This window comes from Pholcus phalangioides, unplaced genomic scaffold, assembly GCF_987345545.1.
Source record: "Pholcus phalangioides strain wild (caught in Gottingen) unplaced genomic scaffold, Ppha-v1.0 ptg000001l_1, whole genome shotgun sequence".
Lineage (NCBI taxonomy): Eukaryota > Metazoa > Arthropoda > Arachnida > Araneae > Pholcidae > Pholcus > Pholcus phalangioides.
The window spans coordinates 3,220,143-3,442,621 of NW_028301594.1; the positions used below are offsets into that span (position 1 = coordinate 3,220,143).

The window sequence follows — 222,479 nt, forward strand, 5'->3', positions numbered from 1 at the left end:
TATTGCGAACCATATAAAAATTCGTGAAGTATTGGTGGAATTTATAACGTGGAAATTCATTCGAAATGTTTTAGAAATTTAATTTAGCGGTGCGACTATTTCTCCCTCTACGTTGTATGTACTCATGTACTCAGCAGAAATAATCACAAATTTTACATGCAATCATTTGAATAGCCAGCATAAACAACATAATTCAAATATAAATTATTTCATATTCGAGTGTTTAGAAAGACTACAAAAAATTTATGTGTCGCTGTGAAAGTATTGCTATACAGTGTGGCATACTTAGCTGTCCTTGCGAAGGTTTTTAACAACTGGCTTGCTGCCAAGACATATTTTGGAAAGAGAGAAAATTCAACAGCCTTTGCGAGGAATCGAACCCACGTCCTTTCACTTTCCGGGTGAACGCCCTCTAGACCACTAGGACTACAATTCCACTAGACTAGGAGAGTGACGTCATCCTTTCATAAGTCGCCATCTGGTAGCAGCGTCAGCAATTGTGAGCTTGGCTTGAGTCAGGTCCAGCCGTCCATATACGGTTCCTTTCAGTGCGCACGAGCTCCAAGATAAGATTGAGAGATTCGTTGCCTTTGCTTTGTAGTCTAGGGAGTTCGCCCGAAGAGTGAAAGGACGTGGGTTCGATTCCCCGCAAAGGCACAGTTGAATTTTTCCTCTTTCCAAAATATATCTTCGCAACAAGCCAGTTATTAAAAACCTTTGTAAGGTAGTAGAGAGTGACGTCATCCTTTCATTAACTGTCCTTGCCGCAAATTATAAGCGAACCGTTGATAATAGAGCAGTATTTCCTAAAGTGGGCAATATCGCCCCCTGGTGGACGATGGAATAGTCCAGGGGGGTGATTGAAGCTACGGTTATACCATTGGATTATATGGGTTTGTTTGAGTTTGGGGGCGATGAGAGAGAAAAAGTTCTGTGTGAAGAAGGGGGACATATGGAACAAAAAAGTTTGGAAAACTATGTGCTAGAGACATACTTCCAATTAGAAAAACTTCCAAATAACGTGTAGATGTCAGATACGTCATTCATATTGCAAAGAATTGTATAGTTACTAGTAAAGTATAAAATTAACTTTTTACAAGTGGTACAGCGTAACTTTTTACCTCCTGTTCATGACACGAGATGAAGCTGCTGGCAACTTTCTTTTTTTTTTTGCCGTTATAACGAAAAATCTCGTTTTAACAAACACTTTTTTAAATTCCCCAGATAAGTTTATATAAGAACCATACGAAAACTTGGAAATCCCTTTATAAGAAAGTGATTTCCCGAACTCTTCGAGTTCGTTATAACGGCATTCGACTGTATATGATATTTCTCTTCACAGAAATGTGTGTGAGTATGTTGACCGCTCGATGTGAGAGGGTGCACACAATTTTCACCCTTTCGTAAATATTTTCAGTATTTTTAAATGGCTCTCTCTATTTATATTTTAAATAAAAATCATTATTATTTTTAAACACACACATTTAATATGGTTTATTTTTGCAATTAAGAAGGGGAATTGCAAAATAAGTAGGCTCCCTAAAAAATTTTATAGGAAAAATAAATATCACAGATATATACGCAGATTACATACATGTGATTTCAGTATTACGCTATTGTGTCAAATCCCGTTATAACGAACTCCAAGAGACCGGAGAAATCACTTCGTTATAACGAAATTTCGTTATAAAGGAATTCCAGGTTTCTGCATTGTTCCTATGTAAACTTATCTGGGGGATTAGAAAAGTGTTCGTTAAAGCGAGATTTTCGCTATAACGGTATTCGACTGTATTAGATTTTGCAAGGTTTATTAATTCTATGTTTTCTGATACTGTGTGATTTATCTTTAAACAAAAGTTTGTTCAAGTTTTTTTTATTTCTATAAGGTCGGTAAATTCAATATACAGTCGAATCCCGTTATAATGAACTCCAAGAGACCGGAGAAATCACTTCGTTATAACGAAATTTCGTTACAAAAGAAGTTCAGGTTGTTTACATTGTTCCTATGTAAACGTATTTGAGGAATTAGAAAAGTGTTCGTTAAAACGAGATTTTCGCTATAACGGAATTCGTTAAAACGGGATTCGACTGTATTTCATTTTTTTGAATAGGTTTTGTGTTTGTTCGAGGTTTTATTCAGTGTTATTTTATGATTTAAGGTATAAATAAATAAATAACAATATCTGCCACGGGCCATGTCACGAACATATTAAATTAACAATAAACATTGCGCAATGAAAATATTCTGACCCGTTATTTGCAGCAATATAATTTTGTTAATAAAATTCTTAGTATTCGCAATATACAAGCTGGTTACTTAATTACTTTTGCAGAATTTTACTGGCGAACCGTTGATCCTAGAGGCATACTTCCAGTTAAGAAAAGCTATCCAAATAGCATGTAGGTTTCAGATACGTCATTCATATCGCAAAGAGTTGTATGGTTACTGAAATATAAAAATTAACTTTTTTACGCTTGGAAAAGCTTCACTTTTTATCTCCTGCTCCTACAGCTCCTACAGGAGATAAAAAGATTAAAAAAGTCACGAAAAAAGATATAAAAAAGACACAAGATTGAATTGATGTCAACTTTTTTTTTGCTTTTCCTCGTCCTTTTATTATCGTTATATGTCTCCACAGAAATGTGCGTGTGTGTGTGTTGACAAGGGTCAATGTGAGCGGTTGTACACAATTTTTCCCCTGCGCTTTCTACGCATTAGTGAATCGCCCCTTTTATTGCCTTAAATGTCGAGTTTTGAAATAGTGATGTGTTTCTTCACGGCAACGACCAACATAGACATTTCCCATAAATCTGACTAGAAAGTTGTTTCCTTGTGGCGTTGTATTTGTATTTGCCTCTCCCGAGGCCAGCAAGAAGAGATTCCACGTACCTAAGTGCAATGTTCGCAGAGTCAATTCAAAAATCGGGGAAAAGTTGAGAATTAACGGCAGAAACAAAAGAAAGACGCGTTGTGCGTTAGTTTATGCTGCTCTTTCGCAACTTTTCTCCGATTTTTGAATTCAAATATTTCGACGAATACTTCGCTTAAAAACGTGGATTTTTTTTTTGTGTTTGTTGTCCTTAGGAAAGACAGGGTAAAACTATTTAATTAGAAAACAGGCTGTCCGTATAAAAAGTTATTATTTTTTTATTTTCATAACTATACAACCCCTTGAAATATGATCACTTAACTGAGATCTACACGTTATTGGGTATTTAAACTAATTGGAAGTATGCCTCTGGGATCAATTGCTCGCTTGTGGCAATCGGAGTTAGCTATGCAGCCTGTCTGCATGTACGGATCATAATCAACCAAATTTTATTTTTAATTGGGCAATTTACTGCCGTTTAAACCCAAAAGGTAACGAGTTGCATCACAATCTAAGAGTTAGATAGTGGTAACCATGTAACCCGTGTTTTAAGGCACCGAAGAAGACTCCATTACCACGCTAACTGAAACAACTTCCCGGATGACAGCAACCGAACACCAGACGTCCTAGATATTACACTGGTCAAAAACCTCAGTGTTCCTTTAGCAGTAGAGGTAATATCTGCACTTACATCAGATCACATTCCAACAATTATTGATGTTGATTTCGAAATTCCCATACAACAAAAAATCAAAAAAATTACAAACTGGCCACTATATAGGCAAGTGCTTACAGGAATTGAAACACCAGATAATGCTAGTGAGTGTACCATAGATATAGAAAATGAAATAAACTCATTAACACAAAAATTGCAGGACACTGTTAATAATTCCACTCGGGAAAGGTCAAACGAAAACAACCCATTAGCACTCCCCAGATATCTGAGGGAAATGATAAGAGAAAAGAATAGAGCTAGAAGAAGGTGGCAAAGAACCAGAGATGCTACACATAGGCTCAGATATACAACATTACGAAACAATACACGACGAGAAATCAGGGAATTTACAAGTGAACGATTTCTAAGGTTCCTAGAAGATGCTAATTGTGAGGATGGGTCGTTCTATAAAATTTATAGAGCACAAAAACCCCGTAGCCAAAGACTTACATCTATACATGGCCCGCATGGACTGGTATATACAGATGAAGATAAGGTAGAAGTATTTGCAGATACCTTTGAACTGCAATTTTCACCAAACACTAATACTTCAAATGTTCAGGTCGAGAGAGTGCTTAGAACTATTAATGAATATTTTGATAATCCTCCACCTGAAACACAAACAGCTCTCACTCCAACAGATATCAATGAATTAAAAACAATAATAAAACATTTGAAAATTCGGAAAGCATCTGGGCATGACCTAATTTCAAATATGGCACTGAAGAATTTGCCCAATAATATTTTAGAATATATTGTCAAAATTTTTAATAGATTGCTGGAGCTCAAATATTTCCCATCTAACTGGAAAACAGCAATTGTTAAAATTATACCAAAAGCTGGCCAAGATTTGCACTTTCCAAGCAATTGGAGACCCATCTCATTGCTTAGTAATTTTGGAAAGTTATTCGAGAGAGTTGTGGTAACACGTATCAACACTTACGAAAAGTCTCATTCAACAATTGGGCCCGAACAACATGGATTTAGAGACGGTCATTCTACAACCACACAATTATTAAGAGTTATAGAAACACTCCAAGAAGCTAGAATTTATCATGATACAGCTGCAGTTGCACTGTTGGATTTAAGTAAGTCATTTGACAAAGTGTGGCATGAGGGGTTGCTCTATAAAATGATTAGAATGGCCCTACCCTTTAGCATAATTAAAATTGTACGTCATTATCTTGCAGCAAGAACTTTTTATGTAAAAATCAATGACACAATATCTACAACTAGACGAATTAGATCATCTATAGTGCAAGGCAGTGTTATAGGACCTTGCCTCCACAATTATCACATGAATGATTTTCCAGTCGCAATTAAGGGTATTACTGCGCTGTACGCAGACGATTCAATGATAATTTGTACAGATAGAAAACCACAGAAGGCATTAAGTAATTTACAAGAATTAATTGATCAAGTCGAAACATGGTGCGAAAACAGCAGAGTTAAACTTAATGCAGACAAGACAGTATTTATGTGGATCACAGGAAAACTAGATCTACCCCCAGATGCCGGAATAGTGGTTGGGGGGAAATTCATTGAACCTGTTATAAGTACTAAATACCTGGGAATAATAATTGACAAACGATTGACATTTGTGCAACAACGCAATTATGTAATACGAAGAGCAGACGTAGCAAAACACACTTTAAAACGCATACTTGCAAGCAGATCAACATTGACAATCAAGAACAAATTAAATGTATACAAAATGGCTATCAGATCCATACTTTTATATGCTGCACCAGTGTGGCTCTACTCGAGCAATCAACACATGGTTAAATTAGAACAATATCAAAACAAAACAATAAGAGCTATGCTGGGAGCCAATTGGTTCATCAGGAATAGAAGTATAAGAAACGATATAGGAATGCCCACCATACACGCCTTTGCTCAAAAGCTGGCTAATAATCTCTTCCAAACTCTTGAAGAGTCAGAATACCAACATCTTAGGGAAATATCCACTTACCCAAAAGATCAGATATCAGCTTTTTCCAGACCCAAAAACTTTCTGGTTATGAAAAGACCGGAGGTACCGGGATTGTGAAAAGTGTATATAAGCAACTATATATAGTGTAAATAATTAGACCAACTGCAAAATATCAAATTTGTAGATAATATATATTTAATCAAATAATCATAATTAACTGCATTTAATAACATATAATCGCATTTATTAATATGATCTATAGTTGACGCTGAACATAAAAATGAGAGTAGGTAATATATGCATTACGATGAATGATTAATGTTAAAAGAATAGCATTAATTATAACTTAATGACGTCCTAACAGGCTGATGAAGTGACATTCTGTCACTGCCCTGTTGAGTGACACTTTTTGCTTTCTATTTCTCCTCCAGCCTACTTAAGCTTTCTTTTCCCCCTAGATTAATAACCCAATATGGGTAATATTAAACTCTAAGTAGTTTAAAAATAAAACATATACAACCATGGCGAAAATAGCACTACTAGTCCAGGATGGCTAAGAAATGACTCAGGGGTATGCACTGATTGCCAATTTCAGTCGGAACCCACAGGCCACTATGTCATATTTAGGATTTAGGATTTAGGAAACAACTTCACCAATACTGGTTTGCATTGGTGGCTCAATGTCAACGTCTCAATAAAAACCTTATGTAAGTGCCAGTAACTGGAAAATTCAGAAATGAACTATTTTAATCGTACACCATACATTTTATAGGACTTTGATTTCATATTTCTAATGATTTGCATTCGTGCAGTGCCCTCTATCGACAAAAGATTTGAACTAAATTTTTCTCAGGTCTCAAAAAATCTAAAAAAGAAAACAAAAAAACACCGAACTTTCGTTATAATAATTTCTTTGCAAACCGCATTCAAATATACCAAAAATGAAGATTTTGTTGAAAAACTACGAATATGATTAAATTTTTTTAAAATTTCTATAATTTTCTGTGTCGACATTATCCAAATTTTCTCATATTCGAAAATTTTCAGTGCAAAAGACCAGATCCGTTTGTCAAGTTGTTCCGGAATAAAAATGATATAAATTAAATGCGACTGTAAATGAATTTAATTCTTAAAAATTACGAAACTGAAAACGGTATGATATTAAATGAATGTATACATTTTTTAAGTTTAGCGGTTTTAACAAACGAAAAGGAATTTTATATTTCTTTACCGTATCCAAAATTTTGCATAGCATGTAAAACATTTTCGCAAATAAAGAAACTTAATGATATTCACTTCAGCAGAGAAATATCTTAAAATGCATTTTTGCTTTTATTATTTTAACAAGAGAAACAAAAATTTAATGTTCTTCCGTTCTTGATCCGAAAATATTCAAAATTTAATTTTCAAATATTTAATTAAATTGCTAAAATTTCAAATATAAGAAATGAATTTTGTTTTTTTAGTAAAAAAATATTAATAATTTCTTGTGGAGTTTAGAGCAATATAGAAAACAATAATAGAGATTTGCATTCCTAGGAAAGATTTTTTTGTTATTTTTTATAACATTGTTTTCTCTTTTGAATTATGATTATATTATTGAATAAAGATTTTCCTAAATTTAGTCAGTATTTTTAAAAATTAAAAATATGAATATTGTAAAAAAAAATAGTAGCGATTGATTTTTATCTGTTTATCGTATTATATTCAATTTCAATATAATATGATACAACATAAAAAAAATCACATTCTTTTGATTTTTAAAATAGAAACTAACGTAACCGAAAAAAAATTAAAATTTTAAAACAGTAATTTATGAATTAAATTTTATTTGGTGAGTTATTTTTTATAGAAAATTATAAGAATCAAAAAATGATTAGCATTTTAAGAAAGAAATAGGTGTTTTGAGAATAAAATGAAAAATTTAATTTCAAAATGAATAATTTGATAATAAATACATAAGATAATGTTTACATTAGTTATTAATATTTTGAATTTAAACTTTGAAGAACTTGACAACAGTTTTGCCTTAAGAAATTAATATAGTTATTGTATTTTAAAAACAATCAATCAATAACAATTTTGTGTGCGTAGAAGATTATTTACAGATATTTTAAAAATAAACATATTATCATAACTTTAAAAAATTCGTAAGTTATGAAAAATTTACCTTTATATATAATTTAATATATTATTATTCTATATCAATTAAAAAAAACTGAATAATATCATAATTTTTAAAACGAACATAATTATATAAAAAAGTAAAAGTCGAAAATAATTGTAACATCGAAGAGAATTAAATTGCATCAATTATATCAACAGTAATATAAAAAAAATTCGAAATCCCATTTGTTTCAAAAAAAATATGTGAATTAACATAGTTATGAAAAAAGAAAACTGTATTTATTCGTTTTAGTATTCGGGAAAAAAAGGATAAAATTCTGACAATTAAACGAAATAAATTTGATAAAAAACTTCAATCAAATTTGAAACATTTGTAGGGAATTTTGTATGAGTTTTACGGAAAAAAAATTACATCAAGTTAGGAGAATGCTCAAAAAATAGAATTAGTGAAAAAAAAATTGAAAAAGTTTTCTTTAGTTAAGTAATTAAATAATTGCTGAAAATAATTTTATTAATATATTAACCACCTCTATTTAAATGAAAAAAAATTGAGTGTATAACAGATAAAAAAGTTTAAATTTTTTTCTTTTTAAAAACATTTAAATTAAATTTAGACATTTTAGAATCAGTAACAACGACTAAAAACGTATACCTCAATAGAAAGTAACAGTAACAAATAAATAGCAAAAATCTGAAATAAAACACCGAATTTTTTCTTAAATTTTTTTTTCTTCTCAGAATAGAAAGAAGAGGAGTCGTCTTTATAACATTCATGCATTATTCATGTAACTTTTGAATTCATGATTTTTTTTTTCTTTGGAAAACTGAGAATGTCTTTTTATACGGAAATGTCACAACTTTCACTTAAATTCAGAGACGGCAATAAAAATTTTCTACTATTTATAGAAGTCATCAATCATATCATTGAAAGTTTTTCATTCGAAAGTGGAATCCGTAGAGGAAAGGAAAACAAGCAAGTTGCCAAAGAGCTAAGAGAGTCAATATGTCTTAAAAAAAAAAAAAAAAAAATATATATATATATATATATATATATATAAGCAATTTTTTTCCTATTCTCTTCCCTCAACATCTTAAGACATGTTGGTTTTATTTTTGAATGATTTCTCTCTTCCTGTGTGTTTTTGGATGTTTTTCATTTCCACGGATGAAGTCACTGCCAAAGAAACTTCCAGAAATTTAAGATAATTTCTGGCATTCCTGACGGATTTCGAAGGAATGAAACGTTTTCTCAAGGGTTTTTATTTTTTTTCAATTTTCTGAAGACTTGACGGTATATGCATTGAACGTAATGTAGATTAATGGTCTTAGTTGGAAATTTCACGAAAGTTATTCGATGTTTCAACATAAATGGGGTTCTGTTTTCAAATATTTAGTAAGTCAAACGTGACCATGTACAGGGTGTCTGATAAATTCGTAAATAGTTTAAAAATTCATAAAAATTGAAGGAACTGGTATATTTGAATGTGGTTTGTGAAAAAGTTATTCTCTCAAAAGTGAGATTTCTTATAGTTCAGAAAAATAGTTCAAATTTTCCACGGTAGAGGGGACTGCAATAAGGTAAATCACAGAACTTTTCTTCAATCTCTCCCATGTCCGAAACGTTCGTGAAAATTCAGCCAGTGATTCATGGATGTGGTATAACGACCTCACCATTAGTGATAAATCCATGACGATTCAACGTCAACATCACAATGAAAATCTTATGTAAGCGCGAGTAACAGAAAAAATCAGAAATGAACGGTGAATCAGGTAGTTTACCAAAGGATTCTGATTTGCATATTTCCAGTAATTTGGTTCTGTGCTGTTCCCTCTATCGATAAAAATTTGAACTAATTTTTTTGTCTGAGCAAAGCATCCCCCTCTTTGTGAGAATTTTTTTTTTTTTCGCAAACTACATTCAAACGTAAATTTCTTCAATTTTTATGAATTTTTAAACTATTTACGAAATTTATGAGACACCCTGTACATGCCACATGAGTTGCGTTTTCGACAGCGAGGGAAGAGTATATGGATGTGCACACCGTGTGTATCAACTTTTTTACTAGCTGAAAACAAACATAAATAATGAAATATAAATAATGAATAAATGGTTACAAATAGAAAAAAATTTTACATGTAGGTTCAATGATCCTTTTTATATTCGTATGTCGCATCCCGTTTCAACCAATACCTTTATAGCAAAAAATCTCGTTTTAACGAACACACGAACACTCTTCTAATCCAGCAGATAAGTTTACATAGGAACAATGCAAAGACCTAGAATTCCTTTATAATGAAATTTCGTTTTAACGATGTGATTTCTCCGGTCTCTTGGAGTTCGTTATAACGGGATTCGAGTGTATACAAAATTATGGCCAAATTATTTCTCTTTCTCACGTATGTTTTGGGGTTAAAGAAGTGTGTGTTTACGTGCTTGAAGAGCAGCCCTCTATATTTAAAAAAATAAAATAGTAATGCAGTCGAATCCCGTTATAACGAACTCCAACAGACCGGAGAAATCACTTCGTTATAACAAAATTTCGTTAGAAAGGAATTCCAGGTTTCTGCATTGTTCCTATGTAAACTTATCTGGGAGGTTAGAAAAGTGTTCGTTAAAACGAGATTTTCGTTATAACGGTATTCGTTAAAACGGGATTCAACTGTATTGTATTTGTGTGTTTGATCTGTATGAGCTCGGCATTTAAGGTCAAATATTTTTTTGTTTTAGTGCTATACCAAGCTCTCTTTGTCACAAGAGAGCTTGGTATAGCACTCAAGTGTTTTTGAGGCAGTGCATCGATGATGAAATTATGTCACGAATTTTAGTAATACTGTTCAAAATATGACAAATTTTGTATTAAAAATTACGATTATGAAACATTCGGCTTAAATGTCATGTTTTATTCAGGAAAACTTCCATAAGCTGTATGTGTGTTAAATTACTGGAGACAAACAAAAATAAAAAGAATGATGGGGGAATTAATTCAAATGAAGTTTTCATTGACGCAAAAATGTTTCCTTTAATGTTACTCATTAGTATACACATGGAATTCAGCTTTATGTCTTCTACCATATTTCCAAATCGTATAACATTTCTATAAGTCAGGGGTGGCCTATGCCTGGAATCCCATACATATGGGATTCAGGGACGTCTGCATAAGGGCATGTATTGCGTTGTATATCCATGAATTCTTGAGAACTTCAGCCCTCTTACGAAGTTTAATGGAGGAGGGGCCCAAGCAACCTGAGTCCTCAGATTCAATTATACATGTCCAAAACATGGTGTAGGATGGGTGAACTTCTATCAATATACAATCTGCATTGCGGTAATTGAATTTATGACTCAAAAATTAAAACAGGTTTGAATTCGAAAGAGTGACAAGATGAACATTTTTGAAAATGATAGTACAGCTAAACAATATTTTTTGTGGGTGAGAAAAATGCTCGCGTCATAAAAACGGGACGTATGGTCTACCTGATAAAAGTTCGTAGATTGGCACGCGCATCGAAAATAATCTGATTGTGGGGAACGACTCGAAGAAAAATTGGCCACCCCTGCTTTAAATAGCTCTTCGGGTCGGGTAAAATTTTGGAATAGGCTGCCCTGTATAGAACTGAATTTACGTACCAATGATGGGCATCTTGTATCAAATGGAAAAAAAAACACACACACACGCACACACTAAAACTTTACGATACATAAAACCCACTGAACATGTTTCATCCATTTTAAAACACACAGTAATTTATTCATGAAATATTTAGTTTTTCCTCGCAACGCTTCGGAGCGAGCCACCAACGTCATCATTTTCATGACCGAGACAGCAATAATTACAAAAGTTTATAGTTCACTGTCACGGCTCCTATAACACGCGGAAAGAGATAAATGATGGAACATAGTGATAAGATTTTATAACCACCCATACGATGCAAAGAATCGTTCAAAAGACTCGGAACATGCCTTTAAAAAAAAAACGAGAGATAAAACGTTTAATCATCAGAAATAGGAAAGATATCAGAAGATCCGAAACACACCGGGAAAGCTCCGAGACACATTTTATTGGCAGGCCGATATTTCAGAAAAATTTAACACATACGAAACTTAATCAATTTAGCCCCCAGATCCATCTTATATTCGGATAAAATGTGTAATTACGCGGCTGGAAAGTATTTTGTGGCGAATATCGTTATATATTTAGCCGAGGGATAAGTTTTGATTAATAAACTACTAGTTTTGCCATTAGCATATAAATTAAAATATTAGGGCTCTTCTGTGCCATGAGGGTGCTTTAATCTCATTAATATACGCAAAAATATCGATACCGAGGAAATTTGTTTGGGTGCAAGATTTACTTTGAGAGATTGAGTGGAGAGTCGAGATGTAATTTAATCAGTTTATTGCTTACATAAAGATATTCTAGAAATTTTTTAAATAAATGTTTTCCGCATTAAATTCACATTTTCATTGTGAGTTTTGCACTTTCCATGCTATAGGAGAAAAAAAGTTAAGGATCTATATTTATATTCGAAAGAGGTGTGTGTGTGTTGCGGTCTCAGAGTTGAATGAAATTTTGTAATTCATAAACTGGAATACAGATGGTGGCACCAGTATTACACGAAACTGGCATGACTCTGATATCATAGATACGATAGGTCCATGCATATATATGCGTTACGATGTTACTACGGGCCACATGCGCATGTTACTACCAGTATATATATAGTAGAGATATGCAATATGGAAGGTTTTTTTTTTCTTTCTTTTTTTTGAAGTTTCAAGGGAATTGATGAAGAACAAATGAATGAAGTTACTTGCTCGTCATTATGGTGGTAAGAAAAAGCGACACCAATTTTGATTAGTTAGAACGGCGCTGTCAATTATTTCGGAAACAAGGGGGAAAATGAGTAAATTTATAGAAAAAATATGGAGCCACAATTCCTAACGGGGGGGGGGATGGTGGTCCCCACATCCCCACGGATGGGCAGTATCATTTTTAAGGGGGGCAATTTGATTTTCAAGGGGGATTCGATTTTTTAAAGGAAAAATCAAGACTTTTGATAATTGATATTTGATGAAAATATAATTTCTCAGAATTAATGAAAAATTCATATTTAGTGTATTCTTAACTTATTTAAGTAAGTATTACTTAAATACTTTAAAAGTGATGTGGAAATTCATATTTAATGAAAAAACCCATTCCAGAATTAATGAAAATTAATACTCGTTAAATATGATAAATGATAAGGAAGTGATTTCCGAATTAACGAAAATCCAAATTCGATGAACAAATAATTCCGAATTAAAGAAACTCATATCAAATGAAAAAAAAAATGATTTACAGATTAAAATGAAATTTCATTATGAGGAAATAATTAAGTATCAATAAAAGTTCACATTTGATGAAAAAATTATCTCAGAATGAGTAAAATCCTCCAACAATATAAGGCTCCCTATTTAACTCGAAGTCCTGGGCCGTGTTTTCTCGTTAAAACGCTACTTCGAGAATCAAGATACCACAGTTTGACTTATTGGCCATTGGGATTCGTGAAAAAGAAATTGCCCGCACTATTTTAAAGGTTGACAATTCATGCTTGTGAAGAACCACTTAGAAGCATAAATGGGCACATAAATCATTATAAATTGGCACATAAATCATTATAAATTGTCACATAAATCATTATAAATTGGCACATAAAACATTATAAATTGGCACATAAATCATTATAAATTGGCACATAAAACATTATAAATTGGCACATAAATCATTATAAATTGGCACATAAATCATTATAAATTGGCACATAAATCATTATCTCCAGCCCCCCGCACACTTTACGCACATTTTGAGATACACTGCCATATACATATATGAGAAAGGAATGTATATTGGTTAGCGCTAGCGCCCGGATTGCAAGAGAACCGAAGCACGTTTTCCGGCAGAGATTAGTAGACTTTTCTTGCGGAGTTAGCCGGCCGCTTGGCAATCGAGTGGTCAACGTACTAGCTTTTGACTGCGTAGATCTGGGTTCGAATCCCGATTCGGGAATGGATATCTGCTAACACCAACGAATTTACTGGACAAATCATACGGATCTGTTGGGAATACTTGAGGACCGCGTTTTTTATTTAGTTCTTAGCGTAATATCCAGGAAGAGTCTTTTTCTCGCAACAAGAAACTGTCATTAGTTATAGTGCAATTTTAAAAGTAACTCTCACATACAACACATTTATAGCGGGCACTTCTGCTAGGCATTTTGCTGTGTAAAACTAAGGCTGCACACATACACACACTTTCTGCGCATTTCCAGCGGGCTACGTAAGCATTCTACGTATGTCTACACAGGTACGCAAGCATTTTAAGCATTTTTCCGGAGAGTATTTGAAGGTCTGAAACCGTTGAGTTGGAAAACAGATGCAGATTATGGTGTTGGAAGCATTTTTCTATTTGACAGTTGTAAATATATTATAGTTGTTTGCATTCTCCCGAGTCTTGGATTCCATTTTAGTCGGCTTGTTAAAGCCATTAAACTCCTTTCCGTGGCATGGTTGTCACGTATGACCTCTAATAGAAGAATTATTTAAGTTTCAATATATCGTCCGATAGCACCATTAATTTTGGGTCGTTTATTTGCATAAAGGGTTATTGAGAGTATTATTGTGTTATCTTATTGATAGTTTTATTTTCTTGCAATATATACGTATATATTTTCAAATTTTGTCAGTCACATCACAACTTGGATTTTTTTATTTTTTTTGCTTTCCGTGGTCCTCCGAATACTCGAACCAATGATGTTGTCTAGAAGCCTGAGGAATGTTTAATATACAGAATTCGCGTTTATATTCAGGACGCAAAAGCTGCGTCCAATATATTGAAGATGACATGAAGGAATAGCTGCTTCTATCTGTTCAATAAGAAAGAATCCTGGAACGCAGCTGGGTTCTCGCGCTGACAACAAATCATTGAATTTCCGTCCACATCCATACATAATGAATATAATGACACGTATGCGTTACAGTTATTTCTTCAGCTGATAAATTAGTTCCTATAGAATATATCATAATTATTCATTCATCTAATTAACCACAAATGATTGGGCTTTGTATTTTTTTAATCATCCTGAGATTTTTATTCTTATTTTCCAATCTATCGATACATATTATTGATACAGGTACCCCCCCCCCATCCCCCGATGAGAGGCCTAGACATTGGTTTTGATGGATTTCAATTTTTATTTATTTCATTTATTTCAATTTTTATTTATTTCATTTATTTCAATTTTTATTTATTTCATTTATTTCAATTTTTATTTATTTCATTTATTTCAATTTTTATTTATTTCATTTATTTCAATTTTTATTTATTTCATTTATTTCAATTTTTATTTATTTCATTTATTTCAATTTTTATTTATTTCATTTATTTCAATTTTTATTTATTTCATTTATTTCAATTTTTATTTATTTCATTTATTTCAATTTTTATTTATTTCATTTATTTCAATTTTTATTTATTTCATTTATTTCAATTTTTATTTATTTCATTTATTTCAATTTTTATTTATTTCATTTATTTCAATTTTTATTTATTTCATTTATTTCAATTTTTATTTATTTCATTTATTTCAATTTTTATATACTGCTTTCAAATTCCGTATCTTCTCATCATGAATTTTGTTTTCAATTTTTCATAGATTGCCATAACATTTGACATTGAGCCCTAGACGTTGGCTGCAACTTTTTTCAATTTTGTGAATTCTTTGTGAATTCTTCAATTTATTTCATTCTAAAAAACTTTTTTGTAATTTTCAATGTTCATATTGTTTTCAATTTCCAGTTGTTCACATAACTAATTTGTTTTTAGTTTTTCATATATAAACAATGAAACTTTACAATGTTTCTCCACTACATTGCATATTACAGCTGCCTATGGCGCTGGTATTGGTGTTTCGACAAAAAATTTAAAAAAAAAAATTTTACATACATATTGAACATTTTTCTATATATATATATATATATATATGTGTTGTAAAACTAAATTTCATTTCTGCATAAAAAGACACTTTATTATTGAAATATTTTCAGACGAATTTATATTTTCATTATTACATAATTATTTTTCTGGACAAATCGATAATTCCATTTTTGTCAACAACTATGTTATTCCATTGAATTACTCTAAAAGTTGTTTAAATAAATTAATTCAATTAGGTATGTACCGAGAGAGAAAGAAACTTTTTTTTATGGATGCTTCAATTTTTAAATCCGATTATCTGTGATCAATTTGGCGTATGAATAATCATCATAATTTCAAATCAAATTATGAAAAAGTTTCTTTTGACATGTAATTGCAAAAGGTTTTGTTTTTTATTTGAGTGATTTCGAAATTTCACTTTTTATGACAGAAGTTTTAATAAGCTCATGTTAAGAGATGAAAATTTAAATAATCAGATTTGAATTTCTCAATTGCCAAATCTTCGTAGAATTTCTTGGAACATTGATAGGACCTCAAAATAAATTCGAATCATGTGTCTTTTTTGAGTAAATTCTGCTTCATCTTGTTTTTCGGAGACTATAAGCGTAATCGATGTTCTCATATTAAGGCTGAAAACATAGTAAGGCGAAAAGCAAAGCAACGAGGGGAGAAGAGATCCGAGCAGCGTAATCAAACACATGGATTCCAATACGCCTGCGTATAGTGGCGCGCACCGCAGCAGGGCGGGAACTGCGCGACAAACGATAATAGCGAAAGAATCAAGAAATTTTGTTTTCGCTGCTCTGCTCGCTTGTGTGTAGTTTCAAGATGGTCTAAGGGGTTCGGTGCACGCAAATTTTCCAAAAAACACATTTTCCAATTTTCCAATTTTTAAATACTATGAAGTTTTCTGCGTGTAACTGTGTTCATGTTTTTGTTCTATTTGTACTAAAAATATTTTTTAAATATTTTGACACATGCAAATGTTTTTCACTGAAATGCGTTTTTCTCAAAACTTAGTTTTTGTTAGAAGATAAGGAACATTTTTTTCAAACACCACTCATTCAAACGTCTTGAAACTTTGTTTGTCTATGATGTTATATATTTCAACACGAAGATTTTTTATGAAAATTATTTAAAAAAATTTTATAGTGCAAAATATGGATAAATTTTGGTGATTTTTGAAAAAAGTTGCACGTTGTTGGAGTTAAAATTCGATAAAAAAAACTGACAATTAAAATCCTAAAAGCTCGCGTTAAAGTATGTAACACTATAGTGTTGAGACACGTACAAAGTTTCAAGACATTTGAATGAGTGGTTGTTCGAGGAAAATGTTCGTTATCTAACAAAAAACTTAGTTTTGAGGAAAAACGCATTTCAGTGAAAAACATTAGCATGTGTAATGCTTTCCAGCAGTTTTTATATTAAAATATTTTTACTACTGGTAGAACAAAAACTCGGACACAGTTAGACGCAGAAAATTTCATAGTATTTAAAAATTGAAAATTGGAGAAAATGTGTTTTTTGGAAAATTTGTGTGCACCAACCCCCCCCCCCCTTAATCTTTTTCTTAAATTTTATATTGTAATTCGCTGTCGATCCAGCGATTCCCAAATTTTTACGTTTGCTGAATACTTTGTGAATGAGATTGCAATTTTAAATTTATCTAGGTACGTATTCGGGAAATGATATCATGATGTTCGCAAAATGGCTATAAATTCATTTTAGGTCAAGTTTCAAGCATAATGATTCATTGAAAAATCCCTGAAATATATAATTGAGTAATTGAAAAAAAAGAGCCCCCTTCCCCCCAAGATTACCCTCTATTCTCTGAGCAGTATGCATCAGGTTACACCTCTATTGCAAGGATGTGTTCTGAATCGGTCCCGATATTTTCATATTAATCTTTTATTTAAATTTTATAGCATAATTTGGTCGATCCAAGAGGGAGTTCTGAGGGAGTTTCACGAGGGAGTTTGCTGCGTGCACACAGCAAACGTGATTTGCTGACCATTTTGAAACCATTTGCTGACCATTTGACCATTTTGAAAACCGCGTTTTCAAAATGGGGTAGCAAGAAAACGGTGACAGGTATTAAAGTCATTCCTGTGGAATATAAATGTGTGAAGTCAGAAATTCCAGCTACGTCATTCATGTTGCAAGGGGGTTCTGTAGTTATTAAAATAAAAAAAAATAACCTATTATATGGGCACCCTGCACCCGAAAACAAAATTAAAAAGTTGTTTACCTGTCTCTCCTCATGCCAACAAAAACTTTTACTCGTTTCTAAGTGCAATATTCGCTGAGATATCTGAATACAAAAATCGTGGGAAAGTTGTGAAAGAAACGTTGTCCATTAATTTTTGTTCCTCTTTCCCAAATGTCTCCACTGAATTTTGAATTCAAATATCTCGGTGAATATTGCACTTGGAAATGGAAATTTTTTGTTCGTTTCAGGAGAGACCGGGTAAGAGCCTTTTAAAATGGAAAATAAAGGACAGGTAATCCGTATAAAGAGTTTTTTTTTTTAATAATTACGCATCCCCTTACAACATGGATGACGTAGCTGGGAAAATTTCTTGACTTTGCACATTTACATTCCACAAGAATAAATTTTTGATACCTGTCACCATTTTCTTGTTATCCCATTTTGAGACCCATCAGTCGATTGTGGGGCACTCTGTGTATAATATTAGAATTGTGAATACATCGTGGTACGTCTTCGAGAAATGGTACGATAATTGAAATAAAATTGGCATTTGTTTGGGAAAATTGTAAGATGATGACACTCTGTCTGTTATTGCTACGAAAGTTTCGATAGCTGACTGATGTAAAGATAAATCCAAGAAAGAAAATTCAACTGCCATTTCGCGGGGAATCGAACTCACGTTCTTTTACGTGCCAGATGAGCGCCCTATACCACTAGAGTACTAAAGCAACGAATTGTCTCAGATCTCATGTACGTTAAACGGGTTGTCATCTTTGTTTCAAGTCGTGTGTCATCTTCGGATAAGTCGCCATCTGGTGGCAGTGTCAACAACGCGAGCTTTGGCCCAAGTTAGGTCTGGCTCTTTGTACGGCTCCGTTCAGCGCACACGAGCTCTTAGGGAAGAGGATTTGTTAGGCCACGCGCATAGCTTACCAAAGAAAACTTCATGTTGCCACCAGATTGCGACTTGTGACACACTTGACCCGAAGATGACAACCCATTTAGCGCACACGAGCTGTAAAGGGATTTTTTACCTTTGTGGTTTAGTGGTCTAGAGCACTCACCCGGCAAATGAGAGGACATGGGTTCGATACCTAGCGAAGACAGTTGAATTTTCTCTCCTGGATTTATCTTCGCATCAGCTAGATGTCGAAACCTTCGTGTTCGCAAAATGGCTGAAAGCTTATCATAGGTTGAATAGGTTAAGTTTCAAGCATAATGATTCGGAAAAAAAGCTCGTGTGAAATAATTGAGGAAAAGACCCCGGATATTACCCAACCTACTATGAGCAGTATATATCAAGCTACAGATGTGGCAATGATGTGTTCTGAATCCGACGTAAACCGTAAGCATCAGACTTATTGCCAGTGAGTGTCACGATACAAAATATCCGTGTTACGACCAAATAATCAAAATTGCATCTAAAATTTGTTACAGTTACATGGCATACATATTTACCATTATTATTGATACTTTCTGAGTCGGAATACTAATTAGAATGACACCCATGGGTTGGTTTTAATACTGAACTCTTTTATAAGTGGCTGTTCTGGCAATTACACAGAAAACCGAAATCCATGAACATTCATAATAATCCGATAGTTATACGAAACGGGTAAAACCTAAATAGGAGTGTGGGGGGGGGGGGCACTCCAATTTTCGCATTTTAATTATGAAACTAAATATTCTAAATGATTAAAATCATGTATAACATTTCTAATAAGACTTACATTAACGGCAATACTTACAACCAACGTACGGTAAATCGACTTACTTGACTCTTTTAATAGCTGTTTAGCCAAAGTCAATTAACGAAGGCAGAGAAACGCAATTTGAAGAAATCATTTCCCCGCAATTTAATCTCTACGAAAGGGTTTCTGTTTGAAGATATAATTTCGAACCACCAACATGGCTCGTTTTCCAATGTTATGTTTTAAAGAAAAAAAAGGGGAACGCAATATTATTACTGAGAGGGAAGGGGGGGACCCTTTAAAACTACAGATTCAGCGTGAAAATGACCGGCAAAGAACCCGGCTTTTAATGGGTGTCCGCTCTTATCTGCTTATTATCAACTAGTGACGCAAACCTCATTTACTCTAAATGGAGATTCTAGTTAGTTCTCTTTTAATGGTTTTTGGTCGTACTGGATCGAAACAGTGATTATAACGCAGTTTGAAAGAAAAGAAAATGAATCGTCCTGTTTGAAAAGAAATTTCAAAAAATATCCTTACACATACTTCGTTTCAAAAGTTTAGAAACTTGATAAAATTGGGAGAAATAGACGGATTTTTTCCTCAGCCAAGATATCAAAGAAACAGAGATTTTCTGGATATTATGCTGCGGTGAACTCGGAAGGAAAAGTCATCTAGTCTCTCCCGGGACTTCAACCTCGTCTAAAATTTTGCAGCTCTCATTCTGTTTTAACGATATTATTATAGGACATTTTAAATACATAATCTGAATTTTCTCTAATTGTGCGAAGTTTACAATAAAGGAAGTTATTAAAGCATTGTATTAGTTCAATGTTCTAAAGATGGGACAATTTTACCAGTAAACACATATTTTCTGGATATTGTGCCGAAGTGAACCAGGAAAGAAAACTGTTTTCCGTTAGGACTCAAACCCAGGCCTCTTGCAAACCGGGCAAGCATGATAACATCTACACCACTGGACACACGACCCCGTCCGTGAAATCACTTATTTCACGCACTGTGACGTGAGCCGTTGAAATACAGACATTAATAGCCCTCTTAACTTTCAGAAAATGGCCCTTAGGTCGGACGGTTGAGAGAGATAAGTAGCTTTTTCACAGCCAAGTTCCCAGTTCACCTCGGCATAAAATCCAGAAAATATATATTTCTTGGATGCCTGAGAGCTGAGAAAAAAAACCCATTTATCTCTCTCTACCATCCGACCTAAGGGTCATTTGCCGAAAGTTAAGAGAGTCTACTAATGTCTCTACTTCAGCGGCTCATACCACGGTACGTGAAATAAGGAAGGCAGGGTCGTGTCTCCAGTGGTGTAGATGGTATCATGTTTTTGCCCAGTTTGCAAGAGGCCTGGGTTTGTGGCCCGGCAAAACAGATGTCTTTTTTTTCCTAGTTCACCTTGGCATAACATCCAGAAAATATATGTTTACTGATAAAATTGTCCCGTCTTTAGGACATTGAATTGATATATACAATGCTTTAATAACTTTCTTTATTGTAAAATTCGCACAATACAATAGAGAAAATTCAGATTACGTATTTGAAATGCCCTATAATAATATCGTAAAAACAAAATGGGAGCTGTGTCAAAATTTCAGATGAAATTGTAGTTAAACTTGATTTAAAATCCACTCAGATTAACATTTTTGTTAACTACATAAATAATAGTTTTCGTACAAGAAAATAAATCTTGTATAATTTTTCGCTAGGATTTCATTATGTACAACCTACAGAGGAATAATGCCGACTATTTCCAGAAAATTTACTAGTGATAATACAAATGTATTAAATTACTGGATTTTATTACAATAGAGAAATTTAATACTATTTTGTGAATTTAACTGGTGTTTGTGATTGTTTGTTTGTGAAGTTTGTGCTTCGATATGGATGGAAGCATCATCTCATTAAAGTTCTAAGGTGTTTTAAAATTTAAGGCATGTGATTGTAGATTGTGTTTCAATCTCTATATATCAGGATTAGACAAATCTAAAAAAAAAACCTTCCTTGGCCGAACCAATATTTTATATGTTGGTGTCGGGCATGTGTGTGTGTGGTTGAAAAGATACGTGCACGGTTGAAATTTTTACATGCCCCGGGCATGTCGGGCAATAGATTTGTCCAGTCCTGGTCTGTATCGAATTCTGTGTTTTTAAGGTATCCTACTACCTTTCTTTGCACTTTTTTATAAAATGTTATTGGAGTGATCTTTAATAATATTTTTGATAGAAATTGTCCTAAAATGGTGAAATCTATGATAAATTTAAACTATTTATGTCATTTTCTATAAAATAATTATTTCCATTATTTCTATTTTTTTTCTATGGAAAAAATATGTCAAATTCAGAACAAAATTTATGTAGCATTAGAAATACGATTACAAAAATTCTATGAATGAAATGTTTTGCTGTATTCAACCAGTAATGATGCAGGGCATGAATTTAAATTTAAAAGATGGTATGGCTATCATTATAGATGATATACGCTCATAGATTACATCCAAATCTGTTGATGTGCATGTGAATATTTTGAAATTTCATTTAAGATATCCGGTATAAAAATCTGTAATCAGACGAATACATGTGATAGACCTTAGATTTTAGTCCATAACCTTCACAATATACGCAAAATATATTGAAATTTTGTAATTTAACAGATTTGGAGATATCATGTGTAAAACTCAAGTAAAAATTAAAAAATATCATTCAACGTAAAACACGTTTAAATTTTTCATTCACAAATATATGAGCTGTAAAAACGCAACTTCGATTCTAAGCGTCATATAAACAAAACAAGGCCTATTTTGAAATCACAAGAAAAGGGGGCCTTTCATAAAAAATTAAAAGTATAAAAATAGATATTTTTTCTAAATGACGTTTAAACGTATTCGGATACCTTAAGGATCGCTAAAATCTGATGTTTCCTAGTCCTTTGAAGCCAAAGGATTCTAAATCATGAGTAATCCACGATCTTGGATTTAACTAAAAACACCGATGTGTTATACACAAATTTACGCTTGCAGGACGCATAAATGTTTAACTCATCCAAATTTCACTTCTTATCATTGCTTGCAACTTTGATACATACGTAGTCAAGAAATAACTACGCTGTCTATAATGCGCGCTGATGTTTAAAATCTAATTTCTTATTAAAAGTGCAATGAAAATATTTCGTAATACGTACGTCGATGAATCGTATATGCAGAGACACGATTTATGCAGATGGCGTTCTAAGTTCAAAATATGCACGACAGATAGCAGCACCGACAAGAACACAAAACAAGCCCATCTCTGACGACATAAACACGTTACGGCCACGCATACACACACAACGAATGGTTTAATTCCTGTCCACCGACGCTAGAGATCACGTGACTTTATTCGTCTGATCCTCTAGCATTGCTGACACGATGTGTTTGGTCACGTAACATATTTTGTCTGACGCGATGGGGGATGAACATATGGAATATTTATGTATTTATTTGTAGGAGAACGGACTCATATTTATTCGTAGGGAATATATTGCTTTGGTCGCACTGATAAAGTCACGTGTTCTAGCTTCGTTGGCCTTGAGTTGCGTCGGCCGTGAACACACAGACACCCAACATGTAACCGATTTGTTAGAAATTTCCTCACGAACGCATACGAGGTGCATGTACGGTCAAGTAGTAGTAGTAGATGGCATTCTGAAATTTTCCATCATTTCTGTTTTTAATGATGTTTCGACAAATGCTTTGCTTCATGGGCTTCACCTTCAGATGATATTCTGTAGATATCGACATCTTCGAACTATTCGCTATAACTGCACATTCTAAAATACAAGCTGTCTTTTGATTTTAAAGTGCATAATTCATTTCCCATTTCTTGAGATCACGATACCTTAGCCAACTGATAGTTTTATGTTCTGAACTGAAATACAAGAATTTTATAATATCATATCTTTAAAACTTACATATCAACGTAACAAAAATTCAGAAAAGCATCTGAGAAGTATTGAAACTTGCAAATTTCGTTCTCCTCCCGAGAAAAAAAAACCCCCGACTATCTTATAGTATCAAGAATATATCTCTTATGTAATAACTGAAATACGTCTTTTTTTACAATAAATATGATTATATAATTCGGTTGTTTACTATTTCGATTTCAAAAGCAAATATCGCTTGTAACTAAACCTTTGTGACGGTTTGCATATCAGTATAGACAATTTCTATCTGAAAAACTAGACATAAAATAGAAAATGTTGTTTATCTTTACGTGGTATTTCCCCCAAAAAAACTCAGGCTAAGTTTGATGTTTTCGTTGCATAAAAGAATTTCAAACGATATATATATATATATATATTCTTCTTGAATCTTCTCTTATTGAATCTCGTGAGTGAGCGTGACTTTTCAGCGGAATTTTCATAACCCTTCAAACCTTGTCTGACGTACCATCACTCTTCGCATCCACATATATGCCACGTTATTAAAGAAAAATGCGTACCTAGACCCAAGATCCCGATAGAATGCATTTTATAAAAAATAAGTTAAAAGAAATAGGAAAATACAATTCTTTCGCCCAGTTTAGATTCCTATATGAAATCGGTGAGATGTCAATTTCTTACATTGACACAATGACAATGGTTTTCTTGACTTAATACGGTATAGTTTAGGTTAGTTGTGATCCCAAATATTTTGAAGAGTGACCCCCCCCCCTCCCACCCTTTCGACAATAATTTTATTGGTGAACCCCTTTACATAACGTAACCATATGCCCTGGTTTTTCGGGTATAATTGTGCGTTAATTTCGTAATCTCAATGATGATTAAAATCGAATTATTTTTCAATATGGCAGAACTGTTTTCTTATTTAATGTAGATTCGTAGAAACATCCCGTATTTTACCGGACAGGCCAATATTTCCCATATTATCGGGCTCCTGAGAAGTACGATCACTTCTTCCCCCATCCCTGGATCCGTGTTTTCGCTAGCTTTATTGACTGTCCATAATATAAAATGCAGACATTTCTCTTATACATTCATATATATTCACATTCTCTCTCTCTCTTTCTATATACAAGTTTTCTTGAAGTTTTATAAATGCATTCGAATGGGTTTATTTATATTGAATGTATAGTATGTGAAATAAATGCCTGAGTGGTACAGTGTAAAGATGCTCGTCATACACCATGAAGGTGCCGTCAGATCTTCAGGTTCACTCCAGGAGTATAACTTAGATAAGAGGGTTGTTTCCGTGATGAAATTGAGGAGACCACCTATAGATACTCCCTTATTTCCAACCAAACTCCATCGATAGTAAATTGTTATGACAAACTATCATCACATTTCCAAAGTACATAATAAATAACTACATTTATTGCAACTTCAAGTTGGGTGCTTTCTTTCTTATTGCCGTTTATATTGTATCTTTGGAGGGTCTCTCTTGATTGTTCAACAAGTGTCTCCTAACACTGCAGGGCTCTGTTTCCTTCCATACCTTTTTTTTTTTCCAATGGCAGCAATGCCCTGATGGAATCTCTCACTGCGTTCATTATCAATCGTTGTCATCACTTGTTCCTAAAGCACAGTCCAAGTGATACTCTTTTTAGTGTTTCCGGAGTAAGTAGATTTTCTCCATGTGAAGTACGTCGAATGGCTGAGGGGAATGTGTTCGGATAGGTTTTATTCGACTACTTTTTTCTAGATATTCCTTGCCGAATAGGTGGTATCCCACGCAGAAATAGCAGTCTGTTGAATGAGTTTTGAATTCTCACCAAATAATGGTCACCGCAAAAAGCATTGAACGACCTTTACCATCAATTCAATTTTACAAGTTACTGGCATAAGTGTCCCAAACAATATGCGGTACCCACGATTTATCTTGGTCTCGGATACGACATCCAAAACAACGTTGGTATGCCGCTTCAAAAAAAAAAAAAATCAGTGGCATGATTTTCTTTTTTAAAAATCATCCAATGTCGTCCAATTTTAAATTTAAAAATTCAAAAAACTTAAACTTAAAAATTTTAAGTAAAATTGAGTCAGTGAAACCTTAATCTTTTGTTTCAATTCATGAACTGAACGGTTTCTTTCACATTTTGAATCAATTTTTATTATACTGATTTCATGCTATTTTATCATGCGTGAAAGCTGTTTTTAATGCATTGTTTTGCAAATTTACGAAAAATCGAAAGTATGAAACAAATGTAAAACTTGATACTGGCATAGAATAGGTCTGCAAAATGCATCAGTTCAGAATTTAGTGTTACGAGTCAACAGCAGATGTCGCTAATGGAATTCCCCTTTTTCTTGAAATGTGAAATGGGTGAAGGTGGCAAAGTCCAATGTAAGCATTTGGAGGATACGTACAGGGCCGTCTTTACAAATTGCGAAAAAAAATATTCGGGGGTGTTTATACTTTGGACAATATCTCACCAACACCCCCCCCCCTCTCTAGTTTATTTAAGTGACCCCTTATGGGATCGCGACCCACAGTTTGAGCACTATCACTGGTTTAAATAAATTGGATTGGATTTGGTATTTTGGTGCGTCAACAATGTCTATAAAACACGATTTGGTTTCGAAAATTGAAATTGTTTTTACACTCTCTTTGATGGCGTTTGGATAAGAAATTTCAAAATTTTAGCAAATTCTTTGATTTTTGGTTGTTGTTTTTTGTGCAGAAACATACGCGATGCAGTGAAGCTAACTGAAATGGAGGGCCACAGATGCAGTTATTCAATATATTATTCTATATATGGAAAAAAAATGCAAAACTAGAATTTTTAGTGACACCATTAACTGCAGACTCGTAATTTAACTAGACGAGAGTAAATAGGTTGACCATCTTCAACCTACGGCCCGCTGGCCTCTCAAACTGTTTTCTTTTCTTTTTTTTGGCCGCGGACCGCAGTCAATTTGGAGGAAATAGCTATACAACATTGAAAGACGATAAAAAAAATTGTTGGAAAAAATGATTTCATAATTAATGGATATTCATAATTTAATGAAAATTTAATGAAAGAATTTCCGAATTTATGATAATTCATATTTAGTGAAAGAAATTACGTATTTCAGATTCAATGAAAAACCATAATCAGTGAAAGAAATAATGCCAGAACTGATGAATATTCCAAATTAATGAATCAACTAAATTCAGAATTTAATGAAAATTAATATTTAATGAAAGAAACTATTTATTTCAGAATTTAATGAAAATTAATATTTAATGAAATAAATTATTTATTTCAGAATTTAATGAAAATTAATATTTAATGAAATAAACTATTTATTTCAGAATTTAATGAAAATTAATATTTAATGAAAGAAACTATTTATTTCAGAATCAATGAGAATTTGTATTTCCTGAAAGGAATGATTTTTCATGTCTAATGAAAGAAAAAATACTTCAGAATTTATGAAATTTATGTTTAGTAAACAATAGGTTCAGAATAAAGAAAGGTATTAACTTTATATCATGAATGGAACCTGGAATTTGACCTGGAATATTTTTTCGTAACCATGAACAATAGGAATAATTATTCTAAAATTAATATAACATACATTTCTTTTGAAATTCTATTGTTTACGTTCTATTCTAATTCTATCCTACGCGAGGTTCTCCGAAATTCTAATTACTAATTATATATTTGTATCATATTAGCGAGGTTTCTATATATTTTTGTTGTGCTTTCTTCATATGTATTTTTTTTGTCTTTTTTTCATATATATTTATGTTTTTTATATATACGATGTTTTGTATCGTGTTATGAAATGTGTGTTAAATGTGCAATTTTAGACAAAATCGTAGTCAAGCCAGATTTCCTTTATGATCAAATTCATGTTCAGCACAATGAATTACATAACAAATGAGTATCTTTGTTTCGGACGCTTTTCAAAATTTGTTGTATAGACAATCATTTTTTTAAATATAACAAAGCACAAAAAGCGCAAACACATACATAGACAGACCCAACGTACACATCCAAACATATAAACGTCAAAAAACATATACTTTGTGACCACAATGGAATTGGAGGTCCTTCCAGCATTTCCTCAGGATTGGAATCAGTCTGCACAGGATATTTATTGTTCATCGATTCCCTTACATATTACAAATTAAAGTTTACAACGATCGCATCAAGGTACAGTATAAAAAATCAATAAAGTCCATTCGAACTGCTTCAAATTCAGCTCGAAACTACAAGCCTAGTTATAACCCTCGTGTTTGTGAAACCATCAATTTCTGTGCTGCCTAAATTATACTCTCCGAGAAGTAACAGGAAGAAAACACGTTTCAAGTTTATTTCTTTTGTCCATTCTTCAGACTGCTATACAATGGGAGCAGAGCCGCCCTTACTAGACCTGGACGTGGGGCCCGGTGAGAAAATAATAGTTTCGCCCCCTAGCCGCAATTTTATTCTGTAGGATGTAATTGGGGCATATATCCTGTGGAAAAAGGAAAATCGTCATTGAAACAACCTATTGTCTCCTATTGTGTTTTTGTGTTAAATTCTACAATTTCGGGGAAAAAAGGGAAAATTTCAGGTCAAATTCGTATTTAGCACACCAGCTTACGTAAGAAATTACTTATATATATACACACACACATAAGGAACTCAAGGAACTTGAAGGTCCTTCCAGCAGGTCTACAGGGTTAGAGTTATTTGGCACAGAATATGTATTGTTCATCGATTCCCGCACATATAACAAGTTAGTGTTTAAAACGATCGCATAAAGGTACAGTTTAAAAAATCAATAAAGTCCATTGGAAGTCGTTCAAAATCAGCTCGGAACTACAAGCCTAGTTAAGACCCTCTGTTTGTGAAACCATCAATCTCTGTACTGCCCAATACTGATACTTCCTGATATAAGTAACAGGAAGAAAACACGTTTCAAGTTTACTTCTTTTGTCCACGCTTCAGGCTGAAATCCCATACAATAGGAGAGTAAAAAGAACAACGTGAAAGAAGAATAGGCATCCTTTTAATAAATAGTTTTTCACTTTGATCCACAGGAAAAAAAATATCAATAGAGAACATTTTAAGGGGACAGTCTCAAAAAAAAAAAAATACTTATTTAGACTCTCTGTCCTTTTCCAAAACAAGATGAAACTCAAGCCTTATTCGTGGGAATTTAATATCTATGGATAAACTCACTCACTGCAAAGGGTAAAGCATAAAAAAAAATATTGAGTCAAGAGTCTTCAGGGATTTGACAAATAAAGGCCAACATCGCCGAAAATGTTACCAAAGGAACAAAAAAAAAAATATCTATCTATTTAAACGGTAGAAATTTTTTTTCGTATGTGTAGACAGTATTTTCTTTCTCTTTTTCTGACCAATATACAGCTGGAAGTCATGACAGAAGGAGACACAGCTCCAATCTCTGTTACAAAATAGAGAAAAGGTGGTAAAGACAATAGAAAGACGTTACCAGGTACAATGGTCAACCTGTATGCTAGCTGACTACTGTTGGGCAAATTGTAAGGGGAGATGTTTCTTATGTCCGGCACGAGCGTAGGGGCGTGCCAAGCACGTATAAATCAACTATTGTGTGGTAATACATTTGCATTTCTATGTGTCTGTGTTGTTCTGCTATGTACTTGTGTTGCGCTTTTGTGTGCATTAGTGTGTTCCGTCTCTATAAATATTGGCGAGGTTTCTATATATTTCTGTTGTTTTTTCCGTATATTTATGGTTTTTTTTAATATACTTGTTTTTCAATGTATTCAAGAGTGTTACTATATGTTTTAAATGTGCAATTTCAGAAGAAAAAAAAAATTCGGGAAATTTCAGATCAAATTCGTATTCAGCACAGCAAATTACGTAAGAAAGGACTTTGTTTCGACTTTTTTTTTCGTTTCGACGTATTTGTTGTATAGTGAATCACTTTTTTAAAATATAACAAAGCGCAAACATATACATAGACACACCCAACGTGCACACCCAAGCATATACATAGATACAAACATATAAACGTGGAAAACATACACTTCGTGACCACAAGGGACTTGGAGGTCCTTCCAGCATTTCCACAGCATTGGAATCAGTCTGCACAGAATATTTATTGTTCATCGATTCCCTCACATATTACAAATTAAAGTTTACAACGATCGCATCAAAGTACAGTATAAAAAATCAATAAAGTCCATTCGAAGTCCTTCAAATTTAGCTCGAAACTACAAGCCTAGTTATAACCCTCGTGTTTGCGAAACCATCAATCTCTGTACTGCGTAAATTATAATTTTTGAAAGATAACTGGAAGAAAACACGTTTCAAGTTTATTTCCTTTGTCCAAGCTTCAGACTCCTGTACAATAGGAGTGTAAAAAGAACAACATCGAGGGAGGACAGGAATCCTGTAATAAATAGTTTTTTACTTTGATTCAGAAGAAACAAACTTTTATCAACATAGAAGCATTTTAAGTGGACAGTCTCGAAAAAAACGACTTATTTATACTCTCTCTCTCTCTCTTTCTGTTCTTTTCGAAGACATGATGAAACTTAAGTCTGAGAACTTAAGATTTATGGATAAACTCACTCACTGCAAAGGGTAAAAAAGAAAAAAATATATATATTGAGTCTTCAGGGATTTGACAAATATAAAGGCCAACATCGCGGAAAATGTTGCCAAAGGAACCAAAAAAGTATTTATCCAGCTAAACGATGGAGGAAAAAAAATTTTCTTATGTACAAGATCAGAGAGTTTTCTTTTTTTCCTGGCCAATCTACAGCTTGAAGTCACGATAGGAGAAGAAGCACAGCTGCAATCTCTGTTATAGATAGAAAAAGAAACCATATATATATATATCCAGGTATCTTCTTCCTTTTTTTTTCACTTTTGTATATTTTTTCCTACCTGTTACGGAACATCAGGTACGTGGTTCCGAGACAAGCGAGCATCGATCTATAAAACGTGAGGTAGAAAGAGAGAGAGAGAGAGTTTGTGCGATGGTGGAGTATAGACCGTGTGTGTGTGTGTGGAGAAATACATACCAAGGTTTGGTTGGTCGATGGCGTAGAGATGTAGGCAGTGGAGAAGCACATGGTTTCAACCCATTTCCTGTTGCTTTACCTTTGCACCAGAGAAACCAGCCAATAGTATTTCATCCTTCTCCACCCTTCTCTTGTGAGGAGACGTACAAGAGGCTGCTGGAAATATTTGCTTCCTTTTATATTTTGGTTCTTCTTTTTTAAGAAAAAGTAAAATTTTCACCAATTTAGAACGTTTCTGGCCGTGATTCTCACGTTTGGCTTTTCTAATTGGTTATTGACCTCCCATTATAAATTCTCTTCTCTCCCATCTGTTGATATTTAGAATCACGTATTTTAGTGTAAAATTTAATATACTCCTACACATCTCATTTTAAAAATATTTCAATATGAAAATGAATATTTCAACCTTGATATTTCAAATCTCGAGAGATCAGAATCGATATGAGAAAGAGGTAAAGCACGTAAATTTGACAAGTCTTTCGCACTATTTATGGAAATAAATTAATAGTGGGTAGAATTTATATAAATATCGAATATTATAATTTTTAAAAAGTTTGTAATCTATTTTATGATATCAATTCCAATATTTTTTTATATATTGGTAATTATCGTTATAGGAATAATTTAAAGTTTAGGAAATATACCCATTTTTATATATAAGGGGGTGATTACGTAATTTTCTTGCCGCATTTTACTGGTGAACCATTGGTCCTAGAAAAGCATACTTCTAGTACTTTTACTAGATAAAGTACCCAAATAAAATGCAGAACTCAGATACGCCATTCATGTTGCAAGGTGTTGCATAGTTAGAAAAATAAGAAAACTAACTTTTTATATGGAGACCCGGCACCCAAAAACCCAATTAGAAAGTTGTTGCCCTGTGTAGCCCCCCCCCCTCCCAAGCGAACAAAAGAAATTGTTCGAAAAAAAAAGTTTTTCGCTGAAATATTTGAATTAAAAAATTGAGAAAAATTAGGAAACAATAGCTTAAAATAACGGAAAATGCTTCCTTCCCTTATTTATGCTGTTTTCTCCCCAATTTTTCTCTACTACAGGGCAACAACTTTCTTATTGGGTTTTGAACACAGGGTCTCCATATAAAAAGTTGGTTTTTATTTTACCAACTAAAAAATACAACACCTTGCAACATGAATGGTATATCTGAGTTTTGCATGTTTTTTGGATAATTTATCTAACTGGAAGTATGCCCCTCTAGGACCAACGGTTCGCCAGTAAATTGGGGTGCAAGCTGTTAGCTATGATATCAGCTGCATCCCAATCCATATATAGGGTGCACAGCTGTATGGATTTGAACTCAATCGATGAGATTTTTCCTCATTATTCATCAATATATACAGAAATTTTGAAATTTAATATATATAATATGATAATTAATGTTTATTATTAATGTTTTTATTAATATTATGATTGGTAATTTTTAATGTTGAAAATCACTATATTGTTAGTAAAGTTATATTATCGAAGTAATAATGAAAAACAAAAAAATTATGAACAAAAAAATAATGAGATTTTCAAACTCACCACAAATTCGAATTTATTTACAGTGTGAACGTCATTCATATCAGTCGCGTATTAAGCACCTCACGATCAAGGACGTAATACTGCATAGTTTTGAAATTACTCCAAACGCCAGTGGAATAATTTCAAAACAAAATTCTTACAGTTTTCTTTCCTCTCTCCTCATCACTGCAAAGCTTTATTGCAACCCTAAAAAAAGTTGTTCTTTTCACCTCCGTGATGTAACCATCTACTATATACATCTAAGAGTGAAGGAGAACAGTTAGGTGAAAAGAGAAATATCTACTTCGTACATACTGTAAGTATTACAGACAAGAGAGTGGGGGAGAGAATAGAGTATATAATTAATAAGTATACATGCATATATACACACACACACACATATATATATATATATATATATATTACGTATTATACTGTTTTCCTTTCATTTGGTTTTCTTTCTTTCTTTTCTACTTTATCTTTCCTTCCTTTTTCTAACATGCGGTTAGGTTAGGACAAGGTTACCATATTTATCGCCGATTCCTCAAATAGAGATCATCGGAATTTCTTGACAACCGCTTGTAAGCGAAGCGGTTAGTACCAGTTCTTAAACTCAAGTTGATTTTTTTTAAGTAAGTAATTTTAATAAGTTATTTTTATCATTTAATCGAAGTGCCATTAAAATGGTTACTATCCATTAATGCTAAAAATAATTAACTGTAAAAAATATTAAAACTAAGCAAAATCAGATAATTTACTGTATGTAATAATCAACACGAAGAAATTAATTTGACACACTCTTATAAATTTAAGAAGAGATTTAATAAAAACATTTTCTGATAATTTTTTTAAAGATTTAATAGAGAAAGTTACCATTAATTCTATGAAACAACATAAAGAAATATTTTATATTATTTTTAATTTCTTTTTCTATTTGCTAAATTTATAAACTAGTCCACAATTTATTTTATTTAATTTTTTATTCATTTTTAATTTATGATTATTTTTATTTGAATTTTGTTAAATTTCATTTTAATTCTTTATTTTATTTACCAAGTTTAATTATTTCAGTTCAATTTTTCATTTTATTGATGTTAATTTAAAAACTATTACTTTAATTTGTCGCTTTACTTTAAATTAAATTATTTTAATTTCAGTTTTAATCTTACAGAAATTTAATTTTTTATTCAATCTTATTTAAATATGATTCCATTTATATTTAATTTTTCGTTGTATCTGAATTTTATTTTTCGTGTTATTTCAATTTAATTTCATATAAATTTCATTTTATTTTCATTTTAATCTCATTTCGTTTAAATTTCATTTCATTTATTTTCATTTCATTTATTTTCATTTCATTTATTTTCATTTCATTTATTTTCATTTTCATTTCATTTATTTTCATTTCATTTATTTTCATTTCATTTATTTTCATTTCATTTATTTTCATTTCATTTATTTTCATTTCATTTATTTTCATTTTCATTTCATTTTATTTAAATTCAATCTTATTTTTTTTTATTTATTTCGTTTTTGATGTAATTTTTCCGTTTGTATAAATTTAATTTTTTGCAAATTAAAATACTGAAATTTTTTCATCTTTTTTAATTCATTTTATATATAATTTTTCTTTTTATATAAACTTAATTTTATTCAAATTCGCTTTTCTTAAATTGTTTTCATATTTTATTTAAATTCTTTTTTTCTTATTAATTTATTTTTTACTTTTTTTATTATTTGCTTTTTTGCGTTTTTTATTATTTGCTTTTTTAATTTTTTTTTCATTTAAATTTTCACTTCTATCAAAATTAGTTTTGAATTTTTTCAAATTTCTGATTAAAATCGATAATGTATTTTTGCATCATTAAGATTTTAATTATGATATGTTGTTTCCAAACCAGTTTTCCTGGGACTTCTTACACCATTATATAATATTACATCAGGTAGTAATTTTTATTTGATTTTTTTCTGTGATTTCTAAGCCAAGAACTTGGCGATATTTTGGCAGACGGCGCGACGAATCTCCTCGCTTTCCGTATAACCTGAGTGTGTGTACCTCCGAAATCGTTTACGAGAGAGAGAGCGTGGCATGGCAATCAGATATAGCGTGAAACATACACACACAGACATATAGTATACACAGAAGAGAAAGAGTGTTAAACAGCTCCACAGAATTTCGATTCGGCAAGGAGATGACGGAGAAAAACCTCACACCAAAGGTGCACTATTTCATATTTGCTGCTGCTGCTGCTGCTATTGCTTGTAATGTTGTTTTTCCTGTAGGGCGTAGCTGTTGTAATTAGATGGCAAATTTCTTGCATCATATTAATTCAACAATCTCAAATTTAATGCATCGAATTTAATAGTGCAAATGAAAAGAAGACCAGTAAGGATCAAGCAAAGTTTTTCTTTTTGCACAGTTTTAATACAGGTAAGTGTTTAGCGTTTCGCTCTTTGCATAAAATATTATACCTCGGTGGTTTTCAAACTTTTAATCGTTTGTCGTACTTGAAATACTGTGATATCCCCGAGTTACGTGAACTCGAAGCTACGCGATTTTTCGTCAAAATTCACATATCTCGAATTCAAGTATAATCACAGGATAATTGCGGAATTGGTAACGCTCGCGATTATTAAGTTAAAATCAAGTAAGAAGTGTTTAGTCGAGCAGAATAGTCTGTCTTGAACTTTATATATGTTACGGTAAATGTGACAAATCTGTTTTTACACATAACAACCGGTTATTATTTGTAATTCATACTTAGCAATCGTTGGTAGGTTTGATAAATTTATCACTTTTAACGGTGAATATGCATAATTCACCCAAATATCGTTTGTAAAATTGATAAATACGAAACATATCATAATTTGTACTAGAGATTATGCATAATACCCAAGCGTCGTTGGTAAATTTGATAAATACTGATAATATTATCACTTTTATCAGCAATTCTGCATAATAGCCAATTACGTTGATAAATTTGATAAATACTTGAAATTTATAACCTTTATATATGGGATCATTCATAATACCCTAGGGAAATTGGAGAATTTGATAACTATGAAAAATATTCCGAATGAGTCTAGTATGTGTGATAGTCGGATTCCGATGTTAATGATAATTAATAATAAGAAATTTTAAGATTGCACACCAATACAATACATATACGAATTATCATATGTATTATGCAATAGAATACGATTTATCAATTTACCAACGACGCGACGGTTAGGTATTATGTATAATCGCCGGTAAAAGTGATAAGTTTTTAGTACTTATTAAATTTAGCAACGACGCTTGGGTACCATACATAATCACCGGTAAAAGTTATAAATTTAAGGAAATTTATCAAACTCACCGAAACGCTTAACAAATATGCATAATAACCGGTTATTATGTGCACAATAACCGCATTTAACCCACTTACCGTAACATATATAGCATATATACGCTGATGTTTGAGAGGCTACAGTGTAGTTGGAGAAGTTGATTGAAATGAAAAGTTTGCGGGATTTTTGGAAATGCTATTTAAAGGCTTGGTGTGGCATCTTCCACTAGTCACGTTTTTCTCGCCCGAGTGGCGCAGTGGTAAAATGCTCGTCTTCCACTATGAAAGTTGCCGTCAAGGTCCATGGGTTCGAAACCAGCCAAAAGAACATCCGAAAAGTTCTTTACCTATCGAGCCTGGGGCAACCATCAATAGATGGCACCTTCATTTCCCACCCAATTCCACTTGTTGGAAATTGCCATGTGGCGATATATGACTGAAGTTGGTTGTGCGGTAAAGTAGTCACGATTTCAAGCCCATGCCTAACGTTACAGCCAGAATTAAATGCAATGCTTCATTAATTAACTATGTGTTGCTCATCAATGGTAATTCACTGGGTCTACAATTCTTAATTTATGGTAATATTAATAAATTTGTGTATTAATTCTATCTATAATTAATTCTATTAATTTCAACCAACGAATGAAAAATGTTTTCTTGTCTCCGAAACCAATGTTTTATTGTTTAAATATGCAACCAATGTTAACATTCGTAACATATTACATTTGACGTCCGTTTGCAGATTCCAGGGAATATGGACGTTTTTAGAGCCCCCTGATTGTGTAGCCACGAGGCACACTTACGCTAATTAGACTTATGCGGTTATCGTCGATTCTACCTAACTCTGGGGAATTACTGTAATTCGTAAACGTTTGTGACAGATAAAAAAAAAATCTTCATTAGATTGCTATTGCTAATTTAATTTTTTGGTGGCGGATTCTCAAACATTTGAAAGCGGTTGGAAACTAGTGATGTAAAATAAATTGAGATAATTTTTAAATTTATTAGTGACATTAATTTTTTGCTATTTATTACTTTTTAATGTGGAATCGAATTCAAATTTTTTATTGTCATGACAATGGTTTTGAAAACTATTGATTGTGTGTCTTATCAATTTTTTTGAATATTTTATTATTTTTATTGAAAAATCATATAAAAGTAAAATATTTTCACTTTCAGTTACATCAAATTAAATAAATTGGAAAAAAAAATACTTATTAGGAAATGAAATTTGGATCGGAATTTATAAGATGAAAATTTAAAAAGTGGATTTTGTTTGAAATTTAAATAATGATTAAATAAATTGTATATTTGGTTTGTAAGTGAATTTTTAATGAATGACAAATATATAATTGAAAAAAAAAATTAGTGGGAAATTGGAAAAATTTTGAGGAAAAATAATAAAAATTAAAGAAAATGTTAAAATATTTTAGTGAAAAAAATTAAAAAATATTTTACTGAAAAGTAGCAAAATATTTTTAATGGAAAAAAATTACAGGAAAAAATTAAATAAAAAAAGGAATTTCACTAGCAAATTTCCTGGGCTGATCTTACGCATCTCTTGGGAATACGTGAGCATCACGTTATTAAAAAAAAATAAAATTCAACGACAAAAATACAAAAAAATTCAATCAAAAAATCACAGGAAATTTCAATCTAGAAAACTGAAAGGAAAAAATAATTATATTTAACGCATAGCATAACTCAGTTTTTCTCTCAGAAATAATTTCACGGTAAACGTATGAACAAATGAATGAAAAAGTTAAGAAACATTTTAATGAAAAGAATACAAAAAATTAAAGAAAATATTACGATGACTAAAATCGAAACTTATACATTTTAAAAAAAACAGTAAGTGGAAAGATTTTGGAGAGAGTTCAAATTACATCTATTGCATATTATTAACTGCCGAAATTGTTGATATTCAACATATTATATGTACTACTGATTAATCATTATAGTTTCCATATTTGTCTAACAAGCTTAGACTTATTATTCTTTTAGTAATAGTATTATATATCAATAAATCGACTACAGAATCGTATTCCAAAAACTTTTTTGATATATCACGCGCAACAACGTTTTATATAAAATAAACTAGCATACACATATTTTTTCCTCCAAACGTCGTTTTAAGCATGTCTATCTCCTCCGTTTAGAGCGAAATTCCGAAAGGAAAAAAAAAAGTAGAGTATGTTATAACTTGTAAGTATATTGTGCCTACCAGTACGGAGAAATGATAATTTCTCTGTCTGTCCGGTCGTGGACAGTGGCCATTACTTCCGACTTGAAGAGTAAATGACCACCTGCCCGAAAAAAAAAGAGAGCGAAAAAATGCCCGCTGTTACCGACTGTATATTGTTGTTGCTGTTGTTTCTTGCGTCGTACTTTGGGAAATATCGAGACGAAACCGATAGGTGAATCTTCTTTTGTTCGAAGAACTTTCTCGAAGAATGTACAAGAAAGAAAAAAAAAATAAGCCTCAGGGAGTGGAAAGAGTCTTCGTGATAACAGCATATGACCGCTTCTCACAGAACAAGTAAAGACCCTCAAATTACCTTCTGGGAGAAAAGCGTGTGTTGGACTTTTCGAGGTCCCACAACCTCTTTCTTCTATCTTCTTGAACTTGCCTTATCTCCTAAGTTGGAGAACTCCGAGATAACAAAGGATAAAAAAAAAAAATGTTGAGTTTCGTGAGTTAACTCATATTACATTGAATAATTAGTTAGCAAAACTCAGTTGCTCGCAACGAAAGAGAGCGGTGGAATTATTGATGAGGCATCGAGTACTTACTCTCCGTCGTTCATTGTTCCAAAATTCTGCAGATTACTTCCGCGATTCTGTAAATTAGCCAGAGGAAAAGAACTTGAAATACACTCATAATTTCGAGAGGAGCATCTTCGTGTGTAACAGATATTAGTTTCAAGGAACGTTTGTTTCTTCTTAAGAAATTCATTCGTGGCCATATCGTAAAAGAACAATTTTTGTGTTATAATCAGTATTAGATCGAACCATAGATGTATAAGTGTCCTTTCCCGTTCATTTGAAAGATTTGTGGAAACTAGTGAGCTTAAAGAGTTCAGCCACTCCTCGACTTATGAACAGGTTCCGTTCCGAACATCGCCTGATATTCCAATCGATCGTAAGTTAGAATAACGGCACTTTGGTGAGAACTCGCATATTTCACTTCAGATTTACTATAATCAGTAAGGCCCTCAAAATTGTTTACTGACTTTTCTGAGTGCCTACTTTTCTTTGAAATACTTTTTATGCACTAGCCTATTTAATAGTTCGGACAAGGACACCATCACTCCGTTCCAGCCATATGCTATGTTGCGAATATCATGCGCAAACGAAAATGCTGTGCAGTACAAGGCCAGTAAACGGCATTAGAATTAGATCGCCTGTTTTTTTTCAACCAGTGGTAGGTCTTGAAAGGCATGGGCCAGCTATACTTCTGAAACGGCTCTCACCTTCGGCATTTTTTTTTTTTTTTTGAATATGTTTCATTTTTGTGGTCCATGCATCAAAGCAGCTATTTCTTTCTTTTTCAAAAAAATTCAATAGATTTCATGATAGGCTTTACTTTTACTTGGTTTTTACCCAGAGCCCAGGATAAGCTCAGACAGCCCCAGGTTGGGAAACCTACTACTTTATCGCACACCAACTAAGGTCATATATTGCCATAGGGCAATTTACAGCCAGTGGAGTTGGGTGGGAAATGAAAGCGCTATCTATCGGTGGTCGTTCCACCACCGATTTTTCTTGAGACGCGGACCAGCTTATATCCCCTAGGAGGAACAGAGCGGGGGGGGGGATCACGTTTGTTCTGGTGGTGGTGGTTGTCGCCTCAGGCTCGGTAGGTAAAAAACTTGTTTCTGATGTTTTGGATTAGATTTGAACCCGAGGACCTTGACTGTAACCTTCATAGTGGAAGACGAGCACCATACCACTGCCCCCCACAGGAGAGGTTGTGAACTTGATACATAAATAAATTTCATAAGTCGTGAAAATAAAAACAAATTTTATACAGCATTTATCTCTTGAAAATACATAATTCCGGAACGAAGATACGGGGAGCTGCAATGGTCTAGCCATTTTTCGCAAATGCTACCATGGTCGGAGTGCCAAACATAATATTTCGGCCCATACTCGAAAAGTCCGTTCAGTTGATCGTTCGTAACGCCAATTTTATATTGGTTTGGCCAACACCATCTATAGCAGAAAGCCCCCGCGCGAGGCTCCTGACGTCACTGAAGAAGTCCATCTCGCCTATAGCCATTGAATATACTGCAAAAAAAAAGATATAGCATGTGATGCGTCGGCCTGCTATATCCAGTGGCTACAGGTGGGCTACTTCAGTGACTTCAAAACTCCGTACGGAGGCCTTCCGCTATAGATGATTTGGTTTGGCAGACACGTTGGAGTAACGGGGTTTGACACAAAGAGAAGATTATAATTTCAACAGAGCACGGGCCTTTTTTTTGGAATATCTCTTCAGATTCCATAAACCTAACAATGGTCAATGCCTCTGTGGAGCTGAAGGATGAAGGATCACTTCTCCATTATGCAACAGAGTGTCCAAAAACCCAACCTTTGCATTTTGGCCAGTAAAGGCTTCTTGAGCATTCCTATGGGAACAACGCTCGCTAGAAAGCCAAATACACGCAAAAATGTTGAAAGACCTCATCAGGTATCAAGAGAAAAATCTCCGCGCTTCATAACGAGAAAAGTCTATGCGCAAATGGCCGCACTCCCAGCTCATATATGTGGACCCAGACTATATTCGCCACCATGTACGCAATCCCGAGCATTTACGGCGCCATCGGAGATGATTCTTTTGTCTCTGCCCAATACACGGTCAAAAACTATAGCACTACGATCATGAATTGGATTGGTTAAGAAAAGCTAGTGGAGACAAAGGAATGTAGATCGTCTTGATAATCAATCCCAACGCCTACTACGATCTAAACTAAGAATACGATTTTGGTTAAAGTTGCATCCTAATAATGATTTCTGACAGATTTTGCGAATCAAATAATCACTGACAATTCAATTACATGATTTAAAATTAGATTAGAAACGGAATTGGCAATTACAACGGAAATTGGCAATTAGCAAATTATCTATTCAATCAGCATGACAGGACGCTCTACTATCGTGGACGTTCCGTGCACCTCAATGAACCTGAATTTAATGAATCACTACACAAGTGTTAATATTTGATCGATCCGCCATTCTACGCAATTTTGGCGATTCATTTTTATACTTTTAATATAAGGAATATTGAATAAAAGATGTTCCAGAGTATATGTTCCATATGTTCCATATATCCATGTCTGTAAGGCCGTGTCTGTATTGGTTACATTTTTCAAGTTTTATAAAATAATTTTTATCAAACTTTTATAGTGTAATATCGGCCTTACTTATTTGTATTTGTATTTGTAAAGTAAGATTGTAGAATTTACGTATGCTTCACGGGATACCCAGGAGCATCTTGCACGAGCACTAGGGGCCCGACACATGGACTTACCTCGTTTGCGTAAGAGAGGAGCTTCCCCGTTATTATCTGGCACAATGATTTATGACAATAAATATGCAAATTAAGAGCTGGTGCCTAAGCCCTCTTTTATTTTGCTCAGGGGATACGGTACTGTTGAGACAGCAGTAAGGACTAATGTAATATTCAAAAATTTGTTCGAATTCCATGGAACCGCATCATTTTTTCAAGGGTTCCACGAGAAGTTTTATGTTGGAAACTCCTGGCCTAGATGACTTGAGTCTGTCAATTCAATTTGTTTCTTCAAATCAAGCAATCCTTCTACATGAGAGAGAATGTTTTGTCTAGTTTTACAAAAATAAATTGCCCCGCGAATTAATTTTGGCTTTCACAAGTGTTCTAGAACAAATCTGAGGTTTGTAGATATTATTTTCTTCTAGTATGCAATCGGAAACGGGTCAAAGCGTTCACTGTCTATTACGTTAATGAAATGAAATCTCAGTCACACTCCATCAAACGGGCGATCAACTCAGGAGCCACCCCGATCAGATCGCCTTACGGCGATATCGGCCATTGCTCTTAGGCCAGCATTACATTATAAAAGTTTGATAAAAGTTCGTTAATAAAACTTGAAAAATGCAACCAATAGGCGGATCAGTTAAGTTCGCTCGAATGTAACAGATGTGCTTACATTCTGTGCCACAACAGGCAAATTGCCCAACGAGGTGGCTGACTTAAGAACATCATGGATTCCCGAGCCCCTACCTACTACTGCTACACCACACATGCACCCCCACCCCCCGCGAACCCCCCCTCCCAACGAATCGGTACATGCGGGAATGTGCGTGTACGTGTAGTGCAACCTGACGTAAAGTTTGTTTCTGTGTAATGCTTGTTATGTGTAGTGGTGTCATCTGCCCCCAGTTTTACTAACTATGAGTGAAGTGTTATGATTGAATGATTTATCGTTGTAGGACTGTTGCTCTCTGTGGCGAGACTTTTTTTAACGGGGAGATCGGCTCGCATTTGCGCCTTGAAGTTGGGAACCACAGAAAACCAACTTCAGCCGACCACCACTGTGGGGTTCGAACCCGGATCCTCGCATCACGAGTCCGGCACTATAACCACTCGACCACCACAGCGGCTGGATTAAAATTAGTGGATTAAAATTTTCCAAAACAACGAAAAACGCATCTTTTTCACAATTTTTAATTTCCTGATGAAACGGAAAATGACATTCATGAACATCTATAGCTTCTGCTTCGAAATTCCGTAATGAAAGAATTTAATGTTACTGTTTTCAAGTTGTTGAGTGATCTAAATAGTCTGGAATTTTTTAAATGACACATTATCTCCTTAAAATTTAAAATGAAAAACAGTATTAGTAACAAGGAAGTTTTCTTTTTTGAAAGCTCTCCATTTGATGATACGAGGCACCAAAAAAGCTGCCACGGAATCCCAGGGTTCCGCGGAACACTAGCTCGAAACCCATATGATCTAGAATCTGGATCATTTAGGTCTGTCAATACAGGAGTATATATAATAATACTCATACTTCTCAAATACAAATACAACGCCACAACAGGCAAATTGCCCAACGAGGTGGTTGACTTAAGAACATCATGGATCCCCGAGCCATTTTTTGGAGGCCCCACCTACTACTGCTAAACCACACTCACCCGACATCGCCCAGCCCCTCATCCGGGCAATGGCTAAAATTGACAATGGTCGATAGAGCCTGGGCGGTGCACGGAATGAAATGAAATGCTACACCACACATGCACCCCCCTCCCGCGGAACCCCCCAACGAATCGGTACCTGCGGGAATGTGCGTGTACGTGTAGTGCAACCTGACGTAAAGTTTGTTTCTGTGTAATGCTTGTTATGTGTAGTGCTGTCATCTGCCCCCAGTTTTTCTAACTATGAGTGAAGTGTTATGGTTGAATGATTTACCGTTGTAGGACTGTTGCTCTCTGTGGCGAGACTTTTTAACGGGGAGATCGGCTCGCATTTGCGCCTTGAAGTTGGGAACCACAGAAAACCAACTTCAGCCGACCACCACTGTGGGGTTCGAACCCGGATCTTCGCATCACGAGTCCGGCACTATAACCACTCGACCACCACAGCGGCTTTAGTAACCCTTTGAAATTGGTAACATCGGTCACGCAATGCATCAACCCTTGATCTCTCTTCATAGGATTTTTTTTTACCATTCCTGGGGTCTCATCAATCATTAACCGTTGTATTTATAAGTATGGTCGACCATGTTGGAGAATCAAGACGTTGTGTTGCAACCAATAACTCTCACGACAAATCGTCATAAAATGGTTTTATCGACTGAAATCGAAATGTTCAAATGTACATTTGCGTTCAAAACTAATGGCAAGTATTATCAGTGAGTATAAAGGCTTGGAATATTTCAATATATTATTCATTGGCTGAATTCAGAATCGGGCAGTGTGATTAACCTTCTAATCCAGTGAGGATAATAAGAGGAATTCTTATCTGTCCTTGATGAGAGAGAGATGATTTTTGATAATTTTTTACTCGTGATGATTTATACTGAAATTGCGAACGAGACATCTTGATTTGTTTGAATCTCTGAATCATAGATAGTATGAACTTATTTTTACTTAAAGTTATCTATGACTTTGAATCAACGTTTTCCTTGCCGTAAACATCACATTCGCGGACAAAAGTTGAAAAAATTTCGTTTATCGTATGCACCGCACGTGCCCAGAAAAACAAATTCACCCTCCGTATAATATCTATTTTTTCGTATTTCACAAGCAAATATATACAGCGGAACTTCGGTGAACGAGATTAATTCGTTCCGCCAACGTGCTCGTTATTCGAATCAAACTTCCTCATAGGAAATAATAGAAACTCGGATAATTCGTTCCACAATTACTCATTCACATGAAAATGACAAAAACTTCATTCACTCAATAATGCAACACAATAATAAGAAAATATTTTAAAAATAATAATGCCATGTTTACAACTAAACTAAAATCTAATGTAATCCAATGTTTACAACTTACTCTGAACGACCAGAGAGGAAAACTATCGTTTAGGACGGCTTACGACGGCTTTTGCATTCTTCATTCACCGACTATAAACTTATTACTTTATGTGACTTTAAAAAGGAACAAACACTATGACGCTTGTTTTGGCTCTTTTTTGGGGTTGTTTTTTTTTTTTTTTTGGAAAATAGGAAATCGCACTATCGTTGGACAGATTTATTGCTCACACTGCTACCTATTTCGAGTAGTTCTCTTCTACAAAGTTTTGCGTTGATTCCCAGATTCTACTCATCTCTTGATCTCATTTGAAGTGACGCTGACTCCTCATTTGTCTCTTCGTCTTCCTCAGAGGAGATCCCGTGTTTAAGCTCTTGCTGTTGTACACAATGTTGATCCATCAGTTCATCTGTGGATATGACCATGTTCCTCCACTAGTTATTGAACATCGGGATCATGCACCTCCAGTCCCATGGTCTTCCTCAACGATACAATCTTTGAAGAAATGATGGCCCTTGTTCATGAGCTAGCCCTGAAGTCACGTTGAATAATACAATCATCCAGTTTCGTATCGTAAAATAGTCATGTTCGTACGGATGTTCATTTTTCCAGCCCTGTAAGTTCTAATGCGACCTTTATGTCATCAATCGTCCGTGGTAAAGGTACGATTCCAATTTAAAAAATGATCAAAACTGGTTCACAAATTACCCTGAACCAGTTTTTGAGAGTCAAAATACAGTGTGTTACGAAATAAAAAAATCTAAATTTTTATAATGCATATATATATATATATATATTGTTTAAAGTTTTTGTAATTGTATTTTTAATTGGGTTGCTGTGTTTTAGAAATATAAGGCATCCATATTTGTTATGGGCATCGTTTCCTGAGTCAATGCGTTAGGCATTTTGCATTTTGTGGCCTTATATTTGCTTTCAAGGCCATTATTGTTTATAATTTGTGTTAATTGCATTTTTAATTGGGTTGCTGTTTTTTTTTTAATATATGACATCCATATTTTTATGGGCATCTTTTTATCAGCCACCTCGTTGGGCATTTTGCCTGTTGTGGCGTTGTATTTGTATTTGTAAAGGCCTTTTTTTCCTAAGTGAACTTCAAGGGGAAAAAAAAGAGAGGAATCGATATATTAATTTCTTGAATATTCCAATGTATTAACAGTATGTAAGCGATATTCTTCCACGAATAAACATAAAAATGACACTTTACACATACCACGATACATAAAATTTAAAATAAATAAACTATTGCAAAAATTGTGGAATTCCATTGAATACGGTTTTCCTCAGAACCGTATTTAAATGGGGTTTTTTCTTCTTCTTCTTCCCATTATGGTTCACTTTAAAAGCTTTTTACGCGTATATTTCCCCATTATAGCTAGTTACAAAACTATATAAAACATTTTTGAAACTTTTCCACCACGTCTGAATAGAATTTGAAAGACAAAAAAAATGTTATAGTTTTTAACGACTGTATCACATCTCAAAAATACAAATTACAAACACAAAGGCCACAACAAGAAAATTGCCCAACGAGGTGGCTGGAAAAAAGATGTCCATATAAAAGAAATTCAATAATTATAGAATTCGTATGTATTGTATATTCTTTATGTGTTGTTACGAATACCGCATAATTAATGGTATAGTGTCACGATTTCTATAGATATTCGCATTAATGAGTAAAAATGATAAAAAGTTTGTTATAATTTTTTTAATTTCGATATAATGCTAAACGTATTTTAAACGAGTTCGTAAATAAACGTTTTATTTGAAAAAACTTGTTTTTTTGTTCTTTTTAATTAATTATTATTTTTTAAGTTTTTACTCCGATTCCTATTGTTTAATTTCGCTAATTCAAATGTTATGTTTGTTCTTCATACAACATTCATTAGCGCATCTAATGACGTAGCCCAATTTGCAAAAATATCAATTTAATGCAGTATTTCGACAATACGTTACTAAAAACTTTTGTAAGTTTTCAAAATATTTAAATGACTCTCTAATTTTATCTTATATATAAATGTGAAAGTATGTATGTATGTATGTATGCTCTTTATACAAATCTACAGTTTTAGACCGATCGTCGCCAGATTTTGCATATATACCAAACAGGTCCGGGATTGAACCGTAGGCTACTTTAAAATTTCGTCAGAGCTGGGCAAATGCCCGAAATGAGCGAAAAACTGCCGGGCAACAATGGTTTTGGGGCCTCAACAATTACTTTCGGAACATTTACTTTGGTTGCCGTGGTTCCCAACAATGCATTTCAGACGTGTATATGTCTTTACAATGGTTTGTCACATCTTTAACGCTGCCACCATTACAGTTTATTCCTTTATAATGGTTTGGCTCTTTTCCAATACTCCCAGTAATTGAAGAAAACCCTGGAAGCGCCAGATATTTTTGCTTGCATGCACACAGGGTGTCCTGTAAGTGCTAATGTGGCCTTTATCTGATCAACCACCCATCGTTGAGGTATAGTTTCAATTTAAAAAGTGCTTAAAAGGAGTTTGAATAATATTCGCTGCAGAAGCTGGACATCTGACGTCGCTAACAACAGAGAACAACAACTACGACGATAAAACAGGGAATAAAAATGTTCTACGCCAGCTGATGAACTCAATGCTTGCCTCAAATCATCAGCACTCTACTTCACCGAACACCAACTCTGGCCATATCGCTACATTGCAATTTACTGCCATTAGTAAGATGGGTTGGAAGTGAAGGTGCTGTCTATCGGTGGTCGCCTCGAGTTTGTTAGGACATCAACACTCTGGCACGAAGCTAAAAAATTATCATTATCCACCAACATGCGAGTTCAACTGCAAAATGACTCAGCACTGCTATCATTTTCACATCAGTTGATCAAATTTGGCAATGGAAGAATTCCCGTAGACCCAAGCACTGGACTGATAACGTTCCCAAATGGATTTTGCCAGTTATTATATATATAAACTCAGTTCAAGAACTTGCAGACAAAGTCTTCCCAAACATTCAACAAAATCACCGAAACCATGAGTGGCTTTGTGAGAGTGCGATTCTGGCACCGAAAAATGAGTGTGAACAAGATCAACGGAAAAATTCTAAAAATTATTCCGGGAGACTCCACATCTTACAAATCGGTTGACACTGTCACAGACTCAGCACAGGCAGTTCTGTATCCTGCAGAATTTCTGAACTCTTTGGATATACCGGGTGTGCCACCTCAAAACTTGACCCTCAAAGTCGGAGTACCTATAATGCTTTCAAGAAATTATGTGCCAAAGGAGAAGACGTCTTCATTCCACGCATCTTAATTATCACTGAAGAAATGCCACTCACTTTCAAGCGATTAGTTCCCGATTCTTTTAGCTTTTGCTATGGTAATCAACAAAGCGCGAGGCCAGTCGTTAGCAGTGGCAGGTATCAACCTACTTGAGCCCTGTATTTCTCACGGACAACTTTTCGTCGCCTGTTCGTGTGTTGGTAATCCCAAAAATTTGTATATCTGCACACCAGATGGAAAAACCAAAGATATTGTGTATCCACAAGCGATTGCCTGAAGTTTTTAATTAAAATATTTAAAAATGAAAGTAATTTTTTTTACTTAATGCAGAAATATTTTGATTAAGAAATAATTAATAAGCTATATATATGTAAATTTTTTACAGGGCGGGCAATGTCGCCGGGTATCAGCTAGTTTTAAATAAAAATCAGTAATATTTTATTAAATACATATCTAGTATTGTTTATTTTTACAATTACGGGGAGGGGTTGCAAAATAAGTAGAATCCTTCAAAATTTTATAGGAAAATAAATATCAGAGATCATAAATGCACAGATTACATACAAGTGATTTCAGTATTGCGTTATTATTAAATTTTGCAAGGTTTATAATTTTATGTTTTCTGATATTTACCTTTAAAGAAATGTTTGTTTATATTTTTTTATTTTTATAAGGTCTAGATTCAATATATTTCATATTTTTAAAAATAGATTTTGTGTTTGCGCTCGATTTTTTATTCACAACTGTTGTATGATTTAAGCAATGAGAAATAGATGAATGAAAATAATGAATCTGTCGCTGGGGCCGTGTCACGAACATATCTAATTAAAAATAAACATATCGCAATCAAAATATTCTGCCCCGTTATTTGCTGCAACATAAATTTTTAATAAAATTCTCAGTATTCAAAATATATAGATTGGTCGCTTGATTCCGCTTTGTCGCATTTCACTGTCGAACCGTTGATTCTAGAGGCTTACTTCCCATAAGAAAAAGGATCCAAATAACATGTAGACCTAAGATACGTCATTCGTATTGCAAGGGGTTGTATAGCTATTGAAAAAAAAAGTCAAAATTTTATACGGACACCCTGGGATCAAAGCCCATGCAGAAAGTTGTTGCCCCGTCTCTCCTGAGGACAACGAAAATCTATCCAACGTTCCTAAGTGCAATATTTACGGAGATATTTTTTTGAAATCCAAAATAGAAGAAAAGTTAGGAAAATACAGGTAAACGCTAACGGACAATGCTTCTTTCCCTGATTTATGCTGTTCTTTCCCAACGTTTGTCTGATTTTTCATTCAAATATGTCTGCTGTATTGCACTTAGAAACGTGGAAATTTTTTGTTGGCCTCGGGAGAGACAGAGCAACAACTTTCTTATTGAGTGTTTGAGGACACAGTGTCCGCATAAGAAGTTAATGTTTTTTTTAATTTTAATAACTATACAACCCCTTTCAACATGAATGATGTATCCGAGTTCGACACGTTAGGTGGTTAATTTTCCTAATTAGAAGTATGCAACTAGAACAACCGTTCGTCAGTAGAACACGGCAAGGGGAATTAAGTAATTTTACTCTGTATATAAAACCATTAAATTTACATTCATAAACAAAACATTTAAACAGCTATTTTATTGCGATTTGAGCGATTATTGAAATGAAAACTTAGTAAAAATGTACAGGGGTTGGACAAACTAATATGAACACATGTGAAATGAGACAAAATCTTTATTAATAGGCTGTTTGCTATAGGCTGTCATTACCGTCGACACGGTACTTCTCCCGACACCAACAAGGGTGGCCGTTTTCGTTACTGTGGCCCCGGCAAGACGGGCTCCAACAATCATGCCTGTTGCGAAATCTGTGAGGAAAGCCATAACGAAGTTTTAACGCCACAATATACTATTTCGCATCCGAACGCTATCACTGTTACGACTAGACTGATAGACGTGTATAGAGTAGAAAGATACATTATATGTTTGGGGAAAAAATCATTAATAGGAGTATAGAAAGAACGAAGGGAAAAAAAACTTCTTCGATTCGAAGGGGGGAAGCTAGGGCCACACAGCACCAGCGGCATAGACTGGATACAAAATAGCCCAGCTGCGCCAAATATTCCTTGGTGAATATTTACTTCCAGAACACTCTCCGTGTTGCGACTGTTGACGTTCTTCGATCAATGTGTGGCCAGAAGGATTGAAGATTGGGAAGGAAGGCGGCACTTTTGACTGGCGTTGGATGCTGAAGGCACTGGTCGTTCTGTTCGACCCGCCTTTTCCAATATCCTTCAGTCTCCAACGTTGGACGGTCATTGGCCAATGGTGGAGTGGCCACACCACTTGACCATGACCAACCTTGAAACATATTGGGACCAGCCTTAACGCGAGTGTGGTCATGGCTTTACATTAAAGCTTCGCGATGATGAGGAGATAGGACTGGATTGAATTTCTTCCACTTGCCTTTGGATGAAATATTTCGGCTGTGATTATAAAGCGGTAAAATATTTCCAAGGTAGAGAACGGCGATTACGTCGTATCAGATTTTCTCGGGCCAACACCAACGGTTGATGTCATCAGCAAATATTAGATGCAACTGAAGGAAATTAATAAAACAGAATTGAAATTATAAAATTGGACATGACTGAATTAATCACCTGGGAAAAAAATCATCAGCTCAACTGGACGTTCTTCACAACAACGTTTTTCCATGATTAGTTTCCCGCAAATGTTCTTTATGCTGAGCACTAATAACTTCACCCAATTTCCAGTTCACTCGAACAAAGCTTCCTGATAGACCAGGCTGACCTACACGCCATCATTGAGCAAAAGTGTGATGACAATATTATTGCTATAGCCAAAATCGCTGTGTGTTCTCTATCTTGTTTTTTTTTTCAACGATATCCGGGACATTGCTAGGAACTTTTTATTGGTTCAAATATATGGATGACGACCCCTTGAACCTTGAACTTTCACTCATACGTCGGGGTGCATAGACGAAACTTTAACAGCTCATACCCCCCTCCATCATTGCTCTGACAATCAAATGCCGTAGTACATTCAAGCCATAGTTGGTATAAGAGAATAGGGATGATGACAATTCAAAAAGAGTCACCTAGCACCATCTCTTCGATGGCGAAAATTTTGGAAAAGAAATGTGGCTGGCAATACATCTTTACCCAGGGAGTTACCAGCCATCTCCACAGGAACTTATGCATATCATATATTGATGGTAATTGATGCTAACTATTTATTTGTGCTAATATGATGCAATATGAATAAATGATGGTGAAGTCACCATATGATAAGTAAGATGCTGAAGATGCTAAATGTTAATAGCGTCGCTGTATGAATATGAAAATGAAGATATGTAAATGAAATGATGAATAATATCTTACTTGAGGATAAATAGGTAAAGTAATATGCGTAGTAATGAAATATTTACAATGACATATGCAGTGTATCAATTCCGCCAGTACCAGAATGAATAAAATGAGTTATATACACAAGTTACGCGTCAAAGTCCCGGAACATTGGGTCCGAACATCTCAAGAAAATGTTTAGGTCTTTTGAGTCTAAAAGTATCAGTGCTATTGCAATTGGAGTATTCAACGGCGAACCCACTTTCCTGAATAGGTGCCTCACACGCAAAACCACTTTGAAATGGTCTTAAACAATTTCCTAACCACGAAAATAATCGAAAAATATTTTCATTACACGAAAAGAAATAATGCAAATATTAATTAAGCTGTACTAAAATGCATGCATAGTTCTTCCGAGAAGAAAATTGCTCTAAACATTTAACTTAGTTTGAAACAATTTATGAAATGGAATAAATATATTTATCGTGGAAAATAATTGTATCAAAATTCTAATTATCTTAAATATAAGATAAATCAAAAGAAAATACAAAACACGAATCGATCATCTCTTAAAAATACCGCCAGAGGTTTCAAAAGCGTAATAATACGCGTAATAAACAGTCGAAGGCAATTCAGTTATTTCACAGAAAGGAAAGAAAAAGAAAAATAACACAGGCAATAATTCATTTATCACGTCCAACTTTAGTAATAAGTTCGAAAGAAATGGCAGCCATGGACAGGGAGAAACAAACATTAAGAAAAATTGCAGGAAGAAACAATTTGCTGAAAACGCAAGATGGCATTTCTCAAGAATAACTTTAGACAACAACATCAGAGGAATAGAAATAATACCCATAGCTCAATGCCATTTTTCTTAGCATTTCCTTTCTACTAAATTCCATTTTTAAAGTACCGTAAACTGGTGTGACTTGGGTACAGATTTTGGCAATTTTCGTACTATCTCCTTTATGAATCAACAATTTTTACTGAAAGTTGCGCCACTAGAAAGATGAAGTTTTTAGTTATTTGTTTTATGCAACGATAATTGTTTTGTAACTTGTTATAATGGAGGAAAATGAATGCAAAGATGCCCAAGTCAATCTTCAAATCTTAATTAATGTCGATTATGCTTATGGTTATGTCATATGCTTTACAGCAACCAGAAAAACGAAAGCGTTACTCCGTATGATTTACATAATGCAATACAAGGTTTGGCATTCTTGCCGAAGATTCGCAACATTTTTAGTGAGAATTTTGGCGATGTTCTGCATTCGTTATTACAATTTCCCGTATACTGTCATATATGATAATGAATTAACAATATCATGCAGAGTGTGTGATTTGACAGTATTTTTTGTCAAAAAAAAAATCTTGGTTGTAACGACAACTCGGTAATAACGACAAATCTTCTCGCGAAATCATTATAACGGAGTACAACTGTATTTCAATCGAAAAATTCAACTGCTTTGTAGTTTTTGCTCTTAATAATTACAGTCAAACTCGATTATAACGGCATCGAAGATTCCGAGAATTTTTTGTCATTATAACCAAGTTGCCGTTACAACCGAGGTAGCCGTTTTCGAGACAAAAAAATGTAATTCGATGCTATTAAATGCTATGCAAGAAGCTATTATTTCCTTATGGTTGGGGTGACCAAGTATGATTTATGGAAATAATGGGAAATTGGAATCATAAAATAAGAGATATATCAGCAATTCTCAGCTAATACAGTTTTATTACCAACTGTTTCGGAAAATCACCAAATATGGCATACGAATTACCCTTGGCAAAAACAAAACAAGACAAAAAAGTATACGCAGTGATTTAAAATTTATTTCACGAGGGGGGAGGGATAAGATATAAAGTATGTGCGATGAATATTTAGTCATATTTATTTTCATACGCAATTACGCAAAATACCTTCACCTCTGATTATAGTACAGATTAATAATTAAAGTAAATTTCTCCAAAAAACCGGACAAAACACGATATTTTTGTAATGAGAAAAAGGCGGAAGTATGAGAATTATTAATCATAATCGCATACACGGATCATGTTATCCCCTTTGCGATCACGGGCGTAATATTATGTCCAAACACCAGTGGAATAAATTCAAACACGTTCTTTTTGTTTTCTTTCCTCCCTCTTCACCATCAAGAAGCTTTATAGCAACCTTTTCTACGGAGAAGAGAAGTTTCTTTTTCTTGTTGTTGCCCTGTATTTCCTCAAGGGCTAACAGAAAAACATTCCATGTTTCTGAGTGCTATATTCGCTGAGATATTTCAATCCAAATATCGGAGAAAGGTTATGAAAAAACAGCAAAAATTAACGGGCAACGCTCCTTTTTCTCATTTTATGCTGTGCCTTCCCAACTTTTCTCCAATTTTAGAATTCGAATATCTCAGCAAATATTGCAATTGTAAACTTGGAGATTTTTTTTTTTTTTTTTTTGGCCTCACGAGAGACAGGACAACAACTTTCAAATAAGTTAGAAGGACTGGGGGACCGTATAAAAATTTATATTTCTTTTTATTTTATGACACACTGTATTTTCACTCTCAAAACTGGTTCGGGGTAATTTTTGAACGCCTTTTCAGCATTTTTTAATTGAAACTATACCTCTACGATGGACGGTGGATGAGATAAAGGCCGCATTAGCACTTGCAGGACTGTATGTAGTTTTTAGATTTTATTACTACACTTATAATAAGATTGCTGCATCTTAGAGAAATATATGACATCCATATTTGTTATAGGCACCTTTTTTGGGCATTTCGCCGGTTGTGGCCTTGTATTTGTATTTTCCTTTTCCTAACGTGCGGTTAGGTTAGGACAAGGTTGCCAGATTTATCGCCCTTATGTGTTACATAGATATAATATAAATTTGTTTCCAAAAGCTTGTACACGAAGAGGTTAATTGGGAGCACGTCAGAGCACCATCTCATCAATCCTATTTCCATCGTTAGGTATCAGAAACGCCATAAAGCGACAAAAAACGTGTCCTAATGTCCGACCTCGGGGCATTTTCATCGACGTTATAAGCAAGGTTAGTCACATTATTTTCTATGGGGGGGGGGATTTAGCTAAGACCACCAATTTTTGACATTATAACTTATGTGTCATTCCAACACCGGCCATTACAACCGAGTTTCACTGTACAATAGTTTCTTAGGTGTTAGGCATTATTCTGATATTGTTTTCCATTTTCGCCTTTCCATGCATCAAACTCACACACACACTCTCTGTGACATAGAAATAGAGTTCACACGATATTACACAGACAGAGAACACATGAAGTATCCATGGATACTGTATTTTGTGTCTTAGCACACACACACACAAAGCGGACAAATATTCATTGTAACTGTGCTTTTCGTTAAACGCGATGGGAAATCGACACAATCGATCCAAACAAAAATCGATCTAATGCAAACAAATTCTAGAGAGAAAACTAACTCATTTCACTTTCTCTCGCTCGGGACTGGCATATGAAGTAATTTTCGATTCGAGATGACCAATTTCGAGCCGAACACGAAAGTGTTCTTTCTCGACAATCGATGCAGGAGTTGTCATCTATGTCTCTCTCTCTCTCCTCCACGCAAAACGATTTACGGGACATCATATATGTTATGGATTTTTGCACATGGCGTGCTGCGAAGTTTTTTCACTCGTATTTGAATTGTTTTGTTTTTCCGCAACCTATGATTTATTCTATAACAATTTAAAGCTGCTCTTTTTTTTTCCTATTTTTCGTGACTGTTGATGGAATCTCTGAATTTTTAATGGCTTCCAATATTATCCTGAAGTTGGCTATGCTAACTGAAATTTTCCTCGAAATATGTGTTAGTTTTCGGATGTATTCAAATGGAACCAGTTCTAGTGGACTTATAGAAGAAGAACGAAAAGGTATGCTGTATTAGATGTTGCGGAAGAATTAGGTAAAGCAGTGTGAATGAGAAAGCCATTGTGGCATCGAGTATGCATCAAGCTGGAATCTCGTGAGAATCCGGTTTCGAAACCCGTTGGCGGCACAGTGGTGGTCAGCTGAAGTTGATTTTCTGCGGTCTTCGAACTTCGAGGTGATAATGCTATCCAATCTCCAATTTTAAAAAAGTTTTCCCCCCGATCAGACTTTCGCTGACTTTAGCTGACAATGGGGAAGGGGGATCAAAAATGGCGCTAAAATTTTTTTTACGTAGTACTTGAACGGCAACGGCCCCTAGTGAGTCACTTTAACAAACCAAATGAGGTTCTTATATTCACGGACCATTATCGCCATTTCATCAGAAATTTAGATACCTATCTGAATCCTTACGGTGACTCCATCCAAGCTATGAAAATGTAACTTGTAACATGAACATATAATATGCAACCCAACGTGTCGTATAGTTCATGCAAAACACATATTTACACCTACATTATCTGCCAAATGCACAGACGTGAGTGAATACCACTACAACATTTGTGCGTACTGTAAGCCCACTCTGGTTCCCTTATGGATTTCTTTATTGAAAGCCACAAAAACATCGAAAAAACCTTTACGTCTGCCTTGATAAATCTACTCAAAATGGGTATCATTTGAAACTCACACAATTACAAGCCTACTCTTAATTAGGTATACATACCGATTCATATTGAGCGGGGCAATCTCTAGCATTGGTGAGGTCTGCGATACGGCTAGCGTGCTGAAATGCTGTCTCACGTCAGCGTGGTTTAGCTGGAAACGGGAGAATCATCACTTCATGCTAGTTTTTTCGAATCGTTGATGGAACGGTCCATCTCTGGACCAGAATCTTATTCAGTTAGGTGGAAGTTTTCTGAGCTAATGTCTGGCCGTGATGATGATGACGCACTTCTTGAGCCCAAATGCCCTTCACAGTTTTCCCGATAACTCGTTTTTTTTCCGCCCTCTGTGAATTTTCGCCGTATTCTTGACAATGCGTTGAGCAAAAAGCTCAGTTTACCAACGATTTTGAATTTTTTCAATTTTCCTTGCGTTGGGTACTTACTATCTCATTACAATTGAAGCGCAAATACCAGTGATGGGAAAACTTTTTTTAGGATCGGGCAAAAAAAAAAGAATAATGTAAATTTATGGCGTGCGAGACATATTCGGACATTGATCCATAGTAGAAATTTTGATGCTTAGAAGTGAAGTAGCGTGATATGTTGTACTCTTTGAAGATTGCCACGGTTTCATTGGAAATGAGATACAATGGTTTATCCTATATAACTGTGAGAAAGTACTTCCAGACCCATTCATCTTTGAAAACTCTGCACCCTGAACCAACATTGCGTGTTTTGATAGACGTTTTGGGGATGAAATATAAAAGAAAATATGCGTATATTCCTAATAACTTTATGCATATTTATTAAGGCGTTTTCCGCTTTTTTTCAAATGCAACATTTTTTAAATCAATTTATTCTCACAAATGAATTTTGCATATGAGAAAATGGAACACCCCCTTCTCCCCGCCTGATTTTTTTAAAACACTGAAATCGAAAATTTCTATATCATTATTTTAAAACCTGCGGCTGACCGGATAGAACATCTAAACGGGATATATCTGGAACGCGAGACGTATTTTGCCCATCACCGGTCTAAACCATGATTACCCTTCACAACGGAGAAATACTATGCACATATTTACACTACTTTAGTAGTCCGGTCATATATCGCCAGACGGCAATTTCCTACCAGTTTAATTGGGTGGGAAACGAAGGTTCCATCCGTGGTCGCCCTAAGTAAAGAACTTGCTTCTGATGTTCTATGCCCGGATTCGAGCCCATGGACCTTGATGGTAATCTTCATAGTGGAAGGCAAGCATCTTTACCACTGTGCCATTCGGGCTCACATATTTACACTGGCACGTGAGTGAATACTACCACAAGATTTGTACGTATCGTAGCAAAACACTGAATCCATGAAAATCCACAATTCATCTCTCTGTGTATAGTCCCATTTTTTTCCCTTCAAATTTTAATTGGAGCATCTCAGAAATTCATCAATTCCAGGAATCATTTTCCTCGCAAAATCCGAAAATGCACGTATAGATCGCACTGACGTGGGAATCGCACTGTGAATTCTTGAATTTCATCAATTCGTGTTTAATTTAGAAACTCATTATATATACAGTCACTGAATCTGAAAGAACTTTACGTCATCATTAGTGGGAGTCATTATTATAATTATCCGTTTTATTTTTAGGGTAACTAGGAAGTCTGGAACGCGAGATGAATCGGACAAAAGAGAGAGAAATGCCGTTCAAATCCCACGTGGATTCTACAAGGATCTCATCTGATGGATCGAAGAAGGTATTAAGGGCATTCAAAATTCCATTCTGAGGCTCAATTGTTCATGATACAACAACGATTTATAATACAAGATACAATCGACAGCAGTACAATAGAGTATCACGTCATTGTCGTATATATACACAAGCAAAAACAAACAAAGGGAGAGCATAAAAGAGAAAGAGTTCTCCACTTTCCTTCGTGTTCTTCTTTTTTCTTCAAGTGAACAACAACAACAACATGATCATCGCAGCAGCAAGAAGAAGATACTATCAGGATCTGGAGTTCGCGGAAAGGATTTTCCGGAACTTTTTCTTCAATAAAAGAAAACTTTCCAGAGAAAAAGAAGCGTCGAATCAACAACAAGAGCAGCAGCAGAAAAATGGCTGTTCCTTCTCCCTTCTCGCGGGATATAAAATGTGATAAATAGAAAATGTTGTTTCTTAGATCGTGTTTCAAGATGAAACTTTATCTTCCGGTTTTTCTCATATTTGTATTTCGACCAGACACCGCCCTTGTCGAATCTACCAGCAGAGAGACTACTACTCAAACTTCTGCTGCTCTCACTCTGGGGGATATCAAGGATGAATTGAGTTTCTGCTCGAATTTCGAAGATTCGCTTCATAATACTGAAGTGGTTTTCAACATTTCGGCGGATATTACTGTCGCTCATCCTTTTCTTGATCCCAGTGAAGGATTAGTTCCGGGATTGGAATACCGAGGTGAGCTCATTTATTCAAACATGCTAATTATCATTTATATTAGGTTATGCAAATAAGTTTTAAAAAAATATTTCAAGCAATTAAAAATTGTGAAGTGAACTATAATTTAAACAAAATTATCCATTTTTGCAACTAATTTTGGTAGTTTTTGTGTAATTTTAAAACCAATTTTACCAATTTAGCAGAGTTTATATATATATATACGGGGTGATTATAAAAAAACTATCCCGACATATGGGCCCCTAACTATCACACCATTCACAGAAACTGAATGAAATTTTGGCATAAGGTATTTTGAGGTATGCGCTCAAGAATGATATGGGAAACAACAGTGTCACTCTAACAGTTACGGTTACAGTGAGAAAATTTCGAAAATATCAAATGGCAACACCAAGTTTTTTGTATTGGAATGCGATCTCCATACTGAAAAACACTAAATAGCGTTGGAATGGCACCTGTAGCACGAAAATCACCGGAGCTAGGCAAGGAAAAAGTAAAAAGGACTTTGCCGTGCACCAGAGCATTAATGTTCGTTTCATTCGTCACACCGTTTCTTCGGCTGAGATCCATCCCAGCCTGATTAGTCCTCCACAAAGTCATGTGGAAAATTTGTGAAACACAATAAAATGCTTTATTTTATGCTGCTTCTCTGTCCTTATTGGTTGTCCTCACTTTTAACCTATCTACCGCCGGTGATTTTCATGCTACAGTTGCCATTCCAACGCCATTTAGTGTTTTTCAGTATGGTGATCGCATTCCAATACAAAAAACTTGGTGTTGCCATTTGATATTTTCGAAATTTTCTCACTGTAACCGTAACTGTTAGAGTGACACTGTTGTTTTCCATATCATTCTTGAGCGTATACATCAAAATACCTTATGCCAAAATTTCATTCAGTTTCTGTGAATGGTATGATAGTTAGGGGCCCATATGTCGGGATAGTTTTTTTATAATCACCCTGTATATATATATATCACACACACACACACACACACACACACACACACAGAGCTAGTTTCAACAATCCCATGATATATTTTGAACCCGCTTTCTACAATCTCATAATATCATGAAACTGATTTTTATATGATCTCACATGGTATCATATATATATAGAACCAGTTTTAATAATCTCAAGAAATGATATCGTGTGTGTGTGAAATCGATCTCATAATGCCATGCAACCCCAGTTTTTACAATCTCATTCCATCACAAAACCAGTTTCAACAATCTTCTCCTATCTGCAAACTCCAATACACTAGGATCCACTAAAAAAACGCAAGTACCCTGTAGATTATGTTCTCAAGAAAATATCAAAAAATCAAAAATTAAGTTCAGTTTTTTTACAGATAAAATTAACCATAATTTTACTCATGAAAATGCTAACGTTGCCTCGACCGATTTTGAAGCATGGTGCCTTAGCGTCATCACGGAGAAATTTCACGTGACGCAATCTTTTACCAATGAATGGACGTTCACGACCGCTTTCATGGCTCAATCGCAGTAATTTTTGCTAACATCTACCCTTTTCTAGCGATTCAGCTCATAATAGAGTAATCGAGAGCACACCCTGTCGAGCATTCAACGGAATGCAAGGAAAATAAGTTTTCAGAACAAATATTACGTTCCGGTGTCTATTTTGGTGTTTTTCTGTGAGATCTTATCAGTATTTTTGGTTTGAAATTGTTGCAGCGTAGATATCTGTTTTTCATCATTAGTGACGAATTTTCACGATTTTTCCTTGTGTGTTTAGTAAGTGCAAAAACTCCATGACACGTTCGTCCTTGTTTCTATATGTCAGGGATCCTTAACCAATGGGTCGCAACCCAATCTTGGGTCGCAGGACATTCCGAGATTGGTCGTTTCTATCAACTGACAGCCAGGGACTCGAGCTATGGATCCCGATTGAAACATGATTTTCAGGTGGGCTTCAGACATGGTTTGTACAAATCCACTTACAGCCAGGAATTCTTGATTTATGATTTAGGACCCAAACTTGATTCGCAGAGGCTTTCTGGATGGGTCGTATAAACCAACTTACTTATAAATACAATTATTGGGTCACAGGGGCCGGTGCCAGTTTCGAAAAATAAACAGTACCATGGGTCGCGAAGACGATCTTTTTGGTGATTTTGGGTCCGGCTGAAAAAAGTCAAGAGCTCCTGCTATATATGTGTTTTATAAACCAATTATGACACCCGTTTCTTATCTTTCTTGATCGATTCCATTGCGTTTAAACAATTAGAAATGGCTTGTTGAGTTGCTCGAAGTTGTCCAGCAAGTTCTTTATGGGTTTTAGTGACGAATCTACAAACACCCATCACGCGAACAAGGCTTTCAACTCTCTCCATTTGCGACATTTTGCGAAACGTTGCTACAGATCGATGAACGTTTTTATGAAATTCGTATCGACTGCAGTAGCGAATAAACGTCAACTTGGCATGTTTCACCCGCAAAATGTAAAGTGTGTTTCAGTTTTGCGTTAAAATAACACAGCATTGCGATTTTCGTACTACTCTGACTTGTTCCAATCATGATCAAAACTCGGAGGACTATTCAATATGTGAATTAGAAATGTACGTCACAGGTCACAGAAAAATACCTTAGAAATTTTCATTAGCACTGGGAATACAGAAAATGGCCATGTACGTGGCATTTAAAAGTATACTGTATATACTCGTGTATAAGCCGCCGCCCCCACCCCCAGGACCACCAAAACCCCAATAAATTGAAAACCCGTGTATAAGCCGACCCCAAAAAATCTGTGCATTTAAGAGAATAAAAATTCTTACATTTTCATGCAAAATGAATAGCTTGCGGAAATTTACAATAGAAAATAATTCAAACTTTCTATTCCATTTCTTCTGAGTTTCCAAGATCATGGTAATCCATCAAATCATCATAGGGGGTGCGGCATCTTCGTTTCTATCCTCATCAGGGCTGTCATCGCTATTGTCACTTTCAAAGAGGATATCATCTTCAGTTCCGTCCATCGCATTGCTGTTTCAACACTTTTTGAAGGATCGGATGATAATTTCATCGGAAACACAATTCCACGCCTCATGTACCCATTGGCGCACTAGACCAATGTCAGGTTTCTTTAAGGCACCACTTTTTGTAGTTTATTTATCATCGGAACTCATCCATTCGATCCGCAAATTCCTCAAATGATTTTCTTTGAGAGGCTTGTTGATACTAACATCTAAAGACTGTGTTAACCCACTTGGTATCAAAGCCAATGATGTTTACGATTTCTTTGCCTCGGCTTTGACATTATCGGTTCTGTGGGGTTTGAACATATCCCATACCAATAATGCCGGTTTCTCGAGCACTGCTACAAAAATGACTACTGATTGCGGGGGGTCGATATTTTCTCATCAAAAACTGACCGGAACATAAGCTGACCCCCCCCCCTCCCCCCACTTGAGGAACGAATTTTTCCACAAAAAAACTCGGCTTATACACGAGTATATACTGTATATACGTACATATTCATTTCAATTGACGATTATTTGGCTATTTTCGATGTTTAGGAAGAGCAAGAGTTTATTTCTCTCTCTCTCTCTCTTCATCATAGTTTTCCTATTTAACAATTATGTATATTTTTTAATTCAGAAAAATTTGCTCTTTTTGTGTCTTTTTAACATTTTTTATTAATGTCTTGTTTCTTTTCCATTTTTAATCATTAGAGGCCGGATTATATGCAAATGCATACGTGCATATGCACTTGCATATTTTATCCTTTTTCATTATTAGTGCATACAAATGCATACAATAGAAGCATTTTTGAAGTTTTACGAAAGCTCACGCACACAAACGCATTTTTTTTATAATCTTTCAAATAAATATTGCTCATAGTACTCTTTCACAACATCGATTTTTTTCCTCAGGTGGGATTTAGTGAATTAATAGAGAAGAAATATATTTTCCCAACATCAACCGTTTTATTGTAAGGTTATTTCAAGAGATATGTCAAATGTGTTTGGTTTTTAAGAAATAATGTCGAAATTCTTTTGTTACTGGAATTCGTGATCATGGTGTTGCGTTACTGAGTAGCTACATCCAATGAAAATATGCCCAAATAAAACATGTTGAGGTTATTTTCATAGGCAGTTTATACATAAATTTTTTGAAAATGAATATCCACTAAGAAATAGAAAATATGCATTTTAAAAGCTATTTTTGTATGGTGGTGTTTATTATAATGCTTATTTTTCCATATTTGGTAACGCATTTATAAATTTTTTTCACTTTTTTAGAAATTTTAGTGCATATTTTGGCATTTTATGTGCATATTTTTGGCATTTTAAGTGCACATTTTGGCATTTTTAAGTGTATATTTCGCCACTTTTTTTAGTGCTCATAGTCCGGGCTATATTCATATCATACATTAAGAATTTAATCTTATTTGTGTTGTGTACGAGTAATTTTTTTTTCATTGTTTATTTTGCATATTTTAATTTCACAATAATTTCGTCTTGTTTATTTTGTGTGTTCCTTCCCTTTTTTTTCATGTTTTGTTTATTTTATACTTTTTATTTATTCCTTAATTATAATGCAATTTTTCAAACCATTTTAAAGATTTAAAAATTTGTCCCCTATATGGTAAATATGTTTTTCCTAAATTAATTTTAATTTTTCTGCGCATACGAAATGAATAAATTTAAATTTGAAAACTTGTTTTGCACGTCTAATACAATATATGATATAAGCTTACATAACAGCCGACAAGAGACAGACGTTCCATTTGAAATTTCATCGTAATAATCAAATTCTGAAATAGATTTTTTCGTTGGAAATTATAAAACGTCTTTCATTGAAATACCACACGGAAATTAAACTACAGATTACTCAAACCTCTGTGAAAAATTACTCAGTACGTAAAGATCGTGAAATTTGACCTCATAAATCACATCATTTCTAGGCGCACACCTACCTCGTGTTTAGAATCCGCGTTTCCTCGTTTATTCAAATATTCCGACAGATTTTTTTCCTTTTTCCGAAAACTCCAGTACTACGTTTTTTTGGTATTTTAATTTTTCCCTGGAGCGTCTTTAGACAGATGTTTATTGCTTGCCGAAACAAAAACGTTAATAATTTCTCGTAATGAATGGAGTTTTTGGCATTTCAACCATCAAAGCACGGATTATTTTCGCGTGAATAGTGTGTTGAGCATTCTTTAAAGATTGTTCGAACCTTTTCGCTTAGGTTTCTTTCATTCTATAAGAAGGTATAAATTAAATCCAGCCTACGGCATGATAAAGGATGCATTTTAAAATATATATATGTATGGTTGTTCATTTTACATAGGCTGACGAATCCTATAATCAGTAAATTTGTCGGTATTTCAGATTGTATTTAATAAAAATATCGAGTTACTCCGTTTGATTTTTTTAACAGGCCAATGCGAAGTATTTATCAAATTTAATCAGCGTTACATATTAGTAGATACGTAAACCAATAAGATGTCCTACAACATCGCAATCAATTCCATACAAAAAAAATTACTCTACATGCTGAGTTTCACATATCTATATTAAATTATTATCTAATATAGCTATATATATTTCTCTTGATTCATACAGTAGAACTTCTTGATAACGGACACCCATGGAACCAAAACTTTTGTCCGCTGTTGGAGAAGTACAATATACAGTGAAACCTCGTTTATAAGACTTTCACATTTAAACGACGTTTGGTTTCGTTCGCAAATGGCTCCTATATGTTACTGTGTGTAAAAGTGATATACTGGTGGTTATGCATACAAATACAAATACAAATACAACGCCACAACAGGCAAATTGCCCAACGAGGTGGCTGACTTAAGAGCATCATGGATCCCCGAGCCCCTACCTACTACTGCTACACCACACATGCACCCCCCCCCGCGGAACCCCCCAACGAATCAGTACATGAGGGAATGTGCGTGTACGTGTTGTGCAACCTGACGTAAAGTTTGTTTCTGTGTAATGCTTGTTATGTGTAGTGCTGTCATCTGCCCCCAGTTTTTTTTTTTTTTTTTTTACTAACTATGAGTGAAGTGTTATGGTTGAATGATTTACCGTTGTAGGACTGTTGCTCTCTGTGGCGAGACTTTTTAACGGGGAGATCGGCTCGCATTTGCGCCTTGAAGTTGGGAACCACAGAAAACCAACTTCAGCCGACCACCACTGTGGGGTTCGAACCCGGATCCTCGCATCACGAGTCCGGCACTATAACCACTCGACCACCACAGCGGCATAATCATCAATCGTCTCGATAAGGAAAGGTTGATTAAATTTCACTACATTTATCACTTTTACCGGTGATTATGCATAATTCTCGAACAAAGTCTGACAAATATGGAAAAATTTATCGATAACCTTTTTTCTCTCTATTATTTTTACCCTGTACATGGTACGTGCACTACACATATTTTGCAATAAAATCAAATTAAAATAAGTGTGAAGAAATAAATGTGTTCATAACAACATCATCAGTTAGTTATGTTGGCTTTCTTCACACGTATCAACATGGGCAAACAAAACGACCTTACCATTCGGAATCGTCATCCTGGACCACAGTTATGTTCAGTTAATCAAGTAATTAATTGACGGATATTTAACAATATGAGCTTGGAATTATACATAATCGCCGTTGGGTATGATAAATTCTCGATTTATGGACAAAAATTCACAAATTAGAATTTGGAAAAAAATTAGTTTGTCTAATTTTACTGTCCGCTATCGAGAGTGCCCGCTAACGGAGAGTGAAATGCGTTAAAGCCTTATTCCACGGGGCCGAGGATCCGAAAAGTGTCCGTTGGCGGGAGGTGTCCGCTAACGGGAACTGTCCGTTAAGGGAGATTCTACTGTAGAATTGATTCTTCTCTGTCATCTAGAACTATTTAACAGCATGATCCAATACTCTTGTGTAATTGTTAAAACCCATTTCGATGAACACTTCGTGTGTTTACTGTGCAGTTAATTTGAAGGATCTCATTTTTGAAAAAGCACCCCAATATGATCATCGAAGTAGATAATTGTAAGGTATCGAAAAACCAGATTTAACAAACTTATATTAATAAAAGCAATTTCAATGATCTCATATTTTCAAAAAACAGAACGAGTTTCAATAATCTTATGTTTTTAAAGAACAACTTTAAACAATCACGAGATTGTTTGTTTTGTTTCAACACTTATGAGAGTTATTGTAGAACCAGTTTCTCAGCAATCATAATGTTGCTATTAAGAAACCAGTTTCTACATTCTTATCACACTACCACAGTTTACCAGTTTCTACATTCTTATCACACTACCACAGTTTACCAGTTTCTACATTCTTATCACACTACCAGTTTACCAGTTTCTACATTCTTATCACACTACCAGTTCACCAGTTTCTACATTCGTATCACACTACCAGTTTACTAGTTTCTACATTCTTATCACACTACCACAGTTTACCAGTTTCTACATTCTTATCACACTACCAGTTTACTAGTTTCTACATTCTTATCACACTACCACAGTTTACCAGTTTCTACATTCTTATCACACTACCAGTTTACCAGTTTCTACATTCTTATCACACTACCACAGTTTACAAGTTTCTACATTCTTATCACACTATCAGTTTACCAGTTTCTACATTCTTATCACACTACCAGTTTAACAGTTTCTACATTCTTATCACACTACCAGTTTACCAGTTTCTACATTTTTATCACACTACCAGTTTACCAGTTTCTACATTCGTATCACACTACCAGTTCCCACATTCTTATCACACTACCAGTTTCCACATTCTTATCACACTACCAGTTTCCACATTCTTATCACACTACCAGTTTCTACATTTTTATCACACTACCAGTTTACCAGTTTCTACATTCGTATCACACTACCAGTTCCCACATTCTTATCACACTACCAGTTTCCACATTCTTATCACACTACCAGTTTCCACATTCTTATCACACTACCAGTTTCCACATTCTTATCACACTACCAGTTTCCACATTCTTATCACACTACCACAGTTTACCAGTTTCTACATTCTTATCACACTACCAGTTTACCAGTTTCTACATTCTTATCACACTACCACAGTTTACAAGTTTCTACATTCTTATCACACTATCAGTTTACCAGTTTCTACATTCTTATCACACTACCAGTTTAACAGTTTCTACATTCTTATCACACTACCAGTTTACCAGTTTCTACATTTTTATCACACTACCAGTTTACCAGTTTCTACATTCGTATCACACTACCAGTTCCCACATTCTTATCACACTACCAGTTTCCACATTCTTATCACACTACCAGTTTCCACATTCTTATCACACTACCAGTTTCTACATTTTTATCACACTACCAGTTTACCAGTTTCTACATTCGTATCACACTACCAGTTCCCACATTCTTATCACACTACCAGTTTCCACATTCTTATCACACTACCAGTTTCCACATTCTTATCACACTACCAGTTTCCACATTCTTATCACACTACCAGTTTCCACATTCTTATCACACTACCAGTTTACCAGTTTCCACATTCTTATCACACTACCAGTTTACCAGTTTCTACATTCTTACTGCACAAGTTTCAAATCTAATATCTACTGTTATCTTAAAACTCCAACAATCTTATATTATGTTATCGTAGAACCAGATTCAACACAGATACAACTTATGGGGGGGGGGGTGTAAATGTATAATTTATTTTAAAAACCAGTTTCAACGATTTTTCGTTTTTATAAAACAAGTTTCCAGAATCTTTGTTGTTGTAAAACCATCTTTTTCACTAATATAAAATCAAAATCAGTTTGAACAATCTCTCTCTCTCTCTCCCACTATTACAAAATCATAACCAGTTTCAACAATCTTCGTCATTGCAAAACCAGTATCAATAATCTTCGTTATTTCAAAACCAGTATCAACAATCTTCATTATTGCGACCAATAATATGAAATTTGTTTTAGCAATCATCTTTAATCGACTGTAATTAGTTATCAAATTTTTAGTAAATATTTCTATCCAAAACTGCTTATCACTCAATAATGTCTCCTTTCAGCCGAATTCACAGTTTGATTTCCTACTGTGTAAGTGCAAACATATTTCTCTTGTAAATCTCTCTCTTGCAATGTCAAAAATACTTCAGCTCAAACATCTTTTATTATTCTCCCAATCTGCGTCTCGAATTACAGTTATATACACATCTAAATTCAAGAAAAGTAGGGAATTTTTCGAAAACCGAACAAGAAAAAAAAGGAGACATTATGTATATTATGGGAAGAAATTGGATATATATTTGACGAGATGGAGGCAAAACCAAACATCTGTCTCAAGAAACGTCGACAATGTCGTGACCTCATTAGCATCGAAGACATACACTTTTTATTCTAGTCATTCAAATTACATTAACAACGACAAAGAAAACTTTCGTTTTATGCTCTTGAAAATTTTCTTCCATTTTCTTTTCTTCTTTCATCTCCGGAAATTTCTACAAAAGTTCAGAAGTGAATAGAGAAATAAAGGAAAAAGCCACAACCTAAGATTAAATTTCTTGTCCCACTAATGACATGGGAATTATTTAAAAAAAACATACAATAGAATTTCAGTTTCTCTTTATGAGTTGTTTTTTTTTTAAGTGCAAATATGTATGTATTATGGTTGAGATAAAAAGAAATGCATTCGGAAACTTCAGATTGCTGGTGGTTTTTTTACCCGTGTATTACGGATATTCTACTTCTCGACAATTGTTATATGTGGCGGAGTAATGAAACAAAGTTCTGAATGAGTTGAAATTGTTATTTTTCTTGTTATATAGAAGAAAGTGGGAGCCAATGGAACAAATTTTAGATTTTCATTTTTTTTCAAAGGAAAATGAACAAATTTAATTTTTTTATTTTCACAAACATACACATTTGTGTTTATTAAGAAACAATATTTGAACATAATTTTTCAGTTTTCATGCCTAAAGCCAAAGTATATGCAAATGGAAACTTCCTACTTTCGATTGTTTTTAATGTTACGCCATGGTGTAACTTTGTCGTCTTGTGCGTGAGAGAAAACACTTTGTTTGGCACTAATCTCGGAGTGATGATAAATATTCGTCCTTTTTTATGTTATATGTGATATTATACGCACATTATATAGACTAAATTGTTGAAAATTTAAAAAATTCTACATAAGATAAGTTTAGTTTAATAATAGTTGCTCTAAATCATTACAACATGTCCCATTAGACCCCACTTTCCTCCATAATTTTTCTTACGAGTGTAATGAAACCTCGCTACAGCTATACTCAATATAATGATAAATCTCCCAACAACGGTATTTTTACAAATCGTATTTGGAATTTCCCATGGTCTGATGTTAAACTCCTCTCGATATAACGATATCTTTTCCTACGGTAAGCACCTCTATAACGATATTTTTTTAGGAGATTTGGAAATCGCAACAACGATATTTTTTTGTTTCGCTCGAAATATCCTTCATTATATTTTTAAACTCGTCACATGTTTCAGTTCTTCCGAGGACGTCTAATAACATCGGTATTTCATACCACCTGATAACCGAAAGTGTTGATAAAGTTATCGGTATCGATTTTTTGTGTGCATCGCGATAAACCTCTTTACAGGGGCAATGCGTCTACCTGAAATTGAACTCTGAAGTCATCAATTAAAATCTTTTGTGATGAATTAAATACAAAGCGCACTTTCCGGTGGTGTTAACATCGCTGATTCAGAAAAGATGCCAGCAGCAGCATAAATTTGATGGCACGGGATAATAATGATGATGTCTCTCGATATAATGATAACTCCCCTACAACGATATTATTTAATTGGTCCCCAGAATATTGTTATATCTAGGTCTCACTGTACTTGGATTTTTATTTCCATAACTTTTTGTTTCACGGGCATTTTCTTTTTCCTCAATCGGTAAATAAGAGGTTACGCTGAAAAAGAGGAAGATAAATACTCTTTCCTATGGTTCTTTAGTTGTTTCCCAGCGCAAAATAAATCTCAGTTTTCCTATCGAAGGTATTGAGACATTTTTATGGTTGAGAAATCGCTCTTCACTACTGATAATCGATCAGGATATGGCTCTCAACATTTTTTTTTGGCCCCAACTCTCTTCCGTCTTAGTTTTTCTACTCCACGGAGATCATTTTTTTTGCTGCCCAAGCCCATAGTGGATGCGTCAAACCATTCTCCTAGAATAAGTAGCCCTCGCATTAATAATGTTTTTCTTTTATGCTTTCCCTGCTATACGCGGAACATTGACCGATACTTACACCTCTCTATAATGGATTGTCCCGACACGGTAACCCTTCGTATCTTATCATTATGGCTCTTTGTCCCAAGATATTTGCTGTATGGGTTTGGCGTAGTTTCGAAATCATCTTATATAGATTGTGTGTAGAAAACTAGTAATCCACTCGAGGAGGAAAACCTTATACGTATGTCAATCTCTATTTGCTGCGAAACTCGCGAAAATATGTTTTTGTGAGCAATTACTTGTTCTTATTATATTCTTCCGGAAATATTCGAGATTATATTTTCTTGGACGGAATACAAGTTATGTGTTTTATACGTCGAATTTGTATGGGTGTCGTCATCCGGAAGAAGTCAAATCTAGAGGCACTAAATTTAACATATAAATACCAAAATTACCAGATACAATGATTTACTTTAGAACCATGAAATTTTTTCGTGTTCGTACTAAAATTTTTAAATGAAATGATATATTCCGAAGGCACTAAATAAATTTCACGTATTTCGTACATGGAAATGGAAAAGTTCAGCAGGGGTTATTCTGCGAGTGCTTCAGGGAAACAGAAGTTAATTATATGACATTGCAATAACAGAGAGCATACTAAAAGCTGTGGGATTGAAATGCAATTTATTAGAATAAATTATATTGCAATAGCTGAAGAACAAGACGATAGTAGAAACTCTGTAAATTGTATAATACAGTCGAATCCCATTATAACGAACTTCAAGAGACCGGAGAAATCACTTCGCTATCACGAAATTTCGTTATAAAGGAATTCCAGGTATTTGCATTGTTATTATGTAAACTTATCTGGGGGGGGGGATTAGAAAAGTGTTCGTTGAAACGAGATTTTCGCTATAACGGTATTCGATAAAACGGGATTTGAGTGCAATAAGCCCCAGTTGAGAGAAAATACAGTCGACATCGCATATAATCGAGTAACTGATAAACACGAATGCCCTGCTAAACGGATAAAATCCTCCTGCACAAAATACCTCCCATAAAGACAATGTTAATGACAGTATTTCCCCGTTAACATCATAATTTCAACGACTTTCCCCCCATTTAATCGAATATTACACTTCGCACGTCAACCAATACACATCAACCGCTAAAAACAATGTTTTTAATTGAATGAAGCATTTTTAGAATTTCAATGGACAATGTGCTACTAAGTTAAGATAAATACATTGAAGCGTATGTACTGGCCTCCAAATATTCAAATCGTCTTCGTGACGTGTATTTAATTATTTTATTTTTGTTCTATGTTGAGCCGATAGAGGGCGTCAACTTTCCTGATGGAAAGTAAAAACCTCGGGCATTGTGATCATTGTCATTAGGTATAATTTTCATTTCATTTTCTATGTCTAATTTATTCGAGAAGCTTGATATTGATTCTGCATCAGTTTTCAATGCAGAAACGTTATAAAATGGCAATTGAATTGTTCCCCGCATAATCGGATATTATGTGCTGGAATCGTTGATATCCGATTAAAAGTGACCGAGGTTAGATGAAGGATGGGAGAACAATAATGGAAAAGGAATGAATAACAAGCACTGTAACTAAACATTAGTTTAAGACAAAGTGTAAAAGTAGAAACCATTTGAAATAGCAATGCTATGGTATTGGAGCACAGAGAGTTGAATTTCCATATCTGCAACACCCGTGAGATTGAGCTTAGAAAATGTAGACGCCCTTACGTGTTGGTTTTTTTTTCCGGCTCTGTTAAATATTTAAGTAAAAAGTGAAATAAACATTGGAAAACTATTGAACTCAGTTTCTCTCTCGAATAAGTAATAATTTCACTGCGCTTAACAAAATTGTCGATGTCTAAACCACTGCATAAAATATTATTTTACATCCTAAAATATCTGGAGTGTCACAGTATATTATTTCGGGATCCCTGAATTAGAACACCGACACAAGATAGCTGTAGGATAGCGCTATTAGATATTACAGCTAAATAATCATGATTTATAGAACATATTTGAAAGCATAATCACGGTAGAAAAATAGATGGAGGAGTTATAAAAGAAGATTACTTATTTTACTTTAAGTATTATCGAGTTAAGTGTGAAGTTATATAAATAACTGCAAATAGTGATGAGATTGTTCAAGGTATTTCAATCATGGCCGCAGTAATTCAAAACATGGTAGAAGATAACTACAATTATTTGTGGTGGGAGAAAATAATCGTCATTGAGCGATGTTTAGAGACCTACTCAAGTTATATGAGTGATGATGAGAAATAAATGGAAGACTTATGACTACCCTGTGATATTAATAACTTTATATATATATATATATATATATTTATTTATTTTTTTTTTTTTTTTTTTTAATTGTGCATTAGGGCGGAGCCCGCAATGCAAAAAAGCTATTACAAAAAAGGAACGTTTGGTTGTACAACACAGACGAACACCTAGAAGCAAAATGTAATATAAACGCTTAAAAAAAAGGAAATACAGAGCAAAAAAGGAAATACACACAGAATATGAATACGAGATGAACCATTGATATTTCTCATTTCATGGCAAGTTTTAGTGTGGATTGTAACTTAATTAAGATTACATAAAAAAAAAGAACTGAAACAACGAATTCCTTCCATCTCGTAAAATATTGGATAAATCACATAACGATAACGACTGAGAGCCAAAAACTGTGAGACGTTGGCCAGCAAAATGACTGCAGTTTGCAATGACGTGTACGAAATCGATTTCCCCACGATAATCACACCATCGACATCGGTTAGAAAAACGATTTAGGCCCCTAATAAAATTACAACGAGCTTGTAGTAAAATAGTCTGATATACGGGATTCCTTTGAAAATTCAGGTACTCCTCGGGAAGAAAGAAACTTTTAATATGTTTGTAATATGGGTTAAAATTGCTTTCTTCAATGCTATTTTGAAAACTGTCAACAAAATTTTCCGCGATTGTGTACGTCACAGATTCGAAATTGGCCTTGGACCACTCGGAGAAGGATGTAGATAAACTAAGGTTATTTATGACATTCAGAAGGACTTCAACGCTGAGTCCCCAACCCACCTTATGAAAAAATGGGTAAAAACATCACATGGGTATCGTGACGCAAAAAACGCCACAATTTGTTCAACATCAAAAAATTCAATTTTACTATAATATCGGTAAAGTTCTGCTCAAGCATTCAGTGCATTGCAAACCAGAGAAAATTTTATTTAAAGGTTTCTTCACAATATATGTCGTACTATAAGATCAATACATCCAAAGTCTTCTTATGACAGTCCACGGTTATATGCTATTATAGGTTCCTTCAATAAATGCGATTGCAGGTTACATCAGTAAATGCGATTGCGGGTTACATCAGTAAATGCGATTACAGGTTACATCAGTAAATGCGATTGCAGGTTACATCAGTATATGCGATTAAACGCGGTTATAGGTTCCATCAATATATGCAATCATAGGTTCCATCAATATATGCAATCATAGGTTCCATCAATATATGCAATCATAGGTTCCATCAATATATGCAATCATAGGTTCCATCAATATATGCAATCATAGGTTCCATCAATATATGCAATCATAGGTTCCATCAATATATGCAATCATAGGTTCCATCAATATATGCAATCATAGGTTCCATCAATATATGCAATCATAGGTTCCATCAAAATATGCAGTGAAATACGGTTCATATGCGAGTATAGGTTCTAGTTAATTTGTGCAATTAAATGTGAGAATAGGTTCTTTTTAGAAGGTTCTATACTAATAAAAATATTTACATTATTTCCAATATTTTATTACAAAAATACTGTTTTTCATAAAATTTTTGTTCATTTTAAATTTAGTTTTTAGTGCCTCAGCTGGAAGGGATCTCGCTCTCGGATGAAAGTGGAGGGCCCTGGATGAGACGGGTGGTGGGTTGGCACGAGTAGAAAATATGGTTCAAAGGGGGACCATGGGTTATAAAAGGTTGAGAAACACTGCTCTATATGATCACTGTGAATAAAGCACAAAAATGTCAAATTTAAATCAAAAATACGATCAACAAATGAACATCGATCACAAGGTTGTTGCTGGGAAATAAGAAAATGCTACTGCTATCGAAATACAAACCTTTTGCCTCAGGTACAAAAAAATAAAAAGCAGAGATGAAAACAAGAAGAAAAAATAAAATATTTTGTGTACGGTTTGGTTGCTCGTGATTGCATTTTCAGGTCTTCCTAATCTTTCGCAGAATCAGTTCACCGTAAATCCCATTACACCGCCATATAACGTCCCGTTTTTTTCTTCTCTTTCCCGTGTGTATGATATCTCTTCACGTTCGGTTTCATGGGCAGAAAAATGAGAAATTGTAGTACGGAGGAGCAGGTTTTTACGCTACTCCGGATGATATAACTTTTTTTTCATGAGTATTATTTGCCCTATGCCTGCTGGTATACTTGTACATTCTTTTCTTGTCTTCACTGATGTAATACTAAGTATTATACGATTATATAAAGAAGTGAAAAAATTCACACACAGTAATAGAATTAAGAGAATTTTCGTAGGTTGCTACACAAAAGTGAATAATCTTCGTGACTACAAATACAAGTACAAACACAAAGGCCACAACAGGCAAATTGCCCAACGAGAATGCTGAAAAAAGAGTCCTATAAAAATATGGATGGCAAATGTAACTAAACTACAGCAACCCAAAATGAGAGCATATATCACGGAAAAAAACTAATGATTAATAATTCAGTCAATTCGCGATAAGTCTAGCTCCGTTAACTCAAATACCTGTTAAAGTCGAAGTTTTCACCCAGCCCCAGAACTTTTTTCGTATTTTTAGTGTTAAACTTTCCACTCATTTTGAAATTTTCTTCCTTTAAGTCGAAGTATGCGGAATTAGTAATTAGTAATATATAGATATTAGCATTTAGCATTTAGTTTATAAAGTTTATTGAGAAAGAGAAAAGAAAAATACAATATATATACATGCAGTATTCTACTCAAGGGATCGTATATACATGCAGTATTCTACTCAAGGGATCGTATATACATGCAGTATTCTACTCAAGGGATCGTATATACATGCAGTATTCTACTCAAGGGATCGTATATACATGCAGTATTCTACTCAAGGGATCGTATATACATGCAGTATTCTACTCAAGGGATCGTATATACATGCAGTATTCTACTCAAAGGATCGTGCAGAGTATACAGATATTTCTGTGGTGACAAACACTTTCATATAATAGCAATTACAAACAAGATATACAAACAGACACAAATATTACAGAGGCATTAGAGATACAACACTGTATACTGGGGGCTAAGAAGTACCTTCCTATTGTAGAAAAATATTAGTAATATAATTAATAATTAGTTTTTGAAAGCTCTTAATTCTTTTTCATATTTTATTTCATTCGGAAGACTATTAAAATATAATGGAGCCAAATATATCAATTGCTTTTGGGTTAATGTTTTTTTAGGTTGTATAATATATTGAAAACTTCAACGAAGACGCGTGTTTGTTGGGCATTGCCTGATTTCAAACCCAGTAGGAATTTTTATAAATAAACATTAGACTTCGGTGTATATTCTTTATATAGTTTTTCAATATTAAATCCATAATCTGATTTATAATTGTAGGCAGATGGTGTAGAGTTACGAGAGGGAATAATATTTATAGTTTTTTTCAGGGGACTTAATTAAAACATTCAAGTTGGATTCATGATCACCTCCCCAAACACATATAGCATACTGAATAAGTGAGTAGAAAAAGCAAAATAAAGTGTATGAATAAATTGAGGAGATATTTCTCAAGCAATATAAATGAACAACCATATACTTTATTTTGTTACTAAGTGCAGTTGCATGAGAGTCCCATTTCAAATTTTTGTTTAAAGTGACTCCTAAATATCTAAACTCCTCTGTTTCCGAGACAATCAGGTGGAAACATTGGTCACCAGAACATCCCAACTCATGGCATCGAATCATAAGTGTTTCAATATTTCTATTATACAATTGAAAATTTATATATTAAGTTTTGTTGAGATTCAAGGTTAATTTATTACGCTTCAACCAAGTGTTAATTTTCGTTAAATCTTCTTCAGTATCATATTTCAACATGGTATATGTTTGTTCTGACAAAACAATAGCTGTGTCATCAGCATAACTAATCAAATCACCATGTAGATCCAGATTATTGATATATCATTAACAAAGATTAGAAATAAAATTGGTCCAAGAACAGAGATTTAACAACAGAATTTTGCATTTAGCAACAGAATGTAACATTTTCAAAATAATACATTGTAACAAAAAAAAACCTTTTTCCTTTGTCCTTGAGTAAATATCGTTATTTCTGCGTTTGCTTGGCAGAATAGAATAATCATGAAAATTATGTTAATTTAGATTCAGCTTTAGTTTTTGTGGTAAGGCCATCAATAATTGGTAATTTACCTTTATCTGATTGGGTGACTTCAGAGCATTGAAAACGACAGAAAAAGAACTTTCGCACTGATATTAATTTTAAAATCTCAAAAAATCCCTTTAAGCTATAAATCCCGTATCTGGACGTTCATCAGAAAATAACATTAGAGTTATAATAAAATTTTAAATTTAAAAGAAATACTGGGATTTTTTATCCATCTTCACTTCCTTTTCTCCACGCTCATCTCGAAAAATTCAAAACAAATCATGGGTGTTTACCCAAAGAGCACCTTCACAAAGGAATTCTTGACCTGAAGCATGTATATGTTACTGCCAAAGCCCGAAGTGCAGGTGAATATAATAGTTTATTAAGAGAAGAAAAAAAAATAAAACAATATATATAAATATATAAATACAGTATTCTACTCAAGGGATCGCTTGATCCGTCCAGAGTATACAAACATAAATTTTTCTGTGGTGGCAAACACTTTCATATAGGCTACTAACAAGTACTAAGCAAAATACAAGTATAGAAATAGACAAATATTTCAAAGGCCTAGGTGACACAACACTGTATACTGGGGGCCGAGAAGTACCTTCCTATTGTAGTAAAATATTAATATAATTGATAATTAATTGTTTGAAAGCTCTTAATTTATTTTCATATTTTATTTCATTTGGCAGGTTATTAAAATATAATGGAGCCAAATATATAAATTGCTTTTGGGTTAATGTTTTTTTAGGTTGTATAATATTATATTGAAAACCTCGACGGAGACGTGTGTTTGTTGGGCATTGCTTGATTTCAAACCAAGTAGGATTTTTATAAATAAACATTAGACTTCGGTATATATACAATTTTTCAATATTAAATCTATAGTCTGATTTATAATTATAGGCAGATGGTGTAGGGTTACGAGAGGAAATAATATTTATAGTTTTTTTCAGAGCACTTATTTAAACATTTAAATTGGACTCATAATCACCTCCCCAAACACATATAGCATACTGGATAAGTGAGTAGAACCAAGCAAAATAAAGTGTATGAATAAATTGAGGAGATATAATATTTTTTAAGCAATATAAACGAACATTCATGTATTTTATTTTGTTACTAAGTGCAGTTGCATGAGAGTTCCATTTCAAATTTTTGTTTATAGTGACTCCTAAATATTTATACTCTTCAGTTTCCGAGACAATCGGACAAAAACATTGGTCATCAGAACATCCCAACTCATGGCATCGAATTATAAGTGTTTCAATATTTCTATTGTATAATTGAAAATTTATGTATTTAGTTTTGTTGAGATTCAAGGTTAACTTATTATGCCTCAACCAAGTGTTAATTTTTGTTAAATCTTCTTCAGTATCAGATTTCAGCATGGTATACGTTTGTTCTGACAAAACAATAGCTGTGTCATCGGCATAGCTAATCAAATCACCATGTAGATCCAGGTTATTGATATCATTAACAAAGATTAGAAATAAAATCGGTCCAAGAACAGAACCCTGTGGGACGCCAGTTTTAATAATCCTGTATGTACCTATTGTATCATTTATTTTAACTGCTTGCATTCTATTTGACAGATAAGTTTTAAACCAGTGATAAGTGTTGCCTCTCAGACCTGAACAATATAACTTATGCATAAGAATTGGATGATCGACACTATCAAAGGCTTTTTTTAAATCTAAAAACATAGCAAGGGTTCTTTTGCTCTCGTTAATACTTTCATATACTTTTGCTGAAAATTTCAAAATTGCCATCTCAGTATTCTTATTTCCAAGAAAACCGAACTGATTGCTCGAAAAAAAATTAAATTGATTTAGAAAATTTATAATTTTGTGTTTCATTATCTTTTCCAAAATTTTCGAAAAGACGGGCAAAATAGAGATCGGACGATAGTTTTTGAAATCATTGACATTACCTGATTTATGAATGGGTATAACAAGAGCACATTTTAATTTATCAATAAAAACTCCATTGAGAATTGAAGAGTTTATAATGTGGGTTATAAACTTCAAATGGTATTTACTGACAATTTTTAGCATTTTTGGAGTGATTCCATCATAACCAACCGCTTTATTATTCTCAAGTATGTTTATTAAATTCTTTACATTCCTTTCCTCTATCTCAGTAACAACTATAGAATTATACTGGTTTGGTACTAGAAGCTCTATTTCATCTATTAACTCAGAATCTTCAGTTATTGCAGAATTGATAAAAAATTCATTCATTTCATTCACTGTTTCAGGATTAGTATTTACTGGAAGTACTATTTTATTTATTTTTCGATTTATGATATCATTAGTAACTTTCCATTGTTTCTTGACGTCGTTACCACATTTTATAAATTTATTATAGTAAAAAGCATCCTTTGCAGCTTTTAGCTTCTTTTTTAACTGTTTGTTATAGTTTTTGTAATTATTTTCCTTATCACGATCTGAAGGATTTCGTTTAAAAACTTTATAAAGTCTTTCTTTAGTATCGACCATACATTTCAATTCATATGTAATCCATTCACTTTTCAAATTATTTCCTGTTTTGCATTTAGACTGTTTTGTCCAGAAATTACGATGCCTAAACACAATATCAAGAAATTTGTCATATAATACATTTGCATCAGTCTCATTGAAAATGTTTTCATCAAATTCATAATTTTTTACACATATTTCAAACTTATCATAATCCACATTTTGACAAAACCGATTTTTATTATTTTGATTATTATTTAAAAGTTTTGTATCAGTTCCAAGATTACATTTAATAACCAGTGGTAAATGATCCGTTATCTCTAATTTTGATACTGCTGTTTCAAATCGATAATTTAACCTCGCGTTTCGAATGAAAACGTGATCTAAACACGCTGACTTTCTTGTTGGTGTATTTATGTATGATAAAAAACCAAATTCAGACATGAGACTCATGTATTCATCACTGTCCGTGTCAGACTTCAATATATCCATATTAATATCTCCAGTATAGATAATATTTTTATACCCTAAATTGCTAATAATTGATCTGAACTCAATAATATAATCCATTCGAGAAAAATCATGGGATCTGTAAATTAAAATTATGCATAGATCTAACATTTCACTGTACAAATATAAGCCTTCAGCTGTATTCATATTCAAGGCAGTACTTAAAAATGAATATTTTTTATTTACATATGCAATAACGCCGCCTGATCTATTTCTATTTCGACATTCACAAAAACTATTATAGCCATAAATATTGTACAGATCAGTTTCATGATCTTTGATCCAAATTTCAGACAGTAATACAACATCAAATGGAACCACTAATTTTTCTAAATGCAATAATAAATTATTAAAATTTTCACGAGCGCTTCTAATATTTACATGCAATATATTGAAAGTTTCAGGACTATTTGAAAAACTCACCAAATCATCGAATGTTTCAAGGCAAGATGAGTTGATACTTACATTATTGATTCCTGGGAATTCTGCTGTTGATTAATTTTATCCAAGTCATTTATGTTACGAATATAATGAAGTTTTTCACCCTGCCTTTTTCTCAGTAAGACCTTGCCGTCCCTCACCCACGCAAAGTCAAAGTCGTTATCCTTCTTGAACTTCCGGACGTGATAAAAAAGGTCTTTGAGAGTCTTAGTAAGATGTTCATTTATGAATAGCCTTGAATCACCATAACGTTCATCAATTTCACTTGCATTTAGTCCCTTCTTGCTTCGGCTAGCTTCGATCCATTCATCTCGCACCGCGGAGTCTCTAAATCGGACAATAATTGGTCTGATCCTATTTTTGTTTACCGAATTTACCCTATGTAGCTTCATTATATCATTCGTGGTGATTCGCGAAATGGCCGAGAGTTTCGGCCAAAGTCCGATTTTCAGAAATGATTCGAGCTTTGGCCGGCTAATTCGCAAAGTGGCAGGAGATCCCTGGCAAAGTTCGATATACTCATGTAAGACGGCCCGGTAGGTGTCAAATCCATTTTTTTCATCGCCAACGTGCGATGCATGTCTATATGTAGTAGCCGTATTGGGTTAGCTCCATGTGACGAGAGAAAAAAAAGAAATTTCAGAGGAAAAAAATACAAAAATAATAATATATATATATAGAAATGTGGTCTTTTTGTGTCACATTAAACAAAAGTGATTACAACTTTGTGTCTGTTTTTAGATGGGTTGCCATACATAACATGAACATAATGATCACGAAAAAATACGCCAACTTGGCGATGGCCCTGGCCTAAGTCTTCTGCCATTGGACTTTGGCGAGGGATCTCCGCCCACTCGCGAACTGGCTACTACTAGTACTACTACTAAACCACACATGCACCTCGTCCATATCCTCTGAGGAACCTCTAACGAATTGGTACATGTTGGAATTTGCGTTCACATGTAGTGAAACCTGACGTGAAGTTTGTTTCTGTGTAATGCTTGTTATGTGTAGTGCTGCCATCTGCCACCAGTTTCTCTAACTATGAGTGAAGTGTAATGATTGAATAATTTATCGTTGTAGGCCTGTTGCTCTCTGTGGCGAGATTTTTTAATTGGGGGGATCGGCCCGCATTTGCGCCTTTGAAGTTGGGAAGCACAGGAAACTCAACTTCAGCCGACTACCACTGTAGCGAAGGTGGGGTTCGAACCCGGATCCTCGCGAGTCCGTCACTATGACAACTCGACAACCACACCGGCTCCGCGAACTGGCTACTACTACTACTAAACCCCATACATGTACCTCGTCCATATTCCTCTGCGGAATGTGCGTGTCCGTATTGTGAACCTAAACGTGAAGCTGGTTTCTGTGTAATGCTTGTTACAGTGCTGCCATCTACCACATATTTTTCGAACTATGAGTGAAGTGTAATGTTCGAAGATTTTACCGTTGTATGCTGTTGCTTTCTGCGGCGAGATTTTTAATGGGGAGATCGGCTTTTGCATTCGCAAAACTGGCTGGCCATAGCCCGAAATTCGGATATTGGCCGGGTGTCAATTTACAATAAAATTAGCCAACTCACGAACTGGTCAATTTGGGGATTTAGCGGTAACATATAAAAGGGTGAATACATCGAAATATCATGGACATTACTTTTGGAAGCTAAAACGTGAAGATGTTAGTGTATATGGAAATAAAGATATGGAAAAACTTCCCATTATTTCTTAAATTTAAAATTTTAGTATAACTCTAGTTTTATTTTGTGTTAAATGTCCAGATACGTGATGTATGATCTACAAGTTATTTACAGTTTTTAAAATTATTATCTTGCGAAAAGTTTTTTTTTCTGTGTTATTTTCAGTATTCCAGCACCCAATGAGCCAATGGTAAATGACCAATTCACAAATATCGACCCCCCCCCTTAACCACAAAACCAAAGGGTGTTAAACCTTTTTGAGAATGTGGGCCACTTAATTAATTTGAAAACTTATCGTGGGCCACTTTAGTGATCTGTGAATGCGCCGCCAGCTTTCTAAATGAGAATGTAGCAAGCCATAAATTCGAAATCAGAATGCAGCGAGCCTCTTAAATGATCTGTGAATGCAGCGAGCCTCTTAAATGATCTGTGAATGCACGTCCGGTCACTTAAGGGCCGTATTCACCGACATGGTTTAAACTTTAGTCGCAATTTTTGGATAAGAGATCAACATAGATTGGTTAAAAACCTGAATTTAACCAATCCGTGTCAATCTCTTATCAAAAAAATTGTGACTATAGTTTAAACCACCATGTCGGTGAATACCACCCTAAGCGATGTGAAACTACACCGTGGGTCACTTAAATCAATGTACCTCAGTCAATGTACTTAAGTAACTGTACCTCACGTCACTTGAGTGAACTGTAAATGTAAGTGATCGCGGGAAATGTGCCGCGGACTACTTAAGTGATGTGGAACGCCATAGCGGGTACCTTAAGTTAAATGTGGAAATGTCCCACTTAGTTTTTTTTTACAAATTTAGACTTACGAGAGCAACATATGACCGGAGCGCTACGGGTTGAGTATGTATGGTTTGAAGCACAAAATTTCATTTCTGTATTCCGTTTTTTTTTTAGTCGCAAACTATTGAGAAATGAGGTCTGTGCTAACCAAGGACATAAACCGTGATGCATAGTGTAATAGGCAATGTGTAATTTTGTTTTTGATTATAGTTGGATGTACCAATTTCTGAATGTAAGATAGAAAAAGATAAGACTAAACAAAACCGCTAAAGAGAAAAGTTTCTGTTCTTTTCAGGAACATGTGATAAACCAATTATAAGCCATTCCAATGGATGTGATTATAATCTCGTTATTTCAGCGCGTTTGGTTCTAATCACCCTTGCGGGTGGTATAGAAATCCAATTAGCATATCCAAGACAAGGTACAACTACCTCGGTTGTTCATGAATGAGTAAACATGGGAAAAGCCAAGTTTTCGAACCGTAACTGTAATTTTGAAAGAAACATTTACTTCTTTCGGTCCATTGGGGCCTTAATTCCAACCTAAAATTTCTAATTAAGACCACCCACTTGCGTGTGTGTGTGTGCAGGGCCGGAACTAGAGGGGAGCAGAGGAGGGAGACAACTGCCCCGGGCGGAAAAATGTACGGGGTGGCAGTTGCAGGTGGGAACAAAGAGCACCGTTACAAAATTATGGAATTTTAATGTTGTTGCGGTGGCAAAATCGTGTTTGCCTCGGGCGGCCAAAAACGTAGTTACGGCCCTGCGTGTGCGTGTGTGTGTAATCCAGGTATTAAGTAAATTCATATATAATTTTATAAGAATATTGAAAAAGAAATTTTATAAGATGCTTAAGAAAATTAGTCCATACACTTGAAGTTACGGTCAACTCTTCGTTTACGAATTGGGATGCATATTTCAGAAGACACCGCATGCACTTTTTTGCTTATTTGTAAGAAGAGTTGATTGAAGAATTACATTTAAGCACTCGCCTCCGGATACGACCGACTCCTGTTATTCAGCTCGTGGACCTGAAGGTCATTTAAAACTTTATAAAGCACTAATCTGTTTCTCAAACTTCTTCAAAACGCGGCTTCATTGGTCTTTGAGTCGTTTATTCGCGACTTTTCAGAGTGGTCTAGATCAGTGGTTCTCAACCTTTGGAAGCCCACGGCCCGGTTTCATTTATTTTTGTAAGTGGAAGGCCCGGTCAAACACATTATTAACGGAAAATGAATGGAAGGAAAAAGAAACGGCAGATCAATCGCGGCCCAGTATGAATGATGTTACGGGCCGCGGCCCGGCGGTTGAGAAACACTGGTCTAGATAATAATCATTTCAAGACACTGAACGAACAAGTATCAATACACCGACTTCTCGCGACGCCCCTGACGGAGATTGACGACACTCCCTGGGAGCCGCGACGCGGACTTTGAGAACCATTGCTCTAAACCGTAAAACTTTTTAAAAAATGTTTTGTCTACCGTAGTTTTCGAAATAGAACTAACTCTCAACGACTTCTGAAAGCATAACTTTAATAAAATGCACAGTTCTTGTTGTCAAAACTTGACAGCAAGTGTCTTACAGAGCCATGAATTTGTCAAGGCAGAGATTTTGAGGACTGAGACCACTAAAAATCACCGTAGACCAAAATGTAATTTCAAGAAACAAAAACAACACACATACGTTCAAAAGTGTCCATATCTCATTGAGGAAAAATACGGGAAACTGTTATCTAAAATACACGGTAGAATACGGGGCGTCACCAAAACGATGTCATAAGTCGGCACCAATTGTTGAAATTGGGGAAATTAAGGGCTATACTGAAATCGTGGTGAAATGAAAAGCAGTGCCAGGAAAACACGTTGAATTTCATTAATTGGCAAATATGTGAGATGGATTATAGCACAATAATTGTCATAATATAATTTATAAGTTATGGTGAGAGATTATCTTTTTTGCTCACAATTTCAGTAAATATTACGAATTCGGATAAGCTTCGTGGAAAAAAACGAGACAAACGAATAAAAGTAATCTGCACAACCAAAAATACCGGTAAATACCAGAATAATTGGTCTGTTGAATTCTTTCAGACATTTTACTGGTTCTTTTGTTCAGAAAGTTTGATAAACGCTGTACTACAGTATATCTACGATGTAATGTTTTGTCTACGATAAGATGTTCCGTGTATACAGACCATTTGTTTCTCTGAACATCATACATCAGCCCAAAGGGAGCGAAAGTGGCATGTAAAGGTGCTCGAATACACGCCGTTTTTTCCAGTGTAAATAAAAGTTTAAAGAGACTACTTCGGAGGAATATGGAGGTTATCTCTCTCGGTTATTACTGCTTGATTTATAACCGTGTTGGTATTTGGGGAGTAATAAAAAGCGCGAAAATGAAGCGACGTTATCTGAAAGAATAGTAATAAGAGATGAGGGGAGAGAGAGGATAAAAAAAGTCATCTCCATGTACATTGTATGTTTTCTCGATGCGCCGCATAAAATTCTTTTGGGATATTCCCGTCGATATTTATTAGCTATAAAAATACTTATGGATCACACACTTTTTTTATTCTATTTTTTCTCAGTAACCGAGGTGATATATATATATTATGAGTGTACATCGTTGTATATGTAATGCGTTATGCTTTTTTCTTTTCACTAAAACTCTCTTAATACGAATTCCTTGTAGAGAGAGAGAGTGGGCCCCTAAGGGACATGCTTGATTATGACATTTCCAGAGTTAGTGTGCTGTACCAGCGAGAGATTATTATTGCTATGTTACGTACATCGCCATGTGCATCAATAAATGGGTACTTGAGTTATTCATCTTCATGAATAATGCCAATTGCAGAGCATGAGTCAAGTCTAGACTCAACTTCACAGACTTTTATTCAAATTATTTATCTGGAAATATTTTAAAATAATTTACTTTGCTGAGGGAAATATGTATGGATAACATACTGATTTAGAGAAGTGCCCTCCCAAAAGTATTTGCTGAAAGTGATTGGATTCCAGATAAGTAAGCAAAGTTTCAAAAGTAAATTACAGAAAATCCTTATATCCTGTATATCTGGTTCTTTCTTTCAAACAATTATTGCATAGCACAAGAGGGTCCTTGGAACTCCCTGTGATTGCCGAAGAAATTCTTGGGCAAATGAATGTTCCGAAACATTTTGATAGAGCACATACTGCTCCGTGATTGAGAACTTACAGTTATTTCAGGAAGGATGAGCTGCATCAGAATGTTGCAACCTAGAGGTCTAGAAAACTGCGTGGTGGATAGATGGCGGCTCCATCTGCGCAATTGAAGCTGCCGCCTATCTATCTCTCAAATTATCAGTATGGGTTACTTAGTGTGTGTTTCGTATTCGTTCTTCGATGTTAGGAACTTCAGATTAGCCAATTCCACATGAACAGCACTGTAGTATTTATTGCTGGGATCATACCCTGCCCTGGTTAGAGGCAAACTACGGCCCGGTTAGTGGTTCTATCCGGCTCACCTCAGATTTCAAAATAATAGCATAGAAATTTTCAATTTCAGTGTTAAAAAAATTCATTTGGGAGGGTGGCGCTTTCCCTTTTTGCGTATGAAAAATATAGTTGTAAGAAGTTGAACAAATTGATTTGAAAACTTTTGCACACGCAAAAATATGGAACATGCTGAAAATCAATATACATAAAGTTATATTACAGTTATTTTTTAATATATAATTATCTATTTTTTCGCAGTGGTAGAGGATAAACCATTGTCTATCATTTGCAATAAAACCGTGGCAGTCTTATAAGTCAAGGACGACCAGCTTCTGGCTATTCGAAGGCCAACATAATCGTCAGACGCAGTGTCGCGGGCCAAACCAGAGACAAAACTCTGGTATATAAGCCGTATGCACAAGGGGAGAGAACTCCGGCATATGAACCGCAACTAGCATGATCACTTGCTATGCCGTCGGGGGCCACAAACATTTTGACGGGATCTATTAACTAATCAATTAAAAACTCGCCATTTAATTAAATAACTAACTAATATAATAATTATAAATAACTATTAACTAAAGTACTGGAAACGTGTATTATATGTTCTCTCACACATAGAAAGTAAAATCAGCGCAGAAGGGAGCTGCGTAAATAGCTGCAGCGTGGACTACCATTTCTCACCAGGCCAGACTCAATTTTTTGCCCCACTTGCCCAGCCTTCAGGGCTGATGGTGGGATTTCAGACGGGCTAGTAAAAAAAGGCTAGGAAGGTGTATTTAATGTACACTGTTGTCCCCTCCTGTTTTAAGTATACAACACACTCCACCACTTCGTATCTAAGAATAAAAATTCCAATTACTAGTCAAGTGTATGTTCGAATAGGCTCGGCTCGCCAAATGTTTTTCTTTCTTGTTTTTGGCCAGCTCCAAAAAAAATATTTGCCCATCACTGCCTTACCCAGTATCCAGCGTGCACCTCCATTACGATATTCTCATCAAGTGGACAGTGAGCAACAGGCCTACAACGATACAATTATTCAATCATGGTTAGAAAAACTGGTGGAAGATGGCAGCACTACCCATAACAAGCATTACACAGAAACAAGCTTCACGTCAGGTTTCACTACACGTACACGCACATTCCAACATGTACCAATTCGTTAGAAGTTCCGCAGAGGAATATGGACGAGGTGCATATATGGTTCAGCAGTAGTAGTAGTGACTAACGCATGGTATGAATAGCCGTCGCTATTTTGGAAATGCATTTATCATCGGTCCATGACGATCAACCCTTTTTATAAAAATTAATTAGCGGATAATTAATTTGATTAACTGCAAAAACTGACTTCTCAATTAATAGACAATTCGAGGTAAATCGGATCACACTGGGTGTGTGGGATGGTAAAAAAGATTAAGAGCCACTGATATAATGTGTGATGTGACTTTCTCAGATGAACGAAATTAGGCAGAAGCATTTAGGTTCTGAAACTGAAGAGTCACTTGCTGTACATACCTGATTTAGGCTGCGTTCATAGTGGAGCGAAGAGGTACAAGTTACAAGAATTTCGTGTAAGAAAAAAAAAATACATAGGGGTGAAGGAAGAGATATCCGCACATAGTAAAAGAGAAGGATTATAGAAAAAATATATGGCCGAAAGGGTTTTGAAATGTAAGGGATTGATGCTGACGACCCCTTCGCAGAAGAGGAAAAAAAGAGAAGCGGACCAATCAACAGATAGCTAAGATCAGCAGATCGAGGTGGAAACAAATAGGTTTGTTCAACTCCCGCACATCGTTGAGTGGCCTCTTTGTCTCTTTCGCCCCCACTACTCGAGTATCTGCGGTGTAGAACAAAACAATACAAATACAATTTTTTTCTAATCGCTAGTCCCTATTTCAAATGAATAAAATTTCAATGTTTTTTTCACGAAACGCCATTTCTTGCCATTTCTTATTGTGGGTAAAAAAGAATGGAGAGCAATTTTACGTCTACCATACACAAAGGCTAAAAATCTAAATGATAATACAAACCGAAATCTCAACACTCTACATGCTACAAAAGAATCACACGATCAAAAAAAAAAAAAAAAAGTGATGGCGATGATCATTGATCACGAAAAAAACTTTTCCCTGTGTAGAAAATCCCGAATAGATGAAATTCTTTTGTATTTTTACTCTTCTATAAACACGATTACGCGTAAAATTCTCGAAAATATCTCCCATCAAAAAATAGGAGAAAATAAATTTCTTCAAAATTATAAAATAAATAAATAAAGCGTTAGATAAAGTAAAAAAAAATATATATAATAATCGCTTCTTCTTTATTATAAGGTAAAAAAAAAGCACATGAAAAAGTGTTTACTGCATCAAATTTCTGCTTTGCTTGCATCAAATAAAGAACACGCTCCGCCTCTCACTCTCATAAATTTGATTTCAAGTCTTTCTTAAAGACGTTCTTTCCGCTTTCATTTTTGTCGGAAAACATTTAAAAACAAAAATTTCTCCCTCATCCTTTCTTTGTTTAAAGCGTAAATTTAAATTTTTTTCCTTGGTATTTTTTTTAAATACTTCTACGTGAGGATATTTCCGGCTTCTTTAAAATGTTTTTAGCATCGTCTTGAGCAGCTTCGAGAAAATAATACGATACCAAGTCGCGTGGAATATTCAGTTTTGTGTTCTTTTCTCCCGGGAAAACTGGATAAAATAAAGTACGGAGAGATTACATAGGAGCTTTTTTTTTTTGAAATAGAAATCCTGGAATATTGTAATTCACCCACTGTTCAAGTTTTAGCAGGAAGTGTTATGATCTGGGGAAGTTTCTGTTGGGCTGGACTAGGATTGCAATCACAAAATGACTTGGAATGATTACACTGCTCAACACTGACTTTGTTCTCAAAGATATTTCAGTGATTGTAGGAGGATTTTGAGGCGTTGATTCCGAGTCTCGAATTGGTTTTGTCAGACTGGCTGTAGTTTTTGAGATGAAATGAAAATTTTATTTCAATGATAATACATTAGCAGCATACAAATCACATTGTTGAGCGCATGCATTACTTCAAAAATTAGGGCGAATTCGGCAAAATCAACAGCCATTCATTCATTCAGCCCTAATATACCCTAAAATCATTTAAATTTCTTTAGGAACATGAGTTTTTTTTCTTTTTCGCTGAGCAATAATATCCATTATGCTTAATTCATATATTTATCCATCATTAAGCAGTTTTACTGTGAATTTAATGTGGCTGATTCATTCGTTTTTTTTTTTCCTGCGACTGTAATAGCATCAGCAATAAATGCGCTATGCAACAACAAAATAAACTCAGATGAGTATCTCAAAATACCTTTTGTGGCCATCTTAATCCTACAATGAACATTATTAGCTCTGGAAATAACTTGACTGGTCTAGAGTTATTTCTTGGGCTGCACTAGAATACGTGACTGTACATCAGCAAGCAAAGCCAGCTGTGTATCTTATCATGCTAGATCACAATCTTAGAGTGGTATAGTTGATCTACAGTTGTTCCTATCAAAGGCCGGGATTATACTATAAATGTTTTATAAAAGAACTTCAATAAAACTTTTATGCGTATTAAATGAAATGAACACAGCTTTTGAGTGCAGGATCATCTACTTAATGACAATTTATAACCTTGTCAATGAATATTTTCTTCTCTGAACGCAGTGACGTGTTTCAGGATGACAATGCACCTATAAATTTATTGATCTTGAGCTCAGAAAAAATTGGTTGAAAGAGCACGCACGAAAATAATTATTGGGATTGCCCACCATCATGTCCCGACTTAATCGAGAATCTATGGAACTTGGTAGAGACAGATCTAAGGTAGGACTGGATAAATCCCAGGCACCCCAGTTCGCCATGGTGACAAAAAAAATTGTAGGGGTGCCTAAAATTTTCTTTTGTAGTTACTAAATTGCAGGCTGAGAGCAGCACAAAATGTTCGAAATGTATAGCAGAATATCTGCCAACAAGGAAGAGGTTCATTATGGCTGAAAAGTCAAAAGAAACATTTTTTTTAGACTTTTTCTTCAATTAAAAATTTTTATGGCACCTAGATGTTTTTGCGATTTGTTCAGCCCTGACCTAAGGAGTCATTCGATTTTTTCTTGATCCCCTATATTTTGCTTAAACTATGATGCAAATCAAGTGAAAAATGAGGTATTGTCTCATAAAGTTAATGTAATGTTGATTTCCCCAATTCTTTCTAAATCTTGTCCAGCAAAGTAATTATGTCTTGAACTTCGGCTGACGCGAACAAACAAAGAACAAAACATTGAAATGTTTGGAAAGCTAGAGGACAAATGTGCAGCGACTCTTTCTTGTTTAGCTACGCCTTGTGATATACAGTAGAGTAAAACAACGGCGTATTTCAATATATTATTCAATCACTTTTGGGAAATATGGATGGTCAGTATAAGAGAGATTATTCAAGTTGTCTTTTTTTTTAAGTTTCATTTCTATGGTATACCATACATTCGAATATATTTTTATAGGTAGTAATAGCTCCTCTGGCTCAAACGATAACGTTAATAAAAGTAACCTATATCTTATAGCGGCATATCCCGTTGCGAGATCCGATATTGATGTTCGACTATATTTTATAGTGACTGTACTACGCGTTTTAGTATGTCCTGAAACATCTCGATTAGTGACAATCACCATAATAGTCAGTGGACTGTCTCCATGGAACTATGACATTGTTCAGATAGAGTCGTTGAGTATGTGTGTGTTTTCAGCAGTATTATCATTCCTTGAAGTCCTTGAAATACGTGGTGGCATATATGTTTGCCATTCCCTGTGGGATGTCATCTAAGCACTCTCAAACTGTCAAAGTTGTTTGCAGTGAAACTACAACAGATCGATCACCCCCCCCCCAATAGGATATAACTCCCATAACCGTAAGCACACCAACATACTCATCGATGTCGGTGTGCTTTGTCATCGGTTGTAGCTAGATCGGAACGCTCACTGTATTTCCTCCATAAACGAATATGACAATAATCTATGCTAAGAGATACGTGGGATTCATTACTGGATATAATTATCTCCATGGTACGTTGGACCTCTAAGTAAATCACAACCAGAATTTACTCCATTCATTGATGTTATCGTGCATGCTGTGCGATGAAAGCACAAGAAACAGAAATAAATCTGATTTCCACAGAGGAACGTGTACGAGGTGCATGTCTGGTTAAGGTGGTATGGAAATACAAGGTGGGAAAAATGGCACATTTTAAAAACTAATGAACAAAATCAACCAATAAAAAAGTGTGGTTGGCACTGAAATACTGTACTCATCATGGCGTAGAACTGTTTTTTTCTTATTAAGTTTGGTAAATGATGGTTTAACGGTTGAACATTTCACTCACAGACTGCTATATCAAAAACAAACTCCTCATATAACTCCACTTACGACGATCACAAACTTTATTTTTCAGGATCCAGAAATGAATTGTCTTGCATTTTGGCATCATTTTTTGATGTAAGTTGTTGCTAACAATGGATCGTAATTTGAAAACATTGTCTCACGATTCATTCTATAATCACGGAAGTTATCTAGACTCTTCTGTAATTAATATAAGCGGATATGTGGATTCAAATCGGCATCGTTTAGATGTAGATCGAGCTGCGATGACTTGTCATTTGAAATGTGGTAATTTTTTGTTTCACAACATTTCCATAAACGTTAACCCTTTGTGGTGCTATTTCGAAGTAGAATCGACATCATGAAAAAACGGTAGTTCATTGTCATAACGGCCCCCGCGATTACAAGAAGCCCCCCGTCCCGTAAACTCGGCTTCTAAGAAAAACGCATCAAGTATTTAAAAACTCAAAGTTAGCATCCTGGGAGATGGGGTTTCCTGTATTCGTAATTACGGGGCGGAGGCTATAAAGTACGAACTATTAAGTATCAGCGAATCACCGAAAAAACCTAATAATACATGGTTTATCTTGCATTTTATCTGTTATGGCAATGTTTTGTTGATACAGCGCCATCTGTGAGTGAAACTTCAAACTATTTTATTTAATCGGACAAAAAAAATACCTCTTCGCCATAATAAGTATTATAGTCCTAACCAAACTTATTTTATAGTTTTCATAACCTTTCGTAATCCTTTTTCGCTCAGTTTAATAATTTAATAATTTTGAGGTTGGTTTTCTGTGGTTCGTTAGAAAGTCTCGCCACAGAGAGCAACACACCTACAAACAGCACAAATACAATTCAATCATAAAACATCCCTCACTTTCCTTCTGAAATATAGATGGCAGCACTGAAAATTCAAACAACACTACATATGCACTCAGACTGTTAGGTACGCGCACAGTTTCACTTCCGGCACAACTCACTAGGTAGTAAATTGCCCATAAATGGTGATAGACCTGATTTGTGGTGAGTTTAAAAGAAAAAAGAAAGTTTAATAATATATATTTGTCAAATTAAATGTGTCGTAAATAATTTTTAATTCGATTCTCAGCGGTTTAAAAAAAAATTTAAATTCCTCCCTCCCTGAATCTTTCACACACTTATTAACCTTTAACATAAGAAAACAAAAGGGTTTATACATTTGTTTTCTTATGTTAAAGGTTAATAAGTGTGTGAAAGATTCTTACGTTTTCTCCCTCATGGAAATTTTAATTCTTACCCTATTTCTTATTTCTTGGAACGCATACTGCATTTGTACTTTGGACATGAGGTTAGACTTGATTTTTGTTTACTCTGCACAAACGCATACTCATATTTTGCACACACATGTACAAACTTGTCTTCTTCACAAAGCCTCAGAAGGGCTATTTTCAAATCGTCAGCCAGCGTCACTGAGAGACAATGAAATAAATTAGATTATGTCCCTGAATTGATCATTTTTGTCGCACCACGGTCATTTTCTGCACACCAGGGCTAATTAGACCGGGACCTACAATTTATTGCCGATTCCGAACGGCAGGCTTGTTTTTTATACTCATCGAGAGGTTGGTGTGCTAACCCCTCGATGGGGGGACTCCCTGTGGTAGCAATTTTTTGCTGCGGTCATGTCGCCATTTTTATTTTACCCTGTGTCAGGAAAGTCTTCTGACAAGGTCGAACCGGGTATCGAACTCGCGACACCTCTAATCATCCTTTGGTACTTCAGGCGAGTATCTTATCGACCTGGGCTACCGTGCCCCTTATGTCCCTGAAGTAAGATCGAATTACACTGACACGTAAGTATAATTTTTCGATAGAAATCTGTAATTATACAGCAACGAAACGAGCTTCGTAAATGGTGTTTTTTCGCTATAAAAGCGTAAGACGATATTGTGAACATCAGAAAGGTACCGACAGTTTGTATAATTATTATTGCTAAATCCCGAAAAAAGGACTAATGTATCAAAAACCTCGAGATATTTTGATAACATTAAACTGAAACTTACGAAGATTTGTGCTTATGCGTCAATAACTCGATCTAATATAGACCGTAATTTAATTTCCCTTCTAAATTAGATCGAATTTTGACGCATAAGCACAATTCTTCATAGATTTCTGTTTAGTGTTATGAACCCTGCTGAAATCTCTTCAATGAGACAAAAAGCGGCAGGCCATGATCTGGTTATTAGGAAGAGAAGGAGTTTAGTGTTATCACAAAATATCATGAATTTTTGATACATCAGACCGGTTTTCGGGCTATACCAAAAATAATTACAAACATTCGATACTTTTCTCATGTTCACAGTGTCGTCCTACCCTTTTTCTAGCGGGGGAAAAAAATATTTACCGATCTCATTTTGTTCTTGTATGGTTATCGATTTTAAGCAAATGGATACACGACAAACATGTTGACAGTTTACTTAAAGTGCCTCTACGCTCTCTTCTATTGAGTATATCTGGGTGTTTGCTTTTGAGGCGTCAACCCCACGTATATACGAAAAAAAAAAACAATTTCTCTCCCAAAGAGTCGAAATATTGGATCTCCCGAAAAAATTCCAAAAATTTTTAGGATAAAATTTATTCGGGTTCTTAGAAAAGAATTTATATTACTTTCAAGACTTCCGTGTTTTTTGTGACACATTTTCGAATATTTTTTTTGCTGTTGTTTTTGCGCAATATTTTTTCTCTTGTTACTATGTGTGTGCGCGAAAATACACGTCAGAGATTCTGGAGACTTGTGTCGAGTTGTTTACTTCTGTACAATATTCTAACACGTTTTATTCTGAGTTTTTATATCCCCAATAAACTAAAAATACTTCAAAAAATTTCTTATCGAGGTATAAATTTCTCCTCCCAGGCTGGGTTTTGTTATACTCTTGACATGAGTTTATTTTTCTTAAATGTATAAAAGGCAAGGTTCACGTTCTCTCTCTTGATGCTAGTTAATGACGGGTGTTTCATGCGCTATACAGTCAAACTCGGTTATAACGACATCACAGATTCCACGTAATTTTATCGTTACAACCGAGGTTAAATATTTTAGGATGCTTTTTTTTTGAGACGAAAAGTATAATCTGATGAAAATCAATTACTGTGCACGAAGTTTTTATTTCATTATGATTATGGTGACCATATTTGACAGATGAAAAATACGGGAAATTGGGAAAATTAATACGTTACATCGCTTATTCTCACAAATATGTGGCCAGTTGTCGGTGAAATCACCAAATATTGCTCACTCATAAATTATCCTCGGCGAGAGATAGTCTAGCAAGTCTGCTAAAATTCAAGGGAAAAATCGAGCATGACCCAATATACGTGAGTATTCATGATCATAATGCAATGTATGAGGGCTACAAGCCTTTACGAAGGACTGTCTTCTCCATCTCATTTCTTTGAACTATTGGTTGCTATGGTGACTTAAGTTAATTCTTTTTGATTATTTTGTTTTTTGGGCAGTTTGATCTGCGTATTCGTTGTGTTCGGTCACGCTATTCCTTTCGTCCCTGTATTGTGCTTAGCCTAATAAAATAATTCACCGTGTTTGATCCGTTTGTAATAAACGTGACATTTTTGGTGGAGGCGCCGGGTAACGACAGTTGTGATCAGCCTGGCTTCTAACGACGATTCTCGGCAGAGTAATCGATTACAGAATCTTCCTCCTGAATACGGACTGTACGTGACATCTACAAGGACTATTCGTTCTCGAGCCATGACGACTAGAGGAGAAGAAGAACGTTCTACAATACGCACTCCAGCTCTTATGGAGGAGACCCGGAAGCCGAATATTTTCAGAGGTGATCCTGACCAAGATCCGACGAGGTGGCTGAAGGAGTATCAGAGAGTGTCGAACTTCAACCGGTGGGATGACAGTCATCGCTTGGCCAATGCGTACTTTTCCCTCGAAGGTACTGCGAGGCAGTGGTTCGAAAACAACGAGGACACACTCACTTCGTGGTCAACGTTCGAAGCTGAACTGAAGAAAACCTTTGGTGACACCGAGCTGTACGTTCGAAGAGCCAAAGAACGGCTGAAGAGTCGAGCGCAAAGGAGTGGCGAACCAAGTCCATCATACATCCAGGACGTATTGGGACTTTGTCATCTAGTAGACCCGGCCATGTCAGAAGAGGACAAGGTATCTCACCTCATGAAAGGAGTGGCCGAGGACGTATACCAGGCGCTGCTGATGAGAGAAGTCACCACCACTGCTGAATTCGTCAAGTGGTGCCATTACATAGAAGAAATGCAGCAGAAAAGGATCGGACGAAACAAGTTTGCCAGACTCCCAAACGTTGTTCCTATAGCTGCTATCGAGGAACAAGAGGATTTGCCATCTCTTATCCGTCAAATTGTGCGTGAGGAGATCCAGCGCTTAACCATGCCACCGGCAGAGACGCACCAACCAGGACAGCAAGCGATCGAGGCTGTCGTAAGGGATGAAGTGGGAAAGTCGCTCGCTTCTCTGTCTGGAGAACGTCAATGGCCGATTTCTCCTGGATCAAGACGACAGCGCCAGTTGACGCATACCCGTAGGACGGCAAGATTGGAACCAACATTGGAACAACTTCCGAGGAAAACTGATGTGTGGCGTACACAGGACAACAGTCCCGTTTGCTTCCACTGTGGACGTCCCGGACACGTCGTACGCTATTGTCGAGAGCGAAGGGCCATCTTTGACACCTACCGCAACAGCCAAGGCCGTCATGCTTCGTCATACCCCAGTAACAGCCGCATAACCGACGAGACCAGCATACCAGCCACCAGGACCCCTCCATCCAGCCCGTTTCGTGGACGATCGCCGACACGCCGCTACAGATCCCCGTCGCCGTATAGACGTTCTAGTCAGTCGCCGAATCGACGAAATGAGGAAAACTAAGCCGCGCGACCTTTGTTGGAGGTGAGGCCGCTATTTTTCAAAATCCTCCCAATGTCGCTAAGATGCTCGGAAATCATGTTGATGTTATCCTCGACGACCATCCCATACGTGCACTAGTAGACTCTGGAGCTTCTTTCTCTGTGATCTCAGAAGATTTTCGACGTCATTTACGCAAAATTATGTTTGTAAATAGTGGAAAATGTTCCTTACAAGATGTTATCTTAAAAGTCGCTAATGGCAGTTATGTAAAACCTCTTGGAACCTGTACTCTTCGTCTCACCGTCAATGGTCACAGTCAACCAGTGGAATTCACAATTATGCCGAAATGTAGCCATGATGTCATCCTCGGTTGGGATTTTCTAGAAGCGTCTCAAGCAATCATAGACTGTGGCAAGTTAGAATTTACGTTTGAAGAGACCTTACATGATCATCGGTCAACGCAGAAAGGGGGGTTGTACGCTGTAGAGGATTATACCATACCAGCACGCTCAGTAACTAAGATACAAGTATCTGCTCCTATGTTGGATAATGACATTGACGTTATCGTAGAAAATAATAGGTTTTTATTGATGAACCAAGAAGTTGCCATCCCATCAACCATCATGAGCCTCGCTAATAACAAAGGGGAACTGTGGGTCGCTAATGGGCTAGCCCAACCTCGACGTATCTTGAAGAACATGTGCGTTGGCCACGCCGAACAACTTGACTGTAACTATGTGAATGCTTTATCGGAAGTGCTGTCGTACGAGAATGTTAGCAAGAGTAATGAGAGTCCAGTCGATTATTCGCAAATGTTGTCAACGGATCTTGATAGTGAACATCAAAAGAAATTGCTTCTATTGCTAGAACAGTTTCCGGAAGCTTTTGGTGATGGAGGTAAGGTGGGGAGTTACAAACTCAACGTGAAGCACAAAATCAACACTGGAGACCATTCTCCCATCAACCAAAGACCTTATAGGGTATCACCTTCCGAACGTCGAATAATTCAAGAGGAAGTTGAAAAGATGCTGAAAAAAGAAGTCGTTCAGCCATCTGAAAGCCCCTGGTCCTCTCCTGTAGTTCTTGTCAAGAAAAAAGATGGCACTTGGCGATTTTGTGTCGATTACCGCAGATTAAACAGAATTACCAAAAGAGACGTCTACCCACTACCTCGTATAGACGATACTTTGGATTCTCTAAAGGGCGCAAAGTATTTCTCCACCATGGATTTATACAGTGGCTATTGGCAGATTGAGGTTGATGAAGCTGACCGTGAAAAGACTGCTTTCGTAACACCAGAAGGACTATACGAATTTAAGGTGATGCCATTTGGACTTTGTAATGCTCCAGCAACTTTTGAGCGCATGATGGACAACCTCCTTCGTCACCTTAAGTGGAATATGTGCTTATGCTACCTCGACGACATCGTCGTCTTTTCCGAGACATTCGATGAACATCTTAACCGTTTAACAGCTGTTTTTCAATGCATTCAAGACGCAGGTCTTCACTTGAACCCAAAGAAATGTTTGTTTGCAGCACCGGAAATTAAAATTCTTGGCCACGTTGTGAATGCCGAGGGAATTAGACCAGATCCAGATAAAGTAAGAGCCATTACAAATTTTCCTGTTCCACAAAACATCCGAGATGTGAGGAGTTTCTTAGGGCTCAGCTCTTACTACCGAAGGTTTATAAAGGATTTCTGTCTGAAAGCTGCTCCATTGCAAAATTTATTGAAAAATGACGTAAAATTTCGTTGGGAAAAAGATGAAGAAGAAGCTTTTAAAGTTCTAAAGAAAGCCCTAACTTCCGACCCAGTATTAGGGCTATTTGATGAGAAGGCTGAAACAGAGTTACATACCGATGCCAGTGGTTACGGAATAGGAGCAGTGCTAGTCCAACATCAGAACGGGAAAGAGAAAGTTATAGCATACGCGTCCAGAACTCTATCAAAAGCCGAGAAAAACTACTCCACCACGGAGAGAGAATGTCTTGCGGTCATATGGGCCATTACAAAATTTCGACCCTATATTTTCGGAAAGCCTTTCAAGATTGTTACCGACCATCATGCCTTGTGCTGGCTAGCCAGCCTGAGAGATCCTTCCGGACGGTTAGCACGATGGGCGCTGAGACTGCAAGAGTACGAGGTCTCAATAGTATACAGAAGCGGAAGAAAACATAATGATGCCGACAGCCTTTCAAGGTACCCCGTTGACGAAAGCTCCGTGCCAGAGGACATTAGTGTCATAACTTCAGTCCTCGACCTAGCAAGTGAACAACTCAAGGATCCTGATGTAGCTAATAAGATCCATGCTTATGAAGGGTCAAGCGGCTCTCTTAAGACCGACTTTGAGGTTATCGACGGCGTTTTGTGCAAGAAGAATTTTGATCCTGCGGAAAAAAAGTGGCTACCTGTTATTCCGAAACATCTACGGTTGGACATCCTCAGACATTTCCATGATTCCTTAACAGCAGGCCATTTGGGATTTGCGAAAACTTACGACCGAATACGAAAGCGATTCTCCTGGCCCGGTCTATATCGAAGCGTACGTCGCTATGTATTGCATTGCAAGGAATGTCAGCGAAGGAAAAACGTAGCTCAAAAACCACCGGGCCGTTTGATTCCCATTCCTCCAGCAGAAGCACCCTTCTGTCGTATTGGTATGGATCTGCTTGGACGGTTTCCAAAGTCTCGAGCAGGAAATAAATGGATCATTGTGAGTACTGACTATTTTACCCGGTATGCTATAACAAAAGCACTGCCTTCAGCAGATGCACCAGAGGTAGCCAAGTTTTTCGTCGAAGAAATTATGCTAAAACATGGAGCTCCGAGAACTCTTATAACCGATCGGGGACAGGTTTTTCAGTCAAGACTCGTTGCTGAACTCAACAGGCTTTGTAATGTGACCCACAGATTGACCACGGCGTATCATCCTCAGACGAATGGCCTCACTGAACGTTTTAACAAAACGCTAGCAGATATGTTGTCCATGTATGTCGACGTCGAGCAGAAAAACTGGGATGAAATCCTACCATTCGTCACGTTTGCCTATAACACTGCTCGACAAGAAACTACTGGATTTACACCTTTTTATTTATTACATGGACGCGAAGCTGAAACTACCCTAGACACTATGTTCCCATACAGTTCGGGAGAACCGGAATCTGATCATCTTGGCCAATTAATTGCACAAGCAGAAGAGTCAAGGCAGATAGCACGGCTGCGAAATTTACAGGCTCAACAATATGACAGCCAACGTTATGATTCTCAACACCGAATGGTAGACTACAAGCCTGGAGATCTAGTGTGGATTTTCACACCTGTAAGAAAAGTCGGGCTGTCGGAAAAATTGATGAAGAGGTACTTTGGCCCGTATAAAGTTTTGAGAAAATTATCAGATGTGAATTATGCGGTAGAAGATTTTGATCCTGCTTCACGACGGCGGAAATCAAGAGATGTTGTTCATGTGCTCCGTATGAAACCGTACAATGACCCAGACGCTCAGGACAGTTCCTGTTCCAACGACGACAATACTAAGGAGGAACAAGGAGAGGAACAAGGCTGACAACAAGTCTCATGAGCCGTCGTACAAACAGCGAGACGCTGTTTCTGTGAAGAGGGAGCAATGCAATGTATGAGGGCTACAAGCCTTTACGAAGGACTGTCTTCTCCATCTCATTTCTTTGAACTATTGGTTGCTATGGTGACTTAAGTTAATTCTTTTTGATTATTTTGTTTTTTGGGCAGTTTGATCTGCGTATTCGTTGTGTTCGGTCACGCTATTCCTTTCGTCCTTGTATTGTGCTTAGCCTAATAAAATAATTCAAAAAGAATTAACTTAAGTCACCATAGCAACCAATAGTTCAAAGAAATGAGATGGAGAAGACAGTCCTTCGTAAAGGCTTGTAGCCCTCATACATTGCATTGCTCCCTCTTCACAGAAACAGCGTCTCGCTGTTTGTACGACGGCTCATGAGACTTGTTGTCAGCAATGCAATGTATGAGGGCTACAAGCCTTTACGAAGGACTGTCTTCTCCATCTCATTTCTTTGAACTATTGGTTGCTATGGTGACTTAAGTTAATTCTTTTTGATTATTTTGTTTTTTGGGCAGTTTGATCTGCGTATTCGTTGTGTTCGGTCACGCTATTCCTTTCGTCCCTGTATTGTGCTTAGCCTAATAAAATAATTCACCGTGTTTGATCCGTTTGTAATAAACGTGACATTTTTGTCACAATTAATGAATTATGCATTACATTTATCCCCGATTCTCTAGTAAAGATGAGGAATTTTAAAATAAGCTTCTCTGAAAAAACGGGACATTTTTACAAAGAAATAATCGGGAACGGAAAAATACCGGAATGTTTTTTATGTATAGATCATGTCAATATATGAGCAAGTTGGAGCTTCAAACAAGCATTAAATCAAGGGTGCTCAACCTTTTTTTGAGAGTGCGTGCCATTTGATTGAATTGAAAACATGTCGCGGGCTACTTAAATAATCTGAATATGTGCCCAAAGTCAAATAAGTGATCTTTTAATGAGCCGTGGTGTTAAGTGCCTAAGTGTCTTGATAATGTGCCGGGGGGCGTAATTGCATACCGTACATAGGATTTTTAACATGGGATGTGCCTCATTGGCTAAGACCACTATTACGTCACTAAATCGTCGCACCCGATCGTGACTTCGAAACTCGATATAATGCACATGCGCGACATATTTATTGGCGCGCGTTTTTCCGGCTACTGTTGGTTGGCGCCAATATACTTCCTGGCAACTTTTAATAATACATATACCTAATTTTAGCTGCAATCGGCGTGTGCCAGTCGGTGTAATGATTAGAGTACAGGGTTTGTGTGTCGAAGGTTGTGGGTTCGAATTACAATGTAAACCCACTAGAATTCTTTTTTTAATAATAGTGTTACCCGCGGTCTGTTTTTGGAATATCTTGTTTCAACTTACAAGTTTTGCCATATTTCCGGTTGTGGTGACAACATAGTTGATAGTTTCAGTCCGGGGGCAGGGGCCCCCTGTAACGGTCGGAGGAGCGAAGCGACGTCCGAGCGCAGAGAGGCGGCCGAGCCACGACCTCCTATATGACCTTTATCTAGGTGGTCGTGGCCGAGCCCGAACGAAGTTCGGCCTACATTTATTAATAAAGTAGTGGGAAGCATGTTTTTTTGAGTTATGATAATATATTGTATATCATTATTATGATAATCATATTATGTTGCTATAAAATTTTATATCTTTGTAATATTTCGTGATCTTTAATGAATCCTGCTGTTTGGCGATAAGTTGCTAAACGTAACAGCCATAGCTCCGAATCGGTAATGTTCGGTTCTTCGGCTAATACGTCACGAGAAAGTTTCGGAGTTAGAATTTCCCTCGATCTTAAATGACGTCATTGTGATCTTCGCCAATGAGCGTATCCCATGTTAAAACCTATGTACATAATGGAATTGTGCTGCCGGGGGCCACCTGATTGATCTGGACATGTGCCTTGGGCTACTTAAATGCTCTGAAAATGTGCCGCTGACCACTTGAGTTGTCTGAGAATGTGTCGCGGGCCACTTAACCTTCTTAGGTTGTTGCAATGTAGCATACACCTAAGGTGTTCGGGACAAAAATGACCCACGGTACAATTTTCAATGTTATTGAATTATGGTGACATTTTATCAATGTTATAGCCGTAACTGTTTATTTAGCTATCATTTATATGCCTTTTTTCTGTATTTGTATATCATTTAACGTTGTCGTACAGGTAAGTTTTCGTAACCATAAGGAAGTATGTATTTGTGAAATAAAAATGCAGTAATTCTTTCACTGCTGAAAATCACACTGTAAACTTTCAAATACAATACAATGTAGGATGTATTTTCCCTATATTTATTTTGCATATATTTATATTTACATTCAATGGATAGAACAATATTATCAAAAGAAAAATTACGAAATCGTGACAAGATATTTCTTACATTTGGGCGTTTGACAGTCAATGAAAGGACGTAATAGAAATTTTTTTCATTCTTTAGTCATTAAATTGTTCCATTCATATACAGTTGTTGCCCACTTGGGTGAAATGTTTCTTACAAATTGAACTGTCCACATTTGAAGCACTGTTTTGGTCAGTCTGTGGGCACAAGCGGCATCTTCCCCTTTTTGCTAGTAATTGCTACACTTCCAGATGCTTCAGATCGGGGTTCGGGTTGTCCTGAGTTTCGAATACTCACCACCGATTGTCGGGCAACCCTTGCTCTTGTCAAAAGTTTCCTTCAATATGTTGGGCAACCAAACTCATTCCCAGTTTCAAAATGAAGATTCTCCTTTTATGAAATGAGTTCATTTTCCATTCTGGATTCACCTTGAGGAGTAGTACGTATGAATTATACGCGGTAATGTCTAAGATGTTGGAGAAAACTACGATGGGCCATCTGTTTGTCTTCCTGCGACAGGAATAGTGAGAGGCAAGTTTATCTAAAGTGTCTACTCCTCCTTTGATGCTGTTATAATCCAGAATAATTTGAGGTATCTTTGTTTATGCATCTGCTACATTTCTATCACGGTGAAGCGTACTCTGGAGTACTATGCACTTGCCTCTTTTCCGAATGTACGATACAAGAACCGTATCCTATGTAAATACAAATGTTGAAGTGTACTTTGGAGTCCCTTTTGCAAGCAATTGCGGAAGGATTGTTGGCTTGTAATTTCTGATTGTTCCAATCATTGTGGTTTTTCTTCCGAAGAAGCTGCCCAAGTTCATACAACGTGAAAAAGTGTTGTTGCGACGTGAAAAGTTATTGTTGGAGAAAAAAAACAACATAAATGCAGAGTATTCGTTATCAATAGTAGAAGTGGCTTATCTCGTAGGCCCTGGAGGCATATTCACAACATTTTCTGCCCCACGCCTTCCACATGAGGCTTGTGGTTCTGATTTTCATACAGTTTTACCATCTTTGCTAAGTAGAGTCGCCGTCTGACTCCTTGACTGGCCAAATTTGTCATCTGTGTTATCATCGGATGATAGTTCATTTTCAGAGACTCGATCGTTGATTTCTGCAACAACTTCTTCCGACAATGCAAGCAACAATTGCTCAATTTATTTACCAGCAGGTCCATGATTAGCCATATCGCAGAGTTTGGAGATTCGTAACAAAACACGTAGGAAGTAAATTGTGAAAAAACTACAACGTCCACACTCTAGGAAAGGGGAAAATAAATGCGGGAAGCCAAATCTGGTAACAGAAACTAGCAAATGCTGAGAACAGTACACCACCTATCATCGTCATTTATCGCGTCAACAGAGAAGGAAATACATACCGGAAAAGATTGTGAGCATTAATTTGTTGTCACAGCTATAATAATTGAATAATATATTGGAAATTGCAGTTATCATCTTCCTATGCAAAATTCTACACGGGTCAAAAGTGACCCGAACGACTTATGTGTCACTATTTTTACTGTAAAAAAACTACCATTTCAAAAAGCAAATTACACATAGCTGAATATTCACTATGACGAAGGAAACAAAGTCGCAAAATATTTTTTTAAAAATTCCAAAAAATATAGTAGATCTACACGAAATAAAATTGAAATGGGTCAAAAAAGACCCGAACACCCTAGGAAGGTTAAGTGATCTGGAACAGCCACCCAGGTCATTGAAGTGATCTATAAATGGGCTACGGCTCACTTAAGTGATCTGTAAATTCACTGCGAGTCACTTAAGTTATCTGTAAATTCACTGTGGGAGTGCACTGCGGTTCAAGTATTACGTAAGCAAATTTTTATCTATTTTTAACCCCCCCCCCCTTGTCAGCAAAATTTCGTCATCAGCTCTGCCCCTCTGAATCCTAACTCATATATTCATAAAGGGTGGCTGATGACGTAAGCATTATCCAAACCCCCCCCCCTTGTCATCAAAAGTCAGCAAATCGGAAACCCCCTCCCCCCCCCCATCGATGATGACGTAATACTTGAACGGCCCCTAAGTGATCTGGGAGTGTCTCGCGGACCACTCAACTGGTTATGTAGGATGCCATCGCGGGTCCTTTAAGTTAAATGGAAGTGAACAGAACTCTTGTTTAGTTCATTTTTTATGAAATTTAGGTTTGAGGTTACGGACCACATTAGATGACTCCGAAGGGCAAGATTTGGCCTACGTGCCATGGGTTGAGCATGCATGTATGTTTAAATTATTAAATCTTTCTTTAACATTAGGGATGTGCGACGAAAATTGTGTCTTTATATTCGAGCTGGTTCCTTTTCAACTACAATGTAAGCGAGGTTCATCAACGTTATTATCTATGGCAGCGTTTCTCGACCTATAGTCCGCGACAGTGGCACAGGTGGTCCGCAGGCAGATTTGATGAATTAATTCCGATTGAATGAAATATCCTATTGATTGTTGTAATTGATACAAGTAACACATTATGTGTTCCTAATTAAAATTAGACCTCCATACTTCTGGCAACCATAGCTCACCGAGAAAAATCACGCGCTGCGGACGACGTAACGATGATCCTAAATACTAATTTTAGCTAAAAACTGCAATTTTCGAGAAATTTGCAAATTATTGCTGAATTTGCTAAAGCGCGGGAAAATTAAAGGCTGCTACAAATCGCTGTAAACATAAATGTATTTCACTGTAAAAACGTCCATCATGTGGGTAGGTGATCATATTTCACTGAAAGGAATACTGAAAAAGGGGGGGGGAAAAACGGGATATCTCCAATTGCCAACAAAAACGTTGCCATTACTCGGCGAAATTAAACAGTTGTAACTAGAATCATAGGTGGAAACAGACTTGAAAGTCTAGGCGTTGGGGGGGGGGGGGGCACGATGATGATTGATGATGATGTCAATTCATAGGCAGGGTGTTCTGTTAAAGGACCGCCAAACTCAGAGGGGTGGTAGTAGGCATCAAGTGGATCAAAAATTGCGATGGAACATGGTGTCACAAACCACATTGAGAGGGTGAAAATCGCGAAAAACGCAGGCAGGCTCTGAGTCCAGAGGAGACGAAAGGCGGATGACAGCTGATTGATGAATGCGTTCGTGGGTTCGCTCACCATATCTGACGTAAACAGCGTCACGAAAAGCATGCGCTGGGGTAGGATCGCGTGCTGCGAACGACGTAATAGCGCTATTGCGGTAGTAAGCACGTGTAGCGATTAGTTGTCTGTTTCAATGAGTATCGTGATGGCTGACTACACGAACGAGGAATACGGTGATATAACGAAGAATACGCTGTTTACGTCGTTGTAGACTGCAATGCCGTCAGTGGCCGCCACGTCCAACAACTCTTGTAATAATTGATCAAATAAATCTTTTTGTAGTTATTATTGTACTTTTTGTCGTTCCGGCGTGACGTCGAAAACTGCATGCGTTTTTTGCGATTTTCACCCTCTCAACGTGGTTGGCGACACCATGTTCCATTGCAATTTTTGATCCTCTTGATGCCTACTAACAACTCTCTGAGTTTGTCGGTCCACTGAGCAACCTGACATTGTCGGTCAAACACCCTGCATACACATATACATTAGATCAAATGACTCCACTTGTGAAGCTGGGGAGGGGGGGAGGGGGGGAAGCACAATGCCCCCCCCCCGTATCTCGGCCTATGGCTAGAATTGAAAATTTGCTGATGGCCAGTTGCCAACAAAAACGTTGCGATAACTCGACAAAATAAACATTTGTAGCTAAAATTGCTGAAAATTTGCTGATGGCTGGGAAAGTGAAGGGGTCACTTAAATCGTAGGGAATTGAAATGTAGCTCAGAGAAAAGCTGTTGAGCAGTACAATTATAAATGATGAGTATGGCTTGGATTTCTGTCTTTGCATATTTCGCAATTTTTAAGTGATAGAGCATATTTAAAAAAAATTAAAGCATATATTTTGCATATTTCAGGATTTTCGATAGAAAGTAAATTTTTTGCTTGCTATTCCGATGCCGCTTGAGACTGGTTTTTGCGGTTCCTGAGTCTGAGGAGAGCTCTTAGGGCTAAGATTTTTATGCACAAAAAATTAAACATCGTCGCTGATTGGTAAAAAATACTGAAATTCAGGTTTTTCAACCAATCAGCAAGGACATTTAATTAATTGTTAGAGCACAAAAATACTAGCCCCTTCAACGACAATGGTGTGTGGCTGTAAAATAGATTAATTATTGGAATCGATGATTGTAACTCGTGGGAAAAAATTGGCTAAAAATTCGTAAACGGGGGGAATTTTTTAGCGTTTGTGCGAAATTTTGAGAATTTTCATCAAAAATAAAAAGAATTATTTATTTATTTTTATTTAAAAAAAATTCATTTATTATTATTATTTTATAATTTTATTCTTTTCTAAAGCTAAATACATTACTTGGCCAGGTATTTTTACCTATAGATGGCAGCACATTAATTGAATTTGTAAAGGAAAAAAATCTCAAAAGGAAAATTTTTGAGGAAAAGTTTGGCTCGATGAGATTAGTTTGTAAAACGAATCATTTCTGTTCGTACAATATGGTTCAAAATAGTTTAGACAGCATCAACACTTCTCATTATCACATTATTTTGCTAAAACTAATGTTATTTGAGATAGGAATGAAAAAAAAATTAGGACATATTTTTCGTTTTATGGGGCATATATTTAATTTTTTAAGAGCATAAATGCATATTTTATGAAGCATTTTTTAGAAATTTTTAGAGCATAAATGCATATTTTATGAAGCATTTTTTAGAAATTTTTAGAGCATAAATGCGTATTTTATGAAGCATTTTTTAGAAATTTTTAGAGCATAAATGCATATTTTATGAAGCATTTTTTAGAAATTTTTAGAGCATAAATGCATATTTTATGAAGCATTTTTTAGAAATTTTTAGAGCATAAAAATCCTAGCCTTATTGATGAGTATTCATAAATTCTACTATAACTATGATATTATAATATGATTTATAAGTTATGAAAATCTCTTCCATTCACGATTTTAGTAACGATTAAAAAATTCAAAAATAAGCTTCTAAAATAAAAGAGTGCAATTTCACAGAGGAAGTAGAAACGACCAAATGTACCTGAAATCACGTTAACGTCCCGTAAAATACGGGAAAAATGCCATCAATCGTGGTATAAATTAGTGGCCCATTGAATTGTTTTAGATTTATTACTGGTAGGGAAAGATTGAGGAAACACTGCTCTATGGGAATCAGCCCGGATGGTCAACTATTGACGTTATATTCGAGGTGTCGGTATAACCGAGTCATATTATCTTTTTATGTTCGTTCTCACAAGATCAGCATGTCGACAAATAATGAGCGAGCAAGCACTTAACTCAATCGAAAAATCCATATCCTACTGGGTTAATGGTTTTCGCTCGTGACCGCCATATTTACCTGCACCACGTCCTGACGCAAGAGTGACTTATTGCCATGAATCTTGCCATCATTAATTCATAACCACGTAAGTGTGTAGTGGGGAGGAGCGTATGCATTCCAAAATCTTATGTAACTCGCATGTACGTATGAGTGATGATTATACAGATATTCTGTATCTTTCGTTTCAGTTACGATTGCTGTGATGCCTGCGCTATCAAATAATCAATGGCTTCTAGTCGCTTCAAAACCTCTCGGGCGTTTCATTGTGAAAAATGGTGCGTACGCATGCAATCAGTCGGCGATGGCCATTGCGGAGAACATCGTGAATGGCACTGTGAGTTTCGTGTTCACTCCTTTGCTTGATCATAACAGCGCCCAGCATGTCGATTTCATGTGAGTTCAGCTTTATTTTGTTTTCTTCTCTTTTTTTTATTGATTATGAGGTCGGAAAACCGATCAATAATGGTATTTCATAAATGCGGACTTGTGCATGCTGTGTAATGATCATATTATGATGTGGGTGTATGTGCCATAAAGTTATATATCATAATATTACTCATTAATAGTTACGGTATAATGTACATATTGTGATATGTATTAATGATAGTTTTCTTGAATTTTTTTTCGTTCAAAAAGTGTATAATGCTTCTCTTTCTTCTCAGAGAATTCGAAAAATACCGGTTTCTTAGAAAAATGGAATTAAAACAATTCAAAGAAACACACGTAAAAAAACGGAAAAAGTTTCAGTATCAATTTTTATGTTTTGAAAAATGAAAAACCTTCATTTGTTTCAGATGAATTATTTCAAATTAAAAACTTGAATCTTTAAAAAAAACTGAAAAAATGCAGAATTTTCAAATTGAACGTTTTTTATTCCAATAAAAATTTAGTTTTACTTTTTACGAAAAATTGAAGAAGTTAAAAAATTCAGTTCTATACAAATGATGTGACGTGAAGATGCGTCTCTTTCCCGTGAGGTGGCGGAATATTCCTAGACACTTGATATTGGAGGGTTTTCTAATTAACGCACGAAACTACGGAACTTAAAGAAGAAGGCTTTATTTTAAAGCACACTCAAAACACACAGCCTTCCAGGACGGAGAAGCCACATTCCAAAACTCACGCTCTCTTCTCACCTTCTTTTAACAACGTATGAACAAACAAAACACATTATGTGGTATAAAGCCATAGAGAGTTAGTAAATATGTGTCCATACTGAATAAAATAGATTCGTTTACAGTTCTAAATAATTTTTTTTTTTTAAATACTAGACAAAAAATTTGAAAAATTCAGTTTTTGATGGAGAGACTACCAAATTCTCATTTTTATGAAAAAATATAACAAAATCGATTCGCTGAAAATCATTGTTACCAATAAAAATTGTAGTTGAAAATCTAGAAACTGAGACTCGAGGAAAATCCATCGATACATCAGCGCTGTCAAGACTTTAATCCAATAAATTTCCCTCACATCTCATCCAACGAGAAAATTCCAAATAAATATTCAATTGACGTATTTTTTGTCACGGAAAATTCAGTACTGAAATTAAATTAGCATGTTCGTGTTGCTCAATTATCTTCTTGAGGGTAATGAACTCATTCCACAGGAAATCTTTCGTGGATAAACCATGCACTTAACCGAAAGGAAAGGGTAATTTTTTCTCTCTCAACGCTGTCTTCCTTGTCAATGATGGAATAAAAAGAATTTCCCACAAGGGTCCCCTCAAGAGACCATGACGTAAATTCCCGATAGGCAAGCTATTCATGCAAATGGGAATCTAAAATTTATAATTTGTCTTTTTTCCCCTATATTTGAGAGCCTTCCAGTACCTTGATAAGTTAAAGTAAGAGAAAGAGAGGAAAAAAGCGCAGAGAAAAGGGACAATTGCATTGCTTTCTTTGAATGCTCTTGAACCTCAATTGATTACGAAGAGAAGGTCTATAAGCAGAATGATAGAAATAAGAAAATTATTGTTACCTAGAAATGTTAGTGAAATTTATTGTTACCTAGGACATTTGTTGAAATTTGTCAACATTTTGTTGAAATCATTTTTACCCAGATACCTTTCTTGAAATAATTGTTGCCAATAAACATCGCTGCAAATCAATATTACCAATAAACATTGCTGAAAATCATAGTTCGAAAAAAAATCTGAAAATCATTGTTAGAAGAAAAATTAAAAATCATTGTTAGAAAAAAATTTGAGAATCATTGTTAGAAAAAAATTTGAGAATCATTGTTAGAAAGAAATTTGAGAATCATTGTTAGAAAAAAAATTGAGAATCATTGCTCGAAAAAATTTGAGAATCATTGTTAGAAAAAATTTGAGAATCATTGTTAGAAAAAATTTGAGAATCGTTGTTAGAAAAAGTCTTGAAATCCTGGTTAGAAAATGAAAATTTTGAAAGTCATTGTTAGAGAAAGTGAAAATTCTAAAAAATCACTGTTACCAATACACACCCACATACATTGCTGTAAATCATTGTTACCTAAAAAATCACTGAAAATAATTTTTACAGAAAACACAATTACTGTAAATAGTTGCTGCCGAAAAAAAAATTGCTGAAAATCATTTTTATCTAAAAAAATTTCTAACAAATGATTGTTACCTAAAATATTGTCGAAAAATCATTGTTACTAATAAGCATTGCTTAAAATCAGCGCTGCCAAGAAAACATTGTGGAAAATCATTATTACATAAAAACATTGCTGAAAACCATTTTTACTTAGAAACAATACCAAATCATAGAAATAATACCAAAATCATTTTTACATAGAAGCAATACCAAAATCATGGTTACCTAGGATCACATTGCTGAAAATCATTGTTACCTAGGAACACATTGCTGAAAATCATTGTTACCTAGGAACACATTGCTGAAAATCATTGTTACATAGGAACACATTGCTGAAAATCATTGTTATCAATAAAGATTGTAATTAAAAATGCGGAACCTGTGACACATTCTCAAAGAAATCCATCCATGCATCAGCACTGTCATGATTTAATCTAATCAATTCTCGTCACATCATCCAACGAGAAAAAATCCAAATAAATCTTCAATTAACGTATTTTTTGTCACCGAAAAATTCAATACCGGAATTGAATTAACATGTCCATGGTGCCAAATTCTTTTCCTCACAATAACGAACTCTTTCCAGAGGAAAGCTTTCATGGATAAACCATGCACTTAACCGAAAGGAAAAAGGTAGTTTTTTGCCTCTCTCAACACTATCTTCCTTGTCAATGATGGAATAAAAAAGAATTTCCCACAAGGGTCCCTTCAAGAGACCATGCCATGACGTAAATTCCCGATAGAGAAGCTATTCATGCAAATGGGAATCTAAAATTTATAATTTATCTTTTTCTTTCCTTATATTCGAGAGCTTTCCCAGCACCCTGATAAGTTAAAGTAAGAGTGAAAGGAAAAAGAAAGCGTAGAGAAAAGGGGGGCAATTGCATTACTTTCCTTAAGAAAAAATATTTAATGCTTTCTTTGAATGCTCTTAAACTTCAATTGATTACGAAGAGGAGGTCTATAAGAAAAATAATAATAAAAAGCGGCATATAAAGGAATTCCAATGAAAGTGGGGGGAAAAATTAATTACTAGAGCGTGAGTGAGAGAGGAATTCTATTTCTTGTGTTTTTTTTCCGGAAGAATATTGAATAAGAAGATTGAGGAGGAGGCGCGGAATGCTTTGGTTCTATCTTGAGGCGCAATTTTGAGACGTAATCGCATCAAATGCTGAGGATGAGCCGGAGAGTGATTCGGTTTTTTCGTTCAATGGGTATGGTTTTCCCGTGGAATGATTTTTGTTGATTGGTTTGTTGATCGACCTCAATCTCTATCGTTATTACCATTTTCCCCCTCTTTCTTTCTCTCTCATCGTTCGTGGTTTTGTTGAGATATTTTGATGTTTCACCGAAAAGAAAAGAAAAAAAAAACAGTGTTATAACGACATGACCTCAAATGGTGATAATAGGAGGAGTAGAAAATGAAAACTTCAAAGAATAAAGAGATAAGGGAACTGTAATGGTACTTGTGGAATTGGCTTTGGAATGGTGTTTGAGAGAAGCAGGAATTATTGCAGATGTTATAAATAAATGAGGTGCCATTTGTGTGTGGGATGTTTCTAGTGGACAAAAAATTTTGATATGGCATTGTGGAGTTAGTGTAAATTCTGGAGTATCTTAGCGTTGCTCTTGATATAGTTTCCAAGAAATCATGAACTGAGCAGCTTATTTTAAAAGGGAATGTTTTCACTTTTGCTGAATTTACAAAAGTAGAGAAAATAGCCAAACAAGGCATGTAGAAATATGGCAAAACAAGGTAGAAGAATATTTAGATACTATGTTTTTGTTGATGAATATTAAAGAGAGTTGTCCACATTTCAATTTTGGAAATGTTTCGTTTTGAAAGAAAATTATAGTGGATCTTTGTTACCTTCCGATTAAAATTTGAGTCGGTCACGTCTGAAAAATTGGAAATTTCTAAATCAGGAAAATACTCTTAGTACCCTCTCCTCATTAACATAAGGAACGCGATGATCATTCTAGAGTGGGAGCTCCCATAACGGACACTCCCGTTAGCGGACACTTCGAGATAAACTATTAAAAAGTTCATTTTGGAAAGAAAAAGTGGAAAAATGTTTCCCTTTTGAAAATCAGCTCGTCAACTATCATGAACATCTGTAACGTTATGTTTCATTGGTTCGATTTCGAGATCGTTTATATTTGAGGGATCAATAGCCTAAGTTGCTAAATTTAGGTTGCTAATTGAAATTTCTTTTTTAGCTAAATATTTTCATAATACTTGACCTTTCGTGTTTTTATTAAGTTGATTTTCCACAACTCTACTTACTGGACAAGAGAAAAAAGTTTTTTTTCTTGTAAAATTACCAAACTTCATCATTCTTACACCAGTTTTTCAATATATTGTCACGCAGTTCTTTCTCCATTGACCTGAAATTGATGAATAGGGCTCTTTATTGACAATTCGTAGCGATTTTTGCCGTGTTGAGAAGTGATTGATATTCACAACACGCGACATTCAGCTACGACGATGTTTTTCTACTATAATTTCCATTTATCTTTGAAGATGCCTTTGTCTCTACTTTGGAGCCAAAACACACACCACATTCGGCCATTGTCCTTACGGACATGGGTACCTCTCGACACCTTTCATATTCAAATGAAACCAATAAACTGTCGAAATGAGTAAGATGGTTATCGATCACAACATTAACATTTGTATGGGGTTCACTGTCGTGATTTTAAGGAATCGTTTGTCTCTACTGCCAAACACTTTTGACAGTGATGGGCAACATTTTGACAAACCAATAAATGTATTCAAACTTCAGATTTTTGATTGCCACATGCAATCACTTCTTTTTTTTACAGTCACTCATGCTTTATCATTCTTGTGAACCACCCTGTTAACAGTGCTGCTACCGAGGCATAAAATACTCGTCCTGTGCATGAAATTTTGGATCGTCAATTTCTAGCTAAGCGCAGGGCCACAGAGCATCACTTTGCGCGAGAGTGCCCATGATAATTTCTTTCTTTTTTCAAACCGAGCAAAACTCCGGTCTATCATCATGGGCAAATTGCTACCGATTGAGTTGTGATGTAAGTGTGAGTGCGGTGTATACTTAACAGTCTGAGTGCGTTTATAGTGTTGCGTGTGAATTTTTAGTGTTGTCATCTATAGTTCATTTTGTGAATGAAGTGTAATGATTGAGAGAGAGAGAATGAAGCGTAATGATTGCCGCTGTGGTGGTCGAGTGGTTATAGTGACGGACTCGCGATGCGAGGTGTGGGCAGGGTGCATGTGTGGTGTAGTAGTAGGTAGGGCCTTCAAAAAATGGCTCGGGGATCCATGATGTTCTTAAGTCAGCCACCTCGTTGGGCAATTTGCCTGTTGTGACGGTGTATTTGTATTTGTATTTGTAATATTTATGGTTTTAAGCCAGTTACTCTTTGTGGCGAGACTTTTTAAGATCGACTCGTGTTCGCGCCTTGAAAGTGGGAACCACAGAAAACCAACTTCAGCCGCCCACCACTGTTGCAGCGATTTGGTTCGAACCCTTGTCCGTCACTATGACCTCTCGCCCACCACAGCGGCTGCCCATGATATTGAATCGGCCTAGCACAGACGTGCATGGGGAGCTCGCTTATCTGTAGGAAGATCGAACTTCTTAATAAAATTTTCGTTCACCATAAATTTACTCAAAAAATTGGTACGCAGAAAAGGTTTCACTCCCAATTGAACAATAACGGGGCACGGGAAAAAGTATGGAGTCGAAAGGAACTCATATTACGATAAGAGATTGGAAGACACTGTGATACAGAGCAGCGGTTCCCAATCAGGAGGGTCTGGACCTCCAGTGATAAACTCAGAATTACAAAAACATAAATTAATAAGTAATAATAAATTGAAAAAGAGTGAATAATTAAAAAAAAAATAGTCTAAAAAGAAACGTTTTAATCAAACAAAACGCAGAAAAGCACCTATGCAACGTTGGCTAGGCTGCAATAGCAATATTTTTATGATGTGACAAAAATTGTGACATCTCTCGATAGGAGCATGAAACGTTGTTCTAGTTCTCTGCAGTCCAGTAGATGACATTGCTATCATATCACATTTACTAGTACTGGATAGAATGTCTTCCATTGTTCGAGAACGTTCTCGCTGATAGATAGCTGTAGTTTCTGCTGGTATTAATTTTGGGGGTTGGGGTCCATGGCAGGCACCGAGACTTCCGGGGGTTTACGATTAGAAGTATTTGGAAACCACAGATATAGAGGAAAGAGCTCGAGCATCGAAATGCCGCAACCCATTTTAATTACGGTTGGGGTCACAAGTGTCACGTATCTTTCTTTTTTTTTGTTGGATGAAGGAACTTGTAGTGGCTAATTTTGGGAGCGCCATTTATTGATGGTTGCTTCAAGTTAGAAAAACACCCACATGTCTAAGCTGACCATATTTGCTCGAGCAAAATACGGAAAATACAAATGTCAATGATCGCCAAAAATGGTGCCAAAAGTAAGCAAAGTTGTTAACGCACGCTAAAAGAACAGAAAAGTCGTCAATTACGGAAAATGAAGTTCCACACCATGACAAATATGTGAGATAAATATTCGTAATTGTAGTCGCAATTATCGTAATGTAATTTCTAAGTTGGGAAGATAATTTTAATTGTTGAGTTTAAGAAAAAGAAGCCAAGTGGTATTCGTCGAAAATACGTGAAGAACCGAGACATTTTTGCAAAAAAGTCGAGACAGCTGGAAAAAACAGAAAAAACCGGGACTGTCTCTGGAAATACGGGACGTATGGCTACTTCACACAAGTCTTCATTGGCTTATTTGTATATAAAACGAGAAGGCGGAAACCAAAAATAAGTGCAATTCACACACACACATCCATTCAGCTGGTATCAAGGAATGACATAATCGTTCTAAGCAATTGGTGAAACATCGACAATCCATTTGGTAATTCCTAATAACGTGCATTCCTAATAACAGTGACTGTGCAAGAGACTGCAATGGCCATCGATACACACGATAAGCATTATCTCCCCCGCCCCCCGCATAGTCACTGATTGCGACATTGCGATCCGAGCCTTCAGAACCCAGCGATCAACGGGAACTGCGATACGTCATGCTATTGTCAGCTCGTGGTTCCCATTCGCTTCTTGCATTTCTCCAGCACGAGAGACTGAGAACCTAGTATATAATCAGTGTAATAGACTTCGAAAGCTTCCAGCGAAATGGTACTCTGTTGTTCGCTGACAATCACGATAAACGGTTTCGGTACGGCATCATCGGCGGGGGGAAGGGAGGGGGTGGGGGTGGAGATATCCTCGAAACCTTACGGACAGAAAGAGCAATCTAGATCCATTGGCAATATCAACATTTGCCCTTGTACAATGGCTGATAAGGCTTGAGACAAGTTTGTTGGAAAACTATTAGCTGGATTACGTACTTACGGACGTCTTGCTCAATTGCTTCCGAGTATTTCCCTGAGACAACGACGGCTTTTGGCAATTACTATAATAAATAACTTTCAACTATATGCATTGATACACAATCTAAGTATGAACTTGAGAAATTTACGAAGAGCCCATGAATAGTTGCCAAATCCTTAGCAGTGTAAAATACTATATGTAAGGCCGGTATTACACTATAAAAGTTTGATAAAAGTCATTTTATAAAGCTTGAAAAATCTAACCAATAAGGTTATTGGTAACATTCTAGAAAATGCAATCGTTGACCTTATTGGCTGCATTTTTCAAGTTTTATAAAAGGGATTTTATCAAACTTTTATAGTGTAATACCGGCCTAAGACAGCTTTTCGATGCCGATCGCATTGTGCACTGAATGAATCAATTTTGTCGAAACATCAACGATAGATACTCATTAGTAACGAAATTTCATAATTTCTGGCAGAAATTTCCTTCGTGCGCAATTTCAATTTTGCGTGTCCTGGTGTCCTCAAAACCTAGATAGATAGAACCGCTCACAACCCCGGACTGATGCAAAGCATCTCACTTCCGTTACCTCAAAAGAGGCAGAGCTGTGTCGGAAAAGTAAGCAAACATTTATAGTGGTGGCTCCCCTTGTCCCGTGCTCTCAAGTTTCGAATCACTCGCATCGTTCTCCCCATGAAGACAGCCAACTCGATGCAACGTACAAGACATTTGACTGGTTTGGTGTGATTTGTAGTAAGACCGTTCATCAGCAATTTCAGCAGTAATAAGAAAATATGTCGTATATATATAAAATTACAATTTGTTTTTTCTATAATCAATGATAACTCGTATTTAGGATGGCAATGTCCTCGATGCAGTGTGATGAATTTAAGTACGAGTATAAATGTGTAATTTTTATTTGAACACTTAAGGATGTTACAAATATGAATAACAATTAAATAATTAATCATTCAGAATTAAATTACCAAGTCTGCCAGCGGACCACTTCGTCGCGGACCATAGGTTGAGAATTGCTGATGTACATGAATTTGTTCGAGACGGTCATCACCAAACAAGCTTCCCATTTTCTATTTCTTCCCGCAAATAATTTTCTTCTATTGACTCTACAAAATAATTTAATAAAATATAAATTAATAATTGATAAAAAAAATTCGAATCCACTTCAAATACCTTTCGAGATATAAATAATATCCCATAAATATCATCTCTCGAAATCCTCGAAATATTAATTTCCAAACTGAAAAATTCTAAATTTTTAATAGGAAAAAAATAATAAAAATGTCTGCAGAGATTATTTTAAAAGCAATTGAAACCACTACAACTGGTACTACTAAATATTTCCGGATAATTCGAGGGCTTTCACTAGACAACAGCCATCGATGTTCCGAGCAGGCTCTTAAATAATGAAACATCGTTGCTAATCACGGGATTTTCTCCGCCCATCCTCTTTTGCTCGGGTTTCGGAGGATCATTGATTTACTTTTAATGGCCATTGGAGGTTTTCATCCACTCCAAACCGCGAAATTTCCTCCAGAGGAAAGCGAATTACAGCAGGGATAGAGAGAAAGGGAGAGAGTAAAAATGCGATAAACAATTCTCAAAACGAATCGATTGATGAAAAATTCATCAACAGTCCTATTTCAAAGGACGGAAGGGATATCCGATGTTTCTTTTCATTCGATTATAGGGTCAGATCATTTCCTACACGCATTAGATGGATTATTTACTTACGTCGGATTTCCCCCCCCCCTTGCTTAATTGCTTCCGAGTATTTCCATGATGATGCATATGTAGCGTTCCTCCACCGGAATTCCGAGGAACCCTCAGACTCTCCGAAACATCGCTAGAGGTTCTGCAAGAAATAGTAATGAGCAGCGGTGCATATAATCATAGTAATGTTTTAAAAGAACATAGATCGGGAGTGCACAATTTCTGGACCGTGCGCTAAATGTCGCCCTTCAAGTTGTTCCATCCGGCCCACGAAAGCTGTTATAGTAGTATCAATGCTCCCGACACGATAAATATCTAGGTTAACCATGTTTCTTTCAAAAAAATATGGGTTACCACCAAATAAGTTTTCAAGCCAAATAAATTTGACAATTACAACCAAAAAATTATCAAATGGGAATAAAGTTGCCAATTACATCCAAAATATTGTCAATGGCTAACAAAGTTGTCATTTACTGCCGAAAAATTTGTCAAAGGCAAGTAAAAGCAAACTATCGCAAAAATTTCTGGAAAAAAGTGCCAGTCGAAGAAAATGATGAGCACTGCAAGTCAAGATGTCATTCACACCAAAAAACCGCATGTGTTTGAGAGAAAAATGTGAATATATATGAGTTATAGATATATATACATATATATGCATTCATAATTATAGATATATATACATATATATGCATTCATAATTATAGATATAGATTATGAATGCATATATATGAGATGAATGTATTTATATGACTACAATTAATTATGATAGAGTAAATAATTGTAATTATCATAATGTAATATGATAATAATTTATAAGTCATGAAAATAATCACTATAATAATGCATAACAAATACAGCTATAATAATATAATAGTAATTAATGTAATCACTATAATAATAATAATTAACCCTTGTTGAAAATAGAAGAAAAAACTGGACATTTTCATAAAAAAAAGTTGTTACTGCCAAAATTATTCAGGAATAACTCATGAAATACGGATGAAGTGGTCACTCTTTGTATACACGTTTCTGTCCCGCAAGCGGCAGGGTTACCGCATATCTGGCCCACGAACTGAAAAGTTTGTGCTGTGCACCCCTGACACGTGATATTTCGAGGGTTTACTAAGAACACGGATAGTATTTGAATGGTTCACTAGTCTAGCATTTCCCAACATTGTGGTTCGCTTGAAATCCTTGACTGTTATGGGACCGTTTCCCATGTTTGTTGGGGCTCCACAGAACTCCAAAAAATATCATGGATTTTTGCAATATAAATAGCTTCACTGTAAAACAACAAGAAATTTCATAGGTTTTCATGATTTAGAACAAATTGAAAACTTTCGTGAAACTGCAGTCGGAACCCAATACTATAGAGACCCAGTGGTTTTTAACCAGGAGTCCACGGACACCTTTGAGTTTCCTGGAGATGTTTCAGGTTGCTCGTGATATTGGATGAGATGGAAATTATTTTTTTGTTTTTACATAATTATGTTCTGAATATTATACGGTAAAGACAGGATGTGTGACTTACGTCATATTGGCAAAAAGGAGTCCCTGGCTTTCGTCTTATCAACACAAAGGTACCATGGAGCACAAAAGGTCAAGAACCGCTGCTATAGACCAGTGGTTGTCAACCTGTACTCATATGGCCTCCATTACGGCCTTGGAATATTCTAAGGGGGCCACGGATGAAAATCAAGTAAAATAAATTGGCTAATCTTTATCACCTATTCCCTCCCAGCATGGTATATGATTAAAGGGGGGGATTAAATTATCTTATGAGGACCCTGATTAAGATAAGGGATCATAAGCAAAATGTATGGTCCAAAAGGTTCCATGGAGAAAAGAAAATTAAGAAATACCGTTACTGCTCTGGACGAATGGTTTTCAAAAAATGGTCAGTGAACTCGTGGAGATCTACAAGAAGATGCTAAGTGTCTATGGTAGTGGATGTCCATGGATCGAAAATATAATGAGAGCGAAAATAGAATTAGAACTACTATATGGCATATCCGGAGGGAGGGGGGATATGTGTCGTAGGTGTTTAGGCAGGGGTCTCTCGAGTAGGTGCTAATTGAAACACTACACTGTGTTCGAGACAATGCTGATTCTTAGAACATGTATGCAATTGCGAGGGTTCCCTAGAACGTGGACATTAATTTAAGGCAGGGCTGGAAAAATCTCAGCCAGGTCGGCATGGCGACTAAAAAATTGATATTGGTTCCTGAAATTTTATTTGTGTAGTTACTAAAGTGCAGGCCGAGAGCACCAAAAGCGTTTGGAATTTATAGCAGCATATCTGCCAAAGCGAAAGAGGGTCACTTTACCCTGAAAAAGTTAAATGAAATTAACTTTAATTAAGTTAAATAAATTTTGGGCCCTTTTTCTTTGGGTGAACATTTTCTTGGCACCTAGAAATTTTTTGTGGAGCCTAGATTTTTTTTGCGATTTGTCTAGTCGTGCTTTGAAGGTTCTACAAAACGAGAGAAAGTGTTTCAAGGGTTACTTGGAGAGTGAGTCTTTCTTCAAGAGTTCCCTAGAAATATGGATATGATTTCAAGATCTCCTTGAACATGAATATTTTCTCAATTATTAATTAGATCATGGATTATAGATCCTCTAAAAGACTCCTTAGAACATATATGTTGCCCTCGAATATAGAAAACATTTCAAGAGTTCCCTAAAATATGGATATATCTCATTTCTCCTCAGAATATGCGTATATCACCTGAATAATTTGTTGAAACATGGTTATCGTTTGAAATATTCCTTAGAACATAAATCATGTCCTAGAATATTGATAAGCAAACTGCGGCCCGCGGGCTAGATCAACGTCATCTATAGCAGAAGGCCTTCGCGAACCTTTGGTGTCACTGAAGAAGTATATTTCACCTTTAGCCATTGGATATAAGAGGCCGACGCATGCGTTATCTTTACCTTTTTGTGGCAGTATATCCAATGATTATAGGTGAAACAGCTTCTTCAGTGATGTCACGAGCTGCGCGCGGAGGCCTTCTGCTATAGATGGTGTTGACTAGATTCATAAAATTGGATTATGCATATAGTTATCCAAATATATATATTTTCATTTTCACTGTTATGAAGGATAAACCATTGTCTCTCACACATTTGCAATGAAACCGTGGCGTTTAAAGTGCAGTAAAACCTCTTTTTTGCGGACACCGGTGGGACAAAAAAAATTCGTCCGTAAAAGAGGGTAACCGTTAATCTCAGAGATTTGATATGCACTTTTATTATACGGAGGGGGGGAATTATAATTTGGCCGTAAAAGAGGGATGACCGCATCTGATGGGGTGTCTGTTATGAGGGGTTTTTACTGTATACAACCAATATATTTCTAAGCATAAAAATTCTCCCTCTTTCTCCGATTATAAATCAATGTCCGATTATGTCCGGGCAGCCAAAATTTTTTCTTTTTGTTTTTTGGCCCGCTCCTACAAAGTCTCGCCCATCACTACCCTAGAATATAGCCACCTTCAGTTTGCTTGTTGGGATCTTTGTTCTTGCATTTGATACAAAAATTATTTCAAGGTTTCCGCAAGGGCAAAAATGTCGAAAAAATCCACAAAAGATCAGAAATTAAATTTGTGATTTGTTAATCGTCCAATCGGTATGAAGATAACATATCCAAGTGGGTTGGGTTATAAATCGACAATCGACCATGATTGGTCGATGATGTGATTAAGTCTTTACCACACCACAAAGATTCCCTGCGAGCAAAGTCTTTAGAGGAAAATGATGAAATATAAATTTTAAATTACAATTTATTCTTTCGGAGAAATGACTACATATTAACACTTTTTTTGTCGGTTCTTTGAAGCACAATGAAGAGGAGGGAAAAAAGCACCTTTTTGGTATCTCGGGAATGAATAACATGGCCATTACCTTCTAATTGAATATCATCAATGCCGTGTCGAAGCAGAAAATAACACGGATGAAAGGAATGAAAAAATAAACAGCAGTTAGGGATAGTAGCTATTTTTTTTTATTCTGATAATTACACGGCAAATGCCATAACTGAGCCATTAGTCGATTAATCTTTGGATGAAAGGGGGACCACGCGTGCTTTATCCAATTCCCCAAATGCTCCTGCTCTGCCCTTTGCTAAATATATTGCAATGTGGCGTATTAACCCTGTGTAATTTCGTTTTTTTTACTTTCATATTTTGCTCTAATGCTTTCTTTCACCACTTCTCGTTCTCATTAGTTGTTGATGATCACGCGGGGAATATCCCGCTTGTTGTTAGAGGTACCAATATACGTATATATATATCCTAAGGTGGGAAAATAATTACCACAGTTCATTTGGTTAATTGAAGGTTGTGTCCGTCGGTTGATGACGTCATATGCGGATGAAAATGTATGCTTCTTTAAGGTCACCACAGTTAACTTTCCAAATCTATCAACTTCATCGATGTCCAGATCTAAAAAAAACATTGTTGCTCTGAAATAAAGATTAATACCCGTTACAGAATCAACGATAAAGACAAATAACAAGGAGAAAACCCGTGAATTCTTAACGTGTTTCGACGAACTTTGGATTCTGTCTTCAGAGGATAAAGATATCCACTATCACGCTGACCGGATCCGGAAAATTTGCCCTGGATATTTCGCCTGCCCTGATTGTATGAGTAACCCAGTGAGTGATCAACTAAGTGACTAAATGGTGAATGGCCAAGTGATTGGGTTTGTGGCTGTACGAGTTCCCATATAAGTGGGTGAGTCGCCATTTGAGTGACAATTTTCGTTATAAAGTTAGTGACCCTATGAGTGACCAAGGGTGTAACCGTATAAGTGATAAAGTTAGTGACCGTATGAGTGACCACACTCACTTGGATTCACATACGATCACATTCGTCACTGCCATTCTGTCACTCACTTGGTCACCCACACGGTCAGGGCAAGCGAAATGTCCCCGGAGAAAAAAAAATCGATCAGGTCTTAAAAAATCGAATAATTAGGAGCCTCGGTATTGAAAAGATCCGTCCTATTCTCAAACTATGAACTCTTTGTGGTTCATTGGAATGTCAGGGTGACCACACTTGGCTCGCGCTTATGCTGAAATCTATAGAGGAATGTGTGTGTTGTGAGAATTTTGAAGCAAGCGCTCTCTTCCATCATAAGGACACTTTAATGCTAACATTTAATACTTTCTATTCTTAATTATATAAATCAAAGCTTCATACACATATAATTTATCACGAAACTAATAACCTGAATATCATTTCAAGTATCTTACATTGCATCATGAAAAAATCCCTATTTTAAGAGACACCCAATCAAATAACATAAGCTTATTTCCGAACCACGATTCAATTATACATTTAAATGAGATAATCATTAATTCGATACTTATTTAATCAAAAAAAAAATTATCACCAATACGCATTTGAATATATCTATGCATGGATTTCACAGTAAAAAAAATAACTATAGAGATAATTTCAAAATTTTCAATATCAGAGAAACCGAACGCGTATTTCTCCTATAATGACTGCTACTCCGAGAACGCGATTACCCGAAAAATATTTGTTCCCGAAACTCCCACAAAACGATGCGTTTCGCGTCAGATAAAATAAATGCTATTATTCCGTTCATAATTATTGAAATAATTAAACTTGATGTTCCTGTTCGATTGATAAACCGTCCCGGAATCTTAGGGAACGTTATTACATGATGGAGAGCTGCAGCGTGTGAAGATGATGATAATACATAATGTAAATCTCCCGAAGCTTTTACAGCACGTGATTAATTGTCTTTCTCCCCCCCCCCCTAATACTTGATGAGCTTTTATTCGAGTTTAGATGCGGCGAAACGCTCGTGTAATTACATACATCGGGTATTTAAATTCCTTATGATGCTGGAAATAATGTTTTTGAAATGAGTTTAGGAACAACCTTCCCCCCTTGAAACTATTTATCTCCAATAATTTTGTCAAAACAAATAAAGATGTATTTAGTCTTTTGTTAATTGTTTATAAAGGAATGATTTTTATTTAACCCAGTTCGGTTTTTATATTGTGGTATTCGTAACCGTGTTTTGTCACAATGGATGACAATATATCACTACTGCATATGATATACAAATACAAATACAAATACAAATACAACGCCACAACAGGCAAAATGCCCAACGAGGTGGCTGATAAAAAGATGCCCATAAAAATATGGTTGTCATATGTTTCAAAAATACAGCAACCCAATTAAAAATGCAATTAACACAAATTACAAACAATATATACACATGATAAAATATTATACGATGCCCATAAAGATTACTTATGGTTGTCTTATTCTAAGAATGGATAGCTTCTCGATTTACCCCAACATGTTTATCGTATTTCTTTTTAAACGTGTCAATTGTGTTACAATTTACTACCTCCGGGGGTAAGCTATTCCATTTATTAACAACCCTATTGGAGAAAAATTCCCTGCGACACCATAACCTTGCATTGTCCCTCACCAATCGATACTGGTGTCCCCTTGTAAAAGCAGTCGATTGGCGGTGTACTAAAAGTTCATGGTCCATCCTATCCATCCCATTGAAAATTTTGAACACTTCGATCATATCTCCTCGACACCTGCGTTCATCCAATGTAAACATATTCAAAAAATGAAGTCTTTCTTCATAACTCAAGCCCTGTGTGCCAATAAGGACACGCGTAGCTCTTCTCTGCACCCCTTCAACCAAGTCTATGTCCCTCTGTAGGTATGGTCTCCAAAACCTTACAGCATACTCCAGTCCAGGACGAACTAAGCCTCGAAAAAGAGGAAGAATGACTTTAGGAGAACGCGAAGAGACCTTTTTGAAAATGAGACCAAGCATTCTATTCGATTTTTTGACAACCGCTGAACAATGTTCAGAAAACTTAAGTCGCTCGTCAATGAGAATTCCCAAATCGGTGACTCTAGTTGCATCCGGGATAGTGACACCATTCAACTCGTAAGAGAACCGTTGGTTGTTCGAACCAAAATGAGCGACCATGCACTTATCTACGCTAAACGTCATGCTCCATTCATTTGCCCATGCTGCAATCTTGTTTAAGTTGGTCTGGAGCAACTCCCTATCGCTTTCATTCCCGATTACCCCCATTAGCTTCACATCATCTGCGAATTTGCTAGTAATTCCATCGATACCCTGATCGAGTTTATCGATAAAAAGTGAAAAAAGTATGGGGCCAAGGACACTTCCCTGAGGAACTCCACTTGTGACGTCTGTCCAACCAGAGAATTCCCCGTTCACCATAACTCGTTGCGACCTATCTCTTAACCACGATTCTATCCAATTCAGCAAGTTGCCCCCTATTCCAATCTCGTGTAAACGCTTCAAGAGTTTGCCATGTTGGACCCGATCGAATGCCTTCTGGAAATCAAGGTAAACAACGTCGACATTTTTGCTCTTACCCAAAGCCTTAGTCACGTAATCATAGAAGCAAAGGAGGTTAGTTACACATGACTTCCCCTTCCTGAACCCATACTGATTATCCGACAATACATTATTCTCGTCTATCCACTTCACAAACTGCCTTTTGATGATAATTTCCAAAATTTTCGAGAGGGAGCTCGTCAAACTCACTGGACGATAATTAGACACCACTTCTCTACTACCCTTCTTAAATATCGGAACAACGTTAGCCAGTTTCCAATCTCTCGGGACGATACCCTCAGCAACACTACTCCTGTATATCTGTGCGACTGGCCCCAACAATTCATTAGCACCTTCCCTGAGAACCCTGGGATAGATATCATCTGGTCCTGGTGCTTTGCTTGCACATACATTTCTTAGAAGATTTAGGACCTCCACGTCTTCCACTTGAATATCGTTGAGCGTTTTATTACCCCATGCAACACCCCCATGCACACAGTTACTTAAAAAATAATTCTCTTTTTAGCACCTGAAATATTTGGTTTACTCTCACAATTTGTAATTGAAATATCTTCTTTTTTTAAAATTTAAAATTATGGTTATCCTACAGGAAAATTTAATCAGGTTTTTTGATGATGTTAATGTGATTGTTATTATTCATAAAATTGTATCGTAATATATTCCTTGCATTTTTCATACGATTGTTGCTGAATGTGTTAATTTTTTTAAATTGGCGCTCATCTCTTTCAGTTAAGGACGTGTGTACTTATTTATTTTTTCCCTATTATTTGTGCTTATACAAGGAACATAGTTAACACAGCATATATGACATTTTTTACGAGTGAACCGTTGGTCCTACAAGCATACGTCCACTTAGGAAAAGTATCCACAGTTATAACGGATATTACTCAAATATGTCATTCATGTTTCAAGGGGTTGTATAGTTATTAAAATTTAAAAAAAATAACTTTTCATACAGTTCCCGTGTGCACCAAAAAACCCGATTAGAAAGTTCTTGCCCTGTCTCTCCTGTTGCCAACAAAAAAAATTCCACTTTCTGTAATTGCATTCATTATTCGCTGAGATATTCAAATTCGAAAAAACCTTACTTAGGTGGTAGTGGTTACCCCCCCCCCAACTATATTCCGTTTTTCGAATTCGGATATCTCACTGAATAATGCCCTTAGAAAAGTGTTCTTTTTTTTTGTTGGCAACAAGAGAATCAGTAAAACAACTTTATAATTGGGTTTTTAGGCACACGGAGACTGTATAAAAAGTTATTTTATTATTTTAATAACTGTAGAACCCCTTGAAACATGAGTGATATGTCTGAGTAATAAACGTTGTTTTGATACTTTTCCTAACTAGAGGTATGCCTGTAGGACCAACGGTTTGCCAGTAAAATGGCATACGCCCTGTTACTTATGCACCCTGTATATATCCTTCATTTTACTGGAGGCCACTTTTGTATCGAGATGAAAAATTTAATTTTCACACAGTTTCTCCTCCCTCTAACTTTTGACTAGAAAATTGTTGCTCTGTCTCAACTGAGTCAAACAAAAAAATTCATTGTTTCTAAATGCAATATTTACCGAGATATTGCTGATTGGAAGTAAAGGAATGATAAGGACATTATCTCAAAATTTATAAAATTTAAAAATAACTGCAACTTTAATGAATCTTTTTAATTTCACGCTGTTTTTTCCCCCTCAAGTTTGTGCCTCAATAGAATATGCCATTAGATCCCTCATTTTCAGAGATTTCAAACTGAAATATCTCGGATAATATTGCACTTAGAAACATTAATTTTTTTTTTCTATTGGGCTCAATGGAGATTGGGCAACAACTTTGTAATCGAAAGTTACAGGACAGAAAACCATATAAAAATTAACTTTTGCATCTTGGTACATCTATGGCCTTTAGTAAAGCAGATGACGTATCTAATATAGACACGTTATTCAGACAATTTTTATAATTGAAAGTATGTTCCCATAATCAACGATTCCGAAGATTAAGGATGTATGGATAATTTAATTTACCCCCTTTGCATTCTATTTTTCTTTTAGAATTGCGGTTTCAGATTTCAAAAACCATAGCAGATGGAACCACGTATTGACGAAATCATTTCCTCTAATGACAGGTGAGAATTTCCCCAATTTATAATCATTTATTCACGTGAAACGAATGCGAGTTTCGATTGAGTTTTCACAAATAAATGAGGAGAGATTCTCTTCTTACCCTCTGTTGAAATATTTTAAAAATTAAATCCGCGTATGCTATATTGATTCATGTTACATGTCTTTAACATCGTGGACGTTCCACCGTTATCGGTGGGTGTGGAACTCGTGTTCCGTCTTTGTGCTACCAGGGTCGGGGGGGGGGAATTTAATTACTTCTCGTTAATGAGCACTCAGCAGTGGTGGTGGTGGTGGTGGTTATAGTGAAATCCATTTCTCCCCTCCTGATCCAGCCATTGTTCCTATCCCTTTGTGTTTAAAACGGAGAGAAATATGTTCTCACTAATCACCAACGCACATGGTTCCTTTTTGTGTTTTTTTTCCATCTCCCTCTCTGCCATCATTTTTAATAGTTAGAGCAAAAAAAAGCAATTTGCACTGTAGAAAAAACTACCCATTCGTGTGCCGAGAATTGGATTTTAATTAACAACGTTCTTAAGCAATTGAAAAAAAACAGCATTTCTCTTTCCCCTAAAAAAAAAGTTTTCAACCAACGCCATCTGTTTTAAACAGTTTCTATTTCTTCAATTTTAATTTCACATTTATTTTACCTAATTCCAGCGAGGGATGATGTTTTTTTCCTACCGTGATAAGTAAATTCATTAGTCGTTGTTATATTAAAAAACAAATTGCTAACTGACATGGAAAGCAACTTTCGAATGGTTTTTGGAAGAATAAAATTTTAATGATTCGGAATAAGCTCGCGTCTATTTATTTATTATGAATCCTTTTCCCGAAGACGTTAATCCCATTCTTGCTGACGAAGTTTCTCCAATTTCAAAGTGAAATAATCCTATCGTCATTTACTCTCTTATCCTACTACATATTCATGAAATTGCTGAGTGTGGTGCATTTTTACGTCATGTATTGAAAGATTAACTCGAGATATTGAAGAGAAACCGGAACATCCCCTTAAAGTTATGTAAGAATTCACTGAGAAGAAGTATCAAAAGAGTAATCCGTGTTGACACTTCTGAATTCAAATTTATCCATCTATCCATACTGATGTTTCCTCAAATACAGCATATATGCAAACATCAGCGAAATCTAATTTTCTAAATCGAAGAAAAATTCGAACATAAATAGAAGAATTTTCAATTGACTAATGAAGGAAGTAGAAGATGGAATAATGTTATTCCCTTACTATTTTTCTCAGATTGAATGGCTATATTTGCTTCGATATTGCTTGACGTTTACTACTCGATTAATTACGGTCGGCGTTCGTAATAAGGAAATGGCTCATTCCACGGAAAAGGACGTTATATTATCAAGTTATATGTGCATGGTGCATAGCAAACAGTGGGTATAGCATTTTACTGGCGAACCGTTGATCCTAGAGGTATACTTTCAGTTAGGAAGAAGTTTCCAATACGTTCCAATTACGAAAGAAAAGTTCCAATTAGGAAAGAAAAATTCCAATTAGGAAAGAAAAGTTCCAATTAGGAAAGAAAAGTTCCAATTAGGAAAGGGAAGAAAAGTTCCAATTAGGAAAGAAAAGTTCCAATTAGGAAAGAAAAGTTCCAATTAGGAAAGGGAAGAAAAGTTCCAATTAGGAAAGGGAAGAAAAGTTCCAATTAGGAAAGGGAAGAAAAGTTCCAATTAGGAAAGGGAAGAAAAGTTCCAATTAGGAAAGGGAAGTTCCAATTAGGAAAGGGAAGAAAAGTTCCAATTAGGAAAGGGAAGAAAAATTCCAATTAGGAAAGGGAAGAAAAGTTCCAATTAGGAAAGGGAAGAAAAGTTCCAATTAGGAAAGGGAAGAAAAGTTCCAATTAGGAAAGGGAAGAAAAATTCCAATTAGGAAAGGGAAGAAAAGTTCCAATTAGGAAAGGGAAGAAAAGTTCCAATTAGGAAAGGGAAGAAAAGTTCCAATTAGGAAAGGGAAGAAAAGTTCCAATTAGGAAAGGGAAGAAAAGTTCCAATTAGGAAAGGGAAGAAAAGTTCCAATTAGGAAAGGGAAGAAAAGTTCCAATTAGGAAAGGGAAGAAAAATTCCAATTAGGAAAGGGAAGAAAAGTTCCAATTAGGAAAGGGAAGAAAAGTTCCAATTAGGAAAGGGAAGTTCCAATTAGGAAAGGGAAGAAAAGTTCCAATTAGGAAAGGGAAGAAAAGTTCCAATTAGGAAAGGGAAGAAAAGTTCCAATTAGGAAAGGGAAGAAAAGTTCCAATTAGGAAAGGGAAGAAAAGTTCCAATTAGGAAAGGGAAGTTCCAATTAGGAAAGGGAAGAAAAGTTCCAATTAGGAAAGGGAAGAAAAGTTCCAATTAGGAAAGGGAAGAAAAATTCCAATTAGGAAAGGGAAGAAAAGTTCCAATTAGGAAAGGGAAGAAAAGTTCCAATTAGGAAAGGGAAGAAAAGTTCCAATTAGGAAAGGGAAGAAAAGTTCCAATTAGGAAAGGGAAGAAAAGTTCCAATTAGGAAAGGGAAGAAAAGTTCCAATTAGGAAAGGGAAGAAAAATTCCAATTAGGAAAGGGAAGAAAAGTTCCAATTAGGAAAGGGAAGAAAAGTTCCAATTAGGAAAGGGAAGAAAAGTTCCAATTAGGAAAGGGAAGAAAAGTTCCAATTAGGAAAGGGAAGAAAAGTTCCAATTAGGAAAGGGAAGAAAAATTCCAATTAGGAAAGGGAAGAAAAGTTCCAATTAGGAAAGGGAAGAAAAGTTCCAATTAGGAAAGGGAAGTTCCAATTAGGAAAGGGAAGAAAAGTTCCAATTAGGAAAGGGAAGAAAAGTTCCAATTAGGAAAGGGAAGAAAAGTTCCAATTAGGAAAGGGAAGAAAAATTCCAATTAGGAAAGGGAAGAAAAGTTCCAATTAGGAAAAGTTTCCAATGTAACACTAAGATGTGTGCCAATTAGAAAGATGTTTCCCTGTCTTTCTTGATGCCAATAAAAATAATTCCACGTTACTAGGTGTAATATTCACCGAACTATTCGAAAAACGGAGGAAATTTGGGAAAAAAACAGCTTTAAATGCAGAAAAACCGTTTTCCTCGCATTTAACGCTGTTTTTCCGAAATTTCCTCAGTTTTCCCTATTCGAATATCTCAGTGAATATTGCTCTTAGAAACTTACAATTTTTCGTGTTGGCATCAGGAAAAACAGGGCAACAACTTTTTAATGGAGTTTTAGGGCACACTGATACTTTATAAAATTTTATTTTTTTTTATTTTAATAACTTTGCAAGCCCTTGAAACATGAATGACATCTCTGAGTACTACACGTTATTTGGAAACTTTTTCTGATTGAAAGTATGCCACTAGGATCAACAATTCGCTAGTAAGATGCCATACTCCCTGTTTGCTATGATGCATCATGTGCATATATAACTTTATAACATAACGTCCTTTTTTCGTGGAACGAGCCATTTCCTTATAACGAACGTCGTAACGTTCGTTATAAGGAAATGACTCGTTATGACGAAAGCCCGAAATAGGCGCGTTGACCCGACCAATATCCGAAATTCAGATCCGAAATTCAGGCTTTGGCCTACCGGTTTGTGGAACGGCTAGAGATCCCTGGTCAAACAAAGACCATGATTTTGGGTCATCGCGAAGTTGGCGTATTTTTTGTAATAATTGTGGCTGTTTATAATTATCTTTAGCTATGGCAATCTAAATGATCAAAGTAATCGGAATACTGATATCTTCGAAGATTGATATTGGTGTTATGGGAATCTCTAGCTACTTTCGGCAAACGTCGAAAGTAGGAAGGGTCAACTGGCCGATTTCTCGCTTTGGCCGTAACATGTGGTGGAACGTTTGAAGAAAAAGTAGCTTCTTAAGAGAATTCATACTTGAACGGAATAAAAACATTACATTATTTATTTTTGTTCTAATTTAAGCAGTTGCAGTGAAAATGCAAAAAAAACGTAGATATTTGAAAAATATGTGAGATAAATATTTTTATGCCAATATATCTAATTATGATACAGATTATATTATGATAATTATGACTCTATGCCATAAAAATAATCCTTTTTTATTATTAAAGATTTGAGTAAGCCCTGGTGGAAAATAGAGAAAAAATCGGGGCATTTTTATAAAGAGGACAGCAAAAATATTGCGGAAATGTTTCGTAAAATATAGGTCATATGGTCACTCTATGCATACAAAACCCACGAGCGGCAGAAACACCGCATATCTGACTCGAGGACTAAAAACCTTGTGTACCCAGTGCTGTCTTAACGCATGGGCCCACCAGGGCACGGCCCGGGGACCTCAAGCGAAGAAGGGGCCCCACAAAAATAAAATGTCGTTGAAATTCTCAAGAATTTGCCTGGTACGGCCTCGCAAAAATGACTTGGCCCGAGGATCCATGATGCTCTTAATACGGCCCTGTGTGTATCCATAAATTAGATCATGTTGAATATTTTTCCACGCCATAGTTATCTTATTAATTATGACTAATTAGATGGAACCTACAACTGAAATTCCTGAATACGGAGTGGATGTCAAATTCATATATAGCTATATTTCTATGCCGCTCCTGCGAATCTAACTCTAATACCAGTCGAAGAATGAGATGTTAATACGATAACTGCCTGGTGTCAAGCGAATTTCACGGATTTACGATTTTCTAATGTAATCGAGTGAAAATAAAATAGTGAAAAAGATAAGTTCCAAGCCATTTCCATTGTGCAAAACTCCTTAATTATCCGTGAAACAATCATTTTCATAATTGAATTAAATTTGGTAATAGGAGAAATAGATTTTACTATAAGAGGGCTTCTTTGCAATTGTATCTTATTGCAAAGAAAAGCGTTTTACAGGTAGATTAATTTTGCTTCATGAATATGATATTAATTAAAAAGTAAAAATAATTATACATTATAAATGCAATTTAGCATTTATCAATGGAATATAGCATTTATCAATGGAATATAGCATTTATCAATGGAATATAGCATTTATCAATGGAATTTAGCAATATAATTTAGTGTTGAACAACAGAATTTAGAAGAGTTGATCCCCTTTGCCCAAGATTTTAATAGTTAGAAATAGAATCTATCAGATTCATTTAGCGTATTCATTTGTCTGCTCAAAAAAGGGAATGTCCGTCTTTCTCACGAAAGAAGGACAAAAAGAGATAGACAGCAAAACTTACTGCATTTTTTGACAGTAATTATAATCTCGTATAAATTTTATTTATAGTTTGTTTAATTTATATGAGTATCGTGTATTTTTTGTTTGTCACAAAATCATGTGAGACAGTTACTCGTATGTTATCTCGTAAAAACTGGCAAAAATCAAGAATTTCAAACACAGATATCTCAGTGAATTTTCATTCAAAAAATTACGGGGAAAATTGCTGTCGGTATTCTATGAATTCTTGTAATTTAAATTTTTTTAAGAATTGAAGGAAATTGTGTATATTTGTGTGAATGCTGTATGCAAAAAAGTTGTTTTTACGAAAGTTTTTTTTTTTTTGGTAAAGAAAAACTTTCACAACTTTTTGTCGATAGAGGGCGTTGCGCGAGAACAGATAACTAGAAATATGCAAAGCAGACTCCTATTAAATACAAGGTGTACGACCAACAGCTCATTTCTAAATTTTCCAGTAATTGGCGCTCACATAATAGTTTTCATTAGGATTTTGACATTGGTGGATAAAGTACAATGAAGTTGTTTTACCTCAACCACAAGTCACCGGCTGAAACTTTGCGAACGTTTTATACTGACATGCAGTGTCCTATATCGACAAAAATTTGAAATAATTTTTTTCCTATTCCAAAAAAAATATCCTTTCGTGAGAATAACTTTTTTTGCAAATTGCATTCAAATATACCAATTTATACAATTTTTAAGCTATTTTAAACTACATAAGAACTCATGGGACACCCTGTGGTAAAAAGCACAAAACTTTTGATGAGAAGACATGTAGAGAATTTTTAATTTTTAGAATTTACACATAGATCATTATTTCAAAAGGTGCCACAAACCGTCATTGACTGAATTTCCCCCTTATCCTTATATTTCTTATCTTACTTTAATTTCAGAATCCCCGAAAGAATCTTTATTCCTTTTCGGATTCTCTTCGTGAAACACCTCATATACAGTGACACCTCGGTATAACGATACTCTGCGGACCAAGAAAGAGTACCGTTGTAGAGGGATCATCATTATATCAAGAGGCAACATTCTATAATAATGTCATTTAATTTATGCTGTTGTTATCTTTCCCTAAATCGGCATTGTTAGTACCATTGTTAGTTGATTATTAAAATTGTTAGATCATTGCTTCCGTAAAGTTGTTTATTCCGTTGCACTGTCATGTCATACACAGAAAAAAGCAATACTAATTGTACTTCCTTAGTGCTTTCGGAGATCCTGTGGTGCGAAATACCGATGTAATAAGACGCCTTCAGAAGAACGAAAACAAGGTTAAAATCAAATTCGAAACGATTTTGAGTAAATTATTGAAAAATATCGTTGTAGCGGTTTTAAAAATCTCAAAAATATCGTTATAGAGGGATTTATAGCAGTAAACGATGTCGTTGTATCGAGAGGAGTTTACCATATTAGATTAAAGGCAATTCCAAATAAAATTTGAAAAAAATATCGTTGTAGAGCAGGGGTTCTCAACCTTTCAGACGGAGGGCCAATTGAAGCTTCACATGAAGTCCGCGGGTCACTAACTCATGTAATTTAGTTACATCTTAATAGAAGGAGCCAATGGGAAACCGAATTAAACAGGGGCAAAAATAATTGAAGACTTTTATTTATTATAAAATTAGTTCATCTATTAATTACCAATTTTTGTTAGTTACAAAATATATTTTTTAAATAATAATGGGAAAGTTTTTGATTAATTATTGATTAAATTTTTTAATTCTGAGATAAACTTTAATTTGGATCACTTAAATGATTCCTTAATTATTTACTTTGGTTGTACTGAAACTATTTTCCTCCTCATATATTTTGAAAAATCATTTTTCCAATGATATTATGCAATTACTCTTTTATTGATTGTGAAATAATTTCTATCAGAAATTACGAAATTATTTCTCTCGATAAGTTATTTTTTCACTCCAATTCTGAAATTATTTGTTTCGAAAACTCTACAATTATTTCTTTTAGTAATCCTTAATTACTTAACTCGACAACATAAATACGTTAGGGCCACACATACATTCAGAAAACAAATTCCGGCATATGCCGATTCGCAAGACGTTCTGAAGAGGAATCTGTACCAGATGCATGCATGGTTTAGTAGTAGACTACTACTACTATTCTTAATTTTCCTCAATTCTGGAATTATTTATTTCATTAATTATGAGTTTTCACCAATCTCTGCTCAGGAATTTTTTTTCACTTATTCTGGAATTATTTCTTTCATTTATTTTAGGACTTCTTTCATTTATTCTAGAATTATTCATTTTATTTATTTTATAGAATATTTCTTTCATTTATCCTATAATATTTCTTTATTTATTCTAGAATTATTCATTTCATTTACACTGCTCAAAACAATTAGGGAAGCACATGGTTTTAACAAAATTACGCAAAGATGTATACCGATAAGTAACATAAAATGAATCATTCATAATTTAAAGCCTAGCAGGAAACGGAAGAAGAAAACTTCATATGCAAATCAAAGTTCATGACGTCAAAAACCAGAAAAAGGAGATAAGGGCAGAAATCGGGATGTTGCAGAAACGTCTGTTTTACTGCCGTAACTGTGAAATTCGATTGCGCAGTATTTTGTTTGAGACAAGGTGACTTGAGGATGTCTCAACAACGTGATTTACCGGAATCCATGGCATGGCGAGTTATAGGCAGACTGGAATCCGGTCAAACACAACGTAGTGTCGCGTACGCTGTTGGAGTCGCCAGAAGTGTTGTTGCAAGGCTGTGGAATTGATTCCAAGAAACAGGAAATGTTAGACGTCGACCAGGGCAAGGTCGGCCACGCGCCACTACAGCAACTGATGACCGGTATGTACGGTTAACAGCCCGTCGAAACAGAACAGAGAATGCTACGCAGCTGCAAAGACGGTTGCTCTTGGCAATAGGACGAAGGGTGTCCAGCCAAACAGTACGTAATCGGCTTCATGAGGGAGGGCTCTATGCACGTAGGCCAATGGTCTGCATTCCGTTGACCCCACGCCACCGTGCGGCCCGAAGAAGATGGGCTGCTGAACATCGAGATTGGGAGCAACATGATTGGAGCCAAGTGCTGTTTACAGACGAGTCCCGATTCAGTCTGGAGTGTGACACACGACGTGTCCTGGTATGGAGGGACAGGGGCACTCGAAATAACCCCGCATTCGTTCGTGAAAGGTCACAATACAGACGAGCTGGTTGGATGGTATGGGGTGGAATCAGCATAGGCGGACGTACGGACCTGCATATCATTCGGAATGGCACTTTGACGGCCCGAAGGTATGCAGACAAGATACTGCGACCTCATGTCATAACTTACGCTGGATCCATTGGAGATTCCTTTGTTTTCCAGGATGATAATGCCCGACCGCATAGAGCTCGTCTGGTGGAGAACATGCTTGAAGCTGAAACAATACAGCGTATGGAATGCCCAGCGTGCTCTCCTGACCTGAATCCACGACGACGCATTGCTGCGCGACGAAGGCCGCCTGTTACTGTCCGAGACTTGCAGATTGCACTTCTTGAGGAGTGGAACAGTATTCTCCAAAGTCTGATGGATAACCTCATCGCATCCATGGCAAACAGGTGTTCAGCAGTCTTAGCTGTTCGAGGAGACCACACGCCCTATTAAAACTCATGCATCATGTCTAAACAGTACTTTTTTTTATCTTTTACATGTAACCAAATTGTTGCCCTAAATCATCTTTTCATGTTTTTTCCATATTTTCAAATTAAAGCTTAATTCCAAATTTTTTTACGTCTTTTTTCTGTATTGCGCATTGATACGCGTGTACTATCCATTGTATGCCAATACGTGGCTGTCTCGCACGGTTTTCTTCACTTTTTTGCTTGCTCCCCTACTTGTTTTGAGCAGTGTATTTTAGGAATACTTCTTTCATGAACTCCAAAAAATCACTTCTTTTATTAATTAAAAAATTAATCTTTTTTTCAATGTTTTCAATCATTTTCTGCAAATGATTGGTGTACAACGACGAAAAATTCCGAGGGCCAAGTGTAGCCCACGGGCCATGTGTTGAAGACCCCTGTTGTAGAGGGATTTAATTTTATATCGAGTATCGTTGTAGCAAGGTTTTCCTGTACATGTCATTCCATTCCGATTTAATTCTTGAATTTTTTTATTCTTGAACTTATAACAAAGTTTCGCCCTTTTGTATTTTTTAGAATGCTTCTCAAAGAAAAGCGAAGTATACACCACGATAAGCGAAGACGATATTCCCATGGACAAAGAAAAATGCATTAAAGCTTCAATTTTATTGGTTTCAAGAGACAGTTCCATCTTAGAAATGAAGGCACGTATCCCAGTGTTTTACTACATTTAATATGCGAACGAAATTCGACTGCAACACTGTATACAGCGTTTCCAGGAGAGTACGAAACAAAACGTAGTTCGGTAACCTCGTTGATAATTACAAGTTTTACGGGTTCTTTTTGTTCTCAAGGTTCCAAGTTTTATCTCCTCGCTTCATTCTTCTTCTTCTTACGGTTTATATGTGTACATATGCACTCGTATATCTAAGCAATTGTACCCTTGTGTAATGTATATTGCTACCGGGTTCAGTTCAGACTCGTAAATCATTTCTGTATCGAGAGCTTCGGAAACTTCCTGTGCTCCACAAAAACTTCCTCAACCGGAGCCAACGAAATTGTTGTTGGTTGGTTGGCAGCAGCAGTAGAAGAAGCAGCGACGGCGGCACCGTATCACAAGGGATATACATGCATGCTGCGGAGTTCTCTGGTGTTGGGAAATGGAGCTCACGGAGCCCTAAAAATAGATTTTTCGTAAGGGCAGTTCAATGCTCATTTGAATATTTGTATGTGCTTCTGTGGAAGAGTAGGGTACGGGGATAGAACGAAAGAGAGAGAGAGAGAGAGAGATGGGAAGAAGAGGTGGAGTTAGTATAAGACCAAGCTTTACAGCCACATTCTTTTCCTTTATATTTTTACCATCGACGGGCTTCCATTGCGTGCATCTCTCTCTCACCCCCTACCTTTTGTGAGAACTCCCCCTTGAAAGAAAGTTCCATGTCACGCAAACTGCCATTGCTTTATAGTGTCCCTCTCGCTCTTTCAGACTCTCACTTTCTTTGGAGCTGGCGATTCCCTAGATTCTTACCTTTGCCAGCTGGAATTTTCGGTAGTCACGAAACATTTCTTATAGGAGAGGCGGAACTTTAACCTTAATTTTCCATATGACGACTAATCTTTACATGCACGTTGATTAGTGAATTCAGACGAGCATTATTATCAGAGCCACATTCTTAAAAGTTGGAGAAGAGAGAAGAATGGCATATGCCACCCGCCTAAATGACGTCGCAGAATGAACATATGACCTTTATGAGAAGTTTTTCAAAATTGCTGCAGTTTAGTTGTTGGATATTACATGTTTATAACTGATATTAAATGACAGAGAAAATGCAACACAGTGAAGAAATGCGTTAAATATGACAACTTGGGCGATCAAAAGTGATTGTTTAGGAGTCGTATATCACCTCTGGAAGTTTGACCCATGAATATAGAATCACAATTTATATCCAATATATTCGATGCCTCACGTAAGATTTCAAAATAAAAAACATATGCGTTTCCAAGTTTTGTCGTATGGCATGCATTCCAACACGGTGTTGCATTTTCTTTGTAATTTAATTATAAGTTATAAACAAATATCATCCAGCAACTAAACTGCACCAGTTTTGAAAACCTCATAAAGGTCATTCTGCGGCGTTATTTAGGCGGGTGGGATATACCATTCTTTCCACTTCTCCAACTTTTAAGAATGTGATTGTGATAATAATGTTGAGTTGAATTTTTGTCTTCGTTTGTTTAAGTCTTGATGATAACTAGACTCCCGAATTTGTGGAGCGCAATCCAAGTGGTCCAAGAGCGAAAGAAGTCAGTGGAACCATTTCATGATTCCCAGTATGTTCTTGCAGTAAAACATCTCCATCGTAGGGGTACATTTTACTCAACGTTTCCCCCAACGGGTATTTCCCAGCGGTTGGCATCAGGAGGTGCCGTAACTTGATACTAAATTCGAAAATTTGGAAAATTGAGAATCTGGAAATAAAAGATTTTTCAAAAAAAAAATCGACCAATAACCGCAGCGTGAGCTTATGCTTATTCAGCCTGTCAAGCGCTGCTTGTTCTGATTGAAAGTGAATATTACCGTGATAATTTGTTGATGTCCCGCGTTCGTGACATCTTTCCGTCCGTTTAAAACAAATGGCGAGTAATTCTGATTGGTTATCTCGCTGATTTCGTTAATGACATGGGAACGGGGAGGATCTTATCTAATTCATAGATGAGATTTAAGTCCTGCAGAACTACATCGCTTCCACTCTCCTATTGTAGGAATTTTGATGTTTGAATATATTTCATTATCCTCTCTTCACATCCAAGGAAAGAATATTTCTTCATTCGCTAGCACCTGGTTCCAAGCATCAACGAATGCAGTTTTTGTGAGTCCTGCTACACTTTTGGACGCAGCTGTTTGGATGCGGGACATTTAAACCAGTTTCACCCAAATTGAGCAATATCGCCCCTGGTGGGCGATGGAATGGCCCAAGGGGGGGGGGCGATAGAAACTATGAATTTAACATAGGATCCTATGGGTTCACTTGAGTAGGGGTGATGAGAGGAAAACAATTCTGATGAAGGGAGCGATGGAACAAAAGTTTGAGAAACACTGATTTAGACCCATGCCGTTTTGATTCAAGCAGTTTGATTGGAGGAAGGGATGAGCATACAAGCCAATCGAGAAGACGATTATAAACTTGAAATGCCACAACATAAATGTACCACATTTCGATTAAGGCAGAAAAAAAATCTAAGCAATTTTTAGTGAATCAATAAATGATAACCAAAAAATGATAGTCCAAATGCCTTGTTCGTTCAGTATGTAAGTAATAAATTAATTCTCATACCACCTTATTTACTATACTACTACTGTACCGCACACAAACTCTAGTCACATGGCCATACAGTAATTCACCATCTATCGAGTTGGGTCGTAAATGAATGCGCCATCTATTGCTGTTCGCCTCAGTTGTCGATAGGGAAAGTTGTTGTTAACCGTGATCTTCCCTCGGGTATCGAACGCACGGACCTAATGGGAGAATTCATGGAGATAGACGAGCATCTTACCACTGCACTACTCGGGAACTGTATACATTCTCGACTGGGGGCACTCGTATAATAAAGACAAGTGAATACAAAAAATTACTAAGACATTGGACTCGAAAAAGCGTCGTGTAATATTCATTTGATTTCGAACACGTTTTCTAAAGATACGGCAAACAAGAAAAAAACAAAGAACTCGCTGATGGCAACACATATATACAAAATATCTTATCTCTTCGAGTTTTCTGGAATCACTTCCCGTGTATTTCCCAGCTGAGCTAGAAGTAAAATGTGAACATCTCAACCAGAGTTATCTAGCTTTCTTTAGGGAGGGTTTTTTTTATTTATTTTTCTTTTATTATTATTTGGTGTGTATTTTGGTACTTGAATATTTGAGTGCTTTTGAAGATTCTGAACCAAGTAGAGGAAGAAAAGGATTGCGCATCACGCATCTGTGAACAATGAGAGCAGATTCCACACCTCCCTCTCTTTCCATCGTCCCTCTGCATTGGTCTTAATCGTGGATTCCGCGAACAGCTTGGGAACATCTAACACAATACTCGGCTATAGAAAGTAAAAAAAAAAGTTCTTTTTCTTTAGATGCAGTGATGGTACTTGAGGTCTTTTGACAATGAACCCTCCTCTGTCTCTTTTCTATTTCACTCTTTTTTTAAAGCTGGTTTTGGACTGATTATGAAGAGGATTTTTACAATAGAATTCAAGCGAATTCGAAGAGTTATTCAAATGGAAAATAATTTGATATTTTCGTTCTCCCAAAATATCCATTCGTGTCTTACGAAATAAGAAACGCTGACTATACTGGATGTCTTGAAATAACTTGAAAACTGCTTTGGAACGTCAGTAATCGGATAGTAAAGTGATTAGATGCAATAGAAGAGCAGATGAAATAACTACACTGCTCAACACTGATTTTGTTCTCGAAGATATTTCGGGGATATTTTTATGGAGCTGATTTTGTATCTGGCATTGGTTTCGTCAGATCAGATTGGCTCTAGTTCTCGAGATAAAGGGAAAATTTAATTTCAATGATAATGCATAAACTGTGAGTTATAAATAAATACACAATTATCATTTTTCGTACCGTGCTCGCCCAGGCTCTATCGACGATTGTCAATTTTAGCTATTCCCCCGGATAAGGACTGGGCGGTGTCGGGTGCTTTATTATGCAAAAAGTTTATTTTTCTATTTTTTTATTTATATGGTCCCCGTGGGAAATTGGAGACATTTTGTGTAACTGTGTCATTAGAAAGCTTTCCGTAATTGAGAGTATGTTTCTCTAAAGTCAGCGGTTGTGCAAACAATTTGGGATAGCTTTATATAGCTATGTTGTTGCTGGTAGCTTGATTAGAGTACATGGATGAATTCCCAAGCTCTGTGTCTCAAAATCTGCGTCAAGCTCCCACGGGCGTCACCAACGTTTGTTAGAGGTTTCGCGGTGAGCTGAATATATTGATTTGTGTGCCTATATTTATGCTTTTAAATGGTTCTTTTATAAGTGAACTTATGTACTACACTATTCTGGGGAACCGCTACTGAATCATGAGTTGGGTAAAAGAGCTGGGGTGACAAAAGTTTGAGAACCACCACTCCAGCTGAATCACTGTTTTTTTACTGGATGGTATGTGAAATTTAATTGCCGACCTTTTTCTCACATTCTTTGTCTCTTTCAGTTGGAGTATCTGCGCTTTTCTCCACGTTCGAATGGGGCGTGGATATCTCTCAGGAATTCCTCGATAACCGGTAAAGCCTTTCGTTTCGATGGTTCGTCCCTTATCGGTGACTACGACAACGTCGGAATAACAGGTTATGATGGTTTTCTGCTTGTCACCGTCTACGATTTCCGAGGAAGTCAACTTAAAGCAACTGTAATGGAAGTAGCAACCAACTTTGGTATTTACATTCATGTTTCTGATAAATATTTAGTGTTTCAAGTCGCTTATCATCTCTCTGGCACTTGATGTGTGTGTAAATTTCATTATAAATAAACGACGGGGGGGGGGGACTTTTTTAAGTGGGAGAGAACACTTTTTGAGTTAAAATCATGTGGCAATATCTTTTTTCTACTAAGCAGGTTCATGTTTTGGGTACGCGAAATGTCTTCTTAAATTCCTCAGACATAAACGGGTGTCACGTTAAATCACGTCAAGTGTGACTGGTTTAAACAAAAGATGAAGCTGAATGTCACCTGTCAGATAAGATTCATTATTAGCTTCCGAAACACTTGGTCAAATTTATGGTCTGAATACCCTGAGTAATGGTGAAGTTTGTAAATGTTCATAATGTACACTTGTCGAATTCCAAGCCTCAGGAAATTAATAACTCACCAACAGGACTTGACAAATAATCAAAAAATTTTATTCCCGGTCGGGAATGTGACTTAGAATAATAAATATCCAAATCAATATTTTACATGCTTGGAAAGTATCGCTAAATATTATTATTGGATTTACTTATTGTTAAACACGTTTCTCATTGTAAGAAAGAACACACAAAATAGTTTCATGTAACAGTTATCCGCATAATAATCTTCAAAAGAAGAATCTTAATGAAATACACAAATTTTCAATATAAATCTGAATCTGTCTTCTCACTACTGTGACTTGATATGATGGAAATCTGCGCAAAGTTTGAATCTGAATTTTTTTTCCTATCAACCCCTCTCTCTTTAAGACATCTTGGGTAAAAATTATTATATCCAGGGTAAAATTGATCAATTATAGGACAACCGATGCTGATCCTCATAAAATTATTGCTGCCACTAATTGAGAATTTAAGATCAGTCGAGTGTAATTTTCCGCGCTGTTGGTGCCCGGAAAGAAGTCGGTATCTTAGTCACTGTTCACTTCGCTCATGAAATCAGAGCCGATTTACGTTCCAGGACCGGATTTGCTCAGGTGTGATGGATGCAGCAGCAACAGGCCGTAAAAATAGACTCAAACGCATTGGCAAGATAACTGTAACCGGCAAAAGAAGTCTTAGCTGGAAATTGAATGATATAACTAATAGCTTCTAAATAACAATCATTTAAAAAGTCTCCAAATAACGAGCCCATTTCACATGTCATTTATTTTACTTTGGGGTCCCCTATTAAGCTTCATGGACACGCTGTTTATACATCACAAAAACCATTTTTTGCCTTGTTATTGTGGTGAGTCGCAAAATGAGGATCCTGGCCTTGGGATTTCAGAAACTTACAAGTTAGTATTCTGAAGCCTTTATTTTAAACATCACAAGACAGCGGTGCTTGAGAAACATTTGCATCGCCGTCTATAAATCAAAACATAGGATGTTTTCATTTTTTGGTCTGCCCCGAGCATATATAGAACAATAGATTCACCCAAACCTATGACCAACCAACTCATTTTACAGGTAACGGACAGATTAATTTTTTCCAAACAGACCACGGCACAAACGCACAGACACTACTACTACTAAATCGCACACGAACATCGTAAACATTTCTCTGGATAATTTCTTATGAAATGGTACATGCCGAAATATATGTTTTGAGTGTATGCATGGCCGTAAATATGTGTTTCGTGTTCTGGTGGTGCTACTATCCATCATCCATATTTGGAATAGAGAATGAAAAGTGCCTGATTTTCCGTGTTATATAAGTATGAACACACACACAATCACACATGCATGCACACACGCACACACACACACACACTGCTGACATGACTGAGATTGGCGTATGGTTTTGTGCAAAGAATACCGAAAGACACTACGCATATGTGAAGAGCAAAATCGGAATCGTGCACGTTGTAAGAAGATATTGCCAAATGACCCTTTCCTGAAAAATATTCTTCGTGAATGCGATAATGTGTGTAAAGTCACCAAACTTCTATCACTGTTATTCATAAATGTATAACATTCTCAAAATATCACGCAACAAATTATTAATGAATAAGTATTCATTTTCTTTTTCTCGTTAGGTTGCAATCAAACGTTTAGGTTGCATAAAGGTGAGATAACGAGCAAGTCCTTGCTTGCAACCGTCGGTGCACCCGGTGAGTGTTCAGCACACTTAGTAGCTCCTATTGGATACAAGATAGCTGTCAACTTAGAGACGTTAAGAACTCCGAGAAACAAAACGTGTAAAGAATTCAGCCTTAAGCTTCATCCAGTGGATAATAAAAATGATGATGATGGCGATGATGACGAGCCCTTGATCTGGTGAGATATATATATATATATCCCGATTCTTTCAATATCAGTCTAAAGACTGATTATTTTCTCAAAGGGCATTCATTACTCATTTCATTCTCATTGAAGTTCAATTAACCCGTATATTCACAAGTACAGTCGAATCCCGTTATAACGAACTCCAAGAGACCAGAGAAATCACTTCGTTACAACGAAATTTCGTTATAAAGGAACTTCAGGTTTTTGCATTGTGTAAACTTCTCTGGAGGATTAGAAACGTGTTCGCTAAAACGAAATTTTCGCTATATCGGTATTCGTTAAAACGGGATTCGACTTTTTTACGATATATATAGTCACTGACTAGAAAATCTATAGATCAGTTATTACATTTTTTACAATGAATTTTGATGTCGATGTCTGATAAGAACAAATCTGGTAATTATTTTTCATCAAAATTATTGGACTTCCATGGTTATTATGCGTATTCGCCTCCAAAATGTTTTAGAGCCAAATTAATTGTTATAATTACAATTCTGAAACTAAGAAAATAGCAACCATTTGCGTTGGTTTGTTAGAATTGGACCCACATTTCCAATTGCCGTTTGGTTTCTCGACTGTTTGCATAATTTCAGATTCGATGGTGTATGTGCGCGCACATGTGTGTAACTAGATCTTTAAATTCATCGTCAGCATTTCACCGACATAAAATTCACTGACAAACAAATCACCGATACGAGAATTTACCGAACCGGAAAAGTTCACCGACTAACAATTGTAGAAAACAATTCATCGTTTGGAAAATTAGCCTGCAACAGTTCGTCACTACGTGTATTCTTGAGTGTGTAATCGAGACTTCGGCCATATTCACCAACACAGTTTAAACTGCAATTGCAGGTGAAAGGATTGAAGATCGAAACTGATTGGTTAAATTGAGGATTTTAACCAATCCGTGTCGATCGCTAATCGTTTAACCTGCGATTGTAGCTTAAACTGTGTTGGTGAATACGGCCGTAAGTGAGTGGCCATACAGAGAGAGAGTACTCGCTTCGGCAGTGCATATACTAAAATTGGAACGATACACAGAAGGAACGTTTTTGTGCCCGAGTGGCGCAGTGGTAATATGCTAGTATTCCACTATGAAGGTTACTGTGAAGGTCCACAGGTTCGAATCCGGGAAAAGACAATCATAAATAAATTCTTGGCTACCGAGCCTAGGACGACCACTGATAGATGGTTTTTTCATTCCTCAGCCAACACCACTTATTGGAAATTGCCGTATAGCGATATATGACCTGAGTTGGTGTTAAGTGAGTGATACAAAGACAGGGGCGAGAGTGTGTAGATGACAGGGACTGCGAGCAAATTACACAGAGGTTGAGCGAAGGTAGATGAAATAGCTGAGACGACTCAGTCTTTCACTCGTTCGCTATCAGTAACTCGTTTAAGAATACAAATGATGATAAATTACTGACGGTTAATTTCACTTGCGATGAGTTTTATATGAACAATTGCATCGGTGTATTTTCCCTTCGATAAGTTTTATATGAACAATTACATCGGTGTATTTTCCCTTCGATGAATTTTTCTGTAGCAGAATTTTCCTGTTGTCGTGAATTTTCCTGTCGGAGAATTGTTCACGATGAATTTTCCTGTCGAAGAATTGTTCACGATGAATTTTCCTGTCGAAGAATTGTTCACGATGAATTTTTCTGTTGGTGATTTCCCATTCGATGAATTCTTCTGCTTGTGATTTTTCCCTTCAATGAAATTTTCTGTTGGTGATTTTTCCCTTCGATAAATCATCGTATCGTTGAATTGTCACCGATGAATTTTCTTATAGGTGAATTTTCCCTTCTACGAACTTTCTTGTAGATGAAATTTCCCTTCGATGAATTTTCCTATTCGTGATTTTTCCCTTCGATAAATCATCCTATCGGATAATTTTCGGCGATGAATTTTCCTGCCGGTGAATTTTCCCCTCGATAAATTCTCCCTTCGATGAATTTTCCCCTCGATAAATTCTCCCTTCGATGAATTTTTTTCTCAGTTGAATTGTTGACGATTGGTTTTCTTTATTAAGAATCCTTTTTAAGGCAATGTATTTATGCTTCATAAGTTCGATTATAATTTTTCCATTGTTCTCACTCAATGTGATTTATTATTATTTATCCTTACTTGATAATGTATTGTAATATATATTGTAAATAAACTAGTCTATATAATATTCATCATTTGTGTGTCCAAATTAAATACTAATTTATTTTCCGTAGGGCTTTCTGTAAAAACCTGAAAAATTCGCTATCGTCGATGTTATTGTCCATGAAGAACAGCCTTACAGTTTCGTGGTCACCCGTCGACGACGCGTCGCAAAGAGTTCAGTGGAAATTACGGTACGAGTTCATACCGATCTGCTCGGACCAAATATACGAAGACGTCGAATACGGATCTTTCTGCAGTTACGGATACCCTCGCGCATTTGTGAAGTGCGATAACACTTACGCAATCCACGTGCCTTTGGGATACACGATAGTGCTGACGTTCTCGGTCATCGAGATATCCTCCTCCCCATCCGCTAAACCGACGAGTGCCTTATACTGTGACAATACTTTCGTTGAAGTCGTCAGCAGGAATAACTTGGTTCAAGCCGGACGTGGAGGTGATCTTCTACTCGGGAAACTGTGCGGGACGTCGCGCAAAACGACTGCGTTCAGTTCACCTTCGAACGTTTTGGAAATTAGAATAGTACGTAAATCAAAAAGTGATAACAACAGCAGCGTGTCGTCGACTATCAGGTTTTGTGCCAGTTTCCGAACAGTACCGAGGGATTCGGACGAACAAATCGCGAGCGAATGCGATTTCCCTTGGACGGGAGGTGACATCCTCAACCACTGCTATCGAGTTTTCGGCTCAAAGCTCAACTGGACAGAAGCCGAAGACTCGTGCCGCGAGCACGGTGGGCATCTGGCGAGCGTGGCCGACGAGTCGGTCTCTCATCTCTTGGAAGACATTCTTAGATCGAGGTAATTGTTATGAGTGAAATCTTATCGAATAATATACAGGGTAGTGAGGAAATTCGCTGATTCATTGGGAACCGTTGATCGTAGAGGCATACTTACAATTAGAAAAAGTATTCAAATAACATGTAGACCTTAGACACACGTCATTCATATTGTAAGGGGATTGTGAAGTTAATAAAATACAAAAAATAACTTTTTATACGGATACCCTATCCCTAAAAACCCAATTAGTAAGTTGATGTCCTATCTCTTCTGATGCCAGTTAAAAAAAACAAGGCATAAAGGATAAGGCTCAATAGCATAAATAACAGCAACAGGACTACAACGACACAATTATTCAATCATTACACTTCACTCACAGTTAATAAAAATGATGGTAGATGGCGACACTGCATACAGTAATCTAACAAAGAAATAAACCACGTCACGTTCACAACACCTACACGCACATTCCAACATGTACCAATTCGTTCGAAATTCCACAGCTAAATGTGGACGAGGTGCATGTGTGGTTTAGTAGTAGCATCACAAATAAAGGAAAGAAGCGTTTTCTATTAGTTTTTTCTCTTTTCTTTCCCAATGTTTCTCCAATTGTGAATTAAAGTATCTCAGTAAATATTGCATTTACAACCGCAGATTTTTTTTTTTTTTGCCCCGAAATAGGGCAGGGCAACAAATTTCTAATTAGGTTTTTGAGCACAGGGCATCCATATGAAAAGTTGTTTTTATTTTATTTTAGTAACTATCCGAGTCCTACACGTTATTTGGGCATTTTTTTTTTCATTGGAAATGCTTCTAGGATCAACCAGTGTTATCCAAAAATTTTATGACGAGTAATTTTGAGGGTTTTATATTTTCCGAAAATTGGGGGTGGTATTTCTCTGAAATGAGGGGTGATTTTCTTACCGGTGGAAAACAATTTTAAATTGGAATCGAAGCACCGTGAAAACCATATGAAAACACCGCGACATTCGTAGCCTATATAAAATTCATGAATACGTAAATGAAAACATGGCTTCAAAACTTTCAAACTTTGAAAAATATTTAACCGAAACACTTATATTAAATATCAATTTGATACAAATATACAAAAAAATATCCGATAACAACAACCAACTTAATCATACGTATATATATAGTATATTTATATAATCATTGAATTTTTCTCAAAAATTTATCTTTTGTTGCTAAATCTTAACAGCCAGTTCAAAATCCATATTACAGTGAACGGCCTTCATTAGTGAAAGTGAAAGGAGGGCTTTCGCATGAAAACCTTATTAGGGTGTCCAGATGGTCATTACCGAGTTGAGCCCTCTTTTTTTGAGTTTATATGATTTTATGTCACAAAACCACGTTCACGTGATGCTGTTGAAAGATGCAAAGTTGAGGCAATTACTTTCTATGTTATGGATACGTAAAAAGAATGTTATCACCACCTTCTCTGCACCCACTGATTATATCTGAAAAATTCTGCCATTTTCATTCCTTTATATTATTCCCTCTTTATGTGATATAGTTCTTTTACAAATAACCATTCTTCCCTAAAGCCGGGTTTTCCTAGGAGCAGGTTTTCTGTGGTGCATGCAGCGTGAAAACGCTGATTGTCCAAAAAACCTGAATTTCAGGTTTTTAACCAATCAGCGTTTTCACTCTGCACACGGCGCAAAAGTTCTAGGAAAATCCGGCTTAAGTGGCGCTTCTTTAAGAAGTATGTTTTCATCTTAATACAAGGAATTGTCATTTCCTTTACAATAGAGACAATTTAAACTGTCCATTATTTCGTTAGAACTTGGGTTGTAATTCTTTTTCGAGCCGTTATATCATTTTTTTTATCATTGTACTCAAAAGTAGGATTCAAAACTGCGTCAAAGTCAATGAAAATGTCCATTGTACTTTCTTCAAACCTGTTGTCCAAGTTTTCAACCAGATGGTCTAAAAACTGTTTTTGCTTTCATGGAATTTTGATCTAACCTGAGCATTTTTTAATTTTTATTTATCTATAATACTCATTTCCTTTTTCAAATTGTGAAGTGAAACATCTTTCAAATATGTTCTAGGTTGTTATGATACTTTTCTGTTTGGAATTTCGTTAATTTCAACCTTTCAATAAGAGTTGAAAAACTAAGGTCGTCTGCTTGGAAAGCAACAGATAATTTGTCGATCAAATCCAAAACATATTTTAAGCGACAAATGCCTGCAACGAAGTTGAACTCAGATAGGCCTACTGCCTCTAAAAAAGGCTGGAGCATTTTGTGTAACGAACATCATACAGGGATCAGAGCTAAGTTACAAATAAGCCTGTATAATCAAGTTGGTGCTTCTAAATGGCTAACCTCTGAACCCTTGGTATACTATTCACTTCATTAAAAATTCAATTTAAATTTTGAGGAGTATTTTCCCTCTCAAAGAAAATTTCGGAGGGTGGAAATGCATTTCAGGTGGTGAAATGCGCATCTAGATGCGTATTGGCAAGCAAACACTGGTATCAACGATTCGCCAGTAAAATGTGGCCATATAGCAACTTTCCTTACCATACAGTACCATACAATAGTGTTTGTCAAAGCTTATTGCAAGACAATTGTTCTACCGTAGTATAACATGAGAAGTTTCTCGATAGTGATAAAGTAGAACCTCCCATAACGGATACTCCCCTTTAGCGTACGCCTCTCGTTAACGGACATATTTTGAAACCACATTTTTTTATTGCCAAAAATACACATCCACACAAATACAATATGAAACAAAAAGAAATACAGAGAAAAATAAAGACATATATGGTCGAACCTCGATTAAATGACACCATTTACTTTATAGAATTTCAGTGCTATAATGAGTAATGCCTCTACTACTGTACCGCGCACCAACTCTGGTCATATATTACCGTTTCCAACCAGTGGAGTTGAGTGGTTAATGAAGACGCCATCTATCGCTGATCGCCCCAGGCTCGGTAGGTAGGAGTTCTTTGCCCGCATTCGAACCTGTGAATCATGACGGTAACTTCCGTAGTTGAAGACGAACATCTCACCACTGCGAATTTCGGGTGCACGTATATTGTCTAGAAGTTGGGGATTTCTTTCACTGAAAAGTCGGGCTCTATAATGGGGTTCAATAGTGCATACACATAAATACACACTCCATACAGCCCAAGCGACACGAAGTCCTTCTGGGAAAGCCAGAAAAAGTTCCAAAGTTTCCACTGGCCTAAATGCATTTTACTATATATCGACGGACACTCCCTATTAGCGGACGAAAACTTACTTCGGCCTCGTGGGTGTCCGTTACCAAGAAGTGTCGCTGTGTCAAATTTTACTAGGGAAAAATATAGTAAAATCAAAAAATAAAGTGAGAAAACAATCTCTCTAGGGTTGAGAGAGAGAAACGAATTCTCATTTATGATAAACGCCTGCCGAGTTTTATTTACCGTAAATCGACAACAGATGGCATTGCTAAAACTACCATACGGTGATAAACACGGTTGTTCTCTCTCTCTCACGAAAAATATTAAACATAGACATTTGAGATTAATTTTATATTGCATGGCTAATCATGAAGATTTGTACAAACCAAATTAAATGTGCTCGATATGTCCACCTTGGGATGTACGGCATATGTCTATAAGGTAGTCAAATTCATCCCAAACATTTGCGAGCATGTTTCCATCCACCGCTTCCACGGCTGCTGTTATGGGTGTCTTCAGTTCGGCTAATGTAGCTGGAAGGGAAAGCACATGAACGTAGTCTTTTATACACCCCCGCAATAAGAAATCGCACACTGTGAGGTCTGGGGATATTGGAGGACAGTGATATTTAACTCAATCGTCAGCTCCCGAACGACCGATCGTACATTTAGGAATGCGATTGTTAAGAAATTCTCGAACGTCAAAGCTCCAGTGTGTTAGTGCCCCGTACTGCTGGAAAATGAAGTCATCCGAATCAGTTTCTACATTTGGGAAAAGCCTCTCTTGACAAACGCTGAAGTGGGGGCCGAAGGAAGAGCGTTAGCGCTACCTGTCGGCAACTGCGTGAAACTCGAGAATTTCCTTTTTTCTACCTATACATTATTCCATCAAAACGGATTAAAAGCTGAAGAGTTATGGTTTTTTTGAATCGGATGATTCTTTTTTTTAAACACCCTGTAATTTGATTAGATATACACAAATTCGTATATCCAATTAAGAGTATAAACTAAATTCATCCATAACATAAAGAGGAAAATAAATTCATTAAAATCTTTCATTGAAGTTCCATTATCCTTTAAAGATTTAACGTATGAAAATGTTTTCAAGGAGAGAAAAACAGACTCACGATATAATCCGGAATTTTTAGGTGAGTTTTCTTCGAGCATAGAAGAGGAAAACGTTGTGTAAACAGAAGTTTATATTAATCAAATGACTTTTTTTCAATTAGCTTTTTTCAGTTAACTTTAACTTAACTATGGTAATTCAGCACACCCTGGACTGATACGTGCCGGATTAACGAGACTTCATTATTCTACTGTACTTTCATATTGAATAAAAACGTTTCAATCTGCATATTGAGCCATTTACATTCGGATGAACTGTTCATCGCCTTAAAAATAAAAGATCATTTATCTTGTGAAAACTAATTCAATGATCAAATTCTAAATGACGAGAACAATTTTCCCATTTTTTCCACTAACATGGAGATCCCAGAATCAGGAGTCAGAAAACTAAAAAATGACGAATTAAATATGCGCTTTTTGATTCATGAATTTTAATGATAAAACTTGACGTTGAAAACATTCTTTCAACTTTGTAGCATAGGTTTATTCAACGGAGTGCAAAAAAAATGTTCCGATCTTTCCCGAAGATTAATCTTAATTCTCGAAAGGGAGTCAAAAAAAAAATTAGAAATAAAGTAGAAATTCATGTTTCTTTTTCTCTCGTTAGGAATAATTAAACTTTTACTAACAACTAAGGATGGAAATGATTGCTTCATTAACGAAGTCATTTCAAAGTCACGATCAAGAAAGTCAGTAAACATTTTTTTAATATGAAATAATTAGACGTGTGTGACTCTGTATTGATCGTTTGTTGTTTAGCATGATGCCACGCACTGCAAATAATTGCCAGATTATCAGAATTCGTTTAACCCCTGAGGACGCGTTCAAATTCTAACATGAGACGCGCGTGGGAGTCTATCAGACTCCAATGTTCGCTTTAATCATATTATTAGATTTCAGAGAAATGTTTGTCATTTTTTCGTTAATATTATAATAATAATAATTATTATTATTCGAGAGACGCCAACTTAAACTTATGTAGTATTTTATTTGTCTAAATTGCCTTCTTCGCTCGTTTCAGCTACTCAAGCAGTTCGTCACATTCTAAACTGCGAATTAGTGTCATAGTCACTGATAAATACAGGGTGTTTGATAAATTCGTAACTAGTTCAAAAATGCATGCAAATTGAAGGAATTGGTATATTCGTATGCAGTTTGAGAAAATGTTATTCTTACGAAGAAGAATTTATTTTTTGATATGGAAAAGAAATTAGTTCAAATTTTTGTCAATCGAGAGCACGAAAGTAAGTCGAAGAATTTTGAACCTGATCCTTTCTTCAATCTCCTCTGTCTTTGAAACGTTCTTAAATCTTTAATTTATTCATCCTTTGTTATGTTAAATACATGTGCTTACATTTATTTTTGAATTCACCTCTTGTAATTTTTCTAAAATTCCATTTTTACCGGGGTGGGGGGGGGGGTTGCGTCACAATTTGTAAGTTTAGCTTAGTTGTGTGGTGTGCCTGGTGGTTTGGTGATATTTTCTCTAAGACTTTCCTTGCATGACTTAATTGACCAATTGAGAGAACTTGTGGTGGTATAGGGCTTGAGCTTCTGACAAAAAGATCTGAATTAGTATTCTGATGGTGGCATTATAGTATGTTTTTCTTTCTGTTACCTTACAAGCAAACAAGCAATTCACATCTACACAAACGCACACAACCTTGTCTATAACCCCCCCCCCCTCCTTCACAGCCATTAAGGGCAGTCTGTAAGTCACCAGGCTATCTCCTCGGGTTAACTATGCAACGAGAAAAACTGAATCGGTCGGTCGGTTGTGACATCAGGTTCTTCGCCAACCTTCTGTGACATGGTACCAATCGCGTGAAAACGTGCATTGGGGTAGCTGGACCTAATTGTTTTCAAAACGCATTCATGTCCAAAATGGCCTTTTATTTGTAAGAAATAAAATTAGAATATGGTTTAGAAATATGTTGTCAAAAATATCGTTATAGAGGTTTTTACCGTGTAAATAATATCGTAGTGTCGAGACGAGTATAATATTAGACTATAGACAATTCCAAACAAGATTTGAAAAAATATCGTTGTACAAGGATTTATCTATGTCGAGTATCGTTGTAGCGAGGTTTCACTGTATGTTAGAAAATTCACGTGAATTTTTATGGGATAATGACGTTCGAAAAACTTATGTAAATTCCAAGTAATATATATGGTCGAAATTTTAAGTGAATTTTATTGTAAAAAGATGTACTATATCGTAAATTTTAAGCAATGCAAAAAGGTTTAAAAATGAAAGCAATTAGAGTATAGAAATAAATTTTCTCACCTATATTTTCTTTTTGGCTTCCTTTTCAGCTCGTTATATAAGGCTAACAATGCGTTTTGGATCGGTGCGAACGATATCATCTACGAAAACTGCTACGAATGGTCCGATGGCCAACCATTTGAATACAACAGTAAGTATGCCTCTAATCATCACACATAGAGCTTTTCCATAGTACATAAACACTTCACACTCGTACACCCAAAGTATCTCTCTTTCATTTCCCACAAGGGAAATAGAATTCTATCCACGAAAAAATGACGGTGAGTGAACCACTTTAAGGAATGACGACCATAAAGAAAAATAGATAATTAGTTACATCTACAGCCGTATATATACGATATCTAAATGGTGCTTCAGTTCCTCGTCCTCTCTTGGGAAGTGGAAACGAAACAAGAAGTTTGTGAAACGCATTACTGATATCCAGTGTGTCTGAAAGATAAGAAAAGGATTGCTTTTGCTTTTTGTGGGAAGAGAAATAAAACCACAGTATGGATTTCTTTTTCAAGAAATAGAAGTGATTCTTTATCTTTTACTCTTAATGATTCTCCGCCAAGAAGAGTTTGAGTCAATTAAGACAGCATCTCTCTCTCTGATGATTCCCCCGGGACGTTTTGGCTTCTAATACTCTTACAAGATATATTTAATTTAATAGTAGACCGTATCCTCTCGGTATGGAAACGTTTCGGATGTATTTCATGATTACATTGGGTTCATCAGAAAATTTTAAATGCGGCTCGATGCATTACGCCCCCCCCACTCCTAATCCCTTCTCGTGCAAGCCATTGGTGATAAATTTGAATGATATGTATAGGCGATAAATATGGAAGCATTATCCGCACGTTAAAAAAAAGGAAGGAAAAAAAAGCAATATATAGAAGGGAGGAAAAAGTAGAGGTAATAGACAGTTAGATAATAGTGTTACAGAGTGAGATAAAAAAATTTACAGTATCTTGTTTCGCGGATCCAAGTGATCTGGAACTGCGTTCGGACCACTTAAGTGCTCTGGAACTGTCCCACGTATCACTCAAGTGATCCGCAATTATTCAGCTGATCACTTAAGTAATCTGGGGATGTACTGCGGGTAACTTGAGTGATGTAGAACCACACTGGTGCCGCTTAAATGCTCTAAAACTGTGCCACATGTCACTAAAGGGATCGCTAAATGTGTGATGGATCGCTCAAGTGTTCTGGAACTGTGTCGCTGGTCGCTTAAGTGTTCTGGAACTGTGTCGCTGGTCACTTAAGTGATCTGTGAATGTGTACGGGCCTCTTAAATGCTCAGAAATTTTGCCACGGGTCACTTAAGCAATCTGTGAATGCGCTTAGTTCATTTTTACAAAACTTGATTTGAGGGGGCAGGCTACATCAGATAACCCCCAGGGCCACATTTGGTTCACGAGTTTACATGTATGGCGTAGAGGGTGGGTCACAATGAATTTCTTAAAAAGAAATTTTGAGTTTTTAGCCTTCGAATAATATTAAAATTTACAGAAATTGATTATAATAACATATAAAGGGATTTTTTTTTGGGAACTTTTTAAATCTTTTTTTGCATTGAAATTTTTGTATTGGGGGGGGGGCATGAGTCCCCCCTGCGCACGTCTCTGATCCCGCCAATATGCGTTAGGAATTATGGGGCAGAGCTGACGCAATTTTGCTGACGGGGAAGGGGGATGGAGGTCCAAAATGGCTAAAAATTTGCTGACGTAATACTTGAACGGCCCCTGAGGAAAAAAAAGTGGTTGAAGAAACAGTCAACTGGATTGAATTCATTCCATTGACATTTGTACGCATTGTTACGTCCCTGATCGTAAAGGGGTTAAATGTTAATGAAAAATTTTTTATTCGAATTAAAAACACCACAAGAAATAGTTTCACATTCGATCTAGCGTATCCCCCACCCCCACATTAACCGGTATGTCAGGAAACAGCGAGAGAGGCCAATATACTATACTGGGATACTCGTATTTTCCGGCATGCCTGTAAATTTGAGTCATCGATTCCGGATAATTTTTAAATATCCGGAATAATCTAAGAATCAATTGATTTGAACCTTGTCTGTCTTTGGTATTTTAGGATCCTTTCCGTTTTACGAATTTTGTTAGATAGTTCTCGAGATTTATATATTTGAGGAGCTCATTTTCAAACGAGAACATTTCCGCTTTTTCTCGAAATCCACTTTTGAATGTTTTCTTGATGTTTGGCATGAGCTCTGTCGGATTATGAAACAAGTTTTATTCAAACGGGGAATATTCTTAGTGGAAAACACAATGTAAAGTTACTCCTTTCTATACCGAAAAGGAACAATCCACTTTGTTCATTCACTTCGGTATTTTTCATTCAAAATGGAACAAGGTGATTATCCTTATCCTATTGTTGTTAAAAGAGTTTTTTGAAAACAGAACATTTTTCAGAAGACTTTCAAAGTCGCATTTTTACAGTAAAAACTCTCTATACGTGACACCCATGGGACCGAAAGTTTTGTCAGCTAATGAGAAGTGTCCGTTAATGAACAGTAAAATACATTGAGTCCTGTCGCTGTAATTCAAAAATTACCCGTTAGTGCAGGTGTCCGCTAACGGAAGTGTACGCTATGGGGGCTTCCACTGTGGAATGATCGTGTTTTTTATGTTACTCATCAGAGGAGAGTTTGTATACAATTCTTCGGCTAGGTGAAGCCTTCTGGAATCAGCAGGTGGCGTACACATTTTCAGTCTTTCACACATAATCAGCTTCAATTTTAATCAAAAGTAAACATTTCACTCATTTTCTCTCGAAACCGGAACATTTCCAAAATTTAAATGTAAATAACGCCCTTGAGTGATGATCAAGACACAATTCTCATGCCACTCCCGTAAATTACCTGTTGGCTATTTCCCAGTAAAGCAGCCCATTCCGGAGCAAAATGTTTGTTTACTTCTTTTGTAAATTTAGTAGTTGTGGAAACGTTCCCTTTTGAAAATAAGTTCCTTATTTGTGCTTTAGCTGCCACAAATCTTGAGTTATCAAAGATGTGAGGTACTGAGCATATAAGACCTGTAATATTCATCAACGTAGGTTAATGGAAACATATGAGCAGACTTCGTTTCTTGATCATTTGTGTAAAATTTGGATAACTATAGCGAAAAATTAAGGAATCGACAGTGCAAAATACATGATCTAATAAAACTGTGAACACATATTTTTTCAATCACTGTACATGCAGGAAAACGTACAAAATACGATATCTATATTTCGTATTAGGTTGCCCTTTTATAATTATTTGGGCAATTATATTATAGCCTATTTATAATTAAATTAGGAAATAATAAATGTGCTGAATTTCCATTATTGTTATTGAATTCGTGGACAAAACCCGTATACTACTGTAAAAACTATTATTTCATTCTGATTCACTTATTTATTTTTAGGTGTTTAATATAAATTGCATATATTCTGTGATCTTTTTAAACCTCACTTTTCCCGGCATACCGGTATAATGCACCAGACACCAACATTCAAAGCTGGTGTGCTGGCTATTGCGCGGAGATTACGGTACATCTAACGGTGTGTGGAGTGAGCTACATTGTTTTTATATACTTTTGATCTACTGGTATGAGTTAAAATGAAGCATGTATTGAGTTTTGTTTTAATGCCAGATTGGTTCCCGGGGTGGGAGTCATACGGAAGTTACGGAGCACAACCCAGTGACGATGGCCTGTCACACCAGAACTGCGTGGAGCTTAGGAATCTGTTCAAATATCCTAGCAAAGGTGTCGGGATAACTGAGAAATTCTACTGGAACGACAGGGACTGTCAAGTTAAGAATCCTTACATCTGCCAGAAGCTGAAGCCTGGAGGTGAGTCCTACAATTGTTTTCTATTTAAATTAATATGATAGATATGAGCGTTTCTCAAACGCGTATGTTCCATTTTTCCCGCATTTTTCTATATCATTCTGAAATAAATATATTTGTAGCAATATAAAAAATTTTTGAATATCTACTAACATATCCAGTCTGACTTTAATCGTAATCGGCATATTTAAAATATTTTCATAGGTTATAAGAGTATATATTTTTTACAAGATTTTTCAGTATGACTGAAAGAAAAAGTTGCATTTCAAGCAATGGGTTTTTTTTCTAAATAGAGGTGATGCTAATGTTACTTAAGATTTTTGAAATGCATATGGAATTTATAGAAATGACACCATACATAAATCAACAGCTTGACAGTTTTGCAAAGTTTCGATTCCGAGAATTTGAATTTGGAAGAGGATCGGAGTGGATGACCGATTGCAACGGATGACGATGTCATAACGGCGAAAATCCACGGAAACCATAAATTTCACCGCTCACAGCTTAACAGAAATTGCTGTATCACTGAGAATACAGTGAACAACTGAGAATTTAGTGAAACCAGAAGTAGGATTAACTTTTTAATACGGAACATGCTTTTTAAACATCACGAAAAGAAAATTTAGGTCCCATATTTTTTTGTTCAGGTAAAACAAATAAGTAATCGGCTAAAAGATGTTGTACATCACATCTACATACTTTGACCAGGGAGAGAAATGTCACTATCTCACTTAAATGATTTCACTCCCATAATATTCATTATTATGGGATACATACTCCCATTCAATTATTCATTCCCTTAATAATTCTTCATGTAGAAATTCATTTGTTGATGTAGATATTATCAAAGAAAAACTCATAAGTGACATTTTTTTGCCTCTAAAGCAGATAAATTTGACAAGGATAAATCTTTGAAAATTTTCTGGAAAAAAATATGCATATGTATATTTATTTAAAAAAATACGCATGCAAAATCTTAGAAATTTAAGATTGACCTATTAATTCAAATTTCGCGTGGTTGGGTATCATAATTTATTTTTCGAACAAATTCTTCGAAATTGTTCTTGTAAAACAGACACGATTCTTTAAAAAAAATCGAATTTTTTTTCGACTGAATTATTCATGAGTCTATACAAGCATTAAACTAGAGTAAACAAGCCCAATAGCCAAGAAACTCCAATATCATGTTTCACCGTTGAATGTAGAAAACCTAAGACCATTCGAGGGAACATAACCCTAACTAATCAAACGTGCCATCAAGTTCAGGAAAAATAGCCACATTAGGTAATTAATATATATATATTCAAGATTTTTAACTTCTAACTAATCGAACAATCATCAAATACAAATCAAATCATGAACATGAACATTTTTTCCTGGAAAATTCTAGGAACATCTAAGATTTCGATTCCAAAAAAAGTACCGTTATAAAAGAATTATATTTTTTTTACATCGAATCCTTGGATATTTTTATTTTAATCCTCCGCGGGGAAAAACATTTTTTTATAGAAAAGAGACGAAAACGAGATGAAAAAAATCGGATTAATTTAATTTTCCGCAATTTTTTTATTCCCCTATAGTTACAGTGTGGTGGGAGAGTTCCTATCGAAAATCAATTCCTGGAAACCGAGCAAAAAATAGAAGGAATAAGTAAATATAGAAGAAAAGATGGGTTCGAGACTCACTGCAGCTAATCGTGTTACTTTACTAGTATTGAGAGATTTTTTTACTTCACCATTCGGGATGTGTGTACGAAACTTGATTATCTGTAGGATAAAACGGAATGAAAGGCAAGTGAATATAAAACTTTTTTTTGTTTGGTGCCGAGTCGGTTCCTTCACGTATAAGAAAACTTACATTTTTTTTCTCTCCAGTGATTGTAATGAAATCAAATTCAATCACTGCTCCAAATTTTTCTGACATAACGTTTTCTTAATGTATATATCAAATTAGAGAAGATTCTCCGTGGCTTATTTGGAATTTTCTATTCCTTTCGGAAAATCTGATAATATTGTAAAGCGAGGAATGTGTATTGAGTTCATGTAATGATATCTTACTATTGTGTTCTGTACTAAATATGGCTGTATAGGTGGATTGAATCTAGCGCATTATCATTGTATTTGCAATTTATTTGCTAGGATGTTTCATGAGTAGAGTCTGTAAGAAATAAAAACTTTATTGCAGAAATATTTTGATTCCGAACAAGCCCCGTTATAACCAGAATTTAAATGTATTTTTTTTATCTGAATCCTACGTGTGAAAAACAATTTTTTATTGGAAATAGATGTAACGAGATGAAAGAAATCGGATTAATGTAATATTTTCTCCAATGTTTTTTCTCGTACGTGGATTGTAGTGGGGAGAGAAGTCATTTTTTTTCCTATTAGAAATTAATTCCTGGAAACCCAGTAAAAAAATTTGAAGAATAAGTAAATATAGAAGAAAAACCCTGCAGTGTTGTGTTACTTTACTGGTATCGACCGATTTTTTTTTCTTACATTTAATATTTGGATGTATGAAATTAATGCGTACTAAAAATCGCTAGATAGAAGGATTTCATTCAGCGAATTATCATTGTATTCGAAATTTTTATACAAATACAACGCCACAACAGGTAAATTGCCCAACGAGGTGGCTGACTTAAGAACATCAAGGATCCCCGAGCCATTTTTTGGAGGCCCTACCTACTACTGCTACACCACACATGCACCCCGCCCACACCCACCTTATGCATCATTTATATGTATAGTGTGTATCATAATTCCTTTTTTGAAAAAATTCTTCCAAAACAGACACTATTCTTGAAAAAAAAAAGAGAATATTTTTCCACTGAATTATTCATGTCTTTACAAGCATTAAACTCGGGTAAACAAGTCCATTCAACAGCCAAAAAACTCCAATATCATGTTTTTTCGTTGAATGTAGAAAACTTAAGAGCACTCCAAGAGGGAACACAAAACACTTATTACTCAAAACTATCATCAAGTTCAGGGAAAAATAGTCACGCTCGTAATTAGTATTCATTCAAGAGTTTTAACCTTTCAACTGATCGAAACATCATCAAATATGAATTAAATCACGAGCTTAAACTTTCTTCTTTTTTTTTGAAAATTTCCAGAAACATAGGATTTCGACTCCAAAAATATCCCAATATAGAAGAATTTGATTTCATTTTTCGCAATGAATCCATGAATTTTTTTTTCTCTGAATCCTGCTTAGGAAAAACAATTTTTTTTTTATCAAAAGAAACGAAAATGAGATTAATTTAAAAATCGAATTAATTTAATTTTTGATCCGCAAGTTTTTGTTTTCTCGTAGTTACGCTGCGGAGATAAATTGTTTTTTCCTATCCAAAATCAAATTCTGGAAACCGAGTAAAAAATAAGAGGAATAAGTAAATATATATAAAAAAAAAATATATATATATATATATATATATGGGTTTGACTCCCTGCAGCTAATCGTGTTACTTTACTAGTAGTCAGAGCTTTTTTTTTTTATTTTACCATTCAGTGTACGTAACTTAATTATCTGTAGGATACTGAATGAAGGGCGAGTGAATATAAAACTTGCGTTTGTCCGATTTTTCTTACTTTTTGGTGCCGATTTGGTTCCTCACTTTACGTAAGAAAACTTCCATTTCTTTTTTTTCTTCATTTATTCTAAGGAAATCAAATTCAATCACTGCTCCAAATTTTTCTGACATAACGCTTTCTTAACGTATATATCAAATTAAGAAAGATTCTCCATGTGGCATATGAGAAATTTTCTGTTCCTTTTGGAAAGTCTGATAATATTGTAAGCTTTAGGGAATGCGTATTGTGTTCATGCAATGACATCTGACATCATACTAAAAATGGCTATATAGGTGGATTAAATCTAGAGCATTATCGTTGTATTCAAAGTTTATTTGTTAGGATGTTTTCTCGGGAATAAAGTCCGAAAGGAATGGAAAACGCTATTGCAGAAAGATCTTTATTCCATAAAGTCCCGTTACAACCAGAATATAATTTTTTTTTTCCATTGAATCCTTTGGTTCTCTTTTTTCTGAATCCTACGTAGGAAAACTTTTTTTTTTACAAAAAGAAGTTTCGCAGTTTTCCCCCTAGTTACAGTGAGGGGATATTTACATTTTCCTCTATCAATTCCTGGAAACAGCAAAAAATAGACTAAGTAAGTAAATACAGTATACAAAAGATGGATTCAACCCTTGCAACTAATATTGTTTCTTTACAAGTATTAGGAGATTATTTTATTTTGACATACTATTATTTTTATTATCATATACTATTGTATTTGGTACTAAGACTGGCTAGGTAGGAGGATTGCATCCAGAGAATTATCACTGCATTTGAAATTTGTATATATCATTTATATGTGTAGTGTGTAATACCTTTTCGAAAAAACAAATTCTTCGAGAAATTATTCTTCTAAAACAGACACCACTCTTGAAACAAAAAGATTTTTTTCTTAGACCGAATTACTCGAGTCTTTACAAGCATTAAAATACAAACAAGTCCATGCAACAGCCAAAAAAATTTCCAACATCAATTGAAATTGATGAAAATAGAAATTTATATCATTTTTATTCTTTGGAAATAGAAAACTTAAGAGCACTCAAGAGAACGCAACAGTAACTCTCACGAGAAGCACCATCAAGTTCAGGAAAAGCAACCACACTCGTAATTAGTATTCATTGAAGACTTTTAACTTCCAACTAATCGAGAACCATCATTAAATATAAATCAAATCACGAGCGTGAGCATTTTTTTTAGAAAATTCCAGAGAGATTTGGATTCCAAAACAAATCTAGTTACAAAAGAATTTGGTTTCATTTTTTTGTATTCGAATTCCCTTGAAGTTTTGTTCTGAATCCTACGTAACGGAAATAAGATGAAAAAAAAATCGGATAAGTTTAATTTTCCGCATTTTTTTCTCGTCTCCCCCTCGGTGGGGGAGGGGGGGAGGGGTATTTTTTCCTATCGGAAATCAATTCCTGGTAACCGAGCAAAAAAATAGGCCAAATACGTAAATATGGAAGAAAAGATGGGTTCGACCCCCCCCCCCCCCTACAGCTAATAGTGTTACTTTACTGGTATCGAGAGTTTTTTTTTCAATTTAATATTTGGATGCGTGAGACTTGATTATCTGTAGGGTACGGAATGAAAACCAATTCAAAAAAACAAAAGTACCTTCAGTTTGTCAGAATTTCTTTTTTTTTTGTTTTTGTGCCGATTTGGTTTTTTCCCTCACTTCGGAAAACTTACGTGTTTTTTTGGTTTTTTTTTGTTCCATCGATTGTAATTAGGACTGGTCAGATTAATCGATCAGTTGTTAATCGCAGTTCAAAATTTTAGTTGATTTAATTAACTGGATCAATTCGATCAAAATTCGAAATTTTGAAATTTAACTTGATTTCTTCAATGAAACCGATTGGGTGTCTTAAATTATGCACCTACGTATACTATTTTGGATGATTGGCTATGTGTATTTAAAAATATTTGAATCAATATTTTGATCACATTTTTTTTGGCATGGGAAGATGTAATTTGATTCAGCGAAAGCTGATGTCTGCAGTTTTAAATTGAGTTCAAAGACTAAAATTTATTGTCTCTACATTATGAATAGTAGTTTTCCTATTCTTGGTAGCATCAGCTCCTCTCCTCACATGTACCATTAGGGGGAGTTTCTATGTAGTAAAACACGCAACAGTATAATCGAAGTGGTTTCGAAATCCGTGACCGATCTAAAATAACCGATTTAAAAAGAAGACAAGATCCAAGGGAAGAAACTCCAAAATTTGACAAAATATGTAAAGTAAGCATTTTAAATTGTTTCAAATGAGCGATTAATTTCTCAATTTCTTAATTTACGTATTCTTACATTTGTTTACAATTGGCGAATAGGTGCAGGAAATGAATAAAAATATTGTTACAGCATCAATTAATATTTACACAGGATGAGTCAAAACTCAGCGTATAAACTTTTAGGGGGAGGTAGAAAACGCAAAAACAGAACAGAATCACATAGGAATGTATGACCCCAAACCCCAACCTGGTCATGTGCATTACACGGAAACACACTTCACGAAAGGTTCACTATATGTACGCGCACATTCCAACTTGTACCAATTCGTTAGAAGTTCCGCAGAGGAATATGGATGAGGTGCATGTGTGTCTGGTTTATTTATTTTATTATATACAAAACCTGTGCAAGGCCAGTAGGCTCTAACTCCACAGATGCACAATTCAAACAACCAATAAAATTGGAAAGAGACGGCAGGGAACATCAGTAAAGGCAATAACATAATCATACACACGAACATATGCAAAGAGAAGAATGCATAAAAGATGACGCTAATAAATGAACCCCCCCCCCCGAACACAAAAGACCAATGAAATAAACATGTTTGCACAATAAAATTCAATAAATCCGAGAAAAAGAATAATATATATATTTAAAAAAAAAATCATCGCATGTAATTCCAAATTAAAATAATCAATAGAACTGCTGAAAAAAAAAAAGTTATATAAATACAATAAGCAATAAAATAAGCATATATGCACCAATAAAACCCGACATGAACTAAAATGCATAGCACGTTAAAAATGTTGAAAGATCAGAAGCGTTGAGAGAGTGACAGAATCTGTGATATGTAGATGAACATGATCTGGTGGTAATCTGTTGCATACTCTTCCAACTCGAGTAGTTTAGTAGTAGTGAATACTGGGATCATGTGTTTCAGGCTCCTTGCAGGAGACGGAAAGAAGACCAACGTTCGAAGATAGAAGGCCTCCGCACGTGGCTCGTGACGTCAGCAAGTAATCCATTTTCCCTCGGAATATTCAGGGAAAAATTCCCTGTTCGTGCCGGTATCATCGTTGTGCGGAAAAGAAATGGTCGGGCTCAGAATTGGCGATGCTCCACATCCAATCAAAATGAGATATTTGTGAGCCAACCGGGAAGATTCTACGGCAAAATAGGAAGAAATGAAATAGGACGCTGTGGTTCAAAATGTGACAAACTTGCTAGGTAGTCTTAATCACGTTTACAGATGAACTTCTATCTCTAGGAATGGCTGGTTCGAACCCCACCGTTACTACAGTGATGGTCGGCTAAAGTTGGTTTTCTATAATTGCCAATTTCGATGCGCAAATGCGGACAGATCTCCCCGTTAAAAAATCTCGCCACAGAGAGTAACAGGCATGGAACGACACAAGTATTCGATCATTACGCTTCACTCATAGTTATTAAAAACTGATGTCAGATGGCAGCACAATATATAACAAATGTTACACAGAAAAAAACTTCACGTTAGACTCACAATACGAACACGCACATTGCAACATGCACCAATCCGTTAGAAGTTTCCGCAGAGAAATATGGACGAGGTGCATGTGCAGTTTAATAGCAGTAATAGTAGCCAAATGCTTCGTCAAGCATATTTTTCTTGATAAGCGATTCTCGATTTTGGTCACGGATAAGCTATGCTGTAATTGTAGGTGTATATGGGGGAGGGGGGGGGTGACGATTCCCTCACATTACACAATTGCAGTAAAAAATTTTATCATTGGCATATTCAGGACGGATTCGAAAATTCACCGCTTCTCCGTTTACTACATACAACCTTAGTGATTCCCCTTCCCCCTCCCCATCCTTGTTCGAGGAATCTGTATCTGCCTATGATGGTGAACTATGCTCGGGCAGGTCGAAGCTACAGGAAACTCTGTTGGAGGACCGTTGTGGTTCTGATGCATCTGCCTATGGCTGTAAGCTACTGCAGCGACTACTACTACTACTAAACCCCACATGTACCTCGTACGCATTACGGAATTTCTAAGGAATTGGTACATGCCGGAATGTTCGTGTACGTGTTGTGAAGTTTATTTCTGTGCAATGCTTGTTATGTGTAGTGCCGCCATCCGCCACCAATTTTTCACACTATGCGTGAAGTGTAATGATTGAAGATTTGTAGGCCTGTTACTCTCTGCGGCGAGACTGTTTAACGGGCAGATCGGCTTGCATTCGCGCCTCTAAGTTGGGAACCCCTTGGAAACCAACTTCAACCGACCACGACTGTGACGACTACAATGTGGTTAGAAAGAAAGACACTGGTCTATAGGACTGCAGTAGTCCAATGAAAGGACGAGGTTCATCTAATCATCGTATTTTCTGATGAAGAAAACGTGCGTGCTGCTTATCCTTTGGAAGACGGCCTGGATGGTACTACACCACCGAGGGTCGAATCAGCCACGATTTCCTCCTCGAGATACCCCCGGTAAGCATGGTACACAGTGGTGCGCACGCGTTAAAGAAAGATGGTGATGGCACCCTCCCCGGAACTTGGCTCCACCAGAACTTGATTCGAGATTTATTTCAGTCTCGCCCAGTCGGATTTGTACCAAGTGAGATGGCGCCATCAATTCTGCATAAACCTGCGTGTGCCTAGGGATGGGGCAGAGGTGCATTCAATTGAATTATATTTTGAAACCACCTCTAATGGTAAAATAACTCTTTCGGTAAAATAATGCAATGAAATCCCTCTCGGTAATGGATAAAAGTGAAAAATTTTACTGAAGGCATTTAAAGCTTGAGTTGCACCATAAAACAAATATTAGCTTAATTTATTCAATATTTTATAGAGTTTTTTGATTTTCCCGTCAAGTTTAGAGAATTAAACGTGTGGCTTCTCGTGCAGCTTGAAATTACTTCAACTGTAGTGAGAAAATAACAGTTAAAATTATTGCGAAAGATGCACTTTTGAAAACAGCTGCCTGATATTTTGGGGTTTTCGCTGATTTCTCCCGAGGAACTCAATTTTAATTACTTGCCATTCTTCAAAGCAAATGCAAATTTCACTGATTTAATCGAAATTTTATGTTAATGGTACTCACGGTTCGAATGCAACCGAGTATGGCTTTCGACTCATTTCCTTTATTCAAAAGTTAAAATATACATTAAATGGCCATGTGTCGAATCGCAAGAGAAAACTTTTTTTCCCTCGTTTTAATTTTTCCTTTGCAATTCTTTCAAGTGGACGTTGAGCAAGTGGAGCAAGACGGCGACTTGTCATCGTGCAACCGTAGCATCTCGTTGAGCCCAGAGCATCCTTACGAGATTATCACGTCACCGAACTTCCCGAATAATTACCCGAACAATTTGGAATGTTATTACGACGTGTCGACTTCCGTCGAGGGGAATTCGATTGTCGTCACTTTCACCGATTTCGTGCTCGAGGAGAGCGATAAGTAAGGCACGGCTAATAGTCGAACCCTTTCCATACTTCTTGTGTAAATATGTGTGTGTGTGTGTGTGTGTGTGTGTGTGTGTTCTAGAATGACACTTATTTTCAACTTTTTGAAAGTTTAGCTCCCACCTTTTCTATCTTGTTTCAATCAATAACAACTAAAAAACGATCTGCGCAAAACTTTAGCTGAAGCAGACAACTACTAGACGACCCTAAAAAACCTTGAAGTTGGGACATAGTAAGCAATGTTAATTCCATATACAGGGTGAACGAGACATGTCCTGCCAAACGAAAGAGATTGATAGACGAGCCAAGTAGAACGTGAAACACCCTACAAACCCTGTTCATTCTCGAAACGTTTCATAGTTATAGGGGATAATCGATAATGAAATTAAAATGCGTCGTCTGAAAAACCCAAATTTGTGAAGTTTCTGAGAGGCCTATACAAAAATTAAACACATATTTCGAAATAGCAGCAAAAATCCTTTAAAGTCACACCTATTTCATCAGAATATTCGAATTTAATGGTGAGCTACAAACGCTGAAAGGTTGACAATGTTCAAAATCAAATTGTGGCCAAAAATTTTAATCACCAACGCCGCAAAAACACACTTCGTCAAAAAACACATTAGGGCAAATTTACGCAAAACTTGACCATCGCACCAGCTTTCGAAAAAGAGCCTACAATAAACCATATCGAAGATCTAATTCAGGAGAAATTCTGTCTTTTGTTTGCAACACATCACTCAAATTAGTTGTTTGTCAAAGTAGATATTCCATGAAAATTCGAAATTGGTGGATGCAGATTTTGGGTGGCATGAATGAATGAATGAACGCCAGAATTTTGCCACTGGAAGTATCCCGTTTCCGAGATCTTTTTCAGCCCAGCTCCGTAGATTTTGGGCGGCAGTTTGATTTTTCAAAAAATCCCTATATAAGATGGCATTACCTCTATGTGCAGAATATCTGTATTTAACGATGAGCTTCAAGCGCTGAGAAATTGATGAAATGAAAAATCGAATTGTCGCCAAAACCTACTAAAATTACTTCGTCAAACACAGATTTCAGTTATGTATTGCAAACAAAAGACTACACAAATTTCTCCTGAACTACGTCACCGATATGGTTTATTACAGAGTCTTTCAAAAGTTTGTGCATGATGCAATGGACAAGTTTTGGTGAATTTTACCTATAGTAACTGGGAGGGTCTTTACGTAATTGGCAATGGAAAATTTTAGTAACAATTCAATTTTGAATTTTGCCAATATTTCAGCGATTTCATCGAAATATTTCAATAAAATTGCTGTCACTTTTTTCGAGACTTTTCCTACTACATTTTCAAATATGCGCTTAGTTTTTGGGTAGATTCGTTTCTTTCTCAGAAACTTCACAAGTTTTTTCAGACTTGACGATTTTTTTCCCCTATAATCGATTCTCCATCATAACTCAAAAATAACACTTGATTATAACTCGCAATAACTCTTTCGAGACAGGACAGGATTGTTAGGTATGTACAGGATGTATTATGTTCCACTCGGGCCCGTCTATCTACCCGATTTCGTATCACAGAACATGTCACGTTCACCCTGTATACAATGATTAAGTCCGTTCAAAAGAGGTTCGTACTCTTGCCTATTTCGACCTTCTTAATTTCTTCTTAGAGAAATTTATGAGGATTCATCCAGGCAACCCCAGCAGTTGTTTGAAAACGTTCTGAATCCAATTTCCCAAAAACATTTGTACCCGATAACGATCTGTAAAACAAATCGTTGCCGGAGAGCGTAAAAAATACCCAACTGCTACCGTGTTTCGATTGGGGTAAAATATTGCACAGATTGGTGTTTTTTTTTTTTTTTGCTGAATGGAACAGGATTTGGGGGTGAAACAGCAAACTTTTAATGTTCGAAAAATTACTTATAGCTAACGGCCACTCTCGTGTATACTCATGCCGAGCTGTTGAAATATATTTCTCATTCTATGTTCCTTTTCTGTGCAGCTGCGAATATGACTTCATGTTGATCGGCATCCCATCAGAAGAGGATCCAAAGTCGGCGACGGACTGGATTATTCGCTGTGGGGACTGGGACAACAAGATCAAGCTGATGCGCTACATCTCGAAATCTTCTAAACTGCACATGAAGTTTGTGTCCGACTTCTCTCACGCGTTCAGTGGATTCCGCTTTGAACTAAGGCTCAGTGCAGGTACATTCAAAAACAACTCTTGTATAATTATATAATTTCACTGAATGGTTGAATTCTTTTCATCAATTTCTAATCCACGATCATCGTGCGCCTTTTTACACAGGCACCGATACGAGAAAAATGTAAATAAACGAAAATGTTAAGGACAATCCAACATTTTGCAATATGCCAGTATAGTTTAAGATTTCATGTTATGGAAGTAAAGAGAGAGTAAATTCCCAACACAAAACTCATCTCGACAGCAACGGTTTACAATCACGGTCCTAGGATATTCTGTGGTAGCCACTGGTGTGTGTGAAAATCAAGAGTGGCATAGCAGCTACGGCAATGAGTCAAAGAAGCCATAGAGAGAAAGATCTACCAGGTGCACGTGTTCATAGGCGGGGGGGGGGAGAGGCGTACGTAGCCCCCCCAAACCGACCAAAATTTAGGGGAGAAATATTTTTGGTCAAAAAATTAAAATATTGAAAGAAAATACCCTGTATCTGCTATATTAATCAATTTCTGTTAATTCAATCGCTTTTTCCAGGGTGGTAACTCAAAATTTCGAGGGAAGGAAATGTTTGTTCGGCCGCCCCCCAAGTTTTTTGTGCCTCCACCAATAATGATCGATCCTGAGTATGATGAAACGGGGCCCTGCATAGAACCGCCACAAGGGAGAAGCTCGTGGGTGCTCAATCAAAAGCTCTCTGGCTGTAACACAGAGTACAGAGAGTCACTTTCTTTATTACAATTTTTGTCCACTTTATATCATAGGCGGATACGGGGAAGGGGGAGCGGTCTCCCTACCACCAACCCCCGCCATCATTAACCGCACATGTTTTATATATGTACTATTGAAATCAATTCAGTAAGTAGATAGGGTCTCGCTACTGGGCGAGGAAGGGTGAGGCTGGATTAGACAGGGGAGCACGAGGAATAAAATATGCAAATAGGGCAATGAGCAAAAAGAAATTAAGAAACAAGGCTCTCGATAAGTATTCTTCGAGTTGTTTCTACTTGCAGACCGGTGAAATGAAGTGAACAATTTCGCGGACCAGCATAAATGAGATGAAGATCTTCAGAACCAGCGAAAAAAATAATTATTATTTGGAGGGGAAAAAATCCTAACTTCCTACTTATTATACTTCAAAATATACTATTTTATATGCCGTATAATACTGTAGTATTATACAAGGGTATTATGCAAGCGAGAAACATCATTGAGCCGTGATTCCTGGTGCCACCTATCGAAAAAGAGCAGAACTTTGTGTGATAATTTCCCGAATGGAATTGGCTATTGGTTTAAAACCGATTTGCAGCACAAAAATTAGCAATACGTGAAATAATGATTAAATAATTCCAAAATCATTTATTTTCATGCTGATGAACAGTGTTAAATTTTTATGCGCCAAAATATCAGTGGCCATGTTTTCATGTTTTTGTTGTTTCATGTTTTGCTCCGCAAAATCCAGCACTGCTACGGAAAATATAAAAAAATATCAAACGGTATTTTGAATCGATAGACTTATGCCACTATGCATCATGAAGATTAACAACATACGGTACCATACTGCATATGATTTATTTTCAGACACACACACACACACACCCGCGCTGCACACTGTTATAAAACAACAATCAACTTTAGTGAAAAAATTATTTTTTAAAAAAATGGTTTTGTTTTTATTTGATAGATGTGACAGCATTGGTCCTAACACAACTCATTTCTATTTTAAGCAATATTAATACTCATTTATTTTTGTACAAAAACATGGGAAAGCGAATGGTGTATTTGAAATCATTCATCAATATTCAAGGCTACATAATTTATCCTTCCACACACACACTCAGATCTTTTGGAGAAATCCCTGACAAACGTCTTTCATTCGCACATCACTGCTCTGAATTTGTCAAGTAAGCCAAACGGCCACTTTGCAAATTATGTCAGCAAAAATTTGATGATGAAAATAAAATAATTGCAATTGAAAAATATGAAATTATGAAATATTTACAGAAAATGAAAATCAAATACAAACATTTAGAAAACAAATACAAATAAAACGCCACAACAGGCAAAATGCCCAACAAGGTGGCTGAGAAAAAGATGCCCATAAAAATATGGATGTCATATATTTCAAAAAAAATTTCAAAGATGAGAATAAAATGCAATTACAATAAACGCTTTACAAATTGATAACAGATAAATGCCAAATATCAAGATATCTCGGGAAGCTCATTATAAAAATTCAGAGAATATATTTACCGTACAGTGTTCACCAATATTGGTATTGTAAGATCAGACCAGATCTAAATTTTTGTCCCTACGGGACTGATAGTAGGATTAGAGATGGGCTAGTGAAAGTCAGCAAATGCGTGTTTGGTTGTGTTGTGTATAATGTAGTATTGTAAGATTTGACGGCAAACAAAGGTATTACTTGCCACTGTACTATCATCTTATATATAAATGTGAAAGTATGTATGTATGCTCTTTATACAAATCTACAGTTTTAGACCGATCGTCGCCAGATTTTGCATATATACCAAACAGGTCAGGGATTGAACCGTAGGCTACTTTAAAAGTTCGTCAGAGCTGGGCAAATGCCCGAAATGGGCAAAAAACTGCCGGCCAACAATGGTTTTGGGGCCTCAACAATCACTTTCGGAACGTTTACTTTGGTTGCCGTGGTTCCCAACAATGCGTTTCGGACGTGAATATATGCCGTTACAATGGTTTGTCACACCTTTAATTCTTTTAATTCTGTTATTATAACAGTTTATTCCTTTATAGCGGTTTGTCACTTTTCCAATCCTCCCAGTAATTGAAGAAAACCCGGGAAGAGCGCCGGGTATTTCTGCTAGCCTATATACAGGGTATCCTGTAAGTGCTAATGTGACCTTTATCTCATCAACTGCCCGTAGTATAGGTATAGTTTCAATTTAGAAAATGCTTAAAGGCGTTTGAATAATATTCGCTGGACATGGGACGTCACTAATAGCAGAGAACAACAACTACGGTGACAAAACTGAGAATAAAAATGTTCAACTCCAGCTGCCAGTCGTTAAATAATTATTAAGGTATACATATATAATTTTTTTACGGGGCGGGCAACGTCGCCGGGTATCAGCTAGTCTAAATAATAGAAAACTTTGTCATTTTGCATTATTTTTGACCTGTTTGACTAAATATTAACCTTATATGAAACTTATTTCAAAGTTCTTTTTTTTTTTTTTTTTTTTTTTTGGGCTGCCTGCTCTTTGCGGAGATAATACCTTCAAATGGAAGAACGGGCTCGCATTCGCACTTCGAAATTGGAAAACCACAGAAAATCAACTTCAGCCGATCACTCCTGTGCTGCCAATGAAGTTGGAACCTGGATTCTTACAATGAGAGAGTCCGGAAAACACCTTCTATAGCGGAAAGCTTCCGCGCGAAAATAATGACGTCACTGAAGTCGTCCATTTCACCTATAGTCATTGAACATACTGCAAAAAAAAAAAAAGGTAAAGATTTCGCATACGTCGGACGGCTATATCCAACGGCTACAGGTGAAATGGACGACTTCAGTGACGTCAAAGCTTCGCGCGTAGGCTTTCTACTATAGAAAGTGTTGGTCCGGCGCGGTGCACACACGACCGCACGGTGGCTGAGTAAAATATACTGCCAAATAGAAAAAAAAGTATTTTACTCAGAAAAATACTGCGAAATTTCTATTGTTCTTAATAACTCGGCTAAATTCATCGACTACCGTATCGAATCATAAAAATGTATTAAATATATTCTTAGAGCGTTTATAACTCCTATAGAATCCAGATGAAGTAACGCTCGACGATCAATCAATTTCAAACAAAGTTAATGACATAATGAAGGCGACATAAAGTCTTCGGTTCACCGTATTATAAATCCAAAAATCCGCCGCTTCGTCCCCAAAATCTTTATTCATTTTTCCCGTCTTCTTAAATAAACGGAAGATAAATCTTTTCAGTCATTAAACTTGAAGAGAAAACCACGGATATTCTTCTAAGAAAGATAGAGATTGGGAGGGAAAAAAAACACGCACTCTTTCTTGTCATCCATCGCATGCTTAAGGACTTCAGGAGACAGTCTTTCTTTTCCAAATATTTTCTCCAGTACATCCCAAGCACCCTCTCGGGAATCCCAAAGAACCGCGTGTTGTCATTCTTATGGCAGGTCACCCGCACCCGTTGTATGTACTTAAAATGGATGACGTGAAGAAGTTGTTTTTCTCAAAAGAGAGAGACACACACTCTCTCATCTCACGTGTGATTAAGTCTCGCCTCTGTCTCGAGCTCGTAATCCGCGAGAGGGTGAAGCCAAACTTCGTGTTTAATTACTTTCTTGGGAAAAATCTTGTTGTTGTTGCCCCGTTGTGTGTTGTTTTTTCATTCTCTTCTCCCTATCATCTTTACTTCTTTTTTTTCTCCCAAATTCCATCACGTTGACTTTAATAAATGGGCGTGAAAGCGCTCTTTCGCTCCTCCAGATGCTCGTTTTCTCAAGACCAAATTAGAGTAAAGGGAATGACTCTTTTAGGAAAAGTCTGATGATGCAGCTTACAAGCACGGGGCTTTTGTATTCTGTCTAAAAGAGAAAGAAATCCTATTCATTTGGCAGCTATAACAAATTACTTGGACTTTAGGGAATGGAAAATCGGCTGTCGAAATATTAAGAAAATATGTTTCAATTATTTCAAGATTTAATGAGTTTGTTTAAGAACGCCGATTCCTGTGGCATCGTCATTTTATGGATAATTAAATTAATAACTAATTGGATTGTCTCAATAAACGTTCTCTGATTAAATTGTCTCGGAATTCTCTCTAGTGAAAGACACCATTCAAGTATATAGTAACGTACACGCCATTTTGACTAAATTGGATAGCTGGACCTAATGACTAGGGAGAAAAACCATTTAAGTCCAGTGGACTCTCGATAATCCAGCCGTGCGCTAGTCCTGCCCTAAACCGGCGTTTTTAGGAGGGTTTTCTTCGAGCATAGAAGAGGAATAGAATACATGTATGTCACCGCATATCTGATCATAGAAGTATATATTATTTAATATTTTATTGGCGGCACAAGTGGTGTAGTCGGCTGAAGTTATTTTTTATGGTTTTCTGACTTCAACTCTCGAATTCGCGAGTCGATCTCCCATTTAAAAAAAGTCTCTTCGCGGAGAGCACAATCAAGCCAACTTTTCAAAAAACTCACGCATAAATACAACAGTCAATATACAGCCGAACTGATTACTTTCGAATCAGTAGCACAGATGGCAGCACTTCTTAAAAGAAGAAATAAGAATTTATCCGAAACAAACTTCATATTATATGTAGGTACATTCACGCATTCACTCACACTCTCACATGTACCGATCAATTAGATGTTTAGATGAAGAGGAATATTTCGGAAGTCGTGTGCGGTGTAATAATGGTATTAGTAGTTTTCCCCTTGGTACCTCGTGCTGGAGAAAACACTATGGTAATGGAAGGAATTATAGGGCCAAATGAAAAACGGCGTTTAAAAAAAAGTAACCATCAGAATGTTTTCAATTTTTTTTCAGCGATGATGACTACGACAGAGAAAATAATATCTTGAAAAAGTATTCAAAAAATTTGCAATAATTTCCGTACTTTTTTCCCCCTTTATCATCACAATTCAAATCGAAAACACTATAAGGAAACTCCCTTTTTCTCGTGTCACTTACTCTATTTGCATGTATCCTTATGGCTAGGCATCATTTCTGGGCGATTTTCGAATAATTCGACGTGGTTGTTTTCCGCGAAGCTCGATTCATAAAGATGGGATGAGGCAAAACTCTTAAAGGAAACGGTAAGATCCTTGTCTTAAAAAAGTGTAGATTTATTTCTCAAAACACTGGATAGAATATTAGTATGTCTAAAATACCCTGGTTAAGAATTTCTTGAAGAACGGTGAATTTTATGATGACTATTGAAGTGCGATTATAAGCCGTCTTCCTTAACTGATCGTTCAGGAGAATAACGATAAACCGAGTTGTAAACAAAAAAAAAATGTGTACACAGAAAACTGCCAACTCTTGTACCATCAATAGCTGCCCTCACAATAGAAGAATAAGGGGTCCACGCATACAATGAGTTCGAAAAAAAGTTGTTTCCTTGACCACCATCACCATTCGAGCACACACACAGTGATGAGATTGGAACTGGCTAAAAAGCACTTAATTTTAACCTCCAAAATTTTAACCTTCCATCATCCAGAGAAGACCATCGTTGTAACCTGCGCAATCATCCTGTGATGATCTGATTTTTTTTAACATGAAGTTCTTAAAATAATGTACAGATGGCGTACACGTATGTTTTTGTTTTATATAATTTCTTTTATAACAGATTTGCTTGTACTATACGGGATGGATGTGCATTTTTCAATAGTGGTAGAGTTCTTGCTTGCCACCAAGCACTGTTTTGTCTGTGATTGTGGGTTCGAACACAGATTCACTGTCTGAATCTCACGTTTGTTTTTTCGATTGTATTGTACAGTGAAACCTGTACGAAACAAAACGTCAAAAGAATGAAATAATATATTCCGTTATGAAAAAGACTCTCTCTTAAAATCTCTTTATTTTGTTCACACCTCGGTTTATTGTCATTCTCCTTTATGATCAGTTCGAGAAGACTGTCTAATCACACTTTTATATCCAGAACAAAATTCATTGTTCTTCAGGATATTATTAACCAGCGCCTAAGACACATTAATATTCTATTCAATTTCTCGAGATATTAATACATACTTTTTAAACCGAGGATCTTACCTTGTTCTGAAATAGTTTTGCCTCTTCCAATCTTTCATGCAATTCCTTTTCGTGGAAAACAACCACGTCGAATTATTCGAGAAGCTCCCAGAAACGATTCCTAGCCATAAGAATAGCAAATAAGTTAAGTGACGCAAAACAAGAGAATGGCCTTAATCGAAAAAAATGTATTTACCACAAAAGTATTGCGAATTTTTTTAATACGTTTTCTCAAGATATTATTCTCCTACTCATCATCTCCAAAAAAAAAAATTGGGAAAAATTCTGACGGTTATTTTTTTTTTAATCCCCATTTTTCACTTGCTCCTATTATTTCCTTAAACACTGTATTGTAGATTAATGCTTCTCAACCAACGCGATGCGGCCCTGCCATTAGTCAAACCGGGCCGTCAGGATTCGCTGTGTTTCATTTATCCTCATTCATTTCCCATTAGTCGTGTGTATGACCAGACTTTTTATTCACAAAAAAAAAGGAATCAACCGGGCCGCAAGCTTCTGAACTTTGAAAACAACTGTTGTAGATGGTTGGACATTCAATTCTACAACTGAACACAATTCTGCTACTTACGGTATGCAAGTCGGATCTGGTTATTAAGATCAAAATTAGATGAATCCATAGATTCAATGGCTGGTCAATTTATAAGCATTCAGGGGTACGATTAGTTCAATCATTGAATAAAAAAAATTGTGATTCTTTTTTTCCTTTCATTTTTCTTTGAAGGCGATGACATCAACAAGCAAAGAGTTTTGTGCGACAGTGAAATGTTCGAGCTCAGAGGAGACCGGTGCTACTTGGTTGTCAGTTATCCCGAAGCGACTTGGACAACGGCTAAACAGATCTGCTCCGAGGCTAAAGCCAGTCTCGCCATCATTGAAACAGACAAAAAAGAGATGTCCGTCTTGCAGGATCTCGTGCGCGTCGCGGCTAGAGGAAGCGGCGCGTCGTCTACGTCGCCTGTCACTTTATTCTGGGTCGGAGCTTCCACGGATTCATCAGAAACGGACTGGAAATGGATCAACGAACAGCCGTTAAACCAAAAGCGTAATATGCCCATTATTAACCCATTAATGCCTACCGTTAATATCTTGACGTAACTCACTAATAACAAGATGGTTATAATTCGAGTGACCATATATGACCCGTATTATAGATATTTCCTTTCTTTTTTTCTCTCTTATTCTCTCGAAGCTTATTCGAATTCATATTCTACACTGTAATCAAGAATTAGAATTAGTTTTATGTATAACTATGTCACATATGATAATTGTGACTCTAAATATAAGAAATCATCTCACATATTTGTCATGTTATACCAGTGTTTTTCAAAGTGGGCGATATGGAGTTCTGGTCGGTGATGGAATGATCAAGCGGTGGGTAATACAAGTATAGAATTACAAACCACAACAGGCAAATTGCCCAACAAGGTGGCTGGAAAAAAGGAGAAAATAAAAATAAATAGAACTAGAAAAATATCCATAAAATTATGGTTGTCGTAGGCCTAAAACCACTACTTAAAAATAATACGTCAGAAAAAGTAACTAAACAACTAAAATATCTGCCCATAGAAATAAATGGTGGTCATTTGTTACGTCAGAAAAAGTAACTAAACAACTAAAATATCTGCCCATAGAAATAAATGGTGGTCATTTGTTACATATGGACAGCTTCTCGATTATTCCCACCCATTTCACCATACTTATTCTTGAAGGTGTCGTGTCTATCGTGGAGAATTCACGACATCAGAAGATAAGCTGTTCCATTACAATCCTGTTGGAGGAAAAACTTCCTGCGACACAACATCCTAAAATTATTCCTAACCAACCGAAACTGGTGTCTTAAAGTCGGAAAGCATTTCAAAGACGCGGTAACAATATTTCATGATCCTCAAAAATCATTCCCCTTGAAAACTTTAAATACTTCAATCATAGCATCATCATCTTCCCCACGACGCCTACGCTATTTCAAAGAAAATATATTCAACAAATCAAGTCTGTCTTCATATCCCAAGCCTTTTATACCCGCTAGTGCTCTATTGGCTCTTTTCTGCACCCCCTTCAACCAAGTCTATATCCCTCCGAAGATAGAGTCTCCAAAAACGCTCTACTGGAAAACTTGCAGGTAGCGAGGTGTAGATTCGAACCCGGAGCCCATAGTCTAACAGACTGTGACGGTACCGACTATACCATCGTCGGGATGCCTCTAGGGGCGGGTCACAAAACAAATTTCAATAATATACATTATGTGAAAAGTATTGTACGAGCTCACCTCGGCATGATATATCCGGAAAAAAGTCTTTCCTTCATACATTGGGCTGAGAAAAAGTCAGTCTCTAGACGTCAGCTTATCTTGTTGTTAGCTATTATAAACTACCTAAAAACACTAGAGCCAACATCTGGGGTCCTTCCTGTAATTGTGAGGAGCCGTTATAACAAAGAAGTACTATTTCTTTCTGATGGCGATTCTACCCCGTAATCAAGATTAAAGTGTTAATCCAGTGTGATTTGTAGTATGACCTAATTTCCCCCTTTTGTACATTTTTGATCGATGTTAGAGAAAATTGACTAACTTTGGCAACTTTTTTAGCGAGAATTGGTGACCTCCATCACATTTCTCTGAGAATTAGGGTCAGTTTATTTATACAAGACGTGTATCGTAATTTTTTTTTTTCTTAATTTACTCTCTGCCATTTCCGTAGTTTTCAGGGTGTTTAGACCCGATTCCGTAAGAAACAAGTCCGACAAGAGGTTGTGTTTGGCTCTTCAGTGGCGTCAGGTGAGAAATTCGGGATTCATACAATGGTCTGGTAAAAGATGCGAACAACCTGGAGCGTTCATCTGCAAGAAGAAAGCAATAAGTACGTATCAGCAAACTTTAAACACATTTGTACAACTTCTTTATTAAATCAAATCCATTGATTTGTGTCGCGAAAACACCGATGACAAGTGAAGAAAAAAGTCCCTTTTAATTATTAATTTTCCTTTTTGTCAAGAATGATATAATCTTTGCAACCTCGATATTATGCATATGTCAGGAGGAAATATGTGTATGTATACATCTAAAGGAAGATCCTGCTACTAAGTTCGTCTCTCATTATGAATTCGTCTCACTGAGAGTTCGCTGAATTCTTAAACAGTGAGCTTCTACTAATTATAGATCCCCCCTGTTAAAACTACTCGTTTTGCCTTTACGGAGCCCCCTCCACCCCCTTTCGTCTCATTCATTATTCATGAAGTTTGTCGGAATCTGTTGGACTCCGTAACGAGATGCGACGAGTCATATTTCAAATCCCAACGATTATTCATCTTTATGCCGTAATAGTGACGCTCTTGACTTTAAAACCCGGGGAAAACGACTCTCCTAGTATACATCATAAACGTTTGCAATGTTATTATCCGCTTATAGTCATCTGAAAACAGTAGAATTGGTGAATAGGAGAACCGTTTCATGGAACGGCCGTAATATGAATGTGAATCAAAGATCTTATATATAGAGAGAGCAGTTTATCGTATCGGGTTTAAGATTTTATGGGGCCCCAGCTCATGTTGCATGTTAGGTGAGGGGAGATTACAAGCAATCATGGATTGTTATAACTTTACATAATCGTGTCAAAACATATTTTAAAGGGATGTTCCAAGAATCTCATCGCGACAAATCTCGGAGAGGGCTGACAAATGGAGATGGGCTGAATCGTGCTTTTCTGTTATCCAATAAACATAGTCAGGGTAATAGCTAATATCCGTTATGGTGATGATGTCTTTTGGAGGATTTCCTTTGGTTCAATAACAAAAAACTTCTCCATTTCATGAAAGAAGTAATTGATGGTTAGAGTTCCTTAGAAGCTAAAGAATTTGAGACCCCTAAGCGCATCTGCTATGGAATTATAGGAAGGTTGACTTTGATTGTTCAAAAGTGAAATGCTTTAGAGCAGTGGCTCCCAAACTTTTTGAAGCGCGATCCTTTTTTGACAAGAATTTTATCGGTGACAGTAGATGACAATAGGGGGGGGGGGAGCCGGAGCCCCTCCCATAATTACCATACGTCCTGATTTCGGGGCATTCTGGATTTTTTTATATTTTTTGTTGATGAACAATGAATGTGCTTTAATTTCCGTAATCAATGATGAACGATATGAAATTGCTTTTCGATATTTAATTGACAGAACTGTTTCATTATGAAATTTCCACATGATTTTTATCTTTGAATCTGCGGACAGTGTCATCAACAAATAAGAAAGCAGTAAATCTCATCCATTTTATCGTTTATATCAGTGTTCTTCAATTTTCCACTTGCGAACCGGTGCATTAAGTGAACGATTTCTAGACCGACGTAAATGGGATGGCCGTCGTAAAACTATAGTAGGCAAACTATTCAAGAAAAATAGAAAAATTTGCTAACCCGCTGACTTTTTTATATTACACATTATTCTCTATTATTATATATACGAGAACCAGCATATAACTTACACTCCCCCCCCCCCCCATCTTCTGCCACCTGTCAAATGAAAACAAAACTATTTGTTATAGTTCTTGAGACTAAATTGATTGTTGGTTTTAAACGGGTGTGCATCATAAAGATGGAAAATATGTGGTATGATATCAAAAACCTCTTATTTTTAAGCTTTAAATTTCATGCTCCATCTCATTCCTGTTACTGTATTTTCATGTTTGCTGCAGAATTTCAACTATTGAATCGCTCCATCGGGGAAAGAATGAATTTCAGGTCGGAGCCGCTGCCCTACTTTCAAGATTATTTCTGTATTCCATTTGTCGGCCAGTTTTTAAAACTCACCGCAGGGAGCTGATAGGACTGCAACAAATTCAACAAGATAGTTACATACCATAAAAAACCAGGCATCTGCAATTTTCACGTGAAAATATAGAAGCCAGGTGACAGCACCAACAAAAACACGAAGCACGCATAAAAATAGTACGTCAGGACCACTCATGCACTAAAGACACTTATTCCTGCATTTATCCATTCGTAAGAAATTCCCCATAGGAATGCTCACAAGTTGCATATGCGGCCAAGTATAAAAGTAATTGTTGACCCTCGCCTCTGAAAATGTTCGAATACTGTAAACATCTGGTTTAATTCTGCCTGAACCAAGACTCTACATCACGGAAACTTCTTTGCGTATTTTGGATCGTTTACTTCGTTCTTGGGCTCACAAGCTCCATGAAGAGAGAATTGGAGGGCAAATCATACTGCACGGTATTATTTGTCCTTCTATGAAATGTGCCGCTGTGCGGTCATAGCAAGAGACTCGCATCGTAAAGACACGGGTTCGATCACCACCAGTGGTACAGTTGGTGGTCGACTGAAACTGATTTTCTGCTGGTTCCCAACTTCCAGGCGCGAATGCGTGCCGAGATCTCCCCGTTAAAAAGTCTCGCCACCGAGAGCATCACGCCCATAAGGATACAAGTATTCAATAATTACACTTCACTCATAGTGTGAAATATAGATGGTAGCACTAAAAATAAATACTCGAAAAAATAAGCACTCGAACTGTTAGGTACGCATACTCACTTCCGGCACAACTCATTCGGTAGTAAATTGCGCATGGCGATAAACCGGAGTTGTGCTCAGTTTGAATGAATGACTATAACTTGTCGTAAAGTTTATATGTATTCAAACAACGTAATTGGTATACGCTTGGTGTTCTTAATGAATCCTCTGTTTCTCTTCTTATTCGTTCCACGACCAGCGATTCCACCGAATCTGAACAGGACGATAACCGACACGAGAGGGAACCTGACATCGGTGAACTATCCGAACAACTACGTGAACAACTTGCATTACTCCATGAAGATCGAAGGTCCGTTCGATACGAGGATTCTCATCACTTTCCATCACTTGGACGTCGAGTGGCAGGAGAACTGCATGTACGATTACGTCGCTCTGAGCAGCAGCAGCAACGGACTTCTGGTAGATGGAGAAACGACCAAGTTTTGCGGTGACAAGATCGAAGAAAGGCGAGTTGTCGCTTATATCGTTTTCCTCCCCCTTTCTTTAATAATTAATTCATGAATCTCTATTCACGAATACGGACATCATTTCCAGTCATTAATTTACCGATTACATTACAGGTTTCATCCAATTTATTAACTCAAAAAAACTGGAATCTTTAATAATTAACACCGAGCTTCTTCACCCGTCATTTGGAGCCTAAGATTTTTTTTTTCCTTCGATATTTCACATGCCAGTTTAGTATCTGCCATCTTTAATTAGTTTTCATCATTTGTCACTTTCTTCGACATGCTTAATTGCTCCTGAAAATGACAATGATGAGGAAAAAAATCAATCTTGAGTGCTATTGGAGATGCAATTATCCAGAAACTTGATTGAAGCCAAAAAAATAACAATAATAACAGACCAAGTCTTATTAGTAATGATTTTTTTTTCATTTAATTTCCTCGAATGATCATGAATATGGAAATCGACTATTTCATTGATTATGATTATGAGTTCGTTTTTTTCAATTACGAAAAACAATTTCTCAGTGCAAAGGTTTATCGAAGAGTATGCAAAGGTGCATCTCTCTCTCGTGTTATAGACGAGTACTGTTTGTATTCAGCGAGTGAGGTATGAACGTATGAATGCGTGCACACCATTTTTCGCAGCAGAAATCGTCGACGCTTTCTATGCCGTGGAGCGTCAATGTGAGAACAAAAGGGAATACGTAGCCCGCGCAAACACGCGTGATTTTAGATGAAACAAAATTCTGCTGGAAACCTGCTAAATCTGTTACGTAACCTTGCGATCGTAACTTTAAATCAAGTTCTCATGAAAAGAGGTAATCCTGAAGCCAGATCCACACTCGTGTCAAGTCTTGCACGATAGTCATTCGCAAATATTTTGCTTCCAATATTTGCCTTTCCCTGATGCAAAGAAGAAGCAACAGCGGCATAGGCCAAGGTTTCTAGAATATATAGGGCATAGGCTGGCTACATGCCGGCCCAGCTTCGCTCGATGTTCTTTGGCGAGTATTTGCTTCTAGAACTATTTAATGCGCCAACGCGTACTATGACTATTAGCGGTCTTCGACCAATGCGTGGCCAGACGGATTGGAAGATCGGGAAGGGGAACGCGGTACCTTTGACTTGGGTTGCAAGCTGGGAATTACAGATCATTCTGATCGACCAGCCTCTAATATTTAACTACCGTTATCAATGGAGAAGTGGCCACACTACTTACCCATGATCAATCTAAGAACGTATCGGGCCAGATTTGACACGAATGTGGCCCTAGCTAAAGCACCAGCTCCGCAGGTTTGATTCCAGAGATTTGCAATTTTTTTTTCCCTCTTGAACCTAAGGCAATCATCGATAGATGACACGTTAACAATATGCTACCACAAAAATCTCCTCCCGTATCCGAGAAAAGGACTAATGTTCGACGTGTCACCCCACCTGACTGTATATTAAAAGGGATATAAATATCCGAGAATACTAGAAATCGACTTTATATACTCGAGAACAGTGTTTCCCAAAGTGGGCAATATCACTCCGAGAGGCGATGAAATAGAGAAGGGAGCAGTAGAAGCTATAGATGAAATATAATGTGTGTTACGAAAATTATGTTAATAGCCCTTATTTATCATTTATATGACATTTTTCGTCTGTAAATAGCCATTATCGTATGTAAAAATGAAAATTAACGCACTCTGTAAATCTCACCAGACGTAGCGAGTTTGACAACAGCTCCGATGATTGTAGGGATACGTAAATTTCGTATTTACGAAATAACCGCGATAAATGGGAAATTCACAAAATAAATGCGATAAATTTGCCAATTTGGACATATATGCTTCTATGGTTAACATGACAATATGCTCCTCTGGTTTTACTTAAGAAATGAGTGGGATGAGGCCATTAAGTTTGGAAGAGTCTGCTCTGGAAATGCAGTCAGCTCCGCTTAAACGGATATCAACGGTTCCAATACACAATATCCATTTAGCGGGATATTCGATTATGCGAGGAACAATTAAATTGTCGTTTCGCACCGTTAGTATAGTTCATATATTGCAAATTAATGTAAGATCAGCTTTGGAGAAAATCAAATTATTAAAAATGATTTTTTTTTTTCATTTCATTCGAAGAAGACATTGCGTGAAACCACGGCGTTGTGCAAATTTTTTCTTTCATCGAAAAAAAGTTAGCGTCCTCTATGGCTTAAACGGGAAACAAAAATAAAATACAATAATCAAATGTACTGAAGCATAATTGAGAACTACTAAGCCTTAAATGTAGCTTTTTCATGAATCGTGTCACATATAATATTAATTTTTTTATGTTTTATCATATAAAAATATTATGTTTAGAGTGGTTAATATATATTTACAGTTGTCTCGTGAATCGTCATATTCCATTAAGCGGGGGAATGTCTCTGAGAGAAATTTTGGTTGCGGAAGATTTTATCCGTTTAAGCGGGGCTGACTGCAATTTCTCTATAGAGAAAGATTTCCGGCGCAATTCAATCGCTCAGTGGTGGATGGGGGGGGGGGGGGTGGAGATTATTTTAAAAGTTCCGCAGAGGAATATGGACGAAGTGCATGTCTAGTTCAGTAGTGGTAGGGGTTGTTACTTAAGACGAAGATACCCGGAACGTGTTGAGAAATTCTTGTCAGACTCGTCCTGTTGAAAACTCCAATTGTAATCTCAAATGTCAAGAAACAAGTGATCACAAATCATCATGCTGTGACTTTTCAATTGTTTCCAGACTGATGTGACCTAGCTTGCATGATCCATGTTTCAGAAGCATGACGTTCATATCCCATGTGCAGCCGTTTCTTAGCAATAAAACTCGTCCCGGATCTTTTGGATACCCACTACGAGTGTAGTCTACTAATTCATGATTTTCTATTAGTCTAGAACAAAGGTGCCCAACCTTTTTAGACCGCGGGGCAGATATGCGAATATTCTGCAGCTCGCTGGCCGAAAGCATGAATATTTATAGGATGACCACATTACCTGTACTTTTACGGATCTGCAATATTCCTGTAATTTTGGCCGTCTTAACTATTTTCAGAAAATGTTTTGTTTTTTCCCTCTTATTTTCAACGAGGCTCACTTGAATTCTTGTGATCAATTAAATTATCATTTTTTTTATGGCATAAATTATTGCCTTTGACAATTCTTCGGCTGTAATTTGCAACTGTATTTGCCTTTGACATTTTTCTTTTCACTGCAATTAGCAACTTTACTTTCGTTTGATTTCCTTTTCTGGTGTGATTGGCAACTACACATGCCTTTGAAAATATCTTGGCTGTAACGGGCCGTTCAAGTATTACGTCAGCAAATTTTTAGCCATTTTTGGCCTCCCCCCCCCCTCCCTTGTCAGCAAAATTTCGTGACCTCTGCCCCCATCTCTTAATGCATATTGGTGGGATCAGAGACGTACGAAAAATTAAGATCACTTAAGTGACCCACGATACAGCTCCAGAACATTTAAGGGATCCGTGGCAGATTTAGAGATCCTTTGAGTGACATGTGGTACAGTTTTATAGCACTTAAGCGGCCGCCAGTGCGGTTCTACATAACTCAAGTTTCCCACGGCACTTTCCCAGATCCGCGGCATAATTACAGATCACTTGAGTGATGCGTTGCTCAGTTCCACAGTTCCCATAGTTCCTTAAACAGCCCGGACACATTTTCAGATCACTTGTATCCGCGAAACATTTAGAGTTGACCAAAGTGGCTCTGTAGAGAACTGATCAATAAGTAGAATGTTAGTTCAGGTGCCCACAAACTAGGGAAATATCTTTCTCATTTTTGGCCATGTAAGATGCCATGAAGAATATTTCATATTTTTATAAAGGGTGGTTCATGACGTAAGCATCATCTTGCCCCCACCCCCTTTGCGTATTTATTATTTACAATATTTACCACTACCCCCCCCCCCCTATTTACCACGCTAATGGGTACACAACACGTACACGCACATCCCAACACGTGCCAATTCGTTAGAAGTTACGCAGAGGAATATGGACGAATGGTAATAGCTGCAAAAATTGATATTTTTACATGGACATGAAAAGTGTTCAGAGTAATAAAGGAGGTTTTGTAGATCTGATGGCCTAGTGATTTTCACATGTGAAAAGTAACACATGTATAACAAAAGTAACATTCTGACAGTGGCTCAATTATTCAAATCATACTTATTATCTCTAAATTTGACATTTAAACTGCACCCACAACGCGTTGCCACAATGATGTTACTATTAATTCTTTTGTTTTTCCCCCTTCACCCATCTATTTGATATTTAACTATCAATTTCCTTCCCCATTTATATTTACATTGACAGTTACGTTCACCTTGGATGAAATGTTCTCTATTTGTATATGTATGCTTGTACATTTCTTTGCTAAATAAAAAGCAATAATAATAAGTAAATAAGTAACGATACGCCATCCTTCAGATAACGATTATATTTTCTTATGTATATATTTCGTGCGTTAGAACCAATTTATATATTTCAATATGGATATTGTCTTCACGTGTAGCATGCAGTACGAGTCCACGTCAAACGCGCTGCACTTCACGTTTCATTCGGATTACTCCGTCACCGGGACAGGATACAGCGCATCTTACGAGCTCGTCAACATATCTTCGTGCCTGAGTCACTCGATGGAAGTGCACCGGCCTGTATCCATCACGAGTCTGAGATACCCCAGACCTTATCTGACGGGACTGACGTGCACTACCGCGCTGAGATCGATGCCGAACCAGAGGAAGCGCTTGCTTTTCACCATCGTCGATCTGGACATCTCCGCTGATGAATTCTGTCTCGGCGATTACCTCGAGGTGAGATATATTCATTTCTCTATCCTTCGTCAGCGTGAGTGAATATGCCTCTGTCATAATTAACAGGTGGTTAGACAATCTGACATCATAAATTTAATGCGTAGAATGTTTGTAATTGATCTATGTTTTGCAGTGTTGCGTAATCGCAGTGGGGATCATACCTCAAGTTTGTATCTACGAATGTTTATCTTCCTGTGCTTATTGTTCTCGGAGTTGGCAGGAAAGCACTATCACGTGCACAAAATCGGAAAATGTCGTCTTCTTAAAAGAAGATATAACATAACATAATTTATTTGTCCCCAGTCAATTACGGCAATATTATACAAATTAGAGAGTTTACAATTAAATTATATATTTGAAAGAAAATGCAGAGAAAGAAAGAAAAATGTTTGAATGGACCTTGTTGAATGGAATGTGGCATTTTACAGCGGGTTCAGTTGTTTTCACTGTAGATCAGTGGAAATTCATAAAACCACGGAAAGGGTTAAAAACCAGCCTTCGTACTAGTGTCCGAGTGGCATGGTGGTAAGATGCTTGTCTACCATCGTGAAGGTTGTTGTTAGGGTCCCGGGTTCGAACCCAAGCAAGAATATAGATAAGATATTTTCCCTAACGAACTCGAGGCGACTACCGGTAGACAGCGCCTTCACTTCCAACCCATCTCACTAATGGCAGTAAATTGCAATGTGACCAGAGTTGGTGTTTGGTGAAGTAGTAGCCCTCATACTAGCCATTAGGGTGGTCGAGTGGTCGTAGTGACCAATGACCCGGGTTCGAACCCCAACCGGCGCCGCAGTGGTGGTCGGCTGAAGTTTGTTTTCTGTGGTTCCCAACTTGGAAGCACGACGAATGCGAGCCGATTTCCCCCGTTGAAAAGTCTCGCCACAGAGAGGAACAGGGCCTACAACAAATCTTCAATCATTACACTTCACTCATTTGGTGAATTTATAAAAACTTCTACAGCCATGAAGGATGCCGTAAGGTCAGCGGGTTTTATATTCTCAGGAGAAACATAAATTATATCTTCTTTTCTCTATCGTACCTGAGGCAACCACCGATAGATGGCTCCTTAATTTGGACACAACCCTATCTGTAGTAAATTGCCATACGGCGATATGGCAGGATTTGGTGTGTGGTAAAGTAGTAGTGGCCCTCTCTGTCATACCTACAATAAATTCATTCTGAACTATTTATAGTCAGTAATTTTGTTTATTTTTATCTAAAATGAATGTGAGTACGAATCTAAATAGAATTTTCAAATACTATAGATATACCTAGATGCGTACGATGATGAAACTACAAAGAGAAAAATTCGATTGTGCAACAGCAAAGGCGTCATCGGCAAGAAGATGCTGGCGTATGGCGGGGAAGCAGTCATTGTATTCCATTCACAATCATCCAGCTGGACGGAGAAATCAAAACGTGGTTATAATATAACTGTAGAACCAGGTAGGACTGTTTCCATATAATTCTTAACGAATCACCCAAAAACAAAGATTCTATCGATATTTTCGGACTCACCACCTATCGATTATCACAAACTTCAAATCAACTGAAAAGTAGAATTCACGTACAGGGTGTTCCAAATTGTTTGCACAGCTGATATCTATGCACACAATCATTAACATTCTTTCAATTACTAAAAATTTTCAAATGTTACTAAAAATCTCAAAATTTGTTTGAAGAGTCATATACATAAGAAAATTCAAATTTTTATGCAGTCCCCGTATGCTTAAAGTTCCAGTTATTCAAATTTAGATACAACTCTAAAAGTCATTTGCAAAATAATCTCATATATTCAAATGCAATATTTATCTCGAGACATTAAATATATACAATCACTATGTTTCATCTACTTATTACTGTGTCGCATTGCCGTAATTAAGATTTTTGTCGTCCCCCCACAACTTTAAAATTCGATAATTTTGAAACGGTTTCTTTGTTCCCGCCTAAAATGGCCGCCCCCTAAATTTGTTTATCACCCAGGGCAGTTGCTTCCCTCTAGTTCCAGCCATTGTGTTAGAAAAGTTTACGTTGGCTCAAAAGTTGCTAATTTCAGGGATTATACACAAAAAGACTGAACTCGGTCTATTCACAAATAGAAACAATTGCATTTTTATTATTATTATTATTGCAACATGTTTACGACTCTGAATTTAATTTGCGTTTCGCAATTTGTGAACAACACTCTCAATTATAAGCGAGTAATTCTAAAAACTTCGAAGTCAAATATCTCCGTTACTATTGCATTTAAAAACATGCAATTTTTTGTATTTTCTAAATGGCTTTTCTGTGACCAGCATTCATATTTCACCGATTGGAAGTTTCAGCAGAGAGGGTCTACTACATCGACGATGTTCAACGTTTAGGAGAGTACGGGCCACTTCATAGATTTGAAAACATGCAGTTCTGGAACTGTGCCGCGGGTCACTGAAGTGATCCGGAATGTGCCCGGGACTACTCAAGTCACGTGGAAACGTGCCGTGAGCCACTTGAGTGATCAGGAAATGTGTCATCTATGGAATGCCGGTTCAAAAAATATGCCACTTGAGCGATGTGGAACTGCGCCGCTGGATATTTTTGTGCTCTTGAAATATGCCACACGTCACTTAGTGATCTGTAAATATGTCGCTGGTAACTTGAGTGATTTAAAAATGTACCTAGGGCCATTTAACTGATCTGGAAATAAATGTGTAGCGGGTCGCTTAAGTGCTCTGGAACTGCGGCGGGCATCACTCAAGAGCTCTGTAAATTTGACACGGTCACTGAGGTGCTCCTAAAACTAGTGCTAACTAAAATGCCATACTTCATTTTTACAAAATTTGGTTTGAGGTCATGACCCCCTCCCCGTCCATCGAATCAGTTCGAGGGGGCCACATTTTGCCAGTGGGCCATGGGTTGAGCATAAATGGTCCACGTCAATGTTTCTCAAAGTGTGCATCGCGGCTCCTAAGAGCGTAGCCGCGAGCTAGAGATATATTACAGTCGAATCCCGTTTTAACGAATACCGATGTAGCTAAAATCTCGTTTTAACGAACACTTTTCTAATCCCCCCAGATAAGTTTACATAGAAACAATGCAAAAAAACCGGAATTCCTTTATAACGAAAATTCGTTATAACGAAGTGATTTCTCCGGTCTCTTGGAGTTCATTATAACGGGATTCGACTGTAACTTGTATTATTTTATAAGTGAAAATATCTACTAAACTACACCGGAGAGCCACAGAGGAACCCTGAATTGAGCAAGAAATTTTCCTTCTGATTTAAATCAAAAACGTTCCCATTTCATGACGTATTTGTTGCTTTAATAACTTATTTTGCTATGTCCGTACCTTGGTGCGAGTTTCCTCCTCAGGCATTGCCTTTGGTTAAAACGAACGCCGACTTTCGCTATTCTCTTTCTCTGGAGAGAGATTACGAACTCTTTTTGGTGAGAACGAGTAATTAATGGCTGTATAATAAATAGACGCGGAAGAATCTCTTCGCCGAGACTATTTAATCAAGTGACTTTGCTTCTTTTTTTTCTCTCTCCTTCTCCTCGGATTGCAGTTGACGAGAGCTCCGTCGAAACGATTCTCATCCTCGGGGATCCCTCGGGGACGATACAGAGCCTCAATTATCCTCTGAATATGCCTCGGGGAACGAACACCACTCAGCGTCTGGTCTGTCCCGTGGGACACCGTATCGTCTTGTCCGTGCCGAACGTCACTACATCTGCCGCAGTTGTGGATCATTCATCCTGCACTTCGAGTGGCATCATCGTTTCTGATCCTTACGGGGATGTCAGCGGTATTAATGGCGTCCAGCGTCACGCGTTGTACGAACCTTGCTTTCGGACGAAGGGTATGTATGACGACGTTCAACACAACCGTCTACGAGCGACAAGAGAAACTGGAAGAGGCGTCTTGACGTCAACTCTCAATGTGCTGTATCTCCACTCGTGGACAATGAATGGAGCCTTGTTACGATACACCGTCAACTACAGAGTATATAAGGGTAAGAAAACCTTAAATATTTCTAAGACTTTTTTTCCTAACCGTATACAGGGTGATATAAAAATCACTAAACTTCTTAAAAAATTATACAACGTTGTATATAATGAATATGTTGGAAAAGCAGTGTTTCACTTCATGCGCAAAAGTGTAAAGCCCTAAACACTTTTACAGGGGTGAAACATCTCAAACTAAGTACCAACACCCAACAGCGAATGTAAAGGGTGTTACGAGGGTTGAAAATGAAATGGTACTTTAAAGTACAGTCAGTAGTGAAATTGATCTTTCATCATTTTTGTCGCACCACCGGTCATTTTCTGCACACGAGGGCTAATTAGGCCGTGGCCAACAATTCATTGCCGATGCACGGTGCGGCAGCGATCTTTTCTGTGGTCAAGTCGTCATTTCCGTTTTACCCTTGTGTCAGTAAAGTTTTTGACAAGGACGAACCGGGTATCGAACTCGCGGTACCTCTAAACATCCATTGGGCGAGTATCTTATCGACCTGGGCTACCGCACCCGTCAGTAGTGAAATGGTTAAATAAAACGCCTTCGCAGACTCAATGCATTCCAACATCATATATTTAAAATGTTCCAGAGCAGATAAAGCAAAACTTTGAACGCCGTTAAACTCAGAAAAGTTCTAATTATTGAAAGATACGAAAAAAAATTAATTTGGTCATTTTTCGTGTACTAACGCTGTAAAAGTGGCTTATCTCTAGGAAATACAGAATTGTTTCAATCCAATTCCAAGCTTGTATATAATTATGTACTCATATTTGTACAAAATAAAACCCATTCGTACTTCAGAAAAAAAGTAGCATAATTTTCTATACTTCTTATTATATTCTTCAATGAATGTTGTTGTTATGTTTAAGACATATGGGCTATATAAATTTAATATTTTCATATTTATACTTCAAAATACCACACCCAACAACGTATGAAGGGGATGTTACGGGGGTTGAAAAGTTGGTGGCACTTCAAAGCAGTGTTTCTCAACCTTTTTCAGCACATGGTCCCCTTTGGATAATATTTTCTTCCCATGCCCCCGTCTTATTCAAGTCCCCCACTCTCATCCTAGAGCGAGACCCTTTCTACTTATAGAATTGAATTTATTGAAAACTAAATTAATAATAAACGACAAGTTTTTAAATAAGATCGATCTCTCTGGAACCCTGGGCTAGGCGCGGATCCCAAAGGTATGTGATCGTCCCTCACAAAAGCCGAATTATATAGAAAAAATAGGTCTGTGTAAAATACGGGGCGATCCAATGTATCTACACAATAAATCGAACCTCCCGCCTACCGAGAGTAAGAGTTCGGTGGGGTTCCCTCTTGGAGGGGGGGGGGGAGGATTTATGCATGACTGTCTCAACATCATGGATACTCGGGCATGTTCTGGGGACCCCATACTTAGTTGGAAGTAACACCTAAGACGGACCAGCTTATATTCCCTAGGGGGACAGAGCGTGGGTCACGGTTGGTCTGGTGGTGGACTTAACACCTTACATACTTGCATTCGAACATTGTAGTATCAGATCTCGTTGTGTAGGCCCCAGTCATGCCCACATAAGCCCATGGGTTAAGGTAGCCCACGTTCTATAGACAGCTCTGCTGGATTTTGAAGGGGAAGTCATATTTTTTTACCCACTATACTTCACTTGAAAACTTTATTTATTCACAGCTGTGTTGCCCTCCTTCACCACTCGCTGTGGCCTCCCTTTCAACTGATTTTCACCCGTGGACTCCCTTAGAATATCCCAGGACCACGAGGGAACCATATGGTTCCAGGTTGAGAACCACTGCTATAAAGTACTGTCAGTAGTTAAATAATTAAAAGCAATTATTTGATGGTTATGCGTATGTATTTTCTTATTTATTGGTTTCTCTAAATTCTACCTTCGTTGATCGATTTGGGAGGTAGTTTCTTTTTCCCCGAATGAATCAAACGTTGTGTAAACTGATACCAATATGACCAAGATTTAATATAAGACTATCTTTCGGTCCTTCCGGGAAAATTAATAACAGTTGAAATGAAAGCTTCTGTTGCTATTGCGTGGGTTTGGAGCAGCTGCAGATATACCTAAATAACTTTCAAAAATAACGTTAATATTCACTAGACAACAATTTTTTAAAATGCGTGCTGTATAAAAAAAGTGAATTCCTATGTGGTTCGGTGTACGGCTAACATGAATCTGACCATAAAAAAACTGTATTGGCTCCTGTTTTCTTTGCAATTGCACATTTAATACAGTAGTATGATACAAATAAATGGCATGAAATACATAAAAGTAATAAAGATGCAAAAAAAGCAACATAAATATATAGAAACCTCGCTACTACTGTATATAGAGACAAAATATTGATATACATAAAAGCAGAACAAAAATAAAATATATAAACACAAAACAAATGCATTGAAACACAAATATATTACACTTTAGTCTATTCTTAAAATGGTAATATATCCGATAAAAAGGCCGATAGAATTTTTTCATCAAATTGTCAAAACTATTCGGAATCGTGCATTTTCAAGTCGAATTTCATTGTTGGATTTTCACATCGGCAATTTTATTAATGTCCACAGACACCGCTCTTAAAGCACCTTTTTAACACTTTAAATGGCAATGTCTCCATAAAAAAAGCCAGTCGAACTTTTTCATGGTTATATTCGTGTTCAGCAGGTCAAAAACATTCGGAACTGTGGATTTTCGTGTCGGACGCAATTTTATTGCTGCCAGTGTAATCCGACCATCCTATACATAAAGCATATCTTTATAGTATAAGTTGCAATGGTAATGGAACACGTGCGTTAAATAAATTCAATTATGAACTCAAAAATGGCATTTTGAAAAGTCAGGAAAATATTCGAAATAATTCAATTTATTCAAACGACAGACATCGCGGATCTTTCTAAAATACATTTGAAGCATTTTTCATCTTCGAATGAACGTATGAAGGATTTCAAAATGAGATTACATTACATTATTTCGACTTGAGATTTTAAAATGAAGCATTACCGTGGGTTTCCTTGTTCAATTGATCCGACACACTTTTCGTTTAAATTAATACTGACGTTTTTTTCGATGGAAAATTTACTTCAGTCTGGATTACTGTTTACTTCAATTGGATTCAAAAGATTAATTAATTTTTAAAATTTCCAAAAATACTCTCAGTGAAACACAGTGTCCACAGAAAGATTGGCGTGTTGTATTATATCAAATAAAAGCGCTTTTTCCTGATTTGATTAGCATTGATACTTCTTGCTCGCCCTCTCCTGGGATAGGCATTTCGTTTTTGCTTGTAGTCAGGTATTTCTGAAATGCCTTTGAGGTTTTGATTGCTTTTTTTTTCCCAGCAAGTGTCATTTATTTGTTAGAAATTGATGTTGGAATGCTGACGAAGTGATACTTGTTTCGTTATTCAGAATTCCGAGTATTAAACGTGTGCTGGTTTCGTAAATAGTAGTTCACCGGCAGAGGTGATTTTTATAAATGAGAAAAAAATTGGGGTAGACTGTGTCGGCCTCAAGTTTTAACGCGAGTACGTTCTTTGTGCCTAGAATAGCGTAGTAGGTACTGACCTAATGAAATTTGTATCATTGGAATTGTCTGTGGAATACCTCGCACGCGATACCAATGTCGACCATTTGCGTAACCGAACTTCTGAAGATATAGCGTAAAACAATTCCGTCGCGAATGAGAGCCAGATCGGATGACTTATTAACATCAGTAAGATATCGTCGGATTAGTCTTTTCTATGTCTAACAGACGACACCATCGGCTTTCATTTGCGTGGTGAACTCCCCGAGATGTAATGTAAAGTAATTTCGTTACGAATGCGGTCCGTGAGTTTGGTGCTCACACCATAAAACGTATTAAAACCCAAGAAGCATCTTTGGATTTGTCTAAAAAATGTCTATCAGATGACACTTTTTTTATAATTTGTATATCGTAGAGAATTGAAGTAATAAATCAAACACTCTTTCACGGCACTAAATGTGTCATTCGTGCAATGGTGTGGTAAAGGTAAATGATCCCGCGGACCCCTTACAAAATACTCACGGACCCCCCCCCCTCCCCAATGGTCCGCGCACCACAGTTTGAAAAACACTGGTCTATTCCATGAACAAGAAAAACAATATAAAATCCAAAGACGACATTCATCGGTAAACCAATCTCATGGGAAAGTGTGCAATGCTCTGGTACGAAATGGTTTTAAATATTAGATGAAGGAAGAGTATCTTAATATAGATGTTTGTGAGTCAGAGATCTTCTTCGGAATACTAAAGGCCTCTGGAACTCAAATGAGAATTTTTCGATGTACGTGACGTCGATACATCTTTTCCAGAGGATTCCCGTTTCCTGGGAAATGGTGAGATTCACATAAAATCCATCCATTCATTCATTCACATTTCAAGTTTTCTCTTCCAAACTCTCTTTCTCCTCCCCCAGTAACATTCTTATGTATGTATCTCGGACGAAATATTCTTCAAAGTTCCACGACGATGATGAAGCAAAGGGCAAACATTCTCTTTGATGGTAACGTCGATGAATGTTTACATGAATGTATTCAAGGGAGCGGAAAATCCCAACGATATTCGGTGTCTCCCGTCGCGTGCCTGAATTTTTCACTTGGATGGAATCGACGCGAGATCAAATTAATGTTTCATTTACCGAAATAACTCCCAGTGAAATGAAATCTCTGTTTCGTTTATTGGATTGCAAAGCAAATTATGTATGATACAGTCGCCGCATGAGTTTACGAACCTCACATTTACGAACACACGCTCTTTTCTACGAACTGGTCCTCCGTCTCGAACAGCATGTCGTACAGTAGGGAGTCTTCAACGCATGGCCCGCGGGCCTTATTCGGCCCCCGAAGCTTTTTGTCGTATTTAAATGAAAGGAATAATTCTACAATAAATGAAAGAAACAATTCTGCAATTAATGAAAGAAATAATTCTAGAAAAAATAAAAAATAATTCTAGAAAAAATGAAAGAAATAATTTTAAAATAAATGAAAGAAATAATTTTAAAATAAATGAAAGAAATAATTTTAAAATAAATGAAAGAAATAATTTTAAAATAAATGAAAGAAATAATTTTAAAATAAATGAAAGAAATAATTTTAAAATAAATGAAAGAAATAATTTTAAAATAAATGAAAGAAATAATTTTAAAATAAATGAAAGAAATAATTTCAGAATAAATCAAAGAAATAATTCTACAATAAGTCAAAGAAATAATTCGAGAAGATAATTCCAGCGAAAGATATTCTGATCAAAAAGTAGCAATACACACAACACGATGAATGTCTAGTTTGACCGTATTTACTTCATACTAATACGGGAAATTAAAAAAACATATCATCCCCTTCTCCTCATGCTAGAAAACCGAATCGTGGGAAATGACGTTTAAATGTTGCTGTATGGAAATTGCTTTCCTAAAATCATAGCCCCACAAGGGCGGGGCTGACAGGGATCTAGCCTGGGGGCCTGGGACAATTCTCATAATTTTTGCTTTTCACGCTATAAATTAACTATAGAAAGGGCATTCGCGATGCTTCCAGCATTACCAGTTATCATAATCAAGTAAAGTTACTGATTTGGGCCAAAAAATTGTCAAATCCAAGTAAAGTTACCAATTAGAGACAAAGAAATTTATCAAAAGCAATCAAAGTTGTCAATTAAAAATAAAAAAATTGACAAAAGGAAGCAATGTTGCCAATTATAGCCAAAAAAAGTTGTCAAATGCATGTAAAGGTGCCATCTGTCGCTAAAGATATAAAGGTGTAAAGCTGCTGGCCGGAAATAGAATGTAGCTACAATGGATTAAAAATTCACCAAAAAAACGTACATGTTTGAGAAATATGAGAAATGATCACGTGTGTAACTGTAACTAAGGTAAGCAAAGTAGCCAATTACGGCCAAAAAAAAAATTGTCAAACGCAAGTAAAATCGCCATCTATCGCTGAAATTACTGGAAAATCGCTGAGAGGCGGGAAATAGATGGCTACCGTCGGAGTGCGTAAAAAATTCACAAAACTTGTCAAAAACAAGCCATAATTACCATAAAATGTGGATTTTTCAGAGTTACAGGAATGTCCCGTAAAATAAGGGTCATATTTCATTCTATATATATGCATACAAGTTTTTGTCCCGCGAGCGGTAGAAATAGCTCATATCTGGCCAGCAGATTGAAAAGGTTCTACATCCCCAGATGCAGAGGATACTTTCAAGCCCCAATTGCATGTGCAATGTTGCGGTAGCATTGGGAGTTCTAGCACCCGCTTGACGATTTTTTTCCTTCGTAAGGAAAGAAATAGAGAGCTGTCATTGGTGAAAAATTCTTGAAGTGGGTTTTAAACCCGCTTTTTCTATTTCCCATGTAAACGGGGCTTCAGTGTGTGTTAAAGAAGAACCAGTTTATTTCCACTAATCCCAATCGGTTTATAAGAGGCGCTGACTGTTCTTGCATTTCCTAAGATAAAAACTAATCCTGTAGTAATAGAATTGAAATAGTGCAATGAAAACACGCAATATAAAGTTGCAATTTTCTTTTATTGTCTCATTTGTCAGATGAAAATTTCATAAATACCACGATGGCCATTTCTTCCTCGTCCGTTGACAGCTGCCACCCGAATCCATGTCAACACAACGCTCGATGTGTTCAGAACGGGAACAGTCCGCCGAAGTGCCACTGTCAAGGACACTATACGGGTAAGTGAGAGAATTGTACGTTTGTACGTGTGTGTATATGCTTTGTGCCCTCACAGTACTCTCCTTCAATAAATACACTGAGTGAGTGGTGACTTTATTATGACCACATAGAAGCCTTTAATACAGCGTTGGTCCTTGATTAAGATCTACTACTTCTTTTAACCGTACATGCACCTCGTACACATTCCTCTGTGGAATTTCTGACGAATCGGTACCCACCGTAATGTATGTTCTGAGTGTATGTGTAACACCTAACGTATTTACGTTGTCGGTGCAATGCATGTTTTCGTGTTATACTTGTGCTTCCATCTATATTCCATATTTTGAAATGAAGATGATAAATGCTAGAATTTTTATGATATCTAAGTATGTATCGAGGCTTAGTTCGTCCTGCACTGGAGTATGCCGTTAGGTTTTGGAGACCGTACCTACAGAGGGACATAGACTTGGTTGAGGGAATGCAGATAAGAGCTATGCGTGAAGCTATCCATACTTTGATGAGACAACCATAATTTTTTTTTTATGGGCAGTGTATTATACTGTGTATATATTACTCTTACTTTTTTTTGGAGATATAGGGTTTTATATTCAGTATTTTGGTGATATTTGACATCCATATTTTTCATTGGCATAATTTTTCAGCCACCTCTTCGGGCAGTTTACCCATTGTGGCCTTTGTATTTGCATTTGTAGGTCTGTCTGCTCTCTGCAGACTAGATTAAGATCTGCAACTTTCTGCACTGTCACCGTTCTGTTGTCTGTTCAAGTTACTTACTGTTTAAAGTCTGGAGACTCCCCGTTCCCCTCGAGAATTCACTAGTCGATGACGAGTTTAATTTGCACGTCAAGACGTAGTTTATTTGACTGACATTCCAGTTTTTAAACACTTTTACTACAGACAGACAGACAGACATTGCCACTGACCTTCCCCCAGAATGACCATCTCGGGATGGTTTGCGCTCTTTTCTAGAGTGTTGGGCGGTCTCGGATAGTCTGATTATGTTAGATTCGATTAATCCAATCAAAAAAACCCCGTTAGCATTCAGCAGAAATTAACAATGACACAACACAAGAACACACACACGAAAAATCACAGCAGAGACAGTGATCTGCTATGTGACTATTCGCGTGTAGCAGTTCTTGACGATTTCATAAATTTGACGGTTTCGCTGATACTCCCTACATAGCTCCTACAATCATCTACGTTCTAAGTCCGCCAAATAACGTTTCCTCCCCCCCCCCCCCATATAAGTTCAGTTATGCTCATGTAAAATATTTCATACTCATTTTGTGCTCTGCTTATACCTTGCAGATACTCAAAACTGGCTGAAATCAGTTTGATTATATATATATATTCAAAAACATAGGTTCAAGAAAAAGTAACATAATCAGGCTTCTATATACTGTCCTTCAAAAAACATTTACTAGCATTACTAGCTACTAAGAAAAAATTAGATCAATATAAATATCTTTACATCAATAGTAGATACACTAATAAGGAAGAAAAATTAAATTTTGATTTGCTCATTGAAACTGTTCAAGTTACAATTTGAGGTGATTTTATTTACCATGATATGCATGTGAAAAGGCAATCGCACAGGCCTTATGCACTCACCCTCAACACACACAAAACTTTTTCCCGAATTTGGTTCGTGAAATATTTTTTCGGTCCGAGATACTTCTTTTGTGGTTTAGTTAGTATTCAGAGATGACCCTCAGTATTTCCACACGAGAGTTATATTAACTTTTATCGCACTTAACTTACCCTTCAGTAGAATTTACGTAAATTACTGAAAATAAAATATATTGAACAAAAATCAATCTCTCTTGGTTCAAAACATTGTTGACTACTAGTTGACTATCATCAATCTTAAGCAGTAACAAATTTCATTTTTATGATTTTTTTTTTCTTTCTCAACAAGTAACATTTTTTTCATTTGCCTTTTTGAACACCAGTCGGTTGAGCATATTGCTAACAGATGGCAGTACGAATATTTTAGATTTCTGCATAGTTTCTTGTAGGGTCGACGAACTCGCTGACCACCTACATGAATTCGATGCACGTAAACATATTCTGTTTACGTGATCGCAATTACTAAGGCAACTTTAAGCGTCGCTCGTGCGGAATATTTCTTGGTTTTTCCAATATTTTGCTAACACGCGTCTGGGGAATTTTTTTTTTCTTAGAATAAGATGTCCCCATGTTAAAAAATGTATAATTACACTTCCACACATTTTTATAAAAAATATATATGTATTATGAGGAGATTTAGTTTACGCACATGAAACTACGTCTACCGATTTGTCTAAAATAGGACTGTTTTGTCATCTAACGTGGTGTGAACTCCGAGTATGTGGACAATTTGGAGACTGCAACTTGACAGATTCAAGCTTCACCTGCCATTGCAAGCCTGGATTCTATGGAGATCGCTGCGGTGAGGTATCGACACCATGTCAACCGAACCCTTGCGAGAATGATGGTTTATGTGAAGTTTTGAACGACACTTTCTATTGTTCTTGTGGCCTCTACTTTGAAGGTAAATAGAATACTGATACGCAGTTGTGTACGTTCTCTTATGCATGCGTTCACTTCGTATACATCTAGGGATAAAATTGTTACCATGTTGTTTTTCCCACAGGTGCGAAATGCGAGAGCTTGTTGTTCCGAATACCGTACAAACCACTGAGCCAGAGGATGCTGGAAGAACCGTTCTGGCTTGGTCTGATAACTGTATTCAGCGTACTCGTCATCATCCTATTCGTCTATTGCATCAAGAGGAAGTTCGCGGACAAAATCGAAAAGTTCTTGGCAGATGAAATCGAAAGGAGCAAATTCCGTAAGTCTGATCCAGCAAGAGCGTCTCTCCGAACAAACAGTTGCTCTTGAAAGCTACGGCGTTTTTCCCAATGCTTGATTGATCAAAACTGAATAATATATATTGGGTATTCGTTCGAAATTTCAGAACCTTCACCGCCAGCTGCGAGGTACAGTTTGAGCTCCACGCAGCCGAGCCTGACGCCCGGTACTCAAAGCCCCCAGACTTGCCCGAAATCTCTGCTGAGTCGCATCAGGAAGAACAGCATACTCAGCACGACTTACAGCCCTCAAGCGACTCCGGAGAAGAACAGTTCCAGGACGTTCAGCTTCGACGACATCTTGAAAAGAGTCCATTCCTCTAAGAAGAAACCGGGTAACGGAGGGCGGGGAGCTTCGTCCGGCGCAGGAGGGTCAGTATAGTCACAATGTATAATGGTGGGAACAAAAATATCAATATAAACTGTCTGCTTGGCGATTGAGGCTGGAATTGATTATTATGCTAGTGAAAGAAAATGCGATAATCGATTGTCTCTTGATACTTTTTTTGTGTACACAACAGATCAGCAAATGGCTGTTCTGCTGGTTGCAGCTCCAAAGAAGACCCTCCTCCACCAATGAAAGAAGAAGAGAAATCCCGGATCCTGTCATCTCTGGTGACATCTTCCCGAAAAGAGGGCTCTTCTCGCCGGATGAGCCTTGACGAGTTCTTCCGCCTCAGCGAGAAAAAAGTCCTGCAGATGTCAGCTGCTAAAGCCAGAGGAGCGTCCATAGCAGATGATAACGAATCGTCAGCTGAAGGTCATTTCTCACATCGATATAAGCGAATTTCCATTTTTTTGTTCCGTCAGGTTATAAAATCATAGAAATGGCTACTTTATCGGCATTTTAATCTTATTTTAGATCGTTCCGTTCTAATACGGTAAACCCTTTCCTTTACGGACACCGACGGGACACAAAAATTCGTCCGTTAAAGTGGGGTGACCGTCAATCAAATACTGTAGCTCGTATAAATCGTTATAATCTGGATTATAAATAGCCTAATATTATTGTTTTTACACCAGAATGACGGCAGTCATCTACAATAAGAATTAGAAAAAAATTCAAAATATCATATAATGCGTTAATTTTAACTACGTGTGTTATTTATATTCAACGTAATAAAAAGTAATTGCCGTCCTGCGGCAAACATAAAACCATAGAATGGGTCTTATGACGCATAATATTTACACCGGTGTGCAGCGTGAAAATAAGTAATCTTTAATGTCATGCCATTTTCATGCTACTTGAACCAGCAATCAATTTTAATTGAAGAATTTTGTTATGTCGGACCGCTTCAACTCTGATCTCCGGATAACCCGGACATGGAATGAGAAAGAAAACAGTATTTAAATTTTTTTTTCAAAAATCTGAAGAACCGATCTTCAAAAATTCCCATATAATAACTCTTCTTATTATTATTATCACCACGCTAGCACAGTGTCAAGGAACGCTTAACGTGTAAGGGGAAAAGGATGTGAAGTTCACTGATTCCTTAACGCTTAAAGAGCTATAAATGCTCCTCGTGTCTTCCCGCTAGAAGGTCTTTATTATACAAAGCAGCTAGACCTCACAATACCACAAAATTAGCATATGCTCGCGCGTGTATTTCTGAAACAAAAAAGGAATGAAAGCATTAACTAGAATTGATAAAAAGGTGAACCGTTACAAAATATATTCCCGCTGAGTTTGAAATAGGGACTTCAACAGTGTCGGATTGGGGAGGAAAATAAACAGGAAATATAATGTAGATTTTTTTTTTGTGCAAATTTATTTGTGCAGACAATTTGAATAATATCGAAGTAAAGCTAAACGGGATAAACTCGAAACACTGGACGTAAGGGTTATTTTTTGGTTTTGTGCCGAGAGAGAGAACGTAGTTTGCCAGTTTCGGAGCCAATTGCCCAACAGAAAGCCCTGAGTTTAAACAATTGTCCGATGAAAACCCGAATTTTACTGCCAGTCAAGGATGGTTTGGATTAGATGGAAACAACGGCATGGTTTTTGCGTCAACTTAGGCCCTCCTCACACGGGGAAACTAAAATCGAGCTCGAGTTGCTTCAACTTGAGAGTTGAGTTGACTAGAACGAGTCGAGTTGCCCGTTCTCCCTCACACGGCGCTACTAAAAAAATATTCAAAGCCCGGGAAACTGAGTAAAAACAGCACAGTCTATTAGTTTTCCTTCTTATCTTCCGGTACTATCTTGTTAACCGGGTTAGGAAAAATCGAAACAAATAAATAAGAAAAATAATTTCTATTATATGTGAAATTGCTACAGAATTTCAGCTCACAGGTAAATACAAAATTGCATTATTTAAATTGATATCATTTTGAAATGACAATAAAATGATAAAAATTAGATAATTTTTTAGTATAATTTCATTTCATTTGGAAAAAAAATCGTCTGTTTTTCCCTCTATAAATGTGCCTTTCAGTACCTATATATGTTGGATTTAATATATTTTTATTGTTTATTAGTTAAAATATTGTCACGCAGAATTTTAAGTAGTTTCACGAGATGAAACGACGAAAGCTGGTTCCCAGAGGCAAAAAATAAACTATAGACAAAACTAAAGACAAACAACACATGAATTGTTGTTTATGTTTCGGGGAATGATTTTCCCCGAATACTCCCACACACAGATGTGCGTGTACGTGACCTAGATTACAGACATTCCAAGCAAGGGGGAAAATCAGGGACCATCCCTGTGGAACACGTGCTTGTTTAGGTACATGTAAAAGTAGACAGTATTTTCTGCAGGTTCTTATCCAGGGCCGTCTTAAGAGCAACATGGGGGCTCCCAGCCATGTATTTTTTTTTCTGAGATCCTACTTGACAAATTCATTTGGTTATTCCTGAAATTTTTTACCAGATATAATTTTTGTGATGCTCCATCTTCTTTTGAAATCGCCCCCGCGGGGGAGTGCCCAGGTGGGCCCATGTGTTTACCACGGACCCGTCATCTAGGGGATCAGGTGGCTATTGCCCCCCAGCTTTCAAAAATACACTATAAATAGTATATATACGTACATACAGTGAGTATATGTTCTTTGCCCCCCCCCCCGAAAAAAGTTGAAATGACAGTCCTGGTTTACCATTTCATTCAGTGGCGTCAGAGCCAGGGGTGCAAACTCAAGCACCCACGGTAATTTGTGGCATGGATCCGAGCACCCAGAATTGATTAAGAAATTAAACTTTCCGATATAAAACTAAAGACGAGCACCCACAGTTTCGAAACAATTCCGACGCCCCTGATTTCATTATAATTTCAAAATAATATCAGTTTAAATGAAGAAATTGTGTATTTACCTGTGAACTGAAATTCTGAAGAAATTTCATTATATCCTTTCAACTGATAATTTATGATATATATATATACTCTGAATTGTTTTTCAATATGAGTCCAAACTCGCATGACGAAAATATGAAGGAATGCCAAAGGCAGTTTCTCTAGTTTCTTCAACAAAAGTTGGCGGCGACTAGCATGTCAGTCGCCAAGTGACCGAGTCGCGTTCGATATTTCGTCGCCAAGACGCTAATTTCCTCGTGTGAGGGCGTCTAGAGTGATATACGTACTGGTCTCCGGGAGACGGTTTCTCTTATCAGTTGCCGAACTTTAGTTTCCCCGTGTGAGGAGGGCCCTACTGTCTGGCGACAGTAATGCGTCCGAGAAGTTCGAAGATTTTATTTTTTAAAAAAAGGACCAAAATGGCGGATCACATTCATAATACCGAGATGAATCTGTTTTATTCTCTCTGGTGTTGCCAAGTAAAACCTTAGCCGCAAAATTTGCTTACTACTCTTTTTCTTTCCTAAAAAATAGGATTTTATTAACATAACGTCTTATGTGTGTTTTATTCTTTTAGTCTGGTTTTTTCCATATTAACTGATTAACCCAGATTTTCGATATCGCGGATCGGTTCTGGTTCCGATTGGTTCACCTTAACGAGGTTGCACTGTAGGTTCGTTTTTATTTGATACGTGGCATCAGAGTTTCCGGCTCAAAATTGTTTCTTGCTTGTATAATGGTAGAGTATATACAAGGTAGAGTAAGAAAAGTCCCTTGGGGACACATTTTACTGGCGAACCATTGATCTCAGAGACATACTTCCAGTTAGAAAAAACATCCAAATAACGTGTAGGCCTCATTATGTATACGACATTCGTAATATAAGGGGGTTGCATGGTTTCTAAAATTATATATATATTTTTTTTCATACACTGACACCCTGTCCTCAAACACACAATCAGAAAGTTGTTGCCCTGTCTCCCCTTAGGCCAACAAAATAAGAAACGTCTCTAAGTTGAATATTCATTGAGATATTTGAATTCGAAAATCTCGGAGGAAAGTTGGGAAAGAACGGCATAAATAAGGAAAAGGAGCATTGTCCGTTAGTTTTTGCTGTTCTTTCCTAAATTTTTTTCAATTTTTGAATTCAAATATCTTCGAAAATATTTCACTTGGAAACGAGTATTTCCCCCTCCCCCTCAAAAGACACGGGGCAACAACTTTCTAAACATTATTTGACTACTTTTTCTAATTGGAAGTACACCTCTAGAATCAACGGTTCGCCCCTAAAATGTAGCCTCCTTACTACACTGTATATAAAATATACGTCAGAGGGTTGGGACGTTTTCTCGTATACGCATAATTGTTTTTTCCCGCCATTTCACAAACTATTTCTTCCATTCATTCCGCTCCGTTCAATTATTCACTTGATTTCACCGGTCCGCAAGTGTAAAAATGTTGAAGAAACACTGGTCTCTGGACGATTTAGAATTTAAGGGTTAATATTTTCTCCCATTAACATACAATGGAGATAAATAGACACCAGCATCTTAACACTGATAACATACATCCTAAACTCCTCCTGGACTTCACATGAGTTAGCAGGAAAATTGCTGACTTGCCTCGAATCTCGGTTTAATGGGCAGATTGTAACGTTGGATGATGATAAATGGGTCATTATATGCAGAATAAGGGAAAGGGAGCTATTTCGTAATTTCTAATTTTCTAATGGATAATTTGACTAGGGGGGTGAATGGAGCTTTTTCATCTAATTTGCTGATGCAAGTCGAATTAATGGTGGTAACAGAGAATCAAACAGCATTAAGACTTGGATTCGGTAACACCGTGGGTGGACTGCGAAATGGAGCGTGGAATTCTACCGGGGTAGGTGTTTGATACTCACCGTTACGGATTTTATATCTCTATATTCCTGAAACGGTCGTAACATTAATGATTTGGGGATAGTGTTACCGATTCGGGAATGTTTGACAAATATGTTTTAGGTCATGCATAAGCAACAGTATTGAACCACGGACACATTAAGCAAATTACTTAATGTTTTTATAGAAGGAATTATGTGAGAAATTACGGATTGTGCGATCGATGTACAGGGTATTGGGATGATAACTACACAGTAGTTGATGACAGGAATTCGCTGTTTGCTGCATTTTTTAATTGGGTAAAACCGGTGAATTTTAAACCTTACCTGATTTCCGTATCAGTTACGAATTTCGCCGTAAGATAACGCTGCAGTGTTATTTGATTACTTTCGGCACGGCACGCCAAGTCCTATTACACACGGAGAGCTTAGGGCCGTATTTACCGACATGGTTTGAACTGTAGTCACAACTTTTGGATAAGAAATCAACATAGAGATTGGTTAAAATCCTGAATTTAACCAATCCGTGTCGGTCTCTTATCAAAAAATTGTGACTATAGTTTAAACCGGTGATTCCCAACGTGGGCGTTAACGCCCCCTGGGGGCGATGGAATGTTCCAGGGGGGGCGGTAAAAGCTACGGGTATGGCATGGGATTCTATGGGTTAGATTGCGATGGGGGGCAATGGAAGAAAAAAATTTCTAAAGAAGGGGGGCGATGGGACAAAAAAAATGGAAACTATGGTTTCTCCAAAGTTCGTTGCCGATTCCGGAGTTGCAGCAAAAAGAACTGGCCGTTGTGAGATCGTGTGGGCATTGTGTTACTCTCATTGTGAGGACTCATGAGGTTCGACCTCCGTTGGCGAAGCATTTGTGATGATCGGCTGAAGTAAGTTTTTTGCGGTTTCCCATCTTTGAGGCACGAATACCAGGCGACATCCCATCTTTTTAATCACCTTCACACAGTTTGTTGTTGTTGCTGTTGTTTTTGTGTTTTTTTTTTTATTACTACACGCTATAACCTATACAAGTATAATTTTTGTGCACATTAATGGGATAAAACAATTAATTTTTTATTATTGGGTTCTCAATACTTCTGCTTACACATACTTTACGATTCCACCAATCTCATTCAAATAATTTAATGTAAATAGGCGTATGTACAGGGTGATCAGCGAATAAGCCCTTATTTTAAAATTAAACATCTCTACAACAAAGATCAATAGAATTATGCGGTAAACGGTACGTTTATTAGCAAATCTGTAACAATGCTGTACAGAAATTTCGAAAATTTAGTTTTTTTTTTAATTTTTTGAAATTAAAAAAAAAACTGGAGATTTTGGGGTTCCGAAAATCCTCATTTGTGTGAAGAGAAACCACTGCATTCACCTAAAGTTACTGCATGGGCTGCGGTATGCGCCATGTGTGCTGACAAATTGTTCCAAAATTGTAACGTAACGTTCAGTAGTAATCGTTTCTCGCACGAAGAAGGGGCCGATAATGCCTCTGGCGCATACCGCAGCCCATGCAGTAACTTTAGGCGAATGCAGTGGTTTTTCTTCACACAAATAAGGATTTTCGGAACCCCAAAATCTCCAGTTTTGTTTTTTTTTTTTTAATTTTGAAAAATTTTTAAAAGAAACTAAATTTTCGAAATTTCTGTACAACATTCATACAGTTTTGCTAATAAACGTATCGCTTACCACATAGTTCTATTGATCTTTGTTGTAGAGATATTTAATTTTGAAATAAGGGCTTATTCGCTGATCACCCTGTAGATACAAGTGTATACTGACAGACAGACATGACCGCTGACCACCCAGAGATACCATGTTGGGATGGTTTGCGCTCTTTCCCAAAAGGGATGGACGGTCTCTGAGAGCCTGATATCAGAATCGATTATGGAGAGAGAAAAAAAATAAAAACCACCTATTTTTTACCCCAGGAAGCACCATTAACATTTCGCGAACAGACATTTAGTGCCCCTGAGGTTTACGTTCTTGCATATAAAATAAAATATTAATAATAATACAGTATTCCACAACTTTTCAATATTACATTCACTGGCTGAAAAATACTGGCGCAATTCCGTCAATACAAGTATATACAGGGTATGAAAGTAATTTAAGAGTAAAAAATCCTTCTGTGAATGTGAAAGTAATTGTTTGTAATATAATCACCCATGATAATTATAAATTTTAGTTTCATTAAATAGGAATAACATTAGTGGCTCTCCAGGTGTCCATAGGATACTGGTTCTCTTCCCAAGTGCTTAATAGCATTTCAGTTGTTATTATATCAACTTCAAGCTGAGATACACTATTGATATAGATGGCAAAGGTTCTCCATTCCACTCAGTCCGTACACGGTGTTTAACGCATGTTACTGATTTAAATTCGGCTACCCAAAGCATGCGCTGAACCCTACAATGTGGCGTACATGCTGACTAGCAGTCAGCGCACGACTGAAGTGAAAAGTACCTCAAAGCAGCTGTTGATAATTGTGAAACCATGGTAGAAAACGTGGATAATAAACACTCAAAGCTTGAGTACTTGAAGTACTCTTTCGACGAGATCCAACACTTTCATAGTTAAACATTTGTGATTATCTGATTATTAAGTCATTACTTTTAGATACATTTAGTCCAGACACCCTTTATATAACATGGTATTTTCGTGTGTGCATAATTGTGATTTTTGTTTTTTAATTTCAGGGAAGGTAAAAGAAACAAGTTTCATTTCCATATCCCCTCCCAAAAAAAGCCGTTTTCCGACTTCATTTTCGGAGATCCACGCGATCAGAGAGCTTTCTGTCGAATACGCGTCGTCATCGGACAGCATAAACGAAGAGCCAAATACCAGCGAGGTCCAAGTCGACGTCCTGCCGAATCCGCTCTTGTACGTCACGGAATACGACGACGAGGACGATGAGAATCCAGAGAATGACGATGGGCGAAGCGTCTCTATCGAGGAGGAATCGGCTTCTCATCACACGCCGTCTCCGAGCAGTTCGCCGCCTCTGGTCGGTTCGGTGAGGTTGACACCTCCAGCGATCTGCGTTACCATGGACTCGAACGACAGGTGTAACCCGGGAGACTCCGGGGAAGACGCAAAGGATTGCGCTCCCGTTTCCCCGGACTGCAACAAACAAACTTGTTCCCCCGTCATACGAAAAAGTTCCTATCTAGAAGTGCCTCAATCGATACCATCGATCCAAGTGTATTCAGCTGATCCCGATCTTCCAGACGAACCTGTGAATCCCGTAGGGTTGCCCAAACGTGAGAAGTGCGCTCAATCATCGCCTTGTAAAACGGGGTTTGTTCAGCCCCGTAAATACTCTGTAGATCTACCCATGCCCAAGATACTGATAACGACGAACGCGACATCCTGCGATTCTGACGAGGCGAGTCCACCGAGGACACCTAATCCGGGAAAATCAATGATGTACTTGAGCCCACTAGCCGTGATATCAGCGGACAGGACGATATCCGAGTCGAACCTTAGCACGTCGGGTTACTCATCAATCTCTAGCCCCGGATTGTCAAGGTGTAATTCTAGTAGCCCCATATCGGATGACGTCGAACAGACGACCCAACAGCAGCATCACCATCACAACTGCAGGAGGAAGTCCGATTGCGACACCCCGAAGAAGTTATCTCAACACAGCATCCAGATGGCGCAAATGGCCTACCTCACTGTGACCGGGAACGACAAAACGTTTTACTTCCCTCCCACTATTGCGTGTCATTGCCAGGAGGTCACCACAAATCCGTGTCCGCAAGGTGTTTTGACTCCCAAGAATACTTTTCCGTCGCCCAATGCGAGGAAGACGCCATCTTCGAAGCAATGCTACGACAAATCTAGACTATTGACCAAGAGGAATTCTTACCAGACTACAAGCACGGATGATTCCATAGACGATGAAGGTATCTGTCTGGACGCCATTGACCTCAAGATACGGAAAGGCGAACTCAAGAGCGCCCGTGATCTGGAAATGTTCATTGCTAAAGAGATCAAGGACTGCTCCGAACAAGAAACGTCGGTCTCGAGTTCGTCTGCCTCCAATGACACGACGACCGGTGAGAGAGAGAAGAAAGAGTTGCTGGAATCGAACAAACCCGATCTACTCGTGTGTGCCATCAACAAGTCTGGGTCGATTCCGAACTTCAAAGGAAGTCCCAGATCCGGTTCACGAAAGGGTGAGAAAGTCAAAAAATACTCCGACAAGCACCGAAAAAGTCCAGTCTTAAGTCCGTCGTCGGGGAAAGACTGCGACTTGACGGTGGAGACGGCCATACCGAGGAACTCGTCTCGCAGTAGTATGTGTGCCGTCAACATGTCGTCGTCGGAGAGTGACGAACAGGAAGGCTTCTTCGGGGCCAGACCGAAATGTCAGTCCAGGAGGATGAAGAAGCCGCAGCACGATTCTTCTTCGTCGTCGAACGGTCACCGGCCACAAACGTCCTCCCCGCCTCATCACGCGATTCTGACGGAGAAGACGTCCGACGGAACGACCACAAGTGTGTCCGAGAGTAACGGCGAATCGGCTCCTATGGATTCGTCGAGATCTCCGGATACCACTTCGTCCTCGGAGTCTCTGCCTTCCACCAGGGACTCCACACTGTCCGGCAAAAACATCACCCGTACCTCAGAAGAAATTCACCAACCGTCTCCTGCTGCCAAGGTAAAAAATTAATCGATTCGTTATAAAAATCGTATCTTCATCAAACATTAATAGCCTTGTTTGAACCTTAAGACCAATTTTTCAGGTTGTTGTGTCGTCTCCATTGTGCAGCAGGCACCGCTTAGCGTTGGAGCACCAGGCCAGCTCTTATCCTCCTCCAAAGAAGATGGCTTATCAGCATTACTTCTCTCATCATAACATAAGACACGGCTACAGAGACAGCAGCAGCAGTGGTCAAGATGACAAATCGTCTCCTCATGAGGAAGAAACTTCATCAGCAGTTTCGAATCCGCTAGGACACGTTGCCGGCTCGTGTTACCCGGTTTCTTGCCTGGGCAACGGAAAAAGACAGATCTGCTCTCCCAGAAACAAGCATGTCGTGTTTCTTGTTTTGTTCTATCTCTAATCCCAGAAGATTTAATTGAACTTTGCTGTATTTTCATCCTATAATTTCATATTAATCTATGCAATTTTTTTGATGACTCCGGCCACCTTAGAGTACTTGATTTTTGGGAGTCATTATAACTTCAGCCACTATAACGCAGTCCCCTATACCACAAATATACAGAGTATAAAATCGTTGCACCTCAAATAACTCGTGAACTGTTGGCTATAGAACATAATAGGCTATAAACGGATAAATCTTCGGTGTTTGGTCAGAACATGATAACTCCAAAATCATATTTTTGAGATGTAAGCATTATCATTGTCATTTAAAAATCAAAAATAAAGCATACACACAAATACAAATGAAAATATCATACATTAGCTAGTTGTTTAGCTGTACACACGTACTTGTGCATTTATCTCACTTCTAATTAGTTATAATTAGCAACACTTACTTTTAGATCACAAAGCTATTTTTTGGAGGTATCATGTTCTGACCAAATTCATCTTTCACTCATTCATTTGTCCCATAGAGACAATGTTAAAGTTCCTCACTTAAAAAAATAGATATATTTCAACGATTTGCCCCCTTCCCAATCAATTACGCTTCACACTTCAGCTGTTGATGCACATCCAATCACTATACACATGATGTTTTTATTGAATGAAACATTTGGAATTAATAGGAAATATGCTATTAGGTTAAGGTAAATACAATTGAGAGATGGACTGGCCTCCAAGTATTCAAGTTGTCTTCAATACGTACATTTTTTAATATATGGCATCCATATTTATTATGGGCATCTTTTTCTCAGCCACCTCGTTGGGCATTTTGCCTGTTGTGGCGTTGTATTTGTATTTAATTATTTTATTTTTGTTTTCTGTTGAGCCAATAGAGGGCGCAAACTTCCCTAATGAAAAGTAAAAATCTCGGGTATTGTGATCATTGTAAATAAATATGATTTTCATTTCATTTTTTGATGCTTTATTTATTAGAGAGGCTTCATTAATATTGATCCTTCATCAGTTTTCAGTACACAAACGCTGTTAAATGGCAATTGAATTGTTTCTCTCATAATCAGATATCCCGATTAATCGGGTAGTGTGTGCTGGAACCGTTGATATCCGATTAAGGGCCGTATTCACCGACAAGGTTTAAACTGTAGTCACAATTTTTGGATAAGAGATCAATATAGATTGGTTAAAAACCTGAATTTAGCCAATCCGTGTCGATCTCTTTACAAAAAATTGTGACTATAAGTTATAGTTTAAACCATGTCGGTGAATACGGCCCTAAGCGGAGCCGATTGTATTTTCAATGCGAAAAAAAATAACGTGCCCATCTTAGAGGTGTCCTTTATTTTACTAAGAGTCGTATCTCTACCAAGATACAAAATTTAATTTCTTATACGGTGCTCTCTGACTCCCAATTAGAAAGATGTTGCCCTGTCTCTTCTGAATCAAACAAGAAAAGATTCAATGTTTTCAAGTGCAATGTTAGGTGAGATATTTTCATTCAAAAATAACTGAAAATGAAAGAAAGAACAGAATATGAAAAGCAGGGAATTCATTCTTTCCCTCATTTTAAGTGAATTTCGAATTTAAAAAATGTCTCGGCGAATATTACACTAAGAAACATGGATTTTTCTTGTTTGGCTAAAGAGGGACAGGGCAACAACGTTCTTATTGGAAATTAGAGGACACAGAGGGGGGGGGGACCGCATGCAAGGTTAAATTTGGCACCTCGGTACATATACTTTTGTAAGAAATCTTTACTCGAGTAAGAAGTCGATCGAAGTTGCATCGAGTTGACGGTTGTCTTCATGGGGAGAATGACGCTAGTGATTCGATACTTGCGAGCACAGGGCAACGGGAGCGACCACTATAAATCTCTGCTAACTTTTCCGACATATCTCTGCCTCTTTTAAGGTAACGGAAGTAAGGTGCTTTGCATCAGTCCGGGGTTGTGAGCGGTTCTATCTATCTATACTTTTGTAAAATGAATAATACGTCTAAGATAAGCACATTATTTAAATACCTTTTCTATTTGAAAGTACTGGGTGGCGAACAAAGTTCTTGCCAGAAATTTTTGTTCGGGAAAAAAAGGATACAGAAAAGCCAGAAATATCTTTTCGGAAGGACGTTATGGAAGATTATTCTACGATGATCCCACCAGCCGCTGTGGTGGTCGAGTGGTCATAGTGACGGACTCGCATCGTGAGGATCCGGCTTAAGTTAGTTTTCTGCGGTTCCCAACTTCGAGACGCAAATGCGAGTCGACCTCCCCGTTAAAAAGTCTCACCGCAGAGAGCAACAGGCCTCTCTACAAGGTTATAACACTATTTATTCATTACTCTTCACGCTCTATGAGAGAGGATAGTTGAGGGAAAAACTCATATAGTTTAAAAAATTGATTGCAGAGATGGCAGCACTACACATAACAAACATTACACAGAAACAAGGTTCACTGTACATACACACACATTCCACCATGTACCAATTCGTTAGAGGTTCCGCAGAGGAATATGGACGAGGTACATGCGTGTGTCTGGTTTAGTCGTGGTGATCCCACCAGACAGATAATATAACCTTCTTATGTGTCAGTGACAGTCTGGCGACCTTTTTTGCCCTCGCAACGGGTAATTTCCAGCTTGATTGTCGAGGTCGACCCTCGACCATAGTAAAACAATATCCTACTGTTCTGGCACTTACAGTGGACTCTCAAAAGACGGAATTTATCGCAGTTGCAGCTCTGAAGACACTAGGTTTGGATTTCCGGTGAAACCAAATGATGTGACAAATTTTAGATTTTTCAACAGACATTTTACATGTCCCGTATTACACCTGAAAGTTGCAAACGCCTAACGAAATTTTGCGCACTACTAGAACACATTGCAGTAATTATTTCCCAAACGATCGCGATTATGCAAATTAGACTGTTAACCACAACTACGGTAGCTCGTCTGGTGCTACCTATCATTTCTGGAAAGAACTTTATTCCCTACCTACATAATATGATCCGATAGGCAATGGTTTATGAGTTGAGGTGAAAAGAAATCAAAAGAGATCCCACTCTCTATAACTTTTCCATAAATGTTTTCCAATATATGTATCCATGAATTTCACATGCTTCTGTTTGAACCTAAATCAATCGTGAGCATTTTTTGTTTGATGTGTCTCCCATAACTTTTTTTTCCTCTCAGGCTCAGTTGCGCAACCATATACACGAGACCGGTGCTGCAATCTCTGAACTCAGTGGACAGTTCACTGCCCAGTGACTCCGAGGACGAAGTAACGCAAACAACGACGGGCCACGCGAAAGAACGATTCTTCAAACCTTTACTGAGGCTATCCGAGCAGAGCAGTTGTCATCCGTCGCTCCGGAGACAGGAAGCCATCGCTGAGGATGAGCTCAGGTAAAGCGTTCAAAAAACATCTATCTTATGTGTAGGAGACAATTCAGAAAATACTATTGCTGGCAGTTTTAAAAATATTTCACGTTCAAAATTCAGATTTAGGCTCTGGCGAATATTCATGGATATTTTTTAACTGGATTTTAAGATATATATTCAAGGGTCGATCAAAGAAGCCCGTTACGATGGATTTATTTAAAAACTAGAGGAAACAGTTTATCCTATTGCATGCGCAAGATTAAATTCGAACTGAAAATCTACTAAACTATACTGGGGAGCCACAGACGCAGCATGAATCGATCAAGGGAGCCTCGGTTGAACCACTGCTGTAAACATTCAGTCAGAAATCTTGAGTCTATAGTGGATATTATCTGTGAATATAAGAACTTTGGTTAGTCCGCTGTAATGGGCCCTTTCACACGGAGCGGATGCGGATGCGGAAGAAGTTTTAACAATTGGAATATACTGAGCCTTTCAGACGAGCCGAAATATCTCCGCACCTAGGAAATGTTCATGCGGGCCCGGACGTTGTCCGCATGTCTCAAAACCTAAGGGCCCTTTCACACGGAGCGGATGCGGGTCCGGAAGAAGTTTTAACAATTGGAATATACTGCGCCTTTCAAACGAGCCGAAAAATCTCCGCACCTAGGAAATGTTCATGCGGGTCCGGACGTGGTCCGCATGTGTCAAAACCTAAGTGCGGGCTCCGCATCCGCATATAGAAGTTTTGACAATAGGTTTATTCGGCGCTATTCACAAGATGCTGATGCGGAGCGAATTCGTCCGCATCTTTGGCTACTTTTTAAAGCTTATTTTGCACTGAATTTTTTTAATTATTTGCCATAAATACCCTTAAAAACACCATATGAGGGTCTCTGTTCATCAAATATGATGTATCCACATACGTCTATCCCTTTGTTTCCTTCTGAGATTGAGATATAGCAACTTTAACTTCCTTTTGTCCATACTTTACAATTTTATACAATAAAACCTGACAACAAGGCCACTGACGGGACCAAAATTATAAGTCGTTTTGTTCATCACGAATATTTAATTGACTACATACTTTAATAAGTTTTAAATCTAATTTAAAAATTTTAATTTTTTTTCTTTTTAAATTTTTAAAATTATTAAAAAAAATAAATATTTGAAATATTATTTTAAATATTTATTATTTTTTTAAATTTTTAATCTTTTAATTTTTTAAACTTAAAAAAAGATACTTTTATTAAACAATGTTATCCACGTACGGTGTTCACTCAGGGCCGGATTAAGACGTTTGAAGGCCCAAAGCACTTGAATATTTTTGTTGTTCCCCCGATACCTAGAAGTATATTTTACACGATATTCAGTCTATAAACTGGAAAAAATGAAATTTTAATATTTCAGAAGTGACTAATCTAAGGATGGAATTTCACTATAAAAGGTTTATGAAAGTTATTTTATAAAACTTGAAAAAAGCAACCAATAAATTTATCGATTGCATTCGAGCAAATGCAACCGATTAGCTTATTGGTTGCATTTTTAAAGGAATTATTATAAAATTTTCATAGTGTAATCCGGGCTTAAAGCCGGGATTATACTACAAAGTTTTATAAAAGATCTTTTATAAAAGTGGAAAAACTCAACCAATAGGTGCGTCGGTTGTATTCAAGCAAATGCAACCGGTGATCTTATGGGTTGAATTTTTCACGTTTTATCAAAGAACTTTTACAAAACTTTTATAGTGTAATCCCGGCCTAAGGCTGGTATTATCCTATAAAACTTTGATTAAAAATTATTTTATAAAACTTATTACATTCGAGCGAACTCAACTGATCCGCCTATTGGTTGCATTTTTCAAGTTTTATAAACGAACTTTTATCAAACTTTTATAGTGTAATCCCGCCTTAATACAGAATTGTGATGTGAATGTCTGAAAGGATATGCGGACCCGTGTCCGCATCCGCTCCGTGTGAAAGGGGCCTAAAGGGGCTGAGAGCGGACAGATACACATACAATAAACTTGATCATGTGTGATTCTACAGATATAATCAGCCATTCCCTCCGACATGGTCTCGTCCTTCTTCGGGACAATGGCTGAAATTGGCGATCGGTTATAGAGTTTGGGCCTCGTTCGGTTCAATAGAATTTTCTAACATTCCAAGAGGGTCAGGACAAATGTATGGTCTTAAGCATGTAAATATTTCGATCGGCCAGGTGTTCTTTCCGACAAGTCCAACACGAGCTTATCCAAAGAGGATCTACTACTTCCCCACAAAGAAATAAAATATTTATTGTATAATAAATATTTATTTATAAAGTGACTTTTATAATATGACGCATATATAACTTATGTCAGCATGTATATGGCATAATAATTAAATATTTTATATTTTCATTAACACATGTTTGCTTTCATGCCATCGGTAGAAAGTAGCAATCATTTAATTTTTTAAATTGCAACACATAGTTATATTTTTAATCAATAGGTAGCAGCAGAGGTATTAGCTTATATAGGCGCATTTACTATAGCAAAGTACAGAAGAATATATATATATATATATTAAGCGAAAATTTTCACTTAATTTCACCAGTTTGCAAGTAGGAAAATGTTGAACAACCCTCAACTCAACCGTAAATAAGACATTATTATTTAATTATTAAAATTTTTTACATGCCCCACAATTCGACACTATATTTCCCTCTGAATTATTATTTTCAAGAGGTCCCGGTTTTACTTATCAGTGAATTTGCGTTATATCAGGATTTGTCCTGGTTTTTCAGTTGCGTAATCTGATTACACTATCCTAAGATAGCGTATGACAAAGTCCGGACCCGAACAGTAAATCGGGTATAAATTATCACATGTACTGTAATCACAGTAAAGAATGCGGAACAAAGAACTCTCCAAGGCCAAGTCAAAGGCCGAATAAAGAAGCTTGGGATATAACTGTTCGCAAGTTTAACGGGTTCTTAAGTGAACCACTGGACCAAAAACCATCTTCAGCTTCTGGAAAAACGTAGAAATCTGTACAAAAATATAATATCCGATGTTTTTCTCACCAAATGGCACATCTCATTTTCTCTACGCTCATCTCGAAAAAATCAAAGAAAGCACGGGCGTGTTTACCCAAAAGAGCACCTTCACCAAAGGATTCTCAACTTGGAGGGGGGTGAACTATATAATAGCGAACACATTGGAAATATCATGTCAATACTCTTTGGAAGCTAAAACGTGAAGATGAAAAGTATATGCCACATAAAAATGGAAAAAGTCCCATTTTTTTTTTTTTTAAATTTGAGAAATTTCATTTCAATTCCAGTTTTATTTTCCGTTAAACGTTTAGAAACGCGACTTTTATGCTAAAAGTTATTCACAGTTTTCACAATTACTATCAGTGTGTGAAAAAAAAAAAAATTATCTTTCTTTTTGTCATTTTTCAATATTCCGGTCACACAATAAGTCAATGATGAATGACCAATTCATACAAATATCGATCTCCTCAGGGGCCCGTTCAAGTATTACGTCATCATCGATGGGAGAGGGGAGGGGGGTTCCGATTTGCTGACTTTTGATGACGAGGGGGGAGGGGAGGAGGTGTTTGGATGATGCTTACGTCATCAACCACTCTTTATGAAAATATGAGCTATTCCTAATGGCATCTTACTCGGTGAGCCAAAAACGAGAAAACCTTTCGATAGTTTGTGGGCACTTGAAGTAACATTCCTTACTATTGATAAGTGCCCTACAGAGCCACTTTAGTGATCTCTAATTTTTCGCGATCCAAGTGATCTGGTGTCCGGGCAGCTTAAGTGCTCTAGAACTGTGCCACGCATCACTCAAGTGATCCCTAATTATACGCCGTGGATCACTTAAATAATCTGAGAGTGTGCCGCGGGTAACTTGAGTGATGTAGAACCGCACTGGGACCCACTTAAACGCTCTAAAACTACGTCACACGTCTCTCAAGGGATCTCCAAATATGTCACGGATCGCTTAAATGTTCTGGAACTGTGTTCCGGATCATTTAAGTGATCTGAAAATGTGCCGCGGGCCGGCTGAATGTTCTGGAATTGTACCACGGTACACAAGCGATCTGTAAATGTGCCGCTTAGTTCATTTTTACAAAATTAGGTTTGAGGATGGCAGGCCGCATCAGATAACCCCCACGGCCATATTTGGTCAGCGGGCTTATGCGATTTATCATTATGTGGCTTAGAGGATGGGTTGCAATGAATTTATTAAAGATAAATTTTGAGTTCATGGCCTCCAAATAACATTGAAATTTACAGAAATTGATTATAATATATATAAAAGTATTTTCTTCCGAAATTTCAATTAAAAAATATTTTTTTGCATTAAAAAAATAAAATTTAGATCGTCGGGGGGGGGGGGCCGCCTACGTCTCTGATCCCGCCAATATGCGTTAGGATTCAGAGGGGCAGAGCTGATGACGAAATTTTACTGACAAGGGGGGAGGGGGTCAAAAAATGGCTAAAAAATTTGCTTACGTAATACTTGAACGGCCCCTCACCACAAAAACAATGTTTGAGGAGAATAATAATAATTCTCATGATTATTCGGACTAAGCCAGCACCTTCTAGAGATAGATCTATCTCTAGGAGGTGCTGGCTAAGCACAGAAATCCCAACTCCTACTTTTAGTACATGTACAAAGAAAAATTTTTTTGTGTTACACACAGTGTTATTTATGTTCCTGGAATGGCTGAAAAATTCTCACTTTTATTTTTGGTTCTTTCTGTTCCTACCGCTTTCATATTTGCTTTTTTTCCTTTGGCTTTTAATAAAATTGTGTTCGTCTGTAGATTCTTCGCATTGACGTTCCCTTTCCTTTATGCGAACGCCGCTTCTTTTTCTTACTTTTTCCAGTGACGATTCCAGCAGCGAGACCACTGTGTTGCTGAGGAGGCCACCTACGGACAGCAGCATCAGCGACAGGAGCTCGCCTTTCCTGCAACACATCGACAACAGCTCCTCGCAATCGGCCGAAGTGTCCGAGTGGGAATCGAGCGCTGTCCAACTGCAACATCAACACAGCGGCGAATCCTCACCAGTCATCTTATCGCCGACCGATCAGCTCAAGACCGAAAAGGATGGCAATTGATCAGTACTCACTCACACAAACAAAGAATTTCAATCACCGGGGGAATATCGCGATTGGAGCTTTGTTTCAGTGATCTCCTAACACATATCATCACTGGTCTTGAACCCGATTAACTTCACTCATCACTCGTCGATCTTGAAGACAATCATTTGTTTTTAATATATACTCGTACTCTTACGTATGTGTGCTGAACCTTTTCTTCATTCCCCCCCCCCCCCAATGCCTGGTGCATTTTTCACGCAAATCTTCGAGTGACGATGGATGGAGACGCGTTCAACTAAACACTAAATCCCTATCACAAGACTATGGACCGAGAATATCGCATGTACTATTTGAGCGAAAGATATTCACGCCTTAAATACTGCATAAAAGAAAACAATTTTCTAAAACATATCAATGAACTGTCAATTTACGTGTTTGCAATTATTCCGATTATCACCTTGAACGAACTTGTTTTTGGAAAACACATTCAATTTCCTCATTACTATCTGTGATGTCTTCTCCTGTTTCAACTTCGTTGTATGTGGCTCCGAATTTTTCATCAGCTTTGCTTTTGTATTTCCTCTTCCTGTGCCCTTTATGTATATACAGTATATTCTGAATATACACACACACAACGGTGATCGAAAACCGATTTATTTACGTGGACCAAATAAGTTTATGCAAATTCGTGTACGATATCATGAAGAAGAAAAAAATCATAAAATATATTACTCTATTTTCTACTGAATATTCCTGTGTGTGGCATGTGCGGATAAATTTGGTCTTAGCTTGACTTTAATAGTACATCACTTCTAATCGTGATTATATGTATATTTCAGATCTTCCAATTCCGGAGTAAAAGAAAAGAAGGGGGGGAAATTTGTGCGAAGTGTTTGGTAATGATTTGTGCTATTACAAAATTCTCATCTGTACAAAAAAATTCTAGGATACGAACCTTTTGCTTTTTATACGAACTTCAGCAAGTCCAAAAGTTTTGTTTTTCCTAGTTGCCTGCAGTGTGACAAAGCAGGATGGAAATATAGATAGTGCTGTTATGTTTGTTATCTGAGGTGACGATAGGGAAGACTGCGTTCATGTAAGACTAAGGTAGCTAATGACGATAGTGCCCCCCCCCCTCCCCCGGGAGACAGGCACCAGACTTTTTCACACTAGGTGATGTAAGTACATTGTCCCAGAGGAAGTCGGGTGCCTCCGGGAAACCAAACCATTTATTATTATTCTACATAATGAATGAATTATTTATAATTAATTCATTTAGTGGAAAGAAAACGAAAATGCCTTTCATCACAGGATGTTTGAGCATTATTTATATGCATGGGATTCAGAGCGTTCAGAAACAACTGGCAGATTCAGAGGATTCAGTAAAAACTGGTGTATCCAGAGGATTCGGTAAAAACTGGTGTATCCAGAGGATTCGGTAAAAACTGGTGTATCCAGAGGGTTCGGTAAAAACAGTCGGATTCAGAAGGGGCGGTAAAAACTGGTGGATTTAGAGGTATAAAGAGGTGTATTCAGAAGGCAGGGGAGTAGGCAGGAATGTCCTTTGGAGGGGGGACAAAAAATTTTCTTCTGAGAAGTTTGGAAAAAGGCTTTTCAAAAAACATTTTAATTCATAGAGAGAAAGAAATTGGTTAAAATACTGTTAAGTGTGTGTGTGTGTGTGTGGGTGGGTGGGTGGGTGGGGTGTGTGTGTGTGTGGGTGGGTGTAGCTTCTTTTCTGGAATTCCACACAATCGGCTATTTTCCAGATAAATCTGGTTCATCAAAGGAAAAATAAAACTTGCGTGACCTTTATTAAAAGCTAATGATCATCATTCACCAATATTTTTTTGTGCAGATCAGCATTTAAATTGTACATACCATTTCCAAACACCGTGTACGCAACCATTCTTTTGCGCGCGCGATACAATAATCTCTCAATCAAAAAATTATGTATGTTCGTAATATTCATGATCATTATCCGACCGGTTTTTAATAGCGGTAGTAAAAAAACGTGGTCATTCCTCTCATTAATCAATCCTACGTCGATGTAGACACATCCAATCACAAGATTATAGTCTTTGTGTGACCTAGCGCCCCTCTTCCTTAGATCAATTTCATCAATTCATATTAGCTTCGATACGGGAATACAATGAGTAGAGGGTATAGTCTTGATGCCAGCTTTTCTTCCTTCACTCAAGAAATTTCATCACAATTTCGATGTGGACATAAGATCTCAAAAGATATCATTGTCCTTAAATATCATAACCATAGTTCCTGGACTATAATTTCAAGTAAATACTGAAAATTCAGTCACACAGATTGAAGTAGACTGGAACCAAAGAAGCAAGCCGGAACCAAAAAAAATTCATTAATGAACGCCAGAATTCTTCCACCAAAAATTAATCCCGTTCCCGAGATCTCTTCCAGCCTTCGTGGTGGTAGAACCTGGGCTAGAAACCAACTAGAAAATTCTATTTATCTACTTTCTTACCCGTCCGCTATGGAAATAATTTCTCCCATTTATTTGTTTTTTACCAGTCTGCAAATTACTTCTCCCATTTATTTTTTTCCCCGATTCACAAATTATTTCGCCAATTTATTTTCCTCCTGTCTGCAAATTATTTCTCCCATTAATTTTTGCAATTCTGCAAATTACTTTTCAACACCTATTTTCTCCCGGTCCGCAAAATATTACTCCCATTTATTTATCTTTTAAAGATCGGCAAATTACTTCTCCCATCATATTTGTATCCGAGAAGAGATCCGCAAAAATTATTTTTTCTTATATATTTATTTTCTTCCGGTCGGAAAATTATTTCTCCTATTTATTTATTTTTTCCAGTCCGCAAATTATTTCAACCCATTGATATATTTTTTGCCAGTTTGCAAACTATTTCCTGATATTTATTATTTCTCCTGTTTATTTTTAGCTGCTCCGCAAATTATTTCTCCTACCTATTTTTTGCCGGCCCGTGAAATTTTCAACTACTTTCCTTGATCCGCAGCGGTAAAAACTTAACAACATGCCTACAACGGTACAAATATTCAATCATCACGCTTCACTCACAACTTAAATATAGATGGCGGCACTGAAAAATCAGCCACAATACTAGATATGCAGTCAGACTGTTAAGTACACATTTTGTTCCAGACTCTGCCACGAAGCTGGGCTGGAAGAGATGTGGACATATGATCAACGGGACCCGGTAACGGGATAAGTCCAAGCAGATAAGTCCAGTTCTGGGGACTGCAATTATGAATGAACGCCAGGATTGGACTGGATAAGTCCTGGCCTTCGTTCATTTAGCTGTAAGAACTAACAACGCTGTACTACACCACGGCCTCCTTAGCTCGGAATTATATCCTCTACGTGACACTATCCGAGAAGGTTTACGGAAAATTCATCGACAGAAAATTCACCGATAACAGTTCGACACGAGTCAGTGAGCTAGTAAGTTAGCGAGGAATGGCAGAGTGAATCATGATAGAAACGAAGAGTGAAATATGATACAGAAGTCAATGAGTAAGTGACCTAGTGATAGAGTAAGTTACTTAGTGAGTGAGTGGGCGAGTGTCATAATGAGCACCACAGTGGTAGACTGTGTAATCTAGTGAGCAAGTGACAGAATGAGTGGCTAAGTGAGTGAGTGCGTGACCTGGTGATTGAGTATGTGACAGAGTAAGTCGCCTGGTGAGTTAGTGATAAATGACAGCAGGAAGGAACAGAGTGAGCAACCTATTTGGTGAGCCAGCGAGTGACAGACTGAGTGACCTGATGAGTTAGCGAGTCGCAGAGCGAGCGATTTAGTGAGTGCGCGAGTGACACAATGAATGACCTAGGGAGGAAGTGAGCGACCAGGTAATTCAGTTTGTAACAGAGTGAGCAACCTAGTGAGTTGATGATGTAATGAGCGATCAACTTGGTGAGTGATAGAATGAATGACCAACTTAGTGATAGACTGAGCGGTTTAGTGAGTAAGTGAGGGACCTAGAAAGTAAATGAACGACAGAGAGTAATTAAGTGAGGGAGCGACCCAATAATAGAGTGATCGAGTGATCATAGTAAGCGACATTGGGATTGAGTTACCTACGAAGTGAGTGACCTTGTAAGCAAGTAAGTGGCATAGTGGTTGAGCGATCTAATGAGAAGGAAGTGAGTGATATAATGAGCGATCTAGTGAGTCAGTGACAGACTGAGTGACATAGTGAGTGTCACAGTAGGTGAAGGGCAGAATGAGCTACCCAGTGATTGAATGAGTGACTTGGCGAGTGAGTGAGACCATTCATTCACTCATGTCGAACTGAATTGTTCGTCGATGAGTTTTCCATTCGGTGAATTGTTGGTCGATGAATTTTCCTATCGGTGAATTGCATCGTGGTTAATTTTCCTATCGGTGAATTGCATCGTGGTTAATTTTCGGTCAGTGAATTGCTGGAGATAAACTTTCCGGACACGATCCGAGAAATCTCTGTCTTTTATCCAAACAGACGGTTCGCATCAATTCAATGGTTATTTCCTTCTGGAGAATAACAAATCATATTTTTCAATATGGCAAAACAAAAGAAATATGTATTTAATTTAATATATAATTTACACGCTATATTTTCAACCGCAATGAATATATTCACTATATAAGATTCAATGCAAAACAAAACCACGCTTCACCCAATCCGAATATATTTTTTTCAAAGTATCGCGATATTTTTAATGCTATACATTTTTATTTCTTGTGTGCAATAAATTAATTTGTGATATGAAATGTATGAGTTTGTTTATCTACATCATCTGTCATCAATTCTTTATTTTGAAAATTACTGTAACAAACATTCCTCTGGTACTGCAATTTTATCATCTTAAATAGTGATACATACATACATATACAAGAATATATGTATATATAATACTATACTCTTCATTACACAGGAATTTGTGAATAAATTAATTTTGAAAGAGTTTTCCATTTTTCTAATGCTTTCTGTCTCATTTTATCTCGCTAATTGTGCTTTGAAGTTTGATGGGAAGATATGTTCTTAAGAACCAAGTAACGTACACCAGGAGAAAAAAAAATGATATGCAATATGCTTATGTATATATCACAGGTTTAATTAACTTCTAATTTGAAATTTTGAGCCATGATTCATCTGTCAATTAAACAAACGTCATTTGAATAGATTAATTTCAGATACGGTATTAGTTAGAATAACAGATAACATGAGAATAATGGAGAATGATTTGCCCTTCGTTATTTCTGTCTCTTCCTCATTTTCATTCTTATATTTATCGCCTTTTTCCCTTCTTCATCTTCCTCTTATTCGCCCTTCCCCTATCAGATATTCTACTTGTATTGTTATTATTAGATTAACAATTTCTTTTCCTATCTTTATTTATTCATTTCTTTAATTTTTTTCCCCTATCATTAATTCTTCCCTTTCTTTTTCTTCCTTCCCTCTATCTTCTGTCTTTCCTTTTCTTCATTCTCTGAAAATGTCGTACTTTATTACTTCTTTTCTTTGCCTTTCTCTCTCTCTCTCTCCTTCCCACTTTTCCTGCACCGTCTATCTTTTTTTATTATATAAACAAATCACAAAACACAAACATATATACAAATACAAACATAAATACAAGTACTTTGTGACCCCAAGGGACTTGGTAAGTACTTCCAGCAGGTCTAAAGGGTAGGGGGGAGATATAATTGCATTTCAGACAACAGCTTTTATAAA

General features: G+C 36.5%; 2 protein-coding genes across 3 annotated transcripts; both read left to right on the plus strand.

The window, feature by feature from the left end:
• The first annotated feature begins 34,090 nt into the window (after nt 1–34,090).
• Nucleotides 34,091–218,444, plus strand: LOC149089690 (uncharacterized). Of its 2 annotated transcripts, none has more exons than XM_089237907.1 (27): nt 34,091–34,457; nt 56,726–57,533; nt 106,425–106,629; nt 125,392–125,465; nt 134,839–134,966; nt 139,485–139,704; nt 141,753–141,993; nt 144,234–144,983; nt 151,599–151,699; nt 155,208–155,408; nt 164,440–164,653; nt 166,649–166,854; nt 174,358–174,678; nt 176,333–176,491; nt 179,345–179,612; nt 184,143–184,443; nt 185,712–185,892; nt 187,994–188,440; nt 195,020–195,160; nt 197,476–197,697; nt 197,800–197,997; nt 198,124–198,388; nt 198,538–198,776; nt 205,897–207,866; nt 207,952–208,238; nt 211,457–211,669; nt 216,539–218,444. In XM_089237907.1, exons 2-27 carry the CDS (start codon nt 57,245–57,247, stop codon nt 216,771–216,773), a joined length of 8,076 nt encoding a protein of 2,691 aa, XP_089094033.1. In that variant the 5' UTR covers nt 34,091–34,457; nt 56,726–57,244; the 3' UTR covers nt 216,774–218,444. The 2 variants fall into 2 exon arrangements, with proteins under 2 accessions (XP_089094033.1, XP_089094115.1); XM_089237989.1 differs by having other exon boundaries at nt 34,091–34,245.
• On the plus strand, nt 93,573–94,994 carry LOC149089691 (uncharacterized). The gene has a single exon (XM_089235320.1). It carries the CDS (start codon nt 93,747–93,749, stop codon nt 94,908–94,910), a length of 1,164 nt encoding a protein of 387 aa, XP_089091446.1. The 5' UTR covers nt 93,573–93,746; the 3' UTR covers nt 94,911–94,994.
• Nucleotides 218,445–222,479: the final 4,035 nt, after the last annotated feature.

Coding starts and splice junctions, on each gene's coding strand:
- LOC149089691 (XM_089235320.1), top strand. CDS start 93,747: ATGACGACTAGAGGAGAAGAAGAACGTTCTACAATACGCACTCCAGCT.
- LOC149089690 (XM_089237907.1), top strand. CDS start 57,245: ATGTTGTTTCTTAGATCGTGTTTCAAGATGAAACTTTATCTTCCGGTT. Junction 164,654..166,648: donor GTGCTCGAGGAGAGCGATAA/GTAAGGCACGGC, acceptor TTTTCTGTGCAG/CTGCGAATATGACTTCATGT. Junction 207,867..207,951: donor AACCGTCTCCTGCTGCCAAG/GTAAAAAATTAA, acceptor CCAATTTTTCAG/GTTGTTGTGTCGTCTCCATT.